The sequence below is a fragment of the Medicago sativa genome, chromosome 5 (assembly GCF_051527215.1).
Source record: "Medicago sativa cultivar Bolivia chromosome 5, Bolivia_mono, whole genome shotgun sequence".
Taxonomy (NCBI): Eukaryota; Viridiplantae; Streptophyta; class Magnoliopsida; order Fabales; family Fabaceae; genus Medicago; species Medicago sativa.
Window position 1 is genome coordinate 43,311,404 of NC_140753.1, and position 288,358 is coordinate 43,599,761.

Consider the following 288,358-nt stretch of genomic DNA (forward strand, 5'->3'; position numbering starts at 1 on the left):
GTTCTCCCAAACAAATAATAATCGCCTTGATCTCCCAGATCCACTTACCATTCACCCACTAACCTAGAGACCCTCCTCAGGAGGACTGTTGAGTTGAGAAAAGTCCCCATACCCTAAAATTATATTCACCACTAACGAAATCCTATACAAGAGGAACTATGACATGGTCTTATTGAGGTGTGTTGACAAACAAGAAGCTGAGAAGTTGATGCATGATGTACATGATGGTACTTTTGGGACCCATGCTTCACGCCACACCATGTCAAGGAAACTGTTAAGAGCCGGCTATTACTGGATAACTATGGAGCGTGACTGCCACAAACATGCCAAGAGATGCCACAAATGTCAAATCTATGCTGACAAGATTCATGTGCCTCCACACGCTCTCAATGTTATATCTTCCCCATGGCCTTTCTCTATGTGGGGCATTGACATGATCGGGAGAATTGAACCGAAGGCTTCCAATGGACACCGTTTCATTCTAGTTGCAATTGACTATTTCACCAAGTGGGTTGAAGCTGCTTCCTATGCCAATGTAACCAAGCAAGTAGTTGTCAAGTTTATCAAGAATAACATCATCTGTCGATATGGTGTTCCCAACAAGATCATCACTGACAATGGTTCCAATCTGAACAATAGCATGATGCAAGCTTTATGTGAAGAATTCAAGATTGAACATCACAACTCTTCTCCTTACAGGCCTCAGATGAATGGTGCAGTTGAGGCCGCTAACAAGAACATCAAGAAGATTGTTCAGAAGATGGTCACTACTTACAAAGACTGGCATGAGATGCTACCATTTGCCTTGCATGGTTACCGTACTACGGTGCGCAGTTCAACCGGGGCAACTTCTTTCTCTTTGGTATATGGTACGTAAGCAGTTCTCCCTCTGGAAGTGGAGATTCCATCTCCTCGAGTGATCATGGAAGCAAAATTAACTGAGGCTTAATGGTGTCAAAGTCGGTACGATCAGTTGAATTTAATTGAAGAGAAACGTATGGATGCTATGGCTCATGGACAGTTGTATCAAGTTCGAATGAAGAATGCTTTTGACAAGAAAGTCCGACCTCGAGAATTCAAGGAAGGCGAACTTGTATTGAAAAGGAGGATAAGTCAGCAACCCGACCCAAGGGGCAAGTGGACACCTAACTATGAAGGTCCTTATGTCGTCAAGAAGGCTTTCTCTGGTGGTGCTTTGATTCTTACACACATGGATGGTGTTGAACTCCCAAATCCTGTTAATGCCGATATAGTCAAGAAATACTTTGTCTAAAAAGAAAAGAGCAGCGTGGTAGGTCGAAAACCCGAAAGGGTGGCCTAGGCAAAAATGCGCTTCCCGGTGGATCGAAAACCCGAAAGGGCGATCCAGGCAAAAGTTAGGGACAAAAAAATGAATATGAAAAAGCTCGCTGAGATTGTACGCAACTCAGGCAAGAATGAGCGCCTCGATGAGCCGAAAACCCGAAAGGGCGGTTCATGCAAAAATGAGGTTGACAATAAAAGACAAGTAACTATATCTGGCAAGCCACCATCACCCCTTGGGGCATCTGCAACTGGCAATGATCGTCTTCATCAGAAGCTTCTGTACTTGTGAATTCAAAATTTCTATGAAATATAGCGGTCATCGTGTTCAATGTACCACCAACCAATAAAATTACCATTTTCCAAGCTTTGTAAATCCGTGGGGTTATGCCTTTGGCTGACTTTCACTCTTCTACATCAATTTGAGCCTGTGCTTTTGTTTGAAATTCTATTTTTCTTTCTATTTTCAATGCTATATACAAAATATTTCCTTTCTATTTGATAATGCCAATGTCTGAAACAAATATCTTTTAAGATTGAAAAATCTTTTTCTGTCTATTTTGAAAGCAAACCTGAGCAATAGGGTACATTTCAATGAAACATGCATGAATAAATGTATATCAATGTCCATTCCAATACGTGTTACAAGCAGGTTGTTCCCCAGGATGATCTGTGGTCAATGGCAAGAATGAAAAACAGAATGAAAATTTGAAAAAAATGCAAATGAAAAGCTCGCTAAGTTGAAAACCCGAAAGGGCGGCTTAGGGAAAAATGAGCACCCCGCTGATTGACAACCTATGAAGGCAATTCAGGCAAAAATGGGGCAATGAAAAGAATTTATTCCCGGTGAATCGAAAACCCGAAAGGGCGGTTCAGGCAAAAATGGGATTGAAAAATGAAAGAATGAAAGAATGAAATATTGAAAAGCATTGACCACAGATGCGAACGTCCAATGTTTACCCAGCACTGACACGCCTAACAACGGCGACCTGTATCCAAGAATCTTCCAAGGGTCCCTTGTCTACAAGTTTTATTGCCCTCAGCCATGGTTTTGATACGTCTCTCAACGACGGTCTCTCCAAAGAGGATTTCCATATGAACATGTTATAGCACGAGCCACTACGTGCCCAATCTTCCAATGTTTCGTCTGTATCTTTGAAACTTCTTTGTCAAACCACAAACCAATCATGCACTTCAAGCACTCTTACATGCATAATCATGCATTTTATGTGCTCATACATTCAATAATCTTGTTATACCATACATACATGTTGCATTTCCAACCTCAACTTTCAACTCAATTCAATTCAACTCAACTTCAATTTCCAATTCAACTCAATTTCAATCCAATCTCAATTCAATTTCAACTGTCAAACTCAATTCAATCTCAACTTTCAATCCAATCTCAATTTCAATTCAATTCAATTTCGAATGTCAAATTCAATTTAATCTCAGCTTTCAATCCTATGTCAATGTCAATTTAACTCAATCTCAATTTCAATTCAACCCAATTTCAAATTCCAATTCAATTCAACTCAATCTCAATCTCCAATTCAATTCAATTTCAACTCTCAATTCAATGTCTATGTCTATGTCTCTGATTAATCTCAATTTTCAATCCTCCTTTCAATCTCAAACTTTCAATTCAATGTCTTTGTCAATATTAATCCACTCTCAATTTGCTTTTGGGCCAACAAAAATGGTCATGTCTATTTTCAAGACAAGTCAATATCAACTTACTCTCAATTTGTATCTTTCTAAAATCCAACTTCCAATTTGTATCTTATTATTGGTCAAGTGGCTAGTTCGATCCAAGGAACAGCTTGTACCTGCTTATATGCCTATACTTCCGGACAAACGACAAGTTCGATCCAAAGAACAGTTTGTACCCTGCTTATTTTTGTTTTCGGTCAAACGACAAGTTCGATCCAAAGAACAGTTTGCACCAACTTACATGTTGTGATAATTGATCAAGCCGCAAGTTCGATCCAAAGTACAGCTTGTATCATCCTTTTGTCTATGCCTCCAGTTCAAATGGCAAGTTCGATTTAAAGAACAGTTTGTACCTGCCTATCTATTTACATTCTCAATCAAGCGACAAGTTCGATCCAAAGAACAGCTTGTATCTCCCTATGCGTCTATGTCTCCGGTCAAGTGCCAAGTTCGATCCAAAGAACAGCTTGTACCTGTCTTGTATTTCTATTCCCAGTCAAGCAGCAAGTTCGATCCAAAGAACAGCTTGTACCCATCTCTTGTTTGTATTCCATGGTCAAGTGGCGAGTTCGATCCAAAGAGCAGCTTGTACCTATCTTTTGTCCCCTGGTTTGTCTACCCTGTCAATGTCTACCTAAATCCCCAGTGACATGGCATGCTCTGTAGACTCCAGTTGTTTGTCTTACATTCATGATCAAAATGTTGCATGGCACTCATATTTTGAAAACCTGAGAGTGTATTTTTATGTCCAAAAACAGTGCAAATGTTAATATTTAAGTATCTTCGTCCCGTCAAATCAAAGACTTCGTCTCTTGACTCTCCGGACAAAGAAACTTAAATAGGGGCAGCTGTTATACCCTAATTTTGGACCTAAAAATACTAGCTCAATTCTTCTTTTCTTGCATTTCAAGTCATTTGAATTTGTCTCTGATCAATTGTATCTTTCTCTGCATTTTATTTCAGTGTTATTTGCAAAATTCATGAAAAAGGGTATTTTAGTCATTTCCTGTACCCAAACTCATTTTAGTCCTTTAAAAATTGTTTGAGTCTTTTCATTTGGTTTGAATAAGTCTTCATTTCAATTCTATGTCAAAATCCATTTCAAAAGTTGCATTTGAAGTCATTTTGAGTCAGTTTAGCCCTTAAGGGCATTTTAGTCTTTCCATGTGTTAAAACTCTGCTTAATTCCTTAAAAGTCGTCTCTGAGCCTTTTAATTTTGCTTGCATAGGTTCTTGCTTTGATTCCTTGTTAAAAAATCATTTTAAAATTGCATCTGAGACGTTTTGAGTCGTTTTAGTCCCTAGGGTCATTTTGGTCTTTTCACACGAAATTTTGGCAGAGAGAGGTTACTTTAAAGTACCTCGTTTAAGTAATTGGTTCGTTTTAGTCCGTTTTGTCATTTTTAATCGTTTCACTTTACGTTATTTTCCATTTTACCAATTTTAATTCAATTTTATTTTATTTTTTCCTAAAATTTCTAATAATTGCATTTTTAGTCCTTGTTGTCATTTTTCTTTTTAGTCCTTCAATTTTTAATAATTGCAGATTGGTCCAGAAGTTTGTTACAAGCTTGTGTCCACATGTCAGTTTTTCATTTGTCCAGAAAGTTAGTTATGCCACTTGGCAGCTCAGCATTGGTCCAGGGTTCACAGTCACCATCTATAAATCCCAGTCACTGGTCAAAGTCAAGGATCACCATTCACTTTCTTACAACTCATCACAAACACTTTTTCTTTCTCTCTCTCCACCAAAAACAGATCAAACCATCAAGATTCATATGAACTTGATGAATTTCATCAAGAACACATGAATCTCAAACCTTAACAAACTCAATTTTCTCCCAAAAACAACACAAATTTCCAGAATTCACCAAGATTCAACATCACAGAATCATCATCACCAAAAAATAGCACCAAATCACAAGATTCGAATCCAATTTCAGTACCAAATCACAGATTCGAATCGAACAATTTCAGTACCAACTCATCACAAATTCGAATCCAGCAATTTCAGTACCAAATCATCACAAATCCGAATCCAGCAATTTCAATTCCAAATCACACGAATTCGAATCCAGTTCCAACACCGAATCAAACAAAAAAACTCAGAGTCGAAGAATCAACGCAAAGGATTGCAAGCTCAACGAACTCGCAACAACAACAATACCAGAACAAAACGCGAAGAAGCAAGGTTGTTTCAACCGCTAGAGGAGAAAGTCGAAACCGAACTAGTGCAAGGAGAAGAAGTTCGAACTGGACGCATAACAGAGGTAATCTTCCCATCACTTTTTGTTTCTTCTTCTTTTGTCAAAAATTTCGAATTAAAACCTAGATCTAGGTTGTTTTGGTATGTCTTTGTGGAAATTAATCATGAATATGAGCAGAGAAGATGAAGAGGAACGTTTTAGTCTAAAAATTTTTAAAAAAATGGAAGTTTAAACCTCCGACGCGGTGGCGCCGCCACTTTGGCCGGCCAACCACCGCGCCGGAGCACCTATCTTCATCTTCTCCGTTCAACTAGTCCTAGAGAGAGAGGAAGAGAGTCTGTAAACTTTAGAGAGAGAAAGAAGGGACTAAAATGAGTAGAAAACCGGTTTATAGGCTTATATAGGCCTAGGGTGGGTCGGTTCAACCCATACCTGCTCCAAACCCGATCCAGTGGCCATTTGAGGCCCAATTGCTTTTGCTGATGCATTTTGCTACGCACACACCCCCTTCCTGTGCTGTTTAACTGTTTCTTGACTATTCACACCCCTGTTTTGTCTAAAATTCCATATTAAAATTCCTAATTTTTTTCATATGTTCTTGATATTTTTCTTGACCTTCTTGTGATGTTTTTATGTGACAAAACCTGAGGAAAATATATGTGGAATCTCTTGTTAATTTGTTTACTATTTTTGTTAAAATTTGTGAATTTTTGTATATTTTTGGGTCTAAAAATCCTTTAAAAATTCCTAAAAAAATTCCTATGTGTTCTTGATCATTTTCTTGATATTTTTTGTGATGTTATTATGTGTTAAATCTTGATTAAAAATGTGTGGTATTTTCTTGCTAATTGTTTACTATTTTTGTTAAAAAATTGTGAAGTTTTATATGTTCTTGTGTCTAATAATTCTTTAAAAATTCTAAAAATTTTCATACACATTTCTTGATAGTTTTGGGGTATTTTTGTGATAATTTTTGCATATTAAAACTTGGGAATAATGATGTGATGATTTTCTTGCTATTTTGTGATGTTTTGTATTAAAAATTTGTGAAAATTTGCTTGATTCTAATTCCAACTCCTTGATAAATGTTTGTGACCTATACCATATGATTTTGTGAAGTTTTAGCTACTGTTTGTATGTGTTTCTAGCTGCATGTGAATATGTGTAATTAGTTTCTTGTTTTGCAAGTCATGTAAATGTGTGTATGTGAAAATAAAGTGCTAAGTGTACCTAAAAATATGTCATGATCCTTGACTTGAATATGCCCTATAATTCTCACACTCATAATACAATGAAGTCTTTGAAAATTGCTTATGATAGGAGAATTATAGGTCATGTACTTATTGAGAGGTTATGGTGAATTTTTACTACATTTTGACACTTTATTCTTGTCATTTCTACTATTCTTTGTTTAGTATTTCCTTGCCTATCTTTCTATCATTTTATGCCTTGTTTTCACTAACCACTCTACTTCATGTTTCATACATCATGAGCATTTCATCCTCCATCTCACATTCTCATCCTTTTATTTCTTGCACTTTAATTTTCATGCAAAAATTAGAATGTAACACTTAGGATTTATTTTTGTACTTTACTTTTATGCAATTTTAAATTCTTGCAAGACCATAGAATGTAATTAGGTCATGGTGTAAAGGACTATGGACTCTAATGATGTACACCGACACAAGCACCGACACATGCACACACATCACATAGATATTTTAGATGTATGGCTAGGATATACATGTTTAGATGTATGTTTAGGATTGAATGCTTTAGATGTATGTCTAGGAACTTTGAAACTTAGAAAAAACTCTCTTTTCCAAAAAAACATGAACAACATCACTCAAATCATTTTCTAAATAAACCTTGGGATCAAAATCCCATTGTATTTTCCTTTTTATTTTCTTAATCAAATTTCAATGAAAATTAATCATACTTAGACTTCTTTTACAAAATAACTAATTCCACCTCACAATTTTACAATCTTATGCCCTTGAGGCCTCTCTCTCATTCTTCAAAATTCCAATTTTCAAACTTAAAATCAACCAACAAATACAAAAACATTTTTGGAAGAGAACTACGGTGGATTTGATCCCTTAAACGGGTACATAGGCAAGGAATCAAAATTCCTTCAATTCAAATAAAATAAAATTTCAAACACTTTCTTCTCTCTCCAATTCTTCACTTAGTAAACTTTTAGGTGTAAATATCATTTTTCAAATAGCATTTAAAAATAAAGCGCGCGCGTAGAAAATAAAGACGGTTCCTATAGGATACTATAGTCGTTATGGGTGCCTAACACCTTCCCGTAGCGAAAACAACTCCCGGACCTCGATTCTCAAGGGTTTTGCTTATTTTTTCCCTTCCCAAGAAAAAATGAGATATCAACGGTTAAAAAGGTTCAAACGTAATCAATGTTTGACACCCGAAAACCAAGATAAAACAATTTCACATAAAATTTCTGATTCATTTTAATATGCTTTTTTGCTTTTAATCGTCTCGCTTTACGTTTATTTTCAATTTACTTTTTCAATTCAATTTTAGTTTTAATTTTCATTTTGGTCCTTGTACTTTTGTTATTTGCATTTTAATCCTTTTTTAAGTTTGTTAGAGTCAAAGTCAAGGTTTGTTAAGTTCAAGTACACATGGCATTGTTTCATTGGTCCATCAATCCCATTCATCACCTATAAATAGATGAGTCGTGGTCAAGGTCAAGGAACTAATCATTTTTTCCCTCACTAATCATTTTACACAAAAATCATAAAAAAATCAATTTCTTCTTTTTCCCTCTTCTCTCTAACCGTATCACTCTCTTCTCCTTCCACCCCAACAAACTTTCTCCACCATAACAAACTCCCTCTCTTCTTCCACCACCACAACAAACTCCTCCAACCACCACAATCTCCACCCTAACTAACTTTTTTTTCTTTTCTTCACTTTCTCTCTCTAACAACCACCACAACTTCATCTTCAACCTCACCTCAACCTCCATAACCACCACCTTCAACCTCCACAACCACCCTAACAACCTTCAATCTTCTCCAATTCATTAATATCCACCATTATCAACCTCCAATTCACCAATTCATGCCATTCAATTACCAATTCGAATCGGACTCATTCCAAGCCACAACCATCATGTTTGGTACAACCGAATCTCAAGGGGAGAACATCAAGTTCAGACCGTGAATTTCAAGAGAAGAAATCCGAGCTCAAAGGTACAACAACAACGACGAACAAGTGCAGATCCGAATCGCAAGAAGGTGAGAGACGAGGCGGAAATTGAACGAGATCGGAACGGTAACGGCTTCCTTCAAATTGTATCGGCACCGTCGAAGGAGAGGTAACCTCGTGTCTATCATAATCTGTACTTCTTTCAAACTTTCGAACATCAGAATCATCTTCTTCGAAGCTGTACTTCTTTCTTAGTTCTTTCCTCTTCGAATCGAATTCGGAACAGCGAGAGGCGTGAAATTGATTTCAAAAAAACGTGAATGACTTTGAAAACGGGAGAGGCCTTGAACTCCGGCATGGTGGTGACGTTTCCGGCCACCACGCCAGAGGAACAAACTCGCCGGAAGCCTCACGAAGAGGAAGTGGCATCGCGAGGAAGAAGAAGAAAGAACTGTGTTTGTTCACGTTTTGCTTTGTTTTAAAATCTCCATTCCATTTTTATTCCATGTGCGCTAGTCCACCATGATACCATGCTCCCTAGGCCTTCATGATAGTTGGATCTTGGATCCGATCCAATTGGATCGATCCGACGATCCCTGTGACTCCTGCCGATCCATTTTCTCCATGGGTATGGGCATGGGCATCTGTTTGTGCAGTCTTTCTTTTTTACTTGTCTTTCTTGCTATTTCCTACGCTATTCGCGCTTTTCACACCTCTATAATGGCTAAAACTTCTTAAAAAAAATTCCAAACCATTTTCTATTGATTTTTTCTTGTTGATTTTTGATTGTTTCTTGATAAATTCTTGAATGATAAGCACTAAAAATTATATGGAAAATATTTTGTGCCTTTTCTTATTTCAACGTGTCAAATTGTGGTAAAATTTTCTAGGACTTGTGCGAATTTTTGGCTCATAATTGTGGGTGCTAGATGATTGCTTGTGAAATGTAAACTCATGCTGAAATTCACTTCAAAATTATGTGCAATCTTCTTGTGCTTTTGGCTCACTTTTCTTGTAAAATTTGGTGCAATTTTGAAGTGACTTTTGTTCCGGAATTTTGACACATAAATGTGGCTTTGAGTATGTCATTCTTGGAGTGATTTTGCTTCTTTTTAGTATATACTTGCTGTTCTTGTGATGGGGCTTTCACCTTGTGAATAATGTGTGTTTCTTGTGTTAAATAAAGTGTAAATAGATTTGAAAATACTATGATTGTATTGCATGCTAATTTCCCTTGATTTCTCACATCATGATTGAATTAAAACTTTTGTAATGTTACCATTGATGTGAGGATTCTAGGCCTTAGCTTTGCCTTAGCATTTTAGTAATCTTTCAAGTACTATTTCATCATGTGTTTTTTTGATTAAGATCTTGGTTAATTTCTAGTCATTTTAATCCTCTTTATTTGTTTCCATATTTTTGTATTACTAACCCCTTTCATTTCATGTCTCATACACTCCATAAGAATACTTCATTCTTCCATTTTAGTTTCATTTCTTGCACTTTAATTCCCACACCAATACTTAGAATGTAAAGACTTAGGGATTTTGTAATATTTTTCTTATGCTTTTAAATTCTTGCAAGACCATAGAATGTAAACTAGGGCATGATGTAAAGGACAATGGACTCTAATGATGTACACCGACACAAGCACCGACACATGCACACACATCACCTAGATATCTTTAGATATATGCTTAGGTTATACATGTTTAGATGTATGTTTAGGATTGCATGTTTAGATGAATGTTTAGGATTCTACACTTAGAAAAATCATTTTCCAAATAAACGTGAACAATATCACCCAAATCATTTTCTCAATAAACCTTGGGATCAAAATCCCATTGTATTCTCCTTTTATTTTCTTAATCAAATTTCAATGGAAATTAATCATACTAGACTTCTTTTGCAAAATAACTAATTTCACCTCACATTTTCCAAATCTTATGCCCTTGAGGCCTCTCTCTATTCTTCAAAATTCCAATTTTCAAACTTAAAATCAACCAACAAAAACAAAAACATTTTTTGGAAGAGAACTACGGTGGATTTGATCCCTTAAAAGGGTACGTAGGCAAGGAAACAATATTCCTTCAATTCAAATAAAAATTCAAACACTTTCTTCTCCCTCTAATTCTTGACTTAGTAAACTCTTAGGTGTAAATATCACCTTTCAAACAGCATTTAAAAATAAAGCGCGCGTGTAGAAAATAAAGACGGTTCCTATAGGATACTATAGTCGTTATGGGTGCCTAACACCTTCCCGTAGCGAAAACAACTCCCGGACCTCGATTCTCAAGGGTTTTGCTTATTTTTTCCCTTCCCAAGAAAAAATGAGATATCAAAGGTTAAAAAGGTTCAAACGTAATCAATGTTTGACACCCGAAAACCATGATAAAACAATGATATGATTGTGAAATCAAGTGATGAAGAGCAGCACGTTGTGTATTTGAAGAAGATGTTTGAAAGATTGAGAAAGTACAAGCTGCGGTTGAATCCTAACAAGTGCACATTTGGTGTAAGGTCTGGAAAGTTGCTAGGCTTCATTCTTAGCCAAAGAGGCATTGAAGTGGATCCTGACAAAGTCTGAGCCATCAGAGAGATGCCGGCCCCTCAAACTGAAAAGCAAGTCTGAGGTTTCCTCAGACGCCTGAATTATATTTCAAGATTCATATCTCACATGACTACTACCTGCGGACCAATTTTCAAATTACTCAGAAAGAATCAGCCTGTTGTATGGAATGATGAATGCCAGGAAGCTTTTGATAGCATTAAAGAATACTTGTTGGAACCACCTATCCTTGTCCCGCCAGTGGAAGGAAGGCCTTTGATTATGTATCTGTCAGTGTTAGATGATTCAGTGGGTTGTGTTCTCGGCCAACAAGATGAGACTGGTAAGAGAGAACATGCTATCTACTATCTGAGCAAGAATTTCACTGACTGTGAGACTCGGTATACAATGCTTGAGAAGACTTGTTGTGCTTTAGTTTGGGCTGCCAAACGCCTGCGTCATTATATGGTGAATCATACAACTTGGTTGATATCCCGAATGGATCCAATCAAGTACATCTTTGAGAAACCTGCTGTCACTGGAAAAATTGCACGTTGGCAAATGTTGTTGTCTGAATATGATATTGTGTACAAAGCTCAGAAAGCAATCAAAGGAAGTATCCTTGCTGAGCATCTTGCTTGTCAACCTCTTGATGATTACCAGCCAATTAAGTTCGATTTCCCTGATGAAGAGATCATGTATCTGAAAGCCAAAGACTGTGAAGAACCACTGATCAATGAAGGGCTGGATCCCAATAGCAAATGGGGATTGGTGTTTGACGGTGCTGTCAATGCTTATGGTAATGGGATTGGGGCAATCATTGTAACTCCACAGGGGCACCACATTCCCTTCACTGCTCGAATAACCTTTGAATGCACGAACAACATAGCTGAATATGAGGCATACATCTTGGGCATTGAAGAAGCCATTGATATGAGAATTAAGCACCTTGACATCTATGGAGATTCTGCACTTGTTATTAATCAGATAAAGGGTGAATGGGAGACTCATCATGAGAAGCTGATCCCTTACCGTGACTATGCAAGACGTCTGTTGACATACTTTACCAAGGTTGAGCTGCACCACATCCCCCGGGATGAAAACCAGATGGCTGATGCTCTTGCTACTCTGTCTTCCATGTTTCGCGTGAATCACTGGAATGACGCGCCCGTAATCAAAGTGCAGCATCTTGATAGACCCGCTCATGTGTTCACCATTGAAAATATGCCAGGTCAGGCTGATGAAGATGTGAATGACAAAAAGCCTTGGTATTACAACATCAAACAATTCTTGCAGAATCATGAATATCCACCGGGTGCTTCCAACAGGGATAAAAAGACATTGAGGAGATGGGCTAGTAGATTCCTTCTGGACGGAGAAATCCTATACAAGAGGAACTATGACATGGTATTGTTGAGATCTGTTGATAAACAAGAAGCTGAGAAGTTGATGCATGATGTACATGATGGTACTTTTGGGACCCATGCTTCGGGCCACACCATGTCAAGAAAACTGTTAAGAGCCGGCTATTACTGGATAACTATGGAGCGTGACTGCCACAAACATGCTAAGAGATGCCACAAATGTCAAATTTATGCTGATAAAATTCATGTGCCTCCGCATGCCCTCAACGTTATCTCTTCCCCATGGCCTTTCTCTATGTGGGGCATTGACATGATCGGAAGAATTGAACCAAAGGCTTCCAATGGACATCGTTTCATTCTAGTGGCAATTGACTATTTCACCAAGTGGGTTGAAGCTGCTTCCTATGCAAATGTGACCAAGCAAGTGGTTGTCAAGTTTATCAAGAATAACATCATCTGTCGATATGGTGTCCCCAACAATATCATCACTGACAATGGTTCCAATCTGAACAATAGCATGATGCAGGCTTTATGCGAAGAATTCAAGATCGAACATCACAACTCTTCTCCTTATAGACCTCAGATGAATGGTGCAGTTGAGGCCGCTAACAAGAACATCAAGAAGATTGTTCAGAAGATGGTCACTACTTACAAAGACTGGCATGAGATGCTACCTTTTGCCTTGCATGGTTACCGTACTACGGTGCGCAGTTCAATCGGGGCAACTCCTTTCTCTTTAGTATATGGCATGGAAGCAGTTCTCCCTCTGGAAGTGGAGATTCCATCTCTTCGAGTAATCATGGAAGCAAAATTAACTGAGGCTGAATGGTGTCAAAGTCGGTATGATCAGTTGAATTTGATTGAAGAGAAACGTATGGATGCTATGGCTCATGGACAGTTGTATCAAGTGCGAATGAAGAATGCTTTTGACAAGAAAGTCCGACCTCGTGAATTCAAGGAAGGCGAACTTGTATTGAAAAGAAGGATAAGCCAGCAACCCGACCCAAGGGGCAAGTGGACACCTAACTATGAAGGTCCTTATGTTGTCAAGAAGGCTTTCTCTGGTGGTGCTTTGATTCTTACACACATGGATGGTGTTGAACTTTCGAATCCTGTTGATGCCGATATAGTCAAGAAATACTTTGTCTAAAAAGAAAAGAACAGCGTGGTAGGTCGAAAACCCGAAAGGGCGGCCTTGGCAAAAATGCGCTTCCTGGTGGATCGAAAACCCGAAAGGGCGGTCCAGGCAAAAGTTAGGGACAAAAAAATGAATATGAAAAAGCTCGCTGAGATTGTACGCAACTCAGGCAAGAATGAGCGCCTCGATGAGCCGAAAACCCGAAAGGACGGTTCATGCAAAAATGAGGTTGACAATAAAAGACAAGTAACTCTATCTGGCAAATCATCATCACCCCTTGGGGCATCTGCAACTGTCAATGATCATCTTCATCAGAAGCTTCTGTACTTGTGAATTCAAAATTTCTATGAAATGTAGCGGTCATCGTGTTCAATGTACCACACCAACCAATAAAATTACCATTTTCCAAGCTTTGTAAATCCGTGAAGTCATGCCTTTGGCTGACTCTCACTCTTCTACATCAATTTGAGCCCGTGCTATTGTTTGAAACTCTATTTTTCTTTCTATTTTCAATGCTATATACAAAATGTTTCCTTTCTATTTGATAATGTCGATGTCTGAAACAAACATCTTTGAAAATTGAAAAACTTTTTCCTGTCTATTTTGAAAGCAAACCTGAGCAATAAGGTACATTTCAATGAAACATGCATGAATAAATGTATATCAATGTCCATATCAATACATGTTACGAGCAGGTTACTCCCCAGGACGATCTGTAGTCAATGGCAAGAATGAAAAAACAGAATGAAAATGAAAAAATTAAAAAAAAAAGCTCGCTAAGTTGAAAACCCGAAAGGGCGGCTTAGGCAAAAATGAGCACCCCGCTGATTGACAACCTATGAAGGCAATTCAGGCAAAAATGGGGCAATGAAAAGAATTTTATTCCCCGATGAATCGAAAACCCGAAAGGACGGTTCAGGCAAAAATGGGATTGAAAATAAAAGAAAAAGAAAGAATGAAAAGCATTGACCACAGATGCGAACATCCAATGTTTACCCAGCACTGACACACCTAACAACGGCGACTTGTATCCAAGAATCTTCCAAGGGTCCCTCCTCTACAAGTTTTATTGCCCTCAGCCATGGTTTTCATACGTCTCTCAACGACGGTCTCTCCAAAGAGGATTTCCATGTGAATATGTTATGGCACGAGCCACTACGTGCCCAATCTTCCGATGTTTTGTCTATCTCTGTGAAACTTCTCTATCAAGTTACAAACCAATCATGCATTTCAAACATTCATACATGCATAATCATGCATTTTGTGTGCTCATACATTCAATAATCTTGTTATACCATACATACATGTTGCATTTCCAATCTCAACTTTCAATCCAACTCAGTTTCCACTCTCAATTCAGTTCAATCTCCACTTTCAATTCAACTCAATTTCAATTTCCAATTCAACTCAATCTTCACTTTCAAATTCAACTCAATCTCCAATTTCAATCCAATCTCAATTTCAATTCAATTCAATTTCAACTGTCAAACTCAACTTTCAATCCAATCTCAATGTCAATTTAACTCAGTTTCAATTTCCAATTCAACTCAATCTCAATCCCCAATTCAATTCAATTTCAACTCTCAATTCAATGTCTATGTCTATGTCTCTGATCAATTTCAATTTTCAATCTCAATTTTCAATCTCAAACTTTCAATTCAATGTCTTTGTCAATGTTAATCCACTCTCAATTTGCTTCTGGGCCAACAAAATGGTCATGTCTATCTTCAAGTCAAATCAATATCAACTTACTCTCAATTGGTATCTTTCCAAATCAAACTTCCAATTTGTATCTTGTTATTGGTCAAGTGGCTAGTTCGATCCAAAGAACAGCTTGTACCTGCTTATATGCTTACATTTCCGGAGAAACGACAAGTTCGATCCAAAGAACAGTTTGTACCCTGCTTATGATTTGTTATCGGTCAAACGACAAGTTCGATCCAAAGAACAGTTTGTACCAATCTACATGTTGTGATATTGATCAAGCCGCAAGTTCGATCCAAAGAACAGCTTGTATCGTCCTTTTGCCTATGTCTCTAGGTCAAACAGCAGGTTCGATCCAAAGAACAGTTTGTACCTGCCTATCTGTTTGTGTTTTCAATCAAGCGACAAGTTCGATCCAAAGAACAGCTTGTATCTCTCTATATGTCTATGTTTCCGGTCAAGTGCCAAGTTTGATCCAAAGGACAACTTGTACCTGTCTTGTATTTCTATTCCCAGTCAAGCGGCAAGTTCGATCCAAAGAACAGCTTGTACCCATCTCTTGCTTGTATCTCATGGTCAAGTGGCTAGTTCGATCCAAAGAACAGCTTGTACCTATCTTTTGTTCCCTGGTTTGTCTACCCTGTCAATGTCTACCTAAATCCCCAGTGATATGACATGCTCTGTAGACTCCAGTTCGTTTGTCTTGCATTCATAATCAATACGTTGCATGACATTCACATTTTGAAAAATCTGAGAGCGTATTTTTATGTCCAAAAACAGTGCAAATGTTAATATTTAAGTGTCTTCGTCCCGTCAAATCAAAGACTCCGTCTCTTGACTCTCCGGACAAAGAAACTTAAATAGGGGAAGCTGTTATACCCTAATTTTGGACCTAAAAATACTAGCTCAATTCTTCTTTTCTTGCATTTCAAGTCATTTGAATTTGTCTCTGATCAATTGCATCTTTCTCTGCATCTTATTTCAATGTTACTTGCAAAATTCATGAAAAAGGGTATTTTAGTCATTTCCTGCATTCAAATTCATTTCAGTCTTTGAAAATTGTTTGTGTCTTTTCATTTGATTTGTATAAGTCCTTATTTCAACTCTATGTCAAAATCCATTTCAAAAATTGCATTTGAAGTCACTTTGAGTCAGTTTAGCCCCTAGGGGCATTTTAGTCTTTTCATGTGTTAAAGCTCTGTTTAATCTCTTAAAATTGTCTCTGAGTCTTTTCAATTTGTCTGGATATGTTTTTGCCTTAATTTCATGATAAAATCCATTTTAAAATTGCATCTGAGTCATTTTTGAGTCGTTTTGGTCCCCAGGGGCATTTTGGTCATTTCACACGAAATTTCGATAGAGAGAGGTTACTTTAAAGTACCTCATTTAAGTAATTGGTTCGTTTTAGTCCATTTGGTTTTTTTTATTGGTCCCACATTACGTTATTTCCCATTTTACCAATTTTAAATTCAATTTTAGTTTAATTTTAGTCCTAAAATTTCTAAAAATTGCACTTTGGTCCTTTTTTCATTTCAGTCCTTAAAATCTTTAAAGTTTGCATTTCTAATTCTTTTTTCTTTTTTTTCTTTTTTTCACTTTAGTCCATAAAATCTTTTTTCAGTTTCAGTTTTAGTCCTTTAAGTTTTAAAAATTACATGTTGGTCCAGTTTGTCAAAATTGCATTTTGGTCCAAATACTTTCGAAATTGCAGGAAGGTCCTTGGGCCAAATTCAATCCAAAGCAAGTCCAGATCACGTGGCATTCACACATTGGCTCAAAGGTCCACATGTCAGCCTATATAAGGCTGTGTCATCAATGCAACAGTACAGAGAATCAATCACAAAGTGCCAACTCAACAAACACACTTCTCCATTCTCTCTCTTCTCTCAAGGATCAAAATCCTAACTAACTCCAGAAATTGCCAAGAACACGAAGAATATTCACGAAACCCTAACTTCACCAGAATCAAAATTAAGCCAAATTGAAGTAAATTCATCGAAGTTCTCAGAGATTCATCACTGAATCATCATCATCGAACTATAGGAACTGCAATTCAAGCATAAATTCCAAGAATTTGTACGATCACATTTTGAAGAGGTGAGAAGAAAAGAGATCGAAGCAGAATTCGATCAGTGAAGAAGAAGAGGATCAAGAACTGATTTATTTTCAGTTTCTTTTCAAAACTTACCAGAAAGATCAAGAACGAACGTGAAGTTCTTCGAAAGAAATCTCCGTTCGAATCTCCATTCAAATCCAGGTAAGCTCGTAAAACCCTCTCGTTTTCATTCTAAATCTTCATCGAAGGTTCGTAGTTTCAGATAAACGGTGAATCGAAGTGGAAACTTCGAAAAGATTTGAAAAAGTTCGAAACGAAACCCTAAAAATGTAAATCCTCAGAGATTCACCATTTATTTCATGAATCAGAGTTCAAATCCATGGTCAGCATATAAAATAGGTTAAATTAGGGTTTAGTTTCAAGAAGATTAGAAAAAAGTTTGAAACCCTAGAAACCGAAAGTTCAAGTTCCGATCTACTTCGTTTCAGCCACAATTTCACAAAAATAGTCTCAGATTCATAAAGAGGGGAGGAAGACGAATAGTTCTATGCAATTAGTTTCAAGAAATAGCATTAGATCGTCGGAGAAGATGAAGATTCCGATGAATCTTCATCTTCCTCCGCCGTCTTCCGCCGTCCTCCCCAGTTTACGGCGAGGCTTTGTTTCAGAGAGAAGATGAGAGAAGAACGAGTGAAGAGAGAGAATGAGAAGTGAAGAATGAATCAGACCGGTCACCAGGAATTTATATAAGCCCTTGAACCGGTCTGGTTCAATTGGTTCGCTTCCCTTCGCCTCCTGGCCGTTGGATCTAGGGTTGATCCATCTGGATCAATCCAACGGCCCCTGAACTCCCTGAGAATCCAAGATCCATGTGTGCGTGGGTTTGGGCCTTTTGTTATACTGGATTTCGTTTTTTTCTTTATTTTCCTGCTATTTTGACACTGTTTCTTGCTGTTTGCACCCCTATATGTTCAAAAATTCTTGAAAAAATTCCATAAAATTTTCCATATGTTCTTGATATTTTTCTTGATAGTTTTGTGATATTTTTGTGTGTTAAAACCTGAGAAAAATATATGTGGAATTTCTTGCTAATTGTTTACTATTTTTTTGTTAAAATTTGTGAAGTTGTGCAACTAAAAAATCCTTTAAAATTCTAAAAATCTTCATGTATATTTCTTGTTAGTTTTGTGGTGGTTTTTTTTGTGATAATTGTTGCATGTTAAAACTGATAAAAAATAATGTGATGTGTTTCTTGTTATTTTGTGATGTTTTTGTATTAAAAATTTGTGAAAAGTACATGTTCTTGATCCCTAATCATGATACATGATATTGATTTGTGAAGTGAGAATTTATAATGGTTTTTTTTGCTGCTTTGGAGTGTTTGTTACTGCATGTGAATATATTGTATGAGTTTACTTGTCTTACAAGTCATGTGAGTGTTTGTTTAAATAAAATGCCATGTATGTCTAAACATATCATGGTTCTTGACTTGGGTGTATCCTTATAATCCTCATATTATTGAATGTGATAGAACCCTTAGGAGAGTTGGCATGATGAGGGGATTATAGGTCATACATTTGTTTTGATATCATGATAAGTTTTAGATATATCTTGCCACTTTTAGGTTAAGGGTTCATTACTTTTTGCCAAGTTTTTGGTATTTCTTTTTGCTTGCAATTTCCATTCTATAATGCCCTATGCCACTAATCACTTTACTTCATGTTTCATGCATTCCATAAAGCATTTCATCCTCCATCTTCTATCCTTGGTCTTTATTTTCAAATTCATGCAAAATTAGAATGTAATACTTAGGAATCTTTGTATTTTACTTTATGCTTTTAAATTCTTGCAAGACCATAGCATGTATCTAGGCCAATGATGTAAAGGACAATGGACTCCAATGATGTACACCAACACAAGCACCGACACATGCACACACATCACATAGATATCTTTAGATATATGCTTAGGTTATGCATGTTTAGATGTATGTTTAGGATTGAATGTTTAGATGAATGCCTAGGATTTACACTTAGAAAAAAATCATTTTTTAAACAAACATGAACAATATCACTCAAATCATTTTCTAAATAAACCTTGGGATCAAAATCCCATTGTATTTTCCTTTTTATTTTCTTAATCAAATTTCAATGGAAATTAATCATACTTGACTTTTTTCCAAAAAAATCACTAATCAAACCTCACAATTTTACAATCTTATGCCCTTGAGGCCTCTCCCTCTCATTCTTCAAAATTCCAATTTTCAAACTTAAAATCAACCAATAAAAACAAAAACATTTTTGGAAGAGAACTACAGTGGATTTGATCCCTTAAAAGGGTACGTAGGCAAGGAATCAAAATTCCTTCAATTCAAATAAAATAAAAATTCAAACGCTTTCTTCTCCCTCCAATTCTTGACTTAGTAAATCTTAGGTGTAAATATCAGCTTTCAAATAGCATTTAAAAATAAAGCGCGCGCGTAGAAAGTAAAGACGGTTCCTATATGATACTATAGTCGTTATGGGTGCCTAACACCTTCCCGTAGTTGATGTGATCCTAAGATATTCTCCCTTGACAAAAATAATAAAGTCATTATGGAATAAAAGAACCAAATTATTTTTGGTTCAAATTTTTTATTTTCATAGGTTATTATGTATCTTTCTTGTATTCATCATATCTAGAGCTCTGCAACTCCGATTGAGGTGATCTTTGAAGCGTTGGAAAGGGTACAAAATCATCTACATTTCATATGTTGGACTCAGAAGCAAAATCGGCGTATATCATGGTGTAAAAATGGGATTAAAGTGGAGGACGTGATTAAATGAAGGAGCTGAAGCAAAAGAGGTGAAACACAATTAATTTGAGTAGTTGAAGAGCATAATCTGAAGCAAAAGTAACAGCCATGAGTGTGTATCTTCAAGAATTGATTCAGTCACCTAAAATCAAAACCAATAAATTTGTAACATTTCCTTGCAATAATTAGCCACATAAGAGTTATTTCATTAATCATAATATAATTGTAAGCTTTTCAGCATTCTAGCCTATTACCTATATAAAGGGGGCGAAAATAATGAATAAGATATGTAGAATTTTGATAAAAAAAAAATACACTTTGTGTGTTGTGTGAGCTTTGTCTCTGTTTTTGGTTCTGGATTGAACCAAGTTTATCGAATCTTATCAATGGCTTCCTTACCATTGTGGCGATTCTTCATAGCTTAGCATTCCTTCTTGGATTGGAAGTGAGTGTGACGCCTTCTTTCACCATTTCTTTCCCCAAATCCATATTTTTATTTTACTTTTATTCCTATACGAATTCTGTCCTTTATCATTTGGTATTCAGAGCTCGGTTTCGTTTGGGAAAAAAATTTGTTTCAGTTTTGAAATTTGTTTCCATTGTTATCATTTCTTTTCTTCATTTTAATCTCTCTTTGATTGCTAGAAAAAAATGGAAAGATATAGTGACAAAAAAATTAAAGTTCCATTTTTTCGAGGGCAAAGAGATTCAGATGCATATCTAGAGTGGGAAAACAAAATCGAACAATTTTTTCAATGCAACACTTTCTGTAATGTTCAAAAAGTGCAGGTTGCAGCTCTTGAATTTAAAGATTATGCATTAGTGTGGTGGAATCAGACCATCAAGGAAAGAAGGAGATATGGAGAGCCACCCATTGAAACTTGGGAGGAAATGAAAAGAATGATGAGGAGGCGTTATGCACCTTCTTATCATCTTAGAGAAATACAAAGAAAGAAGGTGGAAAAGATAGCAGGTGAAAAAATATTGCAGAGAGAAAGGGAAAGAGAAAATAAAAAGAAGGAAATGATGGAAAGGATTGATAGAGGAATGGCTGATATCGCTAAAATACTAGAGGAAAATCTCTTTCAAATCCAAAATGATTATAAAAAAGAGATAAAAGAAAAAGAAAGTCATGAGGAAGAAGTGAAAAGTAAGGAAAGAGAAGAGACAAAAGAAAGTGATGAAAAAGAAGTAGAGGAAAAAGGAGAAGAAAAGGAGAATGAGAAGGAAAAGGAAGAGAAAAATGTTGGGAAGTTTTGGCCAACTATTACATTAGTACCTTCTTCTAAGTTGGTTTGTGTTTTCAAATGTTGGGATTCTTCTTCTAATATTGTTCAATCTCCTAACATTTCTTCTTTATGTCATGAAGGAAACAAAATCAATGAAGAAATTTTTTCTCAACAAGTGGAAGAAAATTATGAGATTCGGAACGAAGATTATGTCCACGAATCAAAAGGGAATGAAAAACAAACAAATTCTTCCAATAAAAGTGAAGTGCTCTTTAAATTTAAAGTTACATGTGATGGATTCAATATATTCGTTTTTGACCCAGGAGGTATTCAAGCTATAAATTCGAGGTCGAATTCTCTTGAAGAGGGAGAGTATGATGTGATCCTAAGATATTCTCCCTTGACAAAAATAATAAAGTCATTATGGAATAAAAGAACCAAATTATTTTTGGTTCAAATTTTTATTTTCGTAGGTTATTATGTATCTTTCTTGTATTCATCATATCTAGAGCTCTGCAACTCCGATTGAGGTGATCTTTGAAGCGTTGGAAAGGGTACAAAATCATCTACATTTCATATGTTGGACTCAGAAGCAAAATCGGCGTATATCATGGTGTAAAAATGGGATTAAAGTGGAGGACGTGATTAAATGAAGGAGCTGAAGCAAAAGAGGTGAAACACAATTAATTTGAGTAGTTGAAGAGCATAATCTGAAGCAAAAGTAACAGCCATGAGTGTGTATCTTCAAGAATTGATTCAGCCACCTAAAATCAAAACCAATAAATTTGTAACATTTCCTTGCAATAATTAGCCACATAAGAGTTATTTCATTAATCATAATATAATTGTAAGCTTTTCAGCATTCTAGCCTATTACCTATATAAAGGGGGCGAAAATAATGAATAAGATATGTAGAATTTTGATAAAAAAAATACGCTTTGTGTGTTGTGAGAGCTTTGTCTCTGTTTTTGGTTCTGGATTGAACCAAGTTTATCGAATCTTATCAATGGCTTCCTTACCATTGTGGCGATTCTTCATAGCTTAGCATTCCTTCTTGGATTGGAAGTGAGTGTGACGCCTTCTTTCACCATTTCTTTCCCCAAATCCATATTTTTATTTTACTTTTATTCCTATACGAATTCTGTCCTTTATCATTTGGTATTCAGAGCTCGGTTTCGTTTGGGAAAAAAATTTGTTTCAGTTTTGAAATTTGTTTCCATTGTTATCATTTCTTTTCTTCATTTTAATCTCTCTTTGATTGCTAGAAAAAAATGGAAAGATATAGTGACAAAAAAATTAAAGTTCCATTTTTTCGAGGGCAAAGAGATTCAGATGCATATCTAGAGTGGGAAAACAAAATCGAACAATTTTTTCAGTGCAACACTTTCTGTAATGTTCAAAAAGTGCAGGTTGCAGCTCTTGAATTTAAAGATTATGCATTAGTGTGGTGGAATCAGACCATCAAGGAAAGAAGGACGTATGGAGAGCCACCCATTGAAACTTGGGAGGAAATGAAAAGAATGATGAGGAGGCGTTATGCACCTTCTTATCATCTTAGAGAAATACAAAGAAAGAAGGTGGAAAAGATAGCAGGTGAAAAAATATTGCAGAGAGAAAGGGAAAGAGAAAATAAAAAGAAGGAAATGATGGAAAGGATTGATAGAGGAATGGCTGATATCGCTAAAATACTAGAGGAAAATCTCTTTCAAATCCAAAATGATTATAAAAAAGAGATAAAAGAAAAAGAAAGTCATGAGGAAGAAGTGAAAAGTAAGGAAAGAGAAGAGACAAAAGAAAGTGATGAAAAAGAAGTAGAGGAAAAAGGAGAAGAAAAGGAGAATGAGAAGGAAAAGGAAGAGAAAAATGTTGGGAAGTTTTGGCCAACTATTACATTAGTACCTTCTTCTAAGTTGGTTTGTGTTTTCAAATGTTGGGATTCTTCTTCTAATATTGTTCAATCTCCTAACATTTCTTCTTTATGTCATGAAGGAAACAAAATCAATGAAGAAATTTTTTCTCAACAAGTGGAAGAAAATTATGAGATTCGGAACGAAGATTATGTCCACGAATCAAAAGGGAATGAAAAACAAACAAATTCTTCCAATAAAAGTGAAGTGCTCTTTAAATTTAAAGTTACATGTGATGGATTCAATATATTCGTTTTTGACCCGGGAGGTATTCAAGCTATAAATTCGAGGTCGAATTCTCTTGAAGAGGGAGAGTATGATGTGATCCTAAGATATTCTCCCTTGACAAAAATAATAAAGTCATTATGGAATAAAAGAACCAAATTATTTTTGGTTCAAATTTTTATTTTCGTAGGTTATTATGTATCTTTCTTGTATTCATCATATCTAGAGCTCTGCAACTCCGATTGAGGTGATCTTTGAAGCGTTGGAAAGGGTACAAAATCATCTACATTTCATATGTTGGACTCAGAAGCAAAATCGGCGTATATCATGGTGTAAAAATGGGATTAAAGTGGAGGACGTGATTAAATGAAGGAGCTGAAGCAAAAGAGGTGAAACACAATTAATTTGAGTAGTTGAAGAGCATAATCTGAAGCAAAAGTAACAGCCATGAGTGTGTATCTTCAAGAATTGATTCAGCCACCTAAAATCAAAACCAATAAATTTGTAACATTTCCTTGCAATAATTAGCCACATAAGAGTTATTTCATTAATCATAATATAATTGTAAGCTTTTCAGCATTCTAGCCTATTACCTATATAAAGGGGGCGAAAATAATGAATAAGATATGTAGAATTTTGATAAAAAAAATACGCTTTGTGTGTTGTGAGAGCTTTGTCTCTGTTTTTGGTTCTGGATTGAACCAAGTTTATCGAATCTTATCAATGGCTTCCTTACCATTGTGGCGATTCTTCATAGCTTAGCATTCCTTCTTGGATTGGAAGTGAGTGTGACGCCTTCTTTCACCATTTCTTTCCCCAAATCCATATTTTTATTTTACTTTTATTCCTATACGAATTCTGTCCTTTATCAGTAGCGAAAACAACTCCCGGACCTCGATTCTCAAGGGTTTTGCTTATTTTTTCCCTTCCCAAGAAAAAATGAGATATCAAAGGTTAAAAAGGTTCAAACGTAATCAATGTTTGACACCCGAAAACCAAGATAAAACAAAGACTATTCAGGGTCAAAAGGCGTATGAATGTAGGATCTTAGGTCAAAAATAGGGGTATGACAGATACCCCTATTTAAGTTTCTTCGTCCGGAGATTTGAAGATGGAATCTTTGAGTTGACGGGCCGAAGAGACTTAAATACATAGTACGCCATTTTTGCCCTAAGATGCTATGAAATGTTCATGATGCAAGTATGAATGCAAGACGGCAAAGATGATTTGACTGGGAAGAGAAACAACAAACGAGATACCCAAATTCGTTGAAGAAAGGGATTCGACTCTGCTAGGGGATAAAAAGGTTCACCGGGGAACAAATTGACAGGTATTACCTACTATCAATGTGGGATAGCTTAATAAAGGTAAAACATGAAAGAAAAGACACACTGGGGATGACTTACTTGAGGAAATTGAATGTACATTTGTAAATTGATTGTTTGTTGCACCTGCCACTTGAAAATATGTTTGATTGGTGACATCTCTGGACTAGACTCACTGGGGATGACAAAAAAATAAAAATTTACAAGTTATTCGCTTGGTACAAAAGTATTTGCAGGCTATTAACCTGACTCAAAGGTATTTGCAGGCTATGAACCTAGCTCGAAATGTATGTGCAGGCTATTAACTTGACTCCAAAGGTATCTGCAGGCTATTAACCTGACTCAAAAGGTATTTGCAGGTTATTAACCTGACTCAAAGGTATTTCAGGCTATCAACCTAGCTTAAAGGTATTTACAGGCTATCAACCTCGCTCAAAGGTATTTGCAGGCTATGAACCTGGCTCAAAAGGTATTTGCAGGCTATTAACTTGACTCCAAAGGTATTTATAGGCTATTAACCAGACTCAAAAGGTATTTGCAGGCTATGAACCTGACTCAAAGGTATTTGCAGGCTATTAACATGGCTCAAAGGTATTTGCAAGCTATTAACCTGACTCAAAGGAAATTGCAGGCTATTAAACTCGCTCAAAAGGTATCTGCAGGCTATTAACCTGACTCCAAAGGTATTTGGAGGCTATGAACCTGACTCAAAGGTATTTGCAGGCTATCAACCTGGCTCAAAGGTATTTGCAGGCTATTAACCTGACTCAAAGGTAATTGTAGGCTATTAACCTAACTCAAAGGTATTAACACGGTATTTGCAGGCTATGAACCTGGCTCAAAAAGTAAATAAAAGGTATTTGCAGGCTATTAACCTGGCTCAAAGGTAATTAAAAGGTATTTGCAGGCTATTAACCTGGCTCAAAGGTAATTGCAGGCTATTAACCTGGCTCAAAAGGTATTTGCAGGCTATTAACCTGGCTCAAAAGGTATGTAAAGGGTGTTTGCATGCTATTAACCTGACTCAAAGTATTTGCAGCCTATTAACCTGGCTCGAAAGGTATTTGCAGGCTATTAACCTGGCTCAAAAGGTATTTGTAGGCTATTAATTTGGCTCAAAAAGGTATGTAAAGGTGTTTGCAAGCTATTCGCTTGGCACAAAAGTAACAAACAGGTGGTTGCAAGCTATTCGCTCGACACAATGATGAGTGAGGACCGAACTGAAAGGATACGGCCAAACAGAACTCTGGGTGACCAATGCAGTCGCGTATGAATGATGTTGTATATACACTATGTATGCATGAATGTATGAATGTATGATTGTATGAATGTAATGTGTATGACTGTATAAACTGTATATGACAGGTCACTCGATGAAACGAGACCAGACAGGTAAGATGGGCAGTGGACCGACATCATAGCACAAACACTCAGCAAACTTTCTTGGAGATGAATTTATTGTGAACTAATCAAGCCATTGATGGGGTAAAGTCCGGCACCACGTAGCAAATGATGGGGAAGTAGACACCTCCTGGGATAAAGCCCATTGTTAAAAATCTAGAAGAAGTCGCCATTTGCAAACCGGCACAGAGCATGCTTTAGTCGTTATGCCACTTTCTTTTGTTTTTTTTTTGTTTTGAAAATCCCTAACTTTTGCCTGGACAGCCCTTTCAGGTTTTCAGTCCACCGGGAATGTATTCCTTTTTTACACCCCTAATTTTTGCCTGGACTTCCCTTTCGGGTTTGCAGTCCACCGGGGCGCTCTCTATTGCCTAAGCCGCCCTTTCGGGTTTTCAACTTAGCGAGCTTTTATTTTTTGTATTTTGGATTTTGACAGCATCTTGCTCAAAGCAGAGGTCTTCCCCATAATGCTTAGCCATGTTTCTCTTCCGAAGTGCAACTGTTCTCGGGGCGGATGCTGATGCACGCTTCACCTACTCACGAGTTCAAAGATAGTGTGTTTGTTGTTCACACTTTTCAAAAGATGTAAAAAAAAGTTTTGTATTTTAAAAATTTTTGCTTCATGTATTGCCATCAAATAGAAGAAATTTTATGAATAGAATAAATGAGAATTCCATGTAAATGGGCACAGACTCAAATTTGATTAATTGAGTGGCGACCTGCCAATGGCGTGGCCCCACGGATATTTACAAAGTTTGGAAGATGGTAAATATATGGGAAGGTACATTGAACACAATAACTGTTATACTCCCTAACAACTTTGAATGCCCCTGTTTCGAGTCTTTGATTTGCATATGCTTCAAATTTGAGGTCTTTTGATAACTGGATGCCCCAAGTGGATCATGTCCGACCAACTGCAGTTACTTGTAATGATCCTTAACTTTTTCATAGATTGCCTTTTCAGGTTTTCAATCTATCAGAATAATCATTTTTGTTCATGTCTCTAATTTTTGCCTGGACCGCCCTTTCGGGTTTTCAGTCCACCGAGACGCTCATTTTTTGCCTAAGCCGCCTTTTCAGGTTTGCGACTTATCGAACTTTTATTTTTTGACAATGTATTTCTTGATTGCATCGGTGTTCACTGGACGGGGAAGTTCGTCATCATCCAGAGTCGCTAGAGTCATTGCACACGGGCCTTTATAGTTAGGCGTCCGCTTGCCCCTGGATTCTGGTTTGTAAAGATAGTGTCTTTTTGAGCATAAGGTCTATTTCTTGAAATTCATGGGGACGAACCTTCTTGTTGAAAGCTTGGTTCATCATCTTTTGATGTAGTTGTCCATGACACAAGGTGGTCATGCATTCAGGTTCGATCAAGCTTTGCTTTCATCAAAACTCCTATTGACGAGACTTCGACCTCCACGGGAAGCATAACCTTCATGTTGTATGTGAAGGAAAGAGGGGGTTGCCCCTGTTGAAGTGTGTAATGAAGTACAATACTCATGAAGTGCAGATGGTAGCATCTCGTGCCAGTCTTTGTAAATGAAAGCCATCTTCTGGACAATCTTCTTTCATATTTTGTTCGCAGCTTTGACGGATAAGATGCCCCAGTAGGCGAGAGATCTTATGGCGAATCTCTTTGTTTTCCTTTTCTTCAGCTTCAGATACGGGGAACTCAAAGTTGGAAGAGAGCACAAGGTTAATGCGTTCAACGGGTTTTATCAATGTTTAATCTGCATTTATGTTTGAATTTAAAAAGTGAATGATTGCATGCATATATTTGGAAATGATTATTCTTTGAGGTTCTTTGTATTACCATTTTTCCAGAAAAAGTAGAAAATAAAAAAAAAACAAAAGTCGGAATCAAAACGACTTTTTCATTAATGATAGAAAATACATGAAACAAAATGCCCTACATAAGTTCACTTTCGTCTCGGGCGGGACGAAAATATTTTTTTTTGAAAAACAGCAAACAACAAACAAACACATTATTTGAACAGATAAGTAGTAGAAGGAACATCAAAAGCGACCCAATTGTGGCTATCCACTCCATGTGTCACAACACCAGGTAATTTGATCCGACAGTGGATTAACTTCCACGTCCGAATTCAATCTTAGAAAAGCAAGATATTGGCTTCAATTAGCTTCTGGACTTCGGCTTTCAAAGTGTAACATTGCTCGATGTCATGGTCGGATGCTTTTTGATGGAAGGCACAAGAGAGATCAGATCGATACCAAACCGGCAACTTGTTAGGCACCCGAGGAGGCGCTCTGGTTTGGACAAGGTTCTCCTTGAGCAAAATGGGAAGCAACTCCGCATATGTCATTGTGATCGGGTCAAACTGCATCCTTGGAGCACGTTGTTGTGGTTGATGTTGATGTTGGCGTTTGAGCCCTTGCTGGAACTGTGGCTGATTCTGCGAAGCTACCAGTGAAGCCACCAGGGTACTTAGTCTCTCTCACTCGGCCTGGAGTGTTTGTTACCTCTTCACGAATGCTCGTGGATTTCTTGTTCAAACTGATACATTCTGTTTGCACGAGTGTTGTAGGTGCGAATTGGCTTTGGACGAGGATAGTCGGACCACTTTTGAAACAGGTTGACTTTTATGGAAAAAAAAATTTGTGAGACTCGGAATTGAGAATATGAAATGAAAAATGATGCATGTTGCTTATGCAAAAAATAGACACATTTTTCATCGAAGGACTTGTCAAAGTAATTGTAAACATCAAAAAGAATATTGTTTCATTTGATAATTTGAAATATTACAAACAGTTCCTTTAAGAACAAAAGCAAAGCCATTTCTGTCGCGTCATTTTTCGGAGGTCAAGCTATTTAATTAGCATAGACTCACTAATTTTATTTCACGACTGAACTTTTAATTTTTTAAAAGGAAGTGGAAAAAAGTTCAAATTACCACATTTTGAGAGATTTAGGGTCCGGGGGCTAGTTATATTTGGGGAAAGTGTTAGCACCCTAAATATCCATAGTACTCTATGAGAACCTCTTGATTTTATTTATTTTTCGTGCTATAACTTACTTGTTTTTTTTTTTTAAAAAGAAGGAATTAAAGTGATGAAAAGAAAAGGAACATTTTTTATGATTTGGAAGGATGAGTGTCCTTTGCCTACGTACCGGTGAGGGATCCAAACCTCGTAGTTCGGGGTAAAAACTGTCGTTTGATTTGTTTTGGGTTTTTTTATTAGTTTTGAAAAAGTTTAAAATAAAAGGCCAAGTGGCAAATAAGAAATTGGTTTGTGTTTTTTAATATTAAAAGAAAATAGACTCAAGATATAATTATATTGATTAAAATTTGATTAAGAAAATAAAATAAAAATGGGATCACTTGATTGAAAATCAAGGTTTATTATGAAAATGATTTTTTTATGAATTTTTGGTTATTTGAAACGTTTTTGTTCTTTTCAATTAATATTAAAAATAAAACTAACGCGACAATAAAATAAAAGCGCGAGAGTTTCGTAGTGACGTTGGATCACCACAAATCCCTTAATCTAACCTAATTTTTTTTGCAGTTTTTTCAATATATAAAAGCATAAATAAATAAATAAAAGGCCGGACACATGCATGACTCTTCTCATTTATATTTACATCGGACCTAAATACATTCTAATTGCTGGAAAATAAATGACAATAATTAAAATGCTAAATAGAAATAAAATGCAAAAATGCTAAAAATCAAGAAAATAAAAGAAAATAAAAGGAAGGGACAACCAAAGGGACAAAATTACCGAAGGGACAAAATTCCAAAGAGACTTTTCCAAAGGGACAGAAAAAGAGGGAGAAGAAAAGATTAGCTCGTCAACACAAGCTAAATGAGGGAGAAGAGAGAAAAGTTCTTTGACAACTCAAGAAAACTTTTTTTTTTTGTGTGTGTAATTGTGAGGGATGAGAGCTCTATTTATAGGTTCTATGGTTGATAAAAATGGAACATTGGTTTAATGGACTTTGATGGGAAATTTTGGTGATGGAACGCGTTTGGCTTTTTTTGGAAAGAAAGTTTTGACTATGCACTAATTGTGGCGTGGAGAAGAAATAAAAAATTTCGACCCTGGGCATGTTTAATTTTGGACCTATCCTAAAGAAAATAAAATAACCTAAAATAAAAACGAAACAAAAAAAATAAAAAAAATAAAGATAATGCAAAATATGGAAATAAAAATAAAATAAAAACTAATAAAAATAAAAATAAAAATAAGATAGATAAAAGACTAAAAATAAAATAAAAAGCGGGCCCGAAAATGAACCAAAAATGAGGTATTTTAAGATACCTCTCTGCCAAAATTTACTTTGAAAAATCAAAAACTTTTCAGGGTCAAAAGGCGTATGAATGTAGGATCTTGGGTCAAAAATTGGGGTATGACAAAATGGAAAAAAGAATGCATTGGGACAGTTACGGCTTCGGTCTTGGTGAATGGGTCTCCAACGGATGAGTTCCCTTTAGAAAGGGGATTGAGGCAGGGTGATCTTCTTTCGCCATTTTTATTTCTTTTGGCTACAGAGGGGTTTCATGTCTTAATGAAATCGTTGTCTGATAACAATTTATTCACTGGTTTCAAGGTGGGTAGGAATGATCCGGTTTCGGTTTCGCATCTTCAATTTGCGGACGACAACTTAATCTTGGGCGAAAATCGTAGGCCAATATCTGTGCTATGCGAGCAATTCTTATTCTCTTTCAAGACTTGTCTGGTTTAAAGGTGAACTTTTCGAAGAGTCTTCTAGTTGGGGTGAACGTTCCTGGTTCATGGTTAGCTGAAGCAGCTTTGGTTTTGAACTGTAACGTTGGATCTATTCCGTTTATGTACCCTAGGTTGCCTATTGGTGGTAATGCGCATCGTTTTGCTTTTTGCGATCCTCTTATTAAGTGCATAAATTCTAGATTGTCGGGGTGGAGTTCGAGATATTTGTTTTTTGATGGCCGTTTGGTTCTGTTGAAGTATGTCCTGTCATCGTTGTCTGTTTATGCCCTTTCTTTTTTCAAGGCTCCATCAGGTATCGTTTCCTCTATTGAATCTATTTTTAATAAAAAATGGGGGGGGGGGTGTAGACCACAGAAAAATATCTTGGATTGATTGACAATCTATTTGTCGGAGTCAAGCGGTTGGCGGTTTGGGGGTAAGGAGAATTAGGGACTTTAATATTGCTTTGTTAGGGAAGTGGTGCTGGAGGTTGTTGGAACAAAATATGTTTAACATTACCCTTTAGAGTTTTGATGATAACAAGGTATTAAAAAAATTGTCAATTAGATATGTTAATATTTGTTCAAGTGTACAGGACCATAGACAATTTTTTTTTGTATCTTATAAGGTTCTGAAGGGCGTTGACAAAGTACAATTGTACGAAGTGTACAACCACTACCTCCACTACTCTGTTTTTGTCTCTTCTACAGGACAAGAATAATAGCTATGCCTGCAACGATGTTCCTTCATACTTGGAATGGATTTGGAATTGATCCTTCATAGGACAATGACCATATAAGGCAAATGATCATTGTTGATTGATCAAAGCTTCAAACAACTCTTTTTTTAATGTGCTGGCAATTTCACAACATCTCTTTCACACCTCTTTATAAAGGAGTGAAGACTTAGAGAATCGCAAGGACTCAACGATAATTTACAAGTGCCAAAACTTTATCAAAATTGATCTGCATCAAAAGTTTACTTAGAATTTCTTAACAACTTTCATATCTTAGAAATTCTAGAGTCTTAAGAGTCTGTATCTGATTTGTATTGTGAACACCACTGATTGTATATCAAGTGTTCAACCTCAAACAATTTTCTTTGTAATTCTTTTTGAATAGAAGTCTCTTGCAGTTGTGGTTGAGCATATGAAGTCCCTTGATTGTGTTCATGAGCATAGGAAATCTCTTGCAGTTGTGCTTGGGTAGTTTGAAGTCTCTTGCTAGTTTTAGCAGTGAGCAGTTGTAATCAGATATTACATTTTATTGAACTCTCCTTGGAAGTGCAAGGGGGAAAGGACTACTTCCGGTTTGTGGGAGTAACCTGTATAATTGCTTTGTGTCTTTCTTCTCTCTGATGAGTCAATATTTAGTCTATTTTTATGCATTATTTAGTGTAGTTTTATTTAGATTTGATTTTATTTTATTTAAATATTATTTCCTTTTTGAATCTTTTTACTTCAATTGCATATTTTAGATTTCAGGAACGAATATATGATGGAAGGAGTCTTGGAGCAAAAGAAAGGAGTCTGGAGCTGATTCGGAACAAAAATACGAAAGATTCGGGAACAAAATATAAGTCCCCCAAGTCAGAAGCTTGGCACGGCCCGTGCCACCATCCTGGATGACTTTTGCTGCTTTTTCTTCGGGCCCAAGCTACTCTGTTTTTAGTTTTACCGAAAATCCCTTGTAATTGCTTAGATTTTAAGTCGATTGTAAGCTATAAATAGAGTAGCTCTCCATCACAAATATTCATCTTTATTCTTGGAATCAATAATGACAATTGTTTTCTTAATAAAGTTCATCTTTTATTTTATTTACTTTCTTGTTATTTACTTTATGGTTTCTCTATTCTTCCCCATGTCTATGATGAGCATGAGCGAGTAGACTTCTTTGTCTTGGGATTGTTGGATAAGTCTAATGACGTAATCCGAATAAAACCAAGCCTTAAACCTTAATCTCATGTAACCCTAATTTCTTATCTAGATTCACCGTTTTAACATGAATTAACCATTATCAAATTGTGGAAGCGAAAATGGAGGGTTTGATAATTGTTAATCCATTATTCCAAATATCAATTCATAAAACGAAAATGGAGTTTTGATATTCGAACAAGTGAATCTAGACAAGGATTGCGAAACATGAAAATAGTCTAGCAAACCTTGAGACATATAAAGTTTCGAGCTTCAAGGATTCCAAAGGCAATCACCCATAAAAATAGGTGTGGTTGTTGGAGGAACACACTCATTGAGACCGAAAGGAGATGTGATAGGCTAAAGAGAAACTTGTCTTTAGAAATTAGGACTAACGTAAGGTTATAAGTTTAAGGGTTCGTTTGTGAAGGATTCGTCGTTACAATGAACCAATAATCCCAAGGCTCTCTTTTTATTATTGTTATTTATTATCAACCAACTAAACCTCCTCTTTTATAAACTTTCTTCTCCTCTAATCATTCTTTTAAAGTTAGTTAAATTGAACAACTGCCTAGCGGAACGATACTCTCTTTTACTACTACTTCGATAGACCGTGCACTTGCGGTTTGGCCTATCACTCTCTATCTGTTTCATCCGCTGCAATTAGATCCTGAACATTACTTCAGAAGTAGAACTCTATCTGCTTTTGATCAGTAATTTCATCTTAGGAGAAAACGAAGAAAAAGCTAACACAATTCAACCCCCCTTCTTGTGTTTTTCTCACCTTCAATTGGTATTTAGAGCCTTGGTCTGGTGTCTCAACTCTTAACAGTGTAACAGAAAAAGATCTGAGAAAAACATGTCTGGTGAAGACTTTATTTCTGGATCTGGGAACAACAATGATGTTCCATATGATTATGGAAACAACAAGAAAGCTGACTCTGGTAAAGTTCCTAAGTTCAATGGAGATCCTGAAGAATTTTCTTGGTGGAAAACCAACTTCTACAGCTATGTCATGGGTTTAGATGAAGAACTATGGGACATTCTAGAAGATGGTGTTGGTGACTTAGTGTTTACGTTGGATTTTCGCAAACAACCGCTGGTTTACAAATGGTAACTTGCAAGATCAACCAGTAAATCTTAGGACATATTGTGTTTGTTCTTGTAAGTTACCATTTGTAAACCAGCGGTTGTTTGCGAAAATCCAACGTAAACAAATTGGCACGCCCAGTGGGACTGTTTGTGCTTTTTGTTTATAGTTTTTGTTAGAATTTCTTTTAATTCTGGTTTGTTTTGTTGTGTATGCAATTAAGAAACAAGAAATTGCTTCTTAATATGACACGCGCTAACAACCAAAAGAAAACAAATCCAACATCTTCAAATGAAGATGTGGATCAAGTGACGGTTGAAGATGATGTTCCATCCCCAGGGAATGTTAGAACATCACAGGCTGTTCCAACTAGTAATACAACCACTCAAACATCGTCTCAGGCCATGCCTTCGATGGCCACAGTAATTTCTCAAGCCATGCCTTCGATGGCTACCCAAACTTCCCATGATTATCTAAATAATACTTCTATTCAAGGAGTTTGGGATCATAGATCAATGCCATATGGTATGCCATCATCATTGATGCAAGGCTTACAAACTAGTGGTAATATGTTTTCAGAAAATTTAAATGTTTCATTACCACAACTTTTTGGTCCTGGGGTATCTACAACATATAGAAGTCCCCAACAAAATTTAACCAACGCTTCTATGGCTGCCATTAGGCAAACTATGGAAGAAACTAATCATGATATGGTTAATATGATGACCCAACAAATTGGTACTGTCATAAATCCTTTAATTCGAAACACCAACACTAGTTATCAAAGGTTGTCTGATCAAATAGAAAGAATTGCCAATTTCTTTGGCGCTCCACCAATCCAAAATACCCAATTGCCTCAAAATCGAAATTTGAGGGCAATTGAAATAATTGCTGATGAACCAGTGGTTCGAAATCATGAAAATATTGTCCAACCACAAGTAGTACAACCACAAGTTCAGGCAGAACCTGAAAGACAACCCATTTTGGTTAATAGAAACCAAGATGCCGATCAAGTGGTTTTACAAGCCCGTCAAAACAATTTCGATGGTCAGAATAATATAGCGGGTATTGTCGAGGCTTTGTTAGCCCAAAATGGTTTTAATATGGGTTTACATAGACCAAATTTTGTGTCTCCTTTGTCTGAGTATGTTTTAGACGCTGAATTGCCTAGAAATTGGAAAATTCCAAAGTTTACCAAATTTGCTGGAGAAACTAATGAATCTACTGTCGAACACATTGCTAGGTTTCTCATGGAAGCAGGAAATATTGCAGAAAATGAAAATTTGAGAATGAAATATTTCCCAAGTTCTTTGACAAAAAAATGCTTTTACTTGGTTTACAACTTTACCTCCTCATTCAATTTATAGCTGGAACCAATTAGAAAAAGCCTTTCATGAACAATTTTACATGGGTCAATCTAATATTAGTTTGAAAGAATTGGCCAGTGTTCGACGTAAAAGTCATGAGTCAATCGATGATTATCTCAATAGGTTTCGTCTCCTTAAGGCTAGATGTTTTACTTCTGTTCCAGAACATGAATTGGTCGAAATGGCTGCTGGTGGCCTCGATTATTCTGTTCGAAAGAAATTAGATACCCAGTACTTAAGAGACATGGCCCAATTGGCAGACAGAGTTCGACAAGTTGAAAGACTTAAAGCTGAAAAAGCTAGAACTCATAACAAATTTCCTAAAAAGGAAAAAATTGCCTATATAGAAACAGGAGATATTGAACCTGAATTCGATTGGGGTTTAGATATCGTTGAAGACAATGATATAAACCTAGCAGAATTAAAAGATGGACCTCCATATGCTTGTAAAATGTTGAGGCCATCCAATGGAAAAAATCCTGAAGATCCCAAGAGTGACAAATATCCTTCTAAAACTTATACTTTTGATATTACTAAAAGTGAAGAAATTTTTGATCTTTTAGTTAATGATGGCGTAATATTAGTGCCACCTAATATGAAGTTGCCTCCTTTGGAACAAAGGAAGAAAAGAGGATTTTGTAAATTCCATGGTTTTTTAGGTCATAACCTATCTCGATGTACTCGTTTCAGGGATTCTGTACAAAAAGCTCTTGATGAAGGGAGGCTGAAATTTGGAGAGAAACCAAAACAGCAAGTGGATGGAGATCCTATGAAAAAGGCAGAGTCCATGTTTGCTGATGTTTCTGCCAATGTGGCAGAATCCATGTTTGCTGGTATTTCTATCAATATGGTGGAAATTTCAGAGAATATTGATGCAGAAATGGTTACTGAGGACCATCAAATTGAAGAGCCAGTGGTTACTGAAGATCAATTGGCCAAGGAAATGGAGAAAGCATATCCAAAGGCTGAAGAAGATTTGGTTGATTTCTTAAACCGATGCAAAATATCTAACACCAATGCTATGCTTTGTCCTCGATGCAGTGCAGTGTTCGATAAAGAAGCTGCGAAATCTGTTGAAGGATATCAACCTCAAACAAAACGTAAAGGAGGGTGGTTCGAGAACCGTTCTAAATTTGGCTTTAACAAAAGAGGTGTTCCTTACAAGATGAAAACTTCAGAGAAGTATCAAGTGAAGAACCATAAGAAGACTTTCGTTCCTTCATCGAAGTCTCCTATTGATACTTGGGTTTTCTCTGGGGGCAAGAAAACTGGTCATTCTGCGCCTCCAGCACCACCAACAAAATGGGTAAAAAGAGCTGTCAAAGTTCCAGACCAACCAAAGAGTTCTAATCCTAACAAGTATGCTTACAAAAATAACTATAAAGGTAAGAATCCTATGACTAGAACTCAATGGCGCCGTTTTCAACGCCAGAAAAAGGAAGGAGTTTTGAAAGATGTCACTAATGGTGACAAAAGTAAGGGAAAACAACCAATAGTTTTCGAAATGGTTAAAAAACCAGCTACTGAAAGAATTTTCCCTCCATTATCTTCTGCTTTAAACATCCCCAAAGGGGATGATGATATTCTAACTTCTACTTTTTCAGATTCTGAACCAAGTCTTGACATTATATGTGTGGTTTCTGTACTACCAATTGAATATGCATATGATGTATATTCGAAGGCCAATCATGATGATGAATGTGATTTCACTGAGGAAATGGCTCGTCATAGGCCTCTGTGTTATTATGTTATGAACAATGGCTACATCGAAGATCAACATGCAGTGTTCGAGAAACCTGATGATAGCATGAAGCTTCATTTAAAGCCTTTGTTTATTCAAGCTAAATTAAATGGTGTTGGAATTAACAAAGTGTTAGTAGATGGTGGTGCTACTGTTAATCTCCTACCACAATCTTTTCTAGGGAAACTTGGTATTTATGAATGTGATTTGAAACCACATAATGTAGTGCTCACTAATTATGAGGGATCTACTGGACAATCTCTTGGTGCTATCGAACTAGAATTGGTAGTAGGAAGCATAACCAGAGCAACTGTGTTTTTGGTAGTTCCTTCTAAAGCCAATTTCAATGCATTATTAGGAAGGGAATGGATCCATGCTGTAGGTGCAGTTCCTTCTACAATGCATCAAAGGATTGTGATTTGGAGGAAAGATGGTTTGGTAGAGAATATTGAGGCTGATCAGAGTTATTATTTCAAAGCTGAAGTTGATAATCAAGATATCAACAAAAAGAACTTTGACAAACAGCTTCAATTTATTGCACCATTCATGGAAAATGATGCATCAAGTTCTATGACTAAAGAAGAGAAATTCTTTGTAGAACTTGCACCAGAATGGGGTTTTCGTTGGAAAACTGCATTCGATGATGACTTCGTAGTGGTGAACAATGAAGATTGCCATGAGAAGATGCCTGTAAAGGAAACAGATTTGCTGAAGACAAGAAGTACTTCGTACAAGAGGGTTACTGATGACCAAGGATATTCAGCAAATAGAATCTCACCAACTGGGTGGGATATCAATAATTGATCAATGGTTGAGCCCAGCATATGGGAAAAGATTACGGCTTATGTAGCCGAGAAAAACTTCGATTTGGCTGAAACAGCCAAAGAAGAAGAGGTCTTCGATGCTTCAGTAGAAAATAATTCTGATGACCTCAATGATGATCAAAAATTAGACTGTATTTACGATGATGAACCTTTGGGTTTTGAAGAAGATCCAATGGGATCTACAATAAAAATGAAGGCCCAAGATCCTCTTGAAGAAGTGGATATAGGAGATGGTTCTGTAAAAAGACCAACATACATAAGTTCAAAGATTCCTAAGAGCTTCAAAGATCGAATTGTGGCGCTTTTGAAAAATTACAAGGATTGTTTTGCTTGGGATTATCATGAAATGCCTGGTTTGAGTAGAAAGGTTGTAGAGTTGCAATTGCCAATCAGGACAGACAAGAAACCAGTGAAGCAAATTCCAAGAAGGTTTGCACCAGAGATTCTACCAAAAATAAAAGAAGAGATCGAAAGACTCCTCAAATGTGGCTTCATCAGAACTGCAAGGTATGTTGAATGGTTAGCTAATGTAGTTCCTGTTAAAAAGAAAAATGGTAGTATAAGAGTTTGTATTGATTTTAGAGATTTAAATCTCGCCACTCCTAAAGATGAATATCCTATGCCAGTAGCAGAAATGTTGGTAGATTCTGCAGCAGGTTTCGAATATTTGAGTATGCTTGATGGTTATTCAGGTTATAATCAAATATTTATTGCTGAAGAAGATGTTTCTAAAACAGCATTTCGATGCCCAGGGGCATTAGGATGTTATGAGTGGATAGTAATGCCATTTGGTCTTAAAAATGCTGGTGCTACATATCAAAGAGCAATGAATTCAATGTTTCATGATTTTATTGAAGATTTTATGCAAATTTACATTGATGATATTGTTGTGAAATCATCTTCTGAAGACAAACACTTAGAACATTTACGTTTATCATTCGAAAGGATGAGACAATATGGATTAAAAATGAATCCATTAAAATGTGCGTTTGGTGTTTGTGCAGGTGATTTTTTAGGATTTGTTGTCCATAAAAAGGGCATCGAAATCAATCAAAATAAGACTAAAGCTATAATGGAGACTAAAGCACCCTCTACCAAAAAAGAGTTGCAGTCTTTATTAGGCAAAATAAATTTCCTCAGAAGATTTATATCTAATCTAAGTGGCAGAGCACAAGCATTCTCGTCATTACTTCGATTAAAGAAAGAGGAAATTTTTAGATGGGAGCCTGAGCACCAAAAGGCATTTGAAGACATAAAGTCATATTTATCTAATCCTCCTATTCTTTCACCTTTGTTGAAAAACAAAAAGATGAAGTTATATATAGCATCATCTGAAAGTACTATAGGGAGTATGTTAGCACAAGAGGATGAAAATGGTGTAGAAAGAGCCATTTATTATCTTAGTAGAGTTTTAAGTGATGTTGAAACAAGATATCATCCTAGTGAAAAATTATGTCTTTGTTTGTATTTCTCATGTATGAAACTTAAGCATTATATAAAGCCTTTTGATGTTTATGTTTATTCCCATTTCGATATTATTAAGCACATGTTATCTAAACCTATTCTGCATAGTAGAGTTGGTAAATGGGCTTTGGCACTCACAGAATATTCTTTAACTTATCAATCTTTAAAAACTGTGAAAGGCCAAATAGTGGCTGATTTTATTGCTGATCATTCCATTGAAGAACCTGTGACTGGGGGCATCGAAGCATTTCCATGGACATTATATTTCGACAGGTCTAGTCATAAAAATGGTTCTGGAATAGGTATAGTTATTGTTTCACCAACAAATGAAGTAACCAAATATAAATTTCGAATTAGCCAATATTGTTCGAATAATGAGGCAGAATATGAAGCCTTAATAAATGGTTTAGAGATTTTGCTCGAACTGGGTGCAAAATGTTTAATTATTAGAGGTGATTCTGAATTAGTAATAAAGCAAATAACAAAAGAATATAAATGCCTCAAAGAAACTTTGATAATGTATTACACTATAGTTAATGCATTACTTAAACATTTTGTTCAAATTGAAGTTCAACATGTTCCTAGAGCAGAAAATCAAGAAGCTAATGATTTAGCTCAATTAGCTTCTGGATACAAACTTTCGAAGGAACAAGAGCAAGAGGTTATTGAAATTAAAACAAAGCGTAATTCGATAGACATTGTGCCTAACAAATTGTTAAGACCAAAACTTGGGGGCATGGAAGCATCTCAAGGATACCTTCAGAGTACAAAATTTTCTGAAATTTTGGTCATTAACAATTTGGATGATAATGATTGGCGAAAACCCATAGTCAATTTTTTGGAAAATCCAGATGGCACAACTTGTAGAAAAGTCAAATATAGAGCCTTGAGTTATGTGATAATAGGCAATGAATTATTTAAAAAGACTCCAGAAGGAGTTTTACTTAAATGCCTTAGTGAAGCAGAAGCATATTTGGCTGTATCGAATACTCATAGTGGTGCTTGTGGTACACATCAAGCAGGCCATAAAATAAAATGGCTTTTGTTTCGACAAGGTGTTTATTGGCCAACCATGTTAAAAGATTGCATAAATTTTGCTAAAGGTTGTAAAGAATGTCAAGAACATGCTGGAATTCAAAAAGTACCAGCTAGTGAATTACATTCAATAGTGAAACCTTGGCCATTCAGAGGATGGGCTTTAGATGTAATTGGGGAAATCAAACCTAAGTCATCCAAAGGCTACAAATATATTTTGGTTGGAATAGATTATTTCACTAAATGGATAGAAGCTGTTCCACTAAAAGATGTTACTCAAGATGAAGTTATAAACTTCATTCAAAAATTTATTATTTATAGATTTGGCATACCAGAAACTATTACTACAGATCAAGGATCTGTATTTACTGGTCGAAAGATGGTAAAATTTGCTGAAGAAATAGGATATAAATTGTTGACTTCAACACCATATTATGCTCAGGCAAATGGTCAAGTAGAAGCAGCAAATAAAAACTTGATTACTATAATCAAAAGAAAAGCTAGCCAAAAGAAAAAACCCAAAGAATGGCATGAGTTTCTTTATGAAGCTTTATGGGCAGTTCGAACTTCTCCTAAAGAATCTATAAATACTACTCCTTTTCGATTAACATTTGGCCATGATGCTGTATTGCCAACAGAAATCTTACTTCAATCTACTCGAATTCAAAGACAAATCGAAATTCCAACAAATCAATATTTGGATATGATGTTGGATGAATTAGTAGACATTGATGAAGAAAGATTAATGGCTTTAGAAGTGCTTACAAAGCAAAAAGAAAGAATAGCAAAAGTCTATAACAAAAGAGTTAAATCGAAATTATTCTTGCAAGGGGACTTAGTTTGGAAAGTTATCTTGCCTATGGATAAAAAGGATCGATGTTTAGGAAAATGGTCTCCTAGTTGGGAAGGACCATGGAAAATTCTAAGAGTTTTTTCGAATAATGCGTATGAGATCGAAGAACTACAAGAAGATCAGAGAATTCTACGCATAAACGGTAAATATTTGAAAAAATATAAACCGATGTTACAAGAAATTAAAATTACACAAGAGTAATTTGATTCGAAATAAAAACTTGGCATTAATTTAAAAATGCCAACTGATGGGCAGGTTACATCGAAATGCTTAAAATGGAAAAACCATTACAAAAGAAAACATAAAGTACTTAAAGACTAAAAAGCATTTAAAGATGGTTTTCACCATTCAGTTACAATCCCAAAACGATCGACAAACCAGCGAATTTCCGTATCGAGACGACACCTGAAGCAAGCATTGACCAAGTAGTATTCATGATCTGGCCCAGGTAGAAGTGCATACCAGCCTCCAATTCTCCCATCTCCTGCACAGTTGTGGTAGTTGTTGCAAAAACGACGCCTAGTAAGCCAAATAGGCATGGGCCTATTCCACCAAGGACAGCGAAATCGATAAGTTGAAGTCCCTCCCAAAATGTCGCTTCGAAATTCTGCCAATCGATGTGTCCATGCAAGATTTTCGAAGTCTTCGAGGATGTTTTCTGGCATAGGCATGGAGAGCGCATTGATGAGAAGACGGTAGTACCTTGCACTCAGAGAGCCAGTGGCGTTGATAGCAACAGTGAGGAGGCGATTCATTTCTTCAATGTTTGGATTAGCATCCAACATGTGTTGAGTGCTTCGAAGAATACAGAACATGGCGTTGCCATGATTCCAGAGTCTAAGTTTAAAAGCAAACTTAGAATGAGCCACCATAGCATTGTTGTACCATTCATTGGGGTCGTAGAGGAAGTAGAGGACATCATTTCCAAAAGCCCTAGAAACTTCAAAATCCTCACTGACACGCCAATGCCTGCTACTGGTATGGCGAAAGGCGAAAAGATCTTTCCTGCTTTGATCAGCAATCTTTGCAGCAATCTTGACTAAAAGATCATCACTCAGATCATCAATGGTGGTCATGATGATTTAAGAAAGAAAAAGCTTTGAGTAAGAAGGGTTTTTCAGACGAAGACGAAACAAAGAATAGGGTGATTTTTATAAAAGGAAAATCATATTTATAGTGGGGGGAAGCTGAAAGAAGTGGTTCAATCAGACGGTTCTTCTTGCTTTGAAGATGATGACACGTGGGAACAGTTATTCCGATGGCCAATGGTTACTTAACTTTGTAACCTGAGGGAAGTTTTAAAGGTTTTCTTTTAAAAGGATTAATCTGTGTTAAAAGGTCATTTATTTGTTTTATTTCTTTTCAACTTCCTAGACAAGTTTAACTTGTTGGGTTAAACAAAAAAGTTACTTTTTTGTTTCCTCATCATTAAAATGTCTTGGAAATTGTTCCAATCTTATTTGGATTTAAATAAAATTTGAATTCGATATAAGAGAATAAAAAAGGAATTTCGATGATTGAAAAGAAATTGTCATTCGAAACAGAAAATGGTTCACAGATTGTTATAAAGACATTACAGACCAAGATATTCGATAAGGCTGAAATAAAATAAAAGTCTTAGAGAATAAAATAGAAACAGAACTAAATCTCAAATGATGAGATGAGTTTTCGATTTGGCTCTTGTATTCAGCCAGTTGAGTATCGAGAGCATGGTTGTCACTTGCAAGTTGAGCAATGGTAGACTCTAGTTCCTTGGAGAGCTTGAATTTGTTAACAGCTTCATTGGCTTCTTGATTTCTGGCTTCATCCTTAGCCAAAATTCCAGCTTTCTGAGCTTCCAACTCTTTAATCTTGGCATCGATGTCAACCACTTGCTGCTTTGCATTGTTTCTTTCTTGCTGAAGAGTTTTAAATTTCTCTTGGAAGGATGACAGTTCGATCACAGTTTGATCATGATATGCTTTCTTCTCTTCCATTTGAGCTTGATCAGTTTTCCTCTTCTGGAAGTTTTGATTAGCACTCTCCAACATTGGTTCAAGATAGTTAAACAGGTTTCGAAATTTCCAACCAGTTGGGAGAGCACCAAGCTTTTCAAATAAACTCCTGATTTCAGCAAGAGCTCCAGCATCCTTTTCAATCAACTCTAGCAAGTTGGCTTCGATGATCCTCTTTTGAAATTCTGCTAGCAGGTTGTTCTTTGAAGTCTCAGAGGGATTTCCCTTGGATGAATCAGAAGTTTGGCTAGTGCTAGTTGAGAAAAGAGTATTACTCTTAGCTATCAAGGCAAAAGCGTTGAAAGGATCATCTTTGGCCAATCGATCGATTTCTTCCAGATCGATCATAGGAGTATCTTGTTGAGCAATCATCTCTGCATCACCAGGAGCATCTTGTCGAGTAGTTATTTCTGTATCTTCAGTAGCAAAGTTTGATACATTATTTCCAAGGGTGGGTGCAGAATGAGATTGGTCATTGTTGAGTGATTCATCATTTACCAAGTCATCAGTGGGTGTTTCTGTTTGTTGTTGTTGAGGAAGATTCACTTTAAGACCTTCTGGACTGCTAGCATCATAATGCTCATCTTCTTTGTCTGCAGCAATTGGTGAAGTGGTCTTCGAAGAAGGAAGAACTTGCCCATGTTGTGATGGATTAGCTTGTTCTTGTTCGATACCCTAAAAAGAATAAGATAAATGCTTAAAACAAGACACTTAGAAATATTTCGTATAAAATATGGTTTTGATAAAATACCTTCGAACCATTATCACCAACATGTGAATGAGCACTAGAGTGAGAATCCTTTCGAAGACGTTTGAATGGTTTAGATGGTGAGATGGTGGGAGAACCTTCAGAAGCTTCCACTTCGACTTCCTTTTCTTGGACAAGTGATATTTGTTCTTGTTTTCTTTTCCTTCTTCCTTCAGTATTGACTTTGGGAAGTGTTACTTTGGAAGCTTCGATCTGTTCTTTAGTTATCTCCACCTCGCCATCATCATCAGAGAGATCAACAGTTGCTTGTTCTTTCTTGCTCTTTGATCTAGAAGGTCCTTTTGATGAAGTTGTTTTCACTTTGGGTTCCTTTGATTTAGGAGGTTTCTTCGATGCAGCCTCAGATTTCTTCGATTCAACTTCTTTAGTTTGGGAAACTTTCTTTTTCTTCTTGTCAGACTTGCTTTTTGAAGTGTTCTGGGTGCTGGCATCATCGAGCTTTGTTTCTCCTGGAGTTAAAGGCAAAACTGAAATATGTGATTATACAGATAAGTACTATTTTTTCTAAAAATAGTATTAATATATTTTAGTAAAAGAAAAAATCATACCCATGATACTGGGAGTTTCGATTCGAACTTGGGATAATTCATAACCAAGTTCACCACCATATTGATATAAATTGCATTTAGCATAGGTTACTAAATTATCCTGTGGGATTTCGAAATTATAAAGTAACCATTTTGGGTATGGTGGCCTAAAGGCCAAAGCAAAATTACAAGATGGAAATTTTGCTAGTTTCATTTTCTTTTCTAAAACATAAAGATATTTATTGGGTGTTCCAGGGGGAAAAATTGTTTCTGGAATTTTTTCTCGAATTTTGTCTCTCAAGGTCTGAGCAGCATAATATACTGTCCTCCTTGGATGTAAAGGGTTATATGCTGTTTGATAATATCTTTGAAATTGCTGAATTTCTTTAATGTGCGTACCTTTAGTCTTCTTGTCTTTGTTCTGCAAAGTGTGAAAAGTATTGGTCAGTTGAGGCAGCAATTCATCAGGATTCCCTCGATTGGATTGGCGTGTGTAATAATTTCGCCACCATCGAAAGAATGTTTCAGAGCATGCAAATGATGTTGAGAAATATGTAGGCTCGAACACAGTTGTTCTCTTGGCTTGAATTATGGATTTCCACACAGGTTCGATCTGAGGAATTTTCCATTCACTTATACTTTTGAATAAAGAGCTGGGTTTCGATTGAACTATACCAAACTGTCTAGCTACATGGTTAGGTTGATAACCATATACTCCATAAGGGCTACCAGGTGTAAGTCTGCTAGATAGATAGGTAGGGGTCAAATAAGCTTCCCATATAGCATTGATTTCTGTTTTGTTGGCTGTTTTCGAAGTAGTGGGAAAATCCTCTTTGAACCAGTTAGGTCCATATTTCCTAGTGGTAAATGGTGCCATTATAGGGGTGAAAATGGGACAATCAATCAAGGTTTTGTAAGCATTCTCAAAAAGTTGTTGTGAAGTCTTGTTCCCATCAGGTTGAAACATAGCTAAGCCTATACCTTCAGTGGTCCTTTCTGAGTATGCTGATGTGTAAGAGGAAGGTAGGATCGAAGCAAGTTTTGATCCAAAAATGGCTAAAATCCATAGTTGGAACAACCATATGGGTCCTGATACAACTAAATTCCCACCAGTTCGGGGATAATCTCTAAGATTATTAGTTGTATGGTTAAGGGTTTCATACAAAGAACCTAGAATCAGTTTGCTTAAACAGATATCTGCTCCTTCATGTAACTGACTAGCTAGACACATGAATTTCTTAGGGACTTGTACTGACCTTGAGCAAAAAACATGCATAGATAACCAGTAGGTCAAGAAAGCTACATGTTCATCTGCAGATACTTCAGCACATTTGGTATCATGGTTGTTAGCTATAAACAAACCATAGGCAGGGCTATCGAAATCTACTGAGTATTGAGAGGTGGTAACATCTGGATTAAAGGTGTATCCAGTTGGTTTTAAGCTAGTAAGGCCAGCCACATCTAAAAGGGTAGGAGTGAGCATTCCACATTTCAAGTGAAGGCTGTTGTTCGATGGGTTCCAAAAATGTAAAGCAGCAAATATTAATTCATTATGGTATTTTGGACCATATCGAGATATTTGGATGAGATCAAAAATCCCTTTCTCCTTCCAGAATTGTCCCTTTTGTTTTTGAACTTTGTCTAACCAAGCAATGTATTCTGGGGAAGGTTTTGGTTCAGTCCTAATTTTGGATTTTACAAAACTTAGGTCAAAAGGACCTTTTGAGAAATGGGGCCTAAGAATGCATGTGGAGTATCAATACAAGGGATGATTACCTGGGTTTTCCAGATAGCTTTTTCAGCTTCATTGATTTCTGGTTCGTTCACAAAAGCAGGAGCAGCACTGGCGATTTCTTCAGTGAAATCAATGGGTTCTTCGCGATTCACATGAGAAGTTCCTGCTGCATTTGTCATTGTTTAAATGTTTTTGTGAGAAGTTGATGAATAGTGAAGATTTCGTGTTTAAAGATAGGAGTTGCAGAAAATTCAAAGCTTTTTCTTTGAGAGAATTTTGGCGGAGAAGAGGAACAGTGAAAGTGAAAATGGAATGGTGAAAAGTGAGAAGAGTAAAGGTGAGTTTGTTTCTATATGGACCTTTGATCATGACACATGTCAAGATCTTATTTTGACAGTTTTACCATTAAAAATGGTATCTTTTCCAATGTTAGAGAACGTGGCCCACTAACTAAGATTGTGGGGTCAGTATTTAAAGGAAATTTGAATTAGATTTGAATTAAATACTGACATCATTCATTTCGATGGAGAATGTTAGTTATTTTTTCAAAAACGTCTTTTTCTTCTTCGATGAAATCGAAAATGGCGTTTCTGGGGGGCAATTTGTTAGCCAATATATTTTACTAGCTGTAATAAATGTGGTCAAAGTATAGTTGACCTAGATTTAAAGAAGATTCGAACAGAGTGTTGTATTGAAAGCAAAGATAGGTTCGAAGATGGTAGAAGAATTCGATAGAGCAATTTTCGAAGGTGGTTATCAACAGTTATTCTTTAAGTCAGTTTGTATTTTAAGTTTGTTTTCAAATAAGCAAAACTGTCGACTTGTGGTAGTTGTAGTTTGAATTTCAAAGAAGTGTAGTTATTTCTAGACTTAGTATAAATAGTAGTTTTTCATAGGAAAAACGGGTCACAATTCCATCATACAAACTTACACTCAAAGTATCCGTATGGAAGCGAGAAACGAGTCACAAGTTGCAATGTATGAATCTGTGTACCAACTTTAATTTAATCAATACAATTTACCCTTTTTTCTTTAAGTGTTCTTGCACTTTACTTTATTAAGTTCGATTGAGTTCAAGTGGATTGAATTCGATTGTTTTTATCGTATTTCTTATATTTTCGACACCAAAAACACAGAATTTCTAACAACAAGAACAAACACAATATGTCCTAAGATTTACTGGTTGATCTTGCAAGTTACCATTTGTAAACCAGCGGTTGTTTGCGAAAATCCAACGTAAACACTTAGTCCTTGATGAAGAAGGAGCTGCTATTGATAGAAGGAAACATACTCCTGCTCAGAAGAAACTCTACAAGAAGCATCACACGATCAGTGGAGCACTTGTCACTGCTAGACCTAAAGCAGAGTATATGAAGATGAGTGACAAATCTACTGCTAAGGCAATGTTTGCTTCTCTTTGTGCAAACTATGAAGGCAGTAAGAAAGTCAGAGAAGCAAAAGCTCTTATGCTTGTTCATCAGTATGAGCTGTTCAAGATGAATGATGATGAAAGTATTGAGGAAATGTACTCAAGATTTCAAACCTTAGTCTATGGACTGCAAATACTGAAGAAAAGCTATGTTGCTTCTGATCATGTGAGAAAGATACTAAGAAGCTTACCTGCTAGATGGAGACCTAAGGTTACCGCTATTGAGGAAGCTAAAGATTTAAACACTTTAAGTGTTGAAGATCTTGTCAGCTCTCTCAAGGTTCATGAGATAAGTCTAAATGAACATGATCCTGCTAAGAAGAGTAAATCCATTGCTCTTCCATCTAAAGGGAAGTCATCAAAAGCTCTTAAAGTTGTTGAATCTGAAGAGGAATCACCTGATGGAGATTCTGATGAAGATCCTACTGAGAAGATGGCTATGCTCTTTAACAAGCTTAAGTATCTGGCAAGGAAGAATATGAAGTTTATGACTAAGAGAGGTGGTTACAAGAGCTTCAAGAAAGAAGATCAGAAGGGATGCTTCAACTTTAAGAAGCCTGGACACTTCATTGCTGACTGCCCTGATCTTCAGAAGGAGAAATCAAAGGACAAGGCAAAAAAATCAAGCTTTAACTCAAGGAAGTTCAAGAAGCAGATTATGAAGTGTTTAATGGCAACCTGGGAAGATTTAGACAGTGAATCTGGGTCTGAAAAGGATGAAGCAGAAGATGAAGCAAACGTAGCTAGAGGGTTAGAGGCTACAGTGACATCAGAAGCTGAACCTGACTCAGAATCAGAAGATGAAAATGAGGTATACTCTAAAATTCCTAGAGAAGGACTTATTGAGTCTCTTAAAGAACTCCTTACACACTTTGAACTTAGAACCAATGAGTTGAAAGATTTAAAAGAAAGATATGTTGACTTAATGAAACAACAAGAATAAACTTTGTTGGATCTGAAAGCTTCTGAAGAAGGACTTAGAGGCTTTGACTTCATTTGTAAAACTTATGAAGAGAAGATCAAGTTTCTTTGTCAGAAGCTACAAGAAAAATGTAATGGAAAATCTTTAAGTAAGCATGAAATTGCTCTTGAAGATTTATTATATCTGGTATTGACAGAAGCAAAGTTGCTTCAATGATTTATAGCATTTACAGAAACAATGGTAAAGGGATTGGATTCTCAGAAGGGAAACTTAAAGAAATCAGTCTTAAAGCATGCTGTCAATGTATCAAGGAAGGATTGAAAACCTTCTTTGTACCTGAAGGTGCTAAGTGTGAAACTGTAGTTCAGTCAGAACCTGAAGTTTCTTACTCTAAGACTAAGAATATTTCAAAGTTAAAGAACACTAAGCCTAAGGCAATGACAAACTCTAATTCTAAGACTTCAAAGATCAAGATTCTAAAGATATCAGAACCTGTTCCTCAGTGTCTGTTGAAATCAGAGTCTGGTATCTTAAAGTCTAAGGTTCATAAGAACAAAACAGTTATTGCTTATGATGAATCAAAACCAAAAAGTGTTAATCCGAAGGTGGTGATTAAATAGAAGCTGTCAAACTTACAGCACAAGGTATAAGAAGTGAAGAGTAAAACTTCCCGTACTAACCTCAAAGGACCCATAAAACAATGGGTACCTAAATCTAAAATTGTCAATGCTGCATATATGTCTAAGAGCAAAGGAAAAGCAAAAATCATGGTACCTAGACAGCGGTTGCTCAAGGCATATGACAGGAGAGAAGTCTATGTTCCTCACCCTCACAATGAAAGAAGGAGGAAATGTGAAGTTTGGAGGCAACCAATCTGGCAAGATCATTGATACAGGAACTATTGGTAACTCCTCTATCTCAATTAATAATGTGTGGTTGGTAGATGGTCTTGAACATAACCTCTTGAGTATCAGTCAGATTTGTGATAATGGTTATGATGTGATGTTTGAAAAGACCAACTACACAGTAATCAACAAAGATAAAAAGTCCATAGTATTCAAGGGAAAGTGGATAGAGAATATCTATAAAATTAACTTCTCTGAACTAGTTGATCAGAAGGTAATCTATCTTCTATCAGTGAATGATAAGAAATGGATGTGGCACAGAAGGTTGGGACATGCTAACTGGAGATTAATCTCTAAGCTTAGTAAATTACAACTTGTCAAAGGCCTACCAGACATTGACTATCATTCAGATGCACTTTGTGGTGCATGCCAGAAAGGGAAGATTGTTAAATCATCTTTTAAAACAAAAGACATTGTCTCAACCTCCAGACCCTTATAATTACTTCATATTGATTTATTTGGACCAGTTAGCACTCCATCCTTATATGGAAGTAAATATGGATTAGTCATTGTTGATGATTACAACAGATGGACTTGGCTAAAATTCCTGAAAAGTAAGGATAATGCATATGATGTATTCATCAACTTCTGCACTCAAATACAGTCTGAAAAAGAAATGAATATTTTAAAAGTCAGAAGTGATCATGGTGGAGAATTTGAAAATGAGCCATTTGAAATTTTTTACGAAAAACATGGAATTATCCATGAATTCTCTTCTCCTAGAATTCCACGGCAAAATGGGGTTGTAGAGAGAAAGAATAGAACTTTACAAGAAATGGCAAGAACCATGATTCATGAAAATAATTTGGCTAAACATTTTTGGGCAGAAGCAGTGAATACAACATGTTATGTCCAAAATAGAATTTATATCAGACCTGTCTTGGAGAAAACAGCATATGAACGGGAAGAAGACCCAATATTTTTTACTTTCATCAATTTGGATGTACTTGTTACATTCTAAATAACAAGCTGTACCTAAAGAAATTTGATGCCAAGGCCCAAAGAGGAATCTTTTTAGGTTACTCTAAAAGGTCAAAGACATACAGAGTGTATAATTCAGAGACACTCTGTGTTGAAGAATCAATGCACGTTAAATTTGCTGACAAAGAGCCTGGAAATGAAACTCCAGAGCAAGGTGAAAGTTTTGCAGATATACAGGTTCCTGAAGACACTCCAGAACCTGATCAGATTATTGAGTCTGAAGATAGTCCAGAAGCTGAACCCACTTCAGAAGCTCAAGATGAAGTACCTTCTGATGAAGCTCAAGATGACTCTCAGCAAACTAATCAATCCAAGAACACATTCAAGTATAAGTCTTCACATCCTGAGGATCAAATGATTGGGAACAATGAGAGTCCTAGAAGAACAAGATCATACTTTAGACAAGAAGAGTCTATGATAGGATTGTTATTAGTGATTGAACCTGCTACAGTTGATGAAGCACTATCAGATGATGGATGGATAATAGCTAAGCAAGAAGAGCTCAATCAGTTTCAAAGAATTGATGTCTGGGATCTGGTACCCAAACCTCAGCAGAAGAACATTATTGGAACAAAATGGGTATTCAGAAGCAAGCTGAATGAACAAGGTGAAGTAGTCAGAAACAAAGCAAGACTTGTTGCTCAAGGTTACAATCAACAAGAAGGCATTGATTATACTGAATCATTTGCTCTAGTTGCAAGATTGGAAGCAATCAGGTTACTTCTGTCCTATGAAATAAATCATGGCATAATATTATATCAAATGGATGTAAAGAGTGCATTTCTAAATGGAGTGATATCAGAAGAAGTGTTTGTCAAGCAACCTCCTGGTTTTGAGGATCATAAGTATCTTGACCATGTTTGTAAACTTAAGAAATCACTATATGGCTTGAAACAAGCTCCCAGAGCTTGGTATGATAGACTAAGTAATTTCCTAATTAAAAATGATTTTAATAGAGGTCAAGTTGACACAACACTCTTCAGAAGAACCCTTGAGAAAGACATTCTTATTGTGCAGATATATGTTAATGATATAATATTTGGTTCTACTAATGCATCTCTTTGCAAGGAATTTTCTAAGTTAATGCAGGATGAATTTGAAATGAGCATGATGGGAGAGTTAAAGTTCTTTCTTGGAATTCAAATCAATCAATGCAAAGATGGAGTTTATGTTCATCAAACAAAGTATAAAAAGGAGTTCTGAAGAAGTTCAAGCTGGAAGATTTTAAAGTGATGAACACTCCAATGCATCCAACCTGCACCTTAAGCAAAGAAGATACTGGAACAAAAGTTGACCAGAAGCTGTATAGAGGTATGATTGGTTCTTTGTTATACCTTACTGCATCTAGGCAAGATATTTTATTCAGTGTATGTTTGTGTGCAAGATTCCAGTCAGATCCTAGAGAATCTCATTTAACTGCTGTTAAGAGAATCTTTAGGTATTTGAAAGGAACAACTAATCTTGGACTCCTCTATAGGAAATCATTAGATTATCAGTTGCTTGGATTTTGTGATGCTGATTATGCTGGTGATAGGATTGAAAGAAAATCAACCAGTGGCAACTACCAGTTTCTGGGTGAGAATCTGATCTCCTAGGCTAGCAAAAGACAAGCAACTATTGCTATGTTTACAGCAGAAGCAGAATACATCACAGCTGCATGTTGTTGTACACAACTGCTTTGGATGAAACATCAGTTGGAAGACTATCATATTAATGCTAACAGTATTCCCATTTATTGTGATAATTGTTTGTCAAAGAATCCTATTCTACATTTAAGAGCAAAGCATATTGAAATCAAACACCACTTTATCAGAGATTATGTTCAAAAAGGAATCTTGGATATACAATTCATTGATACTGAACATCAATGGGCTGATCTATTCACTAAGCCTTTAACTGTGGAAAAATTTGATTTTATAAAGAAAAATTTGAACATGCACTTTGTGTCGGATTAAAATGCTTGCTCCTGAACATGAATTTAGGTTCTGAAGTCGTTCAGAAGCTATAGTCCATCAGAAGCTCTTTATTGAGGTTCTGAGGAAAATGTGCTTCTGAAGATGACATCAGCATCTGAACTCCAGAAGCTGGATTTTGTGCTCCTGAATAGCAGAGATAGTGGAAACGTTGGAAGTTACTTTTGGTAGCACCTGTCCCACTAACTTGGCAGTTACTCTGAGAAACTCTAACGTGACTTAAGTGTATTGGTGTATAACATAAGAGGGCAATGATGATTTTAAGCTTTGAATGTACTATCTCGCGCCCCCTATGTCATTAATGATGTGTTTGTTTGTCCCCTTCTAAATTGCAAACGTTTTACTAAAAACACTTAGACAAAAAACACACACTACTCACTTTACAACCTACACTTTCTGTATTTTCACTGATTCCCTGCGAGAAATTCATCTTCTTCAATCAAAACCCTAGAACCCTAAATCTCTCTTCAACATCAATGGCTTCTTCAAGTTCGGTTCCAGAAACATCCATGCAAAAACCTGCATATGAAGTCAGGGGAAGAACTATCTCATTAGAAGAATGGGAACTTACAGTTCAAGTTGAAAACCCTGTGGATTTCATATTTTTAGCACACCATGGATGCAAGCTCGAGAGTTATTATGAAGCTCAGGACCTCATCAACTACTTCAACATGCTGAATGGTCCAACATACATGAACCTAGTAAGGCACTTCTGGGTTAGAGCACAAGTCTACGATCGTAAAGCTTCTCAGTTAGAAATGGATGAGAAAGTTCTGATAGACCCCAGTCTAAAGGGTAAAACAAGAGAAGAAATGGGTTTGGAACCGTTCACCTGCACAGAAATAAGATCAAGCATCATGGGTATTCCTGTGTTTATCTCAGAAGAAGTGATTCTTTGGGTGATTAGAAGAGCATATGAAGGAAGGTTTGTCACTGGCTTGGACAACAACAAAACTAGTCCATGGATTGAAACAGTGAATAAAATCATGTTCAACAGTACTAAGAAGGGAAATTACTGTGATTTGATCATGGAACATAAGTTGTTCCTGAAGATCCAAAATGAGAATCTTCTACCAAAAGGTGGTGGTGGAGATCAACCCTCACTGGATCATAGAGTGGTTCTGCACTTCTTCATCACCAAGGAGAAGGAAAATGTGCCTAAGTACATCTTCAGGCACATGATTAAGACTCTTAGGGAAAGTCAAACAATCAAAAGATGCTGGATTCCCTATGGAAGATTTATTTCATAAATTCTTCATCAAGGAGGGTGTAACGACCCAAATTTTTGAGACATTAACTTATACATTTCTTAGTGAAAAAGATCAATAACTATTTTTTTTTTCTTATAAATAATAGGAGAAACTGAAAACTCATAGGGTTCAAAATACACGAATAAACAGGTTTCTCTTAAATTTTCAAAATAGTAAATCAGAGTTGTTTTACATCAAAATATAAAATCCCTAAGAACAAGGCTTTCGGCCTTTTACTACCCAAGTACACATCCTAGCTGGTCAAAACTTTGGAAGCTAGCGAGAACTCTCGCTAAGACGCACCAAAGGTCCACCTCTCTCGAAGCTTCCAACTGTAAATCGATATCATTATCTGATTTTCAAATACGGAAAAAGGGTCAACTCCCAAACAACAACAAATATACAAGTTATACATATATTTAACATGTATTTAAAGGCACACAAATAGTACAAAATTAATATAAAGTACACACAATGTCAACACCCAAAACACCAGCGGACTCGACAAATGCACGACATCCTAAAGGTTGACCTATATGCGACACAAATGATCCGGATATCACCTCCCTTATAGGGCAACAAAAGTTCTTCGTAGATATTTGTGGGCTTCAACCAATTAAGAACTCTCCACTGTGGCTCCAACCAATTATGGACACCACATACCCCACGGGTCCCAACCTATTATGGGCACCAAAAGAAAACAATGAGCCTCAACCAATTATGAGCACTCAAAAGGAAACGATGAGTCCCAACCAATTATGGACACTCAAGACTTTGGGTCCCAACCAATTATGGGCACCACGCGACAATGAATGTGTGCATGCGACACCTGGTTATTAACTCCACAAAATAAATCACTCAAAATGAGTATCCGACTAAATTAATCATTGTCTTCACCACCTGCTAGAGACACAGATTACATCGACAGTAACTCCGACTTACAACATATGCAAGACCACAATTCGGACATAACAACAAGTTATACTCACAAAACAAGCAATGCAAAATCAAGTTCACATTACATAAACATGATCAAAACATCATCATTTTAACAAAAAGTAAATACATATATAAAATAAGAAATGGAGCGCCCTTTCCCTTACCTTAACAATATAGCAGCTATTAAGATTTCTACTCGTGGTCTTTGCTCCACTGAATCTACACCTTCACAAAAAGTATTTACTAACTTAGTTTCCAACTCCTATTCCTATTACTCCTAAATCCTACTCAAGGCTCGGTTAAAATAAGATTCACCAATAACTCCTGCTTATTTGGTTATTAAAATAGAACCTTTAGATTAGTAAACAAATATAAGCACCTGGTACAAGTATAGTTACTACATTATAAACGAATGGTAGGAATTAAATTCTAGAATCACTTCCACTAAAACTTATATTTTTTTTAAGTACTTTGAATAAAAGTCTTCAATCATAATACTAGTAACACTTCCAATTATAATCAAAAAGTTTGTCTCAAAAATTACTCAAAGGTTTCATTCATGTAGTCAAAACAAACACACCGTAGCATACTCTATTATCGTATCAGGTCCTATTATTTAAGAAGCATCAAACCTAACTTGTTTTAACTAAAAACCTTTGACCAACTAATCATTCCAATAAACCATTCTAACTCACTCAAGAAGATTGCTAGAACATTGGACTAATTTTTTTTCTCATGGTTAAACTCATAAAATATATCCCGTTTTAGAAAAATAGAATTCCATAAGTAAATGAAAGAACAATAAGAAATGCAAGAGCAGTAGTTACTAAAATTTGAAAATACTTTTAGAACAAAGCAAAAACTCGAACTTGACTATGGCCTTAACAATTCAAAGTTTTTACATAAACTACACTAAAAGGTGTCAAGGGCATAAAAGGGTTGAACTCTCTAACAATAAGTGTTAATGAGAAATGATAGCAAGAGTGAAGAAAGTCTTACTTGTGTGAAGTCTAATTGTTGGTTCTTAGTTCCCTTTTCTTTCTCTTTCGAGACTCCCTCTCTGGTTCTCTTTCTCTCAATTTTGTTTTCCTATTTTTCTAAGTGTATGATCGGTAGAGAGGTGAATGAATAGAATAAAAAGATAACTGATTGTTATTAATAGTGAGATAACCTCCCACTAACTCCCTTCCTAAATGAGTGGCACTATAGTTAAGGATTAGGAGGTTACACTGTATTTTTCTAATAGAAGTTCCTTTTTCTTGTTCTTTAATATTGGGACGGTGATTATACTTAATTAATTTAATAGCAACATGAGATCAAGATGGGAAGGACTTGCTACACGTGCACACAGAAAATGAAAATAATGAAAGCCAACCCTATTGAAGTGATTCTATAATATGGTAACTACTTGTACATAAAGCAATTGAATGAAGACCAAGTCATTTTTCTTTATCATAATAGTAGGAATAGATGGTTATAGGGTACACTATTTAATAATTAGTATAATGAGTTTTGATTATATAATTTGAAAGAAAAAAAAATAATGTTATCACTCAATAAATCACAAAGGTAAATTATTTTAAGGTCAAATTAAGATAAAATAATTTAGAATAAAAATATGATAAAATACCGGGATCTTACAGAGGGCTTCTGAACACTCTCAAGGAAATCAATATCTTTACTGATGGACAGCTATGCACAGTAACAGGCAAAGTGATCAATGGCAGTACTCTTAGGCACATGAAGCTAATCACAAAAGAACCATACACTGAACTCAGCACTGATCTAAAGTAGTCTTCAGCTGTATCCGATCTGATGAATGATTTTCCTCCTATATGCAAGGAAGATCCTTTAGAAGTGAGAGTTAACTTCATTCTGGATCACTATGAAAAAACAGGTTAGACAATTAAGCTCAGTGACATTCCTGACACTACGTATGGTGGTGCTTTGCCTATAGCTAAAAGCAGGAAATCCAAGAAGAGAGCAATTACTGAAGCTGAGTATATGGAAGAAGATGTTGAATCACTTCCCAAGAGAGCTAAGAAGGAAAAGAGAGACTCTCAGAAGCAAGATATTGGTCCTATTGTGCCAAGTATTCAAGAAGAAGTCCAGGACTTAGAACCTGCTGAAGTTCTACACAAGAGGACAAGGAGTGGCAAAATAGCTGAATCCTCACAATCTCTACCTGCTTAACCTTCAATTCCTAAGAAAAAAAAGGAAGCATGCTGTCAGGAAACTGAAGGTAGCAGACTATGTGATGGAAGAGGAAGAGCAGATTAAAGCTACAACTGACTTAGTGACCAGAGAAATCAAGAAGAAGAAAGCTGCAGAAGAAGCTACACTGCAGAAGGCTGATAAACTTGCTCAGGAAATCGGTGTTCCTGCTGAGCAATTGCTGAAGGAATCAACTGTTGAAGCTGCTCAACTGGGAATTGAGCTTATAGAGAATCTTCAACAATTGGTGGTGTCTGGTGAAGTGATGGAAACTATTGAAGGAGTTCAGAGGGAAGCTGCTTGTTCAGAAGCTGATGCTTCAGAAGCTACTCGAGGTAATACTAATTCTCTTCACACTGCTAATGTTATAGAAATAGAATCTAGTTCAACCTCAGCCTCCCACTCAATATCTAGTTCAACCTCCTCAGACATAGATGATATTCCCTTAAGCCAAATCTATTCAAATATAAACAAAGGCCTTTCATCATCCACCAAACACCAGAAAAAGCCTGCTGATGATGCATTTGAGCCAATGTATCCAAGTATTCAAGAAAGGATAATTGGTTTGTCCCAAATGAGGATTGATGTTAGTGCAGGACTACCTGCTAATCATCCCTTTCAATCTCTTATGATTGAACCTCTTCAATTTGTTCCTGCAGATGCAGAGGTTGTAGGTGAACCAGCAGTGACTGAGTCTGCCAATCTCACTGAATCATCATCACATCCCAAATCAACTACCCAAACTTCTGAACCATCTATTTTGGATGATCTGGTCAATCACTATTCAGTTGAATTACCAGGTTTTGAAGCTAATCTAGAAAAAGCCTCTGAAGTAGCTTATGAGGAAGTCACTTTAGAAAGCCCCCAACAACAAGCACCAAACTTACAAATGGCCTCAATAACCTGCACATCTATTATCATTCACCCTGAACAACTTCCATATCATCTCAATGCAACTCACTCAAACACATCCTTTGGCATTGCGTTGAGAAATTTAGCCAAGAAAAGACAATCTATTTCTAAACAAGTCTTTCTTGATCAACTTGAGTCTCAAACTTTTCATGAACAAATCATTGAACCTGATTTTATGATCACATCAGATCATTCTGATGATGAAGATGAGCAAACTAATTCCTGGTTCAAACCTAGATTTCTTAATATGTCTACAAGCTCATCTTCTACCTTGGTCTTAAAATCTGTTCCTGATCTACCATCTGAGACCAATATTGATTTTGCTGAACCTAACTCACCTTCATCTTCAAACCAAGCCATTCTAGCTTGTACTCCTGCCAGATCTACAAATGTACCTTCTCCACCCACCCTGTTTCTAGATTCTATTATATTAGCAGATGTGTGTGAGAACATTTTTCAGGAGCTGAACAAGTTAGTTGAAGCAAGAAATAACTTGGTTCATGAAGAAAACTATGAGAAGCAATGGATGAGATTGAGAGAAAGAGTTGATTTTGTCATGTCTGAACTACAAAGATCATCTCTTGATGCTCATGATATTGCACAGAACAACCTCCAGGACTGGTTGAGAGGGGTTGTCAACAACTTGCAAGAAGTAAGAGTTAGCAGAACTCAAGAGAAGACTCAATTGTGCATAACAGGCAGGAATGCTTCTGATGTCATTCCTTCTTGTGTTCATCCTAAGGAGCTGGATCACTCATGGTTAACCAAGATAAACTTCAAGCCAGCCTCTATAGAGTTGGAATTGATGCGTAGGAATACTGTCTTGGAAAGAGAAAACAAGCAGTTAAAGAAAGAGCTTCTTGATCAGAAACTGTTACTGCTTGAGTATAACTATTCTACAGAAGCTAAACTGGAAGAAGCAAGGATTAGAGAAGAAAATCTGATCAGAAGCAATGAAGCCTTCAAAGAGGAAATGAAGCAGCAAGCTGAGACTACAAACAAGATGCTCAAAGAGACGATGGAGATGTTCCAAAAATAACCCAAACCTTAGTTGCACACCTTAGCTTGTTTATTTTCTTTGTTTATATTTTTTTGCATACTTCTGCATCTGAATAATTTTTTTTTCTTCTGAACTACTTTTATGCATCTGAACCATATTTTACGCTTCTGAACTCTGTGTTTAATAGAATTTCTCACTGTTTTTCTCACTCTTTCATTTTGTCTTTATTTTATACTTTTTGTTGATGACAAAAGGGGGAGTAGATGTATAGTATTTATAGGCTCTGAGCCCCTTTAATTTAATTTTAATCAAGTTAAATTAATAGGACCTTCTTCTCATCTCTTAGTCTATTAATGTGAGAATATTCTGAGTGTTATTACGTTTTTAATGATGAATTTAATTAACATGGATAGAACTCAGGGGGAGCTTACAAACCTCACCTTAAAGTACTATTGGACTCAGGGGGAGCTTACAAACCTCATACCCTTAAAGTCAACTTGTTAATTAGATTAACAACAATTGAACATTTTAAATACTAATGTTTGTCATCATCAAAAAGGGGGAGATTGTTGGAACAAATTGTGTTTAACATTACCCTTTAGAGTTTTGATGATAACAAGGTATTAAAAAAATTGTCAATTGGATATGCTAATATTTGTTCAAGTGTACAGGACCATAGACAAAAATTTTGGTATCTTATAAGGTTCTGAAGGAACAAAAGAGAGCAAAGGAATAAACAAGAATGAAGCTTGAAGCATCTGAAGAAAAGTGCTCCTGAAGTCAAGGACTCCTGAAGTAATGACGTCATCATCAGAAACATGTTCATCAAAAGCACCTCATCAGAAGAAATATCACCAGAAGCTGAAGTTCATCAGAAGATGAAAGACTTAAAGCTTCAAAGGCTATTCAAAGGATTTAATCACGCCTAGCATTGCAGAAGACCAGGACAGTGAAACAACAACTATTTTGAAAGGATTTGAAGGCATTGGATGCTTGTTCTTTGAAGAGCGTTGACAAAGTACAATTGTACGAAGTGTACAACCACTACCTCCACTACTCTATTTTTGTCTCTGCTACAGGACAAGAATAACAGTTATGCCTGCAACAATGTTCCTTTATACTAGGAATGGTTTTGAAATTGATCCTTCATAGGAAAATAACCATATCAGGCAAAAGATCATTGGTGATTGATCAAAGCTTCAAACAACCCTTTTTTAAATGTGCTGTCAATTTCACAACATCTCTTTCACACCTCTATATAAAGGAGTGAAGACTTAGAGAATGGCAAGGAATCAACAACAATTTACAAGTGCCAAAACTCTGTCAAAATTGTTCTGTATCAAAAGTTCACTTAGAATTTCTTAACAACTTTCATATCTTAGAAATTCTAGAGTCTTAAGAGTCTGTATCTGATTTGTATTGTGAACACCACTGATTGTATATCAAGTGTTCAACCTCAAACAATTTTCTTTGTAATTATGTTTGATTAGAAGTCTCTTGCAGTTGTGCTTGAGCATATGAAGTCTCTTGATTGTGTTCAGGAGCATAGGAAATCTCTTGCAGTTGTGCTTGAGTAGTTTGAAGTCTCTTGCTAGTTTTAGCAGTGAGCAGTTGTAATCAGATATTACATTTTATTGAACTCTCCTTGGAAGTGCAAGGGGGACAGGACTACTTTCGGTTTGTGGAAGGAACCTGTATAATTGTTTTGTGTCTTTCTTCTCTCTTTCTCTCTCTCTCTCTCTCTCTCTCTCTCTCTCTCTCTCTCTCTCTCTCTCTTTGTTTTATCCGCTGCAATTAGATCCTGAACATTACTTCAGAAGTAGAACTCTATCTGCTTTTGATCAGTAATTTCAGCTTAGGAGAAAACGAAGAAAAAGCTAAGACAATTCAACCCCCCTTCTTGTGTTTTTCTCACCTTCAGAGGTTGTTGGTGGATAAAGATAGTTTGTCGTTTAGGTTGTTGTCGGCTCGTTACGGTGTGGAGTGGGGCATGTGAGGGAGGGTGTCCGGGAGGCCTCTGTTTGGTGGAGGGACATCTCTGCTTTGTGTTCCAAGGATTGGTTCTATGGTAATGTTAGTCAGTGTGTGGGAGATGGCAAAAATACTCTCTTTTGGTTGGATGTTTGGGTGGGTGGAGTGTCTTTTAGAGACCGTTTTAACATATGTCGGTGTTGAAGGGTGAATATATGTTTGATATGCATTTGTTAGGTTGGGTAATTGAGGGGGCGACTTGGAGTTGGAGGTGTAGGTTGTTTGCGTGGGAAGAGGATCTAATAGGGGACCTTAGGCTTTTACTTCATAATGTTACTTTGCAGGTTGATAGGGTTGATAGGTAGCGGTGGCAGTTGGAAACGTCTTCTGTTTACACAGTTCGAAGTGCTTATAATTTTCTTAATGCTAATGCTCCTGTTGATCTTATGGTGCACGTGTCTTCTCTGTGGCATAATGAAATTCCCTTGAAGGTGGTGTTATTTGCTTGGCGTCTATTTTGCGACAGGCTCGCTACTAAGGACAACCTTTACCGTAGACATGTTACTGGCATCGACGCTTAGTCGTGTCTTGGAGGGTGTGGGGAGGTGGAAACATCTACTCACTTATTATTACATTGTAATCTTTTTGGATCTGTTTGGAATCATATTCTTAGGTGGCTTGGTGTATCCTCTGTTTTGCCTGATGATGCTTCAAATCATTATTATCAGTTCAATTTTATTGGTGGTGCTACCAAGTCCAGGAGATCTATCTTACAGGTTATTTGGTATGCAACAGTGTGGGAAATATGGAAAGAAAGAAATAATCGGATTTTCAATGACATAATTTGCTCTATTTCGCACGTGGTGGACACAATAAAGTCTCTAACTTTCATGTGGTTGAAGGGGAAACTCGCTAGTCTTCCCCTCAATTACCATGGTTGGTGGCTCAGTCCGTTTACTATCCTCGACATCGGCTAATTGTTATTCTTTCTTGTTTTGTTTTTTGGTTATTTGGCTTCAGCCTTGTAATTATTGTTTCGACTTTGTTAGTATTATGGTGTTTCTTCCTTAGCACACCTTGTGCTAGGAAGACCTTTTTGTTGTGGTAATATAATTCATTTTAGCCTCTTCAAAAAAAAATTATATAATACTACTAGAATGAGCTATTATTGCTCAAGTACATTACAATACTAGCCACCTAACAACCTAACTGCCAATAACAGAAAGGAAGAAAAAATGACTCTCTCCACATAGTTACTTGCACCACAAATAAGCTAACCATTGACTAATTTTGAATTAAACTCACAACACGCCACCTTAATTCATGTTAGTCAATGCTTAGTTTTCCTCTCTTAAGTAAAATATCATTTGTATGTGTTTACTTCTCCCATGTGCAATGGGATTTTTAACTAAGTTGATGGCAGAGATGTTGTCAACTTAATTTCAATGTCACAACTGCATGCTTCTCACTGCTAATTTCATCAATAAAGTTTATTATCCAAACTGCTTGAAATGCACAGAGTGATGCAACTATATGTTCATCTTCACATGATGAGAGTGTGACCACTGATACCTTTCTCGAACACCAAGACACTGGTGATCCCCCCTAATAATAACATATAATTTGCATTTGATTTTCTATCCTCTAGCTGCATCAAAAACCGAGAATCGAACCAAACTAGATCAATTTATGTCGGTTTGGTTTGGTTTTAAATTGAACCAAACAAAGTCGCACCGTAAGGAATTAAGATAGGCCCAACAGAATAGAATAAGCTCAAGTTATATTCCTAATATAACTTGATCTTATTTTATTCTATTGGGCCTATATATTAATTCATTACCCACATACTTTTTTAGTTTGGTTTTGTTTGAATTTTTGGTTTACTTGTTTTGTCCGAACCGCCTGTAACAAAAGCATGCAAGTAAACAATTAAAAGTATTCCCAAAAAAACAATTAATAGTATTCCCTGATATTCTAGAGTACCCATGTTTTTTTAAATGAATAGACTTGTTTATTATTTATGAGTTTACGTTCACTTTTTGTTTTGAACAAGCAAAAATGAATTTTATGAACACCAACATCGTAATTGCTGCAACAACGGTGTGCCTTGGAGCATAGATTGGATCAAGGGCCTTGGAGCATCGATTGGATCGCGAATCAAATGACTATTTCGGAAGGCGGTGTTGTAATTTCTTCAACACGCAAGTCGGACAGAAGGAATGAGAACAATTCGAAATCAACAAATTTTTCTTCTACAACATCTCTTAAGTCACCAGCGATTAAGAAGGGTGGAGCGTTATTCAGTCTGTTGGTTTCATGAAGTAAATTGCTCGCATGCCGGCTAATGATCGAAAGCAGATTATTCGAATTTTAAAGAAACAAAAACGCAAGAAGAAGGTTCGTGTTACGCAACATATTTCAAAGCTAGCAGAAGGTTCAACTTCGAATTCTTCAAAAAATTCAACTTCATCAGGTTATAATGATTGGGAGAATTGGTTGCATTTACATGGCAAAGCAGATAAGGTGAAGGAGAATGTTAGGGAGTTGGGAAAGGTAGTGTGGGTGAAGTTTAACTGTGATACCACCAATAGTTTTAACTTGCTTTCAAGGGATGGGAGGAGAGAGTGGAGGGCAGCAGGCTGTTGTGAGGTGTTACGTGGGGAGGTGTTGGGGAATGAGGGTGTTGAGGGTGAGAAATGAGGTTGTAGGTGGAGAGGTGGGTAGGGTGAGGGAGGTTTCAATGAAGATTATTACTTATAATGCGAGGGTGTTAGGAGGTGGTGAGAAGAGGGCAGTGGTCCAGCGGTTAGTAAATGAGAAGCATCATATGGTGTTGTGTATTCAAGAGACTAAGATGGAAATGATGAATGATCAAATGATTAAAGCATAGTTATTCTTACCAACCTTCTGTTGTGGCTTCCGATGGCTTGGTTACGGTGTGGGATGCATCCCGGATTGATGTGTGGTCTTCTTTCAGCTTCAGACATGTTTTGACCATTAAGGGTAAGGTTTTACTTACTGAAGAAGAATTTATTATTTTTAATGTATATCCACCGTGCGACCTGGTGGCTAAAAAGATGTTATGGGAGAGTTTGTTTCTACTTGTTATCAATAATAGCGATGTGTGCATTTGTGTCTGTGGGGATTTTAATTATGTTCGAAGTATATAAGAAAGGAAGGGTAGAGTCGTGGCTTTTAGGCAGCCGGATGCGGATGTGTTTAACAAATTCATTTATGATAGTATTTTAATTGATTTGCCTATTTGTGGAAGGCTATTTACTTGGTTTAGAGGTGATGGAATTTCTATGAGCAGATTGGATCGCTTTTTGTTGTCAAATAAGTGGTGTGAAAAATGGCCACATTGTATTCAGGTCGCTTATCAACGGGGTCTATCTGATAATGTTCAGGTGATGTTACATGTCGACGAAACTAATTGGGGGTCTCGTCCTTTAAGGATGCTTAAATGTTGGTCTGAATTTCCTGGTTACACATGGTTACACAGAGTTTGTCCACGAAAAATGGGAAACATTCAACTGTCAAGGGAGGGGCGGTTTTGTGTTACAACAGAAGCTGAAAATGATTAAGGCAAGTTTAAAGGTGTGGCACTCTCAACATGATCAGAATATGGACGGTAGGATGAAGGAGATAAAAGATAAAATGTCTTATTTAGATGTTAATGAAGAAACTGTCGATCTCTAGGATGAGGAGGTCACCGAGCTTCATGATTTATCCGTCACTTTACACTCATTGGCTCACATGCAAAATAGTATTAAATGGCAGAAATCGCAGATGAAATGGTTGAAGGAGGGGGATGCAAATTCAAAATTCTTTCATAGTTACATGTCTAATCGACGACGTCATAATGTTATTAACGTGGTATCTGTCGATGGTGGTATTGTTGAAGGGGTGCATGATATTCAACCTATTGTGTTCAATTATTTTTCACATCACTTTAAGTCAAGGGGGTAGCGCGGCCAGGTGTTGAGGGTCTCAATTTTTGCAAACTCTCTTTTGTTGAGGCAGGAATTTTAACTAAACCGTTTTCTATAGAGGAAGTGAAACAAGCCGGCTGGGATTGCGACAGTTACAAGAGCCCGAGCCCTGATGGTGTTATCTTTGGTTTTATTAAGGAATTTAGGAATTTATTAAAGGATGATTTGTTAAGGTTTATGGTGGAATTTCATCGAAACAGCAAGTTGACAAAAGGTTTAAACTCTACTTTTATTGCTCTCAATACGAAGGTGAATAGTCCGCAACGGTTGAATGATTTCCGACCTATCTCTTGGGATGGAAGTCTGTATAAGGTCCTTGCTAACAGACTTCGATCTGTAATAGGAAATGTGGTCTTTGAGTCTCAGTTCGCTTTTGTTAAAGGGAAACAAATATTGGATGGTATTTTAATTGCAAATGAAGCGGTAGATGAAGCTACCCGCTTGAAAAAAGAGTTGCTTTTGTTTAAAGTAGACTTTGAAAAAACGTATGACTCAGTCGATTTAAATTACTTGGACTCTATAATGGCAAACATGAATTTCCCAACAATTTGGAGGAAGTGGATTTTTGAATGTGTTGGAATGGCAAAGGAGTCTGTTTTAGTGAATGGCTGTCTGACGGATGAGTTTCTTATAATGGTCTTAGTATGCATTTATTTTTGGGCTATGACGTCTTTGGATCCCTCTGGTCTCATGTTTGGCTTTGGCTGGGTATCTCTTCGGTTTTGTCTGGTGATCTTCATCAACACTTCAATCAATTTATTACTATGGTGGGTTTGCCTAGATTCACACATATGTTTTTCAGGATCATTTGGTTTACCTCTATCTGGGTTCATTGGAAGGAAAGAAATGACCGTGTGTTCAAAAACATGGCATCAACACCTTCCACCCTTATTGAAAAGGTTAAACTGACATCTTTTTTATGGTGAAAGTCAAAACAAGTAACGTTTACTTACAGCTATCATGACTGGTGGAAGCAACCGATCCTTTGTATGGGCGTCCACTTGTAATCTTTTCATTGTTTTGTTGCTTCGGTCGTGCTTTGATTTGGTTAGCACCTGGTTTTTGTAAATACTCTTGTGTTGTTTCCCTTTTGCACGCCTTGTGCGGGGTAAATCACAGTTGTTAATATATATCATTTTTGTTTGTTAAAAAAATTATATTATATTGCAATTACCATGATATTTGAGATTATGTTTGTAATATTCCGCTTATTCAAGTTATGAGATGATACCTGTTAACGATATTTTGCGTACGTTTCAGTTAAGGGCAGTTTTGGTTTTTGTTCAAAAGGAGTATTTAAGGGATTTAGACCCCAAAATATTCATTAAGACTAAGCCTTTCTCTCTCTAGGTTTTACAAAATTTTCTTGCTCTCTTCCATCTCTAGAAATCGACCCACATCCCTTCTTTAATCCATCTTCACTTTGATCTTTCTCCTTCAAGCAAGCAATTAAGTAAGGGTAAGAAACTATGGTGGAAGAAACATAGGAACTTGAAGCAACTTCTCCAACTAGATTTCTTTGTTAGGGTTTTGGTTGTGTGGAAGCTTGGAACAACTTCAAACTCTTTAAGGTGAGTTCCTAGATAGTAAACCTATCCTATGGGTGTGACTTTGATAGTTTCATACTTGATTAAGGTTTAGATTTTATATGTAAGTTTTATTTTCATGATGAAACTAAGAGATTAATAGATGTTTAAAGTATGCCATATGCTATTATATGCCTTTCTCTTGTGAAATATGTTTACTGGATGTCTAGGGCTTGCAAGAGGTTCAAGATTGAGGCAAAACTGTGGTTTTTCGAAAAATCTGCACATAAAACTCAAGAAACTCGCTAATGGCGACATTCCTACGCCATTAGCAAAATTTTCCAGAACTCACTCCAGAGGAGTACGCTATTAGCGAGTCTGGCAGGTGCTGCACAAAAACTTTCGCTAATAGCGAAAGTCTCTGGACTTCCAGGGACATTTCGCTATTAGTTGCTCATGCATCGGCCATCGCTAACGTCGTATCGATTCCTTGCTTGGGGCATCATACAAACACTTGAGTTTGTTCTTAAATTTACATGAAAACAAAGGAAAACCCTAAATTCTTGGATAATCGATTTGGAAACCTAGACATCAAACTATCTTTATTAAAGAAAGATGGAAACGCTAGAACGACATATGGTTTTAAGCATCGAAGTAGGACTTCAAGAGAGAGTGTTTTATTAATCAAGCAAGGGTAGGAATATTGTGTATGAGGAATAATAGAACCTCGACCTAGTTCGTCGAGAATTAGAACGTCATTATAGAATTGTGTATGGCAATGTGTGAAATGATTGGTTCAATCTATTCATTAAGAATGTTTAATCAAGTAAAGCTAAAACAAGAAGTTTTATATGGTCAAGACCATTAAGCAAGAGTAGGTGTCGTGTCTTTTGTATTCCTTCCAAGGACGGATACAAGAGGTTCTCCAAGGGGAACGGGGTAAGCCGTAAGGGACCCGCATACCACTGAGGGAGTCCGGTGCGCCTTAGCTAGGTATTTCACCGGTAGTTAGGGATTAACTTTCGGGGTTACTCCACCCGGAATTAATCCGTAAAATGAACTCAGATTTATTATTGTTATTCGACGCTAACTTCTAACTTAATTCTGAATTTGATTATGTATTGATGTTAGATATGTTCAAGCATAAGAATTAAAGTAAGTAAAGAAAGTTATGTCGGTGACGATTTAGGTTTACCTAATCGTCCTACTTAGAAACATGTCATGAATATGTTGTATAGATCTCGATGCGTAGAGCGTATCTTGAAGTAGCGTTTTTAGATTCCCCTTAACCGCCATGACACGTATAGAGTAAGCGAGACCCTTGGAAGACGAAAGAACCTATGACGGTTTTAGTAGGCACTACCGTTTAGTCAAGCAAGACCACACACGTATAATCAACCGGCAGGTTGTATTTTAGACACATGATAACCATAGGTTTTTCCCCAAGGTTATCACAAGCCTAGGGTTAGGGAGAACTCACTGAGGCTTTATGTCTCATCCCTCTCATTATTTGTTCAGGTTCACAGGTTACTCGAGGAAAAGGTAAGGAAAAAGCTTTGGATTGACCGTGTGATCGTGGAAACATATTTAGAGTTGGACTTATGGATGCATATGTTTAATTATAAGATATGTTGTTTTGACTTTTTGTAATCAAGTTTCATTTGGTTATCTAGTGAACAATATGTAACTTAAGACCTTGGATGTTTTGTATCTAAATACTCGACTTGATGTCGTTTCAGTATTGTATAATTAATGTATCCAATATCAATTATAACGCACTTTTGAATATTCTAAACATTTTCAAAACGGGCGTTACAATGTTCTTAAGTGAAATTATTTAATTGATGAGAATATTTGAAGACATCTATTTGATATTTTGTTTTATTTCCGCTGCGGGTTTCTATTTAAGTAATTAGGAGATAACCATTGAAATGTGTGACACCCTATATAGTATTTATTATTAATTATAGTATTTTAATTAAAATAAATCTTGGAGATTTTAGGGTCTTATGGTTGTGGTTTATTGGGGGATGGAAATTTTAGTTTTTGTACAATCTCTCGCCCCTCGATTTGTCAAGTCCCCAAAACAAAACAATTTTAAAATCCAACACAATACAATTGAAGTCATCATGTCCAATTTTTTTTAAGGAATCATGTCCAATCTCTTATTTAATGGGTTATTTGTCTTTTTATCATTTTAATTATCAAATGTCATTTAAGAATGCTTTCATCCCAAGGTATTTAATTATCCTCTTCTTCTCACCGTTTGCGCACGTTTTTTTTTCTTCCGAAAAAGTTTCATGATTTGCCTTAGATCTTTTTTTTATTATGTATGTTATTCTCTTTATTTTTTTTATAAGCCAGGAGAAAGGACATGCATCAAGAGGACACACCGACATTCAATTAGGTTGGCATCCCGGGGAACCTCCACCCTATGCCGCCAACTCCAAATCTTATTAATCGGGGGGGGGGGGGGGGGGGGGGGGGGGGGGATGAAAGTATATACAAAGAGGGGGGACTAGGCCAAAACCCTCAGAAACAAAATGCAATAAATAAAAACAACAGACTAGGAAAATCGGTAATTAGGCAGACCACATCTGTCCCGGAAGAAATCCAAACACAACTTTGACGGTACCCCAAAGCGCCGATAAAATCAAGGGACCTCTTTCATTAACACAAAACTTCAAAACACCAATACTCTTCCAATACCAAGATGGAATTTGTGACACAGTAATCATAGGTTCCGCAATATATAATAACAAAGGTGTATTAGACAAAAATAAATTCCTTAACGTATCTCTAGTGTCGGAGTTACCAATACCTCGAACATTCCAGAAAAATATATTCATTGGGCAGGCAGTGAAGATTCACTCTTGGTGCTTCTTCAACATTTGTTTTTGCTTTTTAGACAAGACCAGAACAAATGGAGTTTCTGCTGAGCGCCGATCGTACTCTTCGATACTCTGCCAGAGATCCAAATCTTGTTGAATACGTGGATTACTATGTTGCATGCCAGCATCACGTGGATTCAAGGAGCTTACGATTCCATCGGAGGCAGGACATGTGGCTGAACCGGGCCCAACCTGTTGCACCATGGCCGGGACATCATCATCAAGGGCCCAAATTATTCTCTTCATAATTTGGTACTTTCTCTCCAAATTTCCTTCAAAATATACGTTGTACTCAAATCATATATTACACGACTCTTAAATAGCCATTGTGATTTTTCCTTAAAATTAAACATAAAAAAAATTAAAAAATCAACACATACACAAGATACAAATTGAATCCCGGTTTCACTGTTTTGCCGTGCTAATTTGATTTTGTAATACAAAAAACTTCAGGTTGCATTTAGGTTCGGAAAGTGTAAAATTTTTCTATCATGGAAAAGTTGGTTTTAATCATTAGATCAAAGAGGAACATTGATCTTATCATACTCTTTCTACATTAGATTTTTTTTTTTTTCATTTTGTCTCAACCTTTCAACTATAAAAACAACTCATAACAAACTTTTATTCTTAAGCAAAAATCTGCATACCTTCTGTTAGTATCATGTTAGTATCATAAAACATAAACTCATGGGTTTACCATAATTTAGTATTTTTGCTTCTTTCATGGATCAGAAGCAAAATTCAAAGCCAAAATCAACATTCAATTCAATTTAAGCAACTCATGAATAGAAGCCATGAAATCAAAGCAAAATCTTGCTTCCTTGAAACAACCTCTCAACCTTGAAATTAACATTTAAAACCATGAATCATAACTTATTGAATTCAAACTAAACAAAATAAACATATCATCTTTAAGAAAGAAAAAAAATCAAAGCAAAACTATAAACAAGAGTTGAATCTTCCGACATGGAGAAACACCCTTTGAAGAACTAATTAAAACAAACTAATTAAAGAGATTTAAATGGTCAATCATCCTTAGAACGAGTGTCACATCCACTGCTGACACGCTTGGAACGAGTGTTATAAACATTGCTAATTCTTGTGCCTTGTTGAATCTTCCGTTTATTTGTTTTTTTATGGGGCTTGGAAAGGTATTTACTAACGCTGGTTTCTCGGTCTTTCTTTGATGCCTCCTCTGAACCCTTATCATTTTCCTCATCCCATTGCTGTTAAAGCACACAATTGTCTTTCTGAACCACAGAGCTCTGCTCATGTAAATCGCTTGATATATGAACATGAGTCGTCATTTCAAAGTCTCTTTGGGAGTCACCTAATTCTTGATTTTTCACCTCATGAAAGTCTACTTGATCATTTTCTTGACTTCGTAAGGAAACCGAAGAAATATCTTCTCCATTACCTATTTCTGTAACCTTTGCAGATTTAGAGACATCAGAGACTGATTTTTTCATAACGTCTTTCACTGCAGGGGTTTTCATCACAATTTTTTCATAACATAGAAATTCATTATACTAAAATGGCACTGCCCTAGCCACAATTTTTTTTTAACGGCAAACAATTTATTCATCACAAATAGCATATACCAAAGGAACAAGTGCTGATATTTTTAGGCTCTACCTACAAATTTTATCACTCATGAAATTTTATTTCTACATCTCTGGACTCAAATACTATGATCAACAATTATTTGAAGAAACAAATCAATATACCTGTAACCTCAGCTTCAATATCTTTAGCGGTAACATTGGTCTTCTCATAATCTAAAAGTACAAAAAAGTGAAAATTATAAACTAATATCCTTGTAAAAACAAAAATCAAATATAAAACTAACATTATATTTATTAAAATAAAAATAGCATTGCTCTAGCCACAACTTTGATGTACCTGAATCTTCCTTTGGAACACCATTACCACTCATGTTGAGATCCAAATCTATAGTTTCTAAATTGTTTCCCTGTATGAATAATTGAATCAAACAAGAAAAAAGTAGGTAAATAAATTTATAATTAAGACTCGTTTTACAGTCCCGGGAAATTTTTTTATATATGGACATTATTACCAACAGAGAACACATTATTAGTCCACAACCAATATTAAACAATGAAAAGCATATTGGATTTCTAAAAAGCATATTGGATTATTTTCCTAAACACATATCCAAGACTAAAAATTAATAATAAGGATTCATGATGTATTATTTTCTTTTTTTCCACAGTATTAATAGTTCAAATAAACGCAAAAAAGTAGAAATAATAATAAGGGTTCATGATGTAAGAACCAACATAGAGAAGAATTTCAAAAACTTACTTATATGTTGTGCTTTGAAAAAAAAAAAAAAATCTTCTGTAAGCTTTAACAACTGTTGAATTCGGATTTCAGTGTAGAGCTACTTTGGATGGTAAAATTCTAGCAACATCTCGCTATTTATCGTCAGTGGGAATGTAAAAAAAAAAAAAAAAGAAAGAGCGAAATATTCTCTTACCTAAATATTTTCTTACCTTTTTGTTGATTATTTCCTTTTCTAGATATACAAATAGATTTAGGGTTATTATTATTTAGCAAACACGACAATTGATTGAGTGAGAATGGGCCGGATCGAATTATAGCTTAAATAAAATAGATGTAATTTAATTAATTAAAAACCTCGAGGATGGTCTATTACCCATTAAAAGATATATATTATTTCCTTCAAAATAAACACACTTAAACGTCTAACCAACTTAATAAGCGATTTGTTATGAAACTATTAGAATAAAAACAAGAATAAAGAGAAGGAGAGAGAATAGAGAGAGAAGAAGGAGGATTATATTATTCTCTTGTAGTGTACAATATGTTACATGTGATCTCTATTTATAAAGTATAATGATATGACTTAAGAGTTAAGTACTTAATGTATAAGTACAGAAATGTGTGCTTAGGAGTTAAGCAAAGGTGTCACCAAATAGATAAGCACAAGGGTTGTGGACATCCACTTATAATATTCATAACACTCCCCCTTGGATGTCCATCAAGGATATGTCTCATTAAAACCTTACTAGAGAAAAACCCAGTGGGAAAAAAATTCTAGTGAAGGAAAAAGAGTACAACATCCTTTTGTGTCATAATCTGCCTCGTTAAAAACCTTACCAGGAAAACCCAATGAGATAAAACCATGATTAAGGGAAAAAGAGTGCAGAACACATTTGTGTCTCCCCCTCATAAAGACAATTATATATGAGACGAAGAAGGTCAAATAATCTTATATGCTAGTTATCCAAAATCTTTACTTGACAGTGACTATGTAGAAAGATATGGTATATCTCCATGCTCTTCTCCAAATTAGCAGTTCTTGAGATATTGTCTTCATATTGAGTTGTAGAAAGAGTCTCCTTATAAATTTAGAAACCCAAAAGTTTCTTCTATGTGTGAAATCATAATCCTTAATAAATAGCATTATCCACTTCCTTGATGTAGTGCTAACATTTTCAAATCATCGAATGATATCATTGTTTCTCCAATATACAAATTGTATGCTTGACTTTGCTGCAATATCTGCATTTACTAATATTGACAAAAAAAATACTACAATATATAATAAGCAAAATACATTAGTGTCTTCACCTGACCAATTCAAATTGTTCATATTTTTCCTGAGGACGTCATCTTTACTCACATCAAGTGACATCACAATCATTCTATTACATAATCAACTAGATTTGTCCATATTGACCTTTATATAACAAATTTTAGAATCTCTTCAGGAGTTCTAATAATATCTATACGATTATCATAAAATCAATTATAAGAAATTCATTTGCATATCCTTAAAATGGACAAATGATGTCATCTCTTCAATAGTTTTGATAGTGAGTCTCACACAAATGAAATACTTCAGGGAGTTTCATATAATCACCACTATCAAGTGAGCCATACAGATAAATTGTAACACATCTTTCATATAATTTGAGTCTTTTATGTGCTACTGAACTTAATCAAGTATGAAAAAGTTCTTGAATTCACTTCAGGTGAATGTGTCTCTAAACAATAGATGTTTCTTAAAAATAAAGGTACATATTTACCAAATCACTTCAAGTGAACATATCAAACTCTCTCTCTCTCTCTCTATATATATATATATATATATATATATATATATATATATATGTATGTGTGTGTGTGTGTGTGTGTGTGTGTGTGTGTGTGTGTGTGTGTGTGTGTGTGTGTGTGTGTGTGTGTGTGTTTTACCATACTAATTTCCTTTTCGTGCGAAAAATCATATATATCCTTTTAACTTGACACCTTCAAGTGTGCGGACTACAAGTCCAAACAAATTCTGCTTTATGAAGCGAGTTTTATTTCATTGAAATTGTCTCCTTCCATTTGTACATATTTTCTTTATCTATAATCTTCAATAGACTTTAGCTCATGATCCTCATTATTACGTATAACATATAGCGCTATATTATATCCAAAAATACGTCGACGTTGACTTCATTTCGGTTTCATCTCATTCCATTGAGATCTTTTATTAATTACATAATTTATCAATATTTCATAAGTTTCAGGTACCTGATTAGTTCTTCTGGAACTAAAAAAATCAATTATGTCAGAAAACTCTTTTAGAGTTTTTATATCCTTGTTTGGGTTATCTTTTCTTTAAGCTCCTTTTCTTATTCAAGGCTTTTTATATTTGGAACCGATTGATCTATCATGCTTCAGATACGATTAAGACCCATTTCCAGTATTAGATTATCCGATATGGACATCTATTTTATTTGGAGCATTAGCAGCTGATATTTGATTTGTTTACCTTTGCAAATGAGTTATATCTTGAGGATCACAACGGGACAATAATATTTCCTTTTCAAATAATTTATTTGAACTTCATGTTCACATTTTCAGCTACTTATTGTCTCCCCCCTAATATTGGGAAAACTAATCCATCAATTCATAATCAGTCTACTGGGCTGTAAACAAGATGGCTCAGTACATTTAATGATAGATGGAGGTTCATATCAAATATATTTTCCTAATATTCTTTCAAGATTTATCTTAGTGCATTATATTGAAGCAATTGTGATATACACAACACATCAAAAGTCCACTTAGATGAGAAATATTAGGTTTTTAACCTAAAACCAATGATAGATTAAAGGGAGGATTTATATATAGTAATGTGTTGGCTTGATGCAAATCAATATCTAAACATACAAGATTATTTCCCAAAATAGAGTTTATAAGGTATGGTTTCATAAGTATTAATCATACAATTAACTTTAGACATCTAAAGAATAGATCTTCAAGTCCATTTTTATGAGCATATGCTACCGGTTGTTCAATATCAATTTTCATCGACGAATGATACTTATCAAATGTTTTCTGAAAAGTTCAGAAAATAAACTCTTAGTCAAATTTGTTGACAAAATAATCTCACAAACTTCTGGTTCTGAGTTGACAAGAATCATACATGCGATCATCTAATTGATGCATTGTATTGTTTTACAAATATCACTTCATATAAGTGAGAGACTCACTCCTTAAATTGTCAACTTTCTCTGGGAACTAGTAACACACAATAGTTACTAGATTGAAGAATCTTCTGGCTCTTCAATATATATCCATTCTTTTCAACTAGTTTCTGCAACATAATAGATCCGGGATAACCCAACCGGTCTTGCCAACAATTTGTAAACAATTCGGCTTTACAATAATATGTGCTTTCATTGCACTAATAATATAAATTGTAAACTTCAGGTTTACAATAATATGTGCTTCCATTGCACTAATATAAGTGTAGTATAAATCAGAGATTTTTTTTTACTACACTTATTTTCTCCAGAATATATCTCGTAATATAGAGATATTTAACATTTTTTTTCTTTCAATAGATGGATATCTTAAATCTCATTAAAATTTTCAAGAGAATGCAATCTCATTTGTAACTTTGCTTCTCTCGGTAACAATACATTAGCTCTTCAGGAGCCTTCAATAATTCTTCAGGAACTTTATCACAAGTGATAAAAAAAAATCATTATTTGAGCAATCCTTATGAGATTGTTTAATAAACTCAAGAATATGCATTTGAAACATGATTTGTAAACTTCTAGTTTACAATAATATATGTTTTACTTATTTCACTACAAGAATTCCTTAATATACTAGCCAATTCAAAATTGCATTACTGGGGGATTCAGACCCTCAGTAATTACTGGCGGAATAAACCTCCAATAACATCAAAAAAACCCTCAGTAAAGTTACTGACGGAAAAAACCCTCAATAATTCCATGACTTACATTACTGACGGATAAATCCGTCAATAAAGAACCATCGAATTATTACTGGCGGAAATATTCCGCCAATAATGTAAACAACATGACTTTGTTTTACTGAGGGATATATATCCGTCAGTAATTTTATAACGGATTAAATAGTCCGCCAATAATGCAAAGTATCCGCTAGTAATGTAAGTCATTTAATATTCCGTCAGTAACGAATAAAATCCGCCAGTAATTAAAGCATAGAATCCGCCAGTAGTCCCCCTTATCCGCCAGTAATGATAGGATGCAAATCCGCCAGTAGTCCCCCAAATCCGCCGGTATTGACATAACACTTATTAAAAAAACCAAAAATCGCTCAGTTCTCTGTTCTCTCCCCTCTCTACCCTCTGAAGCATCGTGTTTCTCTCTTCTCTAATCCCAAATCAGAGATCTAAAAAATGTCAGGTTGGGACGAAGGAGGCGTATACTACAGCGACCAAGCACGCTCATGGGACGACGGCCGTGGTGGTGAAACCGATGCCACCATCTCCAACCACACCATCCTCCAAAAATTCAAAGAATTCATCCGTAACTTCGAGACCGGTAACAATGTCTTCCCTTACAGAGAAAGCCTTCTCCACAATCCCAAATATCTTCTCGTCGATATGGAAGATCTTGACTCTTTTGACCCTGATCTTCCTTCTAAACTCCGATCTGCCCCTGCCGATATTCTTCCTCTGGTAATTCATTTTAAACTCTGATTTTCTTCGGTTGATGACTTCGTTGATGTTGATTTTTTTGTGTTGATTTGTTTTTTGTTTGTTTGTTTGTTTGTTTGTGTAGTTTGAAAATGCGGCGGCGCAGGTTTTGGTGAGTTTGAAGACGAAGGTTGCTGGAGATACTGGTGATATGGAATATGCTGCTCCTGGTGATGTTCAGATTCTTCTTACTTCTAAAGAGGATTCTGTTTCCATGAGATCACTTGGGGTGAGTTGATTTTAACTAATTTTGTGTTTAATTGTTCATTTTGGTTTAAAATTGTGTTTTGGAAGATGTTTAGGGAATTAGGGTTCCAATTGAGATATTTGATATCTGTAGCACGGACACTTTTAATCGAAGGTGTGTCTGGGGTGTGACATTGACACATGTGATTAAGTTCAATTAGGTCATTTTCACAAATTATTATTGGTGTCAGTTTTGTGTCTTGTGTCCATGTGTGTGCTTCAAAGTATTTTATAGTTTCTACAAAGTTAGTTGATTCTTATTGAAATTCAAGTGCTTAGGGTTTCAATTGAGACATTTGCTTGTTGTCATGAAACCAGTTGATTATGTTGAATCTCGACTGCTTAGGAATTGAGATTTTTGCTAGTTGCAACAGGACAAGTTGATTCTTATTTAATTTTGAGCATTTGGTATATTTGAGGTTACATCAAGTTGATTACCTTTTTATCATTTTCGTAGGCTCAATACATTTCGAAGCTTGTTAAAATTGCTGGGATAACAATTGCTGCGTCGAGGACTAAGGCAAAAGCAACATATGTGACCTTGATATGCAAGAATTGTAAGAAGGGGAAGCAAGTTCCGTGTTGGCCAGGACTTGGGGGAGCAGTTGTTCCACGTTCATGTGATCATGTTCCTCAGGTTTAGTTTGTGCTGTCTTTTGCTTATTTTGCAGTGGATACTTCCTGTTCTATTTTTTGCGTTTTTGAGGATGTCTCTTACATGATAAACGGTTTTTTTTGTAGCCTGGAGAAGAATCTTGTCCAATTGATCCGTGGCTTATTGTTCCCGACAAGAGCAAGTATGTTGATCAACAAACCTTGAAGTTGCAAGAAAATCCGGAGGTAGTAATATACTTTTGATATGATAAAAGGTTTAAAGACAATTTGAATGACTTATCATATGACAATTTTACCGTGTTCCCATGAGTGTGCTCAGTTCTCTGTTCTCTCCCCTCTCTCCCCTCTCACAAACAAATCGCTCAGTTCGCCGCCGCTGAAGCTTCTCCTCAGTTCGCCGCCTCTGATTCTTTCTCTCAGTTCACAATCTCCTTAAGCCATGGTAAGCCAACCGATTCTCTAATTTCTCATTCATTCTCCAATTTCTTATTTTAGGGTTTTGAATTGGGATTTTTTTAGGGTTTTAGAATTTTTTTATGGTTTTAGAATTCGGGGGGATTGAGAATAATTTTTGTTTTAATGTTTTGACTAACTTCGCTAGATTCAGACTTTGGAGCCATGGCTTGTCAGTGCGATCAAAATTTCTGGGGACCTAAAACTAGAATCTATTCTTGCAAGTGGTCTGCCTACATCAGAGGATTCAGAGCATGTTGTTGATCTGGAATTATTGAAAGCAAGTCCTCTATCTGCACAGATCTGGAATTATAGAAGAACCTGGATGCAGTACAATGCTGTTAGATCAAGTACAACGGTTGTGCGCTTCTTTGTTGGTTTGGTAGGTGTTACTTGTGTTTGTCTCACACGATTCTTAATATTAGTAGAATTGACTTGGCAGGAAAATCTTTCCTCTTCTCATTGGCAATATCTTTTGAACAGACACAGGTTGTTTCAGCGAAGTTTGTCATGAAGACAGATGATGATGCATTTGTTCGTGTAGATATAGTGCTAGCCTCTTTGAAGAGGATCAATGTGTCTCATGGGTTACTATATGGACTCATCAATTCAGATTCCCAGCCTCATCGAAATCCTGATAGCAAATGGTACATCAGCCAAGAGGTAATGATATCTTCTCTTTCTAGATTAATCCTTCTTACATTTTATTTACTTTATTAGTTTCTGACTCTCAGTTTATGGAATATGGTATATGCAATGTTTATTGATTGGACCTACTTTTAAATAGATCTCGGATGAATGTATTGGTCTTTGTACAAATATTCTCTATTCATACAAACTAAAGAGCTTATAATGAATGTAAATTCCCATGGATGAATTGAAACATGGTTATTCAGTCATGGTCCATGGGTTGGTGCATTTTCTTCAATTATCATATGCTTAGTATCGGAAAACTTAATTTAGAAATAAATTTATGTACATTGAAATGTTGATGAATGTTTCATGTCTCAAATATAATTATGAATTTTACACATTTAATTGATTTTGATTCCACTCTCAAGAAAACTTAATTTAGAAATAAATTTATGTACATTGAAATGTTGATGAATGTTTCATGTCTCAAATATAATTATGAATCTTACACATTTAAACAAAGTTGAAGCAATATTGTTGACTCCACTTTGTCCAGCACTGCATAGCAAATTAGCAATAAATTACTAGGTTGAGTTGAATATGTCAAAAGCAAGCTGAAATAGTTTGATTAACAGCCACAAGATAATACTCAAAATAGTTTGATTAATAGTTTGAATATGTCAGAAGCAAACTGAAATAGTTTGAATATGTCTTGTACAAGATTTGAAACCTGTTAAGTTCATATCTTATAAAATTTTAAACACAAAAGTTAATTTCAATAGTATAGATTTGAAACCTGTTAAGTTCATATCTTCTGATTAATATGTGTTCATGTTAGAATTAACTGTAACCCCTTCCGAATACTCTTACTCATTGTCTATTGTATAGATGAACAAATATGAACTCATATGATATTATGAAATTACTTTCTGAACCATGATTGTGTACTGGTATGGACCACAAAGGCGTATAAAGATGAACAAATATGAACTCTCGTTACAGATCAATATTTCTTTAAACTATATAATGAATGAATTTTTCGTTATTTTATTTTTCTACTCGTTAAATTTATCTATTAATGTAGTCTTTATTCTTATGAGATTATCATATCATGTTATATGCATTTGTTGAAGCTTTTCAAAGGTAGCAGGATAATTATATGGATACTTTAATAATTATATGGATGAGGCTTCGCAAGAAAATCCCCAAAACACGGGAAGAGGAGGAAATAGGAGTGAAGATCACCGAGAAGGAGATCAAGATCAAATTTGTCCGAATATTATGATAATTAGTTTTTTTTCTTAGTTTTCTAGATTGTAGGAATATTATTAAAATATTTATGATTTTGTATGAAAATTATTTATGTATTGTACAAATATTATAATGATACGTGGTTTAATTAATTTGTCGTATTAAATAAAAAAAATTATTTCTTTAATTTATTTGTGTTTATTTAATTTTATTTCTTTAATTAAAATCAAAAAGTGGGGGAAGGGATAAAAAAAAAAAAGGTGAAGTACATTACTGGCGGACATTTCCGTCAGTAATGCAAATTCGATTAACATTACTGGGGGGATAAATCCGCCAGTAATATTATGACAAATCTGAATCTACATTACTGGCGGATTATTCCGTCAGTAATTACTGGCGGAAATAATCCGCCAGTAATTACTGACGGAATAATCCGCCAGTAATGCTTTGTCAAAACTAACTCCCCATTACTGAGGGAAAATTCCGCCAGTAACATTTCTGACGCTCATATTACTGAGGGACTCGAATCCGCCAGTAATGCGTATTACTGAGGGATTTTTTGCATTACTGGGGGATTATTTCCACCAGTAATAAGGAAAATTCTTGTAGTGTTTCAATCCATTTGAAACAATAATAAACAACAACAAAATTCTACCCAAATAAAATTATATAATGAATATTCTAAAACCTTGATTTATATTTTGTATTATCATAGATATATCAAATACAAAAAAATCAACAAATAAAACATTATAAATCATACATATTTTTCAGGTGAGTAATTAGGCAACAAAAATTGTCAATAAGACATATTTTTCAAGTTTGACATCTCCAAAGTTTATATTATATGTAAGATCAAGATTAAATAAATGTATTTCATGAGAAAATATATCTAACATATAACATTTATGAGATAATAAACTTGAAGGATTTAGAAGTAAATAAGAGAATGTCAATTCGTTAAAGATATTTTCAAGAATTATGTAGAGAAGAGTTTGTGATTATCTTGTCATTCAATCCTTCTAGAAGTCTTATGCAATAAGAAAGAAGAAAATCATAACCAAACTTTAATCATAGAATAAGGAAACAATCTTTCACGATTCAATCCATATAATAGAAATATCAAGAAAATCTTTGATCTAACACTAATTTCCCAACTGGTCCAAGTTCATACTGATGGAATTTTACGACCTTGACATGTATCAAATCAATAGTAATCTCTATTAAATCAATTACCATAACCCTGATATTGGTGATATAAAACAAATAGTAAAGTCATTCACCTGTGGGAATAACATTCAATGTGATCTTTCACTATTTTAATTAATAATCACTCTTTGTTCAATTATAAACGTGACTAATCTTTAAAAAAATATTCTTGAAGATATTAATTTATTTTGCTACTATAATACCATATATGAGAGATATAGAAATTCACATTCGGTCTCTTATTTTCTTTTTCTTTTCGAAATCAATACGAAGATCAAATGAATCATTTAGGAAAAAATATTCATAGATGTATAGATGTAGTTCTTTAGGAACTTACAATCAAATTGATGCATTAATAAACTTAAAAATATAAAAAAAAATCAGATTTCTTAAGGAAAATTAACTATCCAAAAATTAAGGAAACAAACATACAGCTTTTTAGATCTATACCGACTAGAAAAAATAACATTCAATTTTCAAAAAAAAAAAAAAAACTGCTGAACAAATCATTCGATTTTTTTTTTTTGTTGATCCAAAATTTCTTTAACAAATTGAAAAGACTTGTCACAAATTTCACATAACAAACCAATGCTTTATTAGAATATTAAGGAATAAATTTAGGAAATTTATGTAACAAATTTCATATCTCTTGTGAAAATTTTCAATTAACTATGAATAAGTTAAAATATATATTCAACATCACAGCTAGATTGAATTCAAGTATTAAAAATTAGTTCTATAAGAACTGTATAACTTTCAAGATGCATCATCATTGAATTGAATTTTTCAGAAATTTATGGAGAATAAAAATCAAGTTTGTATGTTCTTCAAGAACTATACACAATCAAATCAATTATTTGTGCAGGGATGCATCACTATTGAATTCTTCAGGAATTCATAGATAATAAAATTGAGTTGTTTAAGTTCTTCAAGAACTATGCAATATAATTAAACCATAAAATCAATTCTCCAAGCAATCCTTTAGAGATTAATGTAAACAATTTATTCATTAAGATCGAGTTATTATATGAAATTAGAACACACTTACTTTGAAACCATGGTGACCGGATTCGCCGAGATTGAAGACAAAGTCTTCCTTCGCCTTTCACATGCTCCAAACTTAGGGTTTTCGATGGGGCAAACCGCTAATGAGCAGAATAGTCAGAGTGATGGCAAAGGGGACCTAGCCTCTCTATTTATAACCGTGCAACCCTAGGCACCACCCATCATGGGCCTAGTGTTTGGGCCTACACTATGTTTCTACACAAATCAGATTAAGTGCCCAAAAACCCAATATTTATTGATCACTTTTATTAGGGCCTAAGCATCATCAAATGGATCACAACATCAGTCCGTTTTTATTAAAACCAAAACAAACAATTGATTGTAGCCCACAAAATATTAGAAGAAATTCTAACATTCTCCCACTTGGGCAAAATCAATTGTGTATTTTAAAAATAAAATAAAAATAAAAATTTAAAAATAATTTTTTGAAAACGACTCTCGGACTGATAACAAACTTCCTAACGTGGCCACTACATGATCCCATGATGCAACACTTAATAAAGACTCCGTCCAACTAAGAACTGAATGATATTGAATCATGGCGGTAGTTATATCCTTAATTGATACAACACCTTCTATGGTTACAAATATCACCAATTCCGTCGACTAGTCATCTGTGTAGAGTGTAGCAAGAAATGATATGTCAACGTGATCATCGACCATACTATCATTTTCATTGTCGGTCCTCAATTTCTCTCAATGCCTTAAAGCCAGAGAAATTATGTGATTTCTCTCAAATGCTTAAAGCCAAAGAAATTATGCGATTTCTCTCAAATGCCTTAAAGCCAAAGAAATTATGTGATTTCTCTCAAATGCCTTAAAGCCAGAGAAATTATGTGGTCCACGGAAAACCACATTGCCTCAGCTCCAAAATAGTGTCAATCACCGGCATACTGATCCCAACGACACTGAGCTCTAATTTTCACACATAATACATCAGCTCCAAAATAATGTTAACTGCCGGCATAAAGATCCTGTCAACATTGAGCTCAAATTTTTCTCATGTAATGCCTCAGCTCCTAAATAGTGTCGATCACCGGCATAGTGATCCCTTCAACACTGAGCTATAATTTTTCACATTTGATATTTGATATATACAAGAATTCATCTCATCATCAATAATTAAATTGAATGGAAATTCACATCAATATATCAAAGAAAATAAGTGAAAGAAAAATTCATCATCAAAAAATTAAATATATCAAAGAAAATAAGTGAAAGAAAAATTCATCATCAAAAAATTAATAATTTAAATTCAAACTCCCACTAACCAAAGACATCAAAAGAATTCACAGTATTCGTGTTATTCAAAGTGACTCTTGAAAACAATGAATCTAAGTCATTTGGTTAAAAGAACAATTAACATCAAAGTTTGGGAGCCAATGAATGTAATAAATAATTCATTACCATAAATTATAGGAGTTGGGAGCCACTAATTTCATTTTCGACAATTTCAAAGGGTTCAAAAATGCTAGTTGTAACCTTTGGTTTTAGTAAATTTGCTTCTAATGCAATCCACACAAGTACCTGGATCATCAAACATCAAGAAAGGTAGAATATTTACTTCGATTAATTTTTCAACCCTTTTCCCAATAAATATGATCCAAGTGCTTATGCCATAAAGTAAAGGATCTCTTCCTCAACATTAGACCTTATAGCAACAAAAGTTTTGACAACGAAAGACGAAGCAATGTTATGTGAAGTCAAAGACAACTTAACTAAACCATCAACAAAAGATCCAGGGAGTCATGAACTATCTACTAGAGACCATTTATATAGATGAACAAAGGATGAAGCAAGGTTATGTGAGTTTAATCTCAAACTTAGTTTTCTACCTCCAAGAGTAAAACTAAAACAAAGTTGCTCCAACAAGGTAACACAAACAAGTTTCATCCTAAATGAAGGTTACATGAAAGATATTTTTCAAAACAAGTTCAAAACTAGAATGTTAAATTATGGTGACATCTCCCACTGACTTCACAATTACTCCTTGATCATATTAAACTGAAATTAAGTTGACATCTCCCATTGACTTCACAGTCACTCCTAAATTACAACATTGTCAGATTTTCACGTCCAATAACTTTTTCATTAGACACAAGGAGACCAATATGACAAGGTACTTTAACTTGTGAGTCATCTCCCACTTACCACAAGGTTATTTCAGTTCATGCATGTTCTCTTAGAGGCAACTCCAAATCTTACTACCATTTCTTACAGTTTGACTTGTTTAACATCTTAGAATCACAAAGAAAATCATTGGTTCAAGACATGAATTCATTAAAATATGTCATAAGACAAGATTTAGCTCAAAGTAAATAAGCTATTATAACGAGGCCAATATAATTGTACAATCACCATTGGGAAGAATGCACAAACTAAGGTCAGAACCCAAGCCAAAACCTCAAATGAGTTAATCAATGAGGATACATTGAACTTGGGAAATTGTCACATTTGGGCAGACAAATTCATTGGTTCAACATATACTCCAATAACTCTATCTTATATAAGTTAATCAATGAGCATGCATAATAAAAGCATAACAATTATCCATTGAGGAAATATATGAGACAAAACATGAATGCATCAAAATATATCTTTTGACAAGATATAGCTCAAAATAAACAAGCTATCACAATGAGGCCAATATAATTGTACAATCACCTTTGGGCAGAATGTACAAACTAAGGTTATAACCCCAGTCAAAACCTCATGTAAGTTAATCAATGAGCATGTATTGAATTCAGAAATTTGTCACCTTTGGGCAGGCAAATTCCTTAGTTCAAAACATTCTCCAATAACTTATCCCAAATAAATTTTTAATTGTAAAATGCAATAACCACCTTTGGGCAGGAAACTACATGTTACAATTAAAAACATTCCTCAAACTACAAAAGGAAATTTCATAAATCAATCAATAGAGGCGGTCCCACTTTGGTGGTAACGACCTATATCAACGCAAGAAAATCTTTTTGCATAGGAATCAACAACTCTTGTCAAAATGAGACACAGAAAAAATATGCATTATTTAAATGCATCTAAACTGGCCAATATCGTTTCAATTTGCATTCATCGTAATTTTGTTTGATACGATGCGGTAGAATAGTACGTTAAAAGCACATAAAAGAAAATCAACATATAATTATGTGCTATCTTTTGTAAGAGTACTATTACCGCTAAAATCATAATCTCATTAACAAGTAATGATTTAAATCAATTAAATATGCAGCGGAAATATATGAGACTTTAATTTCACCACCATTGAGGATAAAAGACAAAAGAGTCACAAAATTATATAAGAAAAGACTATAATATCCTCAATGTAAGTCTCCATAATAAACAAAAGAGTATTCATCAACAAATGATATTTGTTTCTCATTTCAAGATAATTGACATGTAAAATTCTCCCACTTGATAGAGAATGATAGTTGGATTATCAATCCAATATTTTTAAAATGTTTAAACAAATATTCAACTATATTCTCTATCACACAATGGTCATGTCAATTAATATTACACCAATAGGATATGCCCATCCCTTATATAATAAGAGAACACGTGTAATCAAATTCAATAAAAAGAATTTAAATTAATTAAACCATGGCTAACCTCAAAAGGTGTAATCAATTCTCCTTGTATGTAGAGTCATTAAGCTTTGACGACTTAGCAAAGGTTCCGAAGAATTTGACATATTATCGCCTCAATTGGTTCATAATTCAACAACAAACCAATATAGCAAAAGAAAGACTCTAATAATACATCAATAAAATACAAGGATATATAATAGTTTTCGATTGCCTTTAAAATAGCTCAAAAATTATCTTTAATGATATTCCACGAGTGAGCCAACAAATAAGAACAAGACAACATATAATTTAATAATTATAAATTCATATACATTGATATTTGGTGCTATGATTGACAAAATTGAGTGTAAAGTAATTTCACAAATACAACAATTTAATAGAATAATTCACTTCTATAAAAGAAAATTTCACATATAATATTTTAGATCATCCTTGGGAATATATATCTCACATATAAAAAAAAAGATTTTACATATTTTACAAAATAAAATTTATTCCCATAAATAAAAATGTGAAAACAATATTTGGAAATTATTTCCAATCAAATTACTCAATTTTCAAAACAAATCAATCCACCAAAATCAAATCAAATCCTTTTGAAAATGCAAAATTTGATCCATAAAATATTAATTATGGTGTTTCCTTCCGGATTTGAGATAAAATAAAATTATGCATGATGGAATATTCATATGATAATCATGTCAATATTTATTCACATTAGATGCACTTGCACAATGAATCACAATATGTGAAATTTGTATTTGTTTCAAAAACGCAAACCTTGTGGCAATAGAAACAAATGTAAAATCAATTTGCAGTGACAAACACAACATCAAAAGGAGTAGCACAAAAGATTCATGATGTTATTTTGAATATGACTACTCAAAATCGTCTATGGATCCACACATGCAATTGCAATTCAATCATGATAAACATAGTCTCAAAACTAATTCAACATATGAATAAACCAAATCTCAAATCCACTTCATTTTTATATTAGCACAAATGATAGCCATATATAAAAGAAACTATCCATAAACTTAAATGAAGAAGGACCCACACAAAAAAAAAAAAATTGGATCAACTTACCAATTTCACATGTATTAATACATCTATGGAACATGTAAAAACAATAATAATTGAGCAAACAATTATTAAGACCAAGCTATCTTTCATATAGATTAAAGAAATTTACCAAAATTTCACAAAGAAAACAATCAAAATTATTGTTCAAGTAACTTCATTTTGATTGAAAATTGTTTGCCAGATAATCGAAGATCAAACACATACAACAATAGGAAATATTTAATTTCTCTATCAGCTATGTGATTTTGAAAATTGAAACAATTTCAATGATTTAAATTGAATATTAACAAACAAATCTTATAATTCAAAACTTCAAATTGTATGCTCAAAACAAGAACACTTCTTTAAAACAAAATTGAACCTTTTAAACAAATATTCAAATTCACCATAAAGTGCAAACCATATATATAAATTAACAGCCCAAATAATATCAAAGTGAGAAGAATATCAAATTCTAATATATGACAATGATATTAAAAGAAAAATGAGCCAAAGTGATAAGATTTAATTATAAATCTTTAAAAGTAAATCATTCAAAAATATCCATATATATATATATGAAGTACTTTAATTTGATTTATTCCATAAAACTCTTAGAAAATCAAAGTGTATTATTCATGTAGGCTTATGAATTTGAATACTGGAGTGACAATTATCATGAGAAGCTTAAAATAAATTCATCAAAATCGTTACAGTATTGTCGGATTTTTATAAACAACCGTTTTCAATCCAAATAAACAAAAACAAACTAAAATTCATGCTTATCTCACAATCAACCATCATAACAAAATAAATATGGCTGAAACAAAATCAGTCATTGTCACTTAATTGACACCGAACACGTGTATGTATAAAAGAAACAAAAGAAATTGCATAGCAATAAAATCAATTTGCTTCACCTTTGGCAAATTCCAATACGGTGCGCACAAAATTTCAGTTGGATAAACAAAACAAGGTACCTTAAGTTCTTGATCAATTTTCGGTGTCATACGATGCGATGCCGCATAAAAGAACACATCGTAGTATCGCACACACTAAAAGGATGTCATCATTATATTATGAAAATCGAAATCACATATATAGTATGAAAATCGTTGAGTTCATAAAATTGAGGAAATCTAATCTATTTATTCCAAAATTTAAAATAAGGGCTGAAGAAACTTCACGGCAGAAAAGGAAAAAATTAACCTTGAAAACCCCAAATCATATACCATGATCGAATGATCAAATTTAAAATTAGGGTTCTAAATCATATAATATCAGGCTCTGATACCACATGTAAACAATTTATTCATTAAGATCGAGTTATTATATGAAATTAGAACACACTTACTTGGAAACCATGGTGACCGGATTCGCCGAGATTGAAGACAAAGTCTTCCTTCGCCTTTCACATGCTCCAAACTTAGGGTTTTCGATGGGGCAAACTGCTAATGAGCAGAATAGTCAGAGTGATGGCAAAGGGGACCTAGCCTCTCTATTTATAACCGTGCAACCCTAGGCACCACCCATCATGGGCCTAGTGTTTGGGCCTACACTATGTTTCTACACAAATCAGATTAAGTGCCCAAAAACCCAATATTTATTGATCACTTTTACTAGGGCCTAAGCATCATCAAATGGATCACAACATCAGTCCGTTTTTATTAAAACCAAAACAAACAATTGATTGTAGCCCACAAAATATTAGAAGAAATTCTAACAATTAACGCTTTTGAATTCTTCAGGAATTCAAAGATAAAAATATCAAGTTCTTTAGGAACTACACTGTTGAATTCTTCAGGAATTCACAGAGAATAATATTGAGTTCTTCATGAACTACGTTTGAATTCTTCAGAAATTCAGAGAGAATAATATCGAGTTCTTCAGGAACTTCATAATTGATCTCTTTTAATATTATAATATGAGATCCATTCTTATGCAATACTTCAGGAATGCATATGGAATAAATAAACACAATAATATAATAGGGTTCATATAATAATTAATGTATCTATAATTATTCAAAAAAAACTAATGTATCTATAAGGCACTGGTTCCAATTGATGGAATTGTAACAATATAGCCTATAATCATTGATACAAGAAATAAATTTTGTTTACATAAAACAAATTGATTAAGAAGAATTACATACCTCAGTTGGTAACGTGTTATGAAACTATTAGAATAAGAACAAGAATAAAGAGAAACAGAGAGAAGAAGGAGGATTATATTATTCTCTTGTAGTGTACAATATGTTACATGTGATCTTTATTTATAGAGAAGTATAATGATATGACTTAAGAGTTAAGTAGTTAATGGATAAGTGCAGAAATGTGTGCTTAGGAGTTAAGCAAAGGTGCACTAGATAGATAAGCACAAGGGTTGTGGACATCCACTTATAATATTCATAACACGATTTTTATTTTTGAAGAATTATTTAGCTAATTTTAGAGAGCCTAAGGATAACATATTTAAATAAATAGTTTTTTTTTTTTTTTGAAGAAAATGAATCTAACATTTTTACCAAAAGTATTTATAATTTTATTTTGAGTAAATTACACTTCCCTCCCTTAAAAGATGCCTGAGTTACACTTCACTCCCCTCTTATGCAAAACATATTAGAAAATATTTCACTCCCCACTCCTGAAAGAAGCTTGAATTACATCCCCACCCTGTTATGTTAAAATCTACAATTTCCTCCCTTAATAATTTTTTTTTCTTATTTGTAGTAACTTATCAACAAAAAAAAATCGGACACACTACGAAAAAAAATAGTATTGTGGGTCCACTTTAATATAATCAGAATTGAAATTCATATTTTTATTTATTTTTTGTTCACAAATTCATTAACATCTAGTTTTAAACCCTATTATATATTATAAAATATAAAACAACACAAAATAAAATTAAAATGAGTGAAAAATTACTAAAGTCGATAAAATATGTTTATTTAAAAATGAATTTTATATTCTAAGTTATAAAATTAATAACAAAATATTTAAATTTAATCGCCATTGATATTTAAATTACAAATAAATGATTTTTTTTTCTTAAATGGTATTTTAAAATTAGTAAATATCGTAAAAATATTTATTTATGTTAAAATAGATTAAATTGTAGTGGATATTTAATTATTAAGGGAGGGAGGTTGTAATTCAAGCATCTCATGGGGGAGGGGAGTATAAGTTTTATTTTTCAAGGGAGGAGAATGCATATTTTAACTTAAGAGGGAATGAGAGTGTAATTCAAGCTTCTTTTCTTTAAGTATATGTCGGGTAGTCTGACATATTCCAGCCCTTTGTTTCTATTCAATTGATTTTATTTTATTTACATTTTTGTAGTTTTGTTATTATCTATTTTGAAATTCTATTTTATATTTTATTTACATTTTTGTAGTTTTGTTATTATCTATTTTGAAATTCTATTTTAGGTTGAAATTGTATGATACTATATATTTTCAAATCTTTTTATTGTGATTAAGGTACAGTTTTGTGATTTAGATACAGTTAAATTTGAAATATATATATAATCAAACTTAGCAAAAAGATAAAATGAGTTAAACAATCATTATTATTATTTTAGGCAAAAGGTAAAGTAGAACAAATAAAAACAAGGAAATACAACAGTCGAGGGGGAAAAAACTTGACTCAGTAATTTCACACAAAAGCAACACATATGGAATCAACCCTAGTCAAACCTAACAAACTATCATCCATTATGAGCACAATCCAGCGTACGAAAGAGATTGCAATAAAAAGCAATAGATGAACAAATGTTTGCGAGCATCAAACCAGGGGTCATAAAGTTGGTGAATGAACTAGCTGCCATCATATGAAAACCAGATTCACGTACCATCAACTCCATGCGACGAATGACAGCATGCAACAATTGAAGTTTTAACTCAGATAGTTAGAGTCAAACTAAATGTATGACGTGGATAAGAAGATGAATCACAATAGTTGAGATAGAACTTGTAATACCAATATCAACGTATGAATAAATTAAAACGAACAACAACCGATAAACAATTACCAATATTATTTCTAGCGTGTACACCAACATAGTGTCTGTCTGTCAGCTTTTTTTTGTTTTGTTATCCGTTAACGTGAGTATATGATTATGAATTTATGACACCAAAAAAAAGTGCGTATATGTTTAATTATTTTTTGTGTGTAATTTGATTATAATTTATAGAAAAAGTACGATAAATTGTAGTCAATATCACCAATGTCACCAACCACAATGTTACCAAAGTGCTACCCAGTCTATCTATTTTAAATTTTAGCTTTGTTCATAAATTTAAACACTAAAACGCACGTTTCATTGGTTGGTTAAACAAATTTCTTAAAGATGTATATTATGCTACCCAGTCTAAACAATACTACTTTCGTCCCATATTATAAGAAAAAAAAAACACACACTTATTAAGAAAACTACTTCCTCCGGTCCTTTTTATAAGAAGAGAAACCAAAAATCATCAAAATCAAGACAATCATTAGTGCTTGCAATTTTTTGAATGTTTTTACAAATACACCTCGTGAAAATTTGTGAAGTATTAAATATATCCACTAATATTAAAGAGACAAACATTAAATGAGGGCTAGAAAAGTCTTTTAAACAATAAATGTACCTTAAAAGTTGTGACTTTTTTCCTATATATAGGACCAATATTTTTTTTGAAAATTTTCTTATAAATAGGACCGGAGGGAGTAAAACATAGTAGTTTGCCACATAGTTTCTTGTGTTATTCTTGAAATATATAAGAAGATGTAATACCAATTTTCATTGGTTATTGGTTACTGAGAAAATGAAAGAGAGAGCAAATTGAATGCACTTTGCATTTAATTTTCTTTTGGAAAAGATCATTTTTTGAAACAACATAATTAAATATGATAAAAGTTGGTCTTTTTGCTTATAATTTGAGACAAAGAAAATGAGTTTTTTTTTTCTTATAATTTAGGACGGAGGTATACATCTTTAAGAAATTTGTGGAATGTTGTTATTCGGGCAAAGTATGGTGAGGAGGGGGGCAGGGTGCGGTTTGGGGAGGGAGTAGGTTCGGTTTGGTGGCGCAACCTGAACCAAATCAGGACGGGAGTGGGTCTTGTGGATAATGGTTGGTTGACAGATAACATTATTCGGAGGGTGGAGGATGGTCAGGATACTTTGTTTTGGGTGGACTCGTGGCTGGATGATTGTCCTCTAGCAAGATCTTTTGGTAGGCTTTACTACCTTGCGGACAATAAGCTAGCTACGGTGTCAGAGATGTTTGAGTTAGGGTGGGGGGTTGGAGGTGAAGCGTGGAAGTGGCGTAAGGGTTACTTGCGTGGGAGGAGGGGCTGGTCTTGGAGTGTGTGGAGCGGGTATCTTCTTGTGTTTTGCAGGTAGACACGATAGACAGGTGGGTGTGGAAACTCCATACATCGCAGTGTTACACAGTTAAATCAGCATATTCTTTTTTGACAGCGACTGATACCAACCTCAATGAAGGTTATGATAGTTTCTTGTGGCTTAAAGCGGTTCCTCTGATGGTGAATCTTCTTGTTTGGCGGCTCTTCATGAACAGACTCCCTACTAAGGATAACCTGTTTAGGCGAGAAGCCATTGATGCTACACAACTTCCTTGTGTGGCCATGTGTGGTGAATTAGAAGACAGAGATCACTTGTTCTTTCGGTGTGATGTGTACGGTCGCATTTGGTCCTTGGTTTCAAAATGGTTAGGAATTGATTCGGTTTTTAATGGCAACATTTTTACTCATTCTTATCAGTTTCGCGGCCTTGGAGGCTTTTCCAAAAATTCAAGGACTGCGTTTACTATTATATGGATTTTAGTGATTTTTGTTGTTTGGAAAGATCGTAATAACAGGATTTTCCAAAACAAGTCATATCAGCTTGAGACTCTTGCAGAAAAGGTTAAACTCCAAACGTATTGGTGGTTGAAAGCGCAGTATGTCTTGTTCGATTTTGATTACCCCTTTTGGAGGCTAAACCCATTATGTTGTCTTCAAGCAATAGTGTAATTCCTTTTTATTCTGTTTCAGCTGGTTGTAGCCTAACATTGATGTAAATTTTCTCTTTATACAGTTTCTCTTTAGCACACCTTGTGCTTGAGGAGCTGTCTGTTTCTTTAATAAAGTTTTGCTCAGCTTCTTAAAAAAAAAAAAAAGAAATTTGTTTAACCAACCAATGGAACATGCGTTTTAGTGTTTAAATTTATGAACAAAGCTAAAATTTATAATAGATTTTAATGTGTGGAAAATTGGCAAAACAAATCATATCAATTAGCAATTTGACATACGCTAACTTATGTTAAAACATAAACATGATAGCAGGAAACCTTCATTGTACGTGATATAATGGACCTTAATGTAGAAGTAGATTCAAAGTGCTTTGACCATGTCTAAATTAAGCTAACAAACAGGACATACATAATTTATTTTGTCCAAGGAAAATGCTATTTATCTAGAAAAATAGCATCAAGAATTTTTCAAGACACATGTGGCAAGTTTTAATTGCATGATTTATTTGTCCACTTCCTATTTTTCAGCCACACTTCCTTGAATTGTGGCAAATAGTGCATTGTGATTGGTTGCTTTTTATTCTTGAAGAATTCTTGATGTTTTTTTTCTAGAGATATAGCATTGCTCATTAATATGAGCAATGCTATATCTCTAGAAAAAAAACATCAAGAATTCTTCAAGAATAAAAAGCAACCAATCACAATGCATTATTTGCCACAATTCAAGGAGGTGTGGCTGAAAAATAGGAAGTGGACAAATAAATCATGCAATTAAAACTTGCCACATGTGTCTTGAAAAATTCTTGATGCTATTTTTCTAGATAAATAGCATTTTCCTATTTTAATAGCCCATTGTTCCAGGATTATTGCATGATTTCTAGAATAATAAATACCAAGATTGAGTGTAAGGATGATGTTGCTCCCATGAATTTAGTTATGAGCAATCTGAAATTACTTTCATTCATATTTCAAACATGTTAGTGCAAGCAAGCAATTCACATTACACTTGCACACACTCTCTTTTATTTCACTCACTTTGTTTTTGTTGATAGAGATGGAAAAAAAAAAAAAAGATTAGAGAGAATTAAAGAGGCAGAGGTGTTGTCAACTTTCAATTTCACAGCTGCATACTTCTCACTGCTAATTTCCTCAATATAGTTTATTAGCCAAACTGCTTGAAATGCACAGAGTAATATTGCAGCTACATATTCATCTTCACATGCATGATGAGAATACAACCACTGATTCCTTTCTCGAACACCAAGACGCTAGTGATCCTCCTAATAATTTTCTATTAGCTGCATCAAAATCCGAGAAAAGAACCAAACTAGATCGATTTATGACGGTTTGATTTGGTATTAAATTGAACCAAACAAAGTCATGTATAGACTGATCCAACACATGAATTGTTATCATATTCAAACCTGAAACCTCGAGATAAGCACACTCCTTATTAGGTTCCAATACACACCACCACATCAACTTTTGACGGTTTTTAAATTAATATATGCCTATTTATATGATGAAATAGAAAACGAGTGTACAAAGTTGGTTGGGACAGCAAAACCCAAAAGGTCAACTCGAACAAGCACATGTAACACCCCCAACACTACTAAACAAAAAACACCAACAAAAAAGGAATAAGAAAAAAACTAAAGAAGCCCTTGAAATTCCCCCAAGATTCCATCTCAAAAGGACGATGAGCCACACCTAGGGATGCAATGGGTATCCCCGAGTACAAGTAGTAATTTACTTAATTTATTAACGGGTAAGGATACCTACGGGTACATATTTTTTTGCCACCCCTAAACACCAACTCCGCCAAGAGTCCGTGACATAGAAGACAACGACGAACCTTGAAATCCCACTTAAATGCAGCCAAACAAGGTTCCCACACAACGAGAGTATAAATGTAAATACACTATTATAAAAATCTTCCACTCTTATACTCCCTCTGTTTCAAAATATAAGGAAAATTCACTTTTTAGGTTCATTCATCTAATGATATATGTGGTTCATTGAACCACATACATCATTAAATGAATGAACCTAAAAAGTGAATTTTGCTTATATTTTGAAACGGATGGAATATATTTTTTAAGGCTCACATAAAAAAAAATAATGATCCATTTTTTTAACAAAGATCCACTTTTCCATGTATATCAAATGAAAAAAATTTCTACCAAAAGGAAAGAAAAAAACTAAATCTATCGTACCCTAGCTATAAATAAAACAAACAAGTACGCATTCAACCACCACACTCTCGCAAACCCTTTTTCTCTCTTAGCCCCTTCTTCTCTCGCAAAGAGAGAGAGAGAGAGAGAGAGAGAGAGAGAGAGAGAGAGAAAGAGGAAAAGAATGGCACCATCGGAGAACCTAATGGCAATCGATAGGCTCAGCAGTTTACCTGATGATATATTATGTAACATACTCTCTCTTCTTCCAACCAATCTCGCTTTCACCACCACCGTTCTTTCTAAACGCTGGACCCAACTCTGCGATTCACTCACTTCTCTCCGCTCTGACGACAAGGAAACTGTGCGATACTGCCGCGACTTCAATAGCTTCTGCCGTATGGTGAATGCAATAATGCTTACTCCTCGGGAACCAAACCATCCCATCAAAACGTTTTACATAAACTGCCGCTTTGGATTTTGTAAGAATAATAGGCGCATTTTCTCTGCATGGGTAGAAGCCGCAAAACAGCGCAGTGTTGAAGAATTTCATCTCTCCAGTAGTATCACCTTGAAGTTGAATCCTACAATTTTCACCTCCCAAACCCTAGTTGTTCTGAAACTTGAGAGAATAATAGTTAAAGCTGAAAATTTGTGTGTTGATCTTCCATCTCTCAAAATCCTATATTTGAAAGTAATCTGTTTTAAATACAATAAAGATATCATGAAACTTCTTAATGGTTGTCCAGTTCTAGAAGATTTACATACTTATTGTCGTGGACATACGAGATTTGTAGAAAACAATGCAGCGGAAGGGTTTAAACCCTTGTCCAAGTTGGTCAGAGCAGATATCAGTTCATATGATGTTCCCTTTGATGCAATTAAAAATGTTGAGTTTCTTAGCATACACGTGTTACCAGAAAATATTTTCAAAACCATCCCATTGTTTCAAAACTTAATTCACATTAAACTATGGTTGATTCGCTTCATTCATGGCTGGAATGGAGTGGTAGAATTGCTCCAGGAATGCCCAAAGCTTCAAGTTCTTTTCATGAGAAGGGTTTGTAGACTCCACTTTCTGAATTATAACTAACTCCACTTTTGAACAACATTCTTGACCTCTAATTTTCATTTTATCTCAACGGTATATTTTTCTTTTGCTTGTTTATTATCTTCCTGTATTTTAAAAATTGTTGTTTTTATCCTCTTACAGTGGAATTGGAGTCTACCCATGGAATGGAAATGCCCAATTTTGGCTCTTGAATGTATTTCATGTCACCTCAAGTCATGTACTATTTTAAACTTCAAAGGCTCAGACAGTGATCTAGGATTTGCTACATATATTTTGCAGAATGCGAAGCTCTTACGAGACATGGAAATCAAATTTACTACTTGCTGCTCAAATGGGATACTTATGCAAAATAGTCAAATTATAGAAGAGTTATCCTCATGTCTAAGGATTTCTCCGGGATGTAAACTATCATTTACATAGGAGTACTTACTAGAATTATCAGTGTTTTTCAATTAGTTTCTCATCTAATTATATGCAACCAAATAGATTGATGGTTTGGAGAACTGTTGCGAATTCGATGAAAAACTCACACCAATATCAACTTGATGTGTGGAGCAATGGATAATTAAGCAACCAAAATCAAAGTGTATGGAACAGTTATAATCACAAGCCAAAAGTAGAAAACAACAGCGAGAGAAAAGGAAAGAGAGAACACAAAGAATTTGTTGACCCAGTTCGGTCCAAATTGACCTAGTCTGGGCGAGAGAGCAGCCCTCCGTTCCACTATATGATGAGTAACGTTACAAAGAGATTTCAATGGGTTACAAGAATAAGTCTCCCGCCTAATTCTACCCAAATCCCAGCCTCTTCCCGTAACCAAGAGACTCAATCCTAATAGTGTTTCCCAAGGTGAATCAACCCTCAAAACCTAGTGTTTGTTCCAAAGAGACAAACTCTATACAAACCCTAGTTTTGTTGTTGCCTTTCTAAACCCTTGTTTCAGCCCCCTCTATCTCAAGGTTTACTCTGATACAAAGCCTATATTTATAGTAAAAGAATCTCTCATAAATTGGAACAAAATCAGGCCCAAAAATACGTTTTATTTTTTCTGAATTTGCGCAAAATCGTACTCCGATTTTGCCAGATCGTGCTCCGATTTTTTACGAATGAAAGTGCCAATTCTGGTCCCAAAAATCGTACTCTGATTTCTCCAAATCGAGCTCCGATTTGACAGCTTCAGCAAACTTCAATTTCTCCAATTTTGAGTCACTTTCACAACAAGAACATTTAGTCGTCTAGTAAAATTGATAAGTATAATGGTGTTTATTATGAATGAGTTCTAGGGTGGACTGCAATTGTGGATTGATAAAAATTCTGTTGGGATGCTTTTACTTTTAGTTTTCTCTATTGTCTGGAAAGTTGGTATTTTATACTACTAGAAATTATATAAATTTTATTTGTGAGTTGTCTTGGTTTAATTTTGATGATCCATTTTGTTGTGTTATCTTGGAGTACAATGCGTTTGAAACCTAAATGGGGTGTTTTAGTTTCCAGTTCAGAAACAATACATTGGTGATATTGGCATTTTTTATTAATTGTAATAGGAACAGTAGAAAATATGTTAGGTTTTCTAATGGAAACATCTATGAATTTATTAGATACAATACTACGAGATATACACCATTGTTGTGATAATCTATGAATTTATTGGATACAATACAATATATGCCACGAGTTTAAAGTGTCAAGTGACTGTTGGGAGTCGAAATAGCAAAGAAAGTGTCAGGTGACTATGCAAGCTGATCATTTTTCTGCATTTTATTTTTTTATTTACAGTAGCTTTGAGTCAATTTTATGTATCTCTCAGAAGTTTCCAAGATCATGAAGAAGTATGGAAAGGTTCATTTTTTAGCATTGAACTAAGGACTGTTGGAGAAAGAGGAAGAAAAAGAACAGAAACGTAAAAATTATGGAATGGCAGCAATAGTTCTTTTCATTGCAATACCTTGTCAATACATAGAACCTCTAGTTATATTGATGCATAGAAAGTTCTAGTAAATAAGTGAATGCACCTAGGAATATTAAATGACATTCTCTGGAACTTACTGATACATGAATAGACTTATAGATACATTAAGGAACCTAGGAATATGGAAAATTACAAATTATCATTTAACACCCTCTCTTAATTTGTAATTTTCATATTATCTTTGAACAGTCAAGTTTCTCAATGGGCATTGCTTTGGTGAGAACATCTGCTGGTTGTTCCGTAGTCTTGATGTATTCTAAGTTGATTTCCTTCCTTTGAACCATATCACGAATGTAGTTGTGGCGCAGCTCAATATGCTTTAACCTTCCATGAAAAACTGGATTCTTGGACATTGAAATTGCTGACTGGTTGTCACAGTAAATAGGAGTTGGATCTTCTACCTTTTGCTGCAAGTCAATCAAAATTCTTCTCAACCAAACAGCTTCACGTGTAGCTTCATTCGCTGAGATATATTTAGCCTCTGCCGAAGATAATGCAACTGAGTTTTGCTTTTTAGAACTCCATGAAATAGCTTTGGATCCTAGACAAAAAACATAGGCTGAAGTGCTTTTTCTGTCATCAAAACTACCAGCCCAATCGCTATCGGTATAGCCAACCAACTCGTTGTTTTCTTCCTTCACATACTTGATACCAAGCTTCTTTGTGCCTTGGAGATAGCGCAAAATCCTTTTTGCTGCTGCAAAATGAAGTTTACTTGGCTCATTCATGAATCTAGAAACCAAACTAACTGAATGCACTATATCTGGCCTTGTATTCGTGAGATAAATCAAGGAACCAACGAGGCTTCTGTAGACTTTTGGATCTGCCTTTTCTGCACCATCATTCAGCTGCAACTTTTCATTTAAGGCCATTGGGGTTGAGACTGGTTTGCAGCTCTCCAATTTGAACTTTTTAAGCAAATCATGAATGTATTTTTCTTGTGTGATAAAAATCTTGCCTTTTGTTTGCTTCACTTGAATTCCAAGAAAGTATTTCATTAATCCAAGATCTGTCATCTCATATTCTTTCATCATTGCTTCCTTGAATGACTGCACCATATCATGATTTGTTCCTGCATAAATTAAATCATCAACATAGAGACAAACCATCAAGAAATTAGCACCACTTCTTTTCACATACAGAGATGGTTCAGATGGACTTTTAACAAAACCATTTTGCAGAAAGTAAGCATCAATTTTGCTGTTCCACACTCTCGGCGCTTGTTTTAAACCGTAAAGAGCCTTGTGTAGCTTATAAACTTTTCCTTCCTTTCCTTCAACTTCAAAACCTTCTGGCTTCTTCACGTAAACTTCTTCTTCTAGTTCTCCATTCAAGAAGGCTGATTTGACATCAAGTTGAAAAACTTGCAATTCTAATTGAGCTGCCAAAGCAAGAACAGTTCTAATTGTCTCCATGCGTACTACGGGAGCAAAAGTCTCATTAAAATCTACGCCGGGCTGCTGGGAATAGCCTTTTGCCACTAAACGTTCCTTGTATTTTTGCACACTTCCATCCTCATTATACTTGGTCTTATAGACCCACTTCAAACCAATTGCATCTTTTCCTTTTGGAAGATCTACTAGCTGCCAAGTACGATTCTTTTCAATGCTTTTCATTTCAGCATCCATGGCCTCCCTCCATACTTCTTCTTTTATAGCCTCTTCAAAACAATGTGGTTCCTGTGCAAAAAATGTAACATTACATGATTCAAGAATTTCTTGCAAGGAACGGAATTTTCTTGGTGGAGTTTCTGAATCAGAATCTTCTTCATGAGAATTGCTCCTCGATGGTTCAACAACATTATGAGGTGATTGCTTGAATTCAACAGGCACCATAGGTTTTTGCACAACATCTTCAGCTTCCCATTTCCATGCTGCACTTTCATCAAAAATTACATCTCTTGAAATTACAAGCTGACTAGTTGTTGGATTAATAAGCTGATATCCTTTTGATTCATCACTATATCCAACAAAAATAAGCTTTTCACCTTTTTCATCAAACTTTTCTCTATTTTGTGCAGGAACAAGAGAATATGCAATACATCTGAACTCTTTAAGTTGACTTACAACTGGTTTTCTTCCATGCCATGCCTCAAAAGGAGTTCTATCTCGAACTGCCTTTGTAGGAGATCGATTGAGGATGTAAACTGCACTGCTAACAGCTTCAGCCCAAAAACTATTTGGAAGCTCTTTACCTTTTAACATGCTTCTAGATATCTCAACAATTGTTCTATTTTTCCACCATTATGTTGTGGTGTGTGTCTAATTGTGAGCTGTCTGCTAATGCCTTGTTCTTTACAATAATTGAGAAACGGCTTGTAGATAAATTCGCCTCCTCTATCGGTTCTAAGAGTCTTCAACTTGCAACCACTTTGATTTTCAGCAAGTGCTTTAAAATGCAAGAACTTGGTGAAAGCTTCTGATTTCTTATCAAGAAAATAAATCCAAATCATCCTGGTGTAGTCATCAACAAAGAGCAGAAAGTACCTTTTATTTCCAAGAGATGGAGTTCTAGTAGGTCCACAAATGTCTGAATGTACTAGTTCAAGAGGGGCTTGAGATCTCCATGCTGTTTTTGGAAATGGAAGACGATGCATTTTTCCTTATATGCAGCCTTCACAAACTGCATTATCTATCTTGATGTCTGGAAGCCCAACAACCATGTTCTTCTGTTTTAAGAGCTGCAAACCTTTGTTGTTCAAGTGACCGTATCTCAAATGCCAAAGATAAGAATCATCAGTACTTTTACTGCTAAATGCAACAGGCTGAAATGACTTCATATTGAGGGGAAAGAGGTTATTAGGAGTCTGTAACACAGTGACAATGTGCTCTCCTGATTTTTTGTCAAAAATCTCACATTTGTCATCATCAAAAATCAGCTTATAACCCCTTTTCATAATCTGTCCAACACTTAACAGATTTTGTGAAATATTAGGAGAGTAATGGACATCATGAATGAATTGTTTGTTGCCCTGACTAGTATGAACTGCTATAACCCCTTTTCCTTCAATTTTAACATGTTTTCCATCACCAAGTTCAACATGAGAAGAATAATTTTCATTTAGCTCTTCAAATATGGTTTGATTCCCTGTTACATGATTGCTACAGCCACTATCTAAAAACCATATTTCAGCAGATTTTTGATCATTAATCATCGTAGAGAATAACTTATTTGCATCATCTTCTGCAGAAAAATTAATTCCCTTTATTCTTTCATCATCTTCTTTCTTCTTATGCCAACAATCTCTACTTGAATGGTTGGGAATTTTGCATCTAGTACATCTAAAGCGACAATCTTTTGATTCATGTCTAGATTTTTTGCAAATAAGGCAATAAGAATTAGAATTACCTCGTATCCTTTCTCCTCCTCTTCCTCTGTATCCAGAATGCCTTCCATGACCTCTATTGGAAGGATGTCCACGAAATGGGTCCCCTCTTCCTTCTTGTCGCGAGTTGGAACTCAGGATATTCATCTTTGCTTGAAAAACATTCTCCAATGGCTGGTTGTTGTATCTATTCACTCTTTCCTCGTGAGCTTCTAAGGAACCCATCAGTTCATATTGTGAGAGCTTTGAGAGGTCCTTTGTTTCTTCAATAACAGCAACAACATGTTCAAATTTTTGTGGAAGGCTTCTCAATATTTTCTCAACCACTTTCGTTTCTGGAACTTCTTCTCCACAACTTTTAATTTGATTTCCAATCTCAGTTACTCTAGAGAAGAAATCTTTGACTTTCTCACCTTCTTTCATTGCTAAGTTTTCAAATTGGCCCCATAAAGACTGCAGCTTTATGGAAATCACTTTTGACGAGCCTTGAAACTCCGTCTTCAGAATATCCCACGCATCTTTGGCCTTCTTAACACCAAATATTTGAGGATAAATGGCTTTACTTACACCTTGCTGGATGATTCTCAATGCTGTAGCATTTTTCTTCACATTCTCCTTGTATTCATTCTCTTTTTCTGCAATCGAGGAAGCGTTTCTTCGAATTGGGCGTTCTTCGTATCCGTCTTCAACCACATCCCACAGATCTTGAGAGATAAATATAGTTTCCATTTGAGAATTCCAGTAATCATAGTGTTCACCATTGAAAACTGGAATTTGATTTGTTGTGTAAGAGAAGATTGAATTTGAATTTGACGTTGCCATTCCTTTTTTTTTTTTAAATAAACCAGGCTGCTCTGGTACCAAAACTGTTGGAGAAAGAGGAAGAAAAAGAACAGAAACGTGAAAATTATGGAATGGCAGCAATAGTTCTTTTCATTGCAATACCTTGTCAATACATAGAACCTCTAGTTATATTGATGCATAGAAAGTTCTAGTAAATAAGTGAATGCACCTAGGAATATTAAATGACATTCTCTGAAACTTACTGATACATGAATAGACTTATAGATACATTAAGGAACCTAGGAATATGGAAAATTACAAATTATCATTTAATTCCAAAATTATGTTTTGTTCTGTTCAGAAGAAGAAATGAGAAAGATTTGTTTAATATCATATAATATTAAATATATTTTCTCATAAAGAGGTTTGTTTGATTCATATTTGTTTCATTCACAATTGATTTTGTGTAATTGAACTCAAATTCTATTCATAATTGCATTGTAAGGAATTCTCTTTGCTTATTCTTTTGGTTCTGGGATATAGTATTTTTCACCTTTGGTACTGATGGTCTTGTATCCATAGACAATAAAATGTTGAAATAAAAATTGGAATTGGGATATAGTTGCTTTTTTTGAAAATGTGGTTTGATCTGACGATCTTTTGACTCAATTTTAACACCAAATTTAGCTACAGATAATTATCAGAAGCTCAAGCGGAGATCAAAGCCCGGAAACTTTGAATGACTTAGAGAAAAGACAGTTGAAGAGGTCACCTCTGATTTTCAGTTTCTCTATATTCAATTAATTTCGAACTTTTAAAATTATCATGTCATTAGTGTTCAGATTATTATGCCACTACTTTATGAAGATTTTGATGATTATTTGATTCATTCATGAACCACAGTTTTTAGTATTATAGTGTCTGAATGGTTTTAGTTGTGATTAAGGTAACCTGAATTTCAATTCCTATCAACTTGCATTTGATACTTGATTCCAAATCTGAAAAATTGGACAAGTTTTTTGTGGTTGATATTTATGTTTTGTTATGGAATTTGGATATATAGAGGTTATTACTTCAATCGTTTTGAAGAATTTCCTCTCTTTGAATTGTTTTCTAGTTGAACGATTCTTACCCAACTACTTCGTACTCTAATCTCATTTTCTACAATTTAATAATTTTAGTTATTGAATTTTTTGGTATAGTTTTATACGGTGTAGGAATAAATGTTGATTTGTGTGTCTAAAAATAACACAATTGTACTTTACGTGTGCTATAGTAATTATTTTCGAATTAACTGTCTCTGTGCAAATTTTCTTAGTTCCTTGATTCATTGTCAATGTGGAAGAGCTCTCACTTATCAGTTAATGCTAATTGGATCCAAGCATCAATAAGAGCTTACCATTATACGCTTCATGATTCATCACTTGTTCCTGATATTGTTCCATGCAACTTGTGAAGAAATAAGTTCAGGAAAATAACAAAACACAATATTTAATCATAATGTTTGAATCTTCAACATAGTGATGGAAATCTCTTATTCTCTCAATCCTTTATCATCAAGTTGATTTGTGGACTGTCCACTGTAACCATCATTGGAATTTGGTACCAATATCAACAAATAATTGACCATGGCTGAAAAGATTTCATGGAGGATAGACTCCAAAATTGAGAATGATCTGCCGTTGTGCCTTATTGATGGTACAAACAAAACGCAGTCGAGAAAACTGTTATCTTCTAATTCTAAGCACATAAGGAAGTCTTAGGGCCTGTTTGGATCAGTTTTTGTTTTTAGTTTTTAAAATCTGTTTTAGAAAACAGTTTTAAAGAAGAGAGAAAAAGAAAATTTGTTTGGTAGTGTAACTTTTCAAAACTATTTTAGAAATGCGAAAACAAAAAAATTCATTTGGCAATCTAATTTTCAAAAACAGTTTTGGAGATGTAAAAATAAAAAATCTATTTTCAATCTAATTTTTTTAAAACAATTTTATAATTTTAAATACTTTTTTTGAGCAAATAATTTTAAATACTTAAAAAGGTTTATATATATTGAAATTTTTTTGTTAGATTTTTCCCGATTAAAATTTTTAAAATATCAAATTTTATAATTTTTGCTAATAGATATTTAAAAATATTAAATGTCAAAATTGTGCATTCACACATGTCAAACCGTCAACTGGATCACTCACTATGGAATGAATGAAGTATGATAAGAAAGTGACAATATGATATCATTTGATTAATATACTAGAATGGATACTTGTGTCAAACACGAGATAAAATTTCGTCATACTTAAATTATTGAAAGTATCATTCTCGTTTGTGTGGTTATTCTTTCCAATGAGTCAATCGACGTCACATGCTCTCCCGCAAGGTAATGGTATTATAGTCCGATTCAACTTTATGTGAAAGAGAAAGCGAGTAAGGAATATATAGCAATAAAAGACTTACATTAGGAGATATTATTTTGAAATTCAAAATTCTTAATAAATGTTATTAATGATAAATATTAGAGTTGACCATTGTTTTAGAAATGTTACTATGGTTTTAATTCCCATTATAACTGTTATAATCAGTTTAGATGAAAATGTCAACGATAGACTTATCAAAAATACATTCCTTATAACCAAGATGTTTGGGATCCAGTGGCAAGGAGCTCCTTTCAAGGACGTACCTGAGGAATACCGGGTTCGATTCCCAGGGGGAACAACGTTTGGCAGTGCACATGCCTCTACGCACGAGCCGGATTAGTCGCCCACCATTGGTGAGTCAGAAACCGTTGCAAAAGCAAAAAAAAAAAACATTCCTGATTAACAGATTGTCTATACTCCCTCTGTCCCGAATTAACTGAGTCATTTGCTCATTTCACACATACTAAGAAAAATGTATAAATAAAGGAGAGAGTAAAATGGTTTTAAAGTGCTCTTGTTAAACATTGGTACATTCTCCACTATCAAAAATGCATAGTGGAATATATTGAATTGAGAGTGATGAAAGTAGTATTAATTAGAGTTATAAATGGAAAAAAGTAATTAATATTGTATTGAAAAGTATAATGGTTTACTTATTTTGGGACACTTTATTTTTTGCAAATGACTTAGTTATTATGAGACAGATGAAGTATATAGGAAAAAAAACCATGTTTTAATTTACAAATGAGTCATCCATTTTGATTGGCTCATGAAAAACAAATGTGTCATTTTTTTTTCCTTTCTCTTTTGATATTTGAGGACTTCAACTATATTTCAAAAAAATTGATGTTTTAGTATAGTTAATATTATTTTTCCCAAGTTTACCCTTGTTGAAAAACACACCATAAAACTATTAAATGAGTTGTGATATTTGCCTTATTACATGTGAATTTAATTATAAATAAGGACTTTTTAGTCCAAGACATTCAAATATTTATATACTTTAATTACTCCTTAAGGAGCTAAATATCAAAAGATAAAAAACAGAGGAATTATTATTTACCGTTAATTGATTAAAACTAAATTTTTATTAATTAATTTGATGAAGAAAAAAAACAAGAACATTCTTTCAAATTTTTTTTTTAAAAAAAAAACAGAGAATATTCTTTCAAAACCTTACCCATGTGCGTGCCACACTACCATGTTTTATTTGTTTAGATTTTTATTAATCAAAGTTGCCATTAATAACGATTTTGTCATTAATGAAAAGTAACCCTTTTCTCCGTGTTTTCTGTTTTCTTTTGGATACTCAAAAAAGAGAAAAGCAAAATGCAAAACATAGATTATCAGTTCTGGTTTTTTGCTTTTAAAAACACGAATTTTGAAAATGATTTTTAGAAACAGTATTATAAAACAATTATTCAATCAAGTTTTTAATTCTCTAATTTTTAAAAACAGAAAAATAGTTTTTAAAAAGGCAATCAAACAGGCCCTTAAACTCACATTTGTTTTTAATTTAAGTACATACAAGAATGTTATTTTTGTCGGGCGTTGTTTCCTAATATGATTTTCACATCCAAGATATTCATAAACAATCACAGCATGATAATCGTCTCCAATTACACATGTCATGTTTAGGGACTATGTTTAATAACAACATTAAACTTCATGCATTATTCAGTTAAAAAAATGAAATCATGAGTTTTTTAATTTTTTACCTTTAACTTTTTTAACTGAAGAATACATGAATTTCATTTTTTTTTAAGTCAAATTTTGGTTATTCATGGTCTAATTGTAGAACAACAACATATATGAAAATAAACTTAACACCAAATTAGCGATGTGTATTTTTGCACATTTTCTTCCGATTATACCCTCATTTAATCCACTAGATAATTCCTTTTTTTTTGCACACACTTCATCTTTAGAATAAATTGAATATGTTAACTTTTTCTCGTAACAAACAATTGCTAGTTATTATCTTTTTCTCCAACAAATTCCTATTTTTTTTTGTGCTCTCTCTCATAACAAACAATTGTCAATTTTCTTCGTTTTGAACATTCATGGAGTCTTTTATTTTTCTTCTTTCAAATTTGCTCTTTTACTTTTCACTTGAAATTTTTAACAATTGCTACTCATTTTATTTATAAAATTTTAAGTCATCTTGGAACCATTGTTTGTAACAAAATTTTGTTTAAATTTAAAGATAACAAGAAACAAACTTTGTTTAATAAAAACAAAAAAAAAATAGTTTTCCAAATAGATAGAATTAATTAGTTTTATTGAAAAAGATAAAAGTAATTGACAAAGGGTATGATTGACAAATCGTACTCTTCAAATACCAAAAAGACAGTTAAATAAGAACAAAAAATTCACCCTAAAAAGACACTTAAAAAAGAACAGAGGGAGTATATATAGATTATAGAATATATATATATATATATATATATATATATATATATATATAAAATTTTTGCTTTAAGTTTGAGAAAACTAACTTTGGCATTAGTTTGTTAAATTTACGGTGTTTCCGCCAATTTTATTGCTACCCTTGATATGCACTTAACAATTTCCCCAATATATCCCTTACTCCTAAAAGCTATTACGTTGCAACAAGTTAACCCTAAAGATTTGGAGCCAAATTAGCAACAATTAATGCTAATGAGTTAACCCTAAATAATTTTGGCTCCAAAGTATTTGACTGTTTGAAATTCAAAAATCAGACCTAAATGTTTGTGCGGTTGCTTCCTCCTATTTTTGTAAAATGAAGTGCAATTAATAACGTCTGTTGATAAACCACATGAAAACTTCACATCTCCCCACTCAGCCCATCTTTTTGTTTTCCATGCAGGTGCACCGAATGCTTCCCAAGTTTATCCCTATTTTCTAGCTTAATTTATGTAAATTGCAACCAATTAATAGGAACGACTACCACATCTAATTGGAAACATGTTCAACTCCACACAGGTGAAGAAGCACGCTGCATATCTCTTCTCTAAGTCACCTTGGTCTCTTTTACCCTTGAACACAACAGTTTTACCCAAGTTTCTAAACCCTCATCATCTCCACTTTTGGCCACCGTCATCTGAAGATTGTCAACATAGGTATGTAATTTGTTCTTTCTCAATTTCTCATTTTCTTTCTAAATTTGACATCGATTTTGATTGACGATTTCATTTGCAATTTGACTGACAATTCCATCGTTAATTATACTATTCCAATTCAATTTTGATTTCAGCTTTTGATTCATTTCTACTTTAGGTTTTAGACTGCATCTCTATTAGTCTCTTTTGTTTTCATTCTCTTGAAGTTGATTCTCATAATTTTTTGTGTGCCCTTCTCTGTTCATGTCAATCACTGATTTATTTCTTCAATTTTTATAGCTTTTATAATCCGCTTTTGTTCTTATTTCCTTCCTCTATTTTTTTCTCTTTGACAACCGAAGTGGAAAAGATTAATGTGTGCCATGCTCAATTGAATTTGTTCAATTTCTATGTAAATCATTTTCCCACATATCTTCTTCAGCTCCACTCTTCTCATTTGCTTCTTCATGTCAACTTCTTGATTGTTCTCCTCTATCTTAGAAGCATGATCTTAAAACAGTCATTTATCTCCTATATTTTATTTTTCACGATGCTTATGGGTTTTGCATTATGTCTATTTATCATTTATTTTTGCACTGTTTTCAACTTACTTTGCAATCCAATTTGTAGTCTGAACCTATGAAATTAAAGGCTTCCTGTAGAGGTTACATATTTCAGTTTAATTGTTTTTGCCTCCAGTTTGAGATTCCCATTATTTTCTTTGTTCACTTTCAATCTATAAAAATCCTTTATTTTACTTTTGCTAAACTCCATTTTAATTGTTAGTGTTGGTTATCAACCATTGCTTGCCGGTTGTGAAAAGATATTTCTTATGTCTTTATTTGTATGTAAAACCATGCAGATTAGTCCCTTTATTGTATGTACATATATGTTTACAGTAGGTCTGGTGTAAATGTTCATAATCTTGGAGTTTACTTGGTAGTGTATTTTTTTTTTTTGAGCAAACTTGCTTGGTAGTGTATGACATCCTCATATGTAACAAATGATTTAGTCTCTTCATTTGTTTTTTCTGTTTTCATATGGTGTTTGCTTATATTGATTTTTTTTTATTTGATTGCATGATGATATACATGAAGCAAGATGATAGGTATGAAGACTGTAGCTAAATGTTGGAATAGAAAAGAAAAGAAGACTGAGTTTTGATCAAGTAAAAGAGCCTTGGAAAAGAGCTTTTAAGTTTGACAACAAGCTAGAGCAAGCATTCTGTTCTTTAAGAAAAAAATACAAAGAGCAAGCATGATAGGAGTGACTCTGGTGTTCTAAAGTCCAATTTCGATGTTCTTAAGTTTGAGTATAATAATATCAATCACTTTGATTGCATAAACAAATAACCAACCTAAATTCCATTACCTCAGTTATGTGAATAATCTTACTTTTTTTGTTTTTGCCTTTGTGGGCTGCAACTTAGAGAGTTAAGAGAATTGAAAGCAGTGGGTTGATTTTCATATATTTTTTCTTAACAATTTCTATGAATCTACTTTTTATAGAAGTAATAGAAATGCACATTATTTCCTAAAAAAGGTAAGGCACATTATTTGAAGGATAAATTTATTGTATTTTTTTTCTTTCATAAATTTATAGTTTTTACTTATAGTTTATTATAATTTTACTTCAGTTATGTGTTATTATAATTTTACTTCAGTTATGTGGAAAAAAAAAAGTAACAAGTTATGGATGTGATAATCTTTAACTTATATTACTGCGGTAATATGTTACACATGTTGACTGGAATAATGAATTAAATGATCGGATTGAATTTGAAGCTAGAGTTCTCATAGAAAAAGTATTGACGGTTGTGTTCCAACTGTATATAGGAGTCTATTGGTCATAATTCAAGATAGGAAACAAACTAATGCAAGGATTATGGATCGATACATATATCATTGACATTTGCAATTGCATTGTTTTGCATCTCATTATAGTTAATCACATTCGACAAATAGAACTAACGATTCAAACTCCATAAGGCTAAATATGACTTAGATACTGTGTCCTTTGTCCCTTTTATATGCTCATTTTGATGATAATTCCCTATTTAATTTACTATATGTATTGACTTTATTTCAAAAATATTGATCCCTTGATAGTAATACAAAGAAAGACGAGAAGATATTGTTGAGAAAAATGAAGATATAGATGTAACATTAATTGTAGTATATAAAAATAGTATTTTAAAAATGTTTTGTAGTTCCTTCAAAAAAATGTTGTGCAGTTAGTTATTAATATATATAAATTTCCATTATAACTATAAAGGTTGTAATAAACTTATTGTGTTCTATATATCAATACATTTGATTGTCTTATTGCAAACGTAATTTAAATGTCATGTAATATAATTTGAATGTTTCCTTAGCAATAACCTAATATGTTAATGAATTTAGTTACGCAACATGAATTATGCAACGGAATCAGATTGATTATCACTAGACTGGGAAGATACGTACTTGTGGGGAATGTAATTTCTGGAAGTAATATCGGTGACAAAGTGTTTATACCAAGGCTATTTCTATCTCCTTCAGACGTCAAAATTCCTTTTAAATTTCAACGAAGACAGTTTCTGTTAGCTGTGTCATTTGCAAAGACAGTTTCCTCTTTCTCACGAACAATTGTGTATTGCTGTTTCGAAAGTTACAACTAGGGAAGGGCTAAAGATTTTGATTACTGACGAAGATGGTGAGGACACTACTGTGACATCTAACGTCGTTTATGAGGAAGTATTTCGTAACGTGTAGTTTAATATCTCAGTGATGTACTAAGATTTTCAAACTTCAATTACCAAATTATTTTTACTATCAACGTCTTTATATTTACTATTTTCAGACGTTTTACAAATTCATCTATGTTCTTATTGCTCCTAACATATATTATTATCATTTATCTTTCGTAACGTTACAATACTGGAGGCATTATACTACTACCATTAAATTTTAGCTCACAAGACCCGTGCGGCGCACGGGTCATCAATCTAGTATCATTAAAAATATTGAAAGATCGCTCTTTCTCTCTCAACAAAGAAATAGGTTTCCGACAATGGAAAACTAAGCCCCCGTGGATAGGATTAGCAACTTACCTGATAAGTTACTTTGTCACATTCTCTCTTTTCTCCCAACCAAATTTTCTTTCAAAAGAAGTGTTCTCTCGAAAAAGTGGACTCGACTTTGCAAATTACTCACATCTCTCAACTTCGATGATAAATCTGTTTATGGCAAACATGCCTTACTTCGCTTCTGTACATTGGAATAGTTTGAAATTCCACGATTGGATCGAAACTGCAAAACAGCATCCTCTAGAGAATCTCCAGGTCTCTAGTAATCTTCAGCTAATCATCTCGGGGCAAAGTATTTTCATATTTCCAACATTTGTGGTTCTCAAACTGAGTGTGATAAAGGTGGGTGGTAATATATCTGTTGAAGATTGATGCAATTCAAACTTCGTATGAATTGATTCAAGGCAAGTCAGAGAGTTTTCTGAGACGATTCAAATAGATGTGAACATGAAGTCAGAGACTTTATTGAATCGATTCAGACTGTGATGAATCGATTCAAACTGATCCAAAATGATTTTTGACACTTTTTCAAATGACACAAAACAACAAGACCAAACCACATAGACTCCAGGGTGCTTTACCATGCCACAATCATCAAAACGATAAACTAAGCTAAACTAAGCTAAGGAACATCATCAAAAACATATAAGATAAACAGTGTAGTCTTCATATTCCTCCTAAACTTCATCAACCTCAAAAAATACAAATAAGAGGCAAAGCTGAACAAGAAAGAGAAGGCAACACCTACATGGAGCCACCGAAAACTGGCAGCAGCAACAACCCTGATGCTGCCAGAGAAAAATGCCCCAATCCAAGCCTAAACCAATATAGAACCTGCAAAAGACACTGCCGGTCCAATGCAATTCTACTTGAAAAGACAACCTCAAGCTCTCCCCAAATACATATCTATCCCACTAGCAGAAATCCGGATCTGATGTGTTATGTTTTGTGTTCTATTTTAATTTTAACCCAAATCTGATTAATGACGATGATGATTTTGTCGATGATGATGTTGGGTGAGGACAATGATGGTGGTTGTGGTGAACGATGGTGTTGATATGATGAAGGAGGGAGTAAATCTATTTGAAGAAAAACATGAAAGAGTTTTGACGGGAATTGGAGTTGAAAGATCAATTTATGGATTTTGATTTGAGGGATGATGAATATATGAAGAGGAAAAAGATGAAGGATGTTAACAATTCTGAGTTTTTCCTTAAAAAAATTATGGGTTTTGATTTATAATTCCAAACACTTTATATTTTTGAATTGCTTTCTATTATTTAATTGATTTTTCAATCTAAAAATGTTGATTTGATGACTTGTTAATGGCATCTTCCATGTTGGAATAGCCACATAAGTGCTTTTTTGGCCACATCATTTAAAAATTGGACACATTAGCGTTTTTGGTGGTCAAAATGGGGGTTAGGACCAAAATTGCAAAAAAATTGGTAGTATAGGGACATCTTTGTTCGATTTGAAAAAGAGAGGACCAATTTCGTGAGTTAGTTAAAATGCGAGGACCAAAAGTGCAATTATGCCTTATTAATAACCACACAAATCCAGAGCACAAAGAGTACTTGGAAACAAACCAAACAAATGGTACAAACTCTTCCATATTTTGATAAATGATAAATTAAACAAGACAAAATAGCTACCAAGTCTGACAAGGGGGAGGTTAAAAGCTATAAGTTCTCAATTAGTTGTTGGGAGATACACCCTTATAAGTTGTTTCATAGAAGTGATCTTTCTTCTACAGGTAGGACATTTAGACCGAGCCTTGATAGCAGCCTTCATAAAAGTAATGCAAAAAATATGGCCACACTTTGTCTTCGTTTCTTCGACAAAAGGGCCATGCATATAAGACAATTGATGAGAGGTTTCTTTGGAGGTCACTCTTCTTCTAAATAAACATCAATAACATCATCGATGGTCCTCCAAGGATTTTTCTGTAATTTTTGTTGCCTCAGCAAAAGCCCTTGCACAAATTTCAATAAGGTCATCATCAGTGACCTCCGTAGGAAATAGTTCAAGTGTCTGGTCATGCCTCATCTGAGTCGAAGTCCCCTCTTGCTCCCAAAAGGATTCTCAAAAATAAGAAACTCATTGGCCATAGCCATAGGTACTTGGTTAAGGTCAATGTCCGAAACTGCCTCCATCCACATGTAACTTCTGGCAACAGACACCATTTCATCTTCATACCCCTAAAAACTTCGCATTTTATAGTTCATCAACAAAAAAGAACAAAAAAAGAAGGAGGAAGAAACGAGGAAGGTGAATAAAACAAACCTGGTTAAACGAAGAAAAAGATGAAAAGCTGAACTTGAAGAAAGGGAGGACTAAACTTCACCGAAACACTTCAAAAACTTGAAAAATTCTGGGACTTGGAACTTGCAGGAATGGAGAAAGAGTAAGAGTGTTTCCAAAAACCGCTTGAAACTACTTATACTCCTTTCACAACCCTTTAAAAAATAGTGAGTTCAATCTGATGCAACGCTTCACGTACAGTCTTGTCAAAGAAAGCAAAGCAACAGTTCGGATCAAATCTCTTTGCGCATCCAACAGTCTTGATCAAACTCACTAGATTTCCAAACATGAGGATTAAATGAACGATGAGGATGATGCCTTGAAATCAACTCTGAACAAACCATCCAAGGGATTGGTACTTAAGTAGCCTTTGCACGTGGCAATCAAACACCAAAGGTTATGTCTCCTGAGTCTCATCCTCGAGACGTGGGCATTAAATGCTGAGAGACAAACAACCAACTCTCAGACAAGGGAATATCTTGGTTACATCATCCTACAAGCCCAACAGACGAGCATACGACAAGATTTATCCCAAGCATCTTGCAAAGCTCATCCCTCTTAGAATCGAATAAACACACTGACGCTCCCAGCGAGTATAAGTCTCTCATGATGAGGGATCAATTGACTTTAGCACTATAACATGTTTGGTGATATTCCAGGCACGACCCGTACTGGTAAAATTCCAGACACGACTGGTTCAACCATGGAAGACACGACTAATACGACCATGGTAGAATTTGTATGGCACACCATCACGAGCACTAACTCATTGTACGAACAAGTTCTTCACGAACACAACATACTTACATTATGGGTTCTTACTTCTAAAGCTTCAAACGAGCGGTGCCCTCACCTTTACAAAGTAATCACTCTTTACGCAACAACTTGGGGGGCTACTGTTCTGGACCAAGAAAATGCTCAAAGGCCCATTTACTTATGTCTAATATCAAATAGGCCCAAACCTAACATTTGGACAAATGACTCGCAACACACCTCCTCCCCGTGAGAGGGGGGGAAGGGGGGGGGGGGTCGGAGAAAACAGGGACTTATTCAAACGACAATAATGTCGACCTCCATGTCATCCGAGAATGTCGCTCGGCGGTTACGATTCCTATGAATCTGTAACCGTCGAGCACCACATGTACCAGTCAACAGCTCCTGCAACACACACTATATAAAGAGGACTCTTAGTAGTCCCCAAGGTTAGAATCTCTTAACTCTCTCAACCCCCATTTCAAACTCGAAAATAATATTTTAAGTTAAATATGTTTTTAGTCCTTATAAAATTATCAAGTTCATGTTTTGTCCTAAAAAAAAAAAATCGTATTTTTTAAACAATAGAAAATCATCCTGCAAGTAGTTTTAATCTCTATCGGAACAAAACATGATTAATTTTCTTTCAAAGTTTAAATTTTTGAATTCTTTTTTCCACATGCATGTTTGAAAAATTATAAAAAGAGACTTGGTTGCATTTCCTTGACCTTGCGGAATACCATATTCTTGTTGATATTTCTACTTCTAAGAAGTGGCCTTAGGGTTCATATATCATATATCAAAGACATTAGTATAATAACACTAATGTCTTTGATACTCTCTCCTCTTCAAACAGATTAAAATATTTCCTTCACATTAACATTGAAGGTCACAAAAAATAATAAAACCAAATATAATAATCTTCAATAAAAAATGTAAAGTGGAAACACAGCCAAATAAAAAATATAAGATTTAAAGAATACTCAGCTATGTCACTGCTATTTTCCTATCAGATTTAGAGAATACTCACTTGAGTGTAGGTGGTGGTATTTAAATACATTCTCATTGATTATAATTGTTGTCACCAATTTTTTGTTATTCTCATTTGGGTTGATGCCCCCGGTAAACTTTATTCTATTTCATTTTCTCAATTTATATATATATATATATATATATATATATATATATATATATATATATATATATATATATATATATAGTATTATTCAATTGATACTTGTATTTTATCAATTTTAAGGGCACCCATGAACACAAACACACAGACCGAAATTGCAGGACCCTTCACCATCTTCTTTACGTAATTCTTTGCACCTTCTAACACAATCTCCAGCTGGACCACATGCGCCCAAAGGTGTTTCGCATGCATGCCGTCCCTCCACTTGTTGCAGTCTTATGTTCCAACCTTCAAAAGAAAAATGATAACTCATATTATATTTCAATTTTTAAATGATAAATAATGTTTGGCTAAGAGAACAAGAAAAATATCACAATGTTGAACAACTTAAATAGATGTCTACTTACCAGAAGCAACTAGAACTAAAATGACAAAAAAACTGATAAAGTTTGAGATTTGATTGGCCATTTCTTTTTTCTTTTAGTCTTGGTTCCCATCAACTTGTTTTTGTTATATATACACTTTCTGAAATGTTCCTCACAATCTCTTTGATTAAGTCGAAAAAACTGTTTTTGATAGAAAATAAAATAAAATCTTTATCTTTAATTGTTTCCTTCTCTGAAAAATAAAACATTGACCGGAAAGAAACGAAAATAATGTACTTTACTTTCCTCGACATTAATTAAAAAAGATTACAAGGTAGTATACTATAACAAAACCTTAACGAAAGGAGTTTTTTTTAAAAAAAAAAAAACTTAACGAAAGGAAAAAAATAAATAATCCAGAAAATTATTTTTCTAATTATGCTTCTAGAAGTATTTTTTTGGTACATTGTATCATTTGTTGGTATATCTGTCTTCTAGAAGTATGGATATTCATATTCTTGACCACAAAAAAAAAAAAAAGAATGGATATTCAGATATTGTTTCTGATAAGTCTTCAAAAAAAATATATCGCTTCTGATAAAGATTTTCATTTTTTTTTATCAAGTAACCTAGTGGGTAAAATTCACATTTTTTAAGATTTTCATATGTTATTAAGGTTTTATGGTTTTATATATTTTTTTCGATTTTTTATGTTTTTTTTTTCAGGGAATAGTTATAATTTTTATGGTTTTTATATTATTATTATTTTTTATGGTTTTTATATGACTCCTGACTCTTGTAAAGTAAACGGTTTGTATATATTTTTAGCATAACCTAGTAAAATTAAAAATACATTCATTTTTTTAAAGAAAAAAATACATACATATTAGTGTCATAAATTGGGCCTCTCAACCATCCTAAAAAAAAAAAAAAAACCCCAGGTGTTAATTTCCCATAACATGGCTTTTTTTAGTGAAGAATGATTTGAAATAAATGAAAACCATTTTTAGTGAACATAAATGATTCTATTAAAAAAACAGAAATGATTGTATTTTTTTTTTTGAGCGCTACTATTTCTCGAGAAGAAAATCTTCCCGAAAGTATCCCGAATGCTTTTCCACCGTTAGATTACAGATTTGTTTGGAATACATGTGCTGAAAAAAGGAAAGGAATTGATGGCAATGCAAATTTTACACAGTCGTGAATTTGTCGGCATAAACCCTCTCGGGATAAACATCATTACCCTTTTTTTTTTTGACCGAACATAAATGATTGTGTTAAACAATCCAATTTTCAATACAACAATTCCAATAAGTAGACCTGCAGAAGATACGATCTCCTCAATATTCCAATAAGTGATGTTGTAGAGTCGAGGTGGTGGTGACTCACATGTAACTTTCCCCACTCAATATCAATTCTTATATTACAATCAAAGAACAAATGGTCAGTGAACCTTTCAAAGACAGGTTCCTGATCGCTCCAAGATTTGTAACCGCCCTCTCAAGAATTGCCTTCATCGCAAATCATAGCACTCTTCCTCGTACATGATCGTTTTTTCCCTCTTTCCCTATTAAACCCTAATCTTCTCTTCATCCCTTATCTCTATACTATCACCCTTTTATGATCTCATAACTCTTGTCTGTTCTTGAATTCTTTGTAACCCTTTTTTGTTATCCTCCTTGTTCCGTTTGTGAAATTGGGTAGTCGGTTCTAGGTTGCATCTTTGGATGAAGTTTGGAGCTTTTTACCTAATCCTTGTTTTTGCTTCTGTTTGCAACTAGTGTTTGATCTTTTGGCTCAGTTTGTTCCATTCTTGACTCTCTTTTGTGTGTATATGTTCCTCTATCAATCTCTCTCCCTCTTTTTTCCTTACCTTTTTTCTAATCCTTCAATCATGAATTCCCGTAATGGTAAAGAAATCATGTATGAAACTCAGTCAGATAATTCCCAAATTCCTGGTCATGCAGTGCAACGCCCTTTCAAAATACAGAAGCTTCAAATTCCTTCAATGGAACCTGTCCTTCAGTATCCTGAATCTCACAGCCCATATGGTATTGATTCCAGCAGTGGTGTACCTTCAGAACCCAAAAGCCCTGCAACAAAATCAAATCAACAACATCAGCAATCTCCCAACTCTTTTGGGAAACAAAAACAATCTCTTAAACCCAGTCAAGAAGAACCCTTTTTCTATTATCAAGAAAGTCATGTCCAAGAAAGTAGGCAATGGCAATGGGGTGGGGTGGGGACGGTTTTTGCCTTCCCCATCCCCATCCCCTACTCCCATATACTTACTTGTTACCCTACCCATACCCAACGGGGATGAGAAATTAAATCTCATCCCCGTCCCCAATGGGTTCGGGTATTCCCGCCTCATACCCGTCCCCGCATTGAATCATTTTTTTAATAAAAAAAGAGTTTTTTAAATTCCAATGGTAATGTTGTAATGCATTATCCAACAATTTGCGCTCATTTTAACATTTCCTTACCGAATAATTCGGCTGCTCCTTTAACTATCAATGAAAGTTCTTATATCATGACAATTATTAAACCAAATAACATGGCATATCATTATCAACCCCCTCAACAAAAAAAAAAAATGACATTTCTACATTTGCGTAGGGTTTGGGTATGGGTTCGGGGTGGGTACATATATCCCCGTTACCTGTTCGGTGCCCGTATTTTGAAATCAAGGAAAACCCAAACCTATACCCAAACCCAGTCAAATCGGGGGAAAACCCATCAAATCAGGGTTGGTTTGGGCGGGTACCCATGGTCATGGGTTTTGTTGCCATGCCTACAAGAAAGTGTTCAATCATGCCAGAAAAGTGTGATAGGGAGGTTCTTGTCTGATAAAGGCATTCCCTTTCATTAGATTTAAAACTCTTTGCAAGGAATCTAGGGTAATCCTGCTGGATTTAAATTAACAGAATTGGATGGAAAATTCTACCAAATAGCTATGGAGAATGAAGGTGACATCAACAAAATTCTGAAAGGAAATCCTTGGACATTCAGGAATGTTTGGTTTGTTGTGCATTCATGGGATAGAAAACTTGATCTAAAAACTCTAAATTTTACTCATATATCCCACTCTGGATTCAGCTATGGAGGCTCCCCATTCATTGCAAATCTGCATGTATGGGGAAGGCAATAGGTGAACAACTAGGAGAAGTGGTTGATGCTGCTGTTTATGAACTGCCAGACAAAGCTAGATTTGTCAAAATTAAAATTCTTTTTGATGTTACTACTCTTATTAGGGCAGGGATGTTCATAGGAAACAAGGTGGACAACATTAATTGGATAGATTTTAGATTTGAAAATCTTTCAATGTTTTGTTTCCATTGTGGTTTAGTGGGTCACATTGAGGAAAACTACCCTGAAAAACAAGAAACAAATGAGGATTTAGGCATGGAAAGTGTGAATGCTAGAGGAGCCTGGCTACGCTCCAACAATTATGGAAGGAGGATTATTGAGAAGAAGGAAAAAACCTTCAGAAGCAACCCTAGGAATTCATTAAGTTGTGGTCAATTCAGTCCAATTCCAAAAGGACTGATTGACCAGATGGCTACACTCAATATGCAGCAAGATTCTCAGATGAATGAAACTCAGGATCAATACAGTAATGAGAAAGGATATCAACAGAAATCTGGATCTGAGATAGGTGTCTCGATGCAAAAAAAACTCTACTGAAAAGGAAGATCTCCATAACTTCAGACTCTCACATCACTTCTAATGATTCTAAGGATGACAAAATGATAATGGTAGGCCTTGAAAACAAGGCCAGCCAAGGAATATGAAGGTGTTAACTTGGAACTGCAGAAGGTTGGGCAACCCTGATGCAGTTCGAGCCTATAAGAGGCTGCTTAGGTCTAAGTTCCCTGATGTTGTCTTCCTTAAGGAGACAAAGCTCAAAGTATCTGATCCTAATGTCTCAAGTAAGCTGTGTCTTGGCCACCTACAGAATCACTTTATTGTGAACTGCAACTCAGAAGGTGGAGGTAGGTCTGGTGGTCTAGCTTTAATTTGGCATGCTGATGTAAATCTTCACATTGTCACTCATAATAAAATCCTCATTGACTTTTATGTTTTGGATTGCACTAATAATAACAAATGGCATGCTTCTGGTTTGTATGGCTATCCCTTTCAAAGTTAAAAATATCTTACATGTGATACTATTTTTATTCTCTATCATAGTTACCATAAAGAAAAGTGCCTTTTATTTGGTGATTTCAATTTGTATATTAATAGCTCTGAAAAATTGGGGGGGGGGGGGGGGGGGGGCAAGTCTGTTGTTTATAAACATTGTGATCTCTTTTAGTCTACTCTTAATCAATGCAATCTCTTTGATTTAGGCTATCATTGCAACAAATATACATGGGCCAATAATCAGGAGAGTAGTCATCATATAAAAGAACGCCTTGACAGATACTGTGCAAACTCTCTATGGACTAATTTTTTTTCCTAGATACACTAACTACCATTTATTAAGATATACTTCTGACCATGCTCCAATATTACTTGAGTTTTAGGATAAGTATTCTTGCAGGTCTAAACGCATTTTTAAGCAAAAGATTCCCAAATTTGAAGAAATTTGGAGCCATGATAATGAGAGTTTCAACATTGTACAAACTATCTGGCCTAGTACTGCAGGTGATTGCATTCAAAAAACCCAAGCAGTTCTTCATCAGCTTAATTCCTGGGGATTCAACAAATTTGGTGAAATCCCTCGCAGAATTAGGCAACTGCAAGGGAGGCTGGGATATCTGAAGGATCAGATCCCCAATACAGATATTATTGGTCAAATTAAGCAAACAGAGAAGCTTCTCACTGAAGCAATGTTGCAGGAGGAAATTTGGTGGGCTCAGAGATCTAAGACTCAATGGCTTAAATATGGGGACAACAACACTAAGTTTTTCCATTTTAAAGCCAGACAAAGAAAGAAAAAGAATATGATTCATGCTATTACAGATAATCAGGGAGTAACCTGGCAAGATGACCTTCATATTCATGACATTTTTATAAAAAAAAAATTATGATATTTTCTCTACTTTTAACCCTATTGATGCTCAAAATAGTCTAAATGTTATTAGTAACAGAGTCCCTCAGGATATGAAGGATGAGCTTAGTGTTGTTTTTACAGCTGAGGAAGTGGAGTCAGCAACGAAATCTATGAGAAGCAATTCATCCCCTGGTCCAGATGGGATGCCTGCTCTCTTTTACCAAACCTATTGGAAGTTCATTGGATCTGATGTCATCCAATTTTCTCTTCATATTCTCAATCAAGGGGGTGATCCAACTCTTATTAATCACACTTATATTACTCTTATTCCTAAAATTAATAATCCTAATCTTCCCTCTAAATTTAGGCCTATTAGTTTATGCAATGTTATTCTTAAAATTGTTACTAAAACTATTGCTAACAGAATTAAAAAAAGTTTTACCCCTTGTTATTTCTGAACATCAAAGTGCTTTTCTCTCTAATAGGTTAATCACTGATAACATTTTGGTTGCTTTTGAGGCTTTTCATAAGATTTATAAAACTCGTAATACTAGGAAGGGTATGGTTTATATTAAGTTAGATATGGCTAAGGCCTATGATAGGATTGAATGGGGCTTTCTGCATAAGACTCTTTTAACTATGGGTTTTCCCACTAACCTTGTTTCTACCATTATGAAATGTGTTACCACTGTCTCTTTTTCTATCCTTATTAATGGTCAACCTATTGATAAATTTGTTCCTCAAAGAGGTTTAAGATAGAGAGATCCCCTTTCTCCCTATCTGTTTATTCTTTGTGCGGAAGTTTACAAAAGGTCAATATGAAGGGAGTTTTCATGGGGTCAACATTGCTCCCAATGCTCCCCCTATTTCTCATCTCATTTTTGCTGATGACAGTTTGTTTTTTTGCAGATCAGACCCTAAGGAAGTTAGTTTTATCATGAACACTCTGCAATTGTATCAGACCATTTCTGGGCAGAAAGTAAATATGGAAAAGTCTGAAATGGTTTTCAACCCTAACCTAAGAGAAGATATCAAAAAGAATTTTCATGCTCAACTCCCAATCCAGATTTCCAACAAGATATCAAAATATTTAGGATTACCCACACAATTTGGAAGATCTAAAGTGCAAGATTTCAACTACATTTTGGACAAAGTAATCAAGAAGCTAAAGGGTTGGAAGGAAAGAAACCTCTCATTTGCAAGCAGAGGTGTTCTAATTAAAGCAGTTGCCCAGGCTATACCAGTATTTGTCATGAGCTGCTTTCTATTGCCCCATGAGATTTGTGACAAGATTGAGAGAGCAGCTTCTCAGTTTTGGTGGGGCAGCGATGGGGATAATAAAAAAATCCATTGGGTCAGGAAGGAAAAATTCTTAAATCAACTGTTCAAGGAGGTTTAGGATTCAGGTGCTTTAGGGGCTTCAATTTAGCCATGTTGGCCAAACAGATTTGGAGGCTTCACTCTAACCCAAACTCTCTAATCTATAAAAATTTTAAAGCTAGATACTACCAAAACTCTGATATCCTCAAGGCTGTTATAGGATCAGCTCCTAGTTATGCTTTGAAGAGCTTACATCTATCTATCTGGGTCTTAAACAAGGGATGCTGCTGGCAGGTGGATAATGGTAGTAGTATCAACATTTGGGAGGATAATTGGTTACCATATCAAAATGGTTTCAAAGTAATATCTCAAGACAAAGGTCACCCTCATATCAGGAAGGTCAAGGATCTGATGACAGGCAACCCACCCAACTGGAACAAAGACATCATTGAAAGCAATTTTCTTCCCTTTGAAGGAATACAAATTCTACAACTACCCCTAACACATAAAGAATGTCAAGACTCCAACATGTGGATGTTCTCAGATAATGGTGTTTATTCAGTTAAAACAGGCTATCAAGCAATCCAATTTTGGAAAAATAATAGAGATCAGGGAGCATCCAATACTGAAAAATAATAGGCATCATAGGCCAATTCACATCAATCCTAAAATTTCACAAAGTTCGTATCGTTTTGTTGTTTTTCCAAAGAATTCCAATTTTAAATGCAAAACAAAATTTAAGCTCGTGATTACCATCCAAAACATTTTTATAAATCAAGGTTACACTAAACAACCCTAACCCTACCCTTTTCCTTTGAGAAAAACAAGTTTCAGAAAATCCGTGTTCTTGAACCATTTTTCAAAAAGTTGAAAAGATTCATAAAACCAAGTTCAATCCAATTCATTTTATGATTCCAAAGCTTTATGCAGTTCAAATACAGTTAAATACATCAAAAGAATCAGTTTGGACGGTTCGGATCGACCCCGGAACTCCAAAACCATGAGTTACTGAACTGAGCAACTCGCTATAGAATGTTGCTATTCGCTATAGCGAGTTCCACAGAACAGGGAAACCCAGATTTTTGGTTCCTCTCGGGAACTCACCCAATTTTCATCCAAAATCCTCAATTTTGATCCCCTTGACCCCAAATTCGACCCCAAAACTTGTACATTAGTTTGTAAACATCATAAGGCATTTAAAACAACATCTAACAATGAATCATAACACCAATTCACCTGAAATTCATCATCTAGTTCATTTTCACCAAAAATCACCATTTTCTCATTTTTCATTCAAACATCATAAACAACCACACCAATTCAAATCCCATCAACATACAATCTTAAACCAACATTTACAAAGTGAATTCAACAAGTTTCATCAATAATCACTCACAAATTCATGATTTACACTCAATTAATCAAAAATCATCAAAACAACTTAACAACAATAGCAACTATGAAGTTTAAGCACATAACACAAAAATTTCAGGAAGTTTATCATACCCATAAATTTACTTGAATTAGGAGCACGAAATTCATCATCGAAGAACACAATTAACACAAAACACTTAAACTCATAATTGAAATTTAGAAATTACAACTTAATTGATGAAGAGAAACCATCCCCTTTGCCTCTAATCTTCAAGAATCTAAACCCTAACTTCACTTTACCTCCTAGCCTCCAATCTCAAGTTCTCTCCCTCTAGCTCCTCTTTTCTTTTCTTGAATCACTTTCTCTCTCTACCTTTCTCTCAAAATGTTTGTGAAATGAGTGAATGAGTGTAATGACCTAATTTTCTCACAAGGGTTGTGTTTATATAGTCACCACATAAATGGGATTAGTCTCTAGTTGTCTTAATGAGCTCAATTTTCTTACCAACTAATTCACCAAAGTTACTACACACTTAAACATCAAAACAACGAATATTTACCGTCTCTAAATAATTACCCAAACTCACTAGCAACTTAGTAACAATAATTATTCCCACTTAAAACACCAAAAATAATCCTCTTAATGAAATGACTAATTTACCCTTGCTCACCAAATGACCAAAATACCCTTAGGTCTAAAATACCCATCTTGGCCAAAATTCCACTAATCCCAAAAAAAATAAACACAAAGACAAATAATAACATACAAGCACATATAACATACATAATAAATAATTAAAATAATCCCAGCGAAAAACAGGCTGTTACATCCTTTTTTCCCACACTTGTAGCAACTATCGCCTTTCTTGCAATCACTAGCAAAATGACCCAAAGTACCGCACTTGTAGCACCTCACCTACACTCGGCTTAGAGCCTTTACCAACCTCTTTCTTCTTGCCCTTGTCCCTATTATACGGTTTTCCAAAACCCTGACTCTTGCCTTTCTTATCATTCACCACCTTGTAGCGATTCACCTTAGCCTTCCCAGCATCATCAAACAGGTGACACTTTTGCACCAAAGTATCAAAATCTTGGATCTCCCGAAAACAGATGTACTGATAAATCTCGGGCCTCAATCCACTATCAAACTTCACACACTTAAACATCATAGCAAGAAAGATCCTCTCCATTCCTTGAATCCAGGTTTGAGCTCCATCTGGGTTAAACCTCCACTTGAACGTCGGTCGATTGTTTCACATGAAACCATCTAGCTTCCGTTCCTCCGATTCTCCATGATCCTGATGACCATTTGCAGTGTACTCGTTGGCTTGAGCCAACACTTGCACCATTGCAGCCAAGGCCTCTGCAATAGTCGCATCAGCTCTACCACCAGCCATCTTTCACTTCTAAACAAAACCAAAACCAACAGATAAGAATGCCAGGACAACTGGACAAGTACCGAAGGTAACTCAATACCATTCGCATACAAACAGGAAAAATCACCTGATTCTGGTCTGAACAAGACCGGCATGGCTCTGATACCAACGTGTAACGCCATAAACCTTGAATGCAATAATCATGCGATTTAAATAATAAATATCCAAAAAGTTTTAGACGTCGCATCATCATTCGTTTCAAAACATACATAGGTTCAGTTTCAAAAACATCGCAGCGGAAAAATCTCAAAAATCAACATATAAAATCTCGGTGACATACAGTCATCCTTAAGTACATCTAGTAACAAATCTCAAGGCCAGAATAAAGCTCAAAACATAAGGAATATCACAACAGTCAGATAGTAATATCAACAGAAATCAACGACAAAAGTAAGACTCGATGTCCTAGTCAGATCCCGACACGACTAAAATCCAAAGAAGATAAAGGAAGAAGCTTCTGTTATCCTCAAACATCTCACAAAACAAATCCTGCAATTCGTCTACCCATTCATACGAATAAGGTAGGCGATCAACCAAACGTTCACTGGGGGTTAGTTCACAATTCATAATTAAATATAATCAAGTGAAAATAAACAACATAATTTAAATTCAAATGATTAAACAGCTCAGTAACATTAATAATCATCAAGCATACAAATATAATAATTTCACAAGTACACTTTCACATCAACACATATTCACCAAATTTCACCAAGTATACAATTCACCAATACAATCATTCACCAAGCAGATACGCAAGTATGACACTTGTCAAGTTATGCAATGTGCATAGACACGACTCTATATGCATGTGGTACCAATCACTGTCAAGGTCATCACCTTAAGATACATTTGTATCATAATCATCGTCGTTGAATACAAAGTATTCTAATCACCGTCGTTGGATATAAATATCCTAATCACCATCATTGGATATAAAATCCTACTTATGAATGCATGAAAGCACCATCAAAACACCATCATTTTGCATGTAAGAATTCACCATAAGCAAACAATCACTATCATTAAGATCATTATCATATACATCATCAATAACATTCACCTCAAAGAAAAAATAAGTTTTCAAGAATCACATTTCACCTAAAGACGATCACTTAACCACAACATGACCTTCATCACTTTAAGCACCCAAACAACATTGGTTCATTCTTATTCTCTCACCTTATCATGAACTTAAAATCAATTGCAACTTATTTGATCAGGAAAACTCATTTCTATAAAGTCCGTCTATGTTTATGAAAATTAGCATTTTACGATTAATTTTCCAAAATCAAAGTAAACAAGTTCAATCACCTCAACCAAGTGTATACATAATTCACATGAGTGTTATAGCATATACATATAGGTATCATAGGCTAATTCAATTAGTTCCCAAAATTCATTTAAGTTCGTCTATTTCCACAACTTTCTACATTTTCTAAGAAATTGAACAAAACAAGGTAATCGTGATCAAACACCTCAACCAAGCACATACACTACTCACGTAAGATCACAATAGCATATGCATATAGGCATCTTAAGCTAATTCCAATTAATTCCAAAATTCTACCAAGTTCGTCTCATTTTATCAATTTTCAAAAGAATTCCGATTTCAAAGCAAAACCAAGTTAAAACTCATTAATTCCATTCAAAACATTTTTATAATTCAAGGCTAGAGTAAACAACCCTAACCCCACCCTTTTCCTTTAAGAAAAATGAGTTTAGGAAAATTCGTGTTCTTGAACCATTCACAAATAAATTCAATTTGATTCCATAAACTAAGTTCAATCCAATTCATATGATGTTTCCAAAGGTTTAGAAAGTTTAAATGCAGATAAGTACATCAAAAGAATCGGTTTGGAACTGTCTGGATCGACCCCGGAGTTCTCGGAACACCAAAACCATGAGTTGATGTATTAAGCAAATCGCTATAGCAAGCCACACTGAACAGGGAACCCAAATTTTGGGTTCATCTCGGGAACTCACCCAATTTTCACCCAAAAATCCCCATTTTGATCCCCTTGACCCCAAATTCGACCCCAAAACTTGTACATTAGTTTATAAACATCAAAAGGCATTCAAAACCACAACAAACTTTGAATCATAACACCAATTCATCTCAAATTCATCATCTAGTTCAATTTCCACCAAAACCCACAATTTTCCCAAATTTCATTCAAAACTCATAAACAACCACACCAATTCAAACCCCATCAACATACAAACAAAAAAAAAAACATTTATGAAGTGAATTCAAACATGTTTCAAGAACAAACACTCACCAATTCATGATTCACACTCAATTAATCAAAAATCATCAAAATGACCTATCAACAACAACAACTATGAAGTTTAAGCTCTTAATAGAACAATATCATGAAGGTTATCATACCCACAAACTCATTTGAATTAGGAGCACAAATTTCATCATTCAAAAATCACAAAAGTCAAAATTAACACAAAAGCACTTAAACTCATAATTGAAATTAATAGATTATGACTTAATTAGTGAAAAGAAACCACCCCCCTTACCTTTAGTCTTCAAGAATCCAAACCTTACCTTCACTTTAACTCCTAACCTTCAATCCCAAGCTCTCTCTAGCTCCTCTTTTCTCCTCTTGATTTTCTCTCTACCTCTTATGTTTTTCGTTATGAAAGGAATGATAAGGTTTAACCTAATTCTCACAAGAGTTATTCTTGTATATCATCTTATAATTGGGCTAAATCTCTAATTGTCTTAATGGACTCAATATTGTTACGAACTAATTCAACAAAGTTACTACCCACTCAAACTATTAAATACCGAACAATTACCATCTCAAAAATAATTACTTCAATCCACCGGTAACTTAGTAAAATAATGTTTCATACCAAAACACTAAAAATAATCTTCTAAGTGAAATCACTAATTTACCCTCACTATACAAATGACTAAAATACCCTTAGCCTATGAACTGACTAAAATACCCTTCACTTCCAAAATGACTAAAATACCCACACAAATACTCACAAAGACAAATAAGCACATATGAATACACGCCAACACATACAAACAATAACTAAAATAATTATAGGAAAAGTCGGGCTGTTATAGTCGTGCCACCTTAACAGAACAAATTTTCAAAATCTTCAACTTTCACGTTTTCGCGAGTAAAATTTTGTTTTCAAAACCGTTTTTGATCCCGTTTTCACCAAATGTTTCCCAAACACTTATACCATCTATACTCACTCAAAAAGATAGTTTTCTAACTCAAAACAACTTAATTCAAACCACTCCAAAATTACTTATTTCACAAAAGTGCTTAAAAACGGCTTTTACTCAAAAACTCGATTTTCTCGTAAACGATTCCACATCCCAAACTTTTGATTCAAAACAGAAATCCTAACCACTCTAACAAAACTAAACAACTTCATTAATCCATTCAAATTCATCAAAATCAAACTTCTCTCTTTTGCCCCTTTTTCACAAAAATCATCAAAACACAACAACTTAACCAAAAATCATATTTCTCACAACCAAATTCATGATTCTCAACACAAACATTTACCCAACAACATTCATATCATATAAATCATGAATTCATCATTAATCATCAACAACATCATCATTTTCACTAAGTTAAGCCAAATTCTCAAAGTAATCACTTCAACACATATCAACAATGAAAATTATGCACCAACTAACATGTTTTCAACAATTTTCATATACCCAAATTTACCACATAATTATGAGCACGAAAATCAACATTCAAAATCATCAAAATCATAATTCATTCAAAACAATTATGACCCATAAGTGAAAAAGTAAGTGAAAAGAATATATCCCCCTTACCTTGGGTTTCTTAAGTTTGAGCTAATTCCAAGAATCTTCACCCTCTTCAAAGATCCTAGCTCTTGCTTCCTTCTTCTCTTCTCTTGTTCTTCCTTTCTCTTCTATTCCCCCTTCTCTCTCTCTCTCTCTCTCTCTCTCTCTCTCTCTCTCTCTCTCTCTCTCTATATATATATATATATATATATATATATATATATATATATATATATATTCTCTATTCTCTAGCCACTTTGTGAAATGTATAAAAAATGTTCTAACACTAATTTCCTCTCATGAGTTATGTATTTATACACTCCAATAATGAGTTAAGTTACTACAATTCATAATGGGCTGAAACTCTTACCACTTAATTCATAAAAAGTTACTGCACACTTAACACGCTAAAACATCGTTTATTTACCACTTTAAAATAATTACCGCAAGCCACTACTCACTTAGTAAAACTAACCAATGACACTAAAACATGAAAATAATCTAATTACTCTCACTCCACAAATTAATAAAAATACCCTCAGTTCTAAAATTGACCGAAATACCATTCTCGCCTAAAATTCCACTAATCTCAAAACAAACACACAAGCAAGCAATTAAACATATATAAATAATAAATAAAATAATCCTAGCGAAAAACAGGTTGCTACAACTCTCCTCCACTTAAAGAATTTTCGTTCTCGAAAATTACCTGAAGAAAATAACTCTGTATACGAATCCCTCATCCGACTCTCCAATTCCCAAGTTTGTGAACAGTAAATAATTAATAAGAGGATTTGGAGTTTCCATCGATTTTAAGATATGATGTTATAGGTATATATTTTTTAATTAAATATTTGTGAAGATGAAATAATAAGAGGATTTGGAGTTCTCATCGATTTTTTTTTTTTTTGAAAAGGCAAGTTCTCATCGATTTTAAATCTTAAAATGTGGATAGTGACCAAATCAAAACATGATTTGTTTGGAGATGTAGTCAATTTTAAGCTTTGATGCTTGCAAAAATATTGTGTAGTCTAATTCAAAAATTAATTTAGAGTATATGATAAAAAAATTGAAATCAGCAAACTTTATTACTAACCACTCAAATCCATACCACTCATTATTAAATGAAGTTAATGGGCCATTCCGTCCCATACCTTCCAAATTGGAGGGGAAGCAAAATGAGAGTAAGTGATGGAATATGGTGGAATGGATACCATCAAGTTTCATCCCATTCCACTCTTTTGTTTAATATCCAAACAATGAAACATAATGTCATTCCATCCAATACCATCAATCCAAACAAAGTCTAAGAGTACTCGTAAACAAACAGTACAAACTCTACAATATTATGATAAATTAAACAAGATAAAACAGCTACTAAACTTGACAGAGTGAGCTTAAATACTACAAGTTTTCAATCAGTTGTTGGGAGATACACCCTTATAAGCTGTCTCACAGAAGTGATCTTTTTTCTACAGGTAGGACATTTAGCTTGAGCCTTGATTGCATCCTTGATGCAAGTCTTGCAAAAAATGTGGCCACACTTTGTGGTCATTTCTTCGACAAAAGGGCCCATGCATATAGGACAACTGATGAGAGGTTTCTTTGGATGCTCTTCTTCTTCTTCTTCTATATACACATCAATAACATCAACAATGGTCCTCCGACAATTTCTTCTGGAATTTTGTATTGCCTCGGCAAATGCCCTTGCGGAAATTTCAATAATGTCATCATCAGTTGCCTCCATAGGCAATAGTGCGAGTGTCTGGTCATGCCTCATCTGAATCGAAGGTCCCTCCTGCTCACCCAAAGGATTCCCAAAAATTGGATTCTCATCAACCACAGGTACGCGATTAAGGTCGATATCCAAAACGGCCTCCATCCGCATGTACTTTCTGGCATCGGACATCCTGCTTGTTTGAAAAAAAAAATAAAAATAAGAGGGAAGATAATGAAAGTATTGCCATAGTAGATTTTTTGTGATTACTGAAAATTTATGCAAATATTTTATGATTAATTATATTAAACTTATGTAAATAGGGATTAATCATGATGGATAAAAATTGGAGAATAACCTGCCTGGTTTTAAAGCCATGGTCTAAATAAGGATTAGTATTAAGACCACCAACAACAAAGCACTACATTTTGGGTGCTAAAGTGGGTCATACATGTACAAGTTATCTATTTTATAATTTTCAATGATATTACTTAATAAACATTCAATCTCTCCAACCTAGCACTTTAGAAAAACAATTACTAAATAGGTCCGATTAATAACTAAATGCTTACATGGTCACTATTCTCTATAAACACCAAATATTTTCTCTCTGCAATGAGGTGCTTATTTATTCCGATGCTTAATAGATGAAACACTCACTATTGTAGATGCTCTAAAAAACCAAAGAAGTTGAAAAAGTTTTTTTTTATTGACAGAAAAGAAGTTGAAAAAGTTAATAATGATCTAATTAATTGCAATTAAAAAATTAATAGATATAATTAATAGAATAGAAAACTTATTTGTTAAAAAAACAAAATAAGAATAAAAGAACTTATATAAAAATAAAAAAAATAAAAAAACTTGTATGAAAAATTGGAAGACAAAAAAAAAAAGGCATAGAACCCTAATCGTTGGGATGAGTTATTCTGGCTCAAACACTTTGCACGGAAGAAATAAAACGTAGAACTTTACTCACACATGAACTAAGCCACAGGAACCGTTGTACATACCTTTTTTTTTGTTACAATAGATCAAGCTTAGATGAATTGAGCTACAAGGCCTCATCCGAGTCGAGAAATGTATTAAAGTTTAAAAAGTGTTTATGAAGATACTCAGAGATCATCCATACAAAAAATTCAACTACATCGAAAATTGAACGCATAACCTTGCGAGTGATTTAAACTGAGTTAATCGGCGGAAGAGAAAAAAACAACCAAACATGCCAAGGGAAATTCAATTAATTACAAAATAAAAATAAAAATAAAGAGAAAATGCCTAGGTGAATATTTAAAAAATTACCTGTACTCTCCTCTTTGAATTTCTACTACTCAACCCAATAATTTATCTCCTTAGTGAACTCTTTTCTTATTGGTGTCTTCTCGGTGAATTCTTACCAACTCTGTCTCTCTTTGGCCTCAATTTGTAGAAATTTTTAGTTTTTTTTTTAGGGGAGAAATTTTGATGGCAAGAATAAAAGGAATAAAATTTATTTGAAATTAACCAACATTAAATCGATTGATTTCCATTATTTTATTTCTTTTTTTTTTTATCATTTATTTCGTCTTTTTTAGGTGTTATCATTTATTACCTTGTTTAGCATTTCTTAGGGAATTTCTTTGTTTTATGGATTATACCAATTTCCTCGTTTTAGCAACATATTTCATTTTTTTTTTTTCCGAAGTTCAAACCCGGATCTTGCATATATTATGAATTGTCTTTACGCTAAGTTATTATATTTCATTGTTCTTTTTTTTTTTCTTCTGGAGTTTGAACCCCGGACCTTGTATATATTATGCATTGTCCTTGTCAACTGAGCTAAGTTCATAGGGACACATATTTCATTGTTTATAAAAATTATACTAAATTTATCATATTTTTCCGTAAAAAAATAATCAATATTCACTATTATGACTAAAAATTAAACATTATTTTATTGATATTTTTTATAAATAAGATGTGGTATCTGGGAGAATCGAACTTGGTATCAGAGAGAATCGAACGTCGGCAATCCTGTAAGCAGTCTGAGATGTTACACCCGGCCCTTGCAAACATTGTCCCTGGTAGCTACCAACTGAGCTACACTTTCGGGACATTTTTTAGAAGGTGGAGATGGAAAATGTCTCCATTTAGTTCTTTTATTATTAGTTGAAATAAATGTAGTCGTTGTGAGCTCTGATTCCTGGAACACTAGGGTTTGGGACGACGATTGAGTCTTTATTTCATTTTGAATTGGACGTTTGGAAATCTTGTTATTTTCTATTTATGATCATTGAAAGACAAGCATGAATTTATTTACTGTGAACTTTGGATATTTATATTCCACTACGGTGAATTAATTTAAAGAAAGTGTTTATGATTTTATTGTGATATAATGTTGAGTTGTGTAACATCCTTGTTATTAATTATATTATTATTTAAAATTATCGACGGAAAATACGTTGTTACACTTCGTGCATGTTGTGTGTGGGTTTTGCCTGTTTAAAGCATGTTTTGACGAAGAAATATTCATTCTAAAATCTGACTAGGCATGACAATGGAGCGGGGTGGGGACGGGTTTTGCCTTCCCCATCCCCATTCCCTACTCCCATATACTTACCCGTTACCCTACCCATACCCAACGGGGATGAAAAATTGAATCTCATCCCCGCCCCCAATGGGTTCGGGTATTCACGCCCCATCCCTGTCCCCGCACTTAATCAATTTTTTTTAATAATTTTTTTTAAAGCTTCAATGGTAATGTTCTAATGCATTATCCAACAATTTGTGCTTATTTTAACATTTCCTTACCGAATAATTCAGTTGCTCCTTTAACTATCAACGAAAGTTCTAATATCATGACAATTATCAAACCAAATAACATGGCATATCATTATCAACCCCCTCAACAAAAACAAAGCAATGGCCTTTCTACATTCGGGTAGGGTTTGGGTATGGGTTTGGGGTGGGTACAATATCCCCGTTACCCGTATTTTAAAATCGGGTAAAACCCAAACTCATACCCAAACCCAGTCAAATCGGGGTTGGTTTGGGCCGGTACCCATGGACACGGGTTTTATTGCCATGTCTAAATCTGACACTTCAAAGGCAAAGTAGTATGACTGTAGCATTAAAAATTAAAGGGATATTTTTCAACCCCCTTCCACTTGTTATTGTTCTTGTGTATGTTACTTTTTCTTCTTCTTATATATATATATATATATATATATATATATATATATATATATCGCTCTTAATGTTTTTTAGTTGCTTTGATCCTGAATCGATCCTAGGTTTTAAATCCTTGATTAAGTTCTATTTTCTAATTGGAACCGTTATATGTAATTTACTAGAGTCGTTCGCCAAGAGATCAAGAATTCCTCATTTATAATTAGTCTTTAACATTTTGGAACACTCGTTAGAATATAAGTCCCTGCCAGCACTAGAAGAGCAATATTTCATTAAGGGGCCTATGGAACTGTAGCTGAAATAGGTCTTACTGTGTTATGTGTTGTTAGTATAAACCTCAAATAATCTTTGATATAGGAACATGTGCTAGTCCAACAAGGACTGTAAAGAGGATTCAAAGAATCACAATCGATGTCATCAATCTATTTCAAACCCTTTCATTTAGTCACAAACAACCAATCTTGCAAATCCCTCCAATTTATTGTTTATATTTATAAGTTTAGTTAATCGTGAGTCGAAAACAACAATCTTTCTGAAAACAATAACTTATGACTATAATCCTTTCAAATTTGTTATCATTCCACTACAAATTTTATGACTATAAGCCTTTTTCCTATCATTTTAATATCCACAATAATGCCTGCCACATTTCTCGATCTAACTTTACCAATATACCAAAGCTTAAATCTTGAACTATCTAATTAGTTTTCCTTTTCACCCACCCAATTAGTTTCTTGTAGGACTTTAAAATTAATCCTCCTCCTAGTCCTAGTGTCCACTGCTTCCATAAATTTTCCTATAAGAGTGTCGATATTTCATGTTCCAAAACAAATCATATTCTCACAAACTAACTTCTTTACACGCACCCGTTCACGAATATGTGAGAACCCTTGCATATTTTTCATTGCATTCAGGCGGGCAATGCTATGTTTGGGAAAAATTAATAGTATTTCAGCATGCATATGCTAATGCGAAAGCCTTATTAAATTTAAGTACTTGTGACGTGAACACTCTTTTTTATATAAGACAAATTTTTATTTTTTTTTAAAAAACTCGGTATCCGATCCAAGAATCGATTAATCTGAGGGGGTCCGTTTAAAGCTAGAGCAAGCTCTGTATGGACTTAGCCCACCGAAATTGGCACCAGAGGGAATCAAATCGGAGACCTCTGGAGGAGCAAACTCCAAGATCCCAAGCCAACCACTAGGCCAACCCCAAATGGGTTCTATAAGACTAATGTTATCCAAGTTGTTTGCAGATATACATCTTGAGAATGAGACTCCTGAAGAGGTGTGACATTTAATCAAACAAATAGGGCGAACTTGATTGGAGAACTTTCAGTCTTGCACATAAGGATGCTCTGGGATAAAAACTCTTGATGTTTATTGTTTTCAAATAACAACATTTTAATTAATTCAAAAGAAGCTTCTCAGTGTTATGACACTAATAGGAATATTAATTGCAAGCAATAAATTTGGAAGAACAATCATCAGAACAAAGCTAATACTAAAACGAATATCAAATGTCTTCTTAAAAGGTATAAAAATTAAAATCTGAACATAAAATTAACTATTTTCAAGAAACAAAGGTTCAGAAGATATATACAAATTTTGCATTGTTATGATAAATGATAAATTAAACAAGATAAATAGCTACCGAGTCTAACCGGAGAAGCTTTATTGGAGCATACATAGAATAAGAAGATAACTTGCGTCCCAAGCAAGTAATTAGTTACACTATAGTGTAGTATTACTATTGTAGCTTATCATGTTCCTTCATCTTTGTATATAAACCTATTGTACCTTCATTTACAAGTAATGAATAACTACTTTTCATTCATATTTTCTCTTTCTTAATATGGTATCAGTTTCTTCTCCAATGGCGGAGTTTGTTACGATCCATAACCGTTTTTTCCGCTGCACCTTTTTCATCATTTCTTCACGAATCTTCATGATTCTGTGCTTGATTCTTCTTGTTTGTGCTTGAATTCTTCACGTTCAAGCTTTGTTCTTTTGATTCGTTTGATTTTTCGATGTTGCATACTTCGTCTTCTTCTGCTTTCAGAGTTTTCTTCATACTCTGTTTTCTTTTCTTGCTTTTTCTCCATTGATTCATCTTGATCATGGCTCCTCGTAATCAAGGTCCCGATCAAGAATCTCCTTTCTACGTTCATCCGAGTCAAGGTCAACCGTTTTACCAAAGCTTGATGGTTCCAATTATTTGGCTTGGAATCGTTCCATGAAGCGTTCTTTGGGCACGAAGAACAAACTTGGTTTTATTGATGGTTCTATTGAGCATCCTGACATTGATGATCTCAATCGAAGTGCATGGGAACGTTGTAATCATCTTGTACAATCTTGGATCATCAATTCAGTTTCTGATTCAATTGCTCAAACCATTGTTTTCTATGATACTGCTTATGAGGTATGGAATGATCTTCATGAACGTTTTTCCAAAGTTGATCGCATACGTATTGCAAATTTGCGTTCCTCTATCAATAATTTGAAGCAAAGTTCTAGGTCTGTTCTTGAGTACTTCACTGAGATGAAGGCGTTATGGGAGGAACTTGCTTCACACAGACCTATTCCTTCTTGCATTTGTGTGCATGCTTGTCGTTGTGATGCTACTAGAGTTGCTAAACTCTATAGAAATGAAGATCTTATCATGCAGTTTCTAACTGGTTTGAATGACAATTTTGGAGTTGTCAAAACTCAGATTCTTCTTCTTGATCCTCTTCCTTCTCTTAACAAGGTATATTCCCTTGTAGTACAAGAAGAAAGCAATAACTCTTTACCCTTTTCAATGTCTGTTTCTGATGATAGCACCATTCAATTGAATGCTTCTGATGCTAAGAAATCACAAGGGCGTGGTAAAGGTTCTTTCTTCAATTCTCAGAAACCAACAAGACATTGTACTTTCTGCCACAAAACCAATCACACAGTTGACTTTTCTTATCAAAAGCATGGTCATCCCAGCTTTCCCAAGCAGCAACCTAAAGTTAATGCTGCTTCTAATGATGGTCCTGATGAGAATAGCACAATGGATATGGTTTGGAGGTTTCCACTGGTTTCACTGGTTCTGGTAATGGTTTGTCTCAAGAGCAATATACTCAACTTGTATCCTTGCTGCAACAAGCGAATTTGGTTCCCTCAGCATCTCTTCCTTCCTCTTCAAATGCTGCCTCCAACCATATTCAAGCCACTCCTCTTATTTCCACCAGCTTTTCTGCTTCTCCTTCAGTGAATGCAGGTATATCTTCTCTTCCTAATTATTGGCTCTTAGATTCAGGAGCAAATGAGCATTTATGCTGCAATCTTTCCTATTTTATTTCCTTCCATAGAATCAAACCTGTTTGTGTGACTCTTCCCAACAAAACTACTATTCTTGTTCATTATGCTGGCAATGTTTCTTTTACTCCTCAACTTTATCTCACAAATGTGTTATATTCACCTTTATGTCAATTAAACCTTATCTCTGTTGCTAAGCTTTGTGAGTCCCTTTCTTGTGTTTTGCATTTTTCTCATGATAAGTGTATGATACAGGACCAAACTTCTATAAAGATGATTGGTTTGGCTAGACAAGTTCATGGCCTTTACAGATACAGTCCTGCTCCTGATGCATGTTTCAACAACTTTATGCTTTCTAGAAATAAAGCTTGTATTTCTTCTTTTTTAGTTGATTGTCATTCAAGCAATTGTATTCCTGCTTCTGCCTTATGGCATTTTAAACTTGGTCATCTCTCTCATCAAAGAATGACCAAGATGTCTGATTTGTATCCCTCTATTGTTCATAATAATAAAGATGTTTGTGATATTTGTCACTTTTCAAAGCAAAAGCATTTACCTTTTTCCTCTAGTTTATCTCATGCCTCTACAAATTTTGAATTGTTACATTTTGATATATGGGGTCCAATTTCTATTTCATCTGTACATGGTCACAAATATTTTCTTAATATAGTTGATGATCATAACAGATTCCTTTGGACCATTCTTTTAAAATCAAAGTCAGAAGTTTCTCCTCATGTGAAACATTTCATTACCATGATTCATACCCAATTTCACATAACCCCTAAATGTGTCAGAACAGATAATGGACCTGAGTTTATTCTTCCTGATTTCTATGCTTCTCATGGCATTCTTCATCAAAGGTCATGTGTTGAGACTCCTCAACAAAATGGTCGTGTTGAAAGGAAACATCAACACATCCTTAACATCAGTAGAGCCCTATTATTTCAATCTAAACTTCCACCTTCTTTTTGGTCCTATGCTGTTTTGCATACTGTTTTTCTCATAAATAGGGTCCCTACTCCAGTTTTAAACAATTTGTCTCCTTATCAAGTCATGTTCAATAAACTCCCTGATATACAATTGTTCAAAGTATTTGGTTGCCTATGTTTTGCCTCTACTTTGCAATCTCATAGGTCCAAACTCCAGCCTCGTGCTAGAAAGTCTTTGTTTTTAGGTTACAAGTCTGGATATAAGGGTTACCATCTTCTTGATCTTCATACAAGAGAAATTTTTGTTTCCAGACATGTAACCTTCCATGAAACCATCCTTCCTTATAAATTTACACCTTCCACTACTCCCAGTTGGGAATATTTCTCTTCTTCCACCACAGACTCTTTAACTCCCATTCCTGATACTTCTTCTGTCCCTCCTGTCTTCATTGATGACCCTATTCCTCCTCCATCTTCTTCTCCCTTTCCTTTACCTAGAAATTCTACTATAAATAAAACTGCACCCTCATATTTACAAGATTATGTTTGCAATCATTTTCAATCTACCACCTATCCTATTTCTTCTTATATCAATCATAATAACTTGTCCACTAACCATTCCTCTTTTGTCTTCTCTTTACATGCCCACACTGAGCCCAAAACCTATGCTGAAGCTACCAAATTTGATTGTTGGAAGAAAGCGATGCAAGTTGAGTTGATGGCTCTTGAACAAACTGGTACTTGGACTCTTGTGGATTTACCTTAAAATGTGAAACCCATAGGCTGCAGATGGGTATTCAAAATCAAAAGGCATGCTGATGGAAGCATTGAGAGATATAAGGCACGTTTGGTTACCAAAGGGTATACACAAATAGAAGGCCTTGACTATTTTGATACATTTTCTCCTGTTGCAAAGCTCACTACTGTCAGGATGGTGATTGCCCTAGCTTCCATTAAACATTGGCATCTTCATCAACTTGATGTTAACAATGCCTTCCTTCATGGGGATTTACAGGAAGATGTTTATATGTCATTGCCTCCAGGCCTTTCAGTTCAAAACCCTAACACAGTTTGTAAACTCAATAAATCTCTCTATGGTCTCAAACAAGCAAGTAGGAAGTGGTATGATAAACTGACTTCTGTTCTTATTCAGCATCACTTCACTCAAGCCAACTCTGATCACTCTCTCTTCATCAAGCAAACCAGCATCTCTTACACACTTTTACTTGTGTATGTGGATGATATCATCCTTGATGGTGATTCTTTAGAAGAATTTGCTTCAATCAAATCTGTTTTGGACACCCTGTTCAAAATTAAAGATTTGGGTCATTTAAAATTCTTCCTTGGTCTTGAAGTGGCACATTCACAGCTTGGCATCTCTATTTGTCAGAAGAAATACTGCTTAGATCTCCTTGCTGATTCAGGAACTATAGGATCTAAGCCTGCATCCACTCCTTCTGACCCATCTCTCAAGTTACATAATGATGGTGCATTGCCTTATGCTGACATTTCCTCCTACAGAAGATTGGTTGGTAGGTTGCTCTATCTAAACACCACTAGACCAGATATTACCTATATCACACAACAATTGAGTCAGTTTCTTTCTGCTCCAACACAAACTCATCATGCTGCTGCATTAAGAGTTCTTAGATATCTGAAAAATTGTCTAGGCAGAGGCTTGTTTTTCCCCAGAAATTCACCTCTTCACTTGCAAGGATACTCAGATGCAGACTGGGCAGGTTGTGTTGATACTGGGAGATCCATCAGTGGTCAATGCTTCTTTTTAGGGAACTCTTTGATCTCTTGGAGAACAAAGAAACAAGTAACTGTTTCTAGATCATCATCAGAAGCTGAGTATCGGGCTCTAGCTTCAGCCACTTGTGAGCTTCAGTGGTTGATTTATCTTCTTCAGGACCTTAAAATTTCTTGCACCAGACTCCCTGTTCTCTTTTGTGATAACCAGAGCGCGCTTCATATTGCCACCAATCCTATGTTTCATGAACGCACAAAACACTTGGAGATTGATTGTCATATAGTGAGAGAAAAATTACAGTCTGGCATCCTCAAGCTTCTACCAGTTTCTTCTCAAGATCAAGTTGCTGATTTCTTCACCAAGGCTCTTCATCCTCAACCTTTCACTCTTCTTTTATCCAAGCTGGGCTTGTTGGACATTTACCAACCTCCAGCTTGTGGGGGGCTATTGGAGCATACATAGAATAAGAAGATAACTTGCGTCCCAAGCAAGTAATTAGTTACACTATAGTGTAGTATTACTATTGTAGCTTATCATGTTCCTTCATCTTTGTATATAGACCTATTGTACCTTCATTTACAAGTAATGAATAACTACTTTTCATTCATATTTTCTCTTTCTTAATAAGCTTAAAACTACAAAACCACTTGATAATCTTCTAACTGCAATGTTTGTTCGGCTTCCCGAATAAGCTCTCAATCAGTTGTTGGGAGAAACACCCTTATAAGTTGTTTCACATTCGTCTTTTTTCTGCAGATAGGACATTTAGCCTGAGCCATGATAGCAGTCTCGATACAAATCTTGCAAAAAATATGGCCACATCTTGTCGTCATTTCTTCAACGAAAGGGCCCATGCATATAGGACAACTAAAGACAATTTTCTTTAAAGGCTGCTCTTCATCTAAATCCACATCAAAAAGATCATCTATGGACCTCAAGCAATTTCTTCTAGAATTTTTTTTAGCCTCGGCAAAAGCCCTTGCGGAAATTTCAACAACGTCGTCATCATCATCAATGGCCTCCATAGGAAAGAGTGCATGTGTCCGAAGGTCATGCCCTAACTGAGCCCGAATTGAAGGTCCCTCCTGCTCATCAGAAGGGTTCTCATCAGCCACAGATATTCGATTAATGACAATGTCCGAAATTGCCCTCGTCTGCACGTAAATTCTGGTATCATACATCCTGCTTGTTTGAAAAGTACTCATATTGGAACCTATATTCAAAGGAAAAGAGGGAGGAGAATGAAAGTATTGTCATAGTGGATTTAGTGTGATTACTAGTAAATAAAATTAAACTAGATTGAAAATTTTCATACCAAAATTGTATGATTAATTATATATTACCAACGTAAAAATTGGGTTAATCATGATGAATAAATATTGGAGGATAACGGACCTGGATTAAGCCATGGTTACTCATAAGGATCACTATGAACAAAGTAAACAAGTTGAAAAATTAATAATGATATAATTAACAGAAAATTACACTAAACTCCCCTCAGTTTTGTCAAAATGTCACCTACACCCCCTTCTATTATACAAACGCACACCGACCTCCCTTATTTTATTTGGGAAGGGACACTTACCTCCCTTAAAGGTTAACACAATTACATAGTTGCTTATATGAAAAAACTCAAAAAAAAAAATTATATGATAGAAAAAACGCTGCAAACCCTAAATTTCACTAATACTATGCTCCACTTTACACACAAATGAACTAAGCTAGGAAAACGTTGAATACAATATTTTTTTTTTTTTTTGTTACAATCAAGTTTGGGCATGTCTCAACTCTCGAGGCTTAAAAAACATTCATCAAAGAAATCAACTCCTTACCAACTTAGCCAATCTGCTACTCCACTGAATAACGGACTCCTTGGTGAATCCTTTTTTTTTTTTTTTTTGGTGGTAGCTCCTTGGTGAACTCGTAACTCTGTCACTCTGTGTCTCCTTGACTACCCTGAATTTATAGAAATTTTCAGTTTTAGATGGCAAGAATAAAATTTATTTGAAATCAATCAACATTAAACCGATTGATATATTTCCATTATTTTTATTCTTTTTTTATCATTTATTTCCTTTTTTCAGGTGTTATCATTTATTTCCTTGTTTAGCTTTTCTTAGGGAATTTCTTTTTATAGATCATAGCAATTTCCTCGCTTTACCTACAGATTGAGTCAAAAAAATTAATTCAAAGAAGATCGATAGTAAAAATATAAGCTACTAAAAAGATTTTTTTTTTTTGAAAGAACTTCTAAAAAGATTATTATTGGAGCTTTTTTGAGGGGATTATAATTGGAGCTTCTGAGCAACATACACTCAGCAAATTGCAATATCCTTATAATTTTTGTTTTCCAAATCAATAAATTAATAGTTAATATATGTTTATCCTTGAAATATGACCGAATTTTGGTTTATCCTTTGTAAAAATTATTTTTCTGTTATAACCATGTAATATGAAGATTCTTTGAAAATAAACTCTGATACCATCTGACTGGATTGAAAAGCTGATGTGACACGTTGACAATGTAAATAATTATCTTTTATTTTTTAGGGAATAATTATCTTTTTCTGTTTTTTTCTTTCCACATGTATAAATGAATGTCATTATTTATTAAAAACAAAATAGTAAAAGACACGTGCTTTCGCACGGGTCGTCTAACAATATGATAATTATATAAAAAATAATTAGATTGTAAATATTATAGAATATTTATAAATATTAAATGAAAATTATAAGTATTAATGTAATGTTTCTATAAAATACTTTTCTTATATATATACAAAATTTATGAGAAAACAAATATTTATATAGATATATAAGAAAGTTGATATGATAAAATTTTAAAAACTCATGACTATTATCAAAATCAAAATTAATGTAGTGTTTCTATTAAATAACTTTTTATTTTGAGATATTATGTTATTTGAACAACCTTTTAGTTGACAACTTATTTGACAACCCTAGTTTTACAAAGAAAAAGTAGTTATTGACTCAAAAACAAAGCAATAGAGAGATAAAGTAAAACAGAATGAGAGTATGATAAAGAAAGTTGTCACAAAAATTGTCACAAATTGGTTGTACAAATATCATTTTTCTTTTATTTTATATGAAAAATATTGTTCAATGTTAGCATCGCACCCGGTGCAGATTTTATGTATTTATATCTGCATGAACAAATTTTTATATACATATATGAGAAAGACGATATGATAAATTTTTGAAAACTCATGACTATTTTCAAAATCAATTTTTTTTTTTAGAAGGCAAAATGGAATTTATTAAAATCACAATGAATCCTAACCAGCACAAGGAATGGTAGACTAGGAGTCGTAAAGTAGCAACATATAAAGGAAAACAAAAGTTGTACCAATACCCTCATCAACCAACGTCACAAGCTGACACAAAAACAACATAAAAAATCCTCAACCAATGTCACAAGCTGACATAAAAACAACTTCCACCACCTACATTCAACTGCTCGCACACAACCCCCAAAAAACAACGTCAAGAACCAACACAACAACCAACAACATTTGAAAAACAACCGGTAACTATAACGATTGAAACAACAACAACCATCTTCGCCACAACAACAATCGATGACACCTTAACGAATCCACCTTTGCAACAACGACAACAACCAACGCAGCAACAAAATCCACCTTCACAGCAGCAACTCCATCGATCCACATCGACAAACCACCAAATAACAGAGTAGTCGAACCGGATGACCGGCACCTCCTCACACCACCAAAAATGTGGCCTACATCACTACCATCACCTCCTCCACATAGATCTGGATCGGAGGGAAACAACAAAAAAAAAAAAACACCAGACAACCTGTGTTTTTTCTAACAGCCACAGACTCAGCATCTGCAAGGAAGAAAATCACAAAACCCCCCAACATAACACAATCCACAAGCTCCTCATCATCATCATCGTCACACCCCCGAACTCACCATCAAACAAGAAAGAGACAGTGAACATTTCGCCTTCCAACTCAACACCAAACACCATCACTTGTGATACCTAGGGGTGGGAATAGGCTAGGCCGAGCTAGGCTTTGCAAAGCCTGAGCCTGGCCTGCCAAATATTTTGAAGGCCTAAGCCTGGCCTGCAGCCTGTCATAGGCTTACTTTTTAGGCTTGAGCCTGGCCTTCTAAAAGCCTGATACGACCTGCTAGCCAGTTTAAAAGCCTATTTTATACGAAAATCTTTAAATGAGCAATGTGTGTTGGAACAAAATGTGTTTAACATTACCCTTTAGAATTTTGTTGATAACAAGGTGTTAAAAGTTGTCAATTGGATATGCTAATATTTGTTCAAGTGTACAGGACCATAGACAAAAATTTAGTGTCTCTTTGAAGTATAAGTTCTGAAAGAACAAATGAGAGCAATGGAATCAACTAGAAGGAAGCCTGAAGCATCTGAAGAAAAGTGATCCTGAAGTCAAGTGCTCCTGAAGTGATGACGTCATCAGAAGCAAGCTCGTCAGAAGCACCTCATCAGAAGCAAAATCACCAGAAGCTGAAGATTATCAGAATATGAGAGAATTAAAGCTTCAAAGGCTGTTCAAATGATTTAATCACGCCTAGCATTGTAGAAGACCAGAAAAGTGAAGCAACGACTAATTTAAAATGAATTTGAAGGCATTGGATGCTTGCTCTTTGAAGAGCGTTGACAAAGTACAATTGTACGAAGTGTACAACCACTATCTCCACTACTCAGCTTGTGTCTCTGCTATAGGACAAGAATAACAACTATGCATGTAACGATGTTCCTTCATACTTGGAATGGATTTCAAATTGATCCTTCATAGGACAATAACCCCATATCAGGCAAAAGATCATTGGTGATTGATCAAAGCTTCAAACGACTCTTTTTTGATGTGTTGGAAATTTCACAACGTCTCTTTCACACCTCTATATAAAGGAGTGAAGACTTAAAGAATTGAAAGAGAGACTCGCAACAATTTACAAGCACCAAAACTCTGCTGAAATTGTTCTGCATCAAAAGTTCACTTAGAATTTCTTATCAAAGTTCATATCTTAGAAATTCTAGAGTCTTAAGAGTCTGTATCTGATTTGTATTGTGAACACCACTGATTGTATATCAAGTATTCATCCTCAAACATTTTTCTTTGTAATTCTTTTTGAATAGAAGTCTCTTGCAGTTGTGCTTGAGCATATGAAGTCTCTTGATTGTGTTCAGGAGCATAGGAAATCTCTTGCAGTTGTGCTTGAGTAAGTTTAAAGTCTCTTGCTAGTTTTCGCAGTGAGCCTTTGTAATCAAATATTACATTTCTAGTGAACTCTCCTTGGAAGTGCAAGGGGGACAGGACTACTTCCGGTTTGTGGAAAGAACCTGTATAATTGCTTTGTGTCTTTCTTCTCTCTGTCTCTATTTTTATCCGCTGCATTTAGAATCTGAACATTACTTCAGAAGTTGAACTCTATCTTCTTCTGACTAGTAAGTTCAGTAGGAAAAAACGAAGAAAAAGCTAACACAATTCAACCCCCTCTTCTTGTGTTTTTCTCACCTTCAATTGGTATCAGAGCCTTGGTCTGTTGCCTCAACACCTAACAGTGTAACAGAAAAAGATATGAGAAAAACATGTCTTGTGAAGACTCCACCTCTGGATCTGGGAACAACAATATTTTTCCATATGATTATGGTAACAACAAGAAAGCTGACTCTGGTAAAGTTCCTAAGTTTAATGGAGATCCTGGAGAATTCTCTTGGTGGAAAACCAACTTCTACATCTATGTCATGGGTTTAGATGAAGAACTATGGGACATTCTAGAAGATGGTGTTGGTGACTTAGTCCTTGATGAAGAAGGAGCTGCTATTGATATAAGGAAACATACTCCTGCTCAGAAGAAACTCTACAAGAAGCATCACACGATCAGAGGAGCACTTGTCGCTGCTATACCTAAAGCAGAGTATATGAAAATGAGTGATAAGTCTACCGTAAAGGCAATGTTTTCTTCTCTCTGTGCAAACTATGAAGGTAGCAAGAAAGTCAGAGAAGCAAAGGCTCTCATGCTTGTTCAATAGTATGAGTTGTTCAAGATGAAGGACGATGAAAGTATTGAGGAAATGTACTCAAGATTTCAGACCCTAGTCTCTGTACTACAAATACTAAAGAAAAGCTATGCTGCTTCTGATCATGTGAGCAAGATACTAAGAAGCTTGTCTGCTAGATGGATACCTAAGGTTACTGCTATTGAGGAAGCTAAAGATTTAAACACTTTAAGTGTTGAAGATCTTGTCAGCTCTCTCAAGGTTCGTGAGATAAGTCTAAATGAACCTGAGCCTGCTAAGAAGAGTAAATATGTTGCCCTACCATTACCATCTAATGGCAAGTCATCAAAAGCTCTTAAGGTTATTGAATCTGAAGAAGAGTCACCTGATGGAGATTCTGATGAAGATCCTACTGAGAAGATGGCTATGCTCTCTAATAAGCTTGAGTATCTGGCAAGGAAGAATAGGAAGTTTCTGAGTAAGAGAGGAGGTTATAAAAGCTCCAAGAAAGAATATCAGAAAGGATGCTTCAACTGTAAGAAGCCTGGACATTTCATTAATGATTGCCCTGATCTTCAGAAGGAGAAATCAAAGGATAAGTCAAAGAAATCAAGCTTCAACTCAATAAAATTCAGGAAGCAGATTAAGAAGAGTTTAATGGCAAACTGGGAAGATTTAGACAGTGAATCTGGGTCTGAAAAGGAAGAAGCTGGAGATGAAGCAAATGTGGCTATGGGGTTAATAGCTACTGTGACATCTGAAGCTGAACCTGACTCAGAATCTGAAGATGAAAATGAGATATGTCTAAGAGCAAAGGAAAAGCAAAAATCATGGTACCTAGACAGCGGTTGCTTACCCTTACAATGAAAGAGGGAGGAAATGTGATATTTGAGAAAACCAACTGTACTGTAATCAACAAGGAAGACAAATCCATTGTGTTCAAGGGAAAGAGAGTTGATAATGTTTACAAAATCAATTTTTCTGAACTGGCTGATCAGAAGGTGATTTGCCTTCTATCAGTGAATGATAAGAAATGGATGTGGCACAGAAGGTTGGGGCATGCTAACTGGAGATTAATCTCTAAGCTTAGTAAGTTACAACTTGTCAAAGGGCTACCAGACATTGACTATCATTCAGATGCACTCTGTGGTGCATGTCAGAGAGGGAAAATTGTGAAATCATCTTTTAAAACCAAAGACATTGTTTCAACCTCCAGACCCTTAGAACTACTCCATATTGATCTATTTGGACCAGTGAGTACTCCATCCTTATATGGAAGTAAATATGGATTAGTCATTGTTGATGATTACAACAGATGGACTTGAGTGAAATTCCTGAAGAGTAAAGATGTTGCTTGTGATGTATTCAGTAGTTTCTGCACTCAAATTCAATCTGAAAAAAGAATCAAAGATTTTGAAAGTCAGAAGTAATCATGGTGGAGAGTTTGAAAACGATCCATTTGAAGCTTTTTGTGAAAAACATGGAATTGTCCATGAATTCTCTTCTCCTAAAACTCCACAACAAAATGGGGTTGTATAGAGAAAGAATAGAACTTTACAAGAAATGGCCAGAACCATGATCCATGAAAACAATTTACAAAAACACTTTTGGGCAGAAGCGGTGAATACAGCATGTTCTGTCCAGAACAGGATCTATATCAGACCTATTTTGGAGAAAACAGCATATGAACTCTTCAAAGGAAGGAAACCATATATCTCTTACTTTCATCAGTTTGGATGTACATGTTACATTTTGAATAACAAGCTCTACCTAAAGAAATTTGATGCCAAGGCCCAAAGAGGAATCTTTTTAGGTTACTCTGAAAGGTCAAAGGCATACAGAGTGTATAATTCAGAAACACTTTGTGTTGAAGAATCTATGCACGTCAGATTTCATGATAAAGAGCTTGAAGATAAAACTTCAAAGCAAGGTGAAAGTTTTGCAGAGATACAGGTTCCTGAAGTTACTCCAGAACCTGATCAGATAGCTGAATCTGAAGAAAGTCCAGAAGTTGAACCCACATCAGAAGCGCAAGATGAAGCTGCTTCTGATGAAGCACAAGATGACTCACATCAAGCAGATCCTCCCAGAAACACATTCAAGCACAAGTCTTCACATCCAAAAGAGCTAATCATTGGAAACAAAGATAGTCCAAGAAGAACAAGCTCATACTTCAGACAAGAAGAGTCAATGATTGGACTGATCTCAATGATTGAACCTACAAATGTTGATGAAGCACTTTCAGATGATGGACGGATCTTAGCCATGCAAGAAGAGTTGAATCATTTTCAAAGAAATGATGTGTGGGATCTGGTACCCAAACCTCAGCACAAGAACATTATTGGAACAAAATGGGTATTCAGAAACAAGTTGAATGAGCAAGGAGAAGTAACAAGAAACAAAGCAAGACTTGTTGCACAAGGTTACAGTCAACAAGAAGGCATTGATTATACTGAAACATTTGCTCCAGTTGCAAGACTGGAAGCAATCAGGTTACTTTTGTCCTATGCAGTCAATCATGGCATAATATTATATCAGATGGATATCAAGAGTGATTTTCTTAATGGTGTCATTGAAGAAGAAGTGTATGTCAAGCAACCTCCTGGATTTGAGGATATTAAATATCCTGACCATGTTTTTAAACTGAAGAAATCACTATATGGCTTGAAACAAGCTCCCAGAGCTTGGTATGATAGACTAAGTAATTTCTTAATCAAAAATGATTTTAAAAGAGGCCAGGTTGATACAACACTCTTCAGAAGGATCCTTGGGAAAGATATTCTTGTTGTGCAGATATATGTTGATGATATAATATTACTAATGCATCTCTTTGCAAGGAATTCTCTAAGTTAATGCAGGATGAATTTGAAATGAGCATGATGGGAGAGCTGAAGTTCTTTCTTGGAATTCAAATCAATCAATGCAAAGATGGAGTTTATGTTCATCAATCAAAGTATACAAAGGAGCTTCTGAAGAAGTTCAAGCTTGAAGATTGTAAAGTGATGAACACTCCAATGCACCCTACGTGCACCTTAAGCAAAGAAGATGAAGGAGCTAAAGTAGATCAGAAGTTGTACAGAGGTATGATTGGTTCTTTGTTATACCTCACTGCATCTAGGCCAGATATTTTATTCAGTGTATGCTTGTGTGCAAGATTCCAATCAAATCCTAGAGAATCTCATATGACTGCTGTCAAGAGAATCTTCAGGTATTTGAAAGGAACAACTAATCTTGGACTCCTTTATAGGAAATCCTTAGATTATAAGCTAATTGGATTCTGTGATGCTGATTATGCTGGTGATAGGATTGAAAGAAAGTCAACCAGTGGCAATTGTCAATTTCTGGGTGATAATCTTATGTCCTGGGCTAGCAAAAGACAAACAACTGTTGCTATGTCTATAGCAGAAGCAGAATACATTTCAGCTGCAAGTTGTTGTACACAACTACTTTGGATGAAACATCAGTTGGAAGATTATCAGATAATTGCTAACAGTATTCCCATTTATTGTGATAATACTGCTGCTATTTGTTTGTCTAAAAATCCAATTTTGCATTCAAGAGCTAAGCATATTGAAATCAAACACCATTTTATCAGAGACTATGTTCAAAAAGGAGTTTTAGATATACAATTCATTGATACTGAGAATCAATGGATTGATACATTTACTAAGCCTTTAACTGTTGAAAGATTTGATTTTATAAAGAAAAATTTGAACATGTACTTCGTGTCTGATTAAAGCTTGCTTGCTCCTGAATAGAATTTTAGGTTCTGAAATCAGTTCAGAAGCAGTGGTCCATCAGAAGCTCTTTGTTGAGGTTCTGAGGAAAACTCGCTTCTGATGATGACGTCAGCATCTGATGTTCATAAGCTAGATTTTATGCTCCTGAATAGTTGAGTTAGTGGAAACGTTGGGAGTTACTTTATTTGGTAACTCCTGGCCCACTGACTTGGTAGTTACTCTGAGAAATTCTGACGTGGCTTATCTGTATTGGTGTATAACTTAAAAGGGCAATGATGATTCAATAGCTTTGAAAAGTGCTTTCACGCGCCCCCAATGTCATTAATGTTATGTTTGTTTGTCTCTTTTGAATTGCAATCGTTTTACTCTTAACACATTGTCATTTTACACACTACTCACTTCACAACAAACACTTGTTGCTTTCAAACCTGTTCTTGCGAAGTAAGCGCAATTCTCTCAACCCTAGAAACCCAAAATTATCATCTTCATCATCAATCAAATGGCATCATCAAGCTCGCAACGAGAAGCTCCAGAATCTACTTCAAACATGCAACCTCAAGGTGTTCCAGAATCAGGGTTGGTCATCAAACCTAAGACCATGTCTATTCCTGAAGAAAAACTGATTGTTCAAAAGGAAACACCTTTTGACTTCACTTCTCTGAAGAAATACGATGTGGACATGGAAGCTTACATCAAACCACAAAAGCTACATGGTTATTTTCGTATGTTGAATGGACCATCATATGAGAATCTGGTAAAGGACTTTTGGTTAAGGGCTGAAGTCTACGACAAGGAAGCGGCAAAACTTGAAGAGAAAAGGGCTGTAGAGAAAGATTCAAGTTTAAAAGGAAAAACCAGAAAAGAAATGGGTCTGAAACCTTTTGAAGGTATAGAGATCAGATCTGCAGTGATGGGAATTCCAGTAACCATCACTGAAAGAGTCATTTCAAAAGCCTGCAGGGTATCTTCAAAAGGATATTTTAAGTGGGAAGTCAAGGATATTACAGAGCTATGTGAATCTATTTTGCAAAGGAAATCCTAAGACTAAGACTGCAGAAATGGATGTGTGTCACAGATTGTTATTGAAGGTCAGTGCACATTGCTTCTTTCAAAGAGGAGGTGGAACTGATCAACCAAATAAGGATCATCAACTAGCATTGTACTCAATAGCTACGTTTAAAAGGATTGATCTTCCAAAATACCTGTTGCACCAGCTGTGCTGGGCCATTAAAGAAGGTATCAGCAAGGAAAGAAAGCAAGTACCCTGTGGAAGGCTTCTCTCGGAAATCTTTCACCAGAGCAAGCTGTTGGAAACTTTGAGAAGTTTCAAACAAGCTTCTGATAGCTGTTTTTCAGCTACCACTTCAGATCGCATCTGGAACAGCAAATCCTTGTACGATATGAAGGTCATCAGTGAACATCCTGTTGATGAGAAATGGGTAGAATTGACCACAGCTGAGTCAGAACCATTGAAGGATTTTCCTTCCATTCTTCAAGTAAACAATACTGAAGTCCTGGCTAGACTGGTATCTGCTCATGCCAGAGAATCAGGAGTTAACACTATAGCGGTTGTTGCTGCTCCTGATGTATCTAAAGGAAAGAGGGCCAGAACCAGCTCTGAATCTGACGCTGCTGGTACAAAGAAACAAAATATTGGTGTTGCTTCTATTCCCATAAAAAGAGGCAAAGAGGTGAAAGCAGAAGAGGGCAAGCCTAAGAAAAGAAGAGGAAAAGGAGAGCGCATTATCACCAAAGAGCAGCTGGATGAAGCTTTTGAAGCAATAGAAAAGAAAGAGCATGAGCCCAAGGAGAAGAGGGCTCCCCTTCAAATTGTGAGTCCTATGGTTGAACTAACACCAAGATTGAAAAGGATGGCAAATGAACGTGCTTCTGACTTTGTGGAAGAAAAGAAAGAGTTAAAAGCACAATATATTCATCAAAGAGATGAAAAGCTCAAGGCTCTTGGCTTAGAGGACTGTGATAAATACTACAAAGAAAAGTTGGCTGAAGTCAGGGAAATTGCTGGTAAGACTGCTGAAGATGATTCAGAGGGAGAAATGATGATAGTTGTGGAAGAAGCTCAAGAAGTTGGAACTTCAGAAGCTGTTCTACAAGCTGCTGTTTCACAACATACTGCTCTAGAATCAACTTCAGAAGCTGACAATGCAGTCAAGATACTTCAGATTCCAAACCCCTCTACCTCTATCTCACCCTCTTCATCACAACCACCTATTCCTGAACAAGAAGAAGACAATACAGTCTTAGAAAATCTTGTTCATCACTACTCAGGTGAATTACCTAAGGACAATCCTAACTCAGAGAAAGCCTCTGAAACAACTTCAGAAGCAGTTGCTTCTGATAAAGCTGTTTCAGAAAGCCTCCAACAACAAACACCTGAACCACACAAACCCTCTTCACCCCAACAACAACATTCACCTAAAACTGATATTGACCCACAACCCAACATTCAACCAGAGCAAACTGAACCCCAACCAAACCCACAACCAGAGCAAACTGAACCCCAACCAAACCCACAACCAGAGCAAGCTGAACCCCAACCTACTCCAATGGATATTGACAATCATCAAGTCAATTTCCAAACCACAACCATACACATTGCTTCTGACCAACCATCTTCTTCAACCCAAGCTAACCAACTCACCATTCCAGAGTCTGACCTAGAAATCCTTGAACAACCACCCCTAGACATTGTAACACCCCGTTTTCCCAACGTAAAAATTTCATAATTAAAAATCAGAGTAATTCCACTTTAAACGGAATGCTACACTTCTTAAAAATTCATAAACTAAATAAATAACAATTTATTCTTCAAAATCATTTAACATAAGTAATTCAAAACTTCGCAGCGGAATTAGTTCATTCAACATAAAAAGTCTTTGCCACGCAGGCCTCATCAGAAAATCTCATAAGTCTTAGTTCAATATTTATTCATAAAAGTTCATAAACAATACGTAAGGAATAGAAGTAAAGTCAAGTCTCATCCCGTTACGTATCAGAGCACCTAGACACACATGTGAGGAGTCCACTCACGACGCCTCTAATCTTGATTACCTGCAAGTTACCCATACGAAGAGCAACATTTCCAAGCAGATGGGTGAGATTTCTCAAACAATAATATAAAGCATATAAATCATGTAAAGTACATTCAACAACTTAAACATCCTATAATTCATTAATCATATCTAGCAACTTAAACTTCCTTAACTAGTATCATTATTCTTCCTACAATAGTCATATACTTCATATTATATCATCATATAAATATCATCACATATCTACAAATATTAGTCATAAGCATTATCATATATTCCTTTTAATCATAGCATCTTAATCATAGACATAAACATCATCATATACCATCAAGTACTAATCATAACCATAATCATCAAATCATAATCATCAACTCATAAACAAACATCATCATCTAAACAATCATGAACATCAACAACAATAATCATTTAGCATCTTATAATCATCATAACAGCTTCTTAATCAAACTCATAATCGACTTCATAATCATAGTCATAAACAACTTCATGATCGACTCGACTATTGACTTGACAATGCGACTCAACTCGACTATGCAACTCTTATCATCTTAAATCATCTTGAGTCATCATGAAAATGCAAATGCATGTGGTACCAATCTAGGGCATAAGCCCTCGTCGCTTGTGAGCATAAATATACTCCTAGGGCATAAGCCCTCGTCGCTATTGAGCATAAATATACTCCTAGGACATAAGCCCTCGTCACTATTTGAGCAAAAGCTCCTAGGGCATGAACCCTCATCTTTAAATGAGTATGCATGGACTTAACATCTTACGTCTTAGAAACTTCATGAACATCTATGACATCTTAACAACTTGACGACTTCATAACGACTCGACGACTTAACAACTTCATATCATCTTAACGTCTTAACATCTTAACATCTTGACAACATATGGATCACATAAATAATTCATGTCATATCATAATATAACAATATCAAATGATAATAAACAACATCTTAAAACATCATATTCATCAATCATAAACAACTTCATATAACATCGTATTTAAACATCAACAATAATTCACTATGTATCTTTGTAAAAACATAATAAATTATCCACAACATATTTTCATGTCAAACCAAAGCTATTGGAAATATATCACAAATATCAACAACTTTCATGTTTACAACAAAGTTCAATTCAAAACAGAAACATATGAACAAAACGCAAAAACATGAAACAGAGAATGCTGTCACCGTACAATTTTGCTAAGACCTCCCTGAGTATTTTCATCATAACTCACAGAACAAACATCATTTTCACGTCAAACCAAAGCCACTAGAAAGATAACAAAATTATCTAAAACTTTCATGTTTACTCCTAAGACCAATTCCGTACCGATCAATACCAGTTTTTATTTTAAATTCGGAAAAGTTGTGCTGAAAGTCCATAAAAATTCACTGTGACCTACGTGCAGTAATTTGACCATAACTCAAGTTCTATAAATCGTTTTGAAGTGAGACCAACGACATTAGAAAGCTAACATCCATACCTACAACTTTCGTGTTTCCACCTAAGACCAGTTCCGAACCGATTAACACCAGTTGTAATATCAAAATTCGGGATGAATGCAGATTTTCTTCAAGTTTCACCTAATCTCATGGTGCTAACCTCAAAACTACTTCCAATAATCATCCTATGGATTATCTAAGGTCTGTACACAATTTCTACATCAATTCAACAAGTTTTCATCATCTAATCATCAAATCTCTCTCAAAACCCTAATTCTCAAATTCTCACAAACTCTCCCCAACTTGTTAGATGTAATCTAATGATTTAACAACTTAATATTAATACAAGATAGTCTCACCCTCACCTTAGATTAATTCCTGAATCAGCAGCAGCGTTCTTCTTTCCTAAGGTCTTCTCCTCTTCTCTAGACTTTTCTCTTCTCTTCTTTCTTGTTCTCCTCTTTTCCAAAAAGCGGTTTTAGGTAAACTCTTTCTAAAAACCTAACTTCTCTATTTATAACACCTTCTTATTTCTCTTACACCTCAAAACTACTCTTTTCCTCATAATCTTAGTTATTTCTGATAGAACTCTGGCAAGTGCACCAATAACTATCGAAGTAGTAAAAATATCGTTCCCACGAGGACTGTTTTTAACTTCAATTATTCAATTTCGTTATAAAAGTAGGATGTATAAAAGTTTATTTTGTTTTGCCACTAGGCAGTAGATTTGGTTTGATTTTAAGAAATCAAATAAAAAAGTAAAGATTTGATTAAGAAAATAGGAGAGAGATGAGATCAGGTCTTCGAATCCTCTATGTTTCCCCTAATTGGTTACTGCACCTATTATTACTAATGATTCTCTAGTTTCACGATAGTTAACAAATTAACCCTAATCAATCCCTTGAGTTAGGACCCTCTTTTTAAACTACAGCCCCTAATTCCTTAGGTGGTCTAATAATCATCAAAGGTTTAAGCACGTTAACCTAATATCACTAACAAACGATTATCCATTCCTAGACTAACCATGTTTATTAGAACAATTCAATTAGGTCTAAGTCGAAAGCTATGGTCAGTAGTCATTCGATCTCACAAAATCATGTTTATATTTGATCAGGATATAAAAAGCAGTAAGAACAATTGAATTGAATGAAAACTAGAATATCATTAATAAGTAATAGAGTTTCACAGCAACATATGATCAATTAGGGTTACATAGGTTCATCTCCGACCTAATCTCTAAGAGATTTAGCTACTCATAATTGAGTTTACAAATAGCATAATCAATGAAAGAATTAAAACATACATAAACTGGGTTAGAGATGATGAAATCCTCTCCGCTGCAGCCTTCTGGGTGTTAAAATCGCACTTTCGTTCTCCAAAATCGTAACCCTTGTTCTTCAGATTGAGTGCAGTATTTATAGAAGTCATGGGCCTGACCCATCAAAATCGCGCCGCGCCTTGTTAATTGGCGTGCCGCGATTTCCCTTTTACAGGAAGTGTGTATTTTTGCTTCAAAAATCGCAGCACGGCTTGAAATTGGCGTGGCGCGATTTCCTTCGAACAGACTTCAAATTTTAAGCTTTTTGCACTCCAGAACAGTAAAAATTGCATGAGAACTCTATCAAAATGTCACAATAAGTCCCTAATATTACGTAATGACAGAATGTCATCACAACCCCAAACTTAAACCATTCCTTGTCCTCAAGGAATTTGCTTGCAACAGTGACAAACGACAGTAAAATAACAGTTACCTGACAAAACGATAGTACCCAAAAGTTCATTCTCCTTCTAGCTAAAGATGAGCTAGTTTGACTTGTTCGCATCCACCAATTCACAACTCCACGCAACAATTTGAAATAGGGTTCTACCAGTCGACATGCAGGTCTACATATTACCATATGCTTGAAAAGTTTCTAAACATCAATCAAAGTCAATATCATTACACACTTTTGAGGTCTTTAGGGTTATAACGGGGCTTAGGTGAAAGGTGGGATATATTTGGATAAGTAGGCTACACAAAATTTGAGTTAGGCATTCCTACGGAAGTTAAAGCACAAAGTTCAATCCTTCATTCATTCACCTTGTGGAAATACAATCAATGCAAAGGTACTAGAGAACATTTTTAACATTTAGGGACACTCGAGTTTGAAGTTACTCGGATTTTAGATGTTTTGTCCCTTTTTCATCATTCAATTTCTTTTTTTTTTTGATACACCATTTTTGTGTATATATTGCATGACAATTTCATATTTCTTTCATTTTTTTTTTTTTTTCTCTTATTCTCTAGTACCCCCACCCCAAACTTAGTTGGTTGCAAATTCCAATAGCAACCCCAAACTTAATCTTTAGCAACATTCTACAATGCCTTAACTCAGAAATTCATTAAGGGACAAGTCCTAAAAGTCTCTAGGCTTGTAATGTAGTTTGTCACCGAACAAAAAGTTCTAATCCTACCGGCTCACAATTGGTTAAGAAAGGATAAATTCAATCAATATCAGGGTAGGCTTCAAAAAGGCTCACAGGACCAAGCACTTTTGCCTCAGTGTGTAATTGACAAAGACCAATCAATAATAGAGAAACAATGCAAGTTCTAGAAATGTAGTTGCATGGAAAACTAATCTAAATATAAGTAAATTGAAAAACAAGATTTGGCAATGAACCTTATGGCTGAGATTTCTGGGAGTATGTGACTACCTAGCAACGCCGTACACTTCGCCTTTGAATCAAGTCACCCCTCCTTTAGAACTTTTGGAATACCGTTTCATCAAACAACTGTTACTAAACTGGAATAGGTCACATGAAACAAAACAAATTCATTAATAAAACAAGTGCAGGAGCAATTACAATAGGGAAATAAGTTCAATGGACTTTGACATTAAAAAGAAAATAAAAACTGAATGTATTGAAAAACAAAGTAAATCTAGTGGGTTGCCTCCCACCCAGCGCTTCTTTATCGTCACTAGCTTGACTGCTAAGGATCCTCAGAGGTCCTTCAGAATGAGTGCCACCCTTCCTTTAGGTAGGTCGCCACCTAGGTATGGTTTAACTCTTTGTCCATTAACTTTGAAACTTCGATCTCCTTCAGGTGTCACTAGTTCAACAGCTCCATATGGTGACACACTTTTGACCAAGAATGGTCCAGACCATTTTGACTTGAGCTTCCCAGGAAACAGCTTCAACCTGGAATTATACAACAAAACTAGTTGTCCACAGTTAATATCCCTAGGCACTAAGTTTTTGTCATGATACCTTTTTGTCCTGGCTTTATAGATGAGGGCATTTTCATACGCTCTAAGCCTCATCTCCTCAAGTTCATTAAGTTTCAAAATTCTTTTCTTACCAGCGGCTACTTAATCAAAATTCAAGGCCTTAATGGCCCAATAAGCTTTATGTTCCAGCTCGACTGGAAGATGACATGCCTTCCCATATACTAACTGATAGGGTGAGAACCCAAGATGGGTCTTAAAGGCTGTCCTATATGCCCACAGTGCGTCATCTAATTTCCTAGACCAATCTTTCCTATTTGACGCAACTGTCTTCTCCAGAATCTGTTTCAGCTGTCGGTTTGAAACCTCTGCTTGACCACTAGTTTGTGGGTGATAGGGAGTTGCAACTTTGTGCTTAATGTTATACTTTTTGAGCACATTTTCAAGAAAATTATTGCAAAAATGCTTCCCCCCATCACTGATCAATACTCTAGGAGTTCCAAACCTAGTGAAAATATTCTTTTGAAGGAAGTTGACAACCGTTTTGGCATCATTAGCAACACATGGTATCGCTTCAACCCACTTTGTGACATAATCAACACAGACTAGAATATGGAGATAAGAGTAAGAGGGAGGGAATGGTCCCATAAAATCAATACCCCAACAATCAAATGGTTCAACTTCAATGATTCCTTTTAGGGGCATTTCATTCCTCTTTGATATATTACCTGTCCTTTGGCATTTGTCACATCTTGTGACGAAGTCGTGGCAATCTTTGAAAAGGGTGGGCCACCAGAATCCACTTTGCAAAATTTTTGCAGCTGTTCTTTCTCCACTGTGGTGGCCTCCATAAGCTGAGCTATGGCAGTGCCACATGATACTATGTGCTTCCTCACCTGCAACACAACGTCTAATCAAACCGTCAGTACCTACCTTAAACAGATAAGGGTCATCCCACAAGTAGTGGTTTGCATCTTTGAAGAACTTTTTCCTCTGAGGGTAGGTTAGATCATCAGGAACTATGTTGCCGGCCTTAAAGTTTGCCATGTCAGCAAACCAAGGTCTTTCTCCAATAGCAAACAGCTGTTCATCGGGGAACTCGGCCTTGATGGCCTTCTCCTTCTTTGTTACCTCGTCATTCTCCAGCCTTGAGAGGTGGTCAGCTACCACGTTCTCGACTCCCTTCTTGTCACGAATTTCAAGATCAAATTCTTGCAATAATAGGATCCACCTCAACAGTCGAGGCTTTGAATCCCCTTTTGTTAAGAGATATTTGAGAGCTGCATGATCTGTAAAAACAATGACTTTGGAGCCTATTAGATAAGAACGAAATTTTTCCAATGCAAAGATTACCGCAAGCAATTCCTTTTCAGTTGTGGAATAGTTAACTTGATTTTCATTTAAAACCTTGCTTGCATAGTAAATTGCATGAAAAAATTTGTTCTTGCGTTGGCCTAGGACTGCACCAACAGCATAATCACTTGCATCACACATAAGTTCAAAAGGTAAATCCCAATCGGGTGCAATGATTATTGGTGCAGTTACCAACTTGTTTTTAATCAAAGAAAAAGCATTTAGACATTCAGAGTCAAAATTAAACTCGTTTTCTTTGACCAAGAGGTTACAGAGGGGTTTGGAAATTTTAGAAAAGTCTTTTATGAACCGCCGATAGAAACCGGCATGCCCCAAGAAACTCCTCACTCCTTTAACATTGATTGGTGGAGGAAGTTTCTCTATAACCTCTATCTTAGCTTGGTCCACTTCAATGCCTTTAGCACTTATCTTATGCCCCAAAACTATACCTTCGGTTACCATAAAATGACATTTTTCCCAATTCAAAACAAGGTTAGTTTCGGTGCATCTTTTAAGTACAGCATTTAAATGGAACAAGCATTGATCAAAAGACTTACCAAAAACAGAAACGTCGTCCATAAATACCTCAATGTTCTTCTCTATCATATCAGAGAAGATGGAAAGCATGCACCTTTGAAAGGTTGCCGGCGCATTACACAGCCCAAAGGGCATCCTTCGATAAGCAAACACACCGAATGGACAAGTGAAGGCAGTCTTTTCTTGATCTTCCGGAGCCACTGCAATTTGATTATACCCTGAATACCCATCCAAGAAGCAATAAAAGGCTTGGCCAGCCAGTCTCTCAATCATTTGATCCATGAATGGTAATGGAAAGTGGTCCTTTCTTGTTGCGGTATTCAACCTCCGGTAGTCTATACACATTCTCCAACCAGTGACGGTGCGGGTGGGTATCAATTCATTTTTTTCATTTGCTACCACCGTCATTCCTCCTTTCTTGGGTACCACATGAACTGGACTTACCCATGAGCTATCTGAGTTAGGGTAGATCATACCTGCATCTAGTAACTTCAGCACCTCTTTCTTTACCACTTCCTTCATTGTTGGGTTAAGTCTCCTTTGAGGTTGAACCACCGGTTTGTATTCAGCCTCCATGTGTATTTTATGCATGCAATAAGCTGGACTAATACCCTTTAAATCAGAAATGTTCCACCCCAAAGCTCCTTGATTGTCTCTTAACACCCTCATCAATTTTTCTTCTTCCAAAGGTGTCAAGGTATTGCTGATGATTACTGGTTTAGAGGCATCCTTAGTGAGAAAAACATATTTCAAGTGAGAAGGGAGTTCTTTTAATTCTGGATTTTTCTCTCCTTCTCCACTCAAAATAGGGGCATCTATAGAGTGCTTACCCATTAATTCTTCTGTTTTTACCGGACCCAACTCTTGCTTGCTTGCTGCTAGTTGCTTCACACAATCACTTACTTCAAGATCTTCATCATCTTCACCTTTTTCTATAGAATTCACAATTGCACGTTCAAGAGGGTGTGTTGGTTGATGTTCACAAGAGTCATCTTTAACTATTTCTTCAACAATGTCAATCCGGTAACACTTGGGATTTTCATCTTTGTGCTTCATGGCCTCAAATATATTAAACACTACTTGCTCCTTATGGAATCTCAACATTAGCTCTCCTTTCTCAATGTCAATCAAAGCACGGCCAGTTGCAAGGAAAGGTCTTCCTAGAATGAGTGGCATATCCTCATCTTCAGCCATATCTAAGATCACAAAATCTGCTGGAAATACCAAGTCATTAACCTTGACTAGCACATCTTCAAGTATACCGAAAGGATAAGAGATTGACCGATCAGCTAAAGTAATGGTCATTCTTGTTGGTTTTGGTTCCCCACACTTAAGCTTCTTCATCATTGAAAGAGGCATCAGATTTATACTTGCTCCCAAGTCACATAAAGCTCTTCCAATGTCTACCGGTCCAATTGAACAAGGGATAGTAAAAGCACCAGGATCCTTCAGCTTAGGTGGCAGCTTCTTTTGAAGAATAGCACTACAATTCTCAGAAAGTGCTATGTTCTCATCATCCTTAGGCTTCCTTCTTTTGGTTAACAAGTCTTTCATGAACTTAGCATACAACGGCATTTGATCAAGAGCTTCACCGAAAGGAATATTTACCTGAAGTTGTGAGAAAAGTTGCATGAACTTCTTGAATTGGCCTTCATCCTTTTCTTTCTTCTTCGAAAGGTGAGGGTATGGAAGCTTCACATATGATGGAATAACCTGTGGTTTGTCTCCATCTTTCAAAATTTGACTCTTCGACTTCCTCAAGATTGAATCTTCATCAATTAATCTCTCACTTTTTTCTCCCTCTATTTTTTTCTTCCTTTCGTTTTCAACTTCTCCATGATCATTTTCTTTTTCAACTACACCCTCATCATTCTTTTCAACTACATCATTCTCCTCCACCTCAACTACTTCATCAACCTTCTTTGGAGCTTTTGGAACCAAAGGTGTCAAAACCTTTTTGCTCCTCAGTTCAATAGCATTACAAGACTCATTCTTAGGGTTATCTTTAGTGTTACCTGAGAATCCGCCTTTGTTTTGTTCAGCCAACTGCTTAGCTAATTGCCCCAGTTGAGTTTCAAGCATCTTCCTAGAAGCTTCATTGTTCTTTCTTTCAGCTTCTTGACTCTTCTTCATCTCTTCAAAGTTGCCTTGAGTCATCTTCATGAAGTTCATCATAGTTTCCTCAAGAGCGGATGGCTTCCTTTGTTGTTGTTGAGGAGGAGTTAGCATCTGAGAGTTCAAAGCATTGTTGTTTGAGTAGCTTAGATTTGGATGCTTATTAATGCCTGAATTGAAGTATTGATTCTGCCTTTGATATCCTCCCATGAAGTTAGCTTCTTCACTTGATCCTTCCGGAACACATTCACCGTTTGGATGTTCTTCACCACATAAGTCACATTTGATTGCAGCCACTTGTTGTTGCTTATGAGCCAAAGTGAAGCCTTGAAACTCCTTAGTTAGAGCTTCAATTTGTTTGTTCATAGCTGCTTGGTTAGCAAGGATAGCAGTTTGTTCACTCACCCCAAACACTCCTCTTTCTTTCTTTTTAGCTTGATCACGATACTCATTGCCAGCCATGTTTTCAATTAGAGCTTGAACTTCATGATCAGTTTTACTTTTGAGACTACCTCCCGCGGAAGCATCTAAGAACATTCGAGTGTTTGGTGTTACCCCCTCAGTGAAGATTTGGAGGTATTGCTTCTCGGTGAACTCATGATTAGGGCATCTCTTGAGAAGCAAATTGAATCGCTCCCAAGCATCATACAATGATTCACCTTCTCCTTGCTTGAAGTTAGAGATCTCCATCTTCTTGTCCCAATACTTAGACATAGGGAAGTATTTCTCCAAGAACTTCAGCTCTAACTCTTCCCATGTTTGGACAGTCCCGTTTGGAATTGTTAGCAACCAATCTTTTGCTCTTCCCGTCAAGGTGAAAGGAAACAGCCTTAGCTTCTTTTGTGCTTCAGTCACGGTGGCTGGTTGCACACAAAACTCACAGGTTTCAGCAAAACGGCTCAAGTGTTCATGAGGACTCATAGCTTCAGTCCCATCGAATTGCTTGTCCCTCAAACCATTGAGGACAGTTGTCTTGATGTCGAACGCTACGGGGTTAGCTGGTTGAAAAGTGTGGGTCAGTTGACCGCGATGAGTGGCTAACCCGTAGTCTCCAAGCTTAGGTCTTGGTGGTACAACTCCTTCTCCTTCCATCGTTGCAGATTTAGGAGAAGAATTTGTTTCAGATTCACTTGAGAGTTGCTCCGGTACTTGTTCTCGAACACCCGGTGGAACGGATTGAGCTAACCTTTGCGATCGGACAGCTTTCCGAAGTGCTCTAGCAGTTCTTTCAATCTCCGGATCGTACTCTAAGTCGTCAGAGCTCTGTTTACCTCGCATAAACAGCAAAATACCTTAGTAGCACTGCACCACGCAAAGTAATCAAGTGAATATGAAAACAGAAAAATAAAAATAAAAAAAACAGAAAATTAAATTGCAAAAACCCTAAATTATAACGTAATTGCCTTGTTGAAATAATTCAACAGTCCCCGGCAACGGCGCCAAAAACTTGATAGAACTCTGGCAAGTGCACCAATAACTATCGAAGTAGTAAAAATATCGTTCCCACGAGGACTGTTTTTAACTTCAATTATTCAATTTCGTTATAAAAGTAGGATGTATAAAAGTTTATTTTGTTTTGCCACTAGGCAGTAGATTTGGTTTGATTTTAAGAAATCAAATAAAAAAGTAAAGATTTGATTAAGAAAATAGGAGAGAGATGAGATCAGGTCTTCGAATCCTCTATGTTTCCCCTAATTGGTTACTGCACCTATTATTACTAATGATTCTCTAGTTTCACGATAGTTAACAAATTAACCCTAATCAATCCCTTGAGTTAGGACCCTCTTTTTAAACTACAGCCCCTAATTCCTTAGGTGGTCTAATAATCATCAAAGGTTTAAGCACGTTAACCTAATATCACTAACAAACGATTATCCATTCCTAGACTAACCATGTTTATTAGAACAATTCAATTAGGTCTAAGTCGAAAGCTATGGTCAGTAGTCATTCGATCTCACAAAATCATGTTTATATTTGATCAGGATATAAAAAGCAGTAAGAACAATTGAATTGAATGAAAACTAGAATATCATTAATAAGTAATAGAGTTTCACAGCAACATATGATCAATTAGGGTTACATAGGTTCATCTCCGACCTAATCTCTAAGAGATTTAGCTACTCATAATTGAGTTTACAAATAGCATAATCAATGAAAGAATTAAAACATACATAAACTGGGTTAGAGATGATGAAATCCTCTCCGCTGCAGCCTTCTGGGTGTTAAAATCGCACTTTCGTTCTCCAAAATCGTAACCCTTGTTCTTCAGATTGAGTGCAGTATTTATAGAAGTCATGGGCCTGACCCATCAAAATCGCGCCGCGCCTTGTTAATTGGCGTGCCGCGATTTCCCTTTTACAGGAAGTGTGTATTTTTGCTTCAAAAATCGCAGCACGGCTTGAAATTGGCGTGGCGCGATTTCCTTCGAACAGACTTCAAATTTTAAGCTTTTTGCACTCCAGAACAGTAAAAATTGCATGAGAACTCTATCAAAATGTCACAATAAGTCCCTAATATTACGTAATGACAGAATGTCATCAATTTCTAAACTAAATATATCTCTCACAAATAACAAATATAATTTTACACCAAATAACAAATATATCTCTAACAAATATATTTCTACACCAAATAACAAATATATCTCTAACAAATAACAAATATATTTCTACACCAAATAACAAATATATTATGCTAGTAAATACCAACATATAACATAACAAAATACCACTCATCAAAATAATCGACTAAATCATAAAAAGACATCTAATCTCAAAACTACCTCCAAATCTACTTACTCTAATAATTCTCATATTCTTATAAATAATAGAATAATGACATTTAATAAAATACTAACACCTCACATATTTAAATAAATCACATAAATAGACTCTAACTTAATAAAAATAATTAAATAAAAAAGGAGGGCGTTACAACTCTCCCCAACTTAAAAGAATTTCGTCCTCGAAATTTAAGCACAATAGAAAATAAATTTACTCATTACTTCTTCAAACAAAACACAAAAACCACATCAAGTTAGTCAGTTAAACATGATCACATAAAAAAAACATAACTACTAACTAGATAACATGACGACACGACACAACGACTCATCTACTTGGCCGGACGGACCGACCTGCTCTGATACCAATTGTAACACCCTATTTTCCCAACGTAAAAATTTCATAATTAAAAATCAGAGTAATTCCACTTTAAACGGAATGCTACACTTCTTAAAAATTCATAAACTGAATAAATAACAATTTATTCTTCAAAATCATTTAACATAAGTAATTCAAAACTTCGCAGCGGAATTAGTTCATTCAACATAAAAAGTCTTTGCCACGCAGGTTGTTGGAACAAAATGTGTTTAACAATGAACCTTAAAGAGTTTTGATGATAACAAGGTATTAAAAATTGTAAATTGGACTAGCTAATATTTGTTCAAGTGTACAGGACCACAGTTAAAAAGTTACATCATTAATTGGTTCTGAATGAGCAAATAAAGAGCAAAAGAAAATGAAGCTTAGACGCTTCTGAAGGCAATACGCTCCTGAAGACGGAAAGAGCTCCTGAAGAATAGTGCTCCTGAAGAAATAGTGCTCCTGAAGATTACTGCTTCTGAAGACAAGAGGTCCAGAAGCCACATCATCAGAAGCTACGTTATCAGAAGTTGCGTTATCAGAAGCTGCATCATCAGAAGCTGCCTCATCAGAAGTCATTTCACCAGAAGGTGAAAATCAACTGGATTTGCAAAGATTCAAGGATTGAAGAATCATCACTGCAAAAGCTGTCTATTGGATTCGAAAACACAACAAAAGATTAGTGGAATTTTGCAACGGTCATTTCAAAGGTGTTTGAAGGCATGTGCTTGCAATTTGGACGAAAGCGTTGACATTGTACGAACTGTACAACCACCTTCTCTACTACTCTGTTTTGTGTCCACGCTACAAAACAAGAAAACAGCTCCAGAATACGGCTTCGCCTGCATAGATGTTCCTTTGGATAAGGAATGGATTTCAAATTGGTTCCTCATAGGACAACAACCAAATCAGGCAAAAGATTATTGGTGAAAGATCAAGCTTCAACAACGACTCTTTGATGTGCTGGCAATTTCACAACGTCTCTTTCACACCTCTATATAAAGGAGTGAAGACTTAGAGATTTGGCAATGCTGAACAAAAGACTCACAACATTTTTACAAGTGCCAAACCTCTGCTGAAATTGTTCTGCATTCACTTAGAATTTCTGTGTCTTAAAGTCATATCTTAGAAATTCTTAAGTCATTGAGTCTGTATCTGATTTGTATTGTGAGCACCTCTGATTGTATATCAAGTGTTCAACCTTAAACAATTTTCTGTGTAATTTTGTTTAGTTAGAAGTCTCTTGCAGTTGTGCTTGAGCAAGGAAGTCTCTTGATTGTGTTCTTGAGCAAAGGAAGTCTCTTGCTTGTGTGCTTGAGCAAAGGAAGTCTCTTGCTTGTGTGCTTGAGCAATTGTAATCAGATATTACTCTTAGTGAAATCTCCTTGGAAGTGCAAGGGGGACTGGACTACTTCCGGATTGTGAAAGGAACCAGTATAATTGCTTTGTGTCGTTCTTCTTTTCTCTCTCTCTCTCTCTCTCTCTCTCTCTCTCTCTCTCTCTCTCTCTGTTTAATTCAGCTGCATTTAGATTCTGATAACCACTTCAGAAGCTGTTTCATTTAGCTTCTGATCAGTGTGTTCAGTTTTTAGGAGAAACGAAGAATTTTCCAAAACACAATTCAACCCCCCCTTCTTGTGTTTTTCTCACCTTCAATTGGTATCTAGAGCCTTGGTCTGTTGTGTAACACTTAACCGTGCAACAGTCAAAGATCTGAGAAAGACATGTCTACTCCTCCTCCTGGAACTGGTGATACTAGCTATAAAAATGTCTCACGTGAGTATAGTGATAGTAAGAAATCCAGTGTTGGAAAGATTCCAAAATTCAATGGAGATGCCGAAGAATTTTCTTGGTGGAAAACCAACTTTTACAGTTATATTATGAGCTTAGATGAAGAATTATGGGATATTCTAGAAGATGGTGTTGGTGATTTAGTCCTTGATGAAGAAGGAGCTGCTGTGGATAGAAAGAAACATACTCCTGAGCTGAAGAAACTCTACAAGAAGCATCATATTATCATAGGAGCTCTTGTCACTGCTATACCCAAAGCTGAGTACATGAAGATGAGTGACAAATCCACTGCTAAAGCTATGTTTTCTTCTCTGTTCAAACTACGAAGGCAGCAAGAAGGTCAAAGAAGCTAAAGCTCTCATGCTTGTACATCAGTACGAGTTATTCAAGATGAAGGATGATGAAACTATTGAGGAGATGTACTCAAGGTTTCAAACCTTAGTCTCTGGGCTACAAATTCTGAAGAAGAGCTATGTTGCTTCTGATCATGTGAGCAAGATACTCAGAAGCTTGCCTGCAAGATGGAGACCAAAGGTAACTGCCATTGAGGAAGCTAAAGATTTAAACACTTTAAGTGTCGAAGATCTTGTTAGTTCTCTCAAAGTTCATTAGTTAAGTCTTAATGAACATGAGTCTACTAAGAAGAGTAAATCAATAGCTCTTCCATCCAAAGGCAAGTCATCAAAAGCTCTCAAAGTGGTAGAATCTGAAGACGAAGAACAATCAAGTTCAGATTCTGAACCAGATGCTGCTGAAATGGCCATGCTCTCAAACAGACTTCAGTATCTGGCCAAGAAGAACAGAAAGTTTCTAACCAAGAGGAGTAACTCCAGAAGCTCAAGAAAAGAAGATCAGAAGGGATGCTTCAACTGTAAGAAGCCTGGACACTTTATTGCTGAATGTCCTGATCTTCAGAAGGAGAAGTCAAAGGACAAGTCAAAGAAGTCAACGTTCAAACCAAGCAAATTCAAGAAGCAGATCAAGCAGAGTTTAATGGCAACCTGGGATGATTTGGGAAGTGAATATGGATCTGATAAAGAGGAAGTTGATGAAGGTGCAAAGATAGCTGTTGGGTTGGTAGCAACAGCAACTTCAGAAGCTGGATCAGATTCAGACTCAGAAGATGAAAACGAGGTATATTCTAAAATTCCCAGAAATGAACTTGTTGAGTCACTTAAAGAACTTCTTACACATTTTGAAGTAAGAACCAATGAGTTGAAGGATTTAAAAGAAAAATATGTTGATTTAATGAAACAACAAAAATCAACTCTATTGGATCTGAAAGCTTCTGAACAAGGACTTAGGGGCTTTAACTTCATGTGTAAAACTTATGAAGATCAGATCAGGTTCTTATGTCAGAAGCTACAAGAAAAGTGTAATGAAAGACCTTTAAGCAACCATGAAATTGCTCTTGAAGATTTTATCATATCTGGCATTGACAGAAGCAGAGTGGCTTCTATGATTTATAGCATTTACAAGAACAATGGCAGAGGAATTGGTTTTCCAGAAGTGAAACTTGAGAAAACCAATCTTAAATCTTGTTGTGAATGCATCAAGGAAGGTCTGAAAACCTTCTTTGTACCTGAAGGTGCTGAGTTGGAAACTGCTGATCAATCAGAACCTGAAGCTTCTGGTTCTAAGGCTAAGATTACTTCAAAGCCAAAGAACCCTAAGTCAAAGGCTATGATCAAATCTGATTCCAAGACTTCAAAGGTTAGGATCCTAAAAAGATCAGAACCTATTCCTCAGAGTCTGGTGAAACCAAAATCTGAGGTTCTGAAGTCTAAGATTCAGAAGAAGACAGCTGCTGCTTCTGAAGTACCAAAGCCAAAGGTGATGGTTAATCAGAAGCAATCCAACTTGCAGCACAAAGTACAGGAAGTGAAGAGTAAAGCCTTAAGTACTAACCTTTCAGGACCCATAGGACAATGGGTACCTAAATCTGAAAATGTCAATGATGCAGGTATGTCTAAGAGCAGCACCAAAGCAAAAATCATGGTACCTAGACAGCGGTTGCTCAAGACACATGACAGGAGAAAAGTCCAGCTTCCTCAGCCTAACAATGAAGGAAGGAGGAAGTGTGAAGTTTGGAGGCAACCAATCTAGCAAGATCATAGGTACAGGAACTATTGGTAATTCCTCTACCTCAATAAATAATGTATGGTTGGTAGATGGTCTTGAACATAACCTTTTGAGCATTAGTCAATTTTGTGATAATGGTTATGATGTGCTCTTTGAGAAAACCAACTGTACTGTAATCAACAAGGAAGACAAATCCATTGTGTTCAAGGGAAAGAGAGTTGACAATGTCTACAAAATCAATTTTTCTGAATTGGCTAATCAGAAGGTGATTTGCCTTCTGTCAGTGAATGATAAGAAGTGGATGTGGCACAGAAGGTTGGGACATGCTAACTGGAGGTTAATCTCTAAGCTTAGTAAGATACAACTTGTCAAAGGGCTACCAGACATTGACTATCATTCAGATGCACTGTGTGGTGCATGTCAGAAAGGGAAAATTGTGAAATCATCTTTTAAAACAAAAGACATTGTCTCAACCTCCAGACCCTTAGAACTACTCCATATTGATTTATTTGGACCAGTTGGTACTGCATCCTTATATGGAAGTAGATATGGACTAGTCATTGTTGATGATTACAGCAGATGGACTTGGGTGAAATTCATAAAGAGTAAAGATGTTGCTTGTGATGTATTCAGTAGCTTCTGCACTCAAATTCAATCTGAAAAAGAATCTAAGATTTTGAAAGTCAGAAGTGATCGTGGTGGAGAATTTGAAAATGAGCCATTTGAAGCTTTTTGTGAAAAACATGGAATTGTCCATGAATTCTCATCTCCTAGAACTCCACAACAAAACGTAAGTCCATCAATTCATAAACTGAATAAATAACAATTTATTCTTCAAAATCATTTAACATAAGTAATTCAAAACTTCGCAGCGGAATTAGTTCATTCAACATAAAAAGTCTTTGCCACGCAGGCCTCATCAGAAAATCTCATAAGTCTTAGTTCAATATTTATTCATAAAAGTTCATAAACAATACGTAAGGAATAGAAGTAAAGTCAAGTCCCATCCCGTTACGTATCAGAGCACCTAGACACACATGTGAGGAGTCCACTCACGACGCCTCTAATCTTGATTACCTGCAAGTTACCCATACGAAGAGCAACATTTCCAAGCAGAGGGGTGAGATTTCTCAAACAATAATATAAAGCATATAAATCATGTAAAGTACATTCAACAACTTAAACATCCTATAATTCATTAATCATATCTAGCAACTTAAACTTCCTTAACTAGTATCATTATTCTTCCTACAATAGTCATATACTTCATATTATATCATCATATAAATATCATCACATATCTACAAATATTAGTCATAAGCATTATCATATATTCCTTTTAATCATAGCATCTTAATCATAGACATAAACATCATCATATACCATCAAGTACTAATCATAACCATAATCATCAAATCATAATCATCAACTCATAAACAAACATCATCATCTAAACAATCATGAACATCAACAACAATAATCATTTAGCATCTTATAATCATCATAACAGCTTCTTAATCAAACTCATAATTGACTTCATAATCATAGTCATAAACAACTTCATGATCGACTCGACTCTTGACTTGACAATGCGACTCAACTCGACTATGCAACTCTTATCATCTTAAATCATCTTGAGTCATCATGAAAATGCAAATGCATGTGGTACCAATCTAGGGCATAAGCCCTCGTCGCTTGTGAGCATAAATATACTCCTAGGGCATAAGCCCTCGTCGCTATTGAGCATAAATATACTCCTAGGGCATAAGCCATCGTCGCTATTTGAGCAAAAGCTCCTAGGGCATGAGCCCTCGTCTCTGGTTGAGCATAAGCTCCATCGTCGTGGTTGAGCAAAAGCTCCAGGGCATGAGCCCTCATCTTTAAATGAGTATGCATGGACTCAACATCTTACGTCTTAGAAACTTCATGAACATCTATGACATCTTAACAACTTGACGACTTCATAACGACTCGACGACTTAACAACTTCATATCATCTTAACGTCTTAACATCTTAACATCTTGACAACATATGGATCACATAAATAATTCATGTCATATCATAATATAACAATATCAAATGATAATAAACAACATCTTAAAACATCATATTCATCAATCATAAACAACTTCATATAACATCGTATTTAAACATCAACAATAATTCACTATGTATCTTTGTAAAAACATAATAAATTATCCACAATATATTTTCATGTCAAACCAAAGCTATTGGAAATATATCACAAATATCAACAACTTTCATGTTTACAACAAAGTTCAATTCAAAACAGAAACATATGAACAAAACGCAAAAACATGAAACAGAGAATGTTGTCACCGTACAATTTTGCTAAGACCTCCCTGAGTATTTTCATCATAACTCACAGAACAAACATCATTTTCACGTCAAACCAAAGCCACTAGAAAGCTAACAAAATTATCTAAAACTTTCATGTTTACTCCTAAGACCAATTCTGTACCGATCAATACCAGTTTTTAGTTTAAATTCGGAAAAGTTGTGCTGAAAGTCCATAAAAATTCACTGTGACCTACGTGCAGTAATTTGACCATAACTCAAGTTCTATAAATCGTTTTGACGTGAGACCAACGGCATTAGAAAGCTAACATCCATACCTACAACTTTTGTGTTTGCACCTAAGACCAGTTCCGCACCGATTAATACCAGTTTTAATATCAAAATTCGGGCTGAATGCAGATTTTCTTCAAGTTTCACCTAATCTCATGGTGCTAACCTCAAAACTACTTCCAATAATCATCCTATGGATTATCTAAAGGTCTGTACACAATTTCTACATCAATTCAACAAGTTTTCATCATCTAATCATCAAATCTCTCTCAAAACCCTAATTCTCAAATTCTCACAAACTCTCCCCAACTTGTTAGATGTAATCTAATGATTTAACAACTTAATATTAATGCAAGATAGTCTCACCCTCACCTTAGATTAATTCCTGAATCAGCAGCAGCGTTCTTCTTCCTAAGGTCTTCTCCTCTTCTCTTGACTTTTCTCTTCTCTTCTTTCTTGTTCTCCTCTTTTCCAAAAAGCGGTTTTAGGTAAACTCTTTCTAAAAACCTAACTTCTCTATTTATAACACCTTCTTATTTCTCTTACACCTCAAAACTACTCTTTTCCTCATAGTCTTATTTATTTCTAAACTAAATATATCTCTCACAAATAACAAATATATTTTTACACCAAATAACAAATATATCTCTAACAAATATATTTCTACACCAAATAACAAATATATCTCTAACAAATAACAAATATATTTCTACACCAAATAACAAATATATTATGCTAGTAAATACCAACATATAACATAACAAAATATCACTCATCAAAATAATCGACTAAATCATAAAAAGACATCTAATCTCAAAACTACCTCCAAATCTACTTACTCTAATAATTCTCATATTCTTATAAATAATAGAATAATGCCACTTAATAAAATACTAAAACCTCACATATTTAAATAAATCACATAAATAGACTCTAACTTAATAAAAATAATTAAATAAAAAAGGAGGGCGTTACAACTCTCCCCAACTTAAAAGAATTTCGTCCTCGAAATTCAAGCACAATAGAAAATAAATTTACTCATTACTTCTTCAAACAAAACACAAAAACCACATCAAGTTAGTCAGTTAAACATGATCACATAAAAAAAACATAACTACTAACTAGATAACATGACGACACGACACAACGACTCATCTACTTGGCCGGACGGACCGACCTGCTCTGATACCAATTGTAACACCCCGTTTTCCCAATGTAAAAATTTCATAATTAAAAATCAGAGTAATTCCACTTTAATCGGAATGCTACACTTCTTAAAAATTCATAAACTGAATAAATAACAATTTATTCTTCAAAATCATTTAACATAAGTAATTCAAAACTTCGCAGCGGAATTAGTTCATTCAACATAAAAAGTCTTTGCCACGCAGGCCTCATCAGAAAATCTCATAAGTCTTAGTTCAATATTTATTCATAAAAGTTTATAAACAATATGTAAGGAATAGAAGTAAAGTCAAGTCCCATCCCGTTACGTATCAGAGCACCTAGACACACATGTGAGGAGTTCACTCACGACGCCTCTAATCTTGATTACCTGCAAGTTACCCATACGAAGAGCAACATTTCCAAGCAGAGGGGTGAGATTTCTCAAACAATAATATAAAGCATATAAATCATGTAAAGTACATTCAACAACTTAAACATCCTATAATTCATTAATCATATCTAGCAACTTAAACTTCCTTAACTAGTATCATTATTCTTCCTACAATAGTCATATACTTCATATCATATCATCATATAAATATCATCACATATCTACAAATATTAGTCATAAGCATTATCATATATTCCTTTTAATCATAGCATCTTAATCATAGACATAAACATCATCATATACCATCAAGTACTAATCATAACCATAATCATCAAATCATAATCATCAACTCATAAACAAACATCATCATCTAAACAATCATGAACATCAACAACAATAATCATTTAGCATCTTATAATCATCATAACAGCTTCTTAATCAAACTCATAATTGACTTCATAATCATAGTCATAAACAACTTCATGATCGACTCGACTCTTGACTTGACAATGCGACTCAACTCGACTATGCAACTCTTATCATCTTAAATCATCTTGAGTCATCATGAAAATGCAAATGCATGTGGTACCAATCTAGGGCATAAGCCCTCGTCGCTTGTGAGCATAAATATACTCCTAGGGCATAAGCCCTCGTCGCTATTGAGCATAAATATACTCCTAGGGCATAAGCCCTCGTCGCTATTTGAGCAAAAGCTCCTAGGGCATGAGCCCTCGTCTCTGGTTGAGCATAAACTCCATCGTCGTGGTTGAGCAAAAGCTCCAGGGCATGAGCCCTCATCTTTAAATGAGTATGCATGGACTCAACATCTTACGTCTTAGAAACTTCATGAACATCTATGACATCTTAACAACTTGACGACTTCATAACGACTCGACGACTTAACAACTTCATATCATCTTAACGTCTTAACATCTTAACATCTTGACAACATATGGATCACATAAATAATTCATGTCATATCATAATATAACAATATCAAATGATAATAAACAACATCTTAAAACATCATATTCATCAATCATAAACAACTTCATATAACATCGTATTTAAACATCAACAATAATTCACTATGTATCTTTGTAAAAACATAATAAATTATCCACAATATATTTTCATGTCAAACCAAAGCTATTGGAAATATATCACAAATATCAACAACTTTCATGTTTACAACAAAGTTCAATTCAAAACAGAAACATATGAACAAAACGCAAAAACATGAAACAGAGAATGTTGTCACCGTACAATTTTGCTAAGACCTCCCTGAGTATTTTCATCATAACTCACAGAACAAACATCATTTTCACGTCAAACCAAAGCCACTAGAAAGCTAACAAAATTATCTAAAACTTTCATGTTTACTCCTAAGACCAATTCTGTACCGATCAATACCAGTTTTTATTTTAAATTCGGAAAAGTTGTGCTGAAAGTCCATAAAAATTCACTGTGACCTACGTGCAGTAATTTGACCATAACTCAAGTTCTATAAATCGTTTTGACGTGAGACCAACGGCATTAGAAAGCTAACATCCATACCTACAACTTTTGTGTTTTGACCTAAGACCAGTTCCGCACCGATTAATACCGGTTTTAATATCAAAATTCGGGCTGAGTGCAGATTTTCTTCAAGTTTCACCTAATCTCATGGTGCTAAACTCAAAACTACTTCCAATAATCATCCTATGGATTATCTAAGGTCTGTACACAATTTCTACATCAATTCAACAAGTTTTCATCATCTAATCATCAAATCTCTCTCAAAACCCTAATTCTCAAATTCTCACAAACTCTCCCCAACTTGTTAGATGTAATCTAATGATTTAACAACTTAATATTAATGCAAGATAGTCTCACCCTCCCCTTAGATTAATTTCTGAATCAGCAGCAGCGTTCTTCTTTCCTAAGGTCTTCTCCTCTTCTCTTGACTTTTCTCTTCTCTTCTCTTCTTTCTTGTTCTCCTCTTTTCCAAAAAGCGGTTTTAGGTAAACTCTTTCTAAAAACCTAACTTCTCTATTTATAACACCTTCTTATTTCTCTTACACCTCAAAACTAATATTTTCCTCATAATCTTATTTATTTCTAAACTAAATATATCTCTCACAAATAACAAATATATTTTTACACCAAATAACAAATATATCTCTAACAAATATATTTCTACACCAAATATCAAATATATTTCTACACCAAATAACAAATATATTATGCTAGTAAATACCAACATATAACATAACAAAACACCACTCATCAAAATAATCGACTAAATCATAAAAAACATCTAATCTCAAAACTACCTCCAAATCTACTTACTCTAATAATTCTCATATTCTTATAAATAATAGAATAATGCCACTTAATAAAATACTAACACCTCACATATTTAAATAAATCACATAAATAGACTCTAACTTAATAAAAAAAATTAAATAAAAAAGGAGGGCGTTACAGACATCCTGGAATCTGAGTACATTGTAACTGAGATACTCAAGATCAGTTCAGAAATGCAAGATCTGATTCAGCTCAAAAGACTGCTTGACTTACCAATTGCGTATGAAGAGCAATGGTCATCCTTGAAGAAGAAAGCTTCTGACTTGTTAGATGCTGTGAGCAACAAGTGCATCAGAACCAAAGCTGCTGCTGTTAGGAGATTCTTCAAGATCTCTCAATTAGTTAAACAAGCCAGAGGTCCCAAGCTGCTTCTGACTAATAAGCCTTTCTACTCAGAAGCAGATTATATGACAAGGGAAGAAAGGGTGTTCAAGCTGATGAAGCAAAAGCTAGCAAGGCAACAGAAGGAAGCTAAGGCAAGAGAAGATGCTCTTCTTCAGAGGCAACAAGCTCTTGAAGAACTGGTGAAGAAATAAGCTGAACAGATGCAGAAGCAAGCTGAACAGGTGGAAAAGATGATGAACATGATGAAACAACAACAACAAACCAAACCTTAGTTGCACACCCTTGTGTGTTATACCCTAGTTTTGGACCTAAAAATACTAACTCAATTCTCCTTTTCTTGCATTTCAAGTCATTTGATATGTCTCTGATCAATCGCATCTTTCTCTGCATTTTATTTTAATATTGTTTGCAAAATTCATGGAAAAGGGTATTTCAGTCATTTCCTGCATTCAATTCATTCTAACCCTTGAAAATTGTTTGAGTCTTTTAAATTGGTTTGTATAAGTCCTTGTTTTAATCTCATGTCAAAATCCATTTCAAAAAAAAATATAAAAATATCAGTTGAGTCATTTTTTTTTTAGTCAGTTTAGCCCCTAGGGGCATTTTAGTCATTCCCCATGATAAAATCTCTTTCAATCTTTAAAAATTTGTCTGAGTCCTTTCAAATAGCTTGAATAAGTCTCCTTTTCAATTCCATGTCAAAATCTATTTCAAAAGTTGCATTTGAAGTCATTTTGAGTCAGTTTTGCCCCCTAGGGGCATTTTGGTCTTTTCATGTGTCAAAACTCTGTTTAAACTCTCAAAATTGTCTTGAGTCTTTTAACTTTGTTTGTATAAGGTCTTGCTCTAATGCCTTGTTAAAAATCCACTTTAAAATTTGCATCTGAGTCATTTTTAGTCGTTTTAACCCCAAGGGCATTTTGGTCATTTCACACGAAATTTCGGCAGAGAGAGGTTACTTTAAAGTACCTCATTTAGGCCATTGGTTCGTTTTAGTCCGTTTTGTCATTTTTAATCGTTTCACTTTACGTTTATTTCAAATTACTTTTTTTTAATTCAATTTTATTAATTTTTGCACTTTAGTCCTTTGTGTCTTTTTTTCATTTTTTTTTTCATTTTTGTCCTTATTTTTTATTATTTTGCAGTTTAGTCCTTTTTGTCCAAGTCACAGGTCCAGGCCACATGTCAAGTTCTTATTAGTCCCCAGAAGTTTGTTACAAAGGTGTGCCACATGGCAGGTTATGAATGGTCCAGCAGTCATACACATCAGCTATAAATAATCCAGTCACAGTCAATGGTCGAGGGACCATTCATTCTGTTACAACTCAGCAACAGATATCACATTTCTCTCTCTCCCTTTCACGAATCAAACACCACAGAAAACCCAAAAAAAACTCAAGAACCTGATGAACAAGTTCATCATCTTCAAACCCTAACCGAATTAGGGCACCACAAAATCCTTCAATTCTCATCGAATCCAAACCCTAACCGAATCAGAAGCATCACAGAAACACAGAATCTCTTATCAATTTCACAAAAACAGGTCGAATTCACGAAAAGGAAGAAGAAGCTTTCAGAAATTCCAACGAGGAATCATCATCATCAAGCTCACCTTCGCAATTCCAACGAAGAATCATCATCGACAACGACGAAATCTTCGTGATCACGAAGGATTTGAGGAGAAGAGGGAAAGAAAGGTCAGATTCGAAGCCGTAGCAGAGAAGAGGAAGAATACGAAGTTCATCAGAAGAAGAACAATCGATGAATTCACAATCTTCTTCGTTCGTCACATCTCCGACCTAAAACACAGGTATCAAACTCTCTTTCCTTTTCTTTTCACTTTTTTCCTTCGAAAATCCAGAGTATTAGCTTCATACATGTTATGTTGCTACGAATCAAAGTAGATCGGAACGATTTAAGAACTTTCTTGCAAAAATCTTTCAAATAAGAGAAAAAGAAGAAGAGTTAACAAAAAGAAGTATCAAAGCCGTAAGATAAAAGTCCGATCTACGTTGATTCGTGAGTTTCCTTGAGAAACTAGCCTCAGATTCGAATAAAGGAGAGGAAGATCTTTAGAAATAGGTAATTAGGTCGTGAATCTGGGCGGCTTGGGGGCTCCGACGCGGCGGCGCCACCACCGACCACCGCGTCGGAGAATTGAAGAAGATGACCGGCGTTAGGTCGGAGAAGAGAGAGTCTGCAGACTCTCTCTCTCTAAGAGCATTGTAGAGAGAGAAACAAGTGAGAGTTGTGAGGGTTTTCTTCATGTTTATGCTTATATATGCCATGCCTGATCCGGTGTGTGTGTGTGCTCCGTTTATCATGCTCCTCTTTTGCTTAAGCCGTTAGATCTTTGATCTGACGGCTACTGGGAGCCCTCCCATGGCTTGATGTGTTGACCTATGTGCTGGCGCGTGTTGGAGCGTTGGATCTTGGATCCAATCCAATTGGATCGATCCAACGATCCCTGTGCCTTCAACAGATCCGTTTTCACCTTGGGTATGGGCCTGGACTTCCTCTCTTTGCAGATTTTCGTTTTTCCTTGTTTTTTTTGCTATTTTCCACGCTGTTTGTGATCTTTGCACCCCTGGCATGACTAATTTGTGTTAGAAAATTCCATAAAATTTTCATATACTTTCTTGACAATTCTGTGATGTTTTTGTGTTACTTGTTTACTGAAAAACTTGAGAAAAATATTGTGACATTTTCTTGCTTTATTACTTGAATTTCATGTTAAAAAATCCATAAAAATTGCATGACTCAATTCCAATCCTTGATAAATGTTTGTGGTTCATGATATATGATTTTATGGAATTTTTACTACTGTTTGAATGTGTTTTTACTGGACATGTGCATGTGATGATCGGTTGCTTGCTTGGCAAGTTTGGTTTTGTGAATAAATGGTGCAAATAGGCCTAAAATCACATAAAGATGCAAAGTTTGTAATGACACTTGGATTCTCATTTTAAAACCTGGATTTTTATGCCTTGAAAGTATGTTGAATTGTGAGGATTATAGGTCATACTCAAGTCTTGCATTGGTGATGAGATTTTAGGGCTATTTCACATTGTTTTTGCTTGCTTTTTATGTCAATTTTCTTACTTTTGTTATGATAGCTTTTACTTGCATTATATTTTGTGCTACTAATATTTTTCATCTCATGTTTCATACATTCCATAAGCACATTTCATCCTTCAATTTTAGTTTCACTTCTTGCACTTTAATTCCCATATTAATACTTAGAATGTAACACTTAGGATTTTTCTTTGTACTTTACTTTCATGCCATTTTAAATTCTTGCAAGACCATAGAATGTATCTAAGATATGATGTAATAAGGACAATGGACTCTAATAATGTACACCGACACAAGCACCGACACATGCACACACCCCACTTTAGATATATGGCTAGAATATGCATGTTTAGATGTATGTCTAGGATTGTATGTTTAGATGAATGCTTAGGCTTTACATTTAGAAAAATCATTTTCAAAAAAAGCTTGAACAAACTTCACTCAAACCATTTTCAAAATAAACCTTGGGATCAAAATCCCATTGAATTTTCCTTTTTATTTTTCTTAATCAAATTCCAATAAAAAATAATCATATTTGACTTCTTTTGCAAATGACTAATTCAACCCCACCTTTTACAATCTCATGCCCTTGAGGCCTCTTTCTATTCTTCAAACTCCAATTTTCAAACTTAAAATCAACCAACAAAAACAAAAACAATTTTGGAAGAGAACTACGGTGGATTTGATCCCTTAAACGGGTACGTAGGCAAGGAATCAAAATTCCTTCAATTCAACTAAAATAAAAATTCAAACACATTCTTCTCCCTCCAATTCTTCACTTAGAATACCTTTAGGCTTAATATCATCTTTCAAAATAGCATTTAAAAACAAAGCGCGCGCGTAGAAAGTAAAGACGGTTCCTATAGGTTACTATAGTCGTTATGGGTGCCTAACACCTTCCCGTAGCGAAAACAACTCCCAGACCTCGATTCTCAAGGGTTTTTCTTACTTTTTCCCTTCCCAAGAAAAAATAAGATATCACCGGTTAAAAAGGTTCAAACGTAATCAATGTTTGACACCCGAAAACCAAGATAAAACAGCTGGCGACTTCACTGGGGAGATTCGAGAGTTACGCCTAGTCTTTATTTCCACGCTTGCGCTCTTTTTACTTGCTTCTTTAACTTGCTTTCCTATGTGAATAAATGTTTAATTTCTTGCAAACGTGTGGGGTGAGAATATCAAAAGTCCTGCACCCGGGCTGAGTGAACTTAGGATTTAGGAGGGATATAATCGACAATTCATTCCGGGGGTTGCCTCGTGTTTTGGATTATGCGATCAATCCCACATAGCTGAGGCATTTTGGGGGTGATGTTGTCGGCGCGTGTTGTCGCGTTTAGGCACTTTACTTCTAATTGTTCTATGACGCTATGAACCGTAGATAACCAAACCCATCCATGGCCATTTTCTAGGACGTAGTGCAGAGGCTAAACCGAGTGTTGTCTCGAGTTTTAGTCGTCACGCGATACTACACTCAAGTTAGACCTTCCACGGATAATCATGGAGCGAGTGTTGTCTCGTGACACCATGATATACGTCGGAGAGGTCGCAACTTGGGAACCTTTTTTAGAACCCGGTTACTATTATCCTAAAGCCCTAGTTTCACCGGACACCGTGTCCACCCATGACTCCTCGACTTTGAATTTCAACCCACCATGTTTTCTCCGAACTTGAACATAATCATGCATTCATGCATACATGCATACATGCATAAACTTTTTCCATGCATTGTTATCGAAGGGCTTAGACAAGTTGAATTTGTAAACATTGTAGGAATGAAGAAGACTAATTCCTACAAGTTCAAGGAAGTGGATTTGGCTAGTTTGAGAGATTTGGCACTCAAGATTGAGGATCCGACTGGTTTCCGACGTCGTTACGGGGCTTTACTTACTATTCTCCAGACTAATGTGGATGAGAAGCTTGTGCACACTCTAGTGCAGTTCTATGATCGGGACTATCGGTGCTTCACTTTTCCGGACTTTCAGTTGGTGCCTACTCTAGAGGCTTATTCTTCCTTGATGGGTCTATCTATTGCTAAGGGGGTGCCTTTCTCAGGACCTGAAAATCCTCCTACTCCATTGGTTATTGCTAAGGATCTCTATCTCAAGACCACCGATGTCTCCAAGAATCTTGTCACTAAGGCACGCATCCGAGGGTTCACTTCAAAGTATCTTCTTGGGAAAGCCAACCTCAATACCACTTGTCAGGACACTCTTGAGGCGATTCTTGCACTTCTCATCTATGGGCTTATTCTCTTTCCGAATCTTGATGACTTCGTGGACATGAATGCTATTATGATCTTCCACTCCAAGAATCTGGTTCCTACTTTGCTAGCTGACACATACCATGCTATTCATGATCGTTCCGGAAAGGGTCGTGGATACATTCCTTGTTGTGTGCCTCTCCTCTATAGGTGGTTTATTTCGCACCTTCCGGAGTCTTTCCATGACAATCCGGAGAATTGGTCTATTTCACAGAGGATTATGGCTCTCACTCCTAATGAAGTGGTTTGGCTCACTCCAGCTTCTAGAGTCAAGGAAATCATCTTTGGTGGTGGAAAGTTTCTTAATGTACCTCTTCTTGGTACCCGGGGTGGAATCAACTATAACCCGGAGCTTGCTTTGCGACAATTTGGTTTCCCGATGAAAGAAAAGCCCATCAATCTTGCTACAGCTCCTTACTTCTTTCACTACTCCAATGCTCCCACAGGAGTAAGAGAGGATATCATAGGAGCTTGGTCCAAGCTTCGGAAGAAAGAGGTGAAGCACATGGGTGTAAGGTCCGGTGTTGCTCATGAGGCCTATACACAGTGGGTGATAAACCAAGCTGTGGAGATTGGTATGCCTTACCCCTCTATGAGATATGTGTCTGCATCTGTTCCTACCATGCCTTTGCCTCTACTCCCACCTACCCAGGAGATGTATCAGGAGCATCTAGCTATGGAGAGTCGGGAGAAGCATCAGTGGAAGACTAGATACTATGAGGCTGAGAACTTGATCATGACTTTGGATGGAAAGGATGAGCAGCGGACTCATGAGGTCTTGACACTGAAGAAGGAGTTAGCTAAGGCTAAGAGAGAGATTAAAAAGAAAGATAGGTTGCTTATGAGAGACTCTAAGAGGGCTAGGGGTGCCCGTGACTTCTATGCACGATACTGCAGCTACGAGTCTGAGTCTGAGGATGATGCTCCCACTTCCTATGCTTGAGGATTTCTTCTTCCTGTTGTTATTTCCAGTTGTTTATGTTGTTTTACATATCAAAGTCTATCCCTTGGCTTAGCATTTCAAAGGGAATCGCCTTGTAAAACTATATGTTGGTTGTTTGTTTCCCGTTTATGTTAATTGTTGTTTAGTAATGTTTACAGGTTTCTGGTTTGTCTAAAACCCTTCGACAACACAAAAAGAGTCTTTTTGCATATGCATTAGCACATTTCATGCATCATATGCATTCATTGGTCACAAAAAACTTCTCTCGTGCTCATTGCCTCCTGGTTTTGTCCGCCGCAGTCTGAAAAGTGGCTCGTGTTCGCAAAGTTTATCAACCAGATAGAGTTCATCAAACAAGATTTCACAAGAGAAGGATTATGGCTAACTTTGAAGAAGAAAATGCTCAGCTCCGTGCCGAATTGGCTGCTATGAAAGAAGACTTGGCTAAGGCTCATGACGCTATGTCCGCTCTGATGGCTGCACAAGAACAGCCAGCCACATCTATTCCGGCTGCTACTGAAACAATTCCATCTATCCCACTGTCTACTGTGGCTACCGATGCTCGGTTTGTTATGCCCAATGGCCGTCCTTATGGCCTCTCGGCTTACTATTCTCCTAATACTGCCGCTGGTGTCTCTGGTGTCGCCGGTCAGGGACAGATTCCCGTATCCACTGCTATGCCTCAAGTAACCACTGTTGTCACCGACCCTATTGTCCACACTGTGCAACAGGTGATTGGTGTCGATACTCCGCGTGGACAAGATCCCGCAATGGAAGCTATGAAAAGACAGTTAAGGGAATTGGCTGGAGAACTCCGGGAGGTCAAGGCTAGCCGGGGAAACAATGGTGTTCCTGCTAAAGCTCGTGATCTATGCTTGGTATCCCGATTTGAGGTTCCTAAGAAATTCAAAGAGCCAGAATTTGACAAATACAATGGAACTTCTTGTCCACACAACCATGTCATCCGGTACGTCCGAAAGATGGCAAACTACGCAGATAACGATGCACTGATGATCCATTGCTTCCAGAGTAGCTTGACAGATGATGCAGCAGATTGGTACACTAGTTTGAGCAAAGACAACATCCATACTTTTGAGGAACTCGCTACTGCTTTTGAAAGTCATTATGAATTCAATACCCGTCTGAAGCCAAATAGGGACTCTCTTAAGTCCTTGTCTCAGAAGTCAGATGAAACTTTCCGTGAATATGCTCAGAGATGGAGAGGGGCAGCTGCCCGTGTTTCTCCTCGACTTGATGAGGAAGAATTAACACAGACATTCTTGAAGACTCTGAAGAAGGAATATAAGGAAAGAATGATAGTCTCTGCCCCAAACAACTTCTCTGATATGGTTACAATGGGAACTCGTCTAGAGGAGGCTGTCCGAGAGGGTATCATTGTTCTTGAAAAGGGTGAATCTTCAACCAGTGCACCAAAGAGGTATGGTAACGGCCACCATAAGAAGAAAGAATCTGAAGTAGGGATGGTATCTGGTAACCCATCTGCAGCTGCTACTCAATTACCTTTGCCTTACCAATACATGCAATACTCTCAACATCCTTTCTTCCCGCCATTCTATCAGCAATATCCTCTGCCGCCGGGTCAACCACCAGTGCCCGTCAATGCCATTGCTCAACAAGTACAACAACAGCCTCCTGCTCAACAGCAACAGCAACAACAACAGGGTCCCCGACCCAGACCTTCTTTCCCACCAATACCTATGCGGTATGCTGAGCTGCTCCCAACTTTACTTGCTAAGGGACACTGTGTCACCAGACCAGGCAAGCCTCCGCCTAATCCATTGCCTCCCAGGTTCCGGCACGATCTTACATGCGAATTCCATCAGGGCGCTCAAGGCCATGATACTGAAGGTTGCTATGCTTTGAAATATATTGTGAAAGATCTGATAGAAAAAGGAAGGTTGACCTTTGAGAATAGTGTTCCGCATGTTCTTGATAATCCACTTCCAAACCATGCTGCTGTTAATATGATTGAGGCTTTTGAAAGGATCCCCGCTCCTCATGAGGATCCCATGCTGGATGTCCGCAACATTGTTACTCCCTTGGTACCACTACATACCAAACTTTGTCAGGCTTCCTTGTTCAATCATGATCATGCTTCTTGTTCAGAATGTCTCCAAAACCCTATGGGCTGTTGTGTGGTGCAAGATGATATCCAGAGTCTAATGGATGACAAACACTTGATCGTCAGTGATGTATGTGTGATCGTGCCAGTGTTTCATGATTCCCCTACCGGAAGTGCATCCCAAACAAGGAATGTTGAACCCTTAGTGATCAGACTGCCTGGTCTAGTACCTTATGCCTCTACAAAAGCAATTCCTTACAAGTACAATGCAATCATGATTGAGAATGGAGTGGAAGTGCCTCTGGTATCCCCAGCTACAGTGGATAACGTTGCTAGTGAAGTTACAGCTATGAGAAGCGGGAAAGTCCGTCCACCATTGTTCCAAAAGAAGGTGGTCACACCTATTGCCAGCATAATTCCACCAGTTGCTCCTCCTATTGACAAGAGCCCTGGCCTAACAGGCCAATCTATTGAAGAATCTAATCTGGACGAGATTCTGAGGCTTATCAAAAAGAGCGACTATAAGATTGTTGACCAGCTGCTGCAAACTCCGTCAAAGATATCCATCTTGTCTCTACTCATGAGCTCGGAAGCTCACAGGAAAGTGTTGATGAAAGTACTGGAGCAAGCTTATGTTGATCATGAAGTCTCTGTGAATCAGTTTGATGGAATAGTGGGTAATATTACTGCCTGCAACAACTTGGGGTTGGTGACGATGAACTTCCCGAAGCAGGGAAACACCACAATTTAGCTCTGCATATCTCGGTACATTGCAAGTCTGACATGATATCCAATGTGCTGGTGGACACTGGATCATCTCTGAATGTAATGCCTGAATCTACACTGAGACAATTAAGCCATCATGGAATCTCTCTGAGGGGAAGTAGCTATCTGGTTAAGGCTTTCGACGGATCTCGCAAAGATGTTCTTGGGGAAGTAGACTTGCCAATTACCATTGGTCCCGAGACATTTCAGATCACTTTCCAAGTCATGGACATCAACGCTTCTTACAGCTGTCTCCTCGGAAGGCCGTGGATTCACGACGCTGGGGCAGTAACTTCTACTTTGCATCAAAAGCTCAAGTTCGTGAAGAACGGTAAGATTGTTACTGTGCATGGTGAAGAAGCATATCTGGTTAGCCAAGTGTCATCTTTCTCTTGTGTTGAAGCAGGGTCTGCCGAAGGGACGTCATTTCAAGGCTTAACTGTTGAAGGTGCAGAGCCCCAAAGGGCTGGTACTGCTATGGCTTCACTGAAAGACGCCCAGAAGGCTGTTCAAGAAGGACAAGCTGCTGGCTGGGGCAAAGTGATTCAGATTTTGGAAAACAAGCGTAAAGAGGGCCTTGGATTCTCCCCAACCTCTGGTGTTTCAACAGGAACTTTCTACAGTGCTGGGTTCATCAATGCTATTACTGAAGATGCTGCTGAGAGTAGTTATGTGCCTACATTTGTTGTACCAGGAGGCACTGTGAGAAATTGGGAGGCCATTGATGTTCCTTTAGTCATGCATGCTTCCATGTGATGTGTCTTGTTGCTCATGTTTTCTTTGTTTTCAAAATAACAATCCTTTCGCTCTGCCCAAGGCGAAAGTGATATCATTGTAAGGGCATGTTTGTTTAGGCATTGCCGTTATCAATAAAAGTTGTCGTCTTTCTCACGACTCTTTGTTTTTTTTTACTTTTTAGTGCCTTTTTCTTGGAAATAATGGTAATGCCAGAAAAAACCAAAACATCTGTATTTTCTTATTAATTTCAAAAATCTGCATAGAAAACATTTTTCCTAAAAATCATTCCAATCATATTATGCAGATTGAACCACAATAAACCCGTTGAACACAGTGACCCTATGGTTCCTCCAAATTTTGAATTCCCTGTATATGAAGCTGAAGATGAGGAGGATGATGAAGAGATACCGTATGAGATCACTCGACTGCTTGAGCAAGAAAGAAGAGCCATTCAGCCTCACCAGGAAGAGATTGAGCTTATCAACCTGGGTACTGAAGAGAACAAGCGAGAGATCAAGATTGGTGCTGCACTTGAGCCAGAAGTGAAAAGGAAGATCATTCAGCTTCTCCATGATTATCCAGATGTCTTTGCATGGTCCTATGAAGATATGCCGGGTCTAGATCCTAAGATTGTGGAACATCGGATACCGACAAGACCTGAATGTCCTCCTGTCAAACAGAAATTGAGAAGGTCTCGTCCAGACATGGCTCTTAAGATCAAGACTGAGGTGCAAAAGCAAATTGATGCGGGTTTCCTCATGACAGCTGAATATCCCGAGTGGATTGCCAACATTGTACCAGTACCAAAGAAAGATGGGTAAGTCCGAATGTGTGTTGATTACAGAGATTTGAATAAAGCCAGTCCAAAAGATAACTTCCCATTGCCTCATATTGATGTGCTTGTTGACAGTACTGCTCAATCCAAAGTGTTCTCCTTTATGGATGGTTTCTCTGGCTATAACCAAATACGGATGTCGCCTGAAGATAGAGAAAAGACGTCCTTTATCACTCCGTGGGGAACGTTCTGTTATAAAGTGATGCTGTTTGGCTTGATAAATGCTGGTGCTACCTATCAAAGAGGAATGACCACTCTGTTTCATGATATGATCCACAAAGAGATTGAAGTATATGTTGATGATATGATTGTGAAGTCAAGCGATGAAGAACAGCATGTTGTGTATTTGAAAAAGATGTTTGAAAGATTGAGAAAGTACAAGCTGCGTTTGAATCCTAACAAGTGCACATTTGGTGTAAGATCTGGAAAGTTGCTGGGCTTCATTGTCACCCAAAGAGGCATTGAAGTTGACCCTGACAAAGTCCGAGCCATCAGAGAGATGCCGGCCCCTCAAACTGAAAAGCAAGTCAGAGGTTTCCTCGGACGCCTGAACTATATTTCAAGATTCATATCTCACATGACTACTACTTGTGGCCCAATTTTCAAATTGCTCAGAAAGAATCAGCCTGTTATATGGAATGATGAATGCCAGGAAACTTTTGATAGCATTAAAGAATACCTGTTGGAACCACCTATCCTTGTCCCACCAGTGGAAGGAAGGCCTTTGATTATGTATTTGTCAGTGTTAGAAGATTACGTGGGTTGTGTCCTCGGTCAACAAGACAAAACTGGTAAGAAAGAGCATGCTATCTACTATCTGAGCAAGAAGTTCACCGACTGTGAGACTCGGTATACAATGCTTGAAAAGACGTGTTGTGCTTTAGCTTGGGCTGCCAAACGCCTGAGTCATTATATGGTGAATCATACAACTTGGTTGATATCCCGAATGGATCCAATCAAGTACATCTTTGAGAAGCCTGCTGTTACTGGAAAGATTGCCCGTTGGCAAATGTTGTTGTCTGAATACGATATTGTGTACAAAGCTTAGAAAGCAATCAAAGGAAGTGTCCTTGCTGAGCATCTCGCTTGTCAACCTCTTGATGATTACCAGCCGATTAAGTTTGATTTCCCTGATGAAGAGATCATGTATTTGAAAGCGAAAGACTGTGAAGAACCACTGATCAATGAAGGGCCGGACCCCAATAGCAAGTGGGGATTGGTGTTTGATGGTGCTGTAAATGCTTATGGTAAAGGAATCGGGGCCATCATTGTAACTCCGCAGGGGCACCACATTCCTTTCACCGCTCGAATAACCTTTGAATGCACGAATAATATAGCTGAATATGAAGCATGCATCTTGGGCATTGAAGAAGCCCTTGATCTGAGAATTAAGCACCTTGACATCTATGGAGATTCTGCACTTGTTATCAATCAGATAAAAGGTGAATGGGAGACTCATCATGAGAAGCTGATCCCTTACCGTGACTATGCAAGACGTCTGTTGACATACTTTACCAAAGTTGAACTGCACCACATCCCTCGGGATGAAAATCAGATGGCTGATGCTCTTGCTACTTTGTCTTCTATGTTTCGTGTAAATCACTGGAATGATGTGCCTGTAATCAAAGTGCAGCGTCTTGATAGACCCGCTCATGTGTTTACCATTGAAAATATGCCAGATCAAGCTGATAGAGATGTGAATGATAAAAAGCCTTGGTATTACAACATCAAACATTTCCTACAGAATCGGGAATATCCACCTGGTGCTTCCAACAGGGATAAAAAGACTTTGAGACGATGGGCTAGTAAATTCCTTCTGGACGGAGAAATCCTATACAAGAGGAACTATGACATGGTCTTGTTGAGATGTGTTGACAAACAAGAAGCTGAGAAATTGATGCATGATGTACATGATGGTACTTTTGGGACCCATGCTTCGGGCCATACCATGTCAAGAAAACTGTTAAGAGCCGGCTATTACTGGATAACTATGGAGCGTGATTGCCACAAACATGCTAAGAGATGCCACAAGCGTCAAATTTATGCTGACAAGATTCATGTGCCTCCACACGCTCTCAATGTTATATCTTCCCCATGGCCTTTCTCTATGTGGGGCATTGACATGATCGGAAGAATTGAACCAAAAGCTTCCAATGGACATCGTTTCATTCTAGTGGCAATTGACTATTTCACCAAGTGGGTCGAAGCTGCCTCCTATGCAAATGTGACCAAGCAAGTGGTAGTGAAGTTTATCAAGAATAACATCATCTGTCGATATGGTGTTCCCAACAAGATCATCACTGACAATGGTTCCAATCTGAACAATAGCATGATGCAGGCTTTATGTGAAGAATTCAAAATTGAACATCACAACTCTTCTCCTTATAGACCTCAGATGAATGGTGCAGTTGAGGCCGCTAACAAGAACATCAAGAAGATTGTTCAGAAGATGGTCACTACTTACAAAGACTGGCATGAAATGCTACCTTTTGCCTTGCATGGTTACCGTACTACGGTGCGCAGTTCAACCGGGGCAACTCCTTTCTCTTTGGTATATGGTATGGAAGCGGTTCTCCCTCTAGAAGTGGAGATTCCATCTCTTCAAGTAATCATGGAAGCAAAGTTAACTGAGGCTGAATGGTGTCAGAGTCGGTATGATCAATTGAATCTGATTGAAGAGAAACGTATGGATGCTATGACTCATGGACAGTTGTATCAAGTGCGTATGAAGAATGCGTTTGACAAGAAAGTCCGACCTCGAGAATTCAAGGAAGGGGAACTTGTATTGAAAAGAAGGATAAGTCAGCAACCCGACCCAAGGGGCAAGTGGACACCTAACTATGAAGGTCCTTATGTTGTCAAGAAGGCTTTCTCTGGTGGTGCCTTGATTCTTACACACATGGATGGTGTTGAACTCCCAAATCCTGTCAATGCCGATATAGTCAAGAAATACTTTGTCTAAAAAGAAAAGAACAGCGTGGTAGGTCGAAAACCCGAAAGGGCGACCTAGGCAAGAATGCGCTTCCCGGTGGATCGAAAACCCGAAAGGGCGATCCAGGCAAAAGTTAGGGACAAAAAAAAATGAATATGAAAGAGCTCGCTGAGATTGTACGCAACTCAGGCAAGAATGAGCGCCTCGATGAGCCGAAGACCCGAAAGGGCGGTTCATGCAAAAATGAGGTTGATAAATGACAAGTAACTATATCTGGCAAATCACCATCACCCCTTGGGGCATCTGCAACTGTCAATGATCGTCTTCATCAGAGGCTTCTGTACTTGTGAATTCAAAATTTCTATGAAATGTAGCGGTCATCGTGTTCAATGTATCACCAACCAATAAAATTACCATGTTCCAAGCTTTGTAAATCCGTGAAGTCATGCCTTTGGCTGACTTTCACTCTTCTACATCAATTTGAGCCTGTGCTATTGCTTGAAACTCTGTTTTTCCTTCTACTTTCAATGCTGTATACAAAATATTTCCTTTCTATTTGATAATGTTAACGTCTGAAACAAACATTTTTGAAAAATTGAAGAATCTTTTTATGTCTATTTTGAAAGCAAACTTGAGCAATAGGGTACATTTCAATGAAACATGCATGAATAAACGAATGTCAATGTCCATTTCAATACATGTTACGAGCAGGTTACTCCCCGGGATGATCTGTGGTCAATGGCAAGAATGAAAAAAAACAGAATGAAAATGAAAAAAATTGAAAAATAAAAATGAGAAGCTCGCTAAGTTGAAAACCCGAAAGGGCGGCTTAGGCAAAAATGAGCACCCCGCTGATTGACAACCTATGAAGGCAATTCAGGCAAAAATGGGGCAATGAAAAGAATGTTATTCCCCGGTGAATCGAAAACCCGAGAGGGCGGCTCAGGCAAAAATGGGGTTTGAAAAATGAAAAATGAAAGAATGAAATATTGAAAAGCATTGACCACAGGTGCGAACATCCAATGTTTACCCAGCACTGACACGCCTAGCAACGGCGACCTGTATCCAAGGATCCTCCAAAGGATCCCTCCTTTGCAAATTTTATTGCCCTCAACCATGGTTTCGATACGTCTCTCAACGACGGTCTCTCCAAAGAGGGTTTCCCCTGTGAATATGTTGCAGCACGAGCCACTACGTGCCCAATCTTCCAATGTTTTGTCTGCCTTTGTGAAACTTCTCTGTCAAGTTACAAACCAATCACGCATTCCAAGCATTCATACATGCATAATCATGCATTTTATGTGCTCATACATTCAATAATCTTGTTATGCCATACATACATACATACTGCATTTCCAATTTCCACTTCCAATTCCAATTTCAAATTAATCCCAATCCAAATTGCAACTGTCAAACTCAATTTCAATTTCAATCTCAATCCCAACTGTCAAATTCAAATTCAACTGTCAAATTCAATGCAACCTCCAATCTCAATTTCAAATCATTTCAACTGTCAAATTCGATGCAATCTCAACTCTCAAATTCCAATTTCAATTCAATTCAATCTCAAATTCGAAGCAATGTCAATTTCAATCCAATTCAATCTCAAATTCGAAGCAATGTCAATTTCAATCCAATTCAATCTCAAATTCGAAGCAATGTCAATTTCAATCCAATTCAATCTCAAATTCGAAGCAATTTCAATTTCAATTCAATTTAATCCTAATTCGAAGCAATCTCAATTTCAATTTCAACTTGATCTCCAATTTCAATCCAATCTCAATGTCAATGTCAATTTCAATTTTCAATTCAATTCCAATCCAATCCCAATGTCAATTTCAACTCTCCAATCCAATGTCTATGTCTATGTCTATGTCTTTGCTCAATCTCAATTCTCAATCTCTCTTTCAATGTCAACTTTCAAATCCAATTCAAATCAATGTCAATTCACTCTCAATTTGCTTTTGGGCCAACAAAAATGGTCATGTCTACCCTCAAATCAAGTCAATGACAATTTACCCTCAATAAGTATCTTGTCAAGCCAGACTTCCAACATGTCTTGCTATCGGTCAAGTGACTAGTTCGATCCAAAGAACAACTTGTACCTGCTTATATACCTATACTTCCGGACAAACGACAAGTTCGATCCGAAGAACAGTTTGTACCCAGCTTATGCTTTGTTATCGGTCAAACGGCAAGTTCGATCTAAAAGAACAGTTTGCACCTACCGACATGATGAGGTGATGATCCAGCAGCAAGTTCGATCCAAAGAACAGTTTGTATCTACCCTTTTGTCTATATCTCCAGCCAAACAGCCAGTTCGATCCGAAGAACAGTTTGTGCCTACCTATCTGTTTGTATTTTCAAACAAGTGTCAAGTTCGATCCAAAGAACAGCTTGTATCTGCCTATATGTCTATGTTTCCGGTAAAGTGCCAAGTTCGATCCCAAGAACAGCTTGCACCTGTCTCTTGTTTCGTATTCCTTGGTCAAGTGGCTAGTTCGATCCAAAGAACAGCTTGTACCTTATTTTCTATCCCCTGGTTCGTCTACCCTGTCAATGTCCGCCTGAATCCCCAGCGACATGACATGTTCCATAGACTCCAGTTGTTTGTCTTGCATTCATAATCAAAATATTGCATGGCATTCATGATTTTGAAAATCTGAAAACGTATTTTTATGTCCAAAAACAGTGCAAATGTTAATATTTAAGTATCTTCGTCCCGTCAACTCTAAGACTCCGTCTCTTGACTCTCCGGACAAAGAAACTTAAATAGGGGCAGCTGTTATACCCTAGTTTTGGACCTAAAAATACTAACTCAATTCTCCTTTTCTTGCATTTCAAGTCATTTGATATGTCTCTAAAGTCTGTTAACTCATGTTTACTCCTAAGACCAATTCTGTACCGATCAATACCAGTTTTTATTTTAAATTCGGAAAAGTTGTGCTGAAAGTCCATAAAAATTCACTGTGACCTACGTGCAGTAATTTGACCATAACTCAAGTTCTATAAATCGTTTTGACGTGAGACCAACGGCATTAGAAAGCTAACATCCATACCTACAACTTTTGTGTTTTGACCTAAGACCAGTTCCGCACCGATTAATACTGGTTTTAATATCAAAATTCGGGCTGAGTGCAGATTTTCTTCAAGTTTCACCTAATCTCATGGTGCTAAACTCAAAACTACTTCCAATAATCATCCTATGGATTATCTAAGGTCTGTACACAATTTCTACATCAATTCAACAAGTTTTCATCATCTAATCATCAAATCTCTCTCAAAACCCTAATTCTCAAATTCTCACAAACTCTCCCCAACTTGTTAGATGTAATCTAATGATTTAACAACTTAATATTAATGCAAGATAGTCTCACCCTCCCCTTAGATTAATTCCTGAATCAGCAGTAGCGTTCTTCTTTCCTAAGGTCTTCTCCTCTTCTCTTGACTTTTCTCTTCTCTTCTCTTCTTTCTTGTTCTCCTCTTTTCCAAAAAGCGGTTTTAGGTAAACTCTTTCTAAAAACCTAACTTCTCTATTTATAACACCTTCTTATTTCTCTTACACCTCAAAACTAATCTTTTCCTCATAATCTTATTTATTTCTAAACTAAATATATCTCTCACAAATAACAAATATATTTTTACACCAAATAACAAATATATCTCTAACAAATATATTTCTACACCAAATAACAAATATATTTCTACACCAAATAACAAATATATTATGCTAGTAAATACCAACATATAACATAACAAAACACCACTCATCAAAATAATCGACTAAATCATAAAAAGACATCTAATCTCAAAACTACCTCCAAATCTACTTACTCTAATAATTCTCATATTCTTATAAATAATAGAATAATGCCACTTAATAAAATACTAACACCTCACATATTTAAATAAATCACATAAATAGACTCTAACTTAATAAAAAAAATTAAATAAAAAAGGAGGGCGTTACAGACATCCTGGAATCTGAGTACATTGTAACTGAGATACTCAAGATCAGTTCAGAAATGCAAGATCTGATTCAGCTCAAAAGACTGCTTGACTTACCAATTGCGTATGAAGAGCAATGGTCATCCTTGAAGAAGAAAGCTTCTGACTTGTTAGATGCTGTGAGCAACAAGTGCATCAGAACCAAAGCTGCTGCTGTTAGGAGATTCTTCAAGATCTCTCAATTAGTTAAACAAGCCAGAGGTCCCAAGCTGCTTCTGACTAATAAGCCTTTCTACTCAGAAGCAGATTATATGACAAGGGAAGAAAGGGTGTTCAAGCTGATGAAGCAAAAGCTAGCAAGGCAACAGAAGGAAGCTAAGGCAAGAGAAGATGCTCTTCTTCAGAGGCAACAAGCTCTTGAAGAACTGGTGAAGAAATAAGCTGAACAGATGCAGAAGCAAGCTGAACAGGTGGAAAAGATGATGAACATGATGAAACAACAACAACAAACCAAACCTTAGTTGCACACCCTTGTGTGTTATACCCTAGTTTTGGACCTAAAAATACTAACTCAATTCTCCTTTTCTTGCATTTCAAGTCATTTGATATGTCTCTGATCAATCGCATCTTTCTCTGCATTTTATTTTAATATTGTTTGCAAAATTCATGGAAAAGGGTATTTCAGTCATTTCCTGCATTCAATTCATTCTAACCCTTGAAAATTGTTTGAGTCTTTTAAATTGGTTTGTATAAGTCCTTGTTTTAATCTCATGTCAAAATCCATTTCAAAAAAAAATATAAAAATATCAGTTGAGTCATTTTTTTTTAGTCAGTTTAGCCCCTAGGGGCATTTTAGTCATTCCCCATGATAAAATCTCTTTCAATCTTTAAAAATTTGTCTGAGTCCTTTCAAATAGCTTGAATAAGTCTCCATTTCAATTCCATGTCAAAATCTATTTCAAAAGTTGCATTTGAAGTCATTTTGAGTCAGTTTTGCCCCTAGGGGCATTTTGGTCTTTTCATGTGTCAAAACTCTGTTTAAACTCTCAAAATTGTCTTGAGTCTTTTAACTTTGTTTGTATAAGGTCTTGCTCTAATGCCTTGTTAAAAATCCACTTTAAAATTTGCATCTGAGTCATTTTTAGTCGTTTTAACCCCAGGGGCATTTTGGTCATTTCACACGAAATTTCGGCAGAGAGAGGTTACTTTAAAGTACCTCATTTAGGCCATTGGTTCGTTTTAGTCCGTTTTGTCATTTTTAATCGTTTCACTTTACGTTTATTTCAAATTACTTTTTTTAATTCAATTTTATTAATTTTTGCACTTTAGTCCTTTGTGTCTTTTTTTCATTTTTTTTTCATTTTTGTCCTTATTTTTTATTATTTTGCAGTTTAGTCCTTTTTGTCCAAGTCACAGGTCCAGGCCACATGTCAAGTTCTTATTAGTCCCCAGAAGTTTGTTACAAAGGTGTGCCACATGGCAGGTTATGAATGGTCCAGCAGTCATACACATCAGCTATAAATAATCCAGTCACAGTCAATGGTCGAGGGACCATTCATTCTGTTACAACTCAGCAACAGATATCACATTTCTCTCTCTCCCTTTCACGAATCAAACACCACAGAAAACCCAAAAAAAACTCAAGAACCTGATGAACAAGTTCATCATCTTCAAACCCTAACCGAATTAGGGCACCACAAAATCCTTCAATTCTCATCGAATCCAAACCCTAACCGAATCAGAAGCATCACAGAAACACAGAATCTCTTATCAATTTCACAAAAACAGGTCGAATTCACGAAAAGGAAGAAGAAGCTTTCAGAAATTCCAACGAGGAATCATCATCATCAAGCTCACCTTCGCAATTCCAACGAAGAATCATCATCGACAACGACGAAATCTTCGTGATCACGAAGGATTTGAGGAGAAGAGGGAAAGAAAGGTCAGATTCGAAGCCGTAGCAGAGAAGAGGAAGAATACGAAGTTCATCAGAAGAAGAACAATCGATGAATTCACAATCTTCTTCGTTCGTCACATCTCCGACCTAAAACACAGGTATCAAACTCTCTTTCCTTTTCTTTTCACTTTTTTCCTTCGAAAATCCAGAGTATTAGCTTCATACATGTTATGTTGCTACGAATCAAAGTAGATCGGAACGATTTAAGAACTTTCTTGCAAAAATCTTTCAAATAAGAGAAAAAGAAGAAGAGTTAACAAAAAGAAGTATCAAAGCCGTAAGATAAAAGTCCGATCTACGTTGATTCGTGAGTTTCCTTGAGAAACTAGCCTCAGATTCGAATAGAGGAGAGGAAGATCTTTAGAAATAGGTAATTAGGTCGTGAATCTGGGCGGCTTCGGGGCTCCGACGCGGCGGCGCCACCACCGGCCACCGCGTCGGAGAATTGAAGAAGATGACCGGCGTTAGGTCGGAGAAGAGAGAGTCTGCAGACTCTCTCTCTAAGAGCATTTTAGAGAGAGAAACAAGTGAGAGTTGTGAGGGTTTTCTTCATGTTTCTGCTTATATATGCCATGCCTGATCCGGTGTGTGTGTGTGCTCCGTTTATCATGCTCCTCTTTTGCTTAAGCCGTTAGATCTTTGATCTGACGGCTACTGGGAGCCCTCCCATGGCTTGATGTGTTGACCTGTGTGCTGGCGCGTGTTGGAGCGTTGGATCTTGGATCCAATCCAATTGGATCGATCCAACGATCCCTGTGCCTTCAACAGATCCGTTTTCACCTTGGGTATGGGCCTGGACTTCCTCTCTTTGCAGATTTTCGTTTTTCCTTGTTTTTTTTGCTATTTTCCACGCTGTTTGTGATCTTTGCACCCCTGGCATGACTAATTTGTGTTAGAAAATTCCATAAAATTTTCATATACTTTCTTGACAATTCTGTGATGTTTTTGTGTTACTTGTTTACTGAAAAACTTGAAAAAAATATTGTGACATTTTCTTGCTTTATTACTTGAATTTCATGTTAAAAAATCCATAAAAATTGCATGACTCAATTCCAATCCTTGATAAATGTTTGTGGTTCATGATATATGATTTTATGGAATTTTTACTACTGTTTGAATGTGTTTTTACTGGACATGTGCATGTGATGATCGGTTGCTTGCTTGGCAAGTTTGGTTTTGTGAATAAATGGTGCAAATAGGCCTAAAATCACATAAAGATGCAAAGTTTGTAATGACACTTGGATTCTCATTTTAAAACCTGGATTTTTATGCCTTGAAAGTATGTTGAATTGTGAGGATTATAGGTCATACTCAAGTCTTGCATTGGTGATGAGATTTTAGGGCTATTTCACATTGTTTTTGCTTGCTTTTTATGTCAATTTTCTTACTTTTGTTATGATAGCTTTTACTTGCATTATATTTTGTGCTACTAATATTTTTCATCTCATGTTTCATACATTCCATAAGCACATTTCATCCTTCAATTTTAGTTTCACTTCTTGCACTTTAATTCCCATATTAATACTTAGAATGTAACACTTAGGATTTTTCTTTGTACTTTACTTTCATGCCATTTTAAATTCTTGCAAGACCATAGAATGTATCTAGGATATGATGTAATAAGGACAATGGACTCTAATAATGTACGCCGACACAAGCACCGACACATGCACACACCCCACTTTAGATATATGGCTAGAATATGCATGTTTAGATGTATGTCTAGGATTGTATGTTTAGATGAATGCTTAGGCTTTACATTTAGAAAAATCATTTTCAAAAAAAGCTTGAACAAACTTCACTCAAACCATTTTCAAAATAAACCTTGGGATCAAAATCCCATTGAATTTTCCTTTTTATTTTTCTTAATCAAATTCCAATAAAAAATAATCATATTTGACTTCTTTTGCAAATGACTAATTCAACCCCACCTTTTACAATCTCATGCCCTTGAGGCCTCTTTCTATTCTTCAAACTCCAATTTTCAAACTTAAAATCAACCAACAAAAACAAAAACATTTTTGGAAGAGAACTACGGTGGATTTGATCCCTTAAACGGGTACGTAGGCAAGGAATCAAAATTCATTCAATTCAACTAAAATAAAAATTCAAACACATTCTTCTCCCTCCAATTCTTCACTTAGAATACCTTTAGGCTTAATATCATCTTTCAAAATAGCATTTAAAAACAAAGCGCGCGCGTAGAAAGTAAAGACGGTTCCTATAGGTTACTATAGTCGTTATGGGTGCCTAACACCTTCCCGTAGCGAAAACAACTCCCGGACCTCGATTCTCAAGGGTTTTGCTTACTTTTTCCCTTCCCAAGAAAAAATAAGATATCACCGGTTAAAAAGGTTCAAACGTAATCAATGTTTGACACCCGAAAACCAAGATAAAACATTGTGTTTATTTTTTTTTTGTTCTTGTTGTTTCTGTTCTGGCTTCTGAACATATCATGCTTTATATTTCTTACTGCTTCTGAACGATATTGACTGCCTAGTTGGTTCTGATTCTTTATGCCTTGATATTTTGTTCATATATATATACATTGCTCTGATTTACTCTATTAGTTATGCTCTGATTATATTTTGATAAGATTATAGGTTCTGATTGTAGTTATACTCTCTTCTTGTTTGAGTTTTTCTCAAATCTTTTTGTCTTTTATGCTTATTTGCTTTTTGCTAATGACAAAAGGGGGAGTATATGTGATAGTATTTAAAGGCTCTGAGCCCCATTAATGATATTTGAAAATTATTTTGAAAAACTTCTATCATTTTTTACCTGAAAGGTATAAGCTATGAACGAAAGTAGGAGTATCAAATTTCAAATAAAATTAATTGAACCATTCTTCTTATCTCTAACCTATTTCTCAATTAATTATTGTTTAAAGCTCTGATATTATTTTTTACGCGCTTAATGAATTTAATTAACCTAGATAGAACTTAGGGGGAGCTTACAAACCTCACCTTAAAGACTATCAGACTCAGGGGGAGTTAAAGCTTACAAACCTCTGACTCTGAGCTTACAAACCTCAGAACCCCAAAGTCAACTTGTTAATTAGATTAACAACAATTGACCAGTCTTTAAATACTATTGTTTGTCATCATCAAAAAGGGGGAGATTGTTGGAACAAAATGTGTTTAACAAAGAACCTTAAAGAGTTTTGATGATAACAAGGTATTAAAAATTGTAAATTGGACTAGCTAATATTTGTTCAAGTGTACAGGACCATGGTTAAAGATTTACATCATATAAAGGTTCTGAAGAACAAAAAGAGAGCTAAGGAATCAAGAAAAGGAAGCTTGAAAGCATCTGAAAAGAAGTGCATCTGAATATGAAAGAGCATCTGAAGACAAAAGTGCGCCTGAAGAATGATGACGTCATCAGAAGCTGAAGGTCATCAGAAGCTGAAAGTCATCAGAAGCTGAAGGTCATCAGAAGCTGAAAGTCATCAGAAGCGGATAGTCATCAGAAGCAGATAGTTCAAAAGTGACTTCATCAGAAGCTGAAGCTCATCAGAAGCTGATTATCACCACAAGCTGAAGATTCAAAGATCAACACTTCAAAAGCTGTCTATTGGATTCGAAAACACTGCAGAAGACTAGTGGATAGTTGCAACGGTCATTTTGGTAAAGATTTGAAGGCATTAAAACCTTATCTTCAAAAAGCGTTGACATTGTACTTTGTACGAACTGTACAACCACCTTCTCCACTACTCTGTTTTGTGTCCACGCTACAAGACAAGAAAACAGCTCCAGAATAACAGCTATATATGCCTGCAAAGATGTTCCTTCGCAATGGGAATGGATTTCAAATTGGTTCTTCATAGGACAACAACCAAATCAGGCAAAAGTTCATTGGTGAAAGATCAAGCTTCAACAACGACTCTTTTGATGTGCTGGCAATTTCACAACGTCTCTTTCACACCTCTATATAAAGGAGTGAAAACTTAGAGTTTTGGCAATGCTGAACGAAAGACTCACAACATTTTTACAAGTGTCAAACCTCTGCTGAAATTGTTCTGCATTCACTTAGAATTTCTGTGTCTCAAAGTCATATCTTAGAAATTCTTAAGTCTTAGAGTCTGTATCTGATTTGTATTGTGAGCACCTCTGATTGTATATCAAGTGTTCAACCTTAAACAATTTTCTGTGTAATTTTGTTTAGTTAGAAATCTCTTGCAGTTGTGCTTGAGCAAGGAAGTCTGTTGATTGTGTTCTTGAGCATAGGAAGTCTCTTGCAGTTGTGCTTGAGCAAAGGAAGTCTCTTACTGTGTGTTTGAGCATTTGTAATCAGATATTACATTCTAGTGAAATCTCCTTGGAAGTGCAAGGGGGACTGGACTACTTCCGGATTGTGGAAGGAACCAGTATAATTGCTTTGTGTCGTTCTTCTTCTCTCTCTCTCTGTTTTATTCCGCTGCGTTCAAATTCTGATTATCACTTCAGAAGCTGTTTCACTTAGCTTCTAATCAGTGTGTTCAGTTTTTAGGAGAAACGAAGAATTTTTCTAAAACACAATTCAACCCCCCCTTCTTGTGTTTTTCTCACGTTCATCTTTTACATAGATACGTTGTAGATTGTCAAATATTCTCCACATGAATCATTTCTCTATATTTATATGTTACCTACTGTGGTGTGTACTGTAGAGCAATATATAACTCAATATAAAGACTTGTGTTCGACACTTGGGGTCCATCTTTTTTTTTTCTACACTATGGTGTGAAATAAACAAAATTCCAACTTTTTTATTTCCAGCAAAATGGTCTTACTAAAAGGCAAAAACAAGTTTGCATTGAAAAAACATTTTTTCAATTTTTTAGAAAGTTGAATATAAAATTTTCAAAGTAATATGTCATTTTATAATTTCTTAATAAGTGGATACTTCTAAGCATTTTTCAAAAAGAAATATTAACAAGTGTCCTTAAAGTTGTAATATTCCGCCTGTCAGTATCGGTATATTGGCCGTTGACCGTGTCAGATGAATTTAATTCACGGAAAGTAAGTTATTGGAATTATTTTATGTGATGTTAGCTTTTTACGGGAAAAGTATCAGAGTCGTTTTTAACACGTTCAAGGCAAGGGTAAAATGGTAATTTCGCGAGGAAAGGATATTTATTTGGATTTTGGGCAAAAATATCTCATTTTCCTCATCTCTTTCTCTCTCTAAGTTGAAGAACTTTTCCTTCTTCCTTTTCTCTTCTCTCTCACGCCTCTTTTTCTCTTCTTCTCCATCAAACCTTCTCAAATCTTCTTCTTCCCTAGCAAGGTTTTATGTTATGTTCCCTCATGATTTCTAAAACTCAAAGAAGCTTGGGATTTGTTTGGTTTCTCAATTTCTCCTCTCCTCCATGAAAACTAGAGTTTGGTGTATGGTGAAGATGGATTCTAGATTGGTACAAGGTATGGTCTCCACAGGATCAAGGTAATAATATTAAGTTTGAATGGATTAATATCTCTATCCTTCCTCACAAAGAATTCCTCTTGATTTTAAGGTTTGAATATGTGTTTTGAGGGTGATGTTTGGAGTATGGTTTTGAGCTTGATATGGTGTCTTGGTTTGCAAGATAAGGACAACAAGTTTGAAAGGCATGAGCTAAGGTTGCAAGGAAATCAAGTTAGGGTTTTGATTCTTGAGCTTAGAAGCTTGGAGATGCTTCAAGAACATGATTAGGTGAGTTCCATAGCTAGTTTTCCTACCCTTTGGGATTATGAATATGCCATGTTAGATTATCATGAAGTTTTTAGGGTTTTCAAGTATATGTTAGTTGCCCTTTTCTTGCCAATGCATACTATACATGTTTATACTTGCCAAATGAATGTTTTACAAGTTTCCTATGATCAAATATGTTCCTAAACACTTAGAGACACTTGGTTTGAACTCCGAACAGGGGGTCCTGCTCGCCCCCAACTTGCCACGGCGAGCTACTGCTCGCCTCCCCAGTAGAATCACTCGCCTAGGCGAGTAAGACAGTGAGAAATCTCACTATTTTGCTTGCTTCAGGCAGGCAAGGGGATTCGCGACGCGGTTTTCTCCGTGGTGTCTTTTTACGAATGTAAACCCCTCAAACCAAGGTCCTAAATGATGACCAATGAAAGCAAGATTTTTATGATAAGAGGCAAGTATTAAGCATGATAGTAAGGCAAGGCATGCGAGAGAATTATGTCATGAGTCGGGTAGCAAATTATTCATTAAGCAAGGGAAAACTAGAGTCTCGACATAGTCGTCGAGAACTAGCTAGTTAGCAAGAATCCTTAGAATGATAAGACGTGAAGTTTAAGCTCTTCGCATATATATTTTAAGAGTATTATCTTCTTGAAGAAGCAAGGGCCATGCGAGTATAGCAAGACGTGAATCGATTTCTAATCCATTCACAAAGTAAGTTAAGCAAGCCTTTAGTTTACCTCTAGTGGGATCGTTCAAGGATCCGAGGTAAAAGAGATAGTATGATTAGGTTTAACCTTCATACATGCATAAGACCAAGATTATAATAAGAGTGTTATGTCTCTTGAATTCCTTCCAAGGTTGGGTTCAAGGGGTTCCCCAAGGGGAATGGTTAAGCCGAAAGGGAGCCGCATTTCACTAAGTTAAAGTGTCGTGTCTTTTATATACCTTCCAAGGTTGGATATAAAAGGTTCTCATGGGGGAATGGGGCAAGCCGTAAGGGACCCGCACGTTCACTAAGGGAGTCCGGTGCGCTATTGCAAAGCATTTTTCACCGGTAGTAAGGGATGAACTTCCGGGGTTACTCCACTCGGAACTAATCCGTAAAATGAACTCAGATAAGATGTTTGTTACACGCTAACATAATCAATGAAGCTGACTATGCATAGTTATTATTCATGTATATGTTATGTCATAGAGACTTGGCGTAGTTCGTCAAGAAGTAGTAAGTTAGAAAGAACCACTTATGTGATAAGAGAGGTTATGTTGTTAGATACAACATACTCAAGCAAGTAGAAGCTAGAAAAGAAATATGATGCCGGTGACGATCTTAGGTTTCCCCTAATCGTCAGGTTTAGAATCGTGCCATGATTATGTTATGCTTAGGCCTTGATACATAAATCGTATTCTTGGCAATGCGGTTTAGGTTCCCTCTCGACCGCCATGACACGTATAGGAAGAGAATCCTATAACAAGTGAGATAAGCCTATGACGGGTCTAACATGCACTACCGTCTAGGAAAGCATGACCACACACGTATAATCAACCGTCAGGTTGTAATGTAGACACGTGGTGATCGTAGGTTTCCCCTGAGGTTACCTATAGCCTAGGATTTAGGGGAACTCACTGAGACATTATGTCTCATCCCAATCCTTATTTGTTTCAGATATCAGGTTGGACGTCAAGGTAGTAGCCAGATGGATTTTTTAGCAAGAGCTCGTTCGTACCCGAAGCATGAAGAATATGGATCTCAAGGATGTACTCATTTTAAATTAGATAAGATTTGATGTATTGATATAGTACGAACGCGTTTTGTTGTATAGAAATTCATTCGGAATTTTATTGTTGTATATTTTAATGTATCCAGTACTAAATTCTACGCACGTGCTAGACTTTCTAGATACGTCTAGTATGGGTGTTACATTTGGTATCAGAGCAGGTTGATTCAGACCGTGCCTTGGGTCATTAAATTACAACTAAGGTAGTGGGACCATTGGGTTCCGGGTAAATGTTCTATTTGTTGATGTTAGTTGAGCCTGATCAAGTCAATTTAACATTCGACGATTAGGACGGATGCCTGAGAGCTAAATAGGACCCTGGAGGAACGGAGTATATGATGAAGAAGCACTGAAAAGTGTGAGTTCAGAAGTTTGATCGTGCCAAAAGGTGGCCGGTGAACTAAATGAGTAGAAGTGTGAATCCTCCGGGAATGTAAGACATGTTAAGAAGGAACGTTCCAACAATATTGGGTAAGATGTTATTGATATTTCGTGTACCCGTAAGAGAAGAAGTTGGATTATATATATATATATATATATATATATATATATATATATATATATCTAAGCATGACCGAGAGTTTCGGTAAGAGTTGTTGTTGGAACGAGTTTATGATATTCTGGAATGTCAGAACAAGGCTACAAGATTGTGAGAAGTTGACATATGTTGACGGAGTCAGCAGGCTCTCAGTAATAGCAATATGTGAATGAAGTTAAGGACATGTATGCTTGGAAAGTTGCACAAGTGGCAATGTAAAGAGGTAAGTTATTCGTAGTGGAGGAAGTTAAGGATTCAAGAGAAAGTTTTATGTTATCAGGAGTAAGGCATTGATTTCCGGCGTGCCAAGAATTGTATCGAAAAGGGTTGATGTTGCCATGCATATGGTATAGAATATGTCACGATGATAGGAATGAATGATGTGCATTGTATACTTGAGAATAAAAAAAAACTTTATGTAAAGAATGTTTTCTGAAAAATAGAGTCGGAGAAGCTCACCAATAGCAAGCCTGGGACGAAACCTTTCGTTTTTATGAAATCTACCAATTTGTTCCTATGGGTTGCAATGACTATTGGAGAGATGTCTTCACAATAATCTTTTATGTGACGAAAATTTTTATGACATCAAGTAACAAATGCATATCACATTCTAAGATTTTCAAGAGAAAAAGGCAAGGGCAACAATCAACGAAATCGATACGGTTTAAGGTAGCTTTGGAAGTTAATGTGTTAAGAGTCAAGAACGAGCCAAGATTAAGAATATAGAATTTCCGGTATTTAGAAGGAAAGTCACGGATGTTTATGCATGAGGTATGAAGAAGAAGTTAAAGCGGTGCAAGGTTATGTGGAATTATGGCGTATCTCTCGAACCTATGTTTTGCTTAAAAGACTTGCTAAGGCTCGATATGATATTGAATCATAAAGTTTAAATAATTTTAGAAAGATTACGCGTATGGGTGATAGAAGTAGACATTTTGAAAATTCACAAGAGATTTTCTAGGAACCGGTTTGCTACGACACTCATGGAGCGGGCTAGACTTATTAGAGTCTAGGTTTGATGGCACGTATGTGTTATCAACTCGTTCTATGATTTTAGAGTAACGACCGGGGCCTAAACTCAGTATTTGTATATAGTAGAAAATCATCAACGTCAATGACCCGTGCGTTAGTTTACGAAATTTTCTTTAAAGGAAAAATCAACGAGCAAGCATCGGTATGATTAAGCAAAATATAGTATGCGAAGATACAAGGTTAGATGCTCAAGAAAGATATGTACAAGTGCTAGATGAGTTTGTTAAAGGAATTTGAGTTTGGTTGAAAACAAGTTTAAGTATGATGTGTATACCTCAGCAGGTAAATCCAACTAGCAAGAACGTAAGGTTTACCCCCAAGTCAAGTATTATGAGCATAAGATAAGTTTTCATGAGTTTTGACCTTACAAGGCAGTGGTAAAGACAAGTGTAAGGTTGTGAGGTTGGTTTCAACATGGAAAATCTTGAGAATAGCTCAAGAAGTAAGTATTTAAGTGATAAGCATGAATTGAAATTTCAATTGCACTAACGGATTAGAGTAATGATTTAAACCAACCGGTGGAAATCAGAGTAGCGCCATGGAAGCTAATTGTTAATCACGGAACATGGAATTTTAGTATGAAAGAATTTTCGGTTGGTAATACAAGTTTAACAAGAATGCATTATAAGACATACAAGGAGTTCTCGATGTAATAAGTAAGGATGGATGCTTAATCAATCAGTGTTGGCTAAGGTAAAGATTTTAAGTATGTGTCTTCACCTAAGTAAGATGATATGGAAAATATGTAAGATTCAGAAGGTTACTTTTCGTGACTCAAGTAAAGAAACAAAGCATCAAGAATGATGACCGGTTTCCGGAAAGGTATTAACGCTCAAGCAATAATTGAATGAGATGATGTGGAGAATCAAGTTAGTGTCAAGAGGTCCAAGGATTTCCTACGGATATGTAAGCGGTTTTGCAAGTATGTATATCGGTTAAAAAGGGGACAGCTCATCTTCGAAGTCAAGCATGTTATCATGAGAGGGAAGCAACTTTTGAGTGATGTATAAAGAGATTCATACCCATGTGTGCAATACTTGTTGAGTGACAACGACACTTGTTAAGACATGTCAAGCCATGATTTTATTACTTTTAAAGCTAAGATTGGTATTACGGAACTTGGGAACGATGCTTAATTTTAAACTCACTTAAGACGTATAAGCTTCAGAACCAACTTGTCGTGGACAAGTTTGGGGCGAGTTGTAAAATCTTTTTCAAATATAGAAACTCGTCCAGTGGTTCTGTGGTATCATTAAAAAATTCAGTTTTGGAAATGATAAAATCTTTTTAGTCATGAATCTATTCGTTCCAGGAACCCGAGTACCAAAGCTTAAGAAAATTTCTTCAAGAAAGATTCTAGAACATGTATCGTTATCATTTAACAAGAGGCGGCACTTGAAAGTATGCACATGTTATGGAAACGACAATGTTCGTATGAAACCAATGTCCTATAGGATACACGGAAGTGTGTCAAGAGTGTTTGAAATATGTGCAAGTAGATGTGTTAGAAAGTTTCAAGGGCATGTGAACCACTACGTTGGTGATTAATTGTTAGATGAACGGTATTGTTGATTTCACATTTTCATGTCAAGCTATGTGAGTAACCATTAATTCGGGTGCAAAGAGATTGCATAAAGTCGAAAGATTTCCTAAGGCTCTGAAAAGAGATAAGTGATTTGTGTAATCGTCAATACGAGTAAGATATGTAAGAGACATAAATCGCTAAGTGCGGTAAGAAAGATTATGTATGTATGATAAGATGTTTTAATGTTGCCAGTAAGCACTGCAGGGCAAACCTGATTTCCGGTAGGGTTCCAGTTAAAAGGCAAATCCTGAGTGTTCATGTTCAATACAAGATACCTTTATGAATGGCTCATGTTAAGCGGGTGAGATACGAGTCCGAGACAATAAGTCTATGTGTAGTAAGGTAAGTTCCAAATCATGATATATTAAGATCAAGAAGACTATGTGCAGTTGCTTGTGGGTTAAGAAACAAGATAAGGACGTAATATGACGAACCCTTTGAATAAGTATGAATAGAAAATGTATGGCTCGGATCATATATGGTAAGTTTATGTCATGATGATTGGTAGTCGATCTCTAAATTTCGAGGACAAAATTTCTTTAAGGGGGGTAGAATGTAATATCCCGCCTGTCAGTATCGGTATATTGGCCGTTGACCGTGTCAGATGAATTTAATTCACGGAAAGTAAGTTATTGGAATTATTTTATGAGATGTCAGCTTTTTACGGGAAAAGTATCAGAGTCGTTTTTAACACGTTCAAGGCAAGGGTAAAATGGTAATTTCACGAGGAAAGGATATTTATTTGGATTTTGGGCAAAAATATCTCATTATCCTCATCTCTTTCTCTCTCTAAGTTGAAGAACTTTTCCTTCTTCCTTTTCTCTTCTCTCTCACGCCTCTTTTTCTCTTCTTCTCCATCAAACCTTCTCAAATCTTCTTCTTCCCTAGCAAGGTTTTATGTTATGTTCCCTCATGATTTCTAAAACTCAAAGAAGCTTGGGATTTGTTTGGTTTCTCAATTTCCCCTCTCCTCCATGAAAACTAGGGTTTGGTGTATGGTGAAGATGGATTCTAGATTGGTACAAGGTATGGTCTCCACATGATCAAGGTAATAATATTAAGTTTGAATGGATTAATATCTCTATCCTTCCTCACAAAGAATTCCTCTTGATTTTAAGGTTTGAATATGTGTTTTGAGGGTGATGTTTGGAGTATGGTTTTAAGCTTGATATGGTGTCTTGGTTTGCAAGATAAGGACAACAAGTTTGAAAGGCATGAGCTAAGGTTGCAAGGAAATCAAGTTAGGGTTTTGATTCTTGAGCTTAGAAGCTTGGAGATGCTTCAAGAACATGATTAGGTGAGTTCCATAGCTAGATTTCCTACCCTTTGGGATTATGAATATGCCATGTTTGATTATCATGAAGTTTTTAGGGTTTTCAAGTATATGTTAGTTGCCCTTTTCTTGCCAATGCATACTATACATGTTTATACTTGCCAAATGAATGTTTTACAAGTTTCCTATGATCAAATATGTTCCTAAACACTTAGAGACACTTGGTTTGAGGTTTTTGGGTCAAAAATACCATTGTTAAGTGTTCTGGACTGTCCTAACTCACCACAGCGAGCTATTACTCGCCACGGTGAGCTAGAACTCCGAACAGGGGGTCCTGCTCGCCCCCAACTCGCCACGGCGAGCTACTGCTCGCCTCCCCAGTAGAATCACTCGCCTAGGCGAGTAAGACAGTGAGAAATCTCATTGTTTTGCTTGCTTCAGGCAGGCAAGGGGATTCGCGACGCGGTTTTCTCCGTGGTGTCTTTTTACGAATGTAAACCCCTCAAACCAAGGTCCTAAATGATGATCAATGAAAGCAAGATTTTTATGATAAGAGGCAAGTATTAAGCATGATAGTAAGGCAAGGCATGCGAGAGAATTATGTCATGAATCGGGTAGCAAATTATTCATTAAGCAAGGGAAAACTAGAGCCTCGACATAGTCGTCGAGAACTAGCTAGTTAGCAAGAATCCTTAGAATGATAAGACGTGAAGTTTAAGCTCTTCGCATATATATTTTAAGAGTATTATCTTCTTGAAGAAGCAAGGGCCATGCGAGTATAGCAAGACGTGAATCGATTTCTAATCCATTCACAAAGTAAGTTAAGCAAGCCTTTAGTTTACCTCTAGTGGGATCGTTCAAGGATCCGAGGTAAAAGAGATAGTATGATTAGGTTTAACCTTCATACATGCATAAGACCAAGATTATAATAAGAGTGTTATGTCTCTTGAATTCCTTCCAAGGTTGGGTTCAAGGGGTTCCCCAAGGGGAATGGTTAAGCCGAAAGGGAGCCGCATTTCACTAAGTTAAAGTGTCGTGTCTTTTATATACCTTCCAAGGTTGGATATAAAAGGTTCTCATGGGGGAATGGGGCAAGCCGTAAGGGACCCGCACATTCACTAAGGGAGTCCGGTGCGCTATTGCAAAGCATTTTTCACCGGTAGTAAGGGATGAACTTCCGGGGTTACTCCACTCGGAACTAATCCGTAAAATGAACTCAGATAAGATGTTTGTTACACGCTAACATAATCAATGAAGCTGACTATGCATAGTTATTATTCATGTATATGTTATGTCATAGAGACTTGGCGTAGTTCGTCAAGAAGTAGTAAGTTAGAAAGAACCACTTATGTGATAAGAGAGGTTATGTTGTTAGATACAACATACTCAAGCAAGTAGAAGCTAGAAAAGAAATATGATGCCGGTGACGATCTTAGGTTTCCCCTAATCGTCAGGTTTAGAATCGTGCCTGTTATACCCTAATTTTGGACCTAAAAATACTAGCTCAATTCTTCTTTTCTTGCATTTCAAGTCATTTGAATTTGTCCTTGATCAATTGCACCTTCCTCTGCAACTTATTTCAATGTTATTTGCAAAATTCATGAAAAAGGGTATTTTAGTCATTTCCTGCCTTCAAACTCATTTTAGTCTTTGAAAATTGTTTGAGTCCTTTCAATTGGTTTGTATAAGTACTTGCTTCAATCTCATGTCAAAGTCCATTTCAAAAATTACATTTGAAGTCACTTTGAGTCAGTTTAGCCCCTAGGGGCATTTTAGTCATTTCCAGTGTTAAAGCTCTGTTTAATCTCTTAAAATTGCCTCTGAGTCTCTTCAATTTGTCTGAATAAGCTCTTGCTTTAATTCCATGTTAAAACCACTTTAAAATTGCATCTGAGTCATTCTGAGTCGTTTTAGTCCCCAGGGGCATTTTGGTCATTTCACACGAAATTTTGGCAGAGAGAGGTTACTTTGAAGTACCTCATTTAAGTAATTGGTTCATTTTAGTCCATTTTGTGTTTTTTATTGGTTCCACTTTACGTTATTTTCCATTTACCAATTTTAAATTCAATTTTAGTTTAATTTTCATTTTAAGTCCTAAAATTTCTAAAAATTGCATTTTAGTCCCTCTGTTCCACTTTATTTCTTTTAGGTTTTAATTTTGAATTTTAAGTCTTTTAGGTCAACTTTTTGGTTTTAGTCCTTTTTTTAGGTCAATTGCATTTCAGTCCCAAAGTCTTAAAAAAATTGCAGATTGGTCCTTAATATTTTTTTTGCAGGTCAGTCCTTTAAGTCCTGGATATTGCAGAATGGTCCAAAGAGTTAGTTACAGTCTCATGTTCATGTGGCAAGCCCTCATTGGCCTACAGATACACATGCCAAGCTATAAAAGGAGCCAACTCATCAATTACACAGACATATCCATTCATTCACTGACACATCATCACAGAAAGTTCTAACAAACTTTCTCTCTCTTCTCCAAACCCTAACCACCGTAACAAACCTTCCACCACCACTTCCTCCACCGTAACAGAATCAAAAACCACCACAAACACTAAAATTCATACCAATTCTCAATCAAGTTCATCATCAAAATCAATACAAACTTTCAGAAGATCAAAGCAAAACGTGTTCATTTCAGCAAACCTTTTCGAATTTAGCGAAGTTCTCAGTGATTACTTGCGTAATCATCATCATTGAACTGCTTCCCTTTCTTCTTGCAATTCAAACCCTAGGGCGATCACAAGAAGAAGGATGAGAGAGAGAAGACGAAGAAATCGAAGTTTGAATTCAATCGGTGAAGAAGAAGATGATCAAGAACTGATTTATTTTCAGTTTTTTCAAAACTTACCAGAAGCATCAAGAACACATCCAGGATTCAAGTTTTCTGAAGAATCTCATCTGAAACCTCCCACTCAAATCCAGGTAAACGTACAAATCCTTCTCGTTTTCACTCTAAATCATCATCGAAGGCTCGTAATTGAAAATAAACGGTGAATCGAAGAGGAAACTTCGAAAAGATTCGAAAAAGTTTGAAACGAAACCCTAAAAAATGTAAATCCTCAAAGATTCACCGTTTGTTTCGTGAATCCAAGTTTATAATCATCATCAGTGAAGAAAATAGTGTAGATTAGGGTTTCATTTCGAGAAGTTTCGAGGAAACTTGGAAACCTAGAAACCGAAGGATTCAAACGTAGATCTGCTCTTATCAAAGCCTCGTTTCAAAAAATCAGTTTTAGAACCATAAAGAGGAGGCAAAGACGAACATAACGGTGGTAAAATATTCAGAAAAAGCACTCAGGTACGGCGGCGCCACCGGCGGGCCACCGTACCTGCACCGTTGTGCTCGTCGGAGAAGACGACGGAATCTTAGAGAGAAGTGGGAGCTTCTCTCACTAGGTTTGGAAGAAGAGAGAGAAAGAGAAGTGGGAATGAGCATGGACCGGCTTTTTGTGTTTATAAAGGGGCTTGAACCAGACCGGTTCACCTGAACCAGTCTGGTTCACCCCTGAACCTGTGTCTCCACAGTCTGATTTAGGGTTAGATTGACCTGGATCAATCCAACGCCCCTGATGCGTTTGGATGATCCAGGAATCCATGTTCCATTGGGCCTGGGTTTCTTTTTTGCAGATTTTCGTTTTTTCACTTGTTTCTTGCTATTTCCACAGTACTTCTTTGATAACTGCACCCCTGTCATGACTAATTTGTTTTAGAAAATTCCATGAAGTATACATATATTTTCTTGATGATTTTGTGATGTTTTTGTGTTACTTGGTTACTAAAAAACTTGATGAAAAATATTGTGACAATTTCTTGCTTTATTACTTAAGTTTCATATTAAAAAGTCTTTGAAAATTGCATGATTTGATTTCTTTTCTTGATGGATGTTTGTGATTCATGGTATATGGTTTTATGGAATTTTGTTACTGTTTGAATGTGTGTTTGTATTGAATATATGCATGTGTTGGTTATTTGCTTGCTTTGCAAGTTATGTTTGTGAATAAATAGTGTAAATAGGCTTAAATTCACATTAAAATGTAAGGCTTACCATAACTCTTAGATCCTCCTTTTAAACCCTGGATTTCATGTCTTGAAAGCATGTTGGATCATGAGAATTACAAGTCATATTTAAGCCTTGCATTAGTGATGAATTCTAGGTCTATTACACATTGTTCTTGCTTGTTCTATGTCAACTTTTCTTACCTTTTGTTATGATAGCTTTACTTGCCTATATCTCTATTCTTTTATGCCTTACATTACTAACAATTTCATCTATTGGCTTCATACATAAGCATCCCATCTCCATCCCACTTCTTGCCATTTAAATATTTAGTATGTAAGAATTTAGGTATTTTGTAATTTTCTTTATGCTTTCAAGTTCTTGCAAGACCATAGAATGTATCTAGGCCAATGATGTAAAGGACAATGGACTCTAATGATGTACACTGACACAAGCACCGACACATGCACACACATCACATAGATATACTTTAGATATATGCTTAGGTTATGCATGTTTAGATGTATGTTTAGGATTGCATGTTTAGATGAATGTTTAGGATTTACACTTAAAAAAATCAATTTTCCAAAAAAATATGAACAATATCACTCAAATATTTTTCCTAATAAACTTTGGGATCCAAATTCCCATTGATTTTCCCTTTCTTTTCTTAAATAAAATCTTAATGAATTTTAATCATACTTTGACTTTCTTTTACAAAACAACTAATTCAACCTCACAATTTCACAATCTTATGCCTTTAAGGCCTCTCAATCTCCATTCTTCAAAATTCCAATTTTCAAACTTAAAATCAACCAACAAAACCAAAAAAACATTTTTGGAAGAGAACTACGGTGGATTTGATCCCTTAAAAGGGTACGTAGGCAAGGAATCAAAATTCCTTCAATTCAAATAAAACAAAAAATTCAAACGTTCTTCTCCCTCCAATTCTTGACTTAGTAAACCCTTAGGTGTAAATATCTTTTTCAAATAGCATTTAAAAATAAAGCGCACGCGTAGAAAGTAAAGACGGTTCCTATAGGATACTATAGTCGTTATGGGTGCCTAACACCTTCCCGTAGCGAAAACAACTCCCGGACCTCGATTCTCAAGGGTTTTGCTTATTTTTCCCTTCCCAAGAAAAAATGAGATATCATCAAAGGTTAAAAAGGTTCAAACGCAATCAATGTTTGACACCCGAAAACCAAGATAAAACAGTGCCATGATTATGTTATGCTTAGGCCTTGATACATAGATCGTATTCTTGGCAATGCGGTTTAGGTTCCCTCTCGACCGCCATGACACGTATAGGAAGAGAAGCCTATAACAAGTGACATAAGCCTATGACGGGTCTAGCATGCACTACCGTCTAGGAAAGCATGACCACACACGTATAATCAACCGTCAGGTTGTAATGTAGACACGTGGTGACCGTAGGTTTCCCCTGAGGTTACCTATAGCCTAGGATTTAGGGGAACTCACTGAGACATTATGTCTCATCCCAATCCTTATTTGTTTCAGATATCAGGTTGGACGTCAAGGTAGTAGCCGGATGGATTTTTTAGCAAGAGCTCGTTCGTACCCGAAGCATGAAGAATATGGATCTCAAGGATGTACTCATTTTAAATTAGATAAGATTTGATGTATTGATATAGTACGAACGCGTTTTGTTGTATAGAAATTCATTCGGAATTTTATTGTTGTATATTTTAATGTATCCAGTACTAAATTCTACGCACGTGCTAGACTTTCTAGATACGTCTAGTATGGGTGTTACAAAAGTATTGGTTAAAGTACTAAAAATAAAAATAGTAAATTTGTATAAAAAAAATTGTATGACCATTGCATTGATTAAAGAAAAAATTTGTATACAAGATAAAATTTCCTTTAATAATATCCTTAATCAATGCACTCATGCATGGCTTGAAAAATATAAAATCACGTGGCTTGAAAAATTGACTGTACTAACCATTTACAATGGTTAACCCCATTCAACACCCACTTTTTCAATTCCCAACACTCCATATCATTTTCTCTCTCTTAATTCAACACTTATTCAACTTTAACCTCTCCAATGGTTTTTTTCATTCAACACTCTACCCCACCACCTTTTATTTCTTATTCTTATTTAATTTTATATTTTTGTTTTTATAATTACATAAAATTACAATTATCGATTATAATTAAATTGAAATAAAGAAACACTGAAAAAATTTGAAATTTTTTTATTTAAATAATTTATTTTTATTTTTCTTAACTTCACTAAAAAGAAGATTAAAACTTTGCTTAGTTTGCTAATATAATAAGAAGAAGATAGTGAAAAACTTGGTATTTTTTTCTGTGTCCAAATGAAATGAACCAAGTCTCTATTTATAGAGAAAAAAAAATCATGAATTTTGATATATATATATATATTTTTTTTAAAATTATTTTTCAACAAAATAATTGATGTACAATTATTAAAAAAATTAAAAACCGGGCAACCAATAAAAGACCAACACGTGTCCCCCATCATTCCAAACTTCTGCTTCTCTCTCCTTCCTCTGCAACTAACGCGCCCTGTCGGCGATTGTAACTCACGCGCCAAAAACGGACCACTAAAATTGCGACGCGTGGCAGTTCTAATGCATTCAATTGTGTTGAACCGGTTCATCATCTCTCTCTTACAGCACACCATTCAACACTTCTTCAACTCCCCATTGGACTGCTTTTCCTTGTTGAATGTCAGATTCAACACAACCATTGCACATAGTAGGATGACAGAGATATTCGATAAAGCAAAATGTAACCAAAAAAAAAAACTACTAAAGCAATGAATATTAAAAGCAAATGTAAGAAAAGTCTTGTAAAAAGCAAAAAGTGACAGGAACACCATCGGTACCTGGGCATCAATGAAGCATGTGAGTCTTTTTAATTTCACATGCAAGAGTTTAATTTGAGGGTGTACAGAATGATTATGAATCTATGATACTCACGTGAATGGATTTTGAATCTCACCCTTTTAAATTAAGTATTTTTTTTTAGTTTTATAAGGTTATTTTAGAAAATGATTAAACATGAATATAGATTTAGACACTCATTGCCAGCTATTCTATTCAAAAAGTAACCAGTTTTATATTTTAGGGTTACGCTAACCAGTGTCATAAGAACACTTGTTAAAGATTTAAAAGAAAAAATAATTTATGCATCTTATGTATAAAAAAGTTTTTTTTGAAAGTTCAATGTGTTGAATACACAATTTTAAAGAAAAAATTTCTTCTTTGAACTTCTAAATAAGTGCTCCAGAAACACTCATTAACATTCCTTATATTTTTTTAATAAGAGAAATAGAGAAAATAACTAATAACAAATCAATTAATATCTCACATAGAGATATTTATTCGGCAAGTCAAACAAACAAAAAAAAAGTGTCAGTCTTATATTTTAATAAGAAAAAGAGAGACAATAATTAATAACAAATTAATCACTATCTTACATAGAGATATAATCTTCAACTAGTATCTTAATATAGTAAGCTTTTTTACACTTAATATTGACATAGTGTGAGTTGTAAGATTGATTGAGATTTAATATATAAGTGTGTGTTGTCTTTATATATATATATATATATATAAACCTAATTGATATAATTTAGATCCTTTGATTTTTTGTCCTCGAGAGCTTATCTCAATTGGTATGGATAATGCATAATATATGGAAGGTAAAGATTTTCTTTAAAAAAATAAATTTAAATATAAAGATTTGTTTCAATCAAAACAATTACTACTATTTTATTATTAAATTTCAAAATATTACAAGCACTTTGAAACATTATTGTAATCGTGTTTGGTAAAACCGAATCAAATTGATTACCTCCATATTAGCAATGTCTCCGATAATGTTTTTATTTTCATACCCTTCAATTATTTTATTTTTCAAATCAAGTTGTAATAGAATAAACATACACGCTGTAAGGATGTAATAGACATAAATAAAATCATTGGGCTTGAAAAATTGATTGTATAAGGATGCATGAGCTTCATATGGAATAAACAAATACACTAAATAGAATACAATTCTCATACATGTATCTATATAAGGATTTGATTCTAATTGATGAATTTTCAACAATATAGTTTTAATCATCAATACAAAATTCCCTAAAAAAAAAATCATCAATACAAAATAATAGGTCAAGCACGATTGCATACTTTTTCATTTCTAAAAATAAAAATAAAAATGATTGCATACTTTCTCAGTTGTTTAAAATTTAGTGATCATGTGATAATAATTCGTTATGAACCTTTTTGAATAGAACATATGAGATGGGTGCTGATGCTACTACGGTTGTCACTTATTTACAATTCGCGGACGATACTCTAATTTTAGCTGAGAAATTGTGGGCTAATGTTCGAGCGATGTGTGCCGTCCTTATTTTATTTGAATCTTTATCTGGTTTAAAGGTGAATTTCACAAAAAGTCAGATGATTGGTGTTAACGTCCAAGAGTCTTGGATAAATGAGGCAGCACTTGTTATGAGGTGTAGGGGCAAAGGGGTGTTTATCAGATTATCAGAGCTTGCGGTGGACAAAGGGGTGTCTGTGTTTGACATGTGTCAGTTGGGTGTGGCTCTTTGCCAACCAAAGATAATTTATTTCGGCGTGGTAACCTTAACAATGATTCTTGTCTGTGTGTTGTTGGGTGTGGCTCTTTGGAAACCGCTAATCATCTATTTTTACATTGTTCTTTGTTTGGGTCTGTTTGGAACCTTATTATCAGTTGGATTGGCCTCTCAACGGTTGTCCCGTTCCTGCCATTAGAGCATTTCGTTCAATTCAGTTCTGGTGGTGGGGGATCTCAGGTGTGTCGATCTCTTTTGACAGCCATTTGATTTGCTACTGTGTGGGAATTGTGGAAAGAAAGAAATAACAGGATTTTCAAAGGTATAGAATGCGCGATGATGCGTTTGGTGGACAAAATAAAGTTGCTCTCCTTCTCGTGGTTGAAGATGAAATTTGTTCATTTATCTCTCGACTACCATGGTTGGTGGCTTAATCCACTCGTAACATTGGACTATGGCTAGCTGTTATTTCTTTTAGCTTGCTTTTTGTTTTATTTTTTCTTTTCCACTTTTGTACATATTGTTTATACTTTTCATGTTTTCCTTGGCACACCATGTACATATTGTTTGATTGGGTAATATATTCCATTTTAGCCTCTTCAACAAAAAAAAAACATGTGAGAGTATTCTTTTTTTTTTTTTTTTTGGTGAACAAAGAGGGCCAAAGCCCAAAAGAAAAGAACACACTACAAAGTCACGCTAACACTCCTAGGCATGCAAGCCCCGGAAAAGTCGTCAAAGAGAAGATTCTGGAGTTCGCTAGGAGGAACCTCAAGAATGCTCACATCATACGAACTCTGGTTAAGACTATAACTAGCTAGCCAATCAGCGCATCTGTTTCCTTCACGCCAGGTGTGCATAAAAATAACATGCCATTGTAACTTTTATTATATGTGAGAGTATTCTATTATGTCATAAATGTACTTTTATGTTATAAATGATCAGTTATATTTATAGAGAAATATATAGATATGATGTGTCAACAATATCGCTCAATAGCCCAATAATGACATTCATTTATTTATAATATTCATAACAATTTTAATCTTTAGTATTTTTTTTTTTAATCTTCTACTTTATTTAGGAGACAAAAAATGGGGCTGCTACACATTTAGAATGACAAACATGGTGGGAATAGTTAATGAGCACGTTGTCAAAAAAAAAAAAAAAGTTAATGAGCACGATCTCACATGACTAACATGGCTAATAAGTGTCTTTTTTTTTTTTTTTGGTCTAGGGCTAATAAGTGTCTTTAATACACTCTTTAAACATGGTGGAGTAAATTTTATGAATCTTAAAAAAGTAGAATATTCTCAAAGACTTCTCAAACACTTTATAATAAATTTTTATGAATCTTAAAAAAGTAGACTATACTCCCTTCAAAAAAAAAAAGGTAGACTATACGAAAAAAATTGTAAATTAAAATATTCTAATTTTTTTAAACAGACATTTTAATTTAGAATATTAAAGACTTCTCGAGATACACAAGACATATTTTTTTAAGGGTTTTTCTATCATGTGCAAATTTGCACATGTTAAGAAGTTTAAAATAGAAATTTTTTATTGGAACTTGTACATTTAATGTTAAATATAAAACTTTTGAATATATAATTATTATTTTCCAAGAAAAAATTACTACTATTAGTTGTTTTAACATGTGCAATGTTGCACATGTTAGACAAACCCTTTTTTTAATAAAGGGGACCATTACCATCTTTTTTTGGAAGTGTGATATTAAATAAAAAATCGCAATAATGCTCCAGTTTTGTACCTTTCGTTCGTTTATCTTATGTAACGTCACCTACTCCGACCCTCGATTTGCATGCAGCATGTTCACGCTATGGACCAGATCAACGAATTTGGTTATATTCGTTTGTTTTATGTTATTTTAGAATATTAAAAAAATGGGTTTTTGTCCTTATAAATATACCAACTTTTCGTTTGCTTATATTCGTTTGTTTTATGTTATTTTAGAATATTAAAAAAATGGGTTTTTGTCCCTATAAATATACCAACTTTTCGTTTTAGTCCCTCTAAAACTTTCCTTCTTTTAGTCCCTAAAAAATTTTCCATCTTCACTTTTGGTCCCTCCTTTAAAGTAAACTCGAATTCATATTTTTGAATAAGATTTTTCAGAAAAATTCATAATATTATAAGAATCTCTCCCAAAAAATTTAGAATTTTTTAACAAAACATGAATTTAATATGAATTTTTATATTTTTTATGGTTAAAAATTCATATTAAATTTATGTTTTGTTAAAAAATTCTAATTTTTTTTTGGGAAATATTTTTACAATATTCTACACATATCTGCAAAATTTCTTTAAAAATAATAAAATTAACTTAAAAATAGGGACCAAAAGTGGTGATTGAAAATTTTATAGGGACTAAAAGTTGAAGGAAAATTATAGAGGGAATCAAACGAAAATTTGGTATATTTATAGGGACCAAAAACATATTTAACCCTTAAAAAATTAAGGGTCTTGTTAACCAGTGCCCTCAGGGCACGGACGAATGCATGTATGGAGTTTTGTGGGCTTGTGTGTAACACCCCGTTTTCCGAACATATAAAACTTTCAATAATAAATCAGAGTATTCAACTTAAAACAGGATGTCACACTTCTTTAACAAATTCAAATAAGATAAAAGTCACAATTTATTCAAACAGCACCGGTCAATATTTCAATTACTTTGCAGCGGAAAATAAAACATTTTAATTAATTTATCATAATGGCACTATGGCCTCAACATCATTCAATTTATTAAAATCCAAATCAAAGGTTCTTCAACATAATTCATAATCAAACATAGTTCTTGACAAATAACATAGTTCATGATAAAATAACATCGTTCATGGCAAATACGTAACACATAGAAACAAGCAATATCCCCATCCTGTTACGTATCAGAGCAACCTAAGACGACACGGCACTCAAGAGTGCAACTATTCTTGGTCACCTGCAAGTTACCCATGTAAGGCAACAATTTCCAAGCAAATGGGGTGAGATTTCACATTCAATAATAATAAGCATATAATGCATCAGCAGAATTTAACAACATAAATAACACTTATTTAACTATGTTACTTCATCATAATACTTCTTAATTCAACTCCTTACTTTATTGATAACTTGGCAACAACGACGCAGAATTTAACAACATAAATAACACTTATTTAACTATGTTACTTCATCATAATACTTCTTAATTCAACTCCTTACTTTATTGATAACTTGGCAACAACGACAATAGATCAACTACGACATCCACAACTTCGACTAGACATCAAGGACGATGCAACAACAACTCTTTAACTTCGACAATGCAACAACAACTAAGACATCATGCATGTGTTACCATTCAGGGTATAAACCCTCGTCTCTATTGAGCATAAAAGGCTCCCAGGGCTTGAGCCCTCGTCACTTTTGAGCACAAGGCTCCAGGGCTTGAGCCCTCGTCGCTATTGAGCACAAGGCTCCAGGGCTTGAGCCCTCGTCGCTATTGAGCACAAGGCTCCAGGGCTTGAGCCCTTGTTGCTATTGAGCAAAATGCTCCAGGGCTTGAGCCCTCATCGTTTGTATGAATAGACTCAACAACTTGGCATCTTAACATCTTAACAACTCAACAACTTGGCATCTTAACATCTTAACAACTCAACAACTTGACATCTTAACATCTTAACAACTCAACAACTTGGCATCTTAACATCTTAATAACTCAACAACTAAGACATCATATAACATTGTATTCAAACATCAACAATTCATCATGCATCTTTTAAAAACATAATAAATTATACATAACATATTTTCATGTCAAACCAAGGCTACTGGAAAGATATCGCAATTATCAACAACTTTCATGTTTATACCAAAGAACAATTCAAAACAGAAACATATGAACAAAACGCAAAAACATGAAACAGAAAATGTTGTCACTGTGCAATTTCACTATGACCTACATGCAGTTATTTGACCATAACTCAAGTTCTATAAATCATTTTGAAGTGAAACCAAAGGCATTAGAAACCTAACATCCATATCTACAACTTATGTGTTTACAACTGAGACCAATTCTGCACCGATCAATACCAGTTTTCATTTCAAAATTCGGGAAAAGTTGTGCTAAAATTCATAAAAATTCACTGTGACCTATGTGCAGTAATTTGACCATAACTCAAGTTCTATAAATAGTTTTGACGTCATACCAATGACATTAGAAAGCTAACATCCATACCTGCAACTTTCGTGTTTACACCTAAGACCAATTCTGCACCGATCAATATCAGTTTTCATATCAAAATTCGGGGCAGAGATGAAAATAATCAGAAAAATCAACTTATATTATTCAAACTTCAAATTCATTCAAAATCAACACAATCAACAACAACAACTCAACATAATTCATACCCAATTCATAATATGACATTAACAACAACAATCATCAACAACCATAACTCATAATCATGAATCCAACCACAAATCAACAACAACATAACATAAATCATCAATTGAGCATAATTCATCAATTAAATTGCAATTCAAAACCCTATCTTCTTTTCAAACCCTAACTTCTCTAATCATCAAAATAAAACAATAAAACAACAACAAACATGTTAAACCCTATTTCAGAACCATATACTTATGATTAAAGAAGGTTAGTCCCACCCTTACCTTAGATTGATTAGCAGCAAGGTCCACAGACTTCTCCTTCTCTGACTCTTCTCTTCTCTCCTCTTCTCTTCTCTCTAAACCTTGTTTTGTCCAAATCCTTGTTTTTGCATATATTCCTCTTTCAACCTAATCTCTCCTCTATTTATATTACTAATTACTCTTCTTAAATCTGATTAGGCCCAATAACTCTCTTCTTTCTATTTCAGCCCCCAAATCTACTTATTTTAATAATTATATTTCTCCACTAAATATATTCTTCCACTAAATATATTCTTCCACTAAATATATTCTAATAAATAATAAAATAAAGTCACTCAATAAAATACCAACATATCACATAATTTAAATAAATCATATAATTCGACTCTTTCTCAAGAAAAATAATTAAATAACAAATATTCTTCCACTAAATATATTCTTCCACTAAATATATCCTAATAAATAATAAAATAAAGTCACTCAATAAAATACCAACATATCACATAATTTAAATAAATCATATAATTCGACTCTTTCTCAAGAAAAATAATTAAATAACAAAGAGGGCGTTACATTGTGCTTGCACTAAATTTGTGGATTTGTTTTTTTTTTTGTGGTAGTATTATGTTAGTAGTTTTTTTTTTAACCCAAAAAGAGGCAAAGCAAAGTGCTAATGCCTCAAAGTATATATAGATATAAACAAGGAGAGGAAACAAAAAATAAGGAGGGGGCCAAAACCTCCTTAAAATGATGTTAGTAGTTGACATGTTGACAAAATTACACACACCTCCCGCACAACACATCTCTCTTTGCCCTAAACCTTCACTAATTTACACTCACTTTCATCATTCAAAATATTGTTTCCTTAAAAGTATGTCTTTATTACATGTTTTGTACCTTAAGCATGTCATTGTCTTTTTTGTTTCTTTTTTTAAGGATCTTTTAGTTACAAAATTGCCCTTCTATTTAAAATTAATTAGAATATAAACGAAAGGGTGTTTTAGTAAATTATATGTGGGTGCAGCTTACTAACTTGCACCTTAATGTTTTTAGATGAGTGTATAATTTTAAGATTCTATTTTCACGTTTCTTCCTAACTCTAATTTTTTCCTTTTAAAATAAATTAGTGGGTCTTTAATTAGTATATTATCTTAAGAAAAAATAAAAAACACTTCATATATATATATATATAAATTACACTGATGTAATGTTACATCAATGTAACACCATTTAATATTGGTTTCCTCCATATATATTTTTTAGATTCGACTGTTGTATTGTAAGCTTATATAATATATATTATTCGTGAATTTTTTTACAAAACTATAAAGTCATTTGATATGTTATTGAGATACATCGTGATTAACGATTAATACACTTTAATATAATATCGTTGAATTGATGTATCTCGATAACATATCAAATGATTATATATTTTAGTAAAAACGTACATGAGTGTTCTATTTGATATAAATTTATATTTTTTTTACGTAAAAAAGATTTCATTAAGCAACCAAATCGGCTGCAACAGAAGAAACAATACAAGGAGGACATTCCTCAATCCAAACGGTATCCGAGGAAGTTAAAGGAAATTTAGCTAAAAAATGAGCCTCCGTATTAGCACTACGTTTAACATGACTCAATGAAAAGGAATTAGAACGGGAACTAAGACGATTACAATCAGCAAGCACCATACCAAAGTAAGATTGATTATTTGAGAGCTTGTGAAAACCATGGACCACATTTAGGGAGTCGCCTTCAAACATCACATGGAAAAATCCCATATCCAGAGCAAACTGAATCGCTAGCCTTACACCCAATGCTTCGCCAATATCAGGATCCAGAAGAGCTTCAACAGACCATGTAGCTGTTGCTGCAACATTTCCATTTGAATCACTAACAACGACACCAATACCCCACATATTGTTAATCGGGCCAGCAATGTCAGCATTAACTTTATAACAATGTGGAGGAAGGGGGTTCCAAGAAATGGGGGAATTGGAAGGCTTCGGATTATCAGATATTACACCTGTGTTCAACATTAAATTATAGTCATCTACTACAGTCCAAGGCTTACAAACAATATCCTCCTCAAGAATTTGTTTCCCATCAAAACAAGACTTATTACGAGCAATCCAAATACCATAACATAAAGAAAGAACATATGAGATGACTTCTAATGTTGAATGAGAAATGCATTATCGAGCCAAGATATAAAAGAGAGGGGAGAATCCTCTAATCGAACACCCAAAGGAGAGTGGAACCACACCTTTTTTGCCCAGATGCACCCTTTAAAGACATGGTCCAAATCTTCATCAGCATTACCACAACGAGAACAAAAAGGGTCGATCATCACTCCTCTATGGATCAACTTCTTTTTTGTGGGGAGACTATCATGAAAAATTCTCCAAGCAAGATGAATATGTTTTGGGATGGTGCGAATGTTCCAAAGCTTTGACCAGCACTCAGAGTTGGAATTACGAGTAGAAGTTTGAGAAAGATCAGATTCCTCCCACATCCTAATGGAATGATATGCACTTTTAGCCGAGAAAATGCCTTTTTTGTTAGGGCCCAAATTTGAGAATCCATATGTGTTGATGTTGGCAAAGGGAGTTGAAGGATTTGCATGGCTTCGAAAGGCGTTGATAAATTTACATCGGAAGGCGTTGATAAATGCAAATTTCTTGCCTTTCGATGTAAATTTATAATTAACGGTCATATTATATTATTTTTGTAACCATATGTGAAATTATATTTTCTTGCATGTATATACACACATCGATTTTAATAACTTCCACTAGTTAGCTAAAGTGTTTTTCACCCAAAATTTAGCTAAAGTGTAACTACTTACACCAAACGCAGTTCGGCTTTTCTTAAACAAACTTTTCGTGCGTGACGTGAGCACAGGTGTGCGACTATTTAGCACCTAGCGTAAGCACTGGGTTTCAAACAATCCATGAGAAATATGTTTAATGTGTTCTATTGCTAATCTATATACTCACTTCACTCCTTAATATACTCTTCCCGTATTTTTTTAAGTGTCTTTTTAGTAACAAAAAATTGAAACAATTTTTTTAACATACAAAAATTAAATATATTACCATTGAAAAAGTATGGCTAAAATATGGTTTTAGTCCCTGCAAATATGTCTCGTTTTGGTTTTAGTCCCTGCGAATATGTCTCGTTTTGGTTTTAGTCCCTGCAAATATGGTTTTAGTCCCTGCAAATATGTCTCGTTTTGGTTTCAAAATCAAAATATTTTGCAGGGACCAAAAACTACAAAATAGGTTCAGCCATCATGTGTCACGTATGCAAATCATCACAAAAGTAGGGTCAGAGACTATTTTCAAAAACAAAATATTTTGCAGGGACCAAAAACAACAAAAAAAAATTACAGGGACTAAAATCAAAACGAGATATATTTGCAGGGACTAAAACCATATTTTAGCCGTATTCTATCTAGCACAAGGCGTAGCAGAATATTACATCAAAGTTTTACAAAAGCAACAAATCGACAAGACCAGAAAATAAAATTATTCAATGCCCAAACAAACAAAAGGACTATGCCACCAACTATAGTAATTAAAAGAAATATGAGCAATTTTGGCTTTCAACCATCAATAAGCATGTTAATTTTTTCATAAGGGTTATCATTGGAACTTTCTTTATTATTAAAAATCATGTTGTTCCTTTCTTTCCAAATAACTCATGCACAAGAGAACCAAAGTAAATGGATAATTGACCGCCGAGATTTTGAAACACCTATCAAGTTGTCAAACTGAACAAAATGATCTGCAATTCCAAAATGATCAATTGATAAAAAAAAACCAAGTCAATTGCGAACAAGATGCCAAAGTGAACTAATAATATTACAAGTCAAAAATAAGTGATTTTTTTGATTCAACAGGCCTACAACAACTCACACAAAGCTGAGAATCTGAAGGGATAATGCCACGTCTACATAGATTATCCTTAGTGTGTAACCTATTTCAAAAAAGCCGCCACGCAAATAAAGACACCTTCAAGGGGATATCTTTATGCCAAGTTTAGGAGGATTTGTAATTTAGTCTGTTTGCAGCAGAGCAAGAACTTAGGAGTTAACTTGGTTTTTGATTACAGAATGTTAGCGACAATTACAATTTTTTGAATCCCCTCTATTTGTTTGTTGGAATTAATTAATGGTTAAACATTATTCAGTTTTTAGCGTCTTCAAACTAAGTGATGAGCTTGTGTGATTTTACTACCTACCAGTTGCCAAGTTGCACCTACGGATCAAACGGGTTTGTACGTGTGGGGTCTTACTCTCTAAGAGGTTTAGGTTCATCAACCTCGAGTTGTCAGTTGCAACCTTACACCAGAGTTTCTATTTGGTTAAGTGTTTAGATTCGTCAATCTTATAACAAGATACACTTACGCGCGAAAAGGTTTGCTTAGGTTCTTACTTTCTCAAAGGTATTTGAATCAACAACACATATTATGGTTCCTAAATTTTCAGTGTCCTAAAGGTACCCTCGTTTATTGATTCTTAGAGTGACATCAGCATATTCTCCCTCTCAATAGTTCTACAAACAGGCAACCCTCTCTCGTCTACCTTACCAAGAATGTAAGAAGAATAAAGTTACTATGCTGATTTAAGTCATGAAGTCATTGTGTTTCCCTAATTATTGTTAATCATTATCTAAGTTAATTCCTAATTCAGGTAGGTTTTCACCAATATTAGGGTTGTCACCTTCCTAAGTACCCTTATCTCAGGATGGTTCGCTTCAGAGGATAAAAATCTAACGCAATTGTAAAATTAAATAGGATTCAAAAAATAACTGAATAAAGAACTTAAATTAAATAATCCAACAAACAAAATAGAGGTTTATCTTAGAACCCTAGCCTAAAAAGGTTTAGTTACTCATGGTAACTAAAGACAAATTACAAAAGAAATAAAACATACCCTAGAGACGTAGAGTGAGGAGAGAGACTTCTCCCTTAAAGCTTATGTACTTGCCTTCCTCTTGAACCGCTTCGTTGTGAATGAAAAACTATGAATGAGCAGAGTGGTATTTATATGGAGAGTTTGCACCTGAAGTTGAGATAAAAATCAGGATTTCCCCACTAAAAAGGTGGAAAGTGGTTTCTGACCTGCTCCGGCATGCCCTGGGATCATGGCTGGACGCATAAGCCATTTTTGTCATGTCATGAGTGTATGGCGCATGCCCCAGGCGCATGGGTGCTGCATCCGGTGCGAAATCACTTGTTTCTTCGTCTTTTTTGGTGTTTCCTTCAATATAAGATGTCTTGGGACTTGGGAACATAATTCCTCCGTTTGTAATGTCTTTCAAGGCCTCTAGAATCTTCATTCATGGTCTTCCCAAAGTCTTCACAAGTCTTCAAATATTTTGCTTTGCCGATTTGCATGATTTCTTCTTGAATTACATCAAAACACCCTAGAATTGCTATGTTTCGGGAAAAACTAGAATTACATGACTCAATATAAAAAAAAATTACAAATGTCTTGAAAATCATAAGTAATTGTCCTAATACTCCTCTATCTTGAATGAAATATGACTGAAAATAACTGAAAAACATGAAAAAATAACGTAAAATGACCTGTCGTCAATGGTTGAAGTGAAACTACTGCCTAGTTCAGTCTGAAAAAAGTAGAGTGAAGCTAGTGTGTGTGTGTGTATACTTTCTTGGAAAAGAGAAATAGTAGGGTATAGAGGATCAAATTTATATATGAGAATGACTATCAAAGGACATACCTTTCGTTTAACTTAGTAACAAACATATTATTTTCTTAATCTGCCTTGGAGAAAACATGCATGCGAGAGAGGATTTAATAGAAATTAAAACAAATTAAGTGCTATTAACAAAAATTAAGAGAATGTTTAAGAGAACAAGTGCTATTGACATGCACCATCTGTGTTTTTTTTCTTCTTTCTATTTTATCTCCAGCATAGTCAACATTACAATGTGCAACGAGATCAAAGTGTGACCTCTTCTACCATAGACCAATATTTCAAATTACATAATGTGATTTTTTAGGAGCAATTTGAAATATTGCACATAGACCTACTGCAAATACAATGTCACTTTTGCTAGCAATTAAGTATACTAGAGATCCTATCATGCCTCTGTTTTTTCTTCTTCAGGAAAGCCTTTTCCATTTTCATCCGTGTTTAAACTTAATGATGAATGCATAAGGGTAGTCATGATCTTAGCTTCATTCAACTTATAATTTTTTTAGAATATCCTTTATGTATTTTTCTTGAGAGATAAAGATGTCACCTTCATGTTGTTTGATTTGCAATAGAAAAAATCTAAATTCTTCCATCCTACTCTTCTCAAATTTGATTTGAATGGGGTTTGAAAATTTCTCACATTTTTTCATTTGCTGCTCCAAAAATAACATGATCAACATATACTTTAACAATTATAAGATCTTCTTTATCTAATTTTCGAAAGTGTGTTTTCTCTTGAAAAACCATTTTTTATTATTATTAAAAGGCGCTTATGGCTCTTGAATATTATTTAGGTCCATATAGAGACTTTCTTAGTTTAAACACATGATTTGGTTTTTTTCAAATCTTTAAAACCTAGAGGTTGATGGATGTAAACTTCTTCATTTAGATAATGTTGGAACAAGAAGGGTCTTGTGCAATTCCTCTAAGGTTTTGATGATAACAAAGTATTGAAGATCAATTGAAATACTAACATATGTTCAAGTGTGCAGAATCAAAGAATGAATCTATCATTGAAGGATGGACATATGAAGAGCATCAGAAGGACAAAGAGAGGCCTATAACACTATATGAAGAATGGTCAACCAAAAGTCAAAGTCCTTAGAAGAAGGATGTCTCACAGAATCTGGAGAGTTACCTAAACAAATTATGTGAAGGTCATCAGACTCATAAGCTGACGACAAACTTAGATGACCTCTCAGATTTGAGAAAATTCTGATGGACCCAGAGTCCACGTAAGTTTTGTCTTCTTCTGTGAATTGTCCCTATCAAAGGATCTGATGGAGCCACTCTTTTGACTTCTTTTGTCTACGTGTGAAAACAGACAAATGACCTCAAGAACAAAAGGAATGCAACAGATAATTCTACTTTCAGCAAAGGAAATTCAAATGAATATTCAACGGAATTATCCATATCAGGCAAAGGTCCAACGTTCTTGATTGAAGCTTCTCAACGGCTCTATTTGCGCTGACACTCTTCTCCAACGTCTCTCAAATGACTGCCTATATAAGAAATTAAAGATCTGAAGAAGATTAACAAGACTCTGCTATTTTACTGTTTCATTACTCTGTCAAATCTTATAGCACAAAACACTTAGGACTTTTGTATTCAAGTTTGTATCTTAGAAATCCTAAAAAGTCTGTTCATTTGTTCAGTTTACACTACCATTGTTAAATCCAGTGTAAGAACAAATTGATTTGTGTTTACTTTGTTAAAATTTAGAAAGTCTTTCGCTTGCGTGCTTGAGCATATAAGTCTCTTGGTGAAACCTTAAGCATTTAGGAAGTCTCAATTAGTTGTGATTGAGCAAGGGGAAGTCTCTTGGAGTTGTCCTTGAGCAAGGAATTCTTTAGGTAGTGACCTAGAACAAGAAAGCCTTTAGGTAGTGACATAGAGCAAGGAAGTCTTTAGATAGTGACCTAAAGCAAGGAAGTCTTAAGCAGTCGTGCTTGAGCAAGGAAGTCTCTTAGAATGGTCGTAGAGCAATTTGTAGTCCAATGTAATTATAGTGAAATCCCTTGGAAGTGCAAGGGGACGACTACTCCTGTGTTGAGGAAGGAACCAACATAAAATTGCTTTGTGTCTACTTTCTCTCTGAGTCAGAATCTACATACCTTAGATTTTGACCAGTTTATAAACACCAAGAAATGGAAACCATAAAAAGCAACCACAATTCAACCTCCTTTCTTGTGTTTTTCTTACCTTCATAACCATTTAAAAAATCACTTTTTACGTCCATTTGAATTTTTTTTATGCCTTTATGTGATGTGTATGAAATAAGAATTCATATAGTTTCCAGTCTTGCTACAAGAGCATAACTTTCATCATATTCAATGTCTTCTTGCTAATTGTAACCTTGTGCAACTTATTCGGCTTTATTGAGTTACTTTTCCTTCTTCGTCTAGTTTATTGAACACCTATCTAGTACCAATGATAGTTAGAGTTTGAGAACTTTGTACTAATGTCCAAAATTCTTTTTTCTTAAATTGTGATAATTCTTCTTTCATAGCTTCAACCCACGAGTTTTCAATAATTGCGTCATTTATCGATTTTGGTTCAATTTATGATATCATGTCCATATCATTATTTTGGTTCCACGGTCTTGGAGGAGTTTGAAGAGAGTTTTCATTTGAAGGATTTTGAGAAGAATTACCATCTTCTTTGTGTTGATTCAGTTTGAATTTGTTCTTCCTCCTCATCAAGGATTTTTCTCTTGTTTTCAAGTTCTTCAAATTCATGAACTTTATATGCATGCTTTCTTCTACAATTCTTGTTCTTAAGGTGTAGACTATGTAACCTTTAGATGTTGTAGAGTATCTTGAAAATATATATATAGGTTTGGCTGATTTTGATTCAAATTTGCATAGATGGTCTTTGTTGTGCAAAACATAACAATAACATCGAAAGATGTGAAAATAAGAAATGTTTAACTTTCTTCCATTCCAAAGTTCATACGAGGTTTTGTTTAAAACTTTTCTTATTGAAACCCTGTTTAAGATATAGAAAGATGTGTTGATGACTTCTGCTCAAAAATAATTTTCAACATTCGACTCATTTAAAATAGTTCTTGCCATTTTTTGCAATGTTCTATTTTGTTATTCAGCAATGATAAATGAACACAACATATCAAACACAATACAGACACCATAGTATAAAATACAGTATTTATACATTAATTATTATTTTTTCTTTTATTTTTTCCCTCTTTCTCTCTCTTCTCTCCCTCCCCCACTACTTTCTTTTTCTTTCATCTCCCAGACTCCCACCACAGCTCCTCTCTCTTCATCCATCGGCCGCCGTCGTTTCACACCTCCACCTTCTTCTCAGGTCACACCACCGCCGCCACCTAAGCTTCATCTATCTAATCTATCACTCACTGCAACTCTGTGACGAATGTCTCACCGGCTCCGGCGACCATTATCCGGCGCCATTCATTGGCGACGAGGTACCTCGCAACGGTGGCTGGATCTCTGGTCGTTTAAGATCCGGTCGTTTATGTCATCTCAGATCCGTTTGTTGCTTTGCTCCAGCCATCTCTATCCACAGTCTCTACTCTGATTCTATTTCCATGTCAGTTTGTGATGTGAATTTTACCTTGCAAATCTGTGTTGTCACTGTTTTGTGGAGGAGGGAAAGATAAAGGAAGGTGGTGTTACAGAGAAGAGAAGTTAGAGTGAGAAGGGGGAAATTACAGTACAAGGAGGAAGAAGAAGACAGAAAATGACAAAATTACCCATCTAATTAAAGTTAAAATGACAAGATTACCCATGGTGTCTATACTGTGTCAAGAAATATGTGTTCATTTATCATTTCTGTTTGTTATTTTATTTCTACAACTCCATTTTTTGACGTGTTATAAGACAGAAAAAATTATAAGATATTCCATTATAATCAAAGAAATGTTTAAAGGATAAGTTTTTAAATTCTCCAATGTGATCACTTCTAATAGAGATGATATTGATTTCTTTCTCATTTCAAACTTTTTGCAAAAAGTTTGAAAGACTTCAGAAGAGTCATTTATGGCTATTAAAAATAAGGGTTAATAGACCTTTACCCTCCTATAATATATGCCACTTTTGGTTTTCCCTTTGTAAATTTTTTTTTTGTTTTAGAATACCCCCCTAGGCCAGCTGACTGTGCATTTTCGCTGAGGTGGCATGTTGAGCCACCTTTTTCTGATGACGTGGCACGCTGACTGTATAATTACTTTTATTTTTTATTTTTTTAATTAGGTACACGTGGCATTTGTGTTTTTTTAATAAAAAATCTTAATAAATTCTAGAAAAATTAATAAAAATGAAAAAAAATCTGAAAAAATACGGAATTTTTTTTAAAAATCTGGAAAAATTAATAAAAATAAAAAATGATTAAAAAAATAAAATAATCTGATAAAATGAAAAATAATGAAAATTTTTTGAAAAATTAATAAAAATAAAAAATGATTAAAAAAATCTGGTAAAATGAAATAATGAAAAAATTAATAAAAATAAAATCCGGAAAAGATTAATATATATCAAAAATTTTTAAAAATTAATATATTTAGAAAAAAAAATCATATATCCAGAATTTTTTCAATAAAGGAAAAATGGAAAAAATTGATATTTTTTTTTCAAAAGTAAGAAGTTTTATTTTAATCTTTTTTTATAATTTTTCGAAAATTTCAAGATTGATCATTTTCACAAAAAATTTATCTTTTTCGAAAATTCATATTTTTTTATTTTTTTTTCAAAAATTTAGTTTTTGTAAATATGATTAATCTTTTTTCAAAAATTTCAAGATTGATCATTTTCAAAAATTTGAAGATTAATCATATTTATAAAAATCATGTCCGAATAACAGGATACAATGTATATTGATTGACACCGGTATATAAATCATGTTATACGGTTGAATGACAAGTACTTTCCGAAAAAAAATATGAATTTTTTTCATTTTTCCGGTATTGAAAAAAATCTGGAAATATGAATTTTTCGAAATTTATTAATTTTTTCCAGAATGTTTTCATTTTTTTAGTTTTTCCAGATTTTATTTTTCATTTTTAAAATTTTCCAGATTTTTGTTTTCATTTTTATTAATTTTTCCAATTTTTTTAAATTTTTTTGGTATTTTTTTATTTTTTTTATTTGTTAAGAATTTTTTTCGTTTTTTATTTTTTTTAAAATAAATTTTAAAAAAAATATTTTTTTAATTAAAAATAATAATTTTTTATTAAAAAAATTAGAAATGCCACGTGTACCTAATTAAAAAATAAAAATAATTATACAGTCAGCGTGCCACATCATAAAAAAAAAGGGGACGCAACACGCCACCTCAGTGAAAATGCACAGTCAGCTGACCTATGGGGGTATTCTAAAACAAAAAAAATTTACAAGAACCAAATCTGACAAAAAAAATTTACAGGGGGAAAATCAAAAGTGGCCTATATTACAAGGGGTAAAAGTCTATTAACCCTAAAAATAAAACCCTTTGCGAGATTGAGGTGAATGCCAAGGAGGCACATGCTGAAAATTCCGATTTGCATTATGAATATCTGCTGGCAAAGATGGAACAAGATGAAACCCTTATCAAGAAGAACCACTTACAGGAGGCATGAAGGGGGATACAATCCCTTTTTGACCTGTAATATTTGTTGTATTCGGTCCATTATGTAATTCACTTAAAGTGTTTAATTGACCATTTAACATTGAGGTGGCAGATCCAAAAATTATTTATGATATTAATTATGATTATTTACACATATTTTCTTTTCTTGTTTTCGAATTCAAATATATTAATTTCACAAATAAAAATTTCATCAACAACATTATAAATTTTGTAATCATTTGATTTAATTACAAACTAAGATTGAATAATACACATGAATTCTAGGTTTGAGAGTTGTGAATTTTGACTCATCAGGTTAACATTAAACGTCTAGATACATAGTTGTTAACTGAGACTGATGAATAGAGGATAACAATTCAAATATTTTATGATTGAATATTTTATGACTACTAATTAGTTATAAACATCAAACTTAAATACCATCAAAGATATTTGACCTATAAATAATACTATAATATTTTATTTTATTTTATGGGTTGGATATAAGAGGGTGTTTATGGGGTGGGTATATGGGTACAAGGGGTTGTCTATTAAACACGTTAGTGTAATATCAATGTTCCTTTTTTAATAATTATAGTGGTAAATTTTGTATTAAACAAATGATATATCATGTTGCCAAACAAATGATATAGTCGTGTACTTTTTCATGTCTCATATATAAGCAGACAATAATTTTTTAGATTCATTTAATAACATATGTATATGACCTATAATATAAATCAGATACCTAAGTTATTGATCCAAATATTAAAATAGAATATTTGTCTACGCATACATTATTGACAACACGTGCTTAGAATATAGTGTTATAAAAGATCCAACTGTGGGACTCTAATTCAGCACAAATAATAATAGCATTGAATCCTTCCTGTTTCAAGTTCAGTACACAAGTGTAATCCTTGAGACAATGGAGGAAATCAACAACCGAGCAATGAAAGTATCATCAATCAGCAGCTGGTTATCTGATTTGGTAAGAAAATCAAAAGGCAGTTATTCATCTTTCCTGTTTTCCAAATTCAAAGATGGTTGATTATTAATTAATTCTTTTGCCATTAATTAAGTTAAATGTAAGCTAAGTGAAGCTTATAATCTTATGCTATTTTTTTATTTTTTTTTGCAGGAAATGGACGAATACAATATATTTGCTGAGGAATGCAACCTGAATTTTCTTGATGCAGATGTGGGAGGGTTTCTTTCAGATGACATAGCTAATGTATTTCAAGAACAAAACAAACAATTGGGGTCCATTTCCACAAATGATCTTAGCAAGTCATTCATTCATGAAACAATTGATAATGGTGACAAAATCAATGAATCTCTTTCACCAAATATTTCAAAAGAGAATGAAACAATATCAGTGTCTCCAACCGAATTGGAAAACATGAATCACTCAACAGAAACATCAAAAGGGTCATTGGAAAATGAAAAGTTTGAAACAAAAACCTCAAAAAGCAAAAGGCCTCGTGCTCATGGAAAGGATCACATCATGGCTGAGAGAAATCGAAGAGAGAAACTCACCCAGAGCTTCATTGCTCTTGCAGCTCTTGTTCCTAACCTTAAAAAGGTATGTTATGTAATTTTCACTTACCCTATTAGCTAACTCTTAGAATCATCAATTATCAATCAATCACTTCATCGATAAATACATGTTGCACCAATTCATATATGTCATATGTAAGATTTTGATCACTAATATCTTTAGATGTTTAAAAGTTTATATTTTGAAATATTTAGGGAGACAAATCGAATATCTTATATATTAACATTTCTCTTTACATATGATCAAAGTATGTTATATGAATAAGAAATGATATTTGAACATCCATTTTTTTTGACAACTTTTGTGATAATTTTCTCTCTCATACTCATATTATTTTTTACTTTATCTCTTTATTGCCTTGGTTTTCGTGCAATTTTTTTTTGTGTAAATTATGGTTGTCATATAAGTTGTCAACCAAATAGTTGTTCAAATAACACTCCTCTATATAAACAATATACATAGTAAAACTTTGACAAATAATTATGAGCGGAGAGAGTACAAATATAAGAAAATTAATTACATATTTAATACATTCTTATTTTTCTTTAAAATAAGAAAAATCAATTTTATTTAAGGACAAATCTATCATTTAACATTATTATTTCTAACTCTTTATTATTTTTCTTTTAGATGGACAAGTTATCTGTACTAATTGACACTATCAAATACTTGAAAGAGCTTAAAAACCGTTTGGAAGTTGTGGAAAAAAAGTCACCGACCAAACCATGCATATGCAGCGATGAAGATTCGTCATCATGTGAGGATAACATTGAATGTGTTGTTGCTTCACCATTTCAAGTGGAAGCAAGAGTGTTAGGAAAACAAGTGTTGATTCGGTTCCAATGCAAGGAGCACAAGGGGCTTCTGGTTAAAATTATGGTCGAAATTCAAAAATTTCAACTATTTGTTGTCAATAACAGTGTCTTACCCTTTGGAGATTCTACACTCGACATTACCATCATTGCTCAGGTAGCTACCTATCACAATTTTTTTTTAATTGTTATTATCTTATAATAAGTAGTTTATTCTAAGTTGTTTTATACAATAATTGCGTGATATATTTATTTTGTTTTCTTTTGATTTTGGTCTTTTTTCTCCATGAAATTTACCCTTGTATCTAATATTAATCATATATTATTTTATAGTTGGGTGAAGGGTACAACCTGAGCATAAAGGAACTTGTGAAGAACGTACGCATGGCATTGTTGAAGTTTACGTCATCATAATATGAACATGAGCACGGTCAAGTGTTGTTATGGAGCTGCCGATTAACAAAAGTCACAAATATTTTCGGGTTTTCCTTATTGTTGTACAATTTTGTTCGACAAATGTGTGAACTTTGGATGCTCTCATTTTAAAAATTTAATTATTTATAATTTTCAGTTGAAATAAACATCTTCGGCATGATAATACAAATCTCTGTTTTGTTTTACTGACAAAACAATTATATATATTAGTATTTTTTTCTCTTTTGTTAGAACTCAAATTCGGGACCTTTTAACTTCTTAGCTCTTTTAGATAAAAAAAATTGAACTATATATACTTGATAAATAACTCGGGACCTCTAATTCAAGTTAAGAAGTTGGATCTCCAATTAAACATCTTCGTTCTGACATGAAGATGTAAATCTCTGTTTTTATAAGGCATTGAATCTCTATCCAAGTTAAAAAAAATATTTATAATTTTCTTAAATTGTTGAAATAAACATCTTCGTTCTAACATGAAGATGCAGATCTCTGTTTTTTTAATGTCAACTATTAATTTGTTAATTATCATGTTAGTATTTTTTCTTTGTTAGGACTCGAACCCAAGACCTTTAACTCCTTAACTCTTAAATTGAACTATATATATTAGACAAATATCTCATAACCTCTACTTCAAGTTAAGAATTTGGTTCTCTATTCAAGCCATGAGTGAATGGTTTCTCAATTGAACTATATATATTATTGAGAAATCATTCACTGCTTGATTTGAAATGTTAAACACATCAAAATTAGATCTTGTAACTACAATTGTAATGATATTTGCACAATCTTTTTTTTCTCTTTTTTTATTTGTCAAAAACAATGAGAGAGAGAGAGAGAGAGAGAGAGAGAGAGAGAGAGAGAGAGAGAGAGAGAGAGAGAGAGAGAGAGAGAGAGAGAGAGAGAGAGAGAGAGAGAGAGAATGAGTATGAGAGATAATGTTGTCCAAAAGTAATCACAAAATACAATTAAGTATATTTCTCCCAAGCTAATTAGTGAGGATTGGTGTACGATGTAGAAAGAGTTATATTGTGTTTCACTAATGCTTGATAGCACGACATAATGGCATATGCACGAATGCACACGACATTTCTCAAACCGTTTGATGAAATGTTTTTCATTTTATTAATTATTTATTCTATGCCACTTTTTTTTGCCATCCACATGATTTGTGTATCATGTATTGTCGTGGGGTAAAGAGTCGTGATGTATAGCACTTCTCATTGTGTTTGGTATATTGAAATGAAAAATGCTAAAAGGTACGACACATATTTTCGTGGGCAGCGCACGACTGCATTACTACTTGCCATTAATAACTTCCTCTCTTATTAACTTATCAAAAATACTACCAAATTTGCTTACCGTCTCTTTATATATTATTATTGTTGCCAATTTTATTTTAATTGAAAATAATTAAACATATTACAAATAATTTTTATTTTTATCTTATCTTAAAAAAAATTATTTTATTTTATATTTAACAACCACTTCAAACGTTAATTTAATATTTCAACTAACATTGCAGTCTACTGTAGAGAAGATCTTGTGACTTAAAAATATTTATAAAAATGAACCATTTTTTTGAAGAGATTCTTATAATATTCTAAACATTTTTGTAAAAACACATTCAAAATTTAAATGATACCCATGACCTGACTTAAAAGCAACGACTCAAAGTGTGGGTTGTAAAACTTTTACAAACTAAAAGTTGTAGCAACATTTTAGAGAGACTAAAATGAAAAGTTGAAATATTTATAGGGATTAAAATCATATTTATTTATTGGGTTAATATATGTTTACCCCCTGTATATTAGTGAATTCCGGTTTACCCCCTGTAAAAAAAAATTGTTTAAATTCCAACCTTTTAATTTGAAGATTTTTGGTTTTGGACCTTCATGAATTTTGACCGTACAAAATCAATGATATGGCAGGGGGTAACCTAAAATATCGATGATATGGCAGGGGGTAAACTGAAATTTTCTCAAATTACAAGGGGCAAAAGTACCTTAAATTTTGTAATTTAATGCCATGAAGGTCCAAAATAAAAAAATCTTCAAATTACAGGGTTGGAATCTAAACAATTTTGGTGTAAACCGGAAATCGCTAATATTACAGGGGGTAAACATATTAACCCTTATTTATTTTAATACTACCTTCGTCCCTAATTATACGACCCTTTTGAAAAAAATATGTCCCTTTTTATAAGACCCTTTGGTATTTCCAATTACTTCAATTATTTCTTTACCAACATACCCTTATTTATTTTGCATATCTTTTTTTTCAATCAACAATAAATATTATATTGAAAACATAAATTAACTCTCTCTCTTAAGGATAAAATTGTAAAAACAATAACAATTATATACAAATTTAATACTATTATCGACTTTCTTAATTCCCATGATTTTGACAAAAGGGTCCTATATTTAGGGACAAATATAATATCAATTTTACATAAAAACAAAATAAAATAAAGAAGCAAACAATTTTTGAAAAGAAAAAAAAAACAAGGGATTTCATTATTGAAAACCATTAATTAGGAAGAAAAAGACAAGGGTTGTCATGGAGCGTATGTCGTTTCCTGTTTTATGGAGGAAATGGATTAGAGAATGTATTGGTACTGCTACAGCTTCAGTCTTAGTCAATGGCAGCCCTACAGATGAGTTTACTCTCCATAGAGGATTAAGGCAGGGGGACCCTCTCTCCCCTTTCTTGTTTCTTATTGCGGCTGAGGGTCTTCACATCCTGATGAAATCTATGGTGGACAATCAATTATTTACGGGTTATTTCATTGGGGCATCCAACCCGGTGGTCATATCTCATTTACAATTTGCTGACGATACTTTGTTGCTGGGTAAGAAAAGTTGGGCGAATGTTCGTGCTCTTCGGGCGTCCTTCGTCATATTTGAATTGATGTCTAGTTTGAAGGTTAATTTTAACAAAAGCATGTTGGTTGGTGTTAATATTCCGAGCTCGTGGCTGGGAGAGGCGGCGTCAGTGTTGGGTTGTAAAGTTGGTAAGGTTCCTTTCTTGTATCTTGGTTTACCTATAGGGGGAAATCCTCGGAGACTTTCGTTTTGGGACCCGGTTGTGAATCAGATTAAATATAGACTGATGGGTTGGAATAGTAGGTTTCTCTCTTTTGGCGATCGTTTGATTCTCCTAAAATCAGTCCTGACTTCTCTGCCTGTCTATGCACTTTCCTTCTTCAAAGCTCCATCAGGTATAATCTCTTCCATTGAATCTCTGTTGAATAAATTTGGGGGGGGGGGGTGAGGAACATAGGAAAATATCTTGGATAAGGTGGAAAACTATTTGTTCCCCAAAGGAGACTGGTGGTCTGGGGGTTAGAAAATTGAAGGAGTTTAATGTAGCTTTGCTAGGTAAATGGTGTAGGAGGTTGTTGGTGGATAAAGAAGGGTTGTGGTTTCAAGTGTTAGTTGCCCGTTACGGGGCAGTCGGAGGGAGGTTGGAGGTAGGGGGCCGGAGTTGTTCTTCTTGGTGGAGGGAGATTGGGAGGATTCGAGAGGGTGGTGGTGATGTTGGGGGTAGGTGGTTTTGTGACAATGTGGTACGGAAGGTGGGTGATGGGAATGAGACACTGTTTTGGTCTCATAGATGGTTGGGTGGCATAGCTCTTTGTGATCGTTTTCACCGCTTATTTGAGTTGGCTGAGAACAAATTGGACACGGTTTCTAGTATGTTCTCTAGTGGCCTTGTCCAGGGTGGAGGAGGTTGGCGGTGGAGGAGGCAGTTGTGGGTTTGGGAGGAGAATTTACTAGATGAGTGTAGGGCTTTACTATTTGATGTTTCTCTTGTTCCTAATGTTTCAGATATTTGGGTGTGGCTCCCTGATCACGAGGGGGGTTACTCGGTTCGAGGTGCTTATGAATGCTTAACCTCTACTGACACTGCTCCTTCAGATAGTCCTCTAGATCTTGTGTGGCATCATCAGGTTCCGCTAAAGGTGTCAATCTTTGCTTGGCGGCTTTTACGGAATCGGTTACCTACGAAAGTAAATCTGGCTTTTAGAGGTGTTCTTTAGTCGGATGCGCATCTTTGCGTAACAGGGTGTGGCCAGATCGAATCGGCTGACCACTTGTTCATTTCTTGTCCTACTTCTGTTTTGTTGTGGCAGCACTTGCGGCATTGGCTTGGTTTTGTGCAAGTGGATTTTAATAATGTATCTCATCATTTGATTCAGTTTATGCATATGTCAGGTGGTGGTAAAGCTAAGCGTTCGTTCCTACACTTAATTTGGCTTCTTTCTGTTTGGGTTTTGTGGAACGAACGCAATAACCAACTCTTCAACAATGTTATTTCTGATGTATCTAGGTTGCTTGATAAGATTAAATCTTTGTCCCTAGCGTGGCTTTTGGCTAAAAAGGCTATATTTGTTTGTGGTACTCAGAGGTGGTGGTCAAGCCCGTTGGATTGTCTAGGTATCGGCTAACCACCCTGTTTAGTTTTTGTTTATCAGTTCCTGTTGGGCTGTATTGACTCTTGTTGTATAGTTTGAGTGGTATTCTAGGCACTTCTTGTGCTTGGGAGCTACTACTTCCTTTGGTATATAATTCCATTTTGGTTTATTCAAAAAAAAAAAAAAAGGAAGAAAAAGACAAGTAGTTAATGCTTCGTGCATATGGTGCGACAAATATGTCGTACTATATAGCATTACTCTATTGAAATAAGGGAGAGAGAGAAAAATGGAGAGACAGAGTTCGAAGAGAAAGTGTAAAATTTATCCTATTTGGTTTGAAGAGTGATGAGGTAAAGAAAAGTTAAATACAAGTGGCCATTTTTTCCAATTTTGGTAGAGCATTTCCCTATAATTGACGCAATTAACACATGCGGTCGGTTGATCCACCGAAGCATTGTTTCTTATTTAAATCGTTGAAAATTTTGATTGAGGGTTTAAGAAAATATTTACTATTAATTTTCCAGCACTGCACACGAGAACATGGTTGAAACTGTGGGTGGAGGACAACTGAATGTATGCATATATACAGGTGAGGGTGAGGGATTCAAACAAATTCATATTTGTTAGTTGTGTATAAGTAATTTAATAGTTTTGTGACTTAAATTTAATTAATTAATATAAATAATCTTGTTACTTAAATTTAATTAATCATATACAATTTTTTGACAGCTTTTTAATACTCTTTTAAAAATCTCACTTCTCTCTTTCTCTTTATCATCTATATTTTCATAAGTCGTTATCAATTTGATGCTCTAACCAACAGAAATTCGAAAGTTTGGAGCTTACATCATTGTGTAAAAGAAGAACATATAGGTCAGTTTTATTTCTTCTCATTCTTATGAAACCGTTTGATTATTTTTGCTACTAGATAAATAGTAAATTATTAGTAAAAAAAATGAAAGCATAAAATACATGATAATGTATGAGTACAAAAAAGATAGATCTCAATGGATCTTATTAGTAGAGATTGAGCATATCTATAATATATAATTACTGAAGAACTTAAAAAAAGACAATTTTATTCTTTATGAATTCTTGAAGAATTCAAAAAGAACTGCATCCTTAAAGGATTGCTTGAATAATTTTTTTCATTATTTAGATACGTAAAAACTTAAGTTTATTCTAATGAATTCAATAGTGATACATCCCTGAATAATTGCATAAATAAATTGATTAGATTTGTTATATAGTTTTTGAAAAACTCAAAAGGATCTAATAATTATGCTTTCCTGAAGGACTCTTGGAGTATTTACAATGTTCATTATTTTTTATCGTACATTTGTTTTATTTCAGTATGATCATCTTTAGTATTTAGAGAAAATTACACTCTTCTCTTTATGTTAATATACACTTTCCTCCTTTCTGAAAAGCAAAATTTATACTCCCCTCCCCAATAAGATGCTTGAATTACAACATCGTCCCTTAATTATTTAAAAATGCACTACACTTTAATCTATTTTATCATAAATAAATATTTTTATAATATATACTATTTTTGAACCACCATTTATGAAAAATAAATCAATTTCTTTATAATTTAAACGTCAATGATAATTAAATTTAAATATTTTGCTATTAGTTTTATAATTTAGAGTATAAAATTATCTCTTAAATAACCATACTTTATTGTCTTTAGTAATTTTTCACATATTTAAATTTTATTTTGGGTTTTTCATATTTTATAATATGGTTTAAACCTATATGATAATGAAATTGTGAATGAAAAATATCGAAAAATATGTATTCGAATTTTGATTATATTAAAATAGACTCGCAATACTATTTTTTCTGAAGTGTGTTAGATTATTATTTTTTTGCCAAATTATTGAAATTAAAAAAATTATTGAGGGAATAAAGTGTAAATTTTAACATAAGAGGGGAGATGAATGTAATTCAAGCTCCTTATAGGAAAGAGGAGTGGAATATTTTCTAATGTGTTTTGAATAAGAGGGGAGAGGAGTGCATATTTTAACATAAAAGGGGAGTAAAGTGTAATACAAGCATCTTTAAGGGAAGAAATGTAATTTACTCTAATATTTATTTTAGTCTCGTGCATGAGTAACCATCCAAAAAAAAAATTAAATTATTTTTTTGTAATATCCCGCTTATTAGGAACTGACGTAATATCTGAAAACGTTAATAATGCGCACGATTTAAGTTAAGGCCACTGATGGTATTTCACACGGAGAAGATATTTATGTGGAAAAGAGTCAATTTTCTTCACAATTCTCATAACTTTCTCTCTCTAGGGTTTGTTAAAGACATAAGCTCTCCCTTCTCTCTAGAAATCGGTCCACTACTCTCTTCTCTACACTCAATCTTCATTTAATCTTTCTCCTAGTAAGAATCAAGCAAGAGTTGGTTAGAACAAAGGAAGATTGGCTAGAAAAGTCTTGAAGCAATTTTTCAAACTTGGATTCTTTTACCTAGAGCTTTTCCTTGATAAGTTTTGGTGTGAAGTCTTAGAGGTTTAGAGCTTCCCTTCAGTTTGTATAAAGTGAGTTCCTAGTTAGATCCCAACTTTGGGAGTTATGATTATGCTTGTGAGAGGATTATATAATTTCTAGGGTTTATGTACAAAGATATGATTCACCCTTTTCATGCCAAGCTTACTATAATTGCAAAATACTTGTGCTATGACTGTTTTACAGGTTTTATATGATTACTAGAGTCACAACATGCCTTGGGTCACTTGGTTTTGAAGTTTTTGTATCAAAACATGTTTTGTGCAGGTGCTGGTCTGCATCAACTCGCCACAGCGAGCAAGGAGCTCACGAGGCGAGCAGGATGGCAGGGCTGGGTGTTTACTCGCTTCCTAGCTCGCCACTGCGAGTAAGCTCACTCGCGAGGCGAGTGAAAAGTGCCCAGTGCATTGTTTGCTCGTCTCACCTCATTTGACGTCCTTTGGTTCAGTATTCGTTCATGCAGTCTTTTAATTTGGTAAACCCCTCATAACGAGACCCCAAGGCATAGGTTTTAAAATGATTTCATGATTATTGAAGCAAGTATTTGATTGTATAGTAAAGCATGGCATGCGAGAGATATAGCAAGTTTGATCGGGTAGCAAGCATATACCTAGCGGAAAGAGGATGAACTAGAGCCTCGACCTAGTTGTCGAGAATTATAATGTTAATTTATGAATGTTTATGCATGTTAAGATGCGAAGAATATTTTCTACGCCTATGAACAAGAATGAGCATGTATGTAATTTACCCTAAGGGATCGATCAAGGATCCGAGGTAAAGGAATTAACTTGAATAGTTTAACCTTTCATGTACGCATAAGAGCAAGACTATTACAAGATGTAGGTGTTCATGTTTCTTGTTATCCACGCCACGGGGATACGAGAAGTTCTCCAATGGGAACGGTTCAAGCCGCAAGGGACCCGCACGACACTGAGGGAGTCCGATGTACCCTAATTAGGTTTCATCGGTCATGTATGGGATTGTTCTCGGGGTTACTCCACCCGGGGCTCTCCGTAAAATGAATCAAGATAATGTTTGTTTGATCAACGCTAACATAATGATTTAAATGAATAAATCCATGCATGAGTATGTTTATGATATGATGTTAGTTATGAACAAGTATTGGAATAGAAAAAGGAAAGAATATTATGCTGAAGACGACCTTAGGTTACCCGATTCGTCCGGTATAGGTTTGTGCCATGATTATTTCATGTTTAGGCTTCGATGCGTTAACGTATCTTAGCAAAGCGGTTCTAGGATCCCTCGACCGCCTTGGCATTCGTGGTAATAGTAAGCCTATAACAAGTTAAGATGGATCTAAGACGGAATCTAGTATACACATCCGTCTAGACAAGCATGACCACACACGTAAAATCAACCGACAGGTTGTATTTTAGGCACGTGGTAACCGTAGGTTTTCCCCGAGGTTATCACTAGCCTAGGGCTAGAAAGAACTCACTGAGGCATTATGTCTCACCCAACTTCTTATTTTTTCAGGTTATCAGGTTTCTCAAGGAAAAGGTAAAGAAAAAGCCTTGGATTGATCGTGTTTGCATGGAAACAACTTTGTGTGGACTAGAGATGCATATGTTATATTATGAGATGTGTTGTTACAAACCTTATATTTATACTTCGTTTGACAAACTTTGATGTAATAATGTAACATAAAAACTTTGGGATGTTTTGTATCTAAACTCTCGACTTTATGTCGTTATCCATATTGTATAATTAATGTATCCAATATCAGTTTTAGCGCACATTTGAATATTCTGGACACTTTCAAATTGGGTGTTACATTTTTAATGTGTATTTTATTATATTTTAATCTTGTGATCAATTGTATTTTGATTTGTATGAGTAGTTATAAATTTTTTTCTTTAAATATTGTTATTAGATATTTTAAAATTATTAACTTCAGTATGTTACACTATCTAATAACAATATTTACCGTTACATTATTTTACACTATTGAACTAGTTACAAACCCGTGCTTCGCACGGGGGTTCAGTAACGTATTTGACAAAATATTATATTGGAAGGATAGATTGTGAAATGACAGATAATTATAAACCATAATACAATATTTAGAGTACTCTTGCATTACGGATTACAAAATTAAATCTTTAAAATGGTTTGATCACAAGTAACAAATGAAAACATATTTTGTCAGCGGTAGAAACACTTTTCCAGTAATAATTGATATCTATCTATAAACCAATGAAAACCCTATTACCAAAGCTGTCTGATTTATATCATTTTGACTTTCAGCTTCAACATATATAAATCATTTCACATGATCTACAGCAAAGACAGATATTAACTGCAATTTAGTATCCAGTTCTTTCAGGCGAACAAACTTCTGCATCAGATAGATAGCTGAAAGCCTCTCTACCTAATTTATATCATTTTGTGTTTTAGCTTCAACGTATATAAATCTTTTCACATTATCTACAGCAAAGGCTAGGGATGTCAATGGATACCCATGGGTACGGATAATATGATACCCGTCCCCGCCCCGTTGGATAAGTATGATACCTGTGCCCGCCCCGTATCCTCGTGGGTACTCACTATACGGGTACCCGTGGGTATTGAGGTATCCATGGGTACCCATGGAGTTTTGAATTTATTTATTTTTTGGTACAAATAATAACTTTTTTTAATTACCAAAAAACTTCAACTTTTAAACATCCATACATAATCCACTCAAAATTTCATAAATAATACATAATTCATAGAAAATTCATGATTCTTATATAATCTATATGTTTTATGATGTGAATGAAGTGGAAACGGTGAACTTAATAAGATGAATTAAAAAAATTTAAAATAAAAATAGGTTATTATTGAGGATTTTTAGGTAGGGGGTAAAATTTTCTTCAATAAGGTACCAACTTTAAGTAATAAGATATGATATATAAAGATATATTAGTAATTTACTTAATTTATTATCGGGTATGGGTACCCGTAGGTATGGATACAATCCAATCCGTGTCTGTGTGCATGTAATAATGGGTAGTCAAATACCCGTTTATTATACCCGTGGATAGCAGTTTAGCTACCCGCTCCATACCCGTGACGGATTTTACCCACGGGTACCCGTGAGCATGGGTATTTTTGCCACCCCTAGCAAAGGCAGATATTAACTGCAATTTAGTACCACGTATATAAATCCTTTCACATGATCTACAACAAAGGTAGATAGTAACTGCAATTTAGTATCCATTCCTTTCAGGTGAACAAACTTCTGAATCAGACAGATAGTTGAATGCCTCTCTACTTGATTTATATCATTTTGCCTTTCAGTTTCAACGTATATAAATCATTTCACATGATCTACAACAAAGACAGATATTAACTGCAATTTAGTATCGAGTCCTTTCATGTGAATTATACGCACTTTTAAAAACTTGTTTTAAAGGAGAGATGTTCAAATTACGAAATATTACCATTCTTAGTAAATTTGAGAATGAAGTTCGCATAATCCAAATATTTGTGATGCATAGTTTAAGGCATGGGGTTCAGTAACGTATTTTGTAAAAAAATTGTTCCGAAGGAAAAATGAACAAATTAATGAATATTGCACAAAAATTAAAAAACTTTATCAAAATATTTATGAAAGCTTTATCAAGAGCATGAAAACATCATAAATTACATAATAGTTAAAATTATAAAAGTGAGCGCTACTGTCATAGAATTACCAAAAAGGGATTAACACCAATATTTACATGACACAAAATGAACGAAAGAAACACATTAAACTATTTAGCGTCTTGTGTAGGAACTTGGTTATTAATATTTTGACCGTTAAAAAATAAAAAATCTCTTTGACGTCAAAAAAGTAATATCAAACTAAGCAATATTCAGTCTCTTCACATATGCTTAGTAATATTCAGTCTGGAAGATTACATTGAAAGGATAGATGGTAAAATGACGGATAATTGTGAATCATTGTAATATGTCAAAATATAAACCTTAAAAACCATGAACCATCAACTTAGTTTTAAATAGTTAAAAATAAAAAATTGTAAAATAGTTAAAAGTTCTTAAAAATATAAAAATTGGAAAATAGTTAAAAAAATTGGTGAGGTAGCACTCAACCAAGCAACACTAAAAAAATTATATGCATTAGCGTAACAAAAAAACAGACAGACGGACATAAAATATTACTCTAAACGTTAATGTGTGTATATATTCGCGAGGTTGAAGAAAGGAGATAAAAATATTTGGGATCATTAAATGACAGCGTGAATAAAAATATTTGTGAGATTGTGATGATTAAACGATATTGAAATTAAATATATAAGTGATAAAAAGATAATAAAATTCCTTTGAAAAAAAGGTAATAAAATTAAATGGAATCTCCTTAAAAAATTAATGGAACGGTTAAAAAAAATAAAGTTAAATGGAAGAAAAAAACATATTGAAATATAATATTAAAAAATAAAGAGAAAAAGTTCCCGGCGTGAATTGAAAAGAGGTGCTTGTGAAATAAATTGTCAGGAAGTAGTTTTTTAAATTAATATTCAACAACTTCTGGTCAAAGCTCATTCCATTCAATTTTATGCGTTCAGAAAAAGTACTTTTTTTAGTAAGTACTTAATTGATATTGTATTCGGCCTAACTTCTCCTTCAAAATGTAGAGAAGTTTGAAAAAAGTCGGGTCAAACGATACCTTAATCTCCCACAACGGCAATGTAGAAACAATTGAATTTGGGAGGAAAAATTGAAAAATAGTTAAAAATATAAAAATTGGAAAATAATTAAATTTTATTAAAAATATAAAAATAAGAAAATAATTAAAAAAATTGGTTAGGGGCAAAAGTGGAAATTCATAGGCCAAACCTTAAAAAAAAAAAAAAAAAAACCACTTCCAATAATTGAATTACCAAAATGCCCCTCATAGGGGCAAATTGGTAATTTCAACGGGCATTTCCTTTCTTATATATATAAGTAGATATTGACTTGTTACAAATTATTATAATTGTGTTGGTTACATTATGCATGATGATTGTCATGTTAGACACCTAACATAATTTTTTTTTGTTTTTTGAAAGAAAGAAAATTATACCATTTCATTAAAAATCAGATCAGTAATACATGTTGGGATATCATCAAAGACCTGGAAGCTAGTACTAGATGTGGTTGCCTTAGCTAAAGTGTGAGCAACCTCATTTGCTTGCCTCCTAATCAACTCGACATGAGAGTTTGTTAAATAGGTGTTACAGAAGTGGATACTACTATCCATAATAGAACCAAATTCGGTGACATCTCCACAGCCTTTGTTGAAATAATCAGCTACTCTTTTAGAGTCAACCTCGAAATCAACATTTGTGAGTTGAAGTTCATGTATCCACCGAATTGCGTGATATAGACCCAGAGCCTCCCCCACATCAATAGAACAAGCTGGAGAGAAACAAATGGTTTTAGAGCGGACATGATTCCCATATGAGTCTCGGATACACATTCCAAAACCTACTTTGTTAGTGTTGTTTGGAAAGGATGCATCAACATTGCATTTATATCCACCACTACTTGGTTTCCTCCATCTAAAGTTTGAATCCTCATTATGGTGAGATGGGCTTGGAATGGAAGATGAATTGTCTTGCCTTGTAGGAGCTTGCTTACAATTAGCATTTCTCCAACCTTCTAGGAGATATCTTGCTCTTTCCAGAATGGTAACAGTTGAATCTGTCACTTGTTGCCATAGTTTCAGGTTCCTAGCTTTCCATATACTCCACATTATAGTAACAATCTTCTCAATTTGAGCTGCAGGCAGTCTTTGCAACAAGTTGAAAATAATATCGGGAGCATTATCAAACTAGTTCAGGGATGGGGAAATCAAATGCCAAATATTTGTTGTTTGCCAGGTATCAACTACTATTGGGCAGTGAAAAAGAAGATGGTAACTATCTTCATGAGGATCTTCACACCTAACACACTCTGACGGACAATTGACACCCCTGCTTCGCAGCTTCACCCGAGTCGGAAAACAGTCTCTACAAATTATCCACACCAAGTTCTTGACTTTGGGGGGAACTTTCTCCAGATGCCACTCCAATACCCAGGCTTGCGCAAATGATCATTGTTTATAACCTCTTCTATGCAAATGCGATAAGCACTTCTTACTGAATAGTGTCTGTTTTTCTCTGCCTTCCAGATCAGTTTATCGCTCTAAACCTGTTGATATAGAGGAGTATTCAAGATATTTTGGGCCGTTTCTATCGCAAATAGCTGACGGACCAATGGTTCATTCCAGACTCTAGCCTCCTGATCAATAAGGTTTCCCACAGAATATGGCTAAAGAGCCAACATGTCATCACCAACAGGTGGAATACTAGATCCTAAACCAATCCATGGTTCGCTAATGATGGGGATATTGAGACCCCTTCCAATTTTCCAACGAGCTCCTTGTTTAACCACCACTTTGGCGCTGAGAATACTTCTCCAAACAAAGCTGGGGTTATGTCCCAATTTAGCATCTAGATAAGTACTATTTGGGTAGTATCTAGCTTTGAATATTTTTGAGACGAGGCTTTCCGAATTAGTTTATAACTGCCACCCTTGTTTACCAAGCATTGCCACATTAAATGCTGCCAAATCTTTGAAACCCATACCTCCATTATTTTTGTGAATAGATAATTTTTCCCAGGACCCATCAAACCTCTGTTACTTGAACCACCATGACCTCCTATCAAACCTCTGTTACTTGAACCACCATGACCCCACCAAAAAGCATTCATCATCTTCTCAATTTCATCTAGAAGAGTATTGGGTAGCCTGAAGATACTCATGACATAAGATTTAATAGCTTGAAGAACTGATTTGATCATGACCTCTCTACCTGCTTTAGACAAACATTTGCTACTCCAACTACTGATTTTTTGCCACACTCTATCCTTGATGAAACTAAAAGTTGCTTTTTTGATGTGCCCTACCATCGAAGGTAAGCCAAAATATTTACCAGTCCCTAAGACCGCTCTAACCCCCAATATGTTAGTGATCGATTGTTGTATTGGGTCTTCCACATTTCTGCTGTAAAAAATTTCAGACTTTGAAAGACTAATAGCTTGACCTGATGCTTCCTCATACTGGTTCAAAATCTGCTTCATTATATTCACCTGATGCACGTCTGCTTGAAAGAACAAGAAACAATCATCAACGAGCAGTAGATGGGATACTCTTGGAGCAATACTGCAAGCATGAACGCCTTGAAGATCCCCTATATTTTTAGCATTTCCGATTAGCGCCGATAGTCCTTCAACACAAAGAATAAACAGATATGGTGACAACGGATCACCTTGTCGTAATCCACACCCTGGAGTGATAGGACCAACCATCTCTTTATTCAAAATGACAGAATAGTCAACTGTTTCAACACACATCATGATCCACTGAATCCATTTCTCTGAGAACCCCATCTTACTCATAACGTCTTTAAGGTAAGCCCAATCAATTCTATCATATGCTTTGCTTATATCCAGCTTCCGCGCCATGCTTTTCTCTTTACCTTTCGTCTTCGTCTTCATGTAGTGAACTAATTCGATGGCAACTAAAGCGTTATCCAGAATGGATCTACCAGGAACAAAAGTTGACTGTGAATCAGCAATACATTTGTGTAAGATTTTCTTCAAACGATTTGCCAGGACCTTCGACAAGAGTTTGTAAAGGACATTACATATAGCTATGGGTCTCCAATCGTTCTAGTTTTTGTTCTGTTCCTTCTGGAATCAATGCTATGTTTGTGGAATTTAGAGATGGAGGGAATTGTCCTTCATTCATCCACTGGCAGCACTCCTTGAAAATATCATCACTGAAAATAGACCAAAAGTGTTGATAAAACCCTGGATTGAAACCTTCAGGGCATCGACACTTGTCAGGGTGTATAGAGAACATTGCTTCTTTAAATTCTTCTCTGCAAAAAGGAGCTGTTAATTGAACATTGTCCTCATTTTCAATCACTTGATTCAGCATATTGATCACTGGAGAGCGAACACTTTCATGTCCTTCAAATAATTCTTCAAAACAATTCTTCGCAACAGAACGCATTCCAACCTCATCGGTTGTACGGATTCCTTCATTATTTTCAAGAGAAAGAATTTTTTTTACTTTTTTCCTCGAAGTTGTTGCGGCATTGAAAAATTTTGTGTTCAGGTCTCCGTCGCGATTGATGACATGCTGTCATTACGTAATTTTTAGGACTTAATTTGACATTTTGATAGAGTTCTAAGCAATATAAAGTATCCAGGAGGTGTTAAAAGCAACAAAATTTGAAGAACTGGAAGCTGCCAATCGTATTGCAATTTTTACCATCGCAATACGATTTCTTGAAGTCAAAACGCATGTTTTTGAAGACACTCAATCGCAACACGATTCCATCAATCGTGATACGATTTCAAGAAGGATCTGGAAGGAAATTAGGTTTTAAAGCACAATCGTGGTACGATTTTCACTGGCATGGTACGATTTTGGGCGCAGCCAGAATTGGCTATTTAAGCTAAAGCCACTCTCAAACATAAGGGTTACGATTTTGGAGAGCTAAAGTGCGATTTTAACACCCAGAAGGCTGCAGAGGAGAGGATTTCATCATCTCTAACCCAGTTTATGTATGTTTTAATTCTTTCATTGATTGTGCTATTTCTAAACTCAATTATGAGTAGCTAAATCTCTCAGAGATTAGGTCAGAGATGAATCTATGTAACCCTAATTGATCTATGTTGCTGTGAAACTCTATTACTTATTAATGATATTCTAGTTTTTATTCAATTCAATTGTTCTTAATGCTTTTTATACCCTGATCAAATATAAACATGATCTAGTGAGAATGAATGACTACTGACCATAGCTTTCTACTTATACCTAATTGAATTGTTCTAATAAACAGGATTAGTCTAGGAATGAATAATCGTTTGTTAGTGATATTAGGTTAACGTTCGTTAAACCTTCAAAGATTATTAGACCACCTAAGGAATTAGGGGCTGTAGTTTAAGAAGAGGGTCCTAACTCAAGGGATTGATTAGGGCTAATTTGTTAACTATCATGAAACTAGAAAATCATTAGTAATAATAGGTGCAGTATACCAATTAGGGGAACCATAGAGGATTCGAAAGACCTGATCTCATCACTCTCCATATTTTCTTAATCAAATTTATTTTCTGTTATTTGATTTCATAAAATCAAACCAAATCTACTGCCTAGTGGCAAACCAAAAATAACTTTTAAACATCCTATTTCTATAACGCGATTGAATTATTTAGATTAAAAACAGTCCTCGTGGGATCGATATTTTTACTACTTCGATAGTATTTGGTGCACTTGCCAAACGTCTATCAAGTTTTTGGCGCCGTTGCCGGGGACTGTTAAATCATCTCAACTTGGCAATTTTGTTTTTATTTAGGATTTCTGTCATTTATATTTTTGTACATATATATATATATATATATATATATATTGAAAAAAAAAATTATGCTTTTAGTTTTCTTCTCTTGTACAGTGCTACTAAAAAGTTTATCCAAGTTTTGCAGCTATGATGGACAGGTTAGTAGACAGGTTACGCCTCTATGACACAGAAGAGATTGTTACGTTGCAGTATGAAAAATATATGCTATCTTTGAAATAAAATATTTGGACTCGATATTAAATTTGAGAAGTGGTCGTTATGAGGCGAATCAACCAGGTAGTAATTTTGAAGGGAAGAAAGAGGTGATCAACATCGATTACAATACTCAATTTCTTGATGTCAAATCAAGTTTCATTTGATAAGTTAGATGTTCAGTGTGGTTATCTTGTTGAGAATGCACATAAGTTTCAGAGGATGTTGGTTCAAATGGAGACTGAGTGTCACAAGGTTGTGTTGGAAGAATATCCAAAAGTGAAGAGTGTTGATATTTTCCCGAAGTCTGAACTATTGGGGGTTAAAGAAATCACTCGTGTGCAAACCAATACATATTCTTCTTTATGGTGGGAGAACTTCAATTTCAAAAGTTTAACAATGGGAGCCTGGGAGCATCTGCTTCTTTTTATGAAGTTCATGGAATTCCTACCAAACATGAAGAAGAAGAAGGGTGATATATTCTTTGTATCATTTTTGCCACCCTAACAGTGGTTGAAGCGTCAAGCTCGATGACGTAAAAGAAAGCGCTTGATGGGAGGCAACCCATCCTTTTTCTAATTTTGTTTATTTTGCAGGTATTTTTATTCGGAAAAAAAAGGAAAAAAAGCAAACAAAAAAAAAAGTGAAAAGATGGAAAAAAAAAAAATCAAAGTCCACATCAGTTATTATTTTTTGTCTTTGTCAGTTGTGTCAGTTCTCAGTTTGATTCTATTTATTGTAACTTTAACTGTTTACTTGTTTATTATTGATGAATTTGCTTGTTACTTGACTTTTTCCAATTTAGTAACAAATATTTGTTCAAGTGGTATTCCAAAAGTTCAAAAGGAGGAGTGACTTGTGATTTCAAAGGCGAAGTGTACGGCGTTAAAGATAGGTAGTCACAACTCCCATATATCATAACTGTAAGGTTCATGGCCAAATTTTATTTTTCCAATTTACTTATATAGAGTGTTCCATGCTTTTACATTTCTAGAACTTGCATTGTTTCTCTACTGTCGATTGATCTTTGTCATGTACACACTGAGGCAAAAGTGCTTGGTCCTGTGAGCCTTTTGAAACCTACCCTGATTTTAATTGTTATATTTTATCCTTTTATAAGCCAAATTGAGGCGGTAGGTTTATATCTTTTTGTTCGGTGACAAACTACATTACAAGCTTATAGACTTTTAGGACTTTGTCCCAAATTGTTATATCTGAGTTAGGCATTGTAGAATGTTGCTAAATAATAAGTTTGGGGTTGCTATTGGAATTTGCAACCAATTAAGTTTGGGGTGGGGGTACTAGAGAACAAAGAAAGAACATTATCTTGAACAATATGCCAAAATGGTGTATTAAAAAAAAGAATGAAAAAGGGAAAACATTAAAAATCCAAGTAACTTCAAACTCGATTGTCCCAGTTGTTACAAGTATTCTCTAGTACCTTTGCAATAATTGTTGTTCCATAAGGTGAATGAATGATGGATTGAATTTTGTGCTTAACTTCTGTAGGAATGCCTAACTCAAATTTTGTGTGGCCTACTTATCCAAATATTATCCCACCTTCACCTAAGCCCCATTATAACCCTTAAAGACCTCAAAGTGTGCATTGACATTGATTTTGATTGACGTTTAGAAACTTTTCAAGCGTATGGTAATATGTAGCTTGCATGTCGACTGTGTATGAACCCTTTTCAAATTGTTGCGTGGAGCTGTGAATTGGTGGATGCGAACAAGTCAAACTAGCTCATCTTTAGTTAGTAAGGTGTTGAACTTTTTGGTGGTATCACTTGATCAGGTATTTGTTATTTTACTGCCGAATGTCAATGTTGCAAATGAATTCCTCGAGGACATGGAATGGTTTAAGTTTGGGGTTGTGATGACATGCTGTCATTACATAATTTTTAGGACTTAATTTGACATTTTGATAGAGTTCTAAGCAATATAAAGTATCCAGGAGGTGTTAAAAGCAACAAAATTTGAAGAACTGGAAGCTGCCAATCGTACTGCGATTTTCACCATCGCAATACGATTTCTTGAAGTCAGAACGCATGTTTTTGAAGACACTCAATCGCAACACGATTCCATCAATCGTGATACGATTTCAAGAAGGATCTGGAAGGAAATTAGGTTTTAATGCACAATCGTGGTACGATTTTCACTGGCGTGGTACGATTTTGGGCGCAGCCAGAATTGGCTATTTAAGCTAAAGTCACTCTCAAACATAAGGGTTACGATTTTGGAGAGCTAAAGTGCGATTTTAACACCCAGAAGGCTGCAGAGGAGAGGATTTCATCATCTCTAACCCAGTTTATGTATGTTTTAATTCTTTCATTGATTATGCTATTTGTAAACTCAATTATGAGTAGGTAAATCTCTCAGAGATTAGGTCAGAGATGAATCTATGTAACCCTAATTGATCTATGTTGTTGTGAAACTCTATTACTTATTAATGATATTCTAGTTTTTATTCAATTCAATTGTTCTTAATGCTTTTTATATCCTGATCAAATATAAACATGATCTAGTGAGAATGAATGACTACTGACCATAGCTTTCTACTTATACCTAATTGAATTGTTCTAATAAACAGGATCAGTCTAGGAATGGATAATCGTTTGTTAGTGATATTAAGTTAACGTTCGTTAAACCTTCAAAGATTATTAGACCACCTAAGGAATTAGGGGTTGTAGTTTAAGAAGAGGGTCCTAACTCAAGGGATTGATTCGGGCTAATTTATTAACTATCATGAAACTAGAGAATCATTAGTAATAATTGGCGCAATATACCAATTAGGGGAACCATAGAGGATTCGAAAGACCTGATCTCATCTCTCTCCATATTTTCTTAATCAAATTTATTTTATGTTATTTGATTTCATAAAATCAAACCAAATCTACTGCCTAGTGGCAAACCAAAAATAACTTTTTAACATCCTATTTCTATAACGCGATTGAATTATTGAGATTAAAAACAGTCCTCGTGGGATCGATATTTTTACTACTTCGATAGTATTTGGTGCACTTGCCAAACGTCTATCAGCGATACCAATGAGTTTTAGCTTTCTGTCTCCAATACATATCCTCTTGAACAAGCAAGTGGTTGAGTTTTTGTCTCAGATTGTCGAAATGAGCCTCATCGTGGATTCCATGGATAGTACGACATCTGTTGAGTTTTTTTTTAAAGAAAGTAAGACATGGATTCTATAATCCGGTCATTTAAAGTAGAGTAAATTGCACTCCCCTCCCCTCTAATGTTAAAATATACACTTTCCTCCCTTCAAAAGTAAAATTGATACTCCTCTTCCTTATGAGATGCTTGAATTTCAACCCCCTCTCTTAATAATTAAAGATACACTACACTTTAATCTATTTTTATTCTGTCAAAAAAATAAATAAATATTTTTATAATATATACTAATTTTGAATCATGATTTAAAAAACATAAATTCGATTTTTTATAATTTAAATGTCAATTCTTAGTAAAATTAAATATTTTGTTATTAATTTTATAATTTGGAGTATAAAATTCACATTTAAATAAGCATTATTTAATTTACTTTAGTAATTTTTCACATATTTAAGTTTTATTTTGGGTTGTTTCATATTTTATAATAAGGGTTTAAAACTACATGTTAATGAAATTGTGAATAACTTCCTCAAAAAAAAATAAAATGAAATTGTGAATAAAAAATAGTGAAAAATATGTATTCAAATTTTGATTGTATCAAAATGAACCTATAATACTTTTTTTTTTCTTCAAAATGTGTTAGATTTTTTTTTCTCTAGATTATTAGAAAAAAAGTTATTGAGGGAGTGATAAGTGCTCGAAAGTGATGTAATTTTTGTGTTAATTTAGGTATTTTGGTGCAAATTTTTGTGTTAATTTAGGTATTTTTGTGTTAATTTTTGTGTTAATTGAAGTATCGAAAGAAGAAGATTAGTATTGGAACAAGTGAGATTAGACAAGGTTTACGAAACATGAGAATAGTCTAGTAAACCTCGAGACCTTAAAAGTTTCGTTCTTAATGGGTTTCAATAACGATCAACCATGAGAATATGCGTGATTGTTATTAAAACACACTCATTGATTCCGAGAAGGACCTTGAAACGCCTTAGAGAAACTTGTCTTTAGAAACGGATTTAACATAAGATTTAGATATAGGTTTGGATTCTGAGTGATTTGTCATTATGATGAACCAATAATCCCGAGATGCTTTTAATTATTTTATTTCAACCAAATTTGCTAAACTTCTAAAACTGAACTTTTCAGCTAATCACTTTTGAAAAGAGAATCAATAATTACAACAACTCCCTGCAGAACGATATTTTTACTACTTTGATAAAACCGTGCACTTGCGGATTTCACACATCAAGTCGCTACGAGCTCTAATTCCTGTAACACTAGGGTTGGGGACGATGAATGAGTCTTTATTTCATTTTGAATTGGACTTTTGGAAATCTTGTTATTTTCTATTTATGATCATTGAAAGACAAACATGAATTTGTTTACTGTGACCTTTGGATATTTGTATTCCAATATGGTGAATTAATTTAAAGAAAGTGTTTATGATTTTATGGTGATATAATGTTGAGTTGTGTAACATCCTTGTTATTAATTATATTATTATTATTTAAAATTATCGAAGGAAAATAGGGTATTACACTCTGTGCATGTTGTGTGTGGGTTTTTGCCTGTTTAAAGCATGTTTAGATCAAGAAATATTCATTCTAAAATCTGACGGTTCAAAGGCAAAGTAGTATGACTGCAGCATCAAAAATTAAAGGGATATTTTTCAACCCCCTTCCACTTGTTCTTGTGTATGTTACTTTTTTTTCTTCTTTTGAATTATGCTTATATATATATCTTAATGTTTTTTAGTTCCTTTGATCTTGAATCGATCCTAGGTTTTAAATCCTTGATTAAGTTCTATTTTCTAATTGGAACCGTTATATGTAATTTACTAGAGTCGTTCGCCAAGAGATCAAGAATTCCTCATGTATAACTAGGCTTAACATTTTGGAACACTCGTTAGAATATAAGTCCCTGCCAGCACTAGAAGAGCAATATTTCATTAAGGGGCCTATGGAACCGTAGCTGAAATAGGTCTTACTGTGTTATGTGTTGTTAGTATAAACCTCAAATAATCTTTGATATAGGAACATGTGCTAGTCCAACAAGGACTGTAAAGAGGATTCAAAGAATCACAATCGATGTCATCAATCTATTTCAAACCCTTCCATTTAGTCACAAACAACCAATCTTGCAAATCCCCCCAATTTATTGTTTATATTTATAAGTTGGGAAATGCTAAAGAGTGCCCTTGGGGCATTGGTTAAAAGAACATAAATAGAAATAATTTGTTGAAAAATGGTGAAAAGTGTTGAATTCAATTTTCTAAGAGTCAAAAAATTGTAATTTCCAATGCAAAACTACTACTTTAGTTTCCTTAACCATTGTCCTGAGGGCACTGGTTAGCAAGACCCTTATAAGTTTTTAGTTAATCGTGAGTCGAAAACAACAATCCTTCGGAAAACAATAACTTACGACTATAAGCCTTTCAAATTTTATTACTTTGAATAGTTTGATGCCCTTCCAAATTTGTAATCATTCCACTACAAATTTCTCCTATCATTTTAATATCCACAATAATGCCTGCCACATTTCTCGATCTAACTTTACCAATATACCAAAGCTTAAATCTTGAACTATCTAATTAGTTTTCCTTTTCACCCACTCAATTAGTTTCTTGTAGGACTATAAAATTAATCCTCCTCCTAGTCCTAGTGTCCACTGCTTCCATAAATTTTCCTATAAGAGTGTTGATATTTCATGTTCCAAAACAAATCATATTCTCAAGAACTAACTTCTTTACACGCACCCGTTCACGAATATGTGAGAACCCTTGCATATTTTTCATTGCATTCAGGCGGGCAATGCAATGTTTGGGAAAATTTAATAGTATTTCAGCATGCATATGCTAATGCGAAAGCCTTATTAAATTTAAGTACTTGTGACATAAAAACTCTTTTTTTTATAAGACTAATGTTATCCAAGTTGTTTGCAGATATACATTCTGAGAATGAGACTCCTGAAGAGGTGTGGCATTTAATCAAACAAATAGGGTGAACTTGATTGGAGAGCTTTCAATCTTGCATATAAGGATGCACTGGGATAAAAACTCTTGCTGTTTATTGTTTTCAAATAACAACAATTTAATTCAAAAGAAAGCTTCTCAGTGTTATGACACTAATGTCATATCCTGAGTGTAGGTTAGAAATAATAGGAATATTAATGTCAAGCAATAAATTTGGAAGAACAATCATCAGAACAAAGCTAATACAAAAAAGAATATCAAATGTCTTCTTAAAAGGTATAAAAATTAAAATCTGAACATAAAATTAACTATTTTCAAGAAACAAAGGTTCAGAAGATATATACAAATTTTGCATTGTTATGATAAATGATAAATTAAACAAGATAAATTGCTACCGAGTCTAACCGGAGAAGCTTAAAACTACAAAACCACTTGATAATCATCTAACTGCAATGTTTGTTCGGCTTCCCGAATAAGCTCTCAATCAGTTGTTGGGAGAAACACCCTTATAAGTTGATTCACATTCGTCTTTTTTCTGCAGATAGGACATTTAGCCTGAGCCACGATAGCAGTCTCGATACAAGTCTTGCAAAAAATATGGCCACATCTTGTCGTCATTTCTTCAACGAAAGGGCCCATGCATATAGGACAACTAAAGACAATTTTCTTTAAAGGCTGCTCTTCATCTAAATCCACATCAAAAAGATCATCTATGGACCTCACGCGATTTCTTCTAGAATTTTTTTTAGCCTCGGCAAAAGCCCTTGCGGAAATTTCAACAACGTCGTCATCATCATCATCAATGGCCTCCAAAGGAAAGAGTGCATGTGTCCGAAGGTCATGCCCCAACTGAGCCCGAATTGAAGGTCCCTCCTGCTCACCAGAAGGGTTCTCATCAGCCGCAGATATTCCATTAATGACAATGTCCGAAATTGCCCTCGCCCATACGTAAATTCTGGTATTAGACATCCTGCTTGTTTGAAAAGTACTCATATTGGAACCTATATTCGAAGGAAAAAGGAAAAGAGGGAGGAGAATGAAAGTGTTGTCATAGTGGATTTAGTGTGATTACTAGTAAATAAAATTAAACTAGATTGAAAATTTTCATACCAAAATTGTATGATTGATTATATATTACTAACGTAAAAATTGGGTTAATCATGATGGATAAATATTGGAGGGTAACGGAACTGGATTAAGCCATGGGTTACTTATAAGGATCAGTATGAACAAAGTAAACAAGTTGAAAAATTAATAATGATATAATTAACAGAAAATTACACTAAACTCCCCTCAGTTTTGTCAAAATGTCACCTACACCCCTTCTATTATACAAACGCACACCGACCTCCCTTTATTTTATTTGGGAAGGGACACTTACCTCCCTTAAAGGTTAACACAATTACATAGTTGCTTATATGAAAAAAAAACTCAAAAAAAATTATATGATAGAAAAAAACGCTGCAAACCCTAAATTTCACTAATACTATGCTCCACTTTACACACAAATGAACTAAGCTAGGAAAACGTTGAATACAAATTTTTTTTTTTTTTGTTACAATCAAGTTTGGGCATGTCTCAACTCTCGAGGCTTAAAAAACATTCATCAAAGAAATCAACTCCTTACCAACTTAGCCAATCTGAAACAAAACCAAAAATAAATAAAGCGTTGCCGTGTGAAATTCAATTAATTATAAAATCAAATAGAGAGAAAAACACCATGAGGGATTAATGATATGAACATATAATTAATGAATTTTGAAAAATTACCCATACTCCTCTTTGAATTGCTGCTACTCCACTGAATAACGGACTCCTTGGTGAATCCTTTTTTTTTTTTTGTGTGTGTGGTAGTTCCTTGGTGAATTCGTAACTCTGTGTCTCCTTGACTACCCTGAATTTATAAAAATTTATTTGAAATCAATCAACATTTAACCGATTGATATGTAACCAAAAAAAAAAAAACCGATTGATATATTTCCATTATTTTTATTCTTTTTTTTATCATTTATTTCTTTTTTTTCAGGTGTTATCATTTATTTCCTTGTTTAGCTTTTCTTAGGGAATTTCTTTGTTTTATAGATCACGAGGTAGTGCGTTGCACGGGTTTCATCCAAATGCGTATATTTTTTCGCACAAAGATTATCAAAAATCTTGAATGTGATTTATTTATTAAATTGAAGAACATTTTTTAATACTCAAAAATCTAAATAGATTTGACTTTAATAATAAAAAATTTAACAACATTTATACTATTGATTAAAAAAAAAAAGTATAATCTTGATATTATAAAATTTTATTTAATTTCACTAATTTTTGTTTAAAAAATACAAATTCAATTATTTTATTTAATAAGTAAAAAGTATATTAAATATTTAAATCATAAAATGTATTTACTTTAATTAAAATCGTCGGTGTCATATGGATACATGTGAAAAAATGAAATTCATAGTGTGGAAAGTGATTCTTTCTTCATGTACATGTGAAAGTTATATAAAAAAATAAAAAAAAAATAAAAAAATAAAAAAAACTTAAAATCTGTGCAGAACTTTATCTTGTCCTAAAACCTAAAGGAAATTTATCTTCTTTGCAAAAAGACACTTAAATGGCTCAAAACACAATGTCCTAAATCTTCCAAACTATATGATTCTTAAAATATAATTTCTTGGACTCACAGTGGGAGTATATAATAACAAAATTAATATATACTTTAATTTAGTGGTTTTCCTAAGCAAGCTACTGCATAAGTGTAACATGGACCATATCATTCATCCTTCTCTGTATCTTTTCTTAGAGGCAACATATCATTCATACTTGGATAGAATAAGAGTAGTATTTTTTTTTTAAAAAAAAACCAAAAAGAGGAGTAGCAAAGTGCTACTACCTCAAAATATTATAGATATAAAAAGAGAAGAACAACAAAAAAGAGGGGGACCCAACCAAAACCTCCTAAGCATTAGAATATGCAACAGATGTAAGTTATATTGCCACTACCACAAACGCTACCTTATTGTTCTTGAAAAGAACGTTGCCTTACCTATAACATAGGCTAACCATACGAAGGTCTTCATGGTCGCTTACCTATAATATAATATAAATATTTAGCATAATACCAAAATTGAAATCAAGTATTTATGACTTGGATAGTGTTATATAATATAGTAAGAGTTTTGAAGAAATGATTAACTCAAGGTGATGAATTTTGATTTGAGACAAAAACTTTCCCAAATATCGTTCGATTTTTGCAATGTTTGGTTGATAATTTTATTTACCCCTAATTGAAAATGAAGACAAAATGTGAAAAATGTTTGCATACATGTATGCTAACACTATGAGGTAAGCTATGGTGGTGAATTAGTCATTTTAATAGCCTGGTTATGAATATGTATATCAATTCAATACTATAACCGATTAGTTTTTAAAAAAAAATGACCTTATTTTGTATTGAATTCTAAGCTAATGGAAGGTTCAACGTGAATGGGCAAACATTAAGGGGATAATAAAAAAATGAATTGTTAGAGTAATAGTTAAGTAGCTAATAGCCTAATACACATAAATAAAACAATTGACATGTTGGTAATGTTGAATGTTTTGAGGAGCAGGCATATTTTTTTACTACAAAGAAGGTTAAAAAATGGAGAATGGAGTCACAAAATGAGTGCAGCACTAAACTGAAGACACTTATATATAGAGGGGATGATTTGACATTATTTACATATGCACACAAACTATTTTTTCAACTACTGTGACCAATAAATCGATGCTTTTAATTGTAGTTATGTGAATGCTTTTTCAACCTCCAAGATTTCAAGAGGCAGGGAGATTAGGGCTAAAAAAAATGAAGATAGAGAGAAATGGAATATGAATGCACACTCATGGAAAGTTTATTTGGTTGCATTGGATCAGTTACAAAAGTTTGCATTATCGTTATGTTTTTTTCCTCTTCGAAATGGTACTGTTTTTCATTTTCATAAATTAGAGTAATAGTTAAGTAGCTAAGAAAGGTGGCAAGGTTTCAATCAATGGGAATGAATAATTGGAGCTCAAATAAACATGCCACATCATCACAACTCTTGCATAAGAATAGCTCAAGTTTTAAATTCAAAGATATATAGATAGATAGATAGCAATTTCCTCGCTTTACCTACAGATTGAGTCAAAAAAATTAATTCAAAGAAGATCGATAGTAAAAATATAAGCTACTAAAAAGATTATTATTGGAGCTTTTTTGAGGGGATTATTATTGGAGCTTCTGAGCTACATACACTCAGCAAATTGCAATATCCTTTTTTTTTTTTTTTTAAGGAAACATGCTTATGGCATTTCATTGATAATAATAGTTTCAATACAATTGGGTATCTCAAAATAAACGGCGGGACTAGCTAGTAACAGGGCTTCTCTTGCAAGAGCGTGGGCAGCCTCGTTGGCTTGTCGCCTAACAAACTCCACCCTAGAGTTGGAAAATAAAGCAGTAAACAACGAACGACAAGAAGAAATAATGCAGCCAAATTCGGATGTGTCGTTCCTGTTAGAGAGAAAAGCATCAGCAGACAATTTAGAATCCGTTTCAAGGTCCACGTTATCAAACTGCATATCACTCAACCATTGTAATGCAACGTGCAGCCCAAAAGCTTCACCTACATCAGCTGAAACACAACACGATAAATACACAGCTTTAGCCAAAACAAAGGTACCTAAGGAAACCCGGACACAGATTCCAATACCAGTGCGGTTGAGGGAGGAAGAGAACGCGGCATCAATGTTACATTTATAACGACCCGGTAAAGGAGGTTGCCACAATCTAATGTTTGGGGAAACCAAAGTGGAAGGTCCCCCCTCTGTGGGTAGTGGCGGTTGTTGTTGACTATTAGTTGCAAGAACCGTCGGCGTGTTAGCTAGCTGCCAGTCAACAACCATGTTTCGGGCTCGTTCGACCACCATAGCACTTGTTTCGGTAACATCATCCCATACTCGCAGGTTGCGGTGTTTCCAAATACTCCACATAACGGTTGTCAGTCGTTGTGAAAATTCAACCGCCAAGTTCTCAAGTAAATAAAAAATGGCATGAACGGGTGATGCTGTAACCGAAAGGGCATGTTGAATGGAACTCCAAAGACCAGTTCTGTTCCACACCTGGATAGCAAACGGGCAAGAGAAATATACATGATTGAGGTCTTCATACTCAGATGCACAACTGGCACAATTGGTGGGGCAATTAACACCTTTATCTAATAGTCGAATCCGCATAGGAAGGCAGCCCCTACATATTCTCCAGATTAGATTCTTTACCTTTGGCGGGACTTTAAGATTCCAAATGCCTGTCCAGTACCCTGGCCGCCAAAGGTAAGAAGAATCGACAAGTTCAGACACACATAATCTATACGCGCTGCGAACAGAGTAACGACCGTGACGTTCCGCTTTCCATATAATTCTATCCGTATCAACCTGTGGGATAAGGGGCGTGTGTAAAATTTATCAGCAATATCACCACTAAAGACTTGTCGAATCACCTGTTCATTCCAACTTTTATCATATAAATTCATCAAACTATTAATAGAGAGATTTTGGACAAAATGAGCTCCAGGAATATCACTTCGGATGCAGTCCCCATCATGTAACCAAGGTTCATTAAGAATAGAAATAGACGCACCTGAACCTATGCTCCACCGTGCACCACCGTGCACTAGGAATCGAGCACGCATGATACTACGCCAAACATAGCTCGGATTGTGGCCAATTTGAGCTGTAAGATAGGAACCCGATGGGAAATATCGTGCCTTAAAAATGCAGGCCACTAGGGACTCCAGTTCAGTAATAAACTTCCATCCCTGTTTACCTAACATAGCTAAATTAAAAGCGGAAAGGTCTTTGAAACCCATACCTCCATATATCTTTGGTGCGGATAGCTTTTCCCAACTCATCCAATGAATGCCTCTCTGTGTTGTTTTACCATGACCCCACCAGAATGAATTCATCATCTTCTCAATTGAATTTATCAAAGTAGTTGGCAATTGGAAGATACTCATTACATAAGAGGGAATTGCCTGCAAAACAGATTTGATCATAACCTCACGACCTGCCTTAGAAAGACATTTACCATTCCAAAAGTTAATTTTATTCCACACACGATCTTTGATATAGGCAAAAGTTGCATTACGGTCTCGGCCAATCATGGACGGTAAACCAAGGTACTTGCCTGTGCCCATCACAACTTGCACTCCAAGAATAGCAGTAATGCTCTGTTTGAGAGGATCAGGGACATTTTTGCTACAATAAATCTCACTTTTTGGTAAGCTAATAGCCTGACCGGACGCTGTTTCATAAATAGCCAAGATATTTTTCATAACAGTTGCTTGATTTTCATCTGCTTTAAAAAAGAGAAAACAGTCGTCAGCAAATAAAAGATGAGAGACAGCAGGAGCTTGACGGCAGATCTTGGTGCCCGTAAGAACACCGCGGGCCTCCGCATCCCTAATAAGTGAAGATAAACCTTCAGCACAAATAATAAACAAGTACGGGGAAAGAGGATCCCCCTGTCGAAGGCCACGCCCCGGGATAATAGGGCCAACCTGTTCACCATTCACAAGTACAGAGTAATCCACCGATTCAACACACATAGCCATCCAATGAATCCAACGCCTATGGAAACCCATTTTTGTCATAACCGCCCTCAGGTATGCCCAATCCATACAATCATTAGCTTTACTAATGTCAAGTTTTAAAGCAACATACCTGTCCTTACCGCGCGTTTTAGTTGTCATAAAATGTAACATCTCTATGGCTACCATAGCGTTATCTAAAATGGATCTTCCTGGGACAAAAGCAGATTGATTGTCGGAGATACAGTGAGGCAAAACCTCCTTCAATCTGTTTGCTAGAACCTTTGAAATGATTTTATAAAGAACATTACATAACGCAATGGGGCGCCAATCTCGCATGCTGACCTGCGAAGAACCTTTCGGAATCAGAGCAATATTAGTAATATTCAAATCATGAGGAAATTGTCCCGACTCTAACCAAGCACAACATTCTTTGAAAATATCATCGCTACATAAATTCCAAAAGTGTTGAATAATTTCGAGCGACATCACACAAACCTTGTGCATTAGTGATTTTATTACCTGCATCGTCGTCCAGAGAAATAATACGATTTACCTTCTTCCGCGCTGAAGCGGATGCATGAAAAAATTTTGTGTTTCTGTCACCGTCCTTATACCAGTGTGTCTTTGCCCGTTGTCGCCAATAAGCATCATCTTGGGATAACAACCGCTGCATACGTTTTCTCAATTCGAACATGCGCATTTGATCCTCGCCATGTGAAACAAGCCGAGTTTCCTGCAACTGTTTGCGACAATCTTCAATATCTTTTTTTAAATTGTGGCAATGGGATTTGTTCCAAACAGACATGTCTTCCGCACAAGAGGAAAGCTTCAAAATAATAGTATGAGTGGAGTGTGCCTGCCAAGAGTTAGTAACAAGCTCCTTGAAGCCCGGTTCAAGATGCCACGCATTTTCAAAACGAAATTGGCGCTTAGCAATATAGGGCCGAGGTGTGGGAGCAAGGTTAACATAAATAGGATAGTGATCAGAAGCAGGAGCTACCAAAGTTTCAACATAAGCAGTTGGAAAAATATTAAACCACAAACTATTAGCGAGTGCGCGATCTAACCTTTCTTCGACGGCATGTGGGGTGCCAAGACTTTTGAACCATGTGAAAGGGTAACCTTCAATCGGAACATCGGATAACCCAGAGTCAAGAACAGCTTGTCGGAAACCGTTGATGAGCCATGGAGGTCTAGTGGTGCGCCCCCTTTTCTCACTCGCATCGAGAATGTCATTAAAATCGCCGAAAATGCACCAAGGGCCTGTAAATTGATTTGAAAGTTGTCGTAAAAAGTTCCAAGCGACATTTCTACGACCACCATTAGGATAACCATAGTAACCAGTAAGTCTCCAAGAACCAAGAACACTATCAAAAATTTCAACAGTAATATGATTACTTGAAAAATCAATAAGCTGACAAGTGAAAGAATTGCGCCAAAATAATGCAAGACCCCCGCCTCTACCAGTGCGGTCTACAGGAAACAACAATCGTAACCAAGCAAAAAACGAAGTTCTTCAATTTTATTTCTGTGAGCTAGAGTCTCACTTAGGAATAAGATATCCGGATTGAAGTGTCGGATTAGGTACTTAAGGTCAGGAATTGTACTCGAGCTACCTACACCCCGACAATTCCAAGCCACTAAACTCATTTACCTAGGCAGGCCTGATCATCAGGTCCTGCCATTACATCAGTTTCATCAAACAGTGGGTTAGACATTACATTCATATCATCATCCCCCCCATGACTAACATTTGTTCCTATTACATTGTTACCCTCATCCCCATCAGCAGCAAAAGATGAATTGTCAGCATCCTTTTTCTTTTCTTCAAGTCAGAACCGGTTTCCTCTTGCGAGTCTGCAGCATTAGTAAAAGGAAACGGACCAGCAGGCAGTCCAAGCACCAGAGGCGGAGTAGAAAGCAGGTTGGACCTTGAATTACTTGTTGAAGAGGACGGTAATAGATGTATCAGGCCTAGAGAAGTCGCACCAGCAGCTTGTTTTGCTTTGACAGCCAGTTAAACAGCAAGAACATCATGTTTGATTGCAATGATTTGATTCTGGACAGCTGTCATCCTATCATTGAAACTTGGAACCGGTGCACCTTCTGCAGTTTCATTTCGGCCAACTGAAGCAGTAGCAACATTTGTATGGCGCGGCACAGCAGCTGGGATAGGATCCTGTATCCACCTATTTGTTGCAGCAGTACCAACACGTTACAAAGCAGGCTTGAGATAAGCACCCCAATTGCGGACACCGTCGTCAGCTTCCAACTCAAACAGCTTCGGACACACCTTGTCCGTATGTCCGAGCAATCCACACCTGTGACAAAAAACACCCAGCTTTTCATATTTAAAGTTAACAGTTACAAAAGTACCATTGCTAGAGCGGACACGCCACTCTTGTTTCAAAGGAACAGTCACATCAATTGCTACGCGTATGCGCATATAGGAGCTATGGATTGAATTACGTCCATCATACGACTTAAAGGTACCTAAGAAACTTCCTATGCCTTGACCTACTTTTGGTTGGATAAATCCAAAGGGTAAGCCATGAACTTGAACCCAAAAGTCTATGTGGTTCAAAAGGACAAAAGTGGGAACGACACCAGGGGAAATCTGATCCATGACGATATGAAAATTATCATAAAGCCACGGACCTTCATCAAGAACACGGGCTGCATCAACTTTGTGGTGGAACTGAAAGAGATAACGGTCAGCCACAGACTTGGTGATCGTGACCCTCTTGCCTGGCTTCCATGCGCGAGACATACGCTCGCTGAAATAGGCAAATTGAATCTCGCGATCAGCAAGGACGCGACCAATCAGACAGTGTTCAAGGACAGCATCGGTGTCAGGTTCAGAAGCAAGGTTTAGGGTTAAACCCTCCTCAGACAGGGTAAGGCCATCGATGTTAAGGCTATTAAGATCCATGGTAGCAGTTTGAAAGCGCGAAAGCGTTGATGGGAAAGTAAGAGAAATATGCTTATAACATTTCATTAATAATAATAGTTTCAATACAGCTGGGTATATCATAATAAATAACGGGACTAGAGAGTAATGGGGCCTCTCGTGCAAGAGAATGAGCAACACCGTTAGCTTGTCGCCTAACAAACTCCACCCTAGAGTTGACTGATGAGTCAATATTTAGTCTATTTTTATGCATTATTTAGTTTAGTTTTATTTAGATTTGATTTTATTTTATTTAAATATTATTTCCTTTTTTAATCTTTTTACTTTAAATTGGATATTTTATATTTCAGGAATGAATATTGGATGGAAGGAGTCTTGGAGCAAAAGAAAGGAGTCTGGAGCTGATTTGGAGCAAGAATACGAAGATTCGAGAACAAAAATATAGAGCCCCCAAGTCAGAAGCTTGGCACGGCTCGTGCCAACATGTGGCACGGTCGTGCCACCCTCCATAGTTGCCTTTTGCTGCTTTTGCTTTGACCCCAAGTTACTCTATTTTAGTTTTACCGAAAAGCCCTTGTAATTGCTTAGATTTTAAGTCGAATGTAGGCTATAAATAGAGTAGCTCTCCATCACAAATATTCATCTTTTGTTCTTGGAATAAAAGTTCACTTTTACTTTATTTTATATTCTTCTTCTTCTCCTTCTTCTCTATGTCTACAATGAACGTTAGTGAGTAGACTCTTCTTGTCTTGGGATTGTTGGATAAGTCTAATGACATAATCCTAATCGAACCAAGCTTTAACCCTAATTTCATGTAACCGTAATTTCTAATCTAGATTCACCGTTTTAACATGAATTAACCATTATCAAACTGTGGAAACGAAAGTGGAGGGTTTGATAATTGTTAATCCATCATCTCAAATATCAATTCATAATGCGAAAGCGAAGCTTTCATATTGGAACAAGTGAATCTAGACAAGAATTGCAAAGGCAGCGAAATAGTCTTTGCAATTCTTGAGACATGTGTAGTTTCAATCCTAAAAGCTTCTTCTAGTAATCAAGTCAGCGAAATAGGCTTGGTTGCTAGGGGTAAACTCTCACCGGACTTGATCGGAAAGGTGAGGGGCTAAGGGAAACCGGTCTTTAGAAATTAAGGTGTAAAACATGAAATTAGAAGTTAAATTCTTGCCTAGTGAAGGACTTGCTGTTATGACGAACCAATGATCCCAAGGCTCTTTTATTTTATTATTGTTATTTTCTTATTATTAAAAATCCCAACTTTATTCTCAAAACTCTTTTCTAATCATTGTTGAAAGTTAATTGAATTCATAACTCCCTGTCGGAACGATACTCTTTTTATTACTACTTCGATAGACCGTGCACTTGCGGTTTGGCCTATCATTGACAAAAGTAGAACTAAAGAAGGAACAACAAGAGGAAACAATAGTGCCAAATTCAGACAGATCGTTCCTAGTAGAAAGAAAAGCATCAACTGTCACTTTAGAATCCAATTCAAAATCAACGCTGTCAAATTGCATATCATCGACCCATTGGAGGACCGCATGCAAACCCATAGCTTCCCCCACATCAACAGAAACTAGGCAAGGATAACTAACAGTCTTAGCTAGAACAAAAATGCCATAAGAATCTCGGATGCAGATACCAATACATGTACGATTTAGCTGCGAAGAGAAAGCGGCATCGATGTTGCACTTAAACCTTCCCGGCAAGGGGGGCTGCCACATGATGACAGGAGGTTGATGAGAGGAGGAAGCTCCCCCATCTGTAGTCGGTGGCATCTGCTGAGGAGCCGAAGATGCAAGAGTAGCAGGTGAATCGGCCAACTACCAGTCAACAATCATATCCTGAGCACGCTGCACAACTATGGCACTGGATTCCGTAACATCATCCCATACTCGAAGGTTGCGGCGTTTCCAAATACTCTAGAGCACTGATTCAAGACGCTGACTTAACTCACCAGATAAATTTTCTAATAACAAGAAAATAGCATCTATAACTGAGACAGTACTAGATAACGCGTGCTAAATGGAACTCCACAAACCAGTCTGATTCCAAACCTGAACAGCAAAGGGACAATAAAAAAAACATGGGTAAGGTCCTCATGAGTGGAATTACAACTAGCACAATTTGTCAGACAATTAACACCTTCGTCAAGAAGTCGTACACGAATCGGCAAACAGCCCCGACACATGCGCCAGACTAAATTCCTAACTTTTGGCGGTACCTTCAAATTCCAGATTCCCGACCAAAACCCCGGTTGCCAAAGATGTGAAAAGTCAACCAACTCAGAGACACATAACCTGTAAGCACTATGTACTGAGTATCTACCATTTCGTTCTGCTTTCCAAATAACCTTATCAGCATCAACCTAAGGAATGAGAGGCGTATGGAGAATTTTATCTGCAATATCCGTGCTAAAAACATGTCGTACTACCTATGCATTCCAGCTTTTATCATACAAGTTCATCAAACTATTAATAGAAAAATTGTGGACAAAGTGAGCTCCTTGGATATTACTAGATATGCACTCCCCATTAGCAAGCAGTGGTTCGTTAAGAATAGAAATAGACACACCTGACCCTATGCTCCACCGAGCACCACCACGTACAACAAACGTGGCGCGCATAATACTTCGCCAGACATAACTGGGGTTATGACCTATCAAAGTCGTGAGATAAGAGCCAGAGGGGAAGTAACGTGCTTTGTAAATACACACAACAAGGGAATCCGGTTCTGTTATAAACTTCCAACCCTGTTTACCCAACATAGCTAAATTAAAAGCAGTGAGATCTTTGAAGCCCATACCTCTATGTTTCTTTGGTGCGGAAAGCTTCTCCCAATTCATCCAATGAATACCTCTCTGTGTCGTTCTTCCATGACCCCACCAAAAGGAGTTCATCATCTTCTCAATCGAATCAACCAGAGTAGAAGGCAAATGAAAAATACTCATGACATAAGACGGAATAGCCTGCAAGACAGATTTTATCATAACTTCACGCCCTGCTTTAGATAGACACTTACCACTCCATGAATTAATCTTATTCTAAACACGGTCTTTAATATAAGCAAAAGTTGTGTTATGATCCCTACCTATCATGGATGGAAGGCCTAAATATTTACATGTGCCTAAAACTACCTGAACACCAAGGATATCAGTGATTGTTTGCTTGAGAGGATCCGGAACATTACGGCTGCAGTAAATCTCTGACTGATAGCCTGACCAGAGGTTGTTTCATAAAGAGATAGGATATCCTTCATAACGTTGACTTCACCTACATCAACTTTGAAAAACAGAAAACAATCGTCAGCAAATAAAAGATGAGAAACCGGGGGCGCCCTACAGCAAATTTTTATGCCCGTAAGAACTCCTCGAGTCTCAGCATCTCTAATTAGCGAAGATAAGCCTTCAGCACATATAATAAACAAATACGGGGAGAAAGGATCCCCTTGTCGAAGCCCGCGCCCCGGAATAATGGGGCCAACCTGTTCACCATTAACAAGCACAGAGTAATCAACGGACTCAACACACATACTCATCCAATGAATCCACCGACTATGGAAGCCCATTGTATCCAAAACAGCACGCAGATAATCCCAATCCATTCGGTCATAAGCTTTACTAATATCTAGCTTCAGAGCAACATACCTGTCCTCCCCACGTGTCTTGGTTTTCATGAAGTGTAAAACCTCAATTGTGACCATAGCATTGTCCAAGATAGACCGACCCGGGACAAAAGCAGATTGGTTGTCAGATATACAGTTAGGCAAGACGTCCTTCAACCTGTTTGCTAACACTTTTGATATAATTTTATACAACACGATACATAAGGCAATAGGTCGCCAATCTTTCATACTAACCTGCGAAGAACCTTTCGGAATAAGAGCTATATTTGTAATATTCAAATCAGGTGGAAATTGGCCCGTGTCCAACCATGCACAACATTCTTTGAATATGTCATCACTACATAATTTCCAGAAATGTTGATAGAAACCCGGACTATATCCATCAGGCCCCGAACATTTGTCCGGTTGCATTGCAAACAAAGCGATATGAAATTCCTCCTTAGTAACGGGAGCCGTGAGTTTCTCATTATCAAGGACAGAAATAGACGGGTTAATTACATTAATAACAGAAGAAAAATCACTACCTTGCTTTTGAAAAATATTCACAAAATAATGTCGCGCTACATCACGTAAACCTTGTTCATTAGTAACTGTATTCCCTGCGTCATCATCAAGAGAAAGAATGCGGTTTACATTTTTGCGGGCCGTAGCCGAAGCGTGAAAAAAATTTGTGTTTCTATCCCCATCCTTTTACCAATGTGTCTTTGCACGTTGCCACCAATACGCATCATCTTGACATAATAAACGCTGCATCCTCTTTCTCAACTCAAACATACGAATTTGGTCCTCCCCGGAGTGCCCCAGCCGTGTATTATGTAATTGTCGACGACAATCTTCAATGTCAATTTTTAGTTGACGACAATGAGTTTTGCGCCAATCAGACATATCTTATGCACACGCAGACAACTTCGGAACAAGAGTATACGAAGAGTGCACCTGCCAAGAGTTAGTAACAAAATCCTTAAACCCCGGTTCTAAATGCCACGCATTTTCGTAACGAAAATTGCAATATCCTTATAATTTTTGTTTTCCAAATCAATAAATTAATAGTTAATATATGTTTATCCTTGAAATATGACCGAATTTCGGTTTATCCTTTGTAAAAATTATTTTTCTATTATAACCATGTAATATGAAGATTCTTTGAAAATAAACTCTGATACCATCTGACTGAATTGAAAAGCTGATGTGACACGTTGACAATGTAAATAATTATCTTTTTTTCTATTATGGAATAATTATCTTTTTCTGTTTTTTTCTTTCCACATGTATAAATGAATGTAATTATTTATTAAAAACAAACTAGTAAAAGACACGTGCTTTCGCACGGGTGATAATTATATAAAAAATAATTAGATTGTAAATATTATAGAATATTTATAGATATTAAATGAAAATTATGAGAATTAATGTAATGTTTCTATAAAATATTTTTCTCATATATATACAAAATTTATGAGAAAACAAATATTTATATAGATATATAAGAAAGTTGATATGATAAAATTTTAAAAACTCATGACTATTATCAAAATCAAAATTAATGTAGTGTTTCTTTTAAATAACTTTTTATTTTGAGATATTTTGTTATTTGAACAACCTTATAGTTGACAACTTATTTGACAACCCTAGTTTTACAAAGAAAAAGTAGTTATTGACTCAAAAACAAAGCAATAGAGAGATAAAGTAAAACAGAATGTGAGTATGATAGAGAAAGTTGTCACAAAATTGTCACAAATTGGTTGTACAAATATCATTTTTCTTTTATTTTATATGAAAAATATTGTTCAATGTTAGCATCGCACCCGGTGCAGATTTTATGTATTTTTATCTGCATGAACAAATTTTTATATACATATATGAGAAAGACAATAAGATAAATTTTTGAAAACTCATGACTATTTTCAAAATCAAAATTTTTTTTTGAAGAAGGCAAAATGGAATTTATTAAAATCACAATGAATCCTAACCAGCACAAGGAATGGTAGACTAGGAATCGTAAAGTAGCAACATATAAAGGAAAACAAAAGTTGTACCAAAACCCTCATCAACCAACGTCACAAGCTGACACAAAAACAACATAAAAAAAAAATCCTCAAACAATGTCACAAGCTGACACAAAAACAACTTCCACCACCTACATTCAATTGCTCGCACACAACCCCCAAAAAACAACGTCAAGAACCAACACAACAACCAACAACCTTTGAAAAACAACTGGTAACTATAATGATTGAAACAACAACAACCATCTTCGCCACAACAACAATCGATAACACCTTAACGAATACACCTTTGCAACAGCGACAACAACCAGCGCAGCAACAAAATCCACCTTCACAGCAGCAAATCCATCGATCCACATCGACAAACCACCAAATAACAGAGTAGTCGAACTGGATGACCGGCACCTCCTCACCCCACCAAAAATGTGGCCTACATCACCACCATCACCTCCTCCACATAGATCTGGATCGGAGGGAAACAACCACAAAAAAAACACCAGACAACCTGTATTTTTCTAACAGCCACAGACTCCTCGTCTGCAAGGAAGAAAATCACAAAACCCCCCAACACAACACAATCCACAAGCTCCTCATCATCATCATCGCCACACCCCCGAACTCAACATCAAACAAGAAAGAGACAGTGAGCATTTCGCCTTCCAACTCAACACCAAACACCATCACTTGTGATACCTAGGGGTGGGAATAGGCTAGGCCGAGCTAGGCTTTGCAATGCCTGAGCTTGGCCTGCCAAATATTTTGAAGGCCTAAGCCTGGCCTGCGGCCTGTCATAGGCTTACTTTTTAGGCCTGAGTCTGGCCTTCTAAAAGGCTGATACGACCTGCTAGCCTGTTTAAAAGCTTATTTTATACGAAAATCTTTAAATGAGCAATGTGTGTTGGAACAAAATGTGTTTAACATTACCCTTTAGAGTTTTGTTGATAACAAGGTGTTAAAAGTTGTCAATTGGATATGCTAATATTTGTTCAAGTGTACAGGACCATAGACAAAAATTTAGTGTCTCTTTGAAGTATAGGTTCTGAAAGAACAAATGAGAGCAATGGAATCAACTAGAAGGAAGCTTGAAGCATCTGAAGAAAAGTGCTCCTGAAGTGATGACGTCATCAGAAGCAAGCTCGTCAGAAGCACCTCATCAGAAGCAAAATCACCAGAAGCTAAAGATTATCAGAATATGAGAGAATTAAAGCTTCAAAGGTTGTTCAAAAGATTTAATCACGCCTAGCATTGTAGAAGACCAGAAAAGTGAAGCAACGACTAATTCAAAATGAATTTGAAGGCATTGGATGCTTGCTTATTGAAGAGCGTTGACAAAGTACAATTGTACGAAGTGTACAACCACTATCTCCACTACTCAGCTTGTGTCTCTGCTACAGGACAAGAATAACAGCTATGCCTGTAACGGTGTTCCTTCATACTTGGAATGGATTTCAAATTGATCCTTCATAGGACAATAACCATATCATGCAAAAGATCATTGGTGATTGATCAAAGCTTCAAACGACTCTTTTTTGATGTGTTGGAAATTTCACAACGTCTCTTTCACACCTCTATATAAAGGAGTGAAGACTTAAAGAATTGATAGAGAGACTCGCAACAATTTACAAGCGCCAAAACTCTGCTGAAATTGTTCTGCATCAAAAGTTCACTTTGAATTTCTTATCAAAGTTCATATCTTAGAAATTCTAGAGTCTTAAGAGTCTGTATCTGATTTGTATTGTGAACACCACTGATTGTATATCAAGTATTCAACCTCAAACATTTTTCTTTGTAATTCTTTATGAATAGAAGTCTCTTGCAGTTGTGCTTGAGCATAGGAAGTCTCTTCATTGTGTTCAGGAGCATAGGAAATCTCTTGCAGTTGTGCTTGAGTAAGTTTATAGTCTCTTGCTAGTTTTCGCAGTGAGCATTTGTAATCAAATATTACATTTCTAGTGAAATCTCCTTGGAAGTGCAAGGGGGACATGACTACTTCCGGTTTGTGGGAAGAACCTGTATAATTGCTTTGTGTCTTTCTTCTCTCTGTCTCTATTTTTATCCGCTGCATTTAGAATCTGAACATTACTTCAGAAGTTGAACTCTATCTGCTTCTGACTAGTAAGTTCAGTAGGAGAAAACGAAGAAAAAGCTAACACAATTCAACCCCCCTTCTTGTGTTTTTCTCACCTTCAATTGGTATTAGAGCCTTGGTCTGTTGTTTCAACACCTAACAGTGTAACAGAAAAAGATATGAGAAAAACATGTCTTGTGAAGACTCCACTTCTGGATCTGGGAACAACAATGTTTTTCCATATGATTATGGTAACAACAAGAAAGCTGACTCTGGTAAAGTTCCTAAGTTTAATGGAGATCCTGGAGAATTCTCTTGGTGGAAAACCAACTTCTACATCTATGTCATGGGTTTAGATGAAGAACAATGGGACATTCTAGAAAATGGTGTTGGTGACTTAGTCCTTGATGAAGAAGGAGCTGCTATTGATAGAAGGAAACATACTCCTGCTCAGAAGAAACTCTACAAGAAGCATCACATGATCAGAGGAGCACTTGTAGCTGCTATACCTAAAGCAGACTATATGAAAATGAGTGATAAGTCTACCGTAAAGGCAATGTTTGCTTCTCTCTGTGCAAACTATGAAGGTAGCATGAAAGTCAGAGAAGAAAAGGCTCTCATGCTTGTTCATCAGTATGAGTTGTTCAAGATAAAGGATAATGAAAGTATTGAGGAAATGTACTCAAGATTTCAAACCCTGGTCTCTGGACTGCAAATACTAAAGAAAAGCTATGTTTCTTCTGATCATGTGAGCAAGATACTAAGAAGCTTGTCTGCTAGATGGATACCTAAGGTTACTGCTATTGAGGAAGCTAAAGATTTAAACACTTTAAGTGTTGAAGATCTTGTCAGCTCTCTCAAGGTTCATGAGATAAGTCTAAATGAACCTGAGCCTGCTAAGAAGAGTAAATATGTTGCTCTACCATCTAAAGGCAAGTCATCAAAAGCTCTTAAGGTTATTGAATCTGAAGAAAAGTCACCTGATGGAGATTCTGATGAAGATCCTACTGAGAAGATGGTTATGCTCTCTAACAAGCTTGAGTATCTGGCAAGGAAGAATAGGAAGTTTCTGAGTAAGATAGGATTTTATAAAAGCTCCAAGAAAGAATATCAGAAAGGATGCTTCAACTGCAAGAAGCTTGGACATTTCATTGATGATTGCCCTGATCTTCAGAAGGAGAAATCAAAGGATAAGTCAAAGAAATCAAGCTTCAACTCAAGAAAATTCAGGAAGCAGATTAAGAAGAGTTTAATGGCAAACTGGGAAGATTTAGACAGTGAATCTGGGTCTGAAAAGGAAGAAGCTGGAGATGAAGCAAATGTGGCTATGGGGTTAGAAGCTACAGTGACATCTGAAGTTGAACCTGGGAAAAGCAAAAATCATGGTACCTAGACAGCGGTTGCTCAAGACATATGACAGGGGAGAAGACTATGTTCCTTACCCTTACAATGAAAGAAGGAGGAAATGTGAAGTTTGGAGGCAACCAGTCTGGCAAGATCATTGGTACATGAACTATTGGTAACTCCTTTATCTCAATTAATAATGTGTGGTTGGTAGATGGTCTTGAACATAACCTTTTGAGTATTAGTTTCTGTGACAATGGTTATGATGTGATATTTGGTAAGACCAACTGCACAGTAATTAACAAGGATGATAACTCCATAGTGTTCAAGGGAAAGTGGATTGAAAATGTCTATAAAATCAACTTCCCTGAACTAGTTGATCAGAAGGTAATTTGCCTTCTATCAGTGAATGATAAGAAATGGGTGTGGCACAAAAGGTTGGGGCATGCTAACTGGAGATTAATCTCTAAGCTTAGCAAGTTACAACTTGTCAAAGGCTTACCTAACATTGACTATCATTCAGATACACTTTGTGGTGCATGCCAGAAAGGGAAGATTGTGAAATCATCTTTTAAAACTATAGCTCCAGACTCTTAGAATTACTCCATATTGATTTGTTTGGACCAGTTAGCACTGCATCCTTATATGGAAGTAAATATGGATTAGTCATTGTTGATGATTACAGCAGATGGACTTGGGTTAAATTCCTGAGAAGTCAGGATAGTTCATATGATGTATTCAGTAACTTCTGCACTCAAATACAGTCTGAAAAAGAAATGAAGATTTTAAAAGTAAGAAGTGATAATAGTGGAGAATTTGAAAATGAGCCATTTGAAGCTTTTTGTGAAAATCATGGAATAGTCCATGAATTCTCTTCTCCTAGAACTCCACAGCAAAATGGGGTTGTAGAGAGAAAGAATAGAACTTTACAAGAAATGGCAAGAACCATGATTTATGAAAACAACTTGGCTAAACATTTCTAGGCAGAAGTAGTGAATACAGCATGTTATGTCTAAAATAGAATCTATATCAAACCTATCTTGGAGAAAACAGCATATGAACTCTTTAAGGGAAGAAGACCTGATATCTCTTACTTTCATCAATTTGGATGTACCTGTTACATTCTAAATAACAAGCTCTACCTAAAGAAATTTGATGCCAAGGCCCAAAGAGCAATCTTTTTAGGTTACTCTGAAAGGTTAAAGGCATACAAAGTGTATAATTCAGAGACACTCTGTGTTGAAGAATCTATGCACGTTAAATTTGATGACAAAGATTCAATGATAGGATTGTTATCAGTGATTGAACATGCTACAGTTGATGAAGCACTTTCAGATGATGGATGGATACTAGCTATGCAAGAAGAGCTCAATCAGTTTCAAAGAAATGATGTGTGGGATCTGGTACCCAAACCTCAGCAGAAGAACATTATTGGAACAAAATGGGTATTCAGAAACAAGTTGAACGAACAAGGTGAAGTAGTCAGAAACAAAGCAAGACTTGTTGCTCATGGTTACAGTCAACAAGAAGGCATTGGCTATACTGAAACATTTGCTCCAGTTGCAAAATTGGAAGCAATCAGGTTACTTCTATCCTATGCAATAAATCATGGCATTACATTATATCAAATGGATGTAATGAGTGCATTTCTTAATGGAGTGATATCAGAAGAAGTGTTTGTCAAACAACCTCCAGGTTTTGAGGATCTTAAGTATCCTGACCATGTTTACAAACTTAAGAAATTACTATATGGTCTTAAACAAGTTCCCAGAGATTGGTATGATAGACTAAGTAATTTCCTGATCAAAAATGATTTTAAAAGAGGTCAAGTTGACACAACACTCTTTAGAAGGACTCTTGAGAAAGACATTCTTGTTGTGCAGATGTATGTTGATGATATAATATTTGGTTCTCCTAATGCATCTCTTTACAAGGAATTTTCTAAGTTAATGCAGGATGAATTTGAAATGAGCATGATGGGAGAGTTAAAGTTCTTCCTTGGAATTAAAATCAATCAATGCAAAGATGGGGTGTATGTTCATCAAACAAAGTATACAAATGAGCTTCTGAAGAAGTTCAAGCTAGAAGATTGTAAAGTGATGAACACTCTAATGCATCAAACCTGCATCTTAAGCAAAGAAGATACTGGAACAAAGGTAGACCTGAAGCTATATAGAGGTATGATTGGTTCTTTGTTATACCTCACTGCATCTAGGCCAAATATTTTATTCAGTGTATGTTTGTGTGCAAGATTTCAGTCAGATCCTAGAGAATCTCATTTAACTAATGTTAAGAGAATCTTCAGGTATCTGAAAGGAACAACTAATCTTGGACTCCTCTATAGGATATCCCTAGATTATCAGTTCGTTGGATTTTGTGATGCTGACTATGTTGGTGACAGGATTGAAAGAAAATCAACCAGTGGCAACTACCAGTTCCTGGGAAAGAATCTGATATCCTGGGCTAGCAAAAGACAAGCAACTATTGCTATGTCTACAGCAGAACCAGAATACATCTCAGCTGCAAGTTATTGTACATAACTGCTTTGAATGAAACATTAGTTGGAAGACTATCAGATTAATGCTAACATTATTCTCATTTAATGTGATAATACCGCTGCTATTTGTTTGTCAAAGAATCCTATTCTGCATTCAAGAGCCAAGCATATTGAAATCAAACACCACTTTATTAGAGACTATGTTCAAAAAGGAATTTTGGATATACAATTCATTGATACTAAACATCAGTGGGATGATATATTCACTAAGCCTTTAACTGTGGAAAAATTTGATTTTATAAAGAAAAATTTAAAGATGCACTTTGTGTCTGATTAAAATGCTTGCTTCTAAATGAGTAGTTAGGTCCTGAAGTTGTTCAGAAGCTCTTCACTGAGGTTCTGAGGAAAATGTGCTTCTGAAGATGACATCAGCATCTGAACTCCAGAAGATGGATTTTGTGCTCCTGAATAGCAGAGTTAGTGGAAACGTTGGAAGTTACTTTTTGGTAGCACCTGTCCCACTAACTTGGCAGTTACTCTGAAAAACTATAATGTGGCTTAAGTGTGTTGGTGTATAACGTAAGAGGGCAATGATAATTTTAAGCTTTGAATGTACTATCTCGCGCCCCCTATGTCATTAATGTTGTGTTTGTTTGTCCCCTTCTGAATTTCAATCGTTTTTCCTAAAAACACTTACACAAAAACACACACTACTCACTTCACAATGTACACTTTATGATTTTAGACGGATTCTCTGAAAAACTCTCGTTCTTTTCAAAATCAAAAGCTTAGAACCCTAAAACCTTCATCCTAATCAATGGCATCCTCAAGTTCAGCTCAAGGAACATCCATGCAAGTAGCTACTGGCGATGCGTACCAAATCAGAGGAAGAACTATGTCCTTGGAAGAATGGGAACTGAATGTTTTGAAAATCCAGTTGATTTTATATCTCTAGCTTACCATGGTTGCGAGCTCAGAGGATACTATCACGCTCAAGATTTGGATAACTACTTCAGCATACTGAATGGTCCGTCCTATGTGAATCTGGTTAGCCATTTCTGGGTCAGAGCTGAAATCTACGATCGTAAGGCTGCTAAGTTGGAAGAACAAGAGAAAGTTCTGATTAACCCCACTCTGTAAGGGAAATCAAGAGAAGAACTTGGTCTGAAGCCTTTCACTCGTACAGAGATAAGGTTAAGCATCATGGGAATCCCCATTACTATAACTGAAGAAGTTATTGCTAGAACTATCAGAAGAACAGCTGAAGGATATTATAAGGAGGGTCTGGATAACAACAATACAAGTCCTTGGAATGAAGTAGTCAACAAGACCATGTTCAATAGCAAGAAGAAAGGAAAGTATTGTGACTTGGAGATGGATCCCAAGTTGCTTCTGAAGATCCAGAATGAAAATCTTCTACCAAAAGGAGGTGGTGGAGATCAACCCTCATTGGATCACAAGGTCTTTCTACACTTCTTCATGACCAAAAAGAAGGCAAATATGCCTAAGTATATCTTCAAACATATGATGAAGACACTGAAGGAAAGCCAAGTCAGTAAGAGAGTCTGGGTTCCTTATGGAAGACTTCTATCTGAAATCTTCTATCAAGGAGGAATTTTGGATGCTATCAGAACATCCAAAATTGCAGATGATAAGAAATTGGGCACAGTTACAAGGAAGATCATAAATGGCCGCACCTTGAAGAAGATGCATCTGATCAAGAAAGAAGACTTCAAGAAATTGAGCATTGACTTGAAGGAATCTTGGACTGTATCCAACTTAATGGATAACTTTCCCCCAATCTGCAAGCAAGATCCTCTTGAAGTAAGAGTTAACTTCATTATAAAGCACTTTGAAACAACTGGAGAGACCATCAGGCCTGAAGACATTCCAGAAACAATGTATGGTGGTGCTCTTCCTGTTGCTACAAAGAAGAAGAGAAAGTTGACCAAGGAAGAATACATTTCAGAAGCTGATGATGATGAAGATTCTGAACCTAAGAAAAAGAAAACCAAGAAACTTAAAGTTTCTCCTAAAGAAGAAGCAACTGGTTCTGTTATGCCAACAATTCAAGAAGAAGCTCAAGACCTAAAAGCTGATAAGGTTCTGTGCAAAAGAACCATGAGTGGCAAGTTAGTTGGCTCTTCTCAATCACAACCTCCTCAACCATCAATTCTTAAGAAGAAGAGGAAGCACAATGTAAGGAAGTTGAAAGAATCCGGTTATGTGATTGAACAAGATGATCAAGAAGAAGAAGAAGAAACTAGGTTGGTAACATGAGAATCTAAGAGAAAGGAAGCTGTTGATGCTGATGCTTTGCAAAAAGCACTTGAGATAGCTGATAAGATTAAAGTTCCTGTTGAAGATTTGTTGAAGGATTCAACTGTTGAAGCTGCTATGAAAATAGATGAGCTATCTGGAAATCTGACTCATCTGTTTTGGATAAACTGGTTAATCACTGTTCAGGTGTATTACTAGGATTTGAGCAAAATATAGAGAGAGCCTCTGAGATAACTTCTGATGAAGCTGTTTCAGAAATCCCCCAACAACAACAACCTGAACAAAGACCAAATTCACCCAAACTATCTCATCTTTTAGATCAATCCTTGATTAATGTTGCTATATCAGAAGAACATACACTTGTTATGCAACCTTTGAGTGTAGCTTTACCTTCAGAATCCACTCATGAACCTGAACAGTCTAATCAATGCAGCACATCATTTCCTGCTGTTATAAAGTCTAATTTAGATGCTAGAGATGAGATTCCTATTCAAACTGGATTAACCTTAGACTCATCTTTACCATATGCATTAGAACGTGTTGATGATCCTCCCTATGTTCCTGCTATTGATGCAAGCATGTCAAACTTTATACCTCTTGAACCATCCACTTAAATAGCTGTTATTGAAAACACTATTTCAAACCAACCTTCATCCTCAAATCAAGCTCGTCAACCTTGTGATCCTTTCAATATATCTTCCCCACCTACCCTATTTCTAGATTCTATTATATTAATAGATGTATGTGAGAGTGTTTTCAAGGAGCTGAACAAGTTAATTAAGGCCAGAAACAACTTTGTTCATGAAGAGGACTATGTCAAGGAATGGAAGAGATTGAGAGAAAGAGTAGAATTTGTTATGAGTGAGCTTCAGAAGTCTTGTATTAAAGCTCATAAAAATGCTAAGAACTCTCTTCAAGACTGGTTCAAGGATGTTGTCAAAAGCATGGAGGAAGTGGAAATTAAAAGAACTCAGGAGAAAAGCAAGCTTTACATCTCTGATGCTCCTATGTTCTTGGATGCATCTGGCATCATCTCTTCAAGTATTCATTCTGAGAATCTGGATCTCAAATGGTTGACTAAGCTAAAAGTCCAAACAGATTCTCCTATTCTTGAAAAGTTGAAGAGTGATCCTGAAGTAGAAAAGGAGAACAAGAAGCTGAAGAAAGAACTCTTAGAGCTCAAGCTAGCATTCACTGAGTATAAGAGGCAAACAGAAGGTCAACTGGAAGAAGCAAGGCTAAGGGAAGAGAATCTGATCAGAAGCAACGAGGCATTCAAAGAGGATATGAAGAAGCAAGTAGAGACTACAAACAAGATGCTCAAAGAAATGATGGAGATGTTCTAAAAACAAGCCAAGCCTTAGTTACACACCTTTAGCTTGTTTATTTTCTTTGTTTGAACTTCTGCATGTTTTTGCTTCTGACTATATTTATGCTTCTGATCTTACTTTATTTGCTTCTGAACTGAAATTATATTTTTTTAATTAATTTTTTCACATTGTTTTTCTCATCTCTTCTTTTTGTCTTTTAATATTTATCTTTTTGTTGATGACAAAAGGGGGAGTAGATGTATAGTATTTGTAACACTCACACTAAACGTATCTAGAAAGTTTAGCATGTGCATTATCTTTAGTACTGGATACATTAAAAATTTACAACAATAAAACTTCGAATGAATATCATATACAATCATAAGCGTTCGTACAAAAGAGTATACATAACTTTGTATTAAACATAGTAAGAGCATCCTTGAAATCCATAGCATCCTGCAGCGGGTACGAACGAACACTTGGTGAACATATCCATTCGGCTACTAGCTTGCCTTACCAACCTGGTTATCTGAAACAAATAAGGATTAGGATGAGACATATTGTCTCAGTGAGTTCTACCTAATCCTAGTCTATAGGTAACCTCGGGGAAAACCTACGGTCGCCACGTTACTACAATACAACCTGACGGTTGATTATACGTGTGTGGTCATGCTTTCCTAGATGGTCGTGCATACTAGACCCGTCATAGGTTTTTCTTAACTTGTTATAGGTCTTGCTATCACTATACGTGTCATGGAGGTTAAGGGGAATCTAAGACCGCTATGCCAAGATAAGCTCTAAGTATCGAGGCCTACACATACTATAATCATGACACAATTCTAAGCCGGACGATTGGGGAAAACCTAAGATCGTCGTCGACATAAATTCCTTTACTTGCTCTACATGCATGAATACGTTGTATCTAACAACCTATCATGTCTTGACATACTTAGGAATTCCTGCTATCATACTAGTTCTTAACGATCTACGTCAAGGCTCTATGACATAACATAAACTTATCTAACATTATGCAAAGTCAGATTCATTCATTAGGTTAGCGTTGAACAAACAATCATTATCTGAGGTATAACCATCGGAACTCCTGCAGTGACGTGCGGTCCCCTTACAGCTAATTTCGTTCCCCTTGGAGAACCCCTTGAGTCTAACCTAGTGTGGATCACAAGAGACACGACAACTACATCTTGCTTAATAAGTGACATGCGGGTCCCTTACGGCTAATCCCGTTCCCCTTGGAGAACCCCTTGAATCCAACCTCGGAAGGATTACAAGAGACATGGAATTTATATCTTTTAAAAGTCTTGGTCTATGTATGCATGAAGATTAATTCTATACATGCTATCACTTTTACCTCGGATCCTTAAACGATCCTATTAGAGGTAAACTATATACTTGCTCATCTTACTATGTGAAGAGATTAACTAATCAATTCACGGCTTATCTTACTTGCATGGTCATTATAGTTTATATGCGAAAAGAATACTCTAAATCACTCCGCGTCTCAACATACATAAGACTCATGCGTAGAATTCTAGTTCTTGACAAGCTATTCTAGTTCTTGACACACTATGTTAAGGCTCTACATTTATTCCCCTTCTTAGTTCATCACTACCCGAACATATTGCATAACATTCGCTCTTGCGTATCATCTATCAACAATCATTGTTAATGATTTACCACGCCTTTACCTTATTTAAAACCTTGTTTGGAATTGTTCTTTAGGCACTTGGAATTGAGGGGTTCATAATTCACTAAAAGAATGCAAGAAACGGGACTCGTACGGCATTTCTGGACCACATGTAAATTTTCAAAAAGTGCTGTCTGGGAGCTGCACGCTTAAGCGTGCTCCAAGCGTGCTCCAAGCGTGCAGGATGCTTGCCAGGTCGCTTAAGCATGCTCTAAGCATGCAAGTCCATAAGTTACGATGTTTTGCACGCTTGAGCGTGCTATGCACGCGTGTAGAAATCGTATTTTTACACAAAAACCTCAAATTCCAAGTGTTCTAATGCATCCTAATCTTCCAAAACATCATACAAACAGCTTATATCATATGCATGGCATCAATTAACAATATTTGATCATAAATGGTACAAAGGGGTACTAAAACCCTAATTTTCATAAACTAACATAACTTAGCAAAATTCATGTTTTCTCACAAGAATTGCACAACCCAAAGGTAGGATGAACTATCAAAGAACTCACTTTATCATGATTCCGGCAATTGCTTCAAGTCCCAAGCTTCCAAAGATCAAACCTTAACTCTTGCTTCATCCATGATCTTTAGCTTTTCTACCAATCCATTCACCAATATCATGTATTTAGAAGCTTTGATGGAGAGAGATTGGGGGAATGGGGGCGATGGTTTAGAGAGAAGGGGGAGCAAATCCCTTTTCTCAACCCTAGAGAGAGAAAGAAAGTGGAAAATGAAATATTCTTGGGACCAAATCACATAAATACCCCTTTTGCGTGCAAGTACCAAAATGCCCTTCGTCTTAAGCGTGTTAAATACGACATTGATACTTAACTCGTATTTAGCTGACATCACATAATACATATTTCCGTCATACTTACTTTCCGTAACATTAATCTGTTGGAGTAAGCCCTAATAGCCAATCTATATTGATTGGGTTTGGCTTTGTATCATGATATTGATATAAATATATATATTGTGAAAATATAAATTAAAAGGCATTTCTTTATTGATTTTGTTTTGTTTCAAAATAATGAAGTCCCTAGAATAGTTAGTCTGTTTAATGGAACATTAAGTATAACTTAATTGTGAGACCCCGTTAAACATAAGGAAACTATTCTAAAAGTATCTGTAGTCAAGCTTTATTGAGAAGTGGGATATCATTAAAGCATAGAGACTATTATGTGGGTAGACTGATGATCACATCTCACAGATCATGGATAAAGAGTTATCAAGTCTTCACATAGATATAAATATTAGGAGTAATATTTATATTGGATTGACCCGTCGTGAGAATACTACATAGTAAGTTATGCAATTGTCATAAGATATTCTCACAATGATAATAGTGTATATCGCTCTTGGACCTGAAACCACTATGATCCCTAGATATGGACTCAAGTGCTTTGTTGTCATTCTAACGTTGTTTGTAAAAGGATAACCATAACGTTGGTTGATGGGTACTTGATGAAGCATGCTGAGGGACATGAGTGTCCTAGATGGGATTTGTCCCTCCTCATAAACGGGAGATATATCTTTAGGCCTCTTGATGAAATATGACTGTAAAACTGCATGGCCATGCCGAACTAAGTCAATATAAGATATTGGACTTGTTCGTTATTCAGTATATTTCGGAATCAAGAAATATAAATATTGATCTATACAAGGGTGACAATATCTATGCCTTGGGATCAATAAAGATATCGAGACAAAGGAGTAATTGTACACATGAGTATTATCATGGAAAGGTTTCGTCAGATCACTTGACATTCTTGTCACTTGGGTAGCAATGATGTGTTGCTAGATACCGCTCATTGTTTATAATATTAAATGTTAGATTTAATATTATTGCCAACGTGACTAGAACCTAAAGGGTCACACACAAAGAACAGTCAAAAGAGAAATATATAAGTATGACTTATATAAGGGGTGCGTTTAGTAAATAACACTAATTAGTTAGCAAAATTACTAAACTCGTTGTTGGGCTTACGGAAGCCCAATAGTGACTTCTGACTTTCAGAGCACACTAGAAGTTCTATAAATAGAACTCTAGTGCTGAAGTTTTTGGTTACACGTTTTTGGAGCAACCCTTCTTCTCTGCACTTCCCATTCATTGGCTAGCACCGAGTTTTGGAGGAGCACTGTTCGTGTGGACTTGCTAGAGGCTTTGCTGCTTGCTGCTTGCTTGGCTGTGATCGAGATTCCAGTTTCCAATTTCCTACGTTCAGATTCCAAACTTCGAGGTAACAATCGAATCACTGATTCATGTTTGAATTTCGTAATGATCCAAGGAAAGAAAATCGAAATTCTTCTTCTTCTTCTTCTTCTGCTGTGTATGATATCTTTCGATTTTCCTTCAGTGGTATCAGAGCCAATTACGAAACCATGAATCAGATTGCTTTGTTACTGCTTTATGTTTTAATATGATTAAACATTTTGAATCGGAATTAAATAATAAAGAGAATTAAAATTGACATCGTATCATGTTTTCTGTGCATGGCTTTTCGATTTGTTTGATGTTTCAGAAACCGTTTCTGGTGAAGTATCGACATATCGATTATACATATCGACGGGAACATGATTGGAAACAAATCAAATTATATTAGCTTTTAAAATTGTTTTAAGAGATAATAATATTTTTGCAAATATTTGATTTGCTAATATTTTGATATTCTATAAGGAATTAATTTGGAATGCAAATCCGTTAATAAAATAGAATATTAAGTGTTAATATTTTATTATTTAAATTTAAATATTAATTAAAATTGATTGATCAATATCATATATGTGATATATGATTTTAATACAACATCATTATATGTGATATATTGCCGTTAATAAAATAGAATATTAAATGTTAATATTTTATTATTTAAATTTAAATATTAATTAAAATTGATTGATCAATATCATATATGTGATATATGATTTTAATACAACGTCATTATATGTGATATATTGATGATATCATTCGTTCAATAGGTTTTATATAATTGATTGTGAATTTGTAGTCAACTCGTGAGATTGAGCTTCGAATACCGATTCTGGTGAAGCATCAAAGATCCGGTTGTCCATACTGAACAAACAATTGTTAAAACTATTGATGTTTGATTGTTGTATTAGGATACCTAACTATACAAGCGTTGTATTATTATGGTTGTATCATTCGATCAATTGTTTTCAAAGAGATTGTTGTGAATTTAAACAATTCGTGAGAGTGAGCTTCAATATCCGAATCTGGTGAAGCATCATAGATCCGGTTGTTCATGTTGAACAAACAATATTTGAAAATATTTATGTTTAATTAATTTATTTAATTGAACAAAGGTAGTAAATTTAAAAGAGCATGATTTTGAAAGAGTTTCAATATCAGATATGATTTTTGAATTTGGTAATAAAATATTTGCTTAATTTTAGCCCTGTAATTTGTTTTGGAAACAAATTGATTGCCTAAATAAAGCAGATTTAATTATAATAATTATTGAGTGTCAATATTACTATAATTAAGTAAATAAAAATTCTACCTTTTGGATTGTTTTTCAAAAGTTGTTTGAAAGGTAATAAACGATCCTAAATTGATAGTTAATTTAAAAGATCATGATTTGAAATAGTTTCAATGTCATATATGATCTTTTGAAATTATTTAATCGATTTGCATGACTTTAACTTGATTTGTTTATAATTTAAAAGAATCATGATTTGAAAGAGTTTCAATATCATATATGATCTTTTGGATTTGATCATAATATTTGCCGAAACGATTTGGGTGTTCATAAACGTGTCAAGTGTTGATGCGAAATACGCAATCTAGAATATTTTGGAACACAATCTGAGATATTTTGGTATGCAATCTAATATATTTTAGTACTTGATCTGAAATATATTTTGGTACATAATATAATATATTTTGGTACTCAATAAAATATATTTTGGTACATAATATGAGATATTTTTGTACTTAATATAATATATTTTTGTACTCAATATAATATATTTTGGTACTCAATTAAACCCCCAGCTAATCTGCGTAGTGTGATCATATGTCAAATTTTAATTTAATTTATTTTAATTATAAGACCTTAATAATAATAAAAGTGTGTTTGTTATTATTATGTGTGTGAATGATTATGGCCTTAGTCCTTTTTATTTTATTTTGTTTGGATTTTGAAATACGGTCTGCGTGTCGTGCCTCTCTCTCATATTCTATTTGTACATTCTCTTCTCATCCACTCCCTCGTATGCAAAACGAGTTTCTTATTATGTAATGTAAATAGAATACAAGTAGGTAATAGGGCTGAAGGCGTTAGGATAGTCCTGGAGGTCCAGCTTGGAGAAGCAAGGTCGTTTCTAGGATTAGTTTAGATTCTCTCATTGGCTTGAGAGAGTCATAACGTTAGGAGGCCATAATCATGTCACTTTTATTTTGTATAATTGTTATGCATGCTTTAATGATTGGAGTGCGAATATATATGATATATAAGCTGTGGTGAGGTGAGATCAAACTTAATAAAAATCCTTCAATTCAAAATATTAAGTTTAATGCTTTCCAAAAGTTTAACACCCTTCAAGACTAATATCGAAATGTGTAGGTTTCGCCTCCGCGAGGTGCACTTTCTATACTAGTAAGTTGCGGTGCGGTAATCCAATTTACCCAAGTGTTATTCTTTTGGGTTTAACTTAACTAAATTAATTTTAATAAGATTAAAATAAATTTAGAAGCAATGTTTGGGAACATCTATATGATAGATTAGAGTAAGGAGTTATTCACTCAAATGATTTGAAAGTTGTATGAGATACAATTGGAAGGAGTTCCTACCTAAATAACTGAGTTTTGAGTACAGCCTCCGTTGACTTAAAGCAAGGTGAAATATGGATTTCAACCCACTAGAAAATCTTCCAATGAGATTTTCCGATTCAAATGTTGAAGGTCATTTGTTTTGAGTAAAATAGTGGGAGCATATTTAATTAAAGACCTAATTAATTATGTTTTTATATCATGATACAATTTTATTTTATTTTCTGTATTTAGAATTTCTTCGACATATATAATTTTATTATACTGTTAAATGTTCTTATGAAGAACAAAATCTTCAGAAAAGAGTTTCTGAATTGGCACAAAATTTAAGAATTGTTCTTAAGAATGAGAAAAACTGTATATTCTCGAGCAGTTATTTCCTAGCAACTTTCTATGTCTATATTTGAAAAACAAAGCTTATCAGAAGCATTGGGTCAAATGAGTAGATATAGGATATCTCATAGTGGTAACGACGATGGAGAATGATATGATCATTCAACCTCAATGTTATAAGATGAATAGTTTAAGCCTATCAAGTAGATGTACATGGATAAGAATAAAATTTAAATTCTGTTTTTTCTACCTTTGAAAGGTTAAACACGGTTGCAAAAAGGGGAAGCAATTATTTCAAAAGTTGAAAAACAAAAATTGCTCGTAGTTTTGAAAGGGTCAAAATATAAGAAAGAAGTAAGACTTCTTATTTACCCATATAGTTATAGAAAGTTAAATTTCTACTTCTTCATCATAAGTATATGATACTTGATGATTAATCTCATATTTGTTGAAATATAGAGAGTTTTAAAGAAGCAGAACATTAACTATAAGTGAAGTTCACCTACATCTGGAATGGAACAAATTGTTTCATTGACTATAAGAGCTTATGCATGGACTTAAACTTAACTTGATATGGAACCAAATAACTGTTATTAAATTCCATATAAAATAGAAGCATTAAATCATAAATCTTGTATTGACAAGAGAATGATTGTGTAGTTGAATAATAGACAAACATTGTCCTATTATGCAAATTATGTTTTCTATAGAAGTATGCTAATCAAGTAATGGATTTGAGTTCCATGATCTTGATAAGCTGGTCTATAACTTATATGAAAAGAGGATCAAATGAGATTTGAACCTTTTGTAGATTATTGGCATCAACGTTTAGTACAAACAATTGTGATTCACATTTCCAAAAATCCATGGATATGGACTATTGGACTCATTTGATTTTATATCATTTGAAGGATGTGAGCCCCACTTTTCAAAATAGATTAGTACACCGGTCACCAACAAAGGTGAAAGGATACATAATTTATTTGAATTGATATACGTATGAGATGTATATGGAGAACTAAACATATTTGCTAGATATTGTTTATATTACTTCATCTAACATTACTAAATCATTTAGTAGATAAGCAAACTGTATTTGACACGATTCAAGAAAACTTTGAAATTGTTCAAAGATTTAAACAATGAAGTAAAAGGAAAGTATAAAGACTATACGAGTAAGTCGTGATGGTAAATGCTTGATTAATGAGTATAATGATTATTTATATCGCTTCATGTTTGACATAACTCGATCTAAAATAGTTTGATTATAACTCAATGACTCTTGAAATTAACTAAATTACAGTTATTCTTCACCCACAACAAAGTTCCAATTAAGTAATCATAAAGACACCATATTAGATATGGATGTAAGAGTACCTAGTTTTGACTTTATGATAAATTGAGGTTATATGGTTTATTAGATAAACTAAACTTCGAATTTAATGAATGTATAATTGTGTAACTATCCTTAGGAAACTAAAGGATATTATTTCTACATCTTCTTTTTTGACAAAATTTGTTTGTCGCTAGAACTGGAGTATTCCTTTTCAAGGAGTATGTCTCTACAGGAGCCAGTGGGAGTGATGTAGAACTTGAATTAAGACAAGTAACACAAAATACACATCTCTCTAAAAATGGAACACGAGTTGATTCAACAAAGGGTTGTTGTTAAATCATTAGTTTGAGTAGCACAAGATCTAAATGGCTTGAACTTTGAG

General features: G+C 35.2%; 5 protein-coding genes, 3 long non-coding RNA genes, 1 other non-coding gene and 3 pseudogenes across 9 annotated transcripts; 6 read left to right on the top strand and 6 right to left on the bottom strand.

The window, feature by feature from the left end:
- The first annotated feature begins 30,429 nt into the window (after positions 1-30,429).
- LOC146922282 (uncharacterized) lies at positions 30,430-183,776 on the top strand (annotated as a pseudogene).
- Positions 53,684-56,010, bottom strand: LOC146922283 (uncharacterized). The gene is made up of 3 exons (XR_015010839.1): positions 55,492-56,010; positions 54,657-54,717; positions 53,684-53,905 (listed from the first exon to the last, which is right to left on the bottom strand). It is a non-coding gene; the product is annotated as an uncharacterized LOC146922283 (long non-coding RNA).
- On the top strand, positions 75,696-76,899 carry LOC146922284 (DNA replication licensing factor MCM5 pseudogene; annotated as a pseudogene).
- Positions 94,466-95,900, top strand: LOC146922285 (F-box/FBD/LRR-repeat protein At5g56420-like). Its single transcript, XM_085710821.1, has 2 exons — positions 94,466-95,390; positions 95,544-95,900. Exons 1-2 carry the CDS (start codon positions 94,515-94,517, stop codon positions 95,820-95,822), a joined length of 1,155 nt encoding a protein of 384 aa, XP_085566947.1. The 5' UTR covers positions 94,466-94,514; the 3' UTR covers positions 95,823-95,900.
- LOC146922286 (uncharacterized) lies at positions 106,490-108,357 on the top strand. Its single transcript, XR_015010840.1, has 2 exons — positions 106,490-106,991; positions 108,068-108,357. It is a non-coding gene; the product is annotated as an uncharacterized LOC146922286 (long non-coding RNA).
- Positions 111,730-112,223, bottom strand: LOC146922287 (uncharacterized; annotated as a pseudogene).
- LOC146922288 (uncharacterized) lies at positions 128,940-129,434 on the bottom strand. The gene has a single exon (XM_085710514.1). It carries the CDS (start codon positions 129,432-129,434, stop codon positions 128,940-128,942), a length of 495 nt encoding a protein of 164 aa, XP_085566640.1.
- On the bottom strand, positions 150,993-153,222 carry LOC146922289 (uncharacterized). Its single transcript, XR_015010841.1, has 2 exons — positions 153,034-153,222; positions 150,993-151,212 (listed from the first exon to the last, which is right to left on the bottom strand). It is a non-coding gene; the product is annotated as an uncharacterized LOC146922289 (long non-coding RNA).
- LOC146922290 (small nucleolar RNA R71) lies at positions 160,472-160,578 on the top strand. Its single transcript, XR_015013025.1, has one exon. It is a non-coding gene; the product is annotated as a small nucleolar RNA R71 (small nucleolar RNA).
- Positions 183,777-230,573: 46,797 nt separating the features above from the next.
- On the top strand, positions 230,574-232,710 carry LOC146922291 (transcription factor bHLH19-like). The gene is made up of 4 exons (XM_085710823.1): positions 230,574-230,699; positions 230,850-231,293; positions 231,900-232,238; positions 232,415-232,710. The coding sequence occupies exons 1-4, from the start codon at positions 230,637-230,639 to the stop codon at positions 232,493-232,495; spliced, it is 927 nt and encodes a 308-aa protein (XP_085566949.1). The 5' UTR covers positions 230,574-230,636; the 3' UTR covers positions 232,496-232,710.
- Positions 232,711-255,621: 22,911 nt separating this feature from the next.
- Positions 255,622-256,110, bottom strand: LOC146922292 (uncharacterized). The gene has a single exon (XM_085711513.1). It carries the CDS (start codon positions 256,108-256,110, stop codon positions 255,622-255,624), a length of 489 nt encoding a protein of 162 aa, XP_085567639.1.
- A 3,345-nt stretch (positions 256,111-259,455) lies between these two features.
- On the bottom strand, positions 259,456-263,461 carry LOC146922293 (uncharacterized). Its single transcript, XM_085711514.1, has 4 exons — positions 263,398-263,461; positions 262,263-263,216; positions 260,652-262,096; positions 259,456-260,586 (listed from the first exon to the last, which is right to left on the bottom strand). The coding sequence occupies exons 1-4, from the start codon at positions 263,459-263,461 to the stop codon at positions 259,456-259,458; spliced, it is 3,594 nt and encodes a 1,197-aa protein (XP_085567640.1).
- Positions 263,462-288,358: the final 24,897 nt, after the last annotated feature.

Bases quoted from the DNA above. Each gene is read 5' to 3' on its own strand.
- LOC146922285 (XM_085710821.1), top strand. From the start codon at position 94,515: ATGGCACCATCGGAGAACCTAATGGCAATCGATAGGCTCAGCAGTTTA. The intron at 95,391-95,543 runs GTTTGTAGACTC...ATCCTCTTACAG, and splicing joins AAGTTCTTTTCATGAGAAGG to TGGAATTGGAGTCTACCCAT.
- LOC146922288 (XM_085710514.1), bottom strand. From the start codon at position 129,434: ATGTCCGATGCCAGAAAGTACATGCGGATGGAGGCCGTTTTGGATATC.
- LOC146922291 (XM_085710823.1), top strand. From the start codon at position 230,637: ATGGAGGAAATCAACAACCGAGCAATGAAAGTATCATCAATCAGCAGC. The intron at 231,294-231,899 runs GTATGTTATGTA...TTTTTCTTTTAG, and splicing joins TTGTTCCTAACCTTAAAAAG to ATGGACAAGTTATCTGTACT. The intron at 232,239-232,414 runs GTAGCTACCTAT...ATTATTTTATAG, and splicing joins ACATTACCATCATTGCTCAG to TTGGGTGAAGGGTACAACCT.
- LOC146922292 (XM_085711513.1), bottom strand. From the start codon at position 256,110: ATGTCTAATACCAGAATTTACGTATGGGCGAGGGCAATTTCGGACATT.
- LOC146922293 (XM_085711514.1), bottom strand. From the start codon at position 263,461: ATGTCTAACCCACTGTTTGATGAAACTGATGTAATGGCAGGACCTGAT. The intron at 263,217-263,397 runs GTAAATGAGTTT...TGTTTCCTGTAG, and splicing joins TGATGATCAGGCCTGCCTAG to ACCGCACTGGTAGAGGCGGG. The intron at 262,097-262,262 runs GTAATAAAATCA...TGATTCCGAAAG, and splicing joins TTCTCTGGACGACGATGCAG to GTTCTTCGCAGGTCAGCATG.